Genomic DNA, 208,949 nt, shown 5'->3' with positions numbered 1-208,949 from the left:
AGACCATCAGCACAGCAAAAGGCTGCATCTCCAAAAAGGAAGTGGGAGCCTCTTGTCAAAGCCACACTGCAGCAGCCTGTGAGGAAAGTCACACATCTCAGGCCACATTCTCTTGTGTTATTCTGTGCATCTCCAATGGATTAAATGGAGTAGCACCACTGTAAATGAGAGGACAAATGGGCTCACGGGCTCCACAGTGATGGAATGTAACAAGAAGCTATGTTTTCCTCTCCCATCTGTACAGAGGATCTCTTGTTATTTTGTCTTTATTCCCTATGTACATGGAATTCTCACTGATTTTCTTATGGAGCTCACCTTTGTCAAGGGAGAGCAACTTAGAAGGGATCTATCTGCCGTGCAGAGTGGAGGAGAGAATTTAGTTTGAAATTTGGTGGTTTGATAGAAAGCTTGCAGTATCCTGCTTTGAGTTATATCAGGGGGGTGCACTTGGTATAAGAGACGCCAGAATATGGCTCTCGTTCAGCAGACTGTACAACTGCATTGTTTGAACAAGTTTATAATTTGGGAGAAATGGAAGGGACTATACCTTGAAAGTGCCGTTCTACTCTAAGAAGTGACTGTAAACAATGCCATGGTGATGGTCTGTGCTGCTTGTCTCTCACTCACTCAAAATCACAGTCTTAGGGGCAAACAGATGTGTTAGCGGCCAATCTTGCAGTCTCAACCATCATGCTGTGGGCTTTCCTATTTGCCTCATGGTCACCAATAAGAAAGATTCTGCAAACTTGTATTGCCAGGACAAAAGGGTTAAATCTCTGAGCAGGTGTTTGCTCTCCCTACAGAAACTAGTGAGGGAATGAGAGTGGCTCCAGGTGCAGATGGTTCATTGTTAGGAGGCTAGAAGCAGTGGATTAGTAGCTGTCAGACTCTCTGTTGGAATTTCTCAAAGGCTGAGTGAGAGACCCTAACTCCCAGAGTCAGTATTTCTATGGTATGTCTTCACTATAGACAAGGAATGAACTACTGGATTATTTCCCTAATTACAGAAGGGGGCAGTTGTTTTCTTGGCTACTCTAGTAAAAGGAACTTCAGTCCAGGCCAGCTTGGACCTGCTGTGGCAACAGCTACCTTAATGTGGGAAGTGTGTATGTCTCTGTTCAAGAATAATATACTAGTCTGGTGCCATGAGAGAGCTCAGCTGTCAGAGAAATCTTTAAAAATACCTATATTATTGTCAGCCTAATATCAGAGGAGGTAGTCCTCAGGCAGATTTAGAAATTCCAGAAGGTAACGTATTAGGTCACTAAACAAAATAGCTGGGGGGGAAAAGGATAAAACAGGATGTTTTTCCTGGATTTTTTTAGCTCGATCAGAGAGCTCAGTTACAACACAACTCCTCTCTAGTCTCAGACATCAACCAGAAATGGCTGTTCTAGAAATAACATGACTGTGGTGAGCAGCTCAGTATAGGAATCAAGGCAGATAAACAAGACCTCCAGTTTTCTGTCTAGTTACCTGTTTCTCAGCCTTCCAGCTGCAGTCTCAGGCTTTTTAATTTTTTTATTTTTTTCCCCACAGCAAGTGAACATTTTAGGGGGGAGAATCTTTGCAGGGGGATGAGGCTGGTGTCAAACACTCACTACAGTCCTCCTCCTTTGCGCTCTCTTTTCCAACAGAGGCACAAGGTAAGATTCTGATGCCATGCAAAAGGCCCATTGACTTCAGTGGGGCCAGCCTTCTAGTCACAGTGTTTGGGGGAAAGCTGTGAGAGTGAGTGTCCTGAGCAGTGGGCAATGGTGGAATCTCAGTTACCAGCCTCCTAGCTAACCACTCAGCTTCTAGTCCACTCTTCTGGTTTTTGGTATCAAGAGCTGGCTGGCCCAGCAAGAGAGGACACTGGAGGAAGCCAGTCTGGAGAGAGGGAGCAGTTGAGCAGAGGGTTTTTGAGACAGGAGAAAGGAGGTAGCCAGACTTGAAGTGAGACCAGAATAAACTTCCCAGGATGCCACTGAAAGGGAAGAGGGCTCAATGAGACTTTGGTGAGAAGGACTTGAGAAAGATGGGGTGTGGGGAAAACCCTGAGGTAGAGAGGTCAAAAGAAAGAGCGGAACTTCAGAACAAGAGAGGCCCTTCGTCCGCACCAGAAGGGTTTTTCCTGAAGGTGCTGCAAGTGACAGGATCTGCTCTCTGCTCTGTGAAGAAGAAGTGCACATTTAAAATGACCCTGTTTCTGTCAGGCAGTAAGTACTGCATTGTTCAGTCACACGCAGTTCAGATTCAAAGCAAGGCTGCTTTAAATGACTTATGTGACTTGTATTGGACAATGGGCACAGTTTTAATTAGTGCACACGAGCAAAATATATTCCATTTCCTCTTTCCCACATTGTGTATACAGTCAAGAAATCTTAGTATTTGTTACTGAAGCCATTCTTCTGACCAAATCACTTCCCATTATGTATATTAATAGCCAAGCAGATTTACATGCCTTCTAGAAAGCTTAGAAAAGAAACTACGTATTTGCAGTCAAACACAAGAGAACTGGATGTCTGTTCTACTGCTGTACATTTCACAGTCTGTCGGTTGTACAATACCCAGGAAGTGGTAGGAGAAAATGCTGCTTTGGAACACAAAAGAGCATTCTTATAACCATACTTCCATCCCATTGATTGAGCCGTTCTGGCTTTACTTTTCTGATTGCACAGAACAAAGATAAAATAAACTCATATCCCTGAGTTCAAATCTAGAAGGATTATCCTGACAGAGCCTGAATCATCTCATAGATAAAGTAAACTTTTTATCTCGGAGAAAAGGATTATTTTCTAGACTCTGACAAATTCTAATGTTAAAATGGAGTAAAGCCAAACTTTGGTGGAGCTACTCTAGGTTTACACGAATATAAATGAAATCAGAATTTGCCCTTTCTGGTGCTACACTATCCAGTACGCAAAACCCAGAAACGAAATGAAAACAATATCCTCTCAGTCACTAGGGGGAAAAATGCTAGAAGAAAAGACAAATTTTAATAGGATCAAAAATATGGGTGAGTCATTTAAGATATAAATTATAAAATATGTAGTGTAAAAACTCAGTGCTGACTTAGAATTGAAGATAACTATTGTGTAGCATCCCATTTGGTTGTCGAGCTACCTGTATGTTTAACCACTTGAGGACAAAATTCTAGTCGATTACCATATTCTTCCAAGTAGCTAATTCCAGTGCTATTAATGACCTTGTCATACAACTCATCTAACTCTGTCACCCCCTTTTAACTACTTCCCACCCAATCTGAGTTCATCTCAGTCTGTTCTTAGAATATAATAATAGTACCCAGATGAGTGCTAAGCACATTGTAGAATAAATAAGGGGCTGTGGCCTCTTTTCCCCCCAAAGATTTTGGCTACCCACACAATCTATTTAAATCAGGGAGTAATTAGCACATTTAAAAATCATCCTTGGAGAATTCATTCTTATATTATATGTAACACTATGCATAGGGGTGAAAGGATGAGGAAATCTATGAGGCTGGCAGTTAGACAAATCAGTTACTCAGTTTAGGCATGTGCATAATCTGATAGTGACACAAAATCAGTTACCACTTGAGGCATGTGTATAATCTGATAGTGCAGGTTTTGAAGAAATATAGTCATTGATTCACCCTAAAGCTAAGATGGAAGAAGCTATTCTTAAACAGGGAGCTGACTGAAGAGAGAGTCTTGTCTTGGCACACCAGAAAGGGGCAGGAACTCCAGGTATAGTGCTGGCATGCCCCAAAAAAACAAAGCAAAAAAAATGCACAGATACCATCAAGGTACATCAAGACTATCATTGTTGCTGCAAGTCCTACATTTATAACAAGCACCATGTGACAAATGAGATGTCCCTGGGTAGCAGTTCACCATTTTATGGTTCTTACATTTGACATACAAGGTTTTCTCTCCAGTAAGGTAGATTTGTTTTGAGAATAAGCCCCCTTTCCCGTCCTATCTTGTACCAAAGAAAAAATAGCCCATGGATGATGATGATACTGTAGAGCAGGGGTGGGCAAACTTTTTGAGCCAAGGGCCACATCGGGGTTCCAAAACTGTATGAAGGGCTGGGTAGGGAAGGCTGTGCCCCTTATCTGCCCCCTCCCACTTCCTGCCCCCTGACTGCCCCCCTCACAACCCCCCACCCATCCAACCCCCCCGCTCCTTGCCCCCTAGCCGCCCCCTCCCGGGACCCCCACCCCTAACCACCTCCCAGGACCCACCCGCTATCCAACCCCCACCCCCAATTCCCTGTCCCCTGACTGCCCTGACCCCTATCACACCCCTGCCCCCTGACAGGCCCCCCAGGACTCCCACGCCTATCCAAGCCCCCCTGCTCCCTGTCCTCTGACTGCCCCCTGGGACTCCCTGCCCCTTATCCAACTCCCCCACCCCTCTCCCTGCCCCCTTACCATGCAGCTCAGAGCAGCATGTCTGGCAGCCACACTGCCCAGCAGGAGCGGTGGACCAGAGTGCTGGCGGCGCAGTGAGGTGAGGCTGCAGGGGAGGGGGGACAGCAGGGGAGGGGCCAGGAGCTAGCCCCGCCAGCCGGGAGCTCAAGGGCCGGGCAGGATGGTCCTGTGGACCGGATGTGGCCCGTGAGCCGTAGTTTGCCCACCTCTGCTATAGAGAGAGCTTCAGCATTGCTTCGCCAGACCTTTGGCTCATCAAACCAGATGTAGCAAAGTAAGAGCCAGCCAAACAACAGTTATGCTGGCTTTAAGCGTTTATGAAGGCAGATTCTCACTGACGGCTCTGGTTTTACCAGTTCTAAATCAAATGTTAGTACAAAATATGCCTTAGAGCTTCACAGCCCCAGCTGCACATCATTGATGTAGAGAGGCCTCTGTGGAGTCCTAGGAAAGAAGACACATCCCCCAGAGTCATGGCATCCCATCTCACCATCACTACCTCCCCTTAACACACCTTCGGCTCCATTTTACTCTTCTTGTTCTCCCCTTCACACCGCACAATAAACGGGAGCGTAGAACTCGAACTGACTTGCCCCTTAGGCTACAGACAGAATGTTGTCGGATGCGGTTCTGCCTAAAATTCAGTGGCATGACCAGGATTAAGAGTCGCCGGTCCCCAGAGTGTGCTTGGACCACAGCTCTGACTGCATATATAGTAGCCTTCAGGCTATTCTGCTGTCCTTCTGGAGAACTGTGGAAAAGAGACAAATAAGAACTATGGAATGGAAGATAAGTGTCCAAGCCAATCGTTCCAACCAACTGTTGCTCAGGCTCTCGGCTGCTGTAAATCAGTGTAGCTTCAGTTACGTCAATTGAGCTATGCCAGTTTACATCAGCTGAAGATTTTTATATTCATGACATACAAATGCAGAAGTTAAATAAAAACGTAAAATACTCTTTCCTGAATGTTGCAGCATAACACTACTTTAGCGTTTAAAAATCCACAACCTTAACACGCAGGCTGCTCCCTGAAGCAAAGAGGCACTGCTCACTCCACCTAGCTCTAGGCTGGCTCTTTGCTGCTTAGACCCAGATTGCGCACTTCTCTCTAGAGTTCCCTAGCCTGCAAGCAGGAAAACCGCTGAAGATTTTTAATGAGACAGTTTACAATTGTAATACAAGTTTTAATACGCCACAGAGCTGGCCCTGTAGAGTTTGAATTTATTAATCCCAGTGGAAGAATGGATATTTGACTGGCAGATACAGATGATATATAAAATTACATGGGAGAAATTTATGAAATTTCAGGTAAATTCTCTTATTCAGATACCAAAATATTAAAGTTTCAAAACATACAAAATACTTACAGTGTTTTATTTTTACTTACAGATAGAAGAAAAGTGATCTGGATTCAGAGGTTTTAATAAGGAAATAGTATAAAACAAAGAAGAAGTCCATACATTGTTGCTGCAGTTGAAATGTAGACATTGGACCTTGCATTATTAGGCATAATGTCTCTTCAAATTTATATCCATTTCTATTCTACTTATAAACACTTTCAGACATATCTAAAAACAAGAACTTTGCTAAAGCAAAATCTAAATGAGGATCTATGACCACAGATGGGGATGTGTCCTCTGCTTTATGACTTTATTGAAAATATGCTATGTGCAGCTGCTGTGTTGGGAGGCGGGGGGAAATGCCTGCTGTACAAAGGGGCTAGGAAAATTTATCCTCGGTCTGAGACTCTCCAACTCTAAATCTGTGGATAACTTTTAATTGGAGATTCTCTCAGGAACTGTCTAACCTCCATCTCCCCACCATCCCTCAGTCTATTCTCTTGGTCCATGCACTGCCAAAAAGAGCTCTGTGCACCATTGTAGTAGGAAGTAATTCAATGTGCAGCGCCCATCCTGATTGAGGCCTCTTGGCACTAACATAATGATGATAGTAAAATCACCCAGCATTGGCAGGGGGATAGGCTAAGTGACTTCATAGGTCTTTTTTCTGTGTCTAAGTTTTATGATTCTGCACAGGCCGGGAAGCCACTAGCTAAGAAGAGGAGGAGCAGGAGCCCAAAACTATTAATCCACTCACTGTCATTCCTCAAATTACTGCACATAGTCACACCCTGCTGATAGGGAAAAAAACCCAGAAAACGACCCTATAATCATGTAAAGCTACGCTGCTGTCTTTTTTCTATGCTTATCTGTCCTTTCTACTTTGTTTATGGATAGAAAGAATGTGAACTGTGTGTAACCTGTACTCCCTGCTTTTGGGAAGAGAATTCCTTATACAGATAAGCCTCCATGCCCGTACCTACCCCAGAACTTCAAACAGACTGGGTTAACCGGTTCGAACTGGAAGAGATATCACAATGTATGTTGAACCAAGCTATAAAAGCTCATCCCTGTTCTTTGTTCGGGGCTTCACCATTTTCCTCTGAAAAGGAATTGGTGAGCCCTTCAGCTGTCGTATTTGCTAGCAATAAAGTGCCTCACTTTATCAAAGAGCCAAGACTCTGTGTTTTGTTTGGCTAATACAGAAGTCCAGGGAAGGCTACCCTCCTAACCCTAGACGGGAGGTGAACCCTTTTTCCCTAACACTGCGTACACTGACCTTCCAAATGGATGACTGGGTCTCCACTGCTTTGCACCTTGTATGGCCATTTACAGACAGGGCAGTACCAGACCAAATGGTACCCCAGGTGAGGAGCGTCTTTGGACCCCACCCCCCCATTGTTTTTCATTTGGAAGTGTAGTAGGCTGTTCTGTATGGATAACATCCATAGCTCCTAGGACTGCCAGGCTATTAGCAAGGTTTTATAAAATAAACATATGCCTTAATACTGCAGCTGTATATCTAAATGGAGCTAAGGAACAGTTTCCATTGAACATCATCTGCAAGCTACCCATGTGGAGTTTGCAGTAATTCTACTGCTTAGGGGGTGACAGACTGCATAGTTTTTTAGTATTGCATTTTTTAATATTTTCTGAAGATCAGAAGACAGCTGTAATCCTTTTGGAAACTAGCAAACTTCCCGGTGACTCGGATTTGGGATCTATCCACATTCAAGGTATTCTGGGCCCCAGTCATGGCTAGTTTAAATAAATGTAGTTCCATTTTAGTTACTGGAGCTACACTGTTTACACCAACTCCATATCAGGCCTTCATGTTGCTGTTACCAGTGCTCTGTTGAAGCAGAACACTGGATCCGAACTCTAGGATGTTTGAATTTTGCAGCTCAGGCCCGCCTCTAGCCCCATTCTTATAAGAGAGGCCGTCTATCTCTTCTAGCCAAAAGCACAGTCCAGTGAGCTTTTCTGAAACTGGCACCAATACTATCTTATGATTCAGCTGGCAAGAGCCTGCTAATAAAAATGATGCCCATTCCTTCTTATCCCCGTGCCTCTACCCCAGTTCTTAGAGACTTAGGACTTGCCAGACTGGATCAGACCAAAATAATCCATCGAGTCCAGTATCCTGTTTGGGACAGTGGTCAGAAAGAAATGATTCAGAGGGAAGTGCAAGAAATCTTGCAATGGACAATTATTGAATAACTTGCTCATGGAGAAGTCTCTTCCCAACAGTCACTTCATTTTCAAACCCAGATCCCTTTCACATGCAAATCATGTAGGAAAAGAAAATTCTAGAAATCGGCTCATGTTGCAAAATCCAGATTTGGATTTTATAGACCCCCAAATCTCAGAGGGGTTTGGAGGCAGGATGTTGGTTTGGGCCTGTCTCTGGAACTTTCTTTTACCGAACAGCTCAAGTACCAAAATATGAGAAACTGCCCCCAAAAGCCAGACAATGAATCTGCAGCCCAGTTGATTGCTGGTGATAGAATTTACTTCAGTTTCTTCAATCAATCAAGCTTGGGCTTGTAATGCTTTCCACAGCTTCATATTTCAATTGAAATGAAAATTTTAAATTGTCAAGCTTAGCAAGCTATAAAAAACCAGCACTAAAAAGCCAAACACATGCAGTGCTAAATCCACTTAGATTTTTTAACCCATAGTTTTATTTTATTTATTTTCTGTTGTCTAACTACTCATGTAAGGTTTCATGTGACCGTTTCCATTGCCTGCCATTGGTAAAGGTTATGGGGCTTGCTCTTTGACAATGTGCTACTCAATTCAGTCTTTTTATGACTTAAAATGTCTTTTGCTATGCATTATAAGACACAGTAATTTATACTGCATCATTGATTCAAACAATCTCAGGGTAAATTAGGCCTGGAAAGGAACAGTGAATACTAACTATATCCTCCTTATCATAACATGAATGCTGGTGCTGCATGCAAATCAGGTACCTGAACGTTGCTAACAGTGTTCCTCTGCAACTAAATTAATTAAAACCCAGGTTTTATAGTTCTCGTCAAGGATTAGAAACAGACTATTCATTGTTCACCTTCATAAATTCCCAAGCAGTCAGTGCAATTAGGCTTCAAGTAATATTTAAACATTTAACAAATATTTTCGTAGCACTTCTTCAGCATTGTTGCCACGTGTGAGGCAGAAGATAGTAAAACCAGCATGCCAAGCTGGTTTTATATATATAATTAGTCACTGATATTGGTGTTAAATAATGTTTACTGTGGTATATTTGTGACGCTGTTGACTATATCACACTAGAACCATAATGCATTGTTGTTAAGGCGCATCTTTTTCTTTCTCTCCATAAATAACTGTATATGTACCAGTATAAATACATTGCTGTAGAATCCAGGCATCAACTTTAAACAGTTTCATTCCTATATTTAACAAAAGATCCCTGGAAATCTGACTCTAGGTCTCTACATTTTCTAATCAGATAGTGAGAGCTCTGGAAGTAAAAAGTCTGTACTCCCCATCGTTACAATATATCCACTGCAATGGGTGTAATTAGATAGCATACACGCTGGATAATTAATTTCTTTTCATACAACTGGTCCTGCTTTTCCTTGGTTGTCCATATTCTTCCATGAGAAAATTAGAGTTTTCTTTGGAAATTCAAAACCCGAAGTCCTAAATCTGATCAGAGTAGCAGATTCTTAGCTCACTCATTCGTCTGGAAAAAAGAGTAAACTAACCATAGCAACATCTAAAACCGAATTTTTTAGACACCCCTTTAAAAAGCAATTAAACATGCTTCATATATTGATCTGAGCATATAAAAGATGCCCTTATTTGGTCACACATATTAAAAATTTCAGCTCTTATCAGCATACTGTTTTCTTCATACAGATCTTCTCTTATAAGCATCTAAAAAGAAACATCTCACTTGACTTGCTTTTAATGGAAAGAAAGAAAGAAAGAAAGAAAGAAAGAAAGAAAGAAAGAAAGAAAGAAAGAAAGAAAGAAGAATCAGGCACAATCCTCGCAAAAAATCACAAGCATTTTGAAATGAAGAGTCCACCACTCTTCTTAAAAATGTTCTGTATTTGACCTTGCCACAAGGTTTGACTTTTTTTTTATTTTATAGCCAAAGGAATGGGCTGATAATTTATGGAGATGGAACAAGCAAATCCTTTTGTATTTTAATCATACAGCACAATTCCTACAGTGCACAGGGACTACAAATAAGTAGCTATTCTCCCACCTGTAAGAGCACAAAATTCATACCATAACATCAGTTAGACATAACGACTTAAATTCCCTTTAATTAAATGAAAGGGTATTCTTCAGGAGATATGAAATGACCTTCTTGAGCGGGGTGAATGGGGGCAAAATGGGAAAGCAAATCTGTGAGACTTGCTGTAGTTGATTCTGAATTTGCTCGCGCAGGCAAATTTAGTTATCAGAGTGCTAAATTCAGTTTCCTTTACACGGTTTGCTACCATTAACAGTATTAGAAAACCTCCCACTAGGATTATCTTTATAAGGCAAAGGCTATACAAAGCAGCTAATACGCATAATGTACAGCTGATCCAGCAGCTTGTAAACATCTGCTCGCAGAGCATTTTGTACTGCCACCCAGCCCCATCGTGTCTGAGCATCTGTCACAATGTCAGTATGTATCTGCTGGCCAGTCTTATGTCTCAGTGTTGTGGTATATGGAATCTGGGTTAATCTGAGGAAGATGTTTTCTGGGAATAGGTTATTTGCATTAAAGTATTGCCCCTACCTGTGTTTCTCAAATGTGGCCACCGTGGCCACATGTGGCCACCAGGGGATTTTTCTGTGGCCACCACAGCCTCCTGGACAGAGATGGATGGGAGGGGAGGGCAAAGCAGCAGCGTCTCCCTGCAGCGCCCTGCTGTTGCTTGTGACTGCCTTGGTGTTTGCTGGCACTGCCAGCAGGGGATCAGTACCCAGCAGCATGCAGCCTCCTGGGGGCTCCAGGCAGTGCCTCTGCAGACACATGGGGCCAGTGTGTGCACTCAGCAGGCTTTGGGCTTCAGCCCCTGGGCTCTGGCTCTGAGCTTCAGCCCTGGGGAGCTGGGCTTGGAAATATTGTCACAGCGGCCACCAGCAAGGTGGTGTCCACACTTTGAGGTGCCCCAAAAAATTGTTCTGAGAACCCCTGCTCTAAGCCACACCTAAGAGCAGTGCTCTAGTGTGCTAGGTGCTGTACATGGACACGGTAAGAGAGAGTCCCACTCTTGAAAGGGTTGCAGTGTAAAGAGACAAGACAGACAAAGAGTGGGAGAAAAGAAGTACCATTATCCCCCTTTCAGGGGTGGGAAAGTAAGACACAGAAAGACTAAGGGTACATCTACACTGGAATAAAAGACTCTCAGCACAGCTGCGGCTGGCCCGTGGGGCTGGTTTGGCCCATGGGGCTCAGGCTGCAGGGCTAAAAATTGCGGTGTTGACATTCAGGCTTGGGCTGGAGCCCTCCTCCCCCTAGCCCAGGCCCAAATGATTACATAGCAGTTTTACAGCCCTGCAAGCCCTGTGAGCCTGAGTCAGCTGACCCAGACCAGCCACGGGTGTTCAATTGCTGTGCAGACGTACCCTAAGTGACTTGCCAAAGGTCATTCAGGAAGGTTGTGACAGAACCAAGAAATGAACCCAAGTCTCCTGACTTTGAAGGCAGTGCCTCAGCCTCAAGGCCACTCTTCCTCCATAACCAGGGTGGAGGTGGCCCTTCTCAGTCCCTGGGCGCATTATACTAAACTGCTAGGGGGGCATCAGTCACCCTCAGCAGTACCCTCTGCCCTGGTACCACTACCCTAATCCTGGCCTGCTGTGGAGGTTGGAGAGGTGCTGGTGCCTAAACCCACGTCAGAGTGCACATACAGCAGTGGTCCCTGTTCTGTGAAGCTGGGCCCCGCTCCCACTCTGGGCTTTCAAACCAGGTGCAGGGGTTTACAGCACCACTCAGGTTTGGCCTGGCCACCCCTCCGTGACTGGCATTGAAACCCCCTACACTAGATTGCCACATCCAAAATGGGGAGCCAGGCCCAGCCCCATGGGACAGGAGCTGCTGCTGCGGGGTGCGTGTGGGGTGGTCAGGTCAAACTTGAATGGTGCTGTGACCAAGTGTGCCAGGTTTCAATGTCCAGAGTGGGAGCTGGGCCCTGCCCCATAGGACAGGGGCTGTTGCTATGAGATGAATGCAGGGTGGGCTCACTCTCCAAACTGTACCCCCCCACCCCGAGTCTCCCCTCTGCACCAAGCCAGGAGAAGTGTATGTTTGCCTGGTTTTGCACCATTCGTTTCATGATTTCTGTGGGTGCAACTGAACCCATGAAACGCTGCTAAAGCTGCAGCTGCTGCTGCTCTGCACCCATCATTTGTGTGTCTCTAACAATTAGCTTCCAAAATCATTCTGAATTTCATATTATGTGCATTGATGCACATCACTAATGCCTTGTATGTCACAAGCAATGTATGTCACCCACAATTTGTTTTTCCCTGGATAAGAAAGCATGAAAGCAGTTGCACACACACACACAAACACCTAATTTGCATGTCCCATTTTCATACTTAAATCATATAACTGCACGTGCAAATCAGTTAAAGGATCATATGTCTGTGGCCAGTTGTGCAGGTAACTGGGCATTAGTACATGCAAATATCAAATTAGGTGTGCACAATTACGTCTGAAAACCAGACCTTCAGTACACAAGTGAACTTCAGTGCAGAAATATGGTATCCCTAGAGAACTGAGTATAGCCAGCAAAATCAGCTGTGCCCCTTCTTACCATAACTGGCTCTTGCATAAAATTGTCTGAGACATGAAGAATGTTCACACTCAAAGGTGAGCTATAGAAAAATTACACTGAGGATGACAAGGCAATACAGCCTGTTCCGTCTCACTGTGGCACTAAAGGATGTGTCAAAGTCAGCTCAGAGCTGTCAGCACAACCGCCTTAGGAGTCTGCCTGTTTTCCACAACTCCATATGTGGAGACTGACTGAGAAGCAGGCACTTACAGCACTGCTGAGACAGAGGAAGGGAGAGAGCGAGAGCCAGGTTTGTTCCTTTTAACTGAAAATGGAAGTTGCTGTCTTACATCAAAAGTATATAAATGTGTATAATGTGTGTGTATAAAATACCACTAGTCTGTGCCAAATTCATCCCTTGTATAACTCCATTGGCTTCAGCTGAGTTATACCTGGGATGGCTTTAGCCCATAAGACAACCTCCCAAAAAACTGTAGTAACAGCAAATAGGTGAAAAGAAAAGGAGTATTTGTGGCACCTTAGAGACTAACAAATTTATTTGAGCATAAGCTTTTGTGAGCTACAGCTCACTTCATCGGATGCATTCAGTGGAAAATACAGCGGGGAGATTTATATACACAGAGAACATGAAACAATGGGTGTTACCATACACACTGTAAGGAGAGTGATCTCTTAAGGTGAGCTATTACCAGCAGGAGAGCGGGGGCGAAACCTTTTGTAGTGATAATCAAGGTGGGCCATTTTCAGCAGTTGACAAGAATGTCTGAGGAAGGGGGAGGGGGGGAGAGAGGGGTACTCCTTTTCTTTTTGCAGATACAGACTAACAGGGCTGCTACTCTAAAGCACATAGGTGAATATCTAATTCTTAATTAGCATGCCAGGGCTCTTGAGGACTTTGGAATGCTAATTAGGCTATACTTGTCTGCAGAGTTAATCAGGAAGCAATTAGCTCTCATTCATCATGTTGATGATGCTGTATAGCTGAATAATTCCCATCCACAAGGAATGGGTCCTTGTGTCCAGCAGGTCACTCTTAATGATACAATGAATATGGATCGAGAGCAGAGTGTGCTTCTTAGATCTTTATTAGACACAGCAGTATGGACTGCTGGTATGAGCACTGGCCTGAAGGCCAGAAATACTTGTTATGCACTAATCAATGACTAACTTTGGCCTCAAGAAAGATACTTAACTTTTCTCCCTCCGTTTTCCTTTCTATAAGTCGGGGGTGGTGGAACCAGCATGGGCGGGGGGGCAATGGGAATTCTGTGGGAGTGGGAGCTGACCTACACACGACACACTCTGTCCTCTAACCCTGAGCTGTACCCCCACTTCAGCTGCCTTTGAGCCATGCCTCAACACCACCCTCTAACCCTAAGCCCTGCCCTAGACTCAAGTGGCCTCTGAGCCCGACTAGGCAGCAGGTAGGAACCAGACTGATTGGGCTGGGGCTGGGTGCAACTACCTCTGGCAAGAGAGATGCCCTGACCACCTCCTGCTGCCCTGACACCCCACTTCCCGCCTCACATTCAAAGTGAGCTTCTGCTGCCTCTGCTCTTTTATTAAAGAGCTTTGAAGGTGAAAAGTGCTAGGTAAGTGTAGCCCATTGGTCACTGTGTTACAGGTCTCCCACTGTGCCTGATCTGCTGAGGTTGAGAGTCTGTTTAAGCCACAGGCAGCCAAATTGCAGTAGCTCATGCTTTTAGCTCCAGAGGTCCCAGGTCCCAATCCCTGCTGTGTTGGCCAAGATGGCAGCCACCCACAAATTCCAATTATTTTAATGATGTTGTTGCTGTTATACAAGCGCCTGAGTCATGCCTGGTTTTTAGCATCACTTCTCCTAATAGCAAATAACATGTAATGGGTCACAGGGAAGAGATGAAATTGTGTATCTTTTGCTGATGAATGCCAAATGGTGGTTTCTGGTGTCATGGTCAAAGTCAGACTGGAATGGATATCATTATTTTACTGGGTGGATAATTTACTGTCTTTAGGTAGCCAGGTGAAGAAAGGACATGGAAATTATGATGGGAAGGGCAAACTTTGTTTTAATTCTGTTTAATTAATGCCCAAATAACAGTCATTTTTATAGTCAGATGTAAGCAGTGAGGCAGACATCCTGGCTGTTTGTAGGGGTCAGATTCCAACCTCAGTTGTGCTGGTGCAAATCCAGATTTATGCCAGTGCTCTGAGCTGCCTAAATTAGTCAGTAAGAAATGCCAAGGAAATGGGCGTGGCCTAAACCTTGCCCCTCAAAGGAAGTAAGGTGTCTAACTGGGTCAAAGAGAGAAACCTATTTCTGCTCAGGATTCATAGCCATGAACCTTTTCTGGGACCTAAGACAGATCATCCCTTTCCCAAGACAAACCAAGGATGAGGTGGTTGGAGTGCTCCTCTCCCCAATATCCAATCCAGGGCCATCCCTAAGGGGGCGTGTGGGGCCCAGGGCAGAAGTGACTAACCCATCACTTCCAGGAGTGACCACCCCGGCCAATCAGTCTGACCTGCGGGGGCCCCCAAAGCACAGGGCCTGGAGTGGTCACCCCAATTTGCCATAGCTAAGGGACAGTTCTACCAATAGGTCTGTAGCTAGAGCACTCATCCAGGATGTGAGTGCCTGGGTTCAAATCCCTACTCTGCCTAGTATGGAGCTGGGACTTGAACCCAACTGGGTCTACTACCTCCCAGTGGAGTAACCTAACCACCAAGCTATGGAGTATTCTGGAGTGGGTCTCTCTCAGTCTTGCCTGTTGAAACAGTTCCACTTTGTATAAAATACTTAAATAGTCATTGGAACAGGGACTGGAAGGGATCTTTGATGGAAGTTTGTTGAAACCAAAACATTTCTGCAAAACTAAAACTCTGCTTTCTGATCAGCTGTACTTGGAACCTTCCCTGAGGCTACGGCATAAACCACATCACTGACTTCTGAGGGCCTATAGCCTGTAGAAATCTTTCTATAAGGACAGGGAAGTCTGGAGACAGAGATTAAATGCAGCCATCAGTGGGGAGGTATGATGGGATCTACAGACCCCACACAGAACCAGGGCTGGGAGAAGGGTTGCCAACCCTCCAGGATTGCCCTGGAGTCTCCAGGAATTAGAGATTAATCTTTAATTAAAGATTATGTCATGTGATGAAACCTCCAGGAATACGTCCAACCAAAATTGGCAACCCTAGCTGGGAGTAGAGCAATACTGGGCTAGGGAGGGCCTGCCCTTCAGCAGGTACAGGGCATGTTCCCCGTGGAGGAACAGTTAAAAAGGAGCTGAGGAAAAGGGGGAATATGCTGCATGTGGCACTAGGAAGCAAAGCTGATGCTGAGAGCTGTGTCAGGCTGGAAACAGCTTTGCAAAAGCTGCTGTAGCAGCACAGACTTGGATTCTCCCCTTTTCTCTCCACACACTCTGCTTTGGGAGTTGCAAATCCTGAGAGACTTTGGCTAACTGAAGAGAATGCTAAGAGACTGAGGAGAGTCTGCTAAGCCAGTGACCATGCCCCAAGCTGAGGCACTTCAGGCTGGTAGGAAGTGATGTGGGTGAAACATAATTTGGGGTAGCTCAGTAACTGTGCTGGATACTGGTAAACCCATAGGACTGTAGGTTGGAAGCCTGGTGGAGTGGGTGGGCCTGGGTTTTTCTGCTTCGCTCCCCCCAGCTCCTCTGTAGTGATTAAACTCTGGAGGAGCAACTGGCGCATGAGGGGATGAGTGAAGCTGCCACCAGGGTCCCCTTTGGGATGATTATACTGGCTGAAACTGTAAGGCCTCTAGGCTAGCTGGTTATCAGGCCTTCCTGCTACAGGTGGGGAGGGTACATAAGTTGCAATCAAATAACAAACTTTCCCTTGTACCAAAGGGAAGTATGTTTTAAGAGGTTTCAGATAATGTGGTGAAGGATCTCCTACTTGTCTCTCTGTCTCTCCTAAGTGTGATTCATGGCACGCACAGATACCTTGTGTATTTCAGAGCATAGCCATGATAAAAAAAAGAGGTAATAATCATAGAAAATCAGAGTTGGAAGGGACCTCAGGAGGTCATCTAGTCCAACCCCCTGCTCAAAGCAGGACCAATCCCCAACTAAATCATCCCATTTGGGGGGAGGGATAGCTCAGTGGTTTGAGCATTGGCCTGCTAAACCCAGGGTTGTGAGTTCAATCCTTGAGGGGGCCATTTAGGGATCTGGGGCAAAAATTGGGGATTGGTCCTGCTTTGAGCAGGGGGTTGGACTAGATGACCTCCTGAGGTCCCTTCCAACCCTGAGATTCTATGATTCAGCCAAGGCTTTGTCATGCCTGATCTTAAAAACTTCTAAGGAAGGAGATTCCACCACCTCCCAGGTAACGCATTCCAGTGTTTCACCACCCTCCTAGTGAAAAAGTTTTTCCTAATATCCAACCTATACCTCCCCTACTTCAACTTGAGACCATTACTCCTTGTTCTGTCATCTGCTACCACCAAGAACAGTCTAGAGCCATCCTCTTTGGAACCCTCTTTCAGGTAGTTGAAAGCAGCTATCAAATTCCCCCTCATTCTTCTCTTCCGCAGACTAAACAATCCCAGTTCCCTCAGCCTCTCCTCATAAGTCATGTGTTCCAGTCCCCTAATCATTTTTGTTGCCCTCTGCTGGACTCTTTCCAATTTTTCCACATCCTTCTTGTAGTGTGGGGCCCAAAACTGGACACAGTACTCCAGATGAGGCCTCACCAATGTCGAATAGAGGGGAACGATCACGTCCCTTGATCTGCTGGCAGTTCCCCTACTTATACATCCCAAAATACCATTGGCCTTCTTGGCAACAAGGGCACACTGTTGACTCCTATCCAGCTTCTCGTCCACTGTAACCCCTAGGTCCTTTTCTGCAGAACTGCTGCCTAGCCATTTGGTCCCTAGTCTGTAGTGGCACATGGGATTCTTCCATCCTAAGTGCAAGACTCTGCACTTGTCCTTGTTGAACCTCATCAGATTTCTTTTGGCCCAATCCTCTAATTTGTCTAGGGCCCTCTGTATGCTATCCCTACCCTCCAGCGTATCTACCTCTCTCCCGTTTAGTGTCATCTGCAAACTTGCTGAGGGTGCAATCCAAATGACCATCCTCCAGGTCATTTATGAAGATATTGAACAAAACCAGCCCTAGGACCAACCCTTGGGGTACTCCACTTGATACCGGCTGCCAACTAGACATGGAGCCATTGATCACTACCCGTTGAGCCTGACAATCTAGCCAGCTTTCTACCCACCTTATAGTGCATTCATCCAGCCCATACTTCTTTAACTTGCTGGCAAGAATACTGTGGGAGACCGTGTCAAAAGCTTTGCTAAAGTCAAGGAACATGTCCACTGCTTTCCCCTCATCCACAGAGCCAGTTATCTCATCATAACGTACTTGTTCAAGTTCCTTTTTTAAACTGTGATACCATATTATGTGTTATCCCTCAGAAGCAGCATGTTCAGGTCACAGTGTAATTAAATACAATTAAGGTAATTATATGCAAGTATGCTGCTTATGATACTCCAGATGCCACTATCACTTGATGCTTCCTGATACTTTCACTTGCTTATTACTGTCATTAGTCTCTTTCCAATCTGAGCTTTTGTCTAACAGCTGTAGTTGGACTAGCTGGCTGGAAATGGATGGGGAGAGTGAATTAAGTGTTGTTCATACTCCCCTTACCCTCAGAAAACTTCAAATACATGTTTAAGTGAATTGAAACCAGTTTCGTTGGGGATTGGTCCTGCTTTGAGCAGGGGGTTGGACTAGATGACCTCCTGAGGTCCCTTCCAACCCTGATATTCTATGATTCTATGAAAAAGCCCCTAAAATGCATTCTTACCTTTTCCTCTTCTGTTTACTAAGTGAAGAAAAATAAACAGAACAAAAACTGGGCTACTTAATAATGTACTAAAGCTAGTGTTACATTGTGGTGTAAAATGGTCACAGCTCTTATAAAACACTTTAATGTATTTTTACAATAGTCTGTGCTGCATTTAAGTACATACTAAATGTGCTGATTTCCACTAATGAGTTCTATAATTACAAGAGCCGAGTATTCAAGTAGGCTATAACTCTGCAGATAATAAAATTTGAAGGGGTTGAAGTGGCTATGACATTCATACATTCCTCTCACAGCCAGCTTTGTTTTCTTCTCTCCTAGCTGTTGTCAAGTAATTCACAGTTCAAGAAAGGCTAATAACAAATATTAACAAGTCTCTAACAAGATGCCTGTTTTTAGTTTCCTTTATTGGGTTGCATTGTTGAAACATCCCCATTGATTTGCCAGTGCTACCATAGGTGGGGACCCCGGTGGTTATGGAAATACTTGAAGTCCCATGTCTGTCCACAGAAGAGGTACCAAATAAACCACCTCATTGTCAGTTTTCCTTGGGAGGTACCAGCTCAAGGGGTGAGAACCTAAAATTCAGTTCAATCTCTATGCCCATTCAATCCTTAATCTCCCTGATATGGCTACCAATAGGATTGATAACTGTGGTGACTAATTTTGAATGTGGGCATTTGTCGACTGGAAAACGGACCTGGGCCACTACACTCAGTTCGCCCCTGGACAGGAACCAGAACTGTCATTACTGTGAACTGGCATTAGAGTCAAACAGGTGCTTTAAGTAAATAGCTGGATAGTCTACAGCTAACGCTTGAGCCAACCAGTCATCACATAAACATTGAAGTTAAACATCCTGGGCCTGGTTCTGTGCTCACAGCAGTGTAAATCAGGAAGATCTCCATTGAATTCAGTGGAGTTACACCAGTGTAAATGAGATCAGAATCAGACTCTTTGAGCCATGACATTTAGAGGCAGGTTCATCCCAGTGCTGGTTCTGGAACAAAGGTAGGTAGGTGCATGTGTGTGTGGCATGTATGTCCTAGGGAGTATTATTCAGGGCCTACAGAAGACTGGTGCAGTGCTCCCACCCATCCACCCACAGCATAGGGTAGGACAGCCCTCAGGGCTTGAGTCTCTGTTGTAATGGCTTTTATGTTGCTTTGCAAAGGCATAGGATTGCCTCAACCATGTCCCTTCCTGCCTGCAGCATTGTCTGTCCCTCTTCTATCCCACCACTCCCCACCTACTGCTCCATCTTGGTCCACCCAAGAACACTCCTGATTCTAGATCTGCTGCAGAGGCAGCTCAGTGCCTAGATAGAGCGTCTCTTCATCAATAGCCCCTTTACCTAGCCAAGCTGTATGTAGTAAGACACTAAATCTGGCCATTAGTACTCAGGGATGATAGATGTAATTTTACAAGTGAACATAATCCACAACCAATCCCAAACTTTCCTATTATATCCCATTATGCATTTTCTGGTTCCAAAGAACACATTTATTATAGAAATAGGAGTACTGGGGGGAGCGTAATCTATCATGCCTTTAAGAGGCATCATCATCATTGACCTATTTGCATTGGTTCCACCATGCTGTGCTAGATGTTGGTTTTCATTTATTGTGTGGAAACTAAAGTGTTTTCTTCTAACTACGCACCATAAACTAGACACTAAATTCTTTTGTTGCTCATCCTAGGCAGACTCAACCTTAATGTGTTCAGGGCAATATATCTTTAGCCACCCACTCTGTCCTTTCTTCTGCTACTGGTCCTGCCATAGGATCCACTGATAAAGTGGTGGCTTTGTATGCTAGCATTTCTCATGTTGGAACACCCCATGCCGTGGAAAGAGACAAGAAGATGTCATGCTGATGCTGACAGTGGAATTGTTTGTATCCGTATGTGCTCATTATGATAACAAGCATGGATAGTGCTAATCTTCATGCCAGCAGAACTCTGTTCAATATAATATCAACATAAACAATTCTGCTGGTTCCTGCAACTTGCTCCTTTTGACAGCTCATTGAGAGTCTGTTTACCTCAAGAATTTCATTTGCTTCGATCAACTAAATGTGTTTGTAGAATTGGCTACAGACAATAATATCCATGAACATTATATGTAGAATGATATACTGTCAAACCACAAAGTGAGGATTAGCACTGGGTATGTTTGGAGGATGCTTTACAAAGGGTTCCATGTGAAAGCTGTCTTGTTTGCAAATCCAGCTTGACAGAGAAAACAAGGAATATGAAACATTGCAACTAATGTGGCTCCCATTGGACTAAAATGTTATGGCTAAATTCTGCTCTGAGTTATTGGAAGCAGAATCTGAGATTTTTAAAATATCAGATTTATATCTGTTGGCTACACACAATGTATGTTATATTTAAAATGTGTATGACCCAAGAAATTCAGACTTGAGCGTGTAACTGTCTTCAACTCTATGCCACTGTGCCTAGGTATTACAGCAATTATGATATACCTTGTACAACCTCATTTCATTTACATGCTTCAGGGACATCAAAAATGGTTAAGCAGGCTTTGGATAACTGGGGAATGATTGGGAGGTGGATTCATGTTGGAGGATGTAACCATGATTCAGATAAGAGGAACTTTCAGTTGAATGTAGGTTGGATAAACATACCTGGTCAATGGTGAGGTAAAGACTGAGTTTCACCCACAGCTCTGCATTTTTTCAGTTTTGTGGAGTTAGAATCAGGACTTGAGAAGTCATCTAGTCCAGTCCTCTGCACTCATGACAAACTAAGTATTATCTAGACCATGCCTGACAGGTGTCATCTAACCTGCTCTTAAAAATCTCCAATGATGGAGATTCCGCAATCTCCCTAGGCAATTTATTCCAGTGCTTACCCACCCTGACAGTTAAGAAGTTTTTTCTAATGTCCAACCTAAACCTTCCTTGCTGCAATTTAAGCCCATTGCTTCTTGTCCTATCCTCCGAGGTTAAGAATGTTTTTTTTTCTCCCTCCTTGTAACAACCTATTATATGCTTGAAAACTGTTATCACGACCCCTCTCAGTTTTCTCTTTTCCAGACTAAACAAACCCAATTTTTTCAGTCTTCCTTCATAGGTCATATTTTCTAGATCTTTAATTATTTTTGTTCTTCTCTGGACTTTCTCCAATCTGGCCACATCTTTCCTGAAATGTGGCACCCAGCACAGGACACAATACTCCAGTTGAGGCCTAATCAACATGGAGTAGAACATGTCTTGCTTACAACACTCCTGCTAATACATCCCAGAATGATTGTAGCAAAAAAAAGAAAGAAAGAAAGAAAAAGCAAACATGTTACACTGTTGACTCGTATTTAGTTTGTGGTCCACTATGACTCCCAAATCCTTTTCCACAGTACTCCTTCCTAGGCAATCATTCCCCATTTTGTATGTGTGCAACTGATGGTTCCTTCCTAAGTGGAGTACTTGCATTTGTTCATATTGAATTTCATCCTATTTACTTCAGACCATTTCTCCAGTTTGTCCAGATCACTTTGAATTTATAATCCTATCCTCCAAAGTCAAGTCTTAACTTTCCTGGTGTACCATTCCCTTCTGAATCTCCTCCAGCATAGAGGTGAAAGAGGAAAGGGTGGGTATAGCTTCCACCTTTAAAACTAATGGATCAGGTCTAGCTGAGATTTGCATTATATTCTTAATGTACTTTCACTGGAGAGGCTAATCACTCTGAGTGTGCAAGTTGTACACAGACAGTATTGGAAGTGTGTATTATATTTATCAATAACAAGTATTTTTACCATACAATCTCATACAAGGTGCTGAAGGAGTTAGCACTGAGTTCTCTATATGGCTTTTTAAAAGTCCTGTATTGCCCAGATCAAATATTTTGCACTATATGGTGTCAGTGAGATGTTGTACATTGACTAGGTAGTTAGTGCTACAAGCTTTGATAAAAGCAACTATATTAAAAATGAATTTAGTGTTCGTGAAAGGTGCCGGGTTAACAGCCTGAAATTCTCTATAGCTACAGATCAGATAAACTGGTTAGTCCTGTGCTGTCCTAGAAGGACCACATCTAGGGTGGAAAGTGTAGTTGAGTTTCCAATACTCTTGGCCTCTTTGCTGAGAGTAATAAAGATGCCACTCCAGTAGGAACTCGGCAGAAAACTTCAGCTAATTTCACAGATTCTACAGCACATCTCTTGGTTGGTCAGAATTTATGACCTTGTCGAGTGATCAAATAAACAGGCTCCTCTAGTCCACTGAGTCTTGAACCACCTAGTCCCCATATGAATAAATTTTAATATTACAACATTAAATATATTGGTTTTGCAGATCTATATTTTTTGCATTTGTTATGGGAAGTCTAAAATAGTCTGTATGCTGGTGCTCCCTAGTGGTGAAGTTTGTATTAAATAACCTTGTATGAATTCTGTTAATGATTATGCAACCCAATATGTTAATTCTTAACAGGCATTTAAACCTCCTCAATAAGACATAAAGTTACTCAAGTGTATGTTTGCAAGCCTGAGGCCCTTTATAGCACTATAGATATGTTTTGTAAAGCATTGTGTATAAGACATGAAGATTTAGGTGGCAATTGTTTCATCTCTCTTGCTGTTATAAATAATAACCTGATAACTTTCAGCTGATTTAGGAGAGTTTATTACATGAGAATCCTATTTCGTTTCTCATTCAGTATTACACACATACATTAAGAATGTTTCTTTTTTTAAAAAAATCTCTTGATATGTCTTTTGTAGAAAGGCTTGCCAGTGACCTAGCAACATTCTGTCAAAAGCTGAGTTCGGTGGCTCACTACAAAGAGTTCTCACAGTAGTCCAAAAAAGTACCTTATTAGAGATTGACCAAAAGGTCTTAAATAAAATAAGAACTGACATTAAACTTTGCTTGTCCTTTGAACTGAGCATTATTAAATCAAGAAATAACTGAGAGAGGAGGCAAAGCTTAGGGAATAGGGCACTCTAATTTATAACATAACTGCACATACTTCCTAAATACACAGAGCCAGATTTAAAGGTGACACTTTAAGTTAATATAACACACATGCTGAGGGGGCTGAAGGAAGGCAAAAATTACATCCGCACCAGAGTCCCTCTTGATTTACCTAGGCCTTGTTTACATTAGAAAATTTCCAGTAGTGTAACTACATTGACTTAACCCCACAAGTGCAAACCCCTAGCCCCTAGTGTTGATGGGTGGCACCAGCATCAAATGGATTTATCTGAGTGTCACTGAACTTGGTAACGGACTGAATTAAGCTATGCTGGTATGAAGCCCACTTTGTGTTGGAGCATCCAGCCTCTGTTGGGAATTTTCAGCAGCGTAACTAATTTTCACTGATGTGCATCAATTATTTTAATGCAGACAAGGCCTTAGACTTATTTACACTCAATTAAACTTATACCCACTCATCTCTATGTAACTTCCACACAACAACTGCATTTTACTCATTGTGTGAGTGGGGAGTGAATCCAGGCTATTTTCATTCTCATTTTGAAGGTCCAGAGGTGATCAATATAGTATGATAAATAACTAATAGGAAGGCATAAGAATGTGCATGTTAAAATACATGCCTTTACAGTGAATGACTAAAGACGCTCAATATATTTAGATTATCCAAGAGAAATTTGAGAGGTGATTTCATCACATCTACAAATACCCACCTGAGGAAAAGATTTCTGACAGTAGATGGTTCTTACATCCAGCAGAAAAAAGCACAATGAGATCCAACAGTTGGAAGCTGAAGCTTGACAAATTCAAACGAAAAATCAGGTGTAAATTTTTAAGTGAGGGTAATGACCATTGGAACAACTTATTGAGGATTGAAATGAAGTCTTTAAATCAAGACTGGATCTCTCTTTAAGAGATGGGACTCACTTCTGTTTTCACTTCCTAACGCAGAGAATCCTTGGCCTGTGTTCTGCGGGAGATGGTGGTTTAAGGGTTCCTCCTGACCTTAATGTTTATGAATCTACTGAAGTAAGCCATCCCCTTTTGCAGCTTTTTACATCTTGTTGGGATGAAGTTACGCCATCTTAGAACTCCCTTACACAGCAGTAAAATGATGTGACTAGGTCTTAGTGAGTGGTCTAAGTTAAATTACACATGTAATTCTGGTCTCATGCATGCCAGTGTTAGTCCATGGATTTCACCAGAGCTGCTGGGTTGACACTGATGTAGATAAATCAGAATCTGGTCCACAGAAGATGGCAATTCTAGAAACGTCAGATCATGGAAGGCTGGCAGGGATATGCAAGTAATACAAGTCCCCTCTAATGTCAAATTATGATAGGGCTTGCAAGTGTTCCAGTGTATAAAGATAAAGAGAGTAAAATCAAACAGATAATAACTGATCAAAATGCTACATAGGAATTTTTAGCAGAATCAAGCAAGGGTTTGTCAATGGAACTTCACATGAATCTCTTTTGATTAAACTTAACCAATTACCTGAGTAAAGGAATAACCAGAAACCTTTAATATACTCTAAACAGTAAAGATACTGAAAACCTCAAGCTGTACCCAAGAGAACAGCATGTTCTCTCTGCCTCCCCACTCACCTACTCCTTTTCCCCCCTTCCACAGCAAGATGTATTACTCTTCGTAAATGCTTCTCATTTCCTGTCTGAATGTTATGGGGTAACAGCCCTGCAGTTAACCTACCTCCATTTGTATCACTAAAAATGGCATTATATTTATGCTGTTTGTGTAAGCATGAAAATGCATTCTTACAGTACCATCTCACTAGTTACACAAGATCACAAGGAAGACTTTGTCAGTGTACTCATGTTTCATTTAGATGTCTCAGTATTACAGCGCTGCATTGGCTGGAGCTCCTGTTTCCTTATAAGTCCCATCTTGAAAAGGGTTTTATTATTGAAGCTTCGCTGTATAGGGGCCTAGTGTCAGTGAGAGCTAGAGGCACACAGCACCACACAAGATCAGGCCTGAAATGTGTATCAAGCTAAATCTTAGCTAAACTTAGTCTATCTCAGTCTAGAATTCTATATATTTTAGATGGTTTAAAGGAAAACGGTAGCCATATTTAATGCAACACAGTTTCATTGGCATTCATAAACTGCAAAATTTTTCAGCCTGTAGACACAATGACATTTCATTCTGTATTTACAGTTGGCATTCTCAAAGTATTGCTGGGGGCAACCATTTGCAGAAAAGTGCCATCATAAGTGACACTTGATATCCTGCTTCAGAGAGAGTACTGCAGACCTTGTCCCTAAATAAAGAGCAACCATATGATTTCCGTCGGAATTAAATGGACGGAGACTAAGGAAAACAACAAAACAAGAAGGAACAAAAGTAAAGTTTCCATGCGAGAGCACAGCATGCATCTCTTCTATAAAAGCTGCATCCCCTGGGGTTGCAGTAGCCCCTGTGACATAATCTGCATGGGGGAGAAAGCGAGCCTCCTCCATCACTGGAATCCTATCAGTCTGTCTGAAAACAGTGCTTGTAGGAGGGAAGTTTAGGGGAAGGGCACAGGGACTCAGCAGATTTTACCTCAGGATGGGTGTGTCTTTGGGCCTATGAGCTCCTGCCCAGGGCTTTTTTCTGAGGGGTTGTCCAGTTGTGGTATTGGGAAGGAATCGGGCTGCTCAACTCTCTCTCTCTGTCCTTGTGGGTGATTTTATAGCCACTCCCAGACTGTCAGGGATTGGCCCTATCTCCCCCACAGCATCACTGGCCACTAGGATTGCTGGCCATCCCGGATTGCCTGGGAGTCTCCTGGAATCAATCTCCCAAAAGCTATTGAAACCATTTTGGGAGATTTTAATAGGCCGCTAAAAGTCTGGTCGACAGTACAGCAGGGCTAAGGCAGGCTCCCTACCTGCCCTGGCTCCACACAGCTCCCGGAACAGATCTCTGCATGCTGCCCCCACTCTGAGCGCTGACTCTGCAGCTCCTATTGGCTGGGAATCATGGCCAATGGTGCCTGCAGGCAGGAGCAGCATTCAGAGTCACCTGGCCGCCCCTGAGCCTAGGAGCCAGACATGCTGGCCACTTCTGGGAGCCACCTGAGGTAAGCACCACCCAGCCAGAGCCCTCACCCCCTCCCACACCCCAACCCCCTGCCCCAGCCCAAAGCCCCCTCCTATGCTCTGAACCTCTCAGCCCCACCCTGCAGCCCAGAGCCCCCTTCTGCACCCCAGATCCCTCATCCCCAACCCGCTGCCCCAGCCCAGATTCCCCTCCCACGTCCAAACTCCCTTACAGAGCCTGCACCCCAACCCCTGCCCCAGCCCTGATCTCCCTCCTGCACCCAAGCTCCCTTCCAGAGCCCACACCCCTCCTGCATCCCTGCCCCGGGCTCAGCCTGGAGCCCATTCCCACACTCTGAACCCCTCCGGCCCCAGCCCGGAGCCCGCACTCCAACCCCCTGCCCCAGCCCAGTGAAAGTGAGGGAGAGCAAGCAATGCAGGGGGGTGGGGAGATGGAATGAGCAGGGGTGCAGCTCGGAGAAGGGGAAGGGCAGAGGCATGGCCTCAGAAGTGACAGGGCAGGGGGCAGGGCAAGGATGTTTTGAATTTGTGCGATTAGACACTTGGCAACCCTACTGGCCACCAACCCCACTATTAATGTTGGAGCATGGGATGGAAGCTGAAGTCCAGTGGAACCGAACTGGTGTTAGCAAGAGTAGAAATCTTTGATAAACTTCCATAGTGTAGACATATGAGGGACCCTCTCTTTTTCTCCCAGGTGTTTCTCATGCATTTGAGTGAAATAGGTATTAACAAAATCCAGTGAGTTTGAAGCAGTCTGACTAGAAATCCCTTCTGCTCTGAATTTTCATTCTTTAACCTGGAACTCTATAGATGACCATCATTAGACAGGACCTAAAGTTAATGTAAAAAAACAAGCAGGGGAGGAACACCCATCCTTCTGCATATAACAAAAAGAAGTCACAAAAAAGAGCACAACCAATTTTTTCCCCTTTGAAAGCCATCTTTCAGGGACTCACTTTGTGTGTTGGGGCCCATTCTCTGGGCCCTCTACCCTGGGGTAAATTTAACTATTCCTTAAATGGTAACTATCTATTTCTCTTAAAGCAAACATCTTTTAATTTTATTCTCAGAACAGAAGAACTTGATAAGCTCTTGATTGGTCTAAGATATAGTTGCTGGGGGAAAATTTAATATTTTTGAAATGGCAAAATTTAGTTAGTTAAGTAAAGTTAGTCAAGTTAGTAAGTGAAATGGATTTGACATACACAAAACAGCCATATGGAGCCCAGAGTCACTTGTTAGACAACTAATATCAATGGGCTGGTGTTAAATGTATTTCAAGGAGCTAAGAATACAGGCTGCAGTACAGGGAAAATCTGAAATACAGTCAGCAAATACTTGTACAGTAAAGTTTAAAGCCCAACTTCTGCTCTGTGTGACGGAAGCTCTGCAAAGCTCCCAGTGACTAGTGGTAATCTCATCAACTCTTTGCTTTTTTGGATTTTAATTACTGATGATGGTGAGAAAGTAGTTGAGAGGGGCTTAGCAGTTTGTGTTAAGCAATACAGTTTTCATAGAGCTTTTTAAGATTTATTCCCCCAAGCCACATTTAAAAGAGCCTTTAATCTGACAGAACAGCAGTCTGCAGTATGAACTCTCTCCAAATGCCTGATGGAAAAATGTTTCTCTGTTGTCAAAGATTTACCATTTATAGCCATTTTATTTTTTAAGGGAGCTGATACTGCCTGATCACAGAACCTAAAGCTACAATAGCACTAGAATATTGCTAGAGAGAAGTGGATTTATAAGGGCAGATTGTGTAAATGTTTGTCTTAAGTAGGGGGGAAAAAAGCTTTATGGAATATGTTTTGTACAATGATACTTGAAGTAAGAACACTGATTTTTAGCAGTATTAATTATCTTTACAGATTCATATTCTTAATGCTATACACACCTGAATTGCTTTCAGTTTGTATATTTTTCTGTCATTGTCAGGTTTGATTCATTATAATAAAGTTTTGCACTTCTTTAGCACCTTTCATCTGAAAAATCTCAAAGCACTTTACAAATGCTAATTGATTTAAGCCTCACAACAACCCTATGAGTTACCATTATTGACCTTTTATTGGGTAGCAAACACTGAGGCACTGAGAGATAAAGGTGTATTTTAAAAAGATCCTTTATGCAGCTGCCACATCTGGCCACCCAAAATTGGGCACAAGGAGACAGTATGTTGCACAGATGGTTTTATACATACAGTGAGTATGACAGAATGTTTTCCCGTGTCCACATCTTACACTCTGTTGTAGTAATCTTTGAGTTATCAGATGATACCTTACATAGTTTGCTACTATCCTGATAAAATGTGTGCAATATTGTATGTGATATTATAAGATTCCCCTGTATGGTGATCTCAACACATGTTCCAAACTGAGGTTGGGAAACAGGTCTGTCTCAAGAGAGCACACATTCCTTTCCTTTGTTTAATTTGCATTTAAGCAGTAAACAGGGCCTTCAAGCAGAAGGGAAGCAAAAAAACTCCAACAGGTGAGGGGAAAAACAGCAGGGAATATCATTTCCTATAGACTCTGTCTCCTGAATCTCAGCTGGAAATGTTTTCGAAGAGGAGAATTGAGGCCATAAAAATGAGGGACAAACACCCCTAGGAACCTTCTCTTCTTCTCTCTTTTTTTCTGCCCATCAATTCACCACATGAGAAGGGACAAAGGAAGCAGCCAATAAATAGAAGAAGGGGGCCTGGCCTAAGAAGTTTGGCCAGGAAGACTGATGAGAGCATGTGGTGAGAGAAACTTTGCTTTGAATGTAATAGTTTGTGAAGCTAGGTACTACTTACATTTTAGCTTTATTTTTCTTGTAACCATTTCTGATTTTTATTCCTCATTACTTTTAGTCACTTAAAATCTCTCTTTTTGTAGTTACTAAACATGTTTTATTGTTTTACCTAATCCAGTGGGTTTAAAGTGACGTGTCTGGGGAACTCCATTTGCGGTAGCAAGGTATGCATATAGTTTTTTATTAAAGAAATACAGACTTTATATGAATTTGTATTTTTCAGGAGTGGGCTGGGCAGTACAGGAAATACATTTCTAGGGGAAAATCTAGGACTGGTGGTGCATTTGGGGAGGAGGGTCACCCTGCAATATAACCAAGGCTGGTAAGAACTAAGTTGTGGCTGGCTGGCAGTAGCGTGCCCACAGACATAGGTGGGAGTGCCATGCATGCTGGAGGCTGTGAGGATTCCAGACTGGAGGCTGCAGCAGCAAAGCAGTGTAAAGGGTACCCCAGGCTAGACAGCATGGGTGACACAGCTACTCGTTAGTCTGGATTGTACCCTGGGCATGTCACAGTGAGCAAAACTCCTTTTGGTGGGTACAAATTCTAAGCATTTTGCACAGCAGTATGGTTATTAAAAGTGCATGCACAGTTCCTTCACCTGCACAATATGGGCAGATGTAGGGGCATGCACAATCTTTCATATGCAAATATGGTAGCTGAAGACTGAAAATGAACTCCATGTGACTTACCCAAAGTCACTGACAGAGCCTGGAGTAGAAACCAAACGTTTTCATTTGTTTGTTAGTGAGACCAAAATTGTTCCCTGAACTCCTGTGCCTCATAATGATGCATATTTGCTTAATTGATAGTGATACCGCTGGAAATACAACAAGCAGGTTGTGACAGAATGTTCCATTTCTAGGAGAAGAATAGCTTCTCAAGTTTGTAATAACCTGATCTGCCTTTCTACAGCCTCAAAGCAGTGTGAAGATGCAGAGTTGCTTTGCTGACTCACCCAGACTGCCACAAGAAGTGGGTCTTGTAAGCTCTCTTTTGAGTAAGTGCTCATAAGAAGGTAAAGGTTGGATCTGCAAAGGAGAAACATTAGAAAAAGCCAGCTTGGGCACAACTAAGCCCAAAACCATCCTGTTGAATGCCTGCATGGCACAGAAGTTGCAGTAGTGATCAATACTGAAAAGGGTTAATACAGATTTTTCCCCATTTGTGATCAACGCCAAATGTATTTTCCTTTGGAAAATAATAATGGTGCTAAAGGCATTTTTATAAAACACTTTCCCCTCATTGGGGGTTGGGTTCTCACTTGCAACTTTGCTACTCCCAGGTAATCACAAACCTTGTTCTTAAAGGCTGGGATTTTTGGAGGAACCTAAGAGAATTAGGCACCCACATTCTACTAAAATTCAATAGAAATTTGGTGTGTAACTCCTTCAGACCCAGTAGGAAATCCCAACTGAATGTTTTAAATAAATGGTTTGACTGAAGACTATTAAATGTACACATGCAATTTCTATACAGAAGAGGAAGTGGACTATAGCAGCTGTTCTGGGGTTGAATGAGAAGGTTGCCATATCTAGAAATTAGTTTTCATTACTTTGTGAAAGCCTTTTGGATCGTACTTCTTAGCTGTGAAGTTTCCAACCATAATACCTTGATTCAGCTTGCTGGAGGATGGCTTAGGTGAGTATGAGATGACTTAATCCCTTTAATCATAGATGTGAAATAAATACACTTGTCTGTTGTCACGTTTACCTACAGTCTTCAGTCCTGCAACAAGATCTGCAGACAGGCCTTGAAATCCACATGGAATTCTTCTGTTTAGAAGAGGGCTCTGCACAGACATTAGGATCTCTCCATCAGAAAAGTGCTGCAAGATAGGTTCACAAAGGAGTCACTTCATGACATGCACAGACACTGAGAGGCAACCTTTCCAGCAAGTTCAGGTCAGACTTGTTTGGTTTTGTTTTTTTTGCTTTCTCTGGCCATATATAATTTGCACTCCTCCATGTCAAATCTCAGCATTGGCACATGTTGGTACAAAGTGGGTTCTTATACCTGTACTGCTGGGATACTGCTGTCTTTTTAGAGATATGATCTAGCTAATCATAGAATTATAGAATATCAGGGTTCGAAGGGACCTCAGGAGGTCATCTAGTCCAACCCCCTGCTCAAAGCAGGATCAATCCCCTGCTTTATCCCTGATAATAATCACTTTCCCTTTAGCATAGGGTCTCAGTAAGATACTAAATGAAGGAAATTTTTCCTCAGGCATTGAAAAGCCCATTAGAAACACGACTCATGATCAGGTTCTGTGTCTCCTTTTGTGCAGCAGGGGTGAGAAGTGAGTCCTAGCGAAGGACATGTGACCAATACCACTTCTGCTTTTTCTGTGTGCTTCTCACAAACACATCCAGTTGTACACAAATGGGTGTGAGTTCATATAGCAGTGGTTATCAGAGATGAGTTCAACTGTTTCCAGCACTAGGGCTATGTCTGCACTGCAGAAAAAGAAAGTGTTTTTCACACAGGTAGCTGATGATGTAATATCCTAGTGAAGATAAGGCACAGAGAGGTTTTAGCTTGGTGCAGCTCGTCAAGAACAATACTTCATCCACCCCTGGGGTTTACTTCTGCAACCTACATTGAAGAAAAAAATGCCAGCATCTTGTCTCCATGAAAGCAGGCTGGCTAACCTAGTGAGGAGGGCTTTAAACTAGGTTCACCGGGGGAAGGAGACCAAAGCCCTGAGGTAAGTGGGAAAGCGGGATACCGGGAGGAAGCACAGGCAGGAATGTCTGTGAGGGGAGGGCTCCTGCCTCATACTGGGAATGAGGGGCGATCAACAGGTTATCTCAAGTGCTTATATACAAATGCACAAAGCCTTGGAAACAAGCAGGGAGAACTGGAGGTCCTCGTGATGTCAAGGAACTATGACGTGATTGGAATAACAGAGACTTGGTGGGATAACTCACATGACTGGAGTACTGTCATGGATGGTTATAATCTGTTCAGGAAGGACAGGCAGGGCAGAAAAGGTGGGGGAGTAGCACTGTATGTAAGGGAGCAGTATGACTGCTCAGAGCTCCGGTACGAAACTGTAGAAAAACCTGAGTGTCTCTGGATTAAGTTTAGAAGTGTGTGCAACAAGAGTGATGTAGTGGTGGGAGTCTGCTATAGACCACCGGACCAGGGGGATGAGGTGGATGAGGCTTTCTTCCAGCAGCTCACGGAAGCTACTAGATCGCATGCCCTGATTCTCATGGGTGACTTTAATTTTCCTGATATCTGCTGGGAGAGCAATACAGCAGTGCATAGACAATCCACGAAGTTTTTGGAAAGCGTAGGGGACAATTTCCTGGCGCAAGTGCTAGAGGAGCCAACTAGGGGGGGCGCTTTTCTTGACCTGCTGCTCACAAACCAGGTAGAATTAGTGGGGGAAGCAAAAGTGGATGGGAATCTGGGAGGCAGTGATCATGAGTTGGTTGAGTTCAGAATCCTGACGCAGGGAAGAAAGGTAAGCAGCAGGATACAGACCCTGGACTTCAGGAAAGCAGACTTCGACTCCCTCAGGGAACGGATGGCCAGGATCCCCTGGGGGACTAACATGAAGGGGAAAGGAGTCCAGGAGAGCTGGCTGTATTTCAAGGAATCCCTGTTGAGGTTACAGGGACAAACCATCCCGATGAGTCGAAAGAATAGTAAATATGGCAGGTGACCAGCTTGGCTTAATGGTGAAATCCTAGCGGATCTTAAACATAAAAAAGAAGCTTACAAGAAGTGGAAGGTTGGACATATGACCAGGGAAGAGTATAAAAATATTGCTTGGGCATGTAGGAATGATATCAGGAGGGCCAAATCGCACCTGGAGCTGCAGCAAGCAAGAGATGTCAAGAGTAACAAGAAGGGTTTCTTCAGGTATGTTGGCAACAAGAAGAAAGCCAAGGAAAGTGTGGGCCCCTTACTGAATGAAGGAGGCAACCTAGTGACAGAGGATGTGCAAAAAGCTAATGTACTCAATGCTTTTTTTTGCCTCTGTCTTCACGAACAAGGTCAGCTCCCAGACTGCTGCGCTGGGCATCACAAAATGGGGAAGAGATGGCCAGCCCTCTGTGGAGATAGAGGTGGTTAGGGACTATTTAGAAAAGCTGGACATGCACAAGTCCATGGGGCCGGACGAGTTGCATCCGAGAGTGCTGAAGGAATTGGCGGCTGTGATTGCAGAGCCATTGGCCATTATCTTTGAAAACTCGTGGCGAACGGGGGAAGTCCCGGATGACTGGAAAAAGGCTAATGTAGTGCCAATCTTTTAAAAAAAGGGAAGAAGGAGGATCCTGGGAACTACAGGCCAGTCAGCCTCACCTCAGTCCCTGGAAAAATCATGGAGCAGGTCCTCAAAGAATCAATCCTGAAGCACTTGCATGAGAGGAAAGTGATCAGGAACAGCCAGCATGGATTCACCAAGGGAAGGTCATGCCTGACTAATCTAATCGCCCTTTATGATGAGATTACTGGTTCTGTGGATGAAGGGAAAGCAGTGGATGTATTGTTTCTTGACTTTAGCAAAGCTTTTGACACGGTCTCCCACAGTATTCTTGTCAGCAAGTTAAGGAAGTATGGGCTGGATGAATGCACTATAAGGTGGGTAGAAAGCTGGCTAGATTGTCGGGCTCAACGGGTAGTGATCAATGGCTCCATGTCTAGTTGGCAGCCGGTATCAAGTGGAGTGCCCCAAGGGTCGGTCCTGGGGCCGGTTTTGTTCAATATCTTCATAAATGATCTGGAGGATGGTGTAGATTGCACTCTCAGCAAATTTGCGGATGATACTAAACTGGGAGGAGTGGTAGATATGCTGGAGGGGAGGGATAGGATACAGAAGGACCTAGACAAATTGGAGGATTGGGCCAAAAGAAATCTGATGAGGTTCAATAAGGATAAGTGCAGGGTCCTGCACTTAGGACGGAAGAATCCAATACACCGCTACAGACTAGGGGCCGAATGGCTAGGCAGCAGTTCTGCGGAAAAGGACCTAGGGGTGACAGTGGACGAGTAGCTGGATATGAGTCAGCAGTGTGCCCTTGTTGCCAAGAAGGCCAATGGCATTTTGGGATGTATAAGTAGGGGCATAGCGAGCAGATCGAGGGACGTGATCGTTCCCCTCTATTCGACATTGGTGAGGCCTCATCTGGAGTACCGTGTCCAGTTTTGGGCCCCACACTACAAGAAGGATGTGGATAAATTGGAGAGAGTCCAGCAAAGGGCAACAAAAATGATTAGGGGTCTAGAACACATGACTTATGAGGAGAGGCTGAGGGAGCTGGGATTGTTTAGTCTGCAGAAGAGAAGAATGAGGGGGGATTTGATAGCTGCTTTCAACTACCTGAAAGGGGGTTCCAAAGAGGATGGCTCTAGACTGTTCTCAATGGTAGCAGATGACAGAACGAGGAGTAATGGTCTCAAGTTGCAGTGGAGGAGGTTTAGATTGGATATTAGGAAAAACTTTTTCACTATGAGGGTGGTGAAACACTGGAATGCGTTACCTAGGGAGGTGGTAGAATCTCCTTCCTTAGAGGTTTTTAAGGTCAGGCTTGACAAAGCCCTGGCTGGGATGATTTAACTGGGAATTGGTCCTGCTTCAAGCAGGGGGTTGGACTAGATGACCTTCTGGGGTCCCTTCCAACCCTGATATTCTATGATTCTATGAAAGCTTTACATTGAGATAGTTACCTTTTGTAGAAATGCACCTCTTTTGCAGTGAAAAGATAGTCTAAGGTCAGGTCTGTACTACCACTTACTTCTGTATAACTTGCATTGCTCAAGGATGTGAATAAGCCAACCCCCTGAGTGACATAAGTTACACCGACCTAAGTGCTAGTGTGGACAGCGCTGTGTCGGAGACGGAGTTTGTCCCTCCGACGTCGCTACCGCCTCTCGCGGAGGTGGATTTATTCTGCCAGTGGGAGAGCTCTCTCCTGTCAGCATATCACGTCTTCACCAGATTCATTACAGTGGCACAGCTGTATTGGTGCAGCTGCGCCAATGTAGCGTTTCCACTATAGACTAGCCCTAAAACATTCTACACTGGGGGGTCAAAACCCTTCAGCTTACAACGTTACCCAAGTTCCTGATCCTGAAATCCTCAGGAAAGACTATTACCCCTGAATTCAAAGCTCCACTTGTTTGAGGGTATCCACTGGTCATTGCCCCCCACACCATCTCTTGCAACTCGAGTGGTGTTGGCAGTAGCTTTCATGCCACCTGAGGCTTAGAATAGCAACAGCAACCGTTGAGCAGTTCCACAGTCTTCCACCCAAAATTATTTTCCCCAAGCTCAGCAGAGAACCAGTGAGAACAGCTGATGATTTACAGGATTTTTGCCCTGAGTAAATATAATAGAAAGTATGTACCTTCCTTCTGTGGTGTTATGTGATTATTATTCTGTCACACATACTGTCATAAATATAAAGGGAAGGTTAACCACCTTTCTCTATACAGTGCTATAAAATCCCTCCTGGCCAGAGGAAAATCCTTTCACCTCGTAATGGGTTAAGAAGCTAAGGTAACCTCGCTGGCACCTGACCCAAAATGACCAACGAGGGGACAAGATACTTTCAAATCTGGAGGGGGGACAGGGGAACAAAGGATCTGTCTGTGTGATGCTTTTGCCGGGAACAGATCAAGAACGCTGCCTTACAGCTCCTGTAAAGTTAGTAAGTAATCTAGCTAGAACATGCGTTAGATTTCCTTTTGTTTAATGGCTGGTAAAATAAGCTGTCTTTTTTGTAACTTAAGGTTTTGCCTAGAGGGATTCTCTGTTTTGAATCTGATTACCCTGTAAGGTATTTACCATCCTGATTTTAGAGGTGACTCTTTTACCTTTTCTTTAATTAAAATTCTTCTTTTAAGAACCTGATTGATTTTTATTGTTTTTAAGAGCCAAGTGTTTGGGTCTGTGTTCACCTGTGCCAATTGGTGAGGATTCTTATCAAGCCTTCCCCAGGAAAGGGGGTGTAGGGCATGGGGGGGGATATTTTGGGGGAAGACGCCTCCAAGTGGGCTCTTTCCCTGTTCTTTGTTTAAAATGGTTGGTGGTGGCAGCATACGGTTCAAGGACAAGGCAAAGTTTGTACCTTGGGGAAGTTTTTAACCTAAGCTGGTAAGAATAAGCTTAGGGGGTCTTTCATGCAGGTCCCCACATCTCTACCCTAGAGTTTGGAGTGGGGAAGGAACCTTGACACATACATACTAAAAATCCCCTTGTAAGTGTGTGTTTGGGCGTTCATTTCAACAGCTGGCAGTGGTGTAATGTTGTAACTAGGCCCTTCGTGTGATTTCCCCGCTATAAAGAGGGGAGAAAAGGCGCACAAGCTGTATCTCTAGTACTAAGTCCTCTCGTCCGTTCAGGCTTTAAGCACCTTAACTGATATTCTGCACCAACATTCAGATTATCTTTCCCTACAGTCTCGGATTAATTTTTTTAATTTTCACATTGCTCCTTCTTTCTCAATTCTCCATGGTCCCAGTCCTGCTCCCATTGAAAGCAATGTCAAAACTCCCATTAACTTTCATGCGAGCAGGTCTGGGCCTCATCCCATGAATTTTAGGGACCCTCTTCTCTCCAAGAGCTTGATTCTGTTCTGCAGACATAATACAGCATCAGCATTCTTTCCAGCTCCAATTTCCTGCTGACTCCCTGAGCTGGGTCAACCACAGCCTTTTGTACAATGCTTTGTACTTCATTAGACATTCTCTTGAGTCCTCTTTTGTAGCAGGGAAGGGGCTTTTCCTTCTCTGCTTTAGACAGAGGTGCCAGCTTGTCTCCAGGAAGCTGAGACCAATCCTACCATTAATGAGCTGGCCGGGGAAAGCTCATGGGAGTCCCTTGTTAACAGAGCCAGCCTTTGGACTCTGGAAAGGAGAATGTCAGCTTCTGTTTTTCAAAATGTTCCCAGTCCTTTTACTTGTGAAAATTAGTCTTGAAAGCTGAAACTGATGCAAACTGATTAATAAGTTGTAAGAGCGTGCAACTAGGTTCCACTTCAGCTGCCGGAAACTGGGAAAGATCTGCCCCCTTCCTTCCCATGTCCTTTTAAAGGTTTAGTCAAGGCTTGGAGCATCACTCCAAGAATCATCTCACTGACCCTCTCCAAAATCCTTAAGCTGGCCATGCACATCAGAATGTGGCAATTGTGGACGGTAGCCGGTTATATTGGAAAAAAGGCTGGGGAAAATATTCCCCAAAATTCGAAGGCCAGCCCTGGTTGTTCAAAATACCCTATCCTCCCTGAGCCACATCCACTGTTGCCATATCTGCAGCGAGTGCTGCAAAGTGAGCTCCCTTTTTGTTTCTATAAATGCACAGGGGAGACTCAGCCCTCCTCTCAGACATATTCTGTGTGTGTGTGCATACAACCATCCAGCACTCAAGAGGATGTCTGCAGTCCCTGGCAGGTGCCCCCTAGTTTCTCACTTCACCTCTTTGCATGGAGTATGTAGAGCCCTGGCTTTCAACCTGTGGTCCGAAGACCCCGGGTGTCTGCAAACTGTCTAAGATTTCCAAAGGGCTCTGCACCTCTATTCAGAAATGTTAAGGATCTGCAAATGAGGTTGAAAACCACTAATGTAGAGGATGCGATTTCCTTTGGCAGGAGTGTTTTGTCAGGGAAAAAAACAAATCACTATTTCTGTGGGGTTTAGGCTTTCAGAGACTGTGGACTGAATAGGCATCTTGCTGGTTCGTGGGCAACAAGAGTAGTTCACTGCCTGTGAAATGCTTCTAGGTATGGTAAGAAAAAATCTGAAATCGTGTCAAGTTACATTTGATTCCCACCCACAATACATTAATGTAAACCCACAGCAGATGGTAGGGGGCATGTTCCACCCCACCCCTCCAATTCAGCTCTCCCCACAGCAATAAGATGTGACTGGCAGCTTGTAATTACTTACTTCAATAACTCTCATATGCAGCTGCACATAATATTCTGTCTCTACAGAGCTGCCTCTGCACTGAGCAATAAAACTGTTGCAGGGTTGTCCATTACATGAAATGATTAGTTGCATCATTTGTCCTTTGTTCAGTGTCCTCCCACACACAGTGCCTCACAACCATAGGTGTATCACAGCATTCTGAACCATCGGCTCTTACACTGCTTGGCCATTCTTGCTCAGAGCATGGCATTTGGAGAATTTACCAAAACACTGTTCCCCACCTAGTGAAGAGGATTGGTCCCACCTACTGATCCTTTATGGGAGTTTTCCACCCCATTCAGTATCACTGCCCTTACTAGCATGGATCTCTGCCAAATAGATTAGTACTACCAGGTTTTTACAGTGGCTTCCAGTTTTATATGAAAATGGATGCCAAGGGAGAAGTGAAAATAGCAATAGGAGGAATTTAGGAGGAGAGCATTAAATCAGGACATTATGATCTCATGGTCCACAGAATAACAGCCCAGGACAAGGATAAGAATGCCTGACCTTAATTGCCCACCTTATGGCCATCAACAGTGCTCAAAGGGAGTGCTGACTTTAGGCCAGCCCCAAGCCACTTAATGACTGTGTTTCAGAGTAGCAGCCATGTTAGTCTGTATCCACAAAAAGAAAAGGAGGACTTGTGGCACCTTAGAGACTAACAAATTTATTTGAGCAAAAGCTTTTGTGAGCTACATCTCTGTAGCTCATGAAAGCTTATGCTCAAATAAATTTGTTAAAGCTTTCATGAGCTACAGAGCTGTAGCTCACAAAAGCTTTTTTGCTCAAATAAATTAGTTAGTCTCTAAGATGCCACAAGTACTCCTTTTCTTTTAAGGACTGTGGTACTTTAGGATGTGCCTGTGAGGGTTGACTTGTGGGTGGGGTGCTGCGGAAGTTCATGATGATGTTGTCCACAGTCAATTGGAACTGGACACAGGATAAAGCTGATCACTTTAAAGTACCTTAAGGACTGAGTGATCACCGAACCCCCTAACAATCTCAGGACGCAGTTCTGGGAAAGTGGGATTGATGGTGAGTGGTTGAAGAACTTCCATTTGAAGAATGCCACCATAGACTCCTAGAAGAGTAGGATGGAAAAGGGACCTCAATAGGTCATCTAGTCCAGTCTCCTGCACTTAAGGCAGGACTAAATAATAACTAGACCATTCCTGGCAGGAATTATTATTGTTAGGCTCATATTACACACATTTGCTCCACCCCTAAATTGCTTTCTACAGATCCTGCATCCTCTCTGCAACTAGAGGCCATCACAGCTGCAGTAACATCCACAGAGTAACCATGGTAAGAGACAGGAAGGCCAGTATAGGGGTCCTTAATTGTTTCCTGAAAGTAAAGAAAAAGTTACTTTTGGGACAGGTGATATGTCTTCCTTTCCTGCCTGCATAAAAAACGTTTCTTCACTCATATAGGCACCTCTCTTCCTCCCACTGAAAGCTCTGAAATGGGGCTGTCAGTCAGTGCCATTCTTTTGGGCATGAGGCACCTATTAATTTCTTCTTGTCTCAGCCTTAAAGGAATCCCTCCTGGCAACCTGTCTGCCAGCACTCATTTCTAGGAATCAGCTGCATGCTGTAGCCGCATGCTGAAAAGGTACCTTGTGTTATCACAGGCAGAAATTGCCCTATGCGATGCCTGACTAGAGCTATAAAAAGCAATGGGAATACTGGTACGTGGTGCTCACTGAGGGATGGGGGAGAAATTAAGAGACTCTGCTGGGGATTGAAGCTAGATGAACCAACTGAACTGCTGTGAGTGCCATATGCAAAGCTTGCTAGCCACAGTGGGAAGAAAGCATTGCAGATTGTACTGGTTCAGGGAGAGCTGACATAAGCCTCTTGTCCTACACACTACGACTCACTAGTACAGCCAACTAGTTATGGGCTTGGTTAACCCTCACTGAAGCTGGTGAGTATAACGGATGCCTTTCATTCAGAATAAGTGTAAAAAGCAATTGTGTTCCTTCATGGAACCAGATTGCAGAAACAATAGGAGCCACCACCCAAAACACAAGCACATAGCAAGGCTTAAATAGAAGCTGAACCATGTGGCCCAAGTGGTTCCTATGGGAATTGATCTAGCAAATGCAGGAGCAATGGAGCTGTGTGTGTCTATGTATGTGAGAGAAGCAGCAAGAAATGCCACAGGAGCTGAGATATAAGCAATAAAAGGGCCAAGACAGCCGCAAAGCACCCATAGTGCAAAGCTGAGAGAGAGAGTCTTTGGGCAAAATGCTGGCTGTAAAGGGGTTGGAACTGTTAGCAAAGAAATTGTCTCCTGTGGTTTGATTCCTGCTGTATTCAGGAAAATAGGATTTTTTACATTCTTTGTAAACAAACAGGTTTACAGCAAGAGAAATACTGTCTCCCTCACCAATTTCTCTACTTAACCAAAGCAACCTGCAGGAGCCCAAAAATTGGCTCATTGCTTGAGTAACGGTATATAGACTGGCTGCTGTGAATGTATGTAAGGAGTTTTATAGGTGTAACAGGCTTGATCTCTGATAATCAATGGTTGTATCCAGCATCTTTTAGCCAAATATAGACAGAACATGGATCTCTCTATCCTAACACCACTTTTGACACATAGTCTGTTTGATTCTTTTGTTTTGTTTTTTAGTTTCCTTCACTTCGTTTAATGAATTTATTTCATTCTGGATACATGAAAACTGAACAATATCTGTACTGAATGGAGGAAATTTTTCCCTTGATATGCTGTCAGATTTAATCATCTAAGTGATTATAGTACTCCCAAGATGACAGAAAGGGACAGAGTATTGATGTGAGTCAGTTTCTTTCTTTTATTTATTTTCACATATATGTAGAGCTGGTTGGAATTTGTTTCCATGGAAATTTTTTGGGGAAAAAATGGAGAATCAAATCACTGTCAATGGAATATTTCTGTTGAAATTTAACTCGCTGTTTAAAAAAAACCCCAAAAAACAAAAACCCCAAACCTGAAAAATTCAGCCAGTCTCCCCTAAAACATTGTTCTTGAGAAAAAAAAATCAAAAGTTTTCAAGGAAAGCAGATACTATTTGTGAGAATTTTTTGTTCAGTTGAAAAGCCAGTTTCCTTTTTTCTTTTTAAGTTTTGACAGAAAAATTTTAACTAGCCCTATATAAAACCACTGGTTGGAATATATTTTGCTTGTCATTGATAACTGTTGAGTCTTTTTAATACTTGTAAAATCTGTAATATATGATTAATTTGGATAAAAGTATTCCAGTAATTCCATTAGTGATAGTGGCAAAAATTTGGAAACTGATTCCCAGAAACACAAGCAATTGAAATGATGATGTTTCTTTCACAGAATATAAGAACTGCAATTGTCTCAGTTATGCAGGATCTTCCAAAACTACAGAAACTCACAAGTCTGTGGAATTTTCAAGGATGTAAAAATGCTGTGTCAATCAATATTTCCCAGTCTTGGTTTCCTGAATTCTAGATCTGCATTATAGCTTTGTATTTCACCTAAGCATCTAATGTGTTATCAGATCTTTCTGATGGGCAATGTTTGCATAGAAGAAACATTGGGCCATCTACATCTACTAGTAAAATGTTCTGCAAATACAAGTAACTTGAATTTGAGGCTTGCCATGACTTTTATTTTTCTCACTTTGCTGTAGATAAATTAGATTTCTCAGAACTTCAGTCCATGGCAGATTAGATGTTTTTACCTGTCTCGGGAAAGTCACTGTCCTTTGTCTACAGTTTGGTCCATCCCCTGTTCGTCCCTCGCCTGGTTTGTCAGTGGGCATTAGTGGTGGCGCAATATAGTTAAATGACTGAAGTTGAAGGGCGATCATTTGAACTCCATTTGATCTGTGAAATGAAGAAGGGATAAAATAAGAGACTGAAAGTATGACAGATTAAGGAAGACTTAAAGCTGGAGTCTCATTCTCTTCATATTTCTTTTCTCTGAGGCTTGAATGATCAGAGCACTAAACCTGCAAAGTGAAGTAGACGTAGGATTTCACAGAGTACTTAAAAAAAAAAAAAGAAGCCTCCTTTAGCTGTGGTGTAAAAAAGAGGGGGGAGAAAATACTTCTTTTTTTTTTTTATGAAATGTTTGAAAATGTTCACTTCTAAGAGTCAATGGCTGGAAGCTGAAGCTAGATAAGTTCACATGAGAAATAAGACATTTTTTTTTAACAGGGAGAGTAATTTAATTATTGGGAAAACTTAGCAAGGGATGTGCATTCTCCATCAAGACTGGATGTCTTTCCAAAACAAGATGCTCTCGGACAGCCACAAGATATGGGCTTAATACAGTAATTATTGGATGGAGTTCTGTGGCCTGTGTTATGCTGAAGGTCAATGTACATGACTGTAATGACTCCACCTGACCTTAAAATCTATGAATCTGCTTCTCAGTGCTACAAATTGCATTGTGTATATTAAAATCGAGACCTGCCTCTCTTTGATTGTAATTATGTTCCTTTTTAATTGTTCCTGGTTGTGGGGAGGGGAGTAGTTTGTTTTTGCTCAATTTAGCCACTTTGAATTTAACTGCATTTAATTTAAAGTAGTGTGGCCCAGGGACACAGTAGGGCACAGGGCTGAGTGTCAAGAGATCTGAGCTTTCTTCCCAGATCTGGCATTGACCTCCTTGGGCAAGCGATCTGAGGGCATATTTTTAGAGAACAAAGACATTCTGCTTTGAAAATTTTCCTTGTCTTTTGTATTTCCGTAAAAGGCTATTCCCCTGCGCACCCTTTTCCTAATAGAACCCTGGGTATGTCTGAACTATCCGCCGGATCAGCGAGTGGGGGTCGATTTATCGCACCTAGACTAAAAGCGATAAATCAACCTCCGAGCACTCTCCCATCAACTCCTGTACTCCTCCGGAGCAAGGTGGAGTCAATGGGGGAGCGTCAACAATCAACTCACGGCAGTGAAGACGCTGCGGTAAGTAGATCTAAGTATGTCGACTTCAGCTACATTATTCATGTAGCTGAAGTTGCATAACTTAGATCAGTTTTTCTCCCCCCACCCTCCAACCCTCCCCAGTGTGGACCAGGCTCCTGAAGATAATGCCTAACTCTTCTTCTTTTGCTCCATATTACAGACTAAGGGCAGCTGTTTCTCTGTTGCAGGTGTCAATGTTGGTCCTTAAAAAATTCATTTGCACTCTTCAGCTTCTTTATTTCCCCTTTGCTTCTACCCCTCTGGTCTTCAGGAAAGCACTTAAGTACATTCTTAAGACTTTCCCTATTTAGGAAGGCAGTGTTTTCCTGAAGCATGGCCAGTGTGCACAGCTGTGGCTTAAAGACCAGTGAAAATATTTTGCCAATGAATCAGTCTTAAGGGCTGAGGCTCAGGTGCAGGAGGAGAGCAAATGATTCCTGGCTTAGGTTCAGGAACAGGCACCTGTACTGCCCTAATAGAGGCAAAGGGGGACGGGGTTGGGTGCACTAACCTCTAGGCCACCCAGCCCTCTGAGCACCCTGTCACAGGCATGTAGTGGAAGCATACAGAGAAAGGATGCATGTTCTAGAAGGCACAACAACTCCAGAAGTACACGCAGTGAGACTACAGCGAAGGAGAGCAGGTGGCAGGATTCCATACCTATAGTGAAATGCATTTCCTGTGGGAGACAGTATGAGTGGTTAAAGGAGAAATGGCTAAAGCTAGGACAGCACTGCAAGAAATGTGGCAAGTTGAAACATGTTAGCTGTGTGTGCAATGGCAGAAGAAGATTTGAAAGATTAAGTGAGTCTTGTACAAGAGAAGGGAAAGCACATCAGACAGCAGCAATGACATGATGACTCTCTCCTTGAGTCCAAGAGCAGCTTCAGGCTGTCAGGACAGGAAAGTAACAAGGGACAATGCCGACCTCTATGCATGTGACACTGTTATTAGGAAAATGTCCCATGCAATTTCAGGTGGATAGTGGACTTCCTGCAATGAGATTCTGTGAGTGAAATGGACTTGAACACACCCATTAGAAACCGCTGGCACAAAGTGCAATGAGGGTATAATGCAGCCCACAGGAAAATGTGACCTCACAGTAACTCACCCGAAAATAAGACTGTACCAACTGAAGTTTGTGGTGGTGTATGGTAGGCACCACAGACCATACGAGCATCTGAATCTGATCAAGGCACAGCATCAGAACTGTATAGCTGCAGTGCAAGAAGCAAAAGGTGGAGTCCCAGGGGCAATAGATGGGGTAGCTGTGTTAGTCTGTATCCACAAAAACAAGGAGGAGTCCAGTGGCATCTTAAAGACTAACAGATTTATTTGGGCATAAGCTTTCGTGGGTAAAAACCCCACTTCTTCAGTTGCATGGAGTGAAAGTTTCAGATGCAGCCATAAATATACTGACACATAAAGAGAAGGGAGTTACCTCACAAGTATATTTATGTCTGCATCTGTAACTTTCACTCCTTGCATCTGAAGAAGTGAGGTTTTTACCCACGAAAGCTTATGCTCAAATAAATCTGTTAGTCTTTAAGGTGCCACCGAACACCTTCTTGTTTTTATGGGCAATAGAGATCATTTTAAAAGCACATGGGAATATTTTCAAAGGCAATGAGTGCCTCAACAGAAAGCTGTGTCTGGAAGTAGACCCCACAGTGGAACCTCTGTGCTTACCATGAAGAAGAATTCCAATGGCAATACATAATCCAATATGAAGGAACTTAAAAGTCTGCAGAACAGGGGTATCAGAGCACCTGCAGAAGCCAGTACAGCCCGGGTAAGCAAAAGGATGATGGTAAAGAAGTGATCAGGCCAAGCCATATGTCAGCTCACAAGGCAGGATATGAAGTGGAACTGGGCAGGTTCCCAACAGCAAGCAATTGACGTTCAGAAACAAAGTCATATTCAGAAGCCCTTGTCCTGAAGCACTACCAGCCAGGAGAGAAGCTGACACACCAGCGTGATGCATTGGAGAAAGGAATGGGTGTAGCACTTTTGCAGTAGCAGCAGGCAGGTGTACGCCCAAATAAAAAAAGATCTTATGGTTGTGGTATTTGGAGTGGAGCAATTCCATCAGTACACCTATAGACACCCAGTCATGGTACAATCAGCCCACACACTCCTAGAGACAACCATGGCAAAACCCCCTCTTTGTGCTCAAAAGAGATTGCAGCTCACATTGACGAGCCTCCAGCGTTACCTGGTAGACATTAGATATTGTCTAGGACAACTACTGGTATGAGCTGACACCCTGAGCAAGGCATATATACCCAGTATCAGGGAGTTGGTGGAGTGTAGCATGTTAATAGATTCAATCTCCCAGTTTCAACAGGGAGGCATCTAACTATAGGCTGTCAAGAGAGTGATACTAGTACATGGCTAGAAGACAAATACTGGTAGGAGCAAAACAATATTTTCAAATGTGTGCAGGATGAAATTATATTTCAAGGACAGAGAGTTGTTGTCCCCAGCTCATTATGTAAGGATGTCATGTAAAAAATACATTTTGCACCTGGGCATTGATAGCTGCCTTGGAGGAGTCCTAGTTTGTGTTTACTGACCAGTAACGAATACACAACCGTGCTCCTTGATAGAAGGATGTGACTCTTGCCAGTCTTGTGTTAGTCCCAGCAGAAAGAGACTGTGTGTTAGGATATAGATATTCAGGCCTGTCTGTAAAGGCCTGTACTTTAAGAATTTAGGTGTATTCTTATCACTTGGCTAGTTAGCGATATAAAAGAAAGAATCAAAATCACTGTCTGCCAGTGTAAGGTCCTTCTCTTACTGTGACAATCTGAGGCCCTGTTCTTAGGCTAAGGCCTTTGGCTAAGCAGCAGAGGCAGCCATAAGCTAGGAAGTGAATAGTCACATCCTCACATTCCAAACTAGTCACATTGAAATAAGGTGCTATTATCAGGCACTATCAGGACAGGATTGTATTCCTATCACCTCCAGAGAAAGGGAAGTGCCTAGAAAATGTAAAAGAAAACTTAGTTTGATAGCATCCTGTCTGGCAAGAACTCACTTATCAATAGCTGGGATGTGAAATCCTCACTTCTGTATTGTTTTGTCATTATAGTTCCCACTTTGCTATTGTTTGTCTGTATAATCTCTGTCTGGTTCTGTGATTGTTTCTGTCTGCTGTATAATTAATTTTGCTGGGTGTAATCTAATTATTGTGGTGGGATATAATTGGTTAGCTAATCATGGTACAATATGTTAGGATTGGTGAGTTAAATTTCAGTAGAATGATTGGTTAAGGTATAGCTAAGAATATTACTATATAAATGAGGGGCAAACAGGAAGTAAGTTGGGATTCGAAAATAAGGAACAAGGAACTTGTATTTAAGTTTGCTGGAAGTTCACCCCAATAAACATCGAATTGTTTGCATCTTCGGACTTCGGGTATTGTTGCTCTCTGTTCATGTGAGAAGGACCAGGGAAGTGGGAGAGTGAAGGAATAAGCTTTCTAACACTGTGTAACCACCATGAGCTGCCCACCCAACCATAGGAATAGGTGGGAGTGGACTTATCTTCAGTGGAAAACAATACTTGATTATAGTGGACTGCTGTTCAAATTTTGGGAGGTTGATGCCCTGCCAGATACAAGAAGCAAAACAGTGACTGGCAAACTAAAGGTCCACTTTCAGAGAGATGTCATTCCAGACATTTTATTCACTGACAATGGACCCCAATTTTGCCTCAGAACAATTCAAGGAATTGTCTTCCATGGAAAGAGGAGTTTAACCCCCAAACCTCCTCCCCAGCATACCCACAGAGTGATGGTAAGGTGGAATCAGCTCTGATTCTAAGAGACTGTTACACAAGGTTGTTTCTTGTGGATCAAACCCCTTTTTACCATTTTTAGCACACAGCATAACACCCCCTTATAGGGGTACCAAAACAGTCCAATATGGACATTGATGGGGCAAAGGACCAAAACCCTGCTACCAATGAGGGAACACTTGTTGCAGTGAGAAGGATGGAGATCCTGCCCAAATGAGATGACCAGCAATCAAAGAAACCATGCACTAGAATATGACAGGTCAGCCAAGGACCTTTCAGCCCTGGAGACAGACCCTTCTGTGAGGATCCAGCCAGTAGAAAGACAACAGAAGGCGTGAACGAAAGGAATCATGATGGGTGCGGTGGTACTCAGGTCATATGAGGTGACTGCACCAGAGGGACAAGTGATCTGATGGAACAGGAGGCCCTCATGGGCTAGCAGACACAACACCCAGGGACAGCCTACAGAGATACAAAGATTATCACAGAATGGAGACACAGAGAACCATCCAGAGGCCAGCCCCATAGGGAGGGAGAAGACTCTATTGAAAGATAGTTTGCTAGACCTGGTGACAGGAAGTCAAATTGGTCTCCTAAACCAGTGACTACATTAGGAGTGACCTAATTATTTGAAAAACTATGTAACCAGATGAGTTGGGAGCAGTCTAACCAAGGGACTGAGGACCTTCCAATGATTTGGAAGAAACCAGAGACATAACAAGCCAGCAGTTTATTCCATCACTGCTACAAGCCTGAACCAAGAAGCTTGCAATTACAGTATGTATTTGATTCCTTTAACCAATTTTAACTTTTTTCTTTTTCTTTTCTTTTCTTTTCTTTTCTTTTCTTTTCTTTTCTTTTCTTTAATAAACCTTTAGATATTAGATACTAAAGGATTGTCAACAGCATGATTATCGAATAAGATCTGAATTACATATTGGCCTGGTCCTTTGGGATGAGAAGAACCCTTTTGTTTGATGAAATTTGGTTTTAAATAACCACTCATCATTAAGTCTAGTGTCTGGGTGTTGAATCGAGGACTGGAGTACCTAAGGAGTCTGCATTTCTGACTTCTTGTTAGCCAGTGTTGTGAGACAAAGGTTTACTTTTGTTACTGTTTTGGTATTTCGCATGGGAGAATAACCACCAGTTTGAGGGCCCCTTTTCCCAGCAGCTTGTCCTGAATTTGGTATTCTCAGTTGTGACCCATGGAGGCATGGTGACAGAGGGGTTTCCTTGGATGGTGGCATCAGGTGCCCTTGAACCCAAGACCTATAACCTTGAGGAGAAAAGGAAGAAGACTGCAGCCACAGCTCTGGATTGGGTTACACCAATTATATTCTGAAGCTTTTGAATCCCACAATACAACATCTGAACCCTGCAAAATAATCCTTTAATAAAAACTTCCCTCCCCAAATGAATAACGTAGGGACAGTGCTAATTTATGCTTCCCCCTCACCCCCTTCTCTTATTAGCTATGAATTGTCTTTCTGCTTAGTTGTAGGTACTGAGGATATCATGGAGAACGCAGCATGTGTGTCCAAATTAATGAAAATATAACTGACTAGAGTATGACAAAATATGAGGTTGGCCTTCTCAGTGCCCAGGGGAGAATGTCACCCTTGTTAGCAGAAGACCTGATGATGGATAGAATAAATAAGATATTTTATGGTTCACTTTTCCTGTTATAGGATATGTCAAAACATTTCAATATTAGAGGCTGTCAGAAAGCCTTTCATGCTTAAAGGTGCCCTCACATTTCTGTTTGAACACACTTTATGATGGGAGGACATAGGATCGTAAGGATTTAAAGATGGAAAAAGACCCACTAAATTGTCAAGTACAATGCATGCTATAGTCCGTCCTCCCATATACACCACATAGTAAATTAAACTCCAACTGACCAGATGGGCATTAGAGTTCTTTTCTTTTCCTTCATTTAAAAAAATTCTGTTTAGTCTAAAAAGTATTATTGATTTAAGCTTTAAAAAGTCCAGTTTTCTAATATTGGATGTACAAATTGAAAACTAAATTAGTCATTTATATAAAGATTGCACAGATGACTGACTTACATGATTGTACAATAAATTGTATTGCCATTAAATTGTATAGCTGATCAGATACTCTTAGTAGTCATCTACCAACTAAGAAGAGTGTTGGCAACTGTATAAAAAAACTCCAGTCACAGTTTCTGTTGTGGCTGTTGAAGCATTTGGAAGTCAAAAAGGGTGTGTCATTTCAACTGAAAGGCTACTTGAGTTGACGGTGTATCCATTTGGGCTATATGACCTGAAAAATCTGACTCCTAGAACATAAAGCTCAGATTGGTGAAAAGGGTTCCCACTACCTCGCAGCTTGTCAAACACCAGTTTTCTCAATAAATAGCTGGGGAAAGTTCTCACTGTCACTATTTTGGCTGGTCTTAATGCAAAAAGATGAAGAGATGGAGCAATGTTCCAGGAACACCTTGTTAGTCCACAGTACATTGTCCTATCTCTCAATCCCAGGTTTATGTAAAGGCCAGAGATAGTGGGACCGGAAGAGTCTCTCTCTTTTCCCTGCTTCTAGCCCACTCACCTGCCACAAAATGCTTGAAGGGTTTGGGGAGAAGAAGGAGACTGATCTTACAAATCCCCTCTCCCTGAACACGTAGGATGAGGGGACCAAGCCAGCTAGCTATCAGGGTGAGGGTAAGAGGTATCAGGATGCTGTGGCTCCCCTGAGTAGATGGAACTAGATGAAGGGTGGGAGAGAAGAGGGCAGAGCCTCTTGAGAGGAGATCTCAGCCACACTGCATTTAGGACTACCCTGAAACTCTCCTAGGTTTGCCCAAAGAATCACTAAATTTCTCAGTAAACTCTGAGAAGTTTTTTTTCTTAATAAAATCAGGAAACCATTTCCCTAGCTTTGGAGCATTATTGCAGAATTTAGGGAGCATTATGGGGTTTGTTTTTTGTAATTTCTGGATGAAAAACCAAATGACTGGGGAAGTTCATTAAAGGAATATTGTGATGCTGCACTCCATATTCTTAAAAATATAGTTATGATATATTAATATAATAACAAAGATGTTTTATGCAAGATGGGTCATAGAATCATAGAATCATAGAATATAAGGGTTGGAAGGGACCCCAGAAGGTCATCTAGTCCAACCCCCTGCTCAAAGCAGGACCAATTCCCAGTTAAATCATCCCAGCCAGGGCTTTGTCAAGCCTGACCTTAAAAACCTCTAAGGAAGGAGATTCTACCACCTCCCTAGGTAACGCATTCCAGTGTTTCACCACCCTCTTAATGAAAAAGTTTTTCCTAATATCCAATCAAAACCTCCCCCACTGCACCTCCCCCACTGCAGGTCATGCGAAGTATCATTAGAAAGGTTATGATTTACTGAATGTGAATATTCAATTTGTATGCATGTGTCATTTCTGTATATGTAGTTAGGAATATTGACTATTGTAACAATTACAACTGTGTGTACACTTGGAGGAACGCCCACCAGACAGTAGGCAGTCAGCTTGGATGGGTCATTAAGAAGGCCAATATAATTTTGAAGATACTAATCTCGAAGCTTCCTGGGATGCTGCTTTGACACTACAAGGTCATGTGATCATGTCACCTGGTACAGGGTCCCATCTTGACCTGGTATTTTTCCACAGGAAGGGGGTGGGCTAGGAAACAAAAGATTCCTACCATATGTATCACCTATTTAAGGCTGGGGAGTAAATTAATCTTGACTCTTCTCCACTGCCTTCCTGCCCAAGAAGGAAGACTGCTGAAAACACCTGAAGGAACTAAGCTGGGGGAGACAGGGACTGAGTCCAGGCAAGAAAAGACAGCCTGTAAAAGGAATCCTTGAAGATTTAAGCTGCAAGCAGTTCAGTTTACCTTCAAGAAACTCTGCAACCTGCTTGAAACAACATTTAGGGTGAGAAATTATTATTTTTAGCCAATTTCTTCCAGCCTAGTTTGCGTGTTTTGTTTTATTTGCTCAGTAATCTGCTTTGTTCGGTTTGCTGTCTCTTATAGTCACTTAAAATTTACCTTTTGCAGTTAATAAACTTGTTTGTGTAATTCCTAAGTGGGGGCGGGGAGGAAGGTTTGCATATTTTCCTCCACATTGAAGGAGGGGGTTATTTTTATGACCTTACACTATATAGATCTCTATACAGCTCAAGACTATATAATTTGGGGTTTGCATCTCAAAGGAGGTGTGCACATGAGTGCTAGGCAATCCCCAAACTGAGTCTTCCCACACACAGCTAATCTCTGTGTCCATTTGCAGCTGGGTGTGTCCCTGCGTGTGTGTGTGTGTGCTGGAGAAGGCTTGAGGGCCTGGCACAGCGGAACAGGGTGAGGGAGCCCAGGCTGGTGGAACGGTTGGGATCAGTAGGACCCCAGCACATCAGGTGGCACCCCAGCAGGGGGTTCAATCCATCACAAATATTAAAATTAAAACAAAAAAATTCTAATCTAAAGTACTAGAAAATACACTTCAAGGAACAATCTCTCAATGACAGGAGGTGGACTAGATGGCCTGCTGCATATTCCCATCTCTATTGACTATGGCCCAGAGTTTTAAAGATATTTAGATGACTGCCTGAGGTGGTATTTCCTTTCAGTAATTTTAAATTTGATCTGGAGTGACTCCTTGTTCTCATATTATAAAAGAACACAAAAAGCAGTTTCTCAGTCAGTCATGGAAAGTGTTGGTTTATCCATCAAATATTATGCTGTTCTAACCAAGACTCACAATTTGTGGGGTTTTACCTATACATAATGTTCTACACTTAGATTATATTTACAGTGCAGCGTAGGCCACCTAAATATTTATAGTCAGTAAACTGGTATCAGTCAAGGATACACTATGAAATAAATAGGCAAGTGTTTTCTGGAGAAGTTCACAATTCCTACCCAGTCAACAGTGAGGCTGGCTGGTGGTAATTCTGATTTCTTATGACAGTTTATTCAGTTCAATAATGATATGGCAAAAGGCGACAGAACATCAGTTTGCTAATTGTATCCTCGAGTTCTGTAACAAGATTGCTCCAGACCAGATGCAAACCAAAATAAGCTGTAAACATAACTGAAAAATAATGAAATGCAGCAAACTGTCCAAGTGGGTTTTTTTTTTTTTCAAATACATGTGTGACTTGGGGTTTAATTTTGCAGGATCTTGGAAATGTGTGTCGGGGCCCTGTAATCTTTAATGTGAGGGGAGATTCTTGCCACTCAGCTGAGAGTGAAGGAAGCTTGAAAGGCAGCATTCTCTCATTGGTAGGGCACTGTAGTGGGAGTCAAGAGATTACATTTTTCTTCTTCGCTTTCCTTAGTGATCTTGGACAAGCTGCATCTCTGTACCCCTGTTTTCCCTCCCACCCTTTGCCTGTTTTGCCTATTCATACAGACAGTTCTTCGGGGTATTGGCTGTCTGTGACTATGTTCATATTGCGCCTAACACAATGGAGCCTCAATCTGAACTAGGGCATCTAGGCACTACTGGAATATAAAAAACAACAAAGGGGTTGTAGCTAGAGAAAAGTGTAATTTTATTGCTAACAGCTCAATTCCAGAGATTAACTTGGGTTGGCAAGAAAGGAAGCCATGGAAAATGAGCAATTGGTGGTGATGGGACACACTCATCTCAACTATTCAACATCTCTTCTATATTATTAGTTCTATTATCCAGGCACCTATGAGCCCCAGTCATGAACCAGGACCCCTAGAGCTATACAATACAGGACAAAAGAACTGTCCCTGCCCCCAAATTGTTTACAATCTAGCATAGTCCTAGGACTTGGAAGGAGCTAGTCTGTGATGACCAGATTTACAAAGGTACTAAGGCACCTAAAGATGCAGATAGGCACTCAATGGGATTTACAAAAGTGCCTAAACCGGTTAAGCACCTAAAGTCTTGGGCATTAAGCACCTAGGGCTGCTATTGAAAATCCCACTAGGTATGTGTGCATCTTTTGGTGCTTTTGTAAATCTGGCCCTGAGTAACTGCTAGAATGTGAAGGTTCTACTAGGGAGGACCTCGCTATTGTTTGTGGTGTCTGGAATGAAGGTTACTGCTGATTCACTAGGAGCAATCCCTGTCTCTTTAGTGTGTTCAGAGTAGCCCTCACGCCATCCCTCAGGAAATTGTGCTTTAAACAAACCAGATAGAGAGCTCCATCACAAAACTAATCAGTCTACCCTTCCCTTGGTAGTAGTCATGACGGAGAATTACCCACACCTCGTACTTCCTGCATTAGTCTTTGTGCCCACCGAAGGTCCGGTGGAAGCACTGCAAAGAGGACCGAATGCAGAGGCAGTTTAAATAATCTCAGTCCTGGAGCAGTCTGCCTGTTTGGTCTTTGGCTTCTTTGGGAGACCAACTTTCCTTCCAAGGCCTTCTGGAGAATATACAGGATTTGATATTCTGTGGTGGATTGACCCTTATGTATTATAGTTGTGTCTACTAATACAATTTATTATGGAACTTGTCACACATTAGTGGAATTTCATTAGCTTTCTACCTAAATCAATTGTTCTCAAATTGGGGGCCGAATTGTATTGAGGTATTATCAGGCATATCAAGGAGATCTGCAACATTTGGTATTAATTTGACTTAAGTAGGAATCAGGAACTGACATCCTCATGACAGAAGAAGAGTAGTAGCTATTCTGTCATGTGTGGACAGAAGTATTAGTTGCTATACAGTGGGATTTTTTTTGAGATGTGGAGGTTGATTAATGTTTTACTGCATAACTCTGTGTAAGGAAAAGAGCAGACTTTAACTTCCAGTAGTGCTGTCACAGTGTTTGTTTAATGGATGACAGTCTCTTTATGGGAAGAGGTATGGGGAAGGATGTGTCTTGCTAACTTTAATATTCAGTGCTTCTTTATCAAAATCCAGAGAAGAGAGCACACAGAAGCCTTTATTTTGCCACTGGTGAAATATAATCTGCTAAAAATATCTCACCAGAAAAAATGATGGACCAGATTCTCAGCTGGTGTAAACTGACATAATTGGTTATGCCAGTTTAGAGCAGCTGAGAACCTAACCAGATAGGTTTAAAGTGATCCTTTAAAGGAAAATATATATATAAACATAAACATGTGGCCATATTTTCTTCCTTGTTATGTTTGACCAGCTGTTTGAATAAACCATCCTATGTCTGCTTTTCCCTGGGTTTTGCTGGTAATACTAAAGATGGCCATGCCCCATCAACCTTCCCACAGACATGATAATGCATCAATACTGCAAGATAAAGGTCATTTCTTTCTGTATACGCACACTGTTATGCAAATAAGCATTACTCAGCCTCCTACATTGTAGAAAAGTGTGTGTGTATATCCATGCGCATATGTGTGTTTCTGAACAACCACTTTAAAATAATTGCATATTCCCAAAGGTCTACATAGTATAAAGAGGAATTCCTAGCACAACACCAAAGCATAAGATGCATTTTTAAAGGTAATCACAGAGGTGCTGGCAGTCAGCCAGCTTGTCTGAAAGCTATAATACCACCAGCGGATCTTTGATTAAAATGTAACTACAACAAACAGAACCTCTGCACCTCTTGAAAAGGCTTTGAAAAACCTTTCATACCATGCTGAGGTTACATAAAACTGAAACTGACTGACTTTGCAGCCAACCATCTTGTGGTAAATTAGCCAAGTGGGCTTTTTTGCTCTTGATTTCAGTGTATGTGAAGCATCAGGGTAAGTCTACTTTTAAATGGATTAATTCACCTGTATAGTGTGCATAAACTGTATATAACTTTGGTAATTGTCAGTGTATTTATTATAGATACTCTAGCAGATCAGAACAAGTGAGCCTTTATCTGCACACAGGTAAGGCATGAACTAGGTAACATATAAATAATTTCAGTAGAGTTTGGTCATTTTTAGGTGGGAAGTACCATAAACTGAATTTAGTAGGGGACTGGGAAGCAGGGACTCCAGGAAAGCCAGAAGTTCTAATCTCTGCTCTGCTAGTTACGCACTAGCAAATCACGTAACGTCTGTGTTCAGTTGTTCCATCTGTTAAATGTGAATAATATTTTTGTCAAAAATCAACTTGCCTTCAAGGGATTAGTCATTGATGTACCACTTTGAAGAGCTTTGTATATTTTCTAAATATTATTTTCTAAGGACCTTTCTGTAATCTGATTACTCATCAAATACATATTAATTGATTTGTAGGAATTAGTAGTGGGCCAGCATTCACCCCTGGCTTCCTTCTCTGCTGAGCCTGGGATAGTGGGAGTTTGTAGCTTATCCCTACGTAAAAGGATAAATGAAACCAAATCAGACATTAGGAATGGCAATATACAAAAACCTGTAGGAGAACACTTCAACCTCCCTGGACACACAATAGCAGATTTAAAGGTCGCCATCCTGCAGCAAAAAAACTTCAGGACCAGACTTCAAAGAGAAACTGCTGAGCTTCAGTTCATTTGCAAATTTGACACCATCAGCTCAGGATTAAACAAAGCCTGTGAATGGCTCGCCAACTACAAAAGCAGTTTCTCCTCCCTTGGTGTTCACACCTCAGCTGCTAGAAGAGGGCCTCATCCTCCCTGATTGAACTGACCTCGTTATCCCCAGCCTGATTCTTGCTTGCATATTTATACCGGCCTCTGGGAATTTCCACTACATGCATCCGACGAAGTGGGTATTCACCCACGAAAGCTTATGCTCCAATACGTCTGTTAGTCTATAAGGTGCCACAGGACTCTTTGCCGCTTTTACAGATCCAGACTAACACGGCTATCACTCTGTAGCTTAGACAGGCCGCCCGGTGAAATAAAACAGGAATTGAAATGTATCTGATGGTACTCAAGGTAGCAAGGAAAAACTGTAGAAACAGTGGCCCCATACAGCAAAGCACTTAAGCACAATGGTTTATTTTAAGCCTGTGACTAGTCCCATTGAAGGATTAGGGTCAAAATGTATCTGATCTTGGTTCATTAGGGGATAGTGTTCTATTGTTTCAAGCTTAATTTGAAACAAATGTTGTTCCTAATCCTCTTTTTATTCAAGCAAAATACCTATTGGGAATACCCCTGAGTAAGGATAGCAGGATCAAATTATTATTGGTCACATACATCAAGATTTAGACAATTTCTTCATTCGAAATGGTGTTATAAATACTCATTTAGGGCTCAATCCTACTCCCATTCTAGTCAATAGCAAAACTCCTATTGACTTGTGTGACACAGGATTGTTCTTAAAATATTAACAGATAAATCCCTTGAACAATAATCGCTTTCCAGAAATCTCAGTCAGTTACATTGTATTTTGGATGAGATCTCTGCCTTACTGTACTTTCAAGATGAAGATAATGAAAAACAAATTACTATTAAGAGCTGGGCACAAAAATATGTATGTTCCAATTTATGTTGCTCTTGCACTGTATATTCATTTTTGTGTAGCTGGACACCTTCAGACTATGGACAAGAGTATATTAGTGTGCCTTATCATCCTGGGCACGGTGATTCAGAGCAGCCAGGGGTGCTACTGTGAACATTACCCCTGGGGATCATGGTCAAGCTGTTCAAAAACTTGCAATTATGGAACCCAGAATAGGCAAAGGTAGGTGTGAACTACCAGATTGATTTCACCTCTTCACTTTTCTGTTTCAGGTGGACTGTTAGGAAAATATCACTTTGGGGTTGGCAAATCTAAAAATACCCAAGGACTTGCAGAATGCTGTGTAATAATTCTTATTTTTCTTTTGGAAGTTGTTGCATCCATAACCTATAGGGAAAAAGGAACAGTTGGCCTGTCCCAGTATTTAGATGATGAATAGCTATGAAAAGTTTAAAATCTCATCACAAAGTACATTTAAAAAAAATTAAGATGTTTTCAAGTGAAACTTTCTTGCTCACGAACCTTATAGTAAGGACATAGAACAGCCCAATATTAATTTAATCTGGTAATGATGGATTCAATCCTGCATTTCTCCAGTAAGCAGTGTATATGTGAGTGTCCCACCATTATCCAAGCCAACTCTGGAGTGATATTGATGAGCTTCATGGAGTGCTGCGCTCTTGGCTGGAAGGTCTGGCCATTGCAATGCACTGCCTTTGAGCAGGTATGAAGGAGTCAAACTGGGCAGTCTCAAAAAAGCTTGTCCCGTAAATATTGAATTCTGCATCAGTGTTTTAATTCTGCAACAGAAGGTAAATTGTGCCTAACTTCAGAGGTACAGGTTTCCTTGTTACATTGGTATATCATCCAACTGGATTCTTCTCTTTCTTTCATGCACAGAAGCTGCTCCTTATCTCTGGGTATTAAAATCTGATCTTTTTCTGTTCGCATCTGATGGCACCTTGCCATAGAGATGGACCTGAATCAAGACCCCTGTTCCATTAAACCCCTGAACATTGAGGAAGTTTGGATTGGCTGGATCCAAATTCACAACTGTCTCTTATCATTATAGTGATCAGAACCCAAAAACCTCAGATGTGAACATCTCCCACCCCAAAGCTGGAGGAAGCTCACCCCTGGAGCCAAACTTTGCAGCCAGTTCCCACTTTCTAACAGGGCTCTAACTAAACTAATCATTTTTAACTTTTTACATTTTAGGCAAATAACATTGGATGATTATTATACAAAAAATTTCTGTGACCAAGTGTGCACAAAGCAGGAATCCCGGGCATGTAACGAGCAGGCATGTCCTATCAACTGTCAGCTTGGAGACTTTGGTCCTTGGTCGGAATGTGACCCATGTGTTAAAAAACAAGTAGGTGGAAAATAAATTTGATGGGTGAGTATGAGGAAATGTGACTTTGTTATTTGCATTTCAGATACTGAACCACATGGCAAACTGATTTGCACAGTCCAAGGGAACAGGGGAAATCAATAATAAATTGGCATCGGCAAGAATATGGGGGAGTCAATTAAAAGAAACAGCTCAGAATAGAGAGAGAGGTAACACGTTTGGATACCACAAATCATTGTCACACATATGTTCATACAAAAAGACAGCAAATCTGCCAAGTCTCCTTTCTCAAGGGGTAGTGTCAATATTAGGAACAAGTCTCCCGTAGATGAGGTAAATTCTGCCATCAAATTAACAGGTCTCTTTGGGTCACCCCAAAATGACAGAGCTGTTAGAATATTCCACAGTATTTGTCAATGCATTCTAAAGTGGGGGATAATTACATTAATGGGGTCAGATCATCCACTCTAATGGGATTTAAAAAAAAAAGATAAAAAGGGTGCAAATACTGTCCTAGTCTGGCAGTGGGAATTAAGACTGCTTCTTTCAACATTCATTCCAACTCTGCTTCTAAAGGCAAGATTTTCAAAAGTATTTAGGCGCCTAATTAAATCTTTAGGGTCAGATTTTCAAAGGTATTTCAGAATCTGATGAGACCAATCCAGGTAGCTAATTCTTAAGAGAGCCTGCTGCTGAAATGCAGTATGAGTCCAGAAAGAAGCATATGATGGCTTGCCCATTTCATGGATGCCCTGAACCATGTAGGATTTCCCTCATGGAGGGCAGATTATCCCATTGTGGCATTTTACACCTTCCTCTGAAGTATCTGGTGCTGCCACTATCTGGGACAGGATATTGGGTTAGATGGGCCATGGGACTGATCCGGTTAGGCAATTGCTATGTTCTATGGGACTTCAGACATCTATGTGCGTAGATAGTCATGCTTCCTGCAGCTCCACAGGCTACCAAACTGCTCCACCCAAGTGGGGTGTGTAAGGAAGTATGGATGTTTTCCTTGGGAGATGATTTAGCTCATGTGACATTTGTTTGGAGAATGTGCTCACCATCTTCTCTCTAGAGTCAGGCTGAGCTGGTACAGAGAGGAACTGCAGGAACTGAGAAGCACAGCAGCAGCCCCACATACAAACATCAAGAGCTTCAGGGAGCAATAACTCATAACTGTATTGTGCATTTTTGAAACTGTACAGAAAAGGGGTGCTGGAATAATTTGTGTAGTGGGGGAGCTCAGAGCCACTTAACCAAACTGTAAAGCCTGTATACGTTGGAAACCACTTTAAGCCAGGGGGTGCGGCAGCACCCCTAATATCCCTAATTCTAGCACCAATGGTACAGAACCCTCGGCCTCTCTTGTTTACTCAGTTTTTGTTTAAAAACATGCATATGAAATACTGCTTTGTTTTTAATCACATAGATATTGATGTAGTGTATTTTTCTGTTTCAAGCTAAAAAATTGGCTTGCACTGATAATCTACTCCACCCCACCCTCACACACGTTCCCCTCCAGCCTTGTACAAATCTCTCTCTGGTCTCCGGATGATGCTTGGCAGCTTTATATAAATGGCCTTGAAGACAGAAGGGTGTGATTTCCAAAACAAATACAAAGATAAGACTAAATAAATTCCAAATGATTGGAAGGGATGACCTGGGCTGAGAGATGGTGCCTGGAACTCAGCATAGCTAATATAGTAATGTAGTTATGGATCACAAATAATCACAAACAATGAAGCCTATAAGGAAACATAATCTCGACTGCAGACAAAGATACATAGTGGGTCTGATTCTGGTCTGATTCTGCTCTGCCTAACTCTGGAGTTACACCCATGCAATTAATTCAACTCCAGTTCTAGTCAGCAGTAACCAGTTGTGTATAGCTCTACCCACTGCTCATTAATACTAATACTAATTAATATCTAGCTAGAGACTAGGTAAACACAAAAATAACCCAATTTTTCCTCTGTTTCCTTTCAGTTTCGTGTCAGGTCCTTGCGGCGCCCATCTCAGTTCAGGGGACAGGCCTGTACTGAACAATTGGTGGATTCCCGGAGATGCTTCCCAACTAAACTTTGCAACATAGAGGAAGTTGACTGCAGGAATAAGTTCCAGTGTGAAAACGGTAATGGTGCTATTCACTCCATAGCCACTAAATCAGATGTTCAAATCAAAATCATAAAGGTAATAGGCTACTTATTTGAAGAATGACATGCTGTATGTACTCTCCAAATCCTTCCTATGCATTTGTGGAGTTTTGGAAAGAAGAAGTTAGAGAACAGATCGCCAAGGCATTTGTGTGTAAAATAAGAGCTTTATATCTTTGTGCTGCTTCCTTCTGTCTTCATTGTGTCTGCAAGAAACTTGAGCCTGGGCGGTTTGTCAGCATGAGCTCTGTTTACTGAAGAACAGCAATGCTCTTAACAAGAAGAGACTCTTTGCATGGGTTCCTCTGTATATGTACATGGCTCTTTAGAGTTTTAGGCCTTGATCTGCACCAGTTTAACTGAACTAGTGCAAAGTTCTGGGTGGATACTCTTAAGTAGATTTAAAGGTGGCTTATGTAGATTTAGCTTGGGCCTGTTCCTCAATTAAAATAAGCCTGAGTTAAACCAAAGAAAGAATCTTCACATAGGCTTTTGGCAAATCTTAAGTTAAACCAGGGCAATTCTGCATGTGGACAACCATTAGAACAAGAGAAGCTGCTCCCTGCTAGAACAACGAAGGCATTTCTGTTATTTCCCTAGAGTTCTTTTCTTCCTGCAGACTCATACCCCCTACTTATTAAAGCATTAGAAACATCTCTTTGTCTTACCCTCATTCTAACGGACAGAGCTATTGTATGAAAAACATTTTTGCTGCTGCGGTTTCTCTGGAACAGGTCGCTGCTTTGCCAAAAGTTTGGAGTGCAATGGGGAGAACGACTGTGGGGACAACTCAGATGAAAGGGACTGTCGGCGGAAAAAGACCGTGTGCAACAGGAGATATGAGAGCATCCCCAGTGTACAGTTAATGGGCAATGGGTATGTTGCTTTTGCTTGCCTTTTTCATAGGTTATGGTGTTTTTATCTCATTAACACTTGGGTAAATGAGGTAGTTACTATCTGAAGGCTGCGCTGGTACATTAGTGAATCCAACTGCACAAAATACCTGATTTTTTTTTATTAAGAGTATCAAAAAATTATAAGAATATAATTAAATGATGGCACTTGGCAATTGCATTTACTTAGCCACAGAGCTCCCTTGTTTGCTATACAGGATGCAATAGAGAGAGCCATACAAGCACTAGTCTCTGGGGGCTTGGGGCCCCCACGTGCCCTCTTGGCAGCCTGGGCTCCACACATCAGAAATGTGCAGTTACATTGTGTCTGAGTCCTTCTGTTCATTGGAGAATGTTTTCCTAAACATGTCTTGCTCTGCACTACATGTGAATTTCTTTGATTAGATTTTTACCCAACATCATTTAAAGTTATGTTTTGTTTGCTACTGTCAGCTGAAAAGAACAATTTTACTGGGTGACTGTATGCAACTTGCTCTTCTGCCATAGAGTGCTTCTAATCCAGAATCAAATCCAAAGACCCAGAGCATAGCACAGAGGGGATATATGTGCAGCCTCTTCAAACATTACAGCCCTAGGTACTCCAGTTCCCCAGTGATGGGTGTGACGTAGCGTCCTGGATCAATAGAGACAGACAAGTGTGAAAGTATAGGTGCATTTTTGAGATGCATTCTTCATGAGTTCAGAACTCTTGTAGGAAGAATTTCTTTCAAAGCATCAACATAAAATCCATTGATTAGATCCTTAGTTGATGTAAACCTACATTCTTTTCAGCTATGTTGATTTACATCAGGTTTTAGCCCTATTATCTTTCCATGTCTTTTTAACTTCGGAAGATTACTTTCTTTCTAGTTTTCATCTTCTGGCTGGAGAGAGCCGAGGAGAAATCCTTGATAACTCATTCAACGGAGGAAAATGCACAACAGTAAAAGGCAATGACACAAGGAAATCATTTCGTGTTCCTGCAAATCTTGAGACTATCCACTTTCAGGTACTGTCTGAGGAGTAAAGCCACTAAACAACAGCTCTGCTCTGAGATGCCCATATGAGATATATGGGTGTGTTAAGCAGTGATGTATTCTAGATTATGACTCAAGAAAAGTACCTAAGAGCTATGACAAGGGTACATCACTTTGGAGACAGATCACTACAGATGTTTATTGATGTCAATGGCAGCTCTGTCGACAGAATAAGGGCAAAGTGTGCAACAAGGTCCACGCTATGGATGAGATCCACATTGCAGATTTTATACTAACTGCAGCCATATTTTTTACCAGTGATGCAAGAGGTGTGATTGCACCTATGTAAGGAGTTTAACTTGGTTTGCAAGTACAAAGCTTGTAGATTTAGTAGCCATCCAGGTTCAAGTGTAGAGAAGTGCAGAAATGTTTAATTATGGGAGAAGCAAATTGTTTTGCTCCATGTCTCTGCAAAGCTGTCCTCGTGACATAGTGAGTTTTCATCCACCAATAGAAATTGGCAAATTATAGTAGGTTTAGAGGTTTGTGCTGTATGTACATCTGGATCTATATATTCACATATACAACATGCTTTGGGCTGGAAAGATCATTGGACCAGAATCTCCCTCTTAAGTTTCAGTGCTTTGTAATTTGAAATAGACTAGAGCAGAGTTTCCCAAACTGTGTTCTGCATGATGTGAATAGGTGTTCTGTGAAAGAATCTAGAATTTAATTTTGACTCTTGCACTTGATTTTTGTACTACTTTATACGCGTTTTCCAGTTAGAAATTGTTAGTTCAAGTTACTTTAAATTTTTATTTTTGCTTTGTTTTATAAAATAAAATATATTTGAGCATAAATAATGCAATTTTTTATCTGAAAACCAAACGACTACAAAATAATATTATAAGTGTTCTGTAATAGGCTAAAAAGTGTTCCGTGGCCAAAAAAGTTTGGGAAACGCTGGGCTAGAGATTCGATGAGAATGGCATTACTCATAGTATTTCAATTCTTTCCCTCCTGCTCCCAGCTTAAATCGGAGAGTGGAGCAGTGTGCAGAACTAGAAATGGACAAAAACCCAACCAAACTAACATGAACTGAACTTTTTCAAATTTCCCAGAATGTTTTATTTTGGATTTGCTTGAGTTGGGCTGAAAATGTGAATCATTTCTTATTTTACGCAAACCAGTTGTCTCATCCCTTGTATGTACGAAGGGACTTGCAACTGTGGAAGGTCTGAGCTCCTTTGAATATCAACAGCTTTGAAAAGCATGTTGAAAGTGGGAAATATTGTTAAGGCTTTTCAGACACATTTTCAAAGTCTGACATCAGTTGCACTTGAAACTGTCTACATTCAAATATGTATTTGATATATAAATGAATAACTGCATGCAAAAACACCCATTTGACCTATTTTCATGTCCAAATGCCTTTCCGTGCATATACCTTTTGCACATTTTAACCATCAACTTCTAAAAACAGTCCCTTGTGTAATCAATGGACTTTTTTCTTGTCATTTTGTCAATTGTTAAACATTCAAATATGTTGCTCCCAGAAAATTTCAGAACTTCATTTTTTAATAATAATCTAATGAACAACACTTTGGGTGAGCTTGTTTTGCATTTCTGCCTCTCTAGGTGGAAAATGAAGAGGATGATGTGGCATCAGATTTCTATCAGGATATAATTCCTCTGCACATTGAATCTGCTAGTGATAATTCATACACTGGCTCTGGAAGAAGCTCTTCTGGGATCCCAGGTCTCTTCTCAAAAAAGAGACGTGTAAAAATCACATCATCTTCCTCCTTCAAGGAAGCCATTGAAGCCTCATATAAAAAGGTATAATAAACTAGATCTCATATTTTATTATTTCTTTCACTCTCCATCTGTTCAATCCCAGGAATGACAGATCTTCAAAAGAGTATGTTTTATAATCAAGCTAGCACAAGAAACTTTTCTATGCTAAATGAGAGAAAGGAAAATGGGTACTCAGGGCTGAAATGATTGTCAAACCCAGATAACCTCTTAGTGTAAGAATAGGCAATTTTGTTCACTTGGGTGAAATATAAACATTGTTTTTTCACACATGGGTTATCACCTTGCCCTTTAAATGACTTCTAGGAGATAGATCTACATTTTATACCTATAAAATTCCATTGGACTTACGTATAAATAAGATTTTTTTCTTCCTTATGCCACAAGAGATACCACTGTGTGGAAAAGTACCATGTCAAAACATCATAGGATACCTCTCTTCTAAGAATATATCAGAGTTGAGACTAACAGGTCAGGTAACCCAACCCCTCACTCCAAGCCCAGGCAGTCGGTTGAGAAAATGGCCCAGAGGAAATAAAGTTCAACCAGGATTTGTGATTTTATAAATATGGGAATAAATCCACATTATTTTTCACCTCTGGTAACTCTCACCTTATAATACCAGAGGCTTGGAACTGTCAGGGTATTGGTAGTCTATCGAATAGTTATTGAACTAGAGCATACCTTGATTCAAAGATTTCCAGTGATACAGAATCCCTAATAAATTGTCCAATGGTTAATTACCCTCACTGTTTTAAAAAAAAATAGCACCTTATATCTAATCTGAATTTGTCGAGCTTCGGTTTCTAGCAATTGGATCTTGTTATATCTTTGTTGGCTAAACTGAAGAGCCTGCTACTATCAAATTTCTGTTTGCTGAGTATGCCCTTATAGACAGCAATAAAGTCACTCCTTGGCCTTCTTTTTGATAAATTAACTAGATTAAGTTCCTTGAGGGTCTTCTATAAAGCATTTTTCAAATCTTTGAATCATATTCATGACTCTTCTCTGACCCCTCTCAAATTACATAACATTTATTGCTTGTCCTATTCTGTATATTAAATTTAGGGAGAGCCGTGACAAAGTTATCTAGCTCTCAAAGGCAAAAGCAGAATATCTTTAAGACCATTCCCTGTAAATTATTTGGTTAATAACTGCACAGCTCTCTGGATGTTCAAAATGCTATATAATGCTAAGTATTTCCATTATTTTTTATCACTGAACTCCTACCCTGCCAATGAAAAGGAACATTGCTTTGAGACCAATAGATTGCCAGGATGTACCAGAAGTATTTGGCAGGTCAATAACTGCCTGTTCTAAAGTCCACTGAAGTCAACAGAGAGACTCGTTCTGATTTTAATGGATTTTGGATTAAGCCCATTTGCCTTGACAGGTGCTCCTGGTACACTGGGCAGCAGGTGACTGGTTAAGATTGAGTTTGAACTACTTAATTCAAGAAACCATTCTCCACAAATACAGGGTAGTTATCAATGTGCAGCACTTTTCTTTGCTACTTATATGTGCATTGGAATCCAAAATGAATGGACACAAAATCACAAAAATGCTGACATTAGCATATCAAATAAAACATGTGGCTTATGATGTTTTTAATAAAAAGATCATTTTCTACAAAAAATAAAAAAAAATTCAGTTGGTTTTTAATGTCTGCAGTGAAGCGATAGGCTTCTTCCAAAAACTATTGTTTTTTCATAACTTAACAGCTGCCAAGAATATTATTGAGTGGAGAGGGAAGAGTTTAATAAGACTGTATCTGTATAGTTTTTCATGCATAAAGGTAAACAGGCACTTCTTTTCAGCCAGAAATGTCTGTAATCTTAGATTAAGAACCACAGACCAAGAAAGAACAGAAGTAGAGTCCCTACCAGAGAGTATACAGTGTGTGTTTCCCATCTCTGAGAAGTCTGTATTGAACTGAATGCAAAATGACTGCTGGCCTCTGCAAATCAGAGACACCTTTAGAAATTTAAGAGGGCAGTACACAACAGAGAAAACAGAGAGCATAGTTAAATATGTCACAGTAGCTGCTGCTTCTAATCATGATTAGGGTGGTGCAAAATGCTAGCAATGGATCCAGAAACCTACCTGACTTTCTCGTTTCCTTACAAGATTGTCTAAGATTCATGAGTGTTAACGTAAGTTTTAAAATTGAACCTAGTTTGAGAAATCCTAGCCAGTTTGTTTCACAATGGAATCTTTTTTTTTTTAATTTAACACGTGTAGCATGGTAGTTCCTCAGAGTCAGTCAAGAGTGGGGCCTCATTGTACAGAGTAAAAAGAAAAGGAGTACTCGTGGCACCTTAGAGACTAACAAATTTATTTGAGCATAAGCTTTCGTGAGCTACAGCTCACTTCATCGGATGCATACGATGCAGTGAGCTGTAGCTCACGAAAGCTTATGCTCAAATAAATTGGTTAGTCTCTGAGGTGCCACAAGTACTCCTTTTCTTTTTGCGAATACAGACTAACACGGCTGCTACTCTGAACCCTGTCATTGTACAGAGTAGTAGACAGTCCCTGTCCCAAGGAGCTTACAGTCTAAGAGATAAGACAGACATAGGGTGAGGAAAGGGGTAAAACGTACAAGCAGAGTGAACAATGTGATGGTGGCAAATGTCATGTTAATTCCATGATATTTGGAAGGGGGGTTACTTAAGAGGGGAGCAGCTAAATGGAAAGGGAAGGAAGTAGGGTGACAGGGAAGGGGAGAAGAGCATATGGGGGTCAGGAGTGGAGTGAAGCTCTGGTGAATAGACTGGGAGGGGAGCAGGAGGGTTGGAGCAAACAGCCAGTCAGGTACAGTCAGGACAGAGAAAGCTCAGTCAAAACTGTAGAAAGTTCTCTGGATGTCTGAAGGTCCCTGCTTTGGCTGTGTCTGCTCCTACTAGCTGGAATCTCTGGCCAGCTCCTCTCTGCAGTTTTCTCCAGTGCCCAGACTGGGAGTTGGGGGGAGGGAGAGGCACCACATGGGTCCTAGTGCCCCCAGAGTTCAGGGGGCCACTTCTGCACTATTGTTGATCCAAAGCAAGTAATGGGGGTAGTGGAGGCCCCAACTTGGACTCATTTCGCCCCCTCCCCACCAGGGCAGCAGTCCCTGATTTGGTTGCTTCTGTCCCTACTGGCTGGAGTGTGTGGCTGAAATCACGTGAATCTAATGAGTTCAATGTACAAACAAGTGAAACGCAGCAGTTTTGACTTCACTTTGAGTTTGTCCTTATTTAAAACTTACAGGAATGAAACAGTATTGCTTGAAATCAGAGAAAATATCCCCATGAATTAATTGTATATCCCCTTCTCAATCAAAACTGCCAAGTCTCACACTGGCCAGTTGTGCTGCCTTGGGTTACACCACAATGAACTAAGTAGATTGTGTATATGTTAATTGAAGTCACTGAAGTTATGTTCATGTAACTGAGCAGAATTTGGCACAATATCATACTAAATAGTCGATCCTGACCAAGATAAATATTTGTAATAATATTTAGTACTGATATTTAGTACTCTAAGGGATAAGTTTACCAATGGCATAAGTAGGTTTTACTGATGTTATGAGGATCTCTACAGTTTTATAGGGGAAGCATCTGCCCAAAGATAATTAGATTTAAGATTTCCAAGTTGCTAGAATGTTTAGATATCTTATAGTGCCAAAAATCCTGAGCATTTCTGTGTTTGAATGTAGTACTTATTGGGTAGATATTAAATTTCTGGGAAATTGTTCTGCAAAGAATTGCTTGTCACAAGCATTTAGCAATACATTTACCAGTAGAAATTGCAGATACATGATACACAAGTACAATACAAAAGACAGCTGGGTTGGACACAATTAGAAAATATATGCTTTCTGAGCCAAGTGAGGGTAAAAACAAGGATGCACACATTCAGTGGAAATGTGTGAAAAGTACCTATGCCATTCATGAGTGGATAGATACAAAACCAGAGAGAAAGTCCAAGAAAAGCCCTGAGAAATACTAGGGAATGAAACTGTTGGCTAAATCCTGATGTTCTAAATCATGCAAAATTCCCATTGAAGTTAATGCACATTGGCCTGACTAAGCATTTAGGCCAATATTTTCAGAAGTGGCCACTCATTTTGGGTGTCCTGCTTGAGACATCTTATTGTCAGAGTTGCTGGTATGAGCTCCCATTGAATTCAGTGGGTACAGAATCAGTCCCAACTTCAATAGGAACTTGTGCTACCAAAGATCAGTTTGAGTATCTCAGTATGTCCTAAGGAGAAATACAAGTGGCATCTCTTAGGGCATTTATTTCAAATCTCCCTGTAACTGCGATGTGAAATGTTAGATGGGCATCCTGGAATTCAATGCAAACTGTATAAAATGAGCTAAAATTGTGACTCGCCAACCGTGGGGAAGGGGAAGCTGAGATCCAGCTGGGATTACCCTTCGTTTCCCCAGCATCTCTTGGTCTGCGCAGAGAGAAGCAGCTGACACAGGAAGCTGCAGCTTCTGATTATGTCATCAGTGCCTCTTTTCATGTTGTTTTTGTTTTTTGTTTTACTCTGGACATTCTCTCCCATCTATTGACGTTGTTTGCTCCAACATCCTGTGCGCACCCTGAAAGTCTCTTCTTTTCAGCCTCATCCACCTGCTTTCCTCTCCCTCCCTTTGTCTTTCTATTTAGCTAACAAAATCCCAAGCATTCAGAAACCGTGAGTCAGGTGCCCCAAAATCGTGAGACTGGTTTCGGAATCATGAAACTTTCAAAGCACAGTTTTGTTTTCTTTTTCTTTGCCTTCTGGTTTCTGATCCCTGTGGGTGCACTTGCTTTGTGGTTTCAAGCTTTTCCCTGCCATCCTGCGGGCTAGAAACTTGAAAGCCGAGATTCTGACGCAATGTCTTGATTCCAGCTGTGGCTGTGAGAAAAACACCAAATACTGTGAGACTCATGATAAAATCATGGGAATTGGCAACACCGATCGAATCCCCTACCTCCAAAAACCACCCTGAAAAAGTTAAGAAAACAAAATCATGGAACTAACGTGATAGTTGCAAACCATCACACCTATCACTCTGCTTGCATGTTACATTCCTTCCTCCCAGCTCTCTTTGCCTTGTCTATTTGGGCTGCCCATTCTTCAGAACAGGGACTGTCACTTATTCTGTGTTTGTATAGAATGAATGAAAGGGTCCTGAGCTCAGTTGTGCTTCCTGCACTCTAACATCATACAAGTAATAATTAATAAGAATACGTTTTGTCTATGTGTCTATCATGCAATGAGACATATACTCTCAAATGTAACCAAGTGCTTGTAGCCTCAAGTGAATTGAGCTCTGCATTCATTGGTGCTAGTTTACCCATGATCAAAGAAACATAAAATATAATGTATTTGCCCCTTTTTACAATATACAAAGGGAAATGAACATATTCTCAGCCTTTTTGCTGCTTGTCTTGAACCACAGAATAAGGGTATCTAGTGTCTCATGTTTTTCTTTCTTTCTAGAATTCCAACTTTATTAGGGTCCATAAAGTGATTGCAGTTTCAAACTTCACGATGAAACAATCAGATCTGCAGCTCTCAAATATCTTTCTAAAGGCACTTAACCACCTGCCTTTGGAGTACAACTATGCTTTATATAGCAGAATTTTTGATGACTTTGGGACTCATTACTACGCTTCTGGATCAATGGGTGGCACATATGACCTTCTTTATCAATACAGTGCTGAAGAACTGAAGAATTCAGGTATGTAACCTTTGGTGAGGAAAAAAACCATATGATCGATTTAATAGTATATATATATTTTCCTATCATTCTGCTGATATTGCCTGAGAGAAAAGCACTGCCCCATATTTTCATGTTTTAGCATATATAATTCAGTAATCCTATATTGCATTCAAACAAAATAATGTCTAACCTCACAAATTTATGTAGGTCTAGGCTTTACCAAGGAAAGTGATGGATTCTCCTTCTCTTGATGTCTTCTAGAATGGATGCTTTAGTCAAACCCAACTTATTTTTCTCAATGCAGGGGTAAATGGGTGAAATCCTATGGCTTGTGTGATATAGGAGGTCAGACCAGGTGAACTAATGGTTCTTTCTAGCCCTAAAATGAAAATTATTAGCAATTACTGTTGGCAGTAAATTCCTTAGAAAGATAATCAAATCATTAAAATGGAGAGAGCATTCTACAAAAGCTGAAAATCTAACTTTTTAGGTTAAAGGCTGTGCTCCTGAATTATGGTACCATTAACTTGTGTGGGGACTGCTTGTTAATAAAACAAAGTATAATCGGGTGCGTCAAGGAAATACGAGCGGCATCAGTGCATACTTAGACAGGTATGGTAAATATGGCTCTGTCCAACATTGTTGGTGCGTGAGATAATAGTGGGATGTCTGATGAAACAACACTGGGCTGAAGGAAGTAATCCACAACACCAAAGTCATCTTCAGGATGTAACTGGTGGGGATGAGAACCTCAGACATGGAGGAATCTAGTGGGGTGTTCTAGGTGAGGAATGCTATGAAATAGATGTAGGCAAAAGGGGAGCCATGTGGAAACTAGGGATGCTGTTTAGTGTTTTGCGTTTAATATTTGGCACTTAATGCCATCATTGCTGTTTAATATTTCCCAGGTTTGACACAGCAAGAATCGACAGAATGTGTCCGGGTAGAAACAACTAGGCGTGTGTTTTTCAGAAAGAAAAAGAAAGTACATACGACGTGCACCACAAATAAACTGACTGAACGCCATGAAGGTCACTGTTATGAGAACTAAGCACTGTATACTGTTATTTACCATGAGGGATAGTATCTGACAGTTATTGGGGTGAAACTCTAACTTCATTGGAGTCAATGGCAAAACTCCCATCAATTTCAGTGGGGCCAGTTTTTCACCTTTTATCTCCCAAGTCAAGCATTACAAGCACTGTGGCCCAGATCCTCTCCCCTGTTCCATCCTGGCACATTTTCCCAGCTGAGGAATCCTATCTCACAAAACTAGTATAGCCATCTCCTATGCCACCTCTCTCCATATTTTCAGGGTGAGGGCATGCTGGAGGTGGGAAGGTGACATGTCAGGAGTGCTCTGGCAGGCCCACCTGGTAGATGATCATTTGAGGACTATTACCAGCTGGCAGAGTCTAGAGCAGCCCCCAAGCTGCTCTCAACTTCTCCATGGTTGAAGGTGGCACAGAATCAGGCAGAGAATCAGGAATCCATAACTAACTCCTCAACATCCCCCTCTTCTCTGCTGTACCAAGCAAAGCTCTGGTGCAACAGAGACTCTACCCTATTCTTTTTGTGTACTTCAAGTATATTAAGAGAACGGTTTATTTTCTTCAAAGTGTTAGGGAGTCATGCATCCAGCATAAATAGAAAGAACTATTTGATCATCTCAGGCCAAATATGCCTTCCCTTACTCATGTGAGTAGTGCCATATGAAAGACAACCAAACTATTGAAATGTGTAAGGAAAGCAAGAGTTGACATTCCTGTCCCAGCCCATTCTCTAGCCAGCGTGGATTGTTCCGTATGATATTTTTACTCATATTGTACTACATCCAATCTAGTTTTAAATGTCTCCAGGGATGAAGCTTTCAGCCCCTTCTTTTATGAGACTATTCCACAATCTACTAAATTTCACCACTGGGATATTTTCTTGGTATTCAGACTACATTTTTCTTTCTTAATTTCATAACATGACTCCTATTACGCTCTTTGGACCTGGATGAGTAGTTCCTCTGCACTGAGTTGTTTACACCTTCAAGTATTAGTAGAAATTTATCCCTTGGTCAGTCTTGCCAGAGTCACATAAATGCCAGTCGGACCCGTTGTCAGTGGCGAACTTTCCATTGACTTCAGTGGGAGTGGGATGGGGGAGAGAGAGAGAGAGGAATGACCATCTCCCTACCCTATAATTTGGTGCTCCTGTGTCACAAGCAAATCCTATTGGCTCTTCTTAAAAAAACCCAATCCTTGGAGTTTGCATTAAATGCAATTGAAAAGTTCTGGTTATGTTCTGGAAAACCTTGATTTTAATCTCATTTTAGGATCATTTTTGCAGTCGGCTGAACGGTCTGTTTCACTGGTAAAAGGTGGAAGGGCAGAATACGCTGCAGCTTTGGCCTGGGAGAAAAAGGGGTCTTTCCCAGAGCATACAGTATTCATAGACTGGGTGGAATCAACAAAGGACAATCCTATTGTGATTGATTTTGAGGTAAGAAAAGAAAGAAAAATACTAGCAAGAAAATAAAGGCTATCATCCTTTCGGGGAGCAAAAGCTAGATCGGGGGTTCTCAAACTTCACTGCACCGTGTCCCCCTTCTGACAACAAAAATTACTACAGACTCCAGGAGGGGGGACCCAATCCTGAGTCTGCCCTAGCCATGTTTCAGAGGAACAGCCGTGTTAGTCTGTATTCGCAAAAAGAAAAGGAGTACTTGTGGCACCTTAGAGACTAACCAATTTATTTGAGCATGAGCTTTCGTGAGCTACAGCTCACTTCATGCCGCCCTGGAGGGGGGGGGGCGGGGAGGGGCAAAGCCAAAGCCCAAGCTCCACCACCCCAGGGCGGGAGGCCAAAACCAAAGCCCAAGGGCTTCAGCCCCAGGCAGGAGGCCTGTAACCTGACTCCCATCACCCAGGGCTGAAGCCCTTAGGCTTTGGTTTCGGACCTGGGTGGTGAGGCTTGGGCTGCGGCCCCAGGCCCCACCAAGTGTAAGCCAGCCCTGCGACCCACAGTTTGCGAACTGCTGGACTAGATCCTTCGTTCTTTTTCACCTTTTTCCCTGGAATGAGACTGGGGATTATTTCACATATACAAAATATTTTAGAGAGTTTTATAAATATTTATTAGAGCTACTTTTTGTATCCCTCAGCCTGTAAAACTAACTCTCCTTAGTACTGGGCGTCCAAATTTAAGGGTGCTGGACAGCCACAGGGAGTGAGGGGAGTCATTGCTCCTATTTTCAGACATCACTGGGAAGGAGGAGTGCCCTGGAGCTTGGTAGTAGGAAGGGGTTGGTTATTTTGGGGAAGAAGGAAAGCAGTGCACTAGTTGTGTGCAGAAAGTTAGCTGACTTCCTCACTGTGCAAACTCCACAACCACTCCTAGTTTGGAAAACATAGAATGTAACTAAACAGTAAATGTAATATCAGTCCCATCACATTGCTCACTACTGTATATTACTGCATCTCCCATGAGTGTACATGACCTCCATGTCTTTGTTTACACCATCTTACCTGCTGTGATTTTTAAATGTATATTACTAATTCTTTGCCACTTGCCCATTAGGCCCTCACCCCTGTAAAGAGGAAAATATAGATATGAGTGATCTAGATGTATGGAGTTTTTCATGCCCTGTTAAATACCAAGAAATTGCACCATGCACCACACTCCCAATATCTTATACACATAGCCTTGTAGGCTCTGGTGTCTTTAAAAAAGGAAGGGGTGGGGGTAGCTGTTTGAGATATGTTGATGCCCTACAGCTATCCATAGCAAGAAGTCAATACAGCTAACTCTGTACTGCAAGGAAATTTCCACTTTATTGTTCATTATATGATCCTCTGCTATGTGCTTGTCTTTCAGCTGGCCCCCATCCTGGATTTGGTGAAGAACTTCCCATGTGCAGTGACTAAACGGCGCAACCTCAGAAGAGCTCTTATTGAATACATGGACATATTTGACCCTTGCAAATGTGCCCCCTGTCCCAATAATGGCAGGCCTTTGTTGTCTGGAACGGAGTGTCTCTGTGTGTGTCAGGCTGGCACCTATGGGGATAACTGTGAGAAACGTGCACCAGATTACAAATCAGGTATTTACAGTAATACCGTAATGATGCAAATATGATCCTTCTTTCTAGCTGCACAATTTAATGTTAAAAGTTAAAGCTTGTTGGAATCTGGAGTTCCCATTCAATGAAATTCCAAACTTTCACATTTCCATTCCATCAGAACAAAAAATTGAAATTTCAAAGTTTCTTATAGAGCAAAATTCCACAATTTCATTTCAAACTAATCAAAATGATATTTAGTTTTGACTTTTATAAAATGTTTAATTTTGACATAGTGGAAATAGTTTCATTTTGATAAGATTGAAAAATTTCATTTGAACTTTGTTGGCTTGATTTTTATGTTATATTATAAATTATGAAAGTTGAGACATTTCATAATTTCATGTTACACATTTCATGCTTTGTCAGAATATTTGAAACATTTCAACTTTTATATTAAATTATATTTGTATTTTATTTTGTAAATTGGCAATTGAGTATAAATTGGCATTCTTTAATTAGTAAGTGATAATTTAATGATAAGTCTTGAAGTGGTTTGGTATTTCCTAATGTAATGTGTATAATAAAAAAACACACTGATTATTTTTTATTCTGTATTTTTATTATACATATTACAATAGGAAGCTGCCAATTACTAGACCATTACAAACGACCAGTTACTCCACCAATTACCAAACTAATTAGAATACCAATTACCAATTTTAAAATAAAAATAAATCAGGCAAGACAGGCAGTCAGCCTGTGGCAAGCCAGCCAGGGAGCCAGGTGGGGAGCCCAGGGAGCCATGGCAGCTGGGTGAGCAGCTAGGGCGTTCAGGAGAGCCAGCCAGGTGGGAAGCTGGGCAGCCCAGGGAACCAGCCACCCAGGGAGGCTGCTTCCCATAAAGTTTGCTGCCCAGAAATTTGGCAGCCTGGCAGCTGGCTAGCCAAGGACCCTACTAGGTGGGCATGTGGACAGCCTTCCCCGCACCCATTGCAGGTGGGTGGCTGGACTAGTAGGAAATCAAGCAGACAGCCTGCTAGCCTGTCTTCTTGCCTGGCTTCCATCAGAAGTGAAATGTTTTGATTGTATCAAATCAGCATTTTCAAGTAGAAAAATATTCCAACAGGAAATTTTCTACTAGCGCTAGTGGAAAGTGCTTCTATCAATGTACTGATTTAATCATATCCATACTGTGAAAATGCATTTTGAAAGTGAAAATCTATATTATGGTGTATATGTATATAAGTGTGCAAACTCCTGTTTATAATAGCATCCAATAATCTGGTGTCCAACATGAATCTGTAATTATAATATTTTTAAAATGTGGTCCTTGTACAAGTGAAAGCTTAAAATCCCTGGCTAGCTCTAAGAATTACTGCTTATGAACCCCACCTGCAAATTCAGTTTAGCACTGATTGCAACTCTGCTATTCCAGTACTCAGCCTTTCTGGGCAGGGCTACATTGGGTTTGGGGTTTGTGACAAGGACAAATGCGTACAAGGGTTTAGCAAGGTACTACTGTATTTATTTTTCATTCATGACCACATAAGCATTAGAAGCTAGGTACACAGAAGCCAAAAAACACTAACGCCATGTACTGCCTGCAGAGATGATATCATCTGTAGATTTAATAATTCATATAAAACATGTTTCAAGAAAAAGCAAACTATAAGAATTAAACAGAAGGTGGGCAAAGGTGATGACAATTTAATTCCAATTTGGATCTGGAGTAAATTTGGGATTAGGGATATCTTGGCTCTGGAATTCAGGTCAGGAGCTGGATTTCAAGGCACTAACATCTTATGAGCTGTCTGAAAAGATTTCTAGCCTCATGGAATCACCAAATGGCTGCACAAATGGTAGAACTAGAGAATAGGCATCATCTAGTTTGGGATATGATGTGGGACCAAAACTGTGTAAAGAAAGGAATATTTAGACTCCCCTGAAATTCAAAGTTCAAATTTGGGTTTGGCCCATCTCTGTTTAAAATGTAACCCCATAAATAACATGTTTCTCTGCTAGGAAAAAATGTAAATACTTTTAAATTGTGACTGTTAATCAACCAGACTTCCTGTTGTATACAGAGTAAGGGAAATAATGCAGGTAGAGTGGATTTGTCAAGTGACTGGAGTTTTCTTTCATCTGTTCTAGTTGCAGTAGATGGTTACTGGAGTTGCTGGTCTGCATGGAGCTCCTGCGATGCTGCTTTCAAGAGAAAAAGAACCCGTGAGTGTAATAACCCCACTCCGCTGAATGGAGGGAAGCCATGCCAGGGTGAACGTGAGCAGGAGGAGGACTGTTACATCTCAATGTTTGTGGACAAGTAAGAAGATGGTAGACTGGAATTTCCACTTCCTGATGGGTTGGGTTTGAAGATGCCTGTTTGGTGACTAATAAGGATAGGGAATAGTCGAGAGGAATCTCCTGCCTGCGTTTCTGTGGATGGGTCCGTTAGAGGAAAGTGTCTGAAAATTTATATGAATTTGGTTTGGTTTTCTTGTTTCCACCCAGAGAATTCCAGTAGTATTACCAATATAATGTTGTTATGAAATGTTTTGTATGACTCTGTCTGAAGTCATACAGAACTCAGCAGTTTCTTTTCATGGGTCTTTATGCAAACACTTTCCTGTCTTCTGAGCTACATGAATTTGGATGTTGCCACCTCCTCCTCTTCCCACAAGCTTCTTTTTGTTCGTTTGTTTGTTAGTTTTTAGGTTTGAATGCAAACTCTCAAAGAGAAATTTGAGCAAAACTACTGAGGTCCACCTGGTTCTGCTTTGAAACTGCAAAACATGAATTTTGCAAGGTTTCAATGTAAAATCATAAATTCAACCCCAGCCTGGGTTTAGTTTCTCATTCAAAGTCTAAGTCTTGAAGAGCAAACTTCATAACCATAGTTTACCACTGGTGCATCTCCTCTGGTGGTCACAACATTGGTAGCAATCAGTGGAAGCTGCAGAGGTGGGACTGGGAGTTGTACTGTCTCTGTTGTAATGACTATATAGGAGATTCTTTACTGAGGCTGTTGGACACATACAGACCCTTTAGTTCTCCTTGGCTACCTAGCTCCATGACTAAGTAAGGTAACATAGCATGTGCTTCCTCATAGCTAAGTTTGGAAGGATTAGATTTGTATTGGTAAATGTCAGTAAAGGTCCATTTCACCATATACACCCAAACCGACATAAAAATTCCCATCAGTGAAAACCAAAATTTACACTTAGGCAAAGTAAAGTTCTATGTGAGAACCTATGAGAGTTTGATTTAAAGATATTTACTTTGAAATGTGATGTTGACAGTTTGTGTTTTAACAGTTATAAAACTTTAAATTTTAAATCTCAAGGGCTGCCATTAAATAGTTGTCAGACACCCACCGCTAGTTTTCCACAACTATGAAAATTTAGTCCATATAAATGAAAACGTGCTTAAAATAAACATTGATATTATTCACCCTAATTATAAAAATAAATTAAAATCTAGTTCTGCCAAGCCTACTCATATCCACGCACTGGGGGCTGCCTCAGTCCTTGCCTGAACTGGGTAGTCAGGGACTTTTGACTGCCTTCCATATGACCCAACCAATCCATGATGAACCCTAATAGTGACCAAACCACTTGAGCTCATAGTCACGTCTTAGAGGTTCAGCACTGTCCTCCTTGCCCTGTTTCTCCTAATTCAAGAAAATTAAATGGGTAAAATTCTCTGCTAGTCCAGGGAAGTTATAATGTCAGCAGAGAATTTGGCCCAGTATCTGCTACTCTATTACCTGGGCTGCTTTCTGCCAATCTGGACCTAGTCAGCACATGGTACTCTTTCCCTTAGTTTCAATGGATTATAGTAAGGGAGTGAAGGAGGAAAGAAAGCCCAGCTCCCTCTTGCCTTTCCTGGTTTCAGAGGGCAGTAGTCCCTGCCAGCTTCTCTTCCCCCTTGGCTTATGTTATGAGAACTCTCCCTACTGTTTCAATCTACTTTAACCCCTCCTTAATTTTCATCCTTAACTACAAACTCTTATTTTTTCAGAGGGGCTCCATGTATAAATGACAATGAAGCAAGAAAGGAAGTTGACGTTTTCATTGGTGAACCAGAGACTGGATGTCTTAAGCCATCCCCACCAAAAAATGGATTTCTCAGGGTGAGAGGGTTGTAATGCCTGGGATAAGGGGTGATGTGCAAGGATGGAGAGCTTCAAGAAGTTCCAGATTTGACAAGCCTCACAAACGCCTTGTTGGGTTCACGAAACTAGTTCACATTCTACAAAACTTTATTTCCTCTAATTGTATCCAAATATTAGTACATGACACCAGCTTGAACAACATGATTCCACTTTATTTAATAAATACATTTTCTAACTGATTAGAAGCTGATACTATGTACAGTGTTTGGGATATAAAACATCACAAAAGCTAGGCTGGCATTAGTGGGTGCACTTTCAAATAGTTTTTTAATTTAAATTTTCTTTCTTACCAACTTTACTCCTTTTTTTCCCAAAAATCTTCTTTATTTGGGGGCTTTTTCCTACTGGTTTTCTTTTCCATGTTTTTTTCATTGACTGTTTTCTTGCTGCCCCTAAAAATCCCTTCCCCGTCTCTCAGTCACTAAATTCATATTTCATCTTCGCTTTGGACTTTTGGGGTTTTGGCTACGTGGACGCGATAGGACAAGGAGCAGCATACAATCAGGTAGGTGTTGGAATGATTGATGAGAACTTACTGCTTCCTCCAGTAAGAGCTTAACAGATGAGATTGAATATACAAATCTACTGCAAAGAGAAAAACTGCGAGAGATTTAAAAGGCAAAGGAAGCCCTATTGCTGAGATACTGATGCGTGTCCATGTATGCGCCACAAATGGGTAGTAGAAAATCATGCATATGCAGCACTAAACAATTTTTTTACATTTCTGGGATCAATATTTTTATGTTGACTGACAGTTTCTTTAGTAGACCTTTTACCAGCACATGAATATAGAGATAGATCTTGCATACCCGATGTGTTAACAATCATACTGCTGAATAGAGGGCATGCTACAAGACTCCCCTTTCTGTGGGGGCTTTCTCCCAATCACAGATTTGTGAAAGATCTCAGCAACAACTAAAGCAAGGATGGGTGAAGGATATAGGACCCAATTCACACAGCATTCTTTGTGAACCCTAGTTTTGTAACCAGTATGTTGATACTAATGGGGTGAATGCAGCCTGGATGGACAGATAAATGGGATGCATGGCTTTCGCATCAGAGAAAGAAAAGAAAATTGTTATGACAATTGCAGTACTATGGTCCTGAGAACCTGTTTCTTATGTCAGTGAGTATTCCACTTACCAAGGATTTGATTTAATTGTAGAATGAAAAGAATCATTATGTATTTGGGGAAGAAGCTGAAATCGCCTGCATGACTGGATATGATCTCATTGGCTATCAGTTCCTCAGGTGTCTACCAGATCATACCTGGGCACAGCAGCCTGTTGAGTGCCAATGTAAGAAAGAGGAGAACAGTTAGGCTCAACAACAAAACTCAAGAGGAGAATATATATATAATATATATATAAAATAAGCAATAGAATGGTTCCATTTTTAATAAAATAATCTGTAATAGTGTCTTAAGAAGAAATTAATGATTGATAGAAGTTAGAGATGACAAAGACCTACTGGGTCACCATATTTGTTCCCTTTCCAATGCAGGATTGTTCCTATAGCATATTCTATACACAATAAGATTCTATTCTGCTGGGTACTATAGAAAACCTGAAGACAGATACTTTCCAGTTCCTTTCTAGTCTGATTTTAAATGTCTTCAGCAACAGTACTTGCATTTCACTTCCAGACCTATCCTATTTAAGTGAGCTGTAAATTTATGACAATCAGATTGAACAAACTAACATTCTCAGCATTGGACAGACACACAAGTTACATAGGATGAGATTTCCAAAGCAGTCTCTAGGGAACTTACACATAGCTTTTCCATTAATTTCTATGGAAGATGTGTGTCTAAACCCCCTTGACTGTTTTGGAAATCTTAGCCGTAAAGTCCATATTCTGATGTGCTCACAGTCTAATCAACAAGTAAAGCTAAAAGTTATTCTGAATCTATCAATGAGAGAGATTCAAATAGCAAGAACCCAATGCATTTACATTGATTTGAATCTTCAGGTTGTACATTTCAACATGAATTTCTTATTGAATATATTTACAACCTTTCTACCACCATTCACTTTATTAAAAATTACATATTGTAAATAGTTTGATAAGATTCTCTAATTGCCTGTTTTTAATATTTGTAACATGCTGTACCAGCTTTCTACAAGTCTTATTAAACCATTAGGCATACTTTATAAACACTTTTATTATTCCTTTTTAGTAACTGATAGATAAATGTAATATATGGAATGTTACCATGACAACAGGTCAAAATTTTTCAAAACTCAAAATTGTGGTTTTAAAAAAAAAAAAAAAAAAAAAAAAGCCAAATTTTAGAATCTCAAATGAGAGAGGTCAGCATTATTCTGAAAATGATCACAACATTTTTTTAAATGGATTCATTTTACCCACTTTAATTACCGTGTTTATTACCACAAAATGATATACTTATTTAAATTGTCTCTTTACCATAGCAACAATGTGCCCTAAACCATCAGTATCTGAGGGAGTCACGATCTCCCCATTTAAAAACGAATACAAGGTCGGGGAAACCATCCAGCTACACTGCCCAGCTGGCTACATTGTCACTGGTGGAAAGCAGTATACTTGTAGGAAAGAGGTATCGTGGACACCTCCTATATTGAGATCACTTACCTGTGAAAAAGGTTAGTACCCCTGTTCTGCCTGTGACTAGTATATTTTCATTTCAGATAACAGGGTGGGATCAATCACTTTTATTAACAGTAAAAAGAAAAGGAGTACTTGTGGCATCTTAGAGACTAACCAATTTATTTCAGAATAAGCTTTCGTGAGCTACAGCTCACTTGATCGGATGCATACTGTGGAAAATACAGAAGATTTTTTATACACACAGACCATGAAAAAATGGGTGTTTATCACTACAAAAGGTTTTCTCTCCCCCCACCCTACTCTCCTGCTGGTAATAGCTTATCTAAAGTGATCACTCTCCTTACAATGTGTATGATAATCAAGGTGGGCCATTTCCAGCACAAATCCAGATTTTCTCCCCATCAGATTTATCTAACTATGGAGCGTTTTATGATGTGTGGCAAATTTTAAAGCCAGAAAGGATCGTTGTTATCATCTGGTCTGGCCTCCTGTGTAACACAGGCTATAGAATTTCATACAGTTATTCCTACATAGAGTTCATACTTATGATTGAGTTATAACCTATCACTTGTTAGCAGTGAAGTTGTTAGGCTGCAGATGGCCTTTTCTTCAACGGTACCTCCTAGACATTGTGAAAGCTAGGAGATGGTGGTATTTATGTTTGACACAAAGGAAATGTAGAACAGGATGTCACCTGCATAGTGCTGAAACCTCAGCTTGTGTCATCTTACCAGCTTTCCCCGTAGCTTCATATAGATCAATTCACCCTTGTGAGACTGTGCACATGCGGGCTTTGGAGGTAAAGGAACAGTCGTCCATAATGGCCCTCTGCTTTTGATGAGAAGAAGCACCTGAGCCATTTTTGGCAGCTTTTTGGAGGCAGTTCAGGCATATGTGGCGATCGCCAGTATCAAATGCCACAAAGGTGTGCTCCCACGGCTCCTGGGGACAAGAGGAGACCATCCACCACAGCAATTCATTCTCTAAATACCATGCCTTGCCCTGAAACCTGACTGAGAGGAGTACAGGTTACTAGCAGCTGTTTTAGCTTTCTTTTCCATTAGCTTGCTCACAAAGGGAGATTAGAGAGTGGGCTGTAGTTTACAAGGTCTCCAGCACCATGCAATAGTTTCATTAGTATTGTCTGACCTGTTTCATATATTAGGGTACTCCCCTAATCCCCACCTGTCCCTAGAAGTGTTCTTGTGGAGCTTGCCTAGTCTGGAAAGTAAATGTGCTATGAAGCTGAATGCTTACTGTCTGGTTCACCGTTCTTCTCTGCAGCACTTTGTGTTTTGTCTCTCTGGCTACACCAGACTGCTCATCATCTTCTTTACATACTCAGCAACTTTTCTTCTCAGCCAGGCAAATTCCTTTGCCAGGTGCTTAGCACTCTCCTCCCATCTCTTCAAGGGCACTTGTCTATTTTCTTAAACAGGGAATGTCATCACCACTGACCATGTTATAAAGATATGTTCTTTTACATCCAACCCAGATCACTGCAGGCTGAGAAGCCTTGAGCTTCTTAATATTTAACGTGGGTGGTATTTCATGTGACATCTAATATTTAGAAGTGCATTTTTAAAGGATTAAAAATAAGGCCTGTAATTATAGACACATAGAAATGTAGGGCTGGAAGAAGTCATCAAATCCACCCCTTGCTCTGAGGCAGGATCAAGTAAACCTAGACCATTCCTGACAGATGTTTGTCTAACCTGTTCTGAAAAACGTCCAATGATGGCAATTCCACAGTCTCCCTTGGAAGCCAATTCCAGAATTTAACTACCCATATAGTTAGAAAGTTTTTCTTAATATCTAATCTAAATCTCTCTTGCCGCAGATTAAGCCCATTACTACTTGTCCTACCTCAAGAGGACACGGAGAGCAATTGATCACAGTCCTCTTTATAATAGCCATCAACATATTTGATAACTGTTATGTCCCCCCTGAGTCTTCTTTTCTCAAGACTAAACATGCCCAATTCTTTAACCTTTCTTCACAGATCAGGTTTTCTAAACATTTTATCATTTCTGTTGTACCCCTATGGACTCTCTCCAGTTTGTTCACATTTTTCCTGAAGCGTGGCACCCAAAATTGGACACACAACTCCAGCTAAAGCCTCCAAGCATTAGAGTAGAGCGGGACCACCAAGTAGAGCAGGACAATTACCTCCTGTATCTTACATATGACATTCCTGTTAATACACCCCAGAATGATATTAACCTTTTTAACACCTGAATTTCCTTGTTGGCTCATATTCACTGTGTGATCCACTATAACTCCAATATCCTTTTTCACTAGTATTACACCTAGCTATTTATTCTACATGTAGTAGTTGTGCATTTGTTTTTTCCAAACATGATTCCAATCAAATTAAAGCCCTGAAAGTTAAGCCGAACCCTGGCCCACATCCTGTTCTTGCAGAATGGTCTAAGAGTGAGCCACCCCAAATGGTAATTATGGAAGATGTCAAATGGCAAGTTATATAAATAACTGGAAGCCCACCACGAATAATGGTTTCTTTCCATTCCAAAGGAACATCAGCACTTACTGGTGCTGTTGCCTGTGGCTTCAAAGAAGCTGTAGCAAAGGTCTGAACGTAAGTGGTTAAATGAACTGGATCTTTTCCTTTCCTTCTCAGTTCATGCTTCCTTCTTGCATTTCTTGCTCTACAGTGTTTAGAAAAACAGTAGAGGACTATTGCACGTACCTAGTTGTGGTTCTCAGACAGCAGAGCTGGGCCAAAAATTTCAAACTTTCCTGTCTGTGAGCTTCACCAAAGTTAATTATCCCTTTGTCAAGACATGGCCTGAACATTTTGAGAAAAGCCCTTGAAACAAGCTTTCAAAACCTTCCCCAAGGTTAACCAACTTCCATCCATGGAGCTCACAGCACCACCAAGCCACACCATTATAATGTGCTCTTTACCTTGGGATCTACTTAAGAACCCACTTGGAAGCAGCTTGAACTAGGCAGAAATCTCCTGCCTCCATCTTCGGAAGTGCAGACTAGTGTAGATGCATGACACCTGCATTCTCTGAATTGAAATTGTTCCCAGAAAACTTCTAGGTACAACTCAAAGATTTTATCTTCTATAAAGACCTGAAAGCAAGGCCATCTTGGAGACTGCCTATAGCTTTTCATGCCAGCTGGGTTCCAATGGAATGCCCTTTCCTGTGCCTCTCCAGAGGGGAAGTCCAGCATATGGGCAGCAGAATGTTTTCAGTGGACAGCCTTTCATTTCAGAATTTGCTCTATCCTACAGTCCGTCAGAGTCTGAGGATTTTTGTGAGACGCGCTTGTTCACTGCAGCTTTTGTGTTCTTTATCTGTTCAGTGGTGAGAGGGTCGAGGCAGTTTGGTTTGTGCCAGTTGTTGGCAACAGTCATGCATGTTAATTTCTGTAATTCTCCAAAAATACCACAATGATGAGAACAATGTAAATAAATATATTCAGAAATAGCCGTAAGTCTTGTAAAATAAGCCAATAGATAATAACAGCAAGGGAAAATGGCACCATGATTTGGGTAATATTTCAGCTCAGGGGAAGACTCTTTTGGCTGAACTGACTTTGTGCTTTACAGCTAGGTGTGGAAAAGCTCTTTTATGTTTTCTGTGTAGGAGCTGACTGCAGAGGCCTCCCCACCCCACTCCCTTCACCTTGATGTTCTGAGCTTTTTGAAATTCTGTACCTTTGTGTGGCCTGATTTCTACTCATACTTGCAATGTTTTTAAGATTGTTTTTAAATGTTGGAATTAGACCTAGGTGTCCCTGCTAACTGAGGAACAATACTCATCACCTCTTGTTATGGGAGGTTCGGCTAAATTAAAAAAAGCCCACTCTAGCTTTGAGGGCAGATTTCTAGTTTCTGTTAATCTTTTTATCAGTTATTTCAGGGAGTAGTTCTGACAATACCCTTCTGTCTTTTTCAGATGAGCAAACTAAAGCGAGAGGTAACTGCAGCCCAGGACAAAAACAGGTTGGATCTCAATGTGTTTGCATGTCTCCGGCACAGGATTGTGGGTAAGGTATATACAGAATTTGGATATAAAGCCACAGTCGCTCTATGGTGGAATGATTCATTGTGAACATGAAACAACAGGAAAGTTAAGGATGAGAACAACTGTGGCATTCTTGCAGCCTGTTCCAGACATTAGCAAAACAGCCACAACTCGGTGTCCAAAATACAGTCATTTTTTCACCTATGAAATCCATGAGCTAGCAGCTGTTTCTGCAGATCACCAATGGCATCTGGCGGTCAGCATGCCACAGTGCCATCCCCCGCCATCTAGACCTGCAGGCTTCCATTCTTCCCTCCCCCTCACCTAACTTCTTTCTAGCCACTGACTTCTAAGAGGTCAGCCACCTAGTTTTCCTATCAGCCTGCGTTACCCATGTGGAGTCTCACCAGGTCTGCTTTTGTTAGTTGCCATTGGGTCAGCTCTTGGGTTTTACGCCTCTTGTGTTTGGGACTTCTATCAGGTGAGTGTGGGGCAGAATAAACGGAAGGCCTCAGACTCCAGGGAAGTCCTGGATTGTGCCACGTTTGAAGTCAGCAGCCAGACTTGCTGAACTCCTGTGAATTTTTGCAGGGATAAGTGAAGGGTCTTCTGGTGATTGTTTTTGTTTTTTTTCCAGACCAGTTTGCCCCATCTTCCTAAGGCCAATTATATGAATACAACACCCGTATTCCTTCTGGATTTCCCCAAACATATTTGGTCAAATCCTCAGTTGGTGTGAATTGACATGGCTCCCCTGAAGTCAGGGGAGAGATGCTGATTTTCACCAGCTGAGAAACTGACCCAGTGACAATGGTTCACTTCTGCCAGACTGATTAATTTGAGTGTAACTAATTATCCAGTTTGGCTTATTCTAACTGGCTAAAAAAACCAACAACAACCTCGAACTTTGTTAACAGATGTGTTCGGTCACAGGAGTTTTTTACTTACTGGCCCTTTTTTAACCTACTCTGATGTCGCATTTGTTTGCATTTGGAGGAAATCACTTGTGCTGCTATCCCAGATATCAATAACTGTGGGCTTGTCAAGCCATCTGTAGAGGACACACAGGAACAGGGAACCTTGACCAGTTCCAAAGAGGAATCACAAATCAGAGAAGCATGGTGTGTAGAGCAAGCCACTTTAGAAAAGAAATGGGGGGGGAAATGGATTCTCCTGAACTCTAGACCTAAATTTTAATTTTTGGAACATCACCATACCACAAAAAGCACAGAAGAGCACCAGGCTTAAAGTAAGCCAAGAACACTGCTGATTTAGTTTTAGAAAGAAACACTGTCTGTTTACACAATAGCTGCTCAGGCCCCTGAAGAGCCAAGGGAACAAATTGTTATCCTGAAGAATTTTTAGCATCTAATTATTTGCAAGATATAATAAGGATGTCAGTGTGGTGGACTGGCATGGAGACACTTAGGAGAGGAAGGATGGTGCAGTGTTAGAACATTAGGTAGGGCCATGGGAGACATGGGTTTAATTCCTGCTCTGCCACAGACATCTTGTGTGATCTTGGGCCAAGTCTGTCTGTGCCTCAGTTTCCCATCTGTAAAATGGGGAGACTAGCACTTCCCTACCGCACAGGAGTGTTGTGGGAGTAACTACATCAAAGACTATGATGTACTCGGATACCGTGGTATAGGTGGCTGTATAAGTACCTAAGATAGACATGCAGCTGTTTGTTATAATGATGGCCCTGATTTAACTGCACAGGAGCAATGTCAATGCTGCTGGAATGTCTAGGGTTTGACGTGTGCCTCCTTCATTTTCTCCAGTCTCCTGTAACATTTTTGTTTTTGTCTCTTGGCAGCCACTATTCTGAAGATGTCTGTGTACTACATGCCATTTCTGAAAGTCCCTCTACAAAGCCCAGCTGTCAGTATTTAGCTGAAAAATGCCTGAATGAGCAGCCGCTCCATTTCTTGCATTCTGGCCCCTGTCATGGTGACACCAACCTGAACTGGGCCATTGAAAGGGCAAAGCTTTCAACAAGTAGCTCAAAGAAAGAGCTCTGTGGATATGACACGTGCTACGACTGGGAAAAGTGTTCAGGTATGACTGTGCTTTATTGAGATCTTAAACTCTGAATCCAAAGTTTGACCTCCACGTCACTGCTCTAGGAGTGAGATTCACAGTCATTCTGGTCCACATTCTAAGGTGTATCTGAGCTACTCCTAGATGAGAAGAGCAGGGAGGCACAGGCAGCTTTCTGTCCCTGGCATGAATTAGAGCAGCCGCAGGTCTGTTCCTCAGCACTTCCCGCACTTGAAAGGGGTGTAGAGCTGCCACTCCAGCTGTATGCCATTTGGGGACACCTGCCCCCACCCCCCGCACCCCATGCAAAGGGACTCCCCAGCTGAGTCAGGTTTCTATCCCCTTTGTGCTGCCACAACAAAGGAGACAGATGAGGAACAGGATCTGCTCCTGTGTGATTAAAGACTACAAGTCTCTGAATATTGCAGATGGGTCAAATGATTTGGAAACTGTAAGTATTTATTGTTTACACAGCACCTTGTACCCAAACATCACGAAGGACCAATGAGGTAAGTCCCTTAACACCAACAGGAGATGTAGCTGCTTACTCCAAAGCTAAATTTGGCCACGTTTATTTTCCTGGATCCCTAAACTAGGTATGAGTCCGGGTCTCCAGCAATAGAAGGTTAGCAAATTAACTCCTTTCCAGTGGTGGTCAGGTACGCAATGAAGGGTGCCATATAACCTAGACATTTAGGGCTTAATTCTCTGTTCACTGCAACTTGTGTGGTCATTTAAGCCAGTGCAAAGTGGGAGTAAAACATTACCCTTCTGATTATTTTACACTCGTTCTGCATAGTTGTGAATGGCTACACAAGTTGCAGGGCAAAGGGAATGCAGCCCTGGTTCTTATCAATGAAAACATTTTTAACTACTGTGTGTTTGCATTTAAAAACGGCGATACTTCAGTACATCATAAACACAGTGAGCCCCGTTCTGTCGGCCCAGTGTAATTCAGAGTAACTGTCTTGGCTTTGCTTGCCTTATTCCATACTTTTGAGGTTTGGTAATCAGTAGAGTTACTCTGGGTTTACTTATGTGGAACTAAGATCAGATTCTGGCTCAATGTAATTTATGTTGATTGGGGGGGGGGGTGTGCACCTCAAACTGAGATCACCAAATTCCTTTCAATGGGTCACTAAACAGGGGTACAAGATGACCTACAGGAACTTGACCTTTTAAGGCACTTCATACCTGTAGCTTTAATAATGGAAATTAAGCCACCGATATGATCCTCTGTTCTTATGACAGCATAACCTCTAGTGTTGTTTCATGCTGTATAAGCCATATTATATAATCTTTCAGAATAGCTACATTAAATCACTGTACTACTGAGTAGCATAGGGTTAGGCAGCAATGTATCTCTTAGTCATGACTGTATTGTTGTTTTACATAATGGTTTCTTAATGGTATAATTTAAAAATAATGTACGAGAAATCCACATTTATTAAGAGCTCTAACCAACAGAGACACAGTTTGTTGTGAAATCCCTTTGAGGATTAGTGTACAAACATTATTGTGCAACTCTGCTATTTACTGAGTAACAGGGCGAGAGCAGTAGTGATTTTCCAGTAAATTTGTGAAATGTTTGTTGGCTGACACAGCACACAGAGAAGCCTTGCCAGGAAAGGGATGGGCGACAGCCACATTCATTCCTCCACTCACTTTCAGAAACCGGGTGCTCCGGCCCCTTTATGCAGGGTCAAAGAGCCGGAGTGGCATAAAAGAGACTCCAAAGCCCCATATCTGGCTACGGGAGGGGAAGGACAGCTGGGAAGCTGCCTCCTGCAGACCCTCTTGCAACCCCCTGCCAAGGGGACGTTCTAGAGGCCATGCTGTGTGTGTCAGCAGTGAGGCTGTAGCATGCAGCTCTGCAGGGGTTCTAGGCATCCCTGCAGCTCAGAGGGCAGCCCCAGGGAGGCTTCTATAATTTAGACAGGCCCCCATGACTGTATAAGTTCCTAAAGGCCCCTCTCCACTCCTCAGAGTAGCCCAAGAACAGAAGGACACAAAGGTGTCTTAAAGTGCCCACAGTACCCCTTACCCCCTGACCTATAAACTGTGGGCTGCACCGCTTAGAGGCCCAGCCCAGAATGAGAGAGTGAAGAAGTGGGGAGAAGGTTGGAAGAGAAACAAATTTAATCAAAAAGTGTTTGTTTCCACTGTAAGGCTCAGTAAATCCAAGGCAATGCTTAATTGGGCTTTACTCGCTGCTACTAAAGTTCCAGATTTTCAAAATTAAAAATCACATACATTTGTATGTCTTCTCTGGAGAGTCACGTGTCTCCGGACGAAGGAATGCAACTGTTCAGAAATCAGCTGGGAACTCTTCTCCCCGCATGGCAGATTTGAGGCTGCCCTTTCCAATCTGAACACAAAATGGCAGCGTGTCAGTGAGAGTTTGGGGTTGGGTGAGGGAACAGAAGTATCAGGGGGAATGAGAATTGTTGAGCCAAAATCTGGTCTCAGTCCCACTGATGTAAATGAAGAGTAATTTCATTATTTGTGATGTAGTTACTTTGGATTTACAGTCTTGTAAAAGAAATTGGAGTCTGGTCCATAGGCTCCAACTCTGAGGGTGCTCGGGGGCTGGAGCACCCACTGGGAAAAAAATAGTGGGTGCTCAGCACCCACTGGCAGCCCTGTGGATCAGCTCCTCCCCCGTCCCCCCCCCAGACCTCCTGCCCACTGGCAAGCGCCACTGATCAGCCCCTCTCTCTCCCCCCCAGCACCTCCTGCCCGCTGCTGAACAGCTGATAGCAGCAGGCAGGAGGTGCTGGGGGGGATGGAGGAGGAGCAGGGGTAGGAGGAGGTGGAGCGGGGGCTGAGCAGGGGCGGGAAGAAGCAGGGTGGGGGCTTGGGGGAAGGGGTGGAGTGTGGGCAGGGCCTGAGGTGGAGCGGGGGTCGAGCACCTCCTAGGAATTGGCGAAGTTGGTGCCTCTGGACTGGTCCATTGTATCTTAGGGTATATCTGCTTTGTAGTCGGAGGTGTGAGTCCAGCTCGAGTAGCATACTTTAATCTAGCTAGTGTCTCTAAATATAGTTGTGAGAACAGAGCACCATGGGTTGTACAAGCCTGCCCAGAACCCTGTTCCCGCTACGTGCATTCCTAGCCCACACCACACTCTGCCACCACATCTTCCCTGCTGCTTCTAGCCACACTAGCTAGATCGACGCTTGGGTATGCCTACACAAGCTGCAATCACACCTCCAGTTGCAGTGTAGATGTACCCATAGAGAAGCTGAACCTTAGAAATTCAGGGCCAGCCGAGAAGTGATGTGTATATAGTGAGGAAGATCGCCAAGCAAGGTTGAGGGTACTGAGAGATGAGGGAAGGGGAAGAGATCTGGGTGGGGGCAGAGAGAAGGAAGAAATATGAAGAAGATGGAGTAAAGAGGAAAACCTCACATTCTGGATAGCATAAAGGGCAGAGAGGGCAGCTTGTTTGTAAAAGAATAACATTCAGTAAGATCACAGAAGCAAACTATGGAGAAGTCCAATGAGAACATGACAGCCCATCATTTCCTCACTATAAATTCATACAGAATAGGTTTGGCTGAACATCTCAAACTGATTTGGGGTAATAGGTTGGTTGTGGATAGGCACAAAAACCCTCTCGCTTTCCAGACATAGGTAGATACTCTGATATTCAAACCTTTTGTACCTAAACATTTCCAAAACAGTTTAGTCCTGCATGTTTCCAAACCAGTTTGGCTTGTCTATGCAGTAGAGACATTAAAACAGATTATTTTGGTTAAAATCCTTAAGAATGTATTATGCCTTCATGATAGTGCAGCTCTCTCATTCCACTAGTTTTTGAATAGTAGCTGTAACTTAACCTTCATGATGGTTACCCACACATGTTCCAATGAGCATAAAATAGACATAGGATGGAGGCCAGCTTTGGTATTCTTGAGGGTGAGCGTTGGGAATCACTGCGGAGACAGAAGATATGTGAATAATATATGGAAACAAATAAAATGGGAATAAATAAAATTTTACATTTTTAAGTGAGGAAAGGGAGAACTATTTTCTTAGATGGAAAATTTCTGGGATAAAATGTCAGAAATTAGAAGACGTTCCTGTTAAAAATGAGTAATGAAATCACAGTCACCCACATGCTAGTAGCGGAGAGCCTAGGATACACAGAAGGAGGTTTAATGAAATATGAGCAGACACAACAGAAGTTTTAAGCATCCATTTCACAGCATTGCTGCATTTGAAAGTAATTGGAAGTATACAGTCACCATAATGTCTTTGTTCAAAACATCCATGGGCAGATAGAAACTGGCCTGACAAATAAATGGATCAGCTAGGTTAACATTTTACTTGCTCTTGAATGGATCAATGTTGTTAAAATACATGCTTAAAACTTCTGTTGTGTCTATTCTCACTACACTAATATCCAAGGCTGTCTGGAATTGTCATACTGCCAACCTGCAATTTCCTTATCTCTTTCTAGTTCTTTTAAATGTTGCCAGACTTTAAAATACATGCATGCACGTACACACCTGCTGGTATTTGCAACTAAAACTGAAACCTGTCTGTTCACAGAGTCACAGTCACAGTGCTTCTGCCTGATACCCTACCAATGTCCAAAGGTTGAGAGCCAGCTTTATTGCATCCAAATGGAATCTACAAGCAGAAAAAGGACAGTCAGTCTCTGTGCACTGGGAGCAATTAAATGTGCCGGCATGAAAATAGAAGTACTGCATCAGGGGAACTGTTTGAATTAATGTGTTCTGGCCTTATGCAGCCAAAAATATACTTGGCCTTATGCTTCAGGCCATGCAACATAGGACAGCCTCTCCTGAGGAAAGATTGGCTGACTACCCAAATAAATCAAAACAGCAAAAAGCCCCAGAGCTCTGTGGCTGGGATTTACAGACTTGCTCATAGGTTAGTAAGGATCTCATGTAAATGAGCCCTCTACCTCCTACACCCTACTACGCCTGATTTTACCTTTGTCTCTCTCTCCACCTTGCATGTGAAGCACCCCTGTTGGGCTGCAAGAATTACTCCCATTGGCTGCAGCAACATCCTTGTGTTGCTCCTGGAGGGAGGGATGGCAATTGGCTTATTATCTGTTCAAAATTACCTTGTGCTTTGGGACTGAGGGTCTTTCCTACTATCAACAGCTTTAGATTAGTGGTGGGGAGGGGGATTCTGCCCCTTAACCCCTATGATGTTTGGGTCCTCTGCCCTAGTTTTTGGGACTCTGCCCTCCCCAATCCTGATTTGTTGATGGTAGAGGGCTGTCTCCTCTGTCCCTGTCTTCTCACTGGCTGAGCTCCATTCTGGAGTTCTCAGACATGAAGGGGACTCTGGGTGGCCCAGCACCTTTACATTTTCTTTAATGATGGTCCGTCAAACAGAGAGACACTACCCCCAGTACTGAAGACCTTAAACAATGCAATGAGCAGTATACAGCACTGCCAGGTACAGTCATTCCAAAATCATGAATCAGGCCTCCCCAAAATCATGAGATTGACTGAACAGTCAGGTACTTTTTTAAATAAATGTGGGGTTCTCTTTATTTGTCTTCTGGGGTTTTTGCGGTTTTTTAGCCTCTAAGATTCACAGCCTCAAGCTTTCCTTTCCACCCAGGAGAGCTAGAAACTTGCTTTCAAAACAGAAAGAGCTGAGTGTCTAACATAATCACTTAATTCTGTGAGCTGAAGCTTTGAGAAAACCAACTAACATCATGAGACTTGCCAGTTCTCACCATTTTATTGCAACTCTGATGCATCATGCAGTATTGCTCCTATATCTGGCCATTCGGCTGGGCCAAGGTCCAGACTTCATCCAGGAACAGAGGCATGTTTTGGTGGCCACTAAGACTAAACATGGCATGGCAGTTTTGCACCGAAGGAGGTACTAGCTCCTAAGAGCAGGGGAGCTGTGGAACCTCAACAACCACTAAGCCAGTAGTGGCTACGTAGAACCCCAGGGGAAGGAAGTGAGGAATTCTATGCCAAAATAGACCAAAATATTTTGTTGTGGTGTTAAAATTTATAATAAAATCAATACTATAAAAAATAAATACTAACATATCTTGACCTTGTCTGTTTCCAGTTTGTCCGAAGTGTCTCCATATTCTCAAGACTTTCCACGGATTACCTATTATTACTAAGGCTGGTTGGCTCTCAGCGTGATCACAGATCCAGTGATCTTTTTTTTAAAAGAGCTTTGTGCTTTCTTTCAGACTCTACCCCTATCTCCTGGACTCTCTATAGGGGGTAAGGATCTGCTGCTGATGTTCCTGGCTTTTTAATCTTAAAGCTGCCCTTTTAATATGTAAATCTCACCCCGGACATTTTTTAAGCAAAATCCCAACTTGCATTTTTGTTGTGATTATTTTTCACGCTTTGTGATAACAACCCATCTGCCTCATTTATTTTCTTGCATTTCTAAAACATTTAGGAGCTCAGACACTGCTAGTCTTGCACTTGTCTAGCACCTGCCATCTCAGAATCTCAAAGTGCTTTACAAAGGTTTGTTAATTAAGCCTCACCCTCTCTTTCTGATCGGTGTAATGGTAGTTGAGTCCATTTTACCGATAGGAACATTAAAGCACAGAGAGGTTAAGCGACTTGCCTGGAGATACAGAGGAAGTTAGGAGAAGAGCTACGTATAGAATCCAAAGGTGAAATCCTGGCCTTTTGAGGCCTTTGGGAGTTCTGCCACTGACTTCAATAGAGTCAGGATTTCACCCCAGTCATGCTGAGTTCCAGTGCTGTGCTTTAATCACAAGACCTTCCTTCCTTTCTCAACAATTGCCACACAATGCTCAGTTTTATTGTTTTCTGTGACAGGTCTCTCTCTTCTTTTTTGGAAGAAACACTTTCTTTGTAATAATTTTATATTAAGTAACTAGAGAGGCAGTTACTTCCCAGTCAGTAGCAGAAGAAGCTTCATTTACTTTGTCATTGTAAGCTCCAGATAAATGTCTGATTTGATGGATCAGTGCCCAGGGGCCTACATTATAGTTGGGCACAAGGGAGAACACCTGGATAGGTGGCACATAGGAAAAGATCCATCAAGATAACAATGGATTCTAAGACCTAGAGATTGGCAAAAGGGTAGCTGTCCTGGTACAGAAGTTTCACTGTTGCACAGAGAGAACCTACCTGAGCATCACTAATGTAGGAAAGAAGGGTAAAGTATTTTCCAAACGAAGTGTAAGAGCCTACAGTGAATGCAGTAGCTTCACCAGAACATCTTTTTGTTTGTTTCTAAATTTGTATTATGAAAATACAGGTATAACACATGAAATACAGTTAGTATCACAACTTGATTGCTTAAAACAAGAGGAATTCACTGGGAAATTTGTCACGGTCCGTCACGTTTTTGAGTTCTACATAAATGATAGATTCCTCTAGTAGGACATAGGAAAGAACTGAATAATGTTTATTTTTTTCCAGGAAGCGGTCCCCCAAATAAGTTACAATCTTGTAGTATGGAATGAGGATGCAATGGTCATGTTAGTGGTTAGTGATTTTTCCCTGTGCCTAGAATAGCAAACTAGGGTATCTCAGATTGTGTAGTAACCTTGTGAATGCTGACTTTTTAATCTCAACCACTGCATATGGGACAATGAAGGTGGGTGTTTTCAATGTAAGAATATCAGAGAGAACAGGAATTGTGACCAATGGTTGTATGGCTACAATATATGTGCAGACGTGCAAGGTTATCTTTTGCAGCAGGTGCAGTAGACCCATTCTGTGGCTGTAATGGAGGGCTGCTTTTTACCGGCGTGTGATAAATCTGTTGCTGTAGTAGACATTAGTCCTAACTTGATTCCCTTTGAGCCTACTCAGTTTCTAATGTAAAGCTACAAGCTGCACTCAAGAATCTCCGTCATTATTTTTTTCCATACGAGGTCTATGGCATTTAAACTTGCGGCAGTGCCGGACAAGCTAAAGATTTACATAGTCAGTTGACTTGAATGGTTCCTTAAATGCTCCAGTTCAGCAAGAATGGTTTTTATATCCTTCCATAGATTTCTGTCCAGCAACTTCTGCTCGTGGCCTGAATAATAATATGGGCTTAAAACTCATCTCACTTAGTGCTGACCATTGACATTGCTTATGGAGTTAAATTGACGAAGAAAGTTACAAAATGATATTTTGTGTTCAGTTAAAACTTAACTAAAACAAACCCTCTGATATGAGGGGTCAGTTATATTTCTTGATTTGAAGGGCTGTTTTCAAACTGCTCCCAGAGCTGTGTAGGGTTATGTATGCCTGTGAAACTGCATTCCAGTTACTTGGCAGGCAGCCATCGCCTTTTGTAAATTGTCAAGCAGACTTGCTGTTCCATGACTTCCCACAATCTCTGTGTCAAACACCAGAGGAAATCTGCATCTTTTAAATGGGATCATTCATACGCATTGTGCATGTGGTGGACAATGGAGCCCAAGGGAGTTAGGTGCCCAAATTCCATCCCTTAGTCCAGCATAGAATCATAGAATATCAGGGTTGGAAGGGACCTCAGGAGGTCATCTAGTCCAACCCCCTGCTCAAAGCAGGGCCAATCCCCAATTAAATCATCCCAGCCAGGGCTTTGTCAAGCCTGACCTTAAAAACTTCTAAGGAAGGAGATTCTACCACCTCCCTAGGTAACGCATTCCAGTGTTTCACCACCCTCCTAGTGAAAAAGTTTCTCCTAATATCCAACCTAAACCTCCCCCCTATAAACCTTACCCCCACCCTATAAACCTCCACCGCACACAGGACTCGAAGGGGTTAAAATGGCCAGTCAGGCCAATTAACTCCACCGGCTGCACGTGGAGGAGAAGTCAGGGAGCAGGGAATTGATTGGAAGCAGACTCAGCTGGAGGGGCCTAAATAAGCCAGGAAGTTGCCACAGAAGGGGCTGGAGGGAAGGAATCTCCAGTCACTACCTGGGAGAAGGGAAGTGTGTCGGGGGCAGGAGGCACAAAGCCTACAGTTACTCCCTGGGAGGGGAGGGATTGTGGCTGGGAGAGCCAGAGAAGTAGACAAGACTGAGGGGAAAAGCAGCAAGGTATGGGGTAGGTCAAACCTTGGCTGCCAATGGGAGGGCCCCTGAACCTGGGCCTGGGTCCCCCTACCAGCCACTGACGAAGTGGCACCGGCAGGGCAGTGAGTAGGAAGACTGCCTCAGCCTGTTTGTGAAGAGAGACTTTCCCACCCCAGAAGGGGGAACGGTGGAGAGACCTGGCCAGAGGGCTAAGTCACAAAGAGGAAGCTGCAGTTCCTAGAGCAAGAGGGGGTCAGCAGAAAGAGAGGACGATAGAAGAAACACCAGAAGGGGAGAGTGCAACACCTGGCCAGAGCTAATCCCAAGGATTGCCAGGAGAAGGTGCCACAAGCAGTGAATGAACCCGAGACAGGCACTTTGCAGCTTCTAGATGTTTGTTTACAGCCTCATCCAATGTAGGCTGGACTGACGCTAGTGATAGGGGCTGCATTTACAGATCTTACTCGTCCAAAATGCCCACTGATTTCAATGGGAGTTATGCATGAGTAAAGTCTTCAGGATGGGGCTCCTTTAAAGAAGTGGAAGAGGAACCCTTTAAAGAATAAGAGTGCAAGACCTGGGAGATCCACATTTCCTCCCAGGCTGATTTTTGAAGTTGGGTGAATAAAACCTGAATAGATTCATAGATACATAGATCTGTGCATCACACAGATGAGCGTTTCACCCAGTAATTCCTGCAACAATTTTGATTGAGCTAGAACATATCCTTTGGAACATTGCCAGTCTTGATTTACAGATCTCAAGCAATGGAGAATCTACTACTCATATCCCAAGGTCAGTTGTTCCAATGGTTACTTACCTTCTCTGTTTAAAAAAACTGTACCTCGTTTCTCGTCTGAATTCTTCTAGCTTTACCTTCAAGCCACTGGATCTTGTTTAGCCTTGTGTTTGCTAGACTGAAAAGTAAAGCTGGGCATAACATTTCTAGCAAAACAGGATTTAATCAGAAAATGCTGATGCGTCAAACCCACCATGTTTTGCAGAAGCATGTATCAGCTTTGACAAGCTACAAGCAAAGTTCTCTTAGAAACCTGCCTGGTTTCCTGCTAGCTCACCTGCTGGGCTGCTGGTAAGCCCCAGGTTCCCAGGGTCTGCACCCCCAGAGCAGCCTCGCTATGTGGGCAGTCCCACGGTTGGGATTCCAGAGCTTAAGTACTCCCTGCCTCAGAGCTGGCAGCCTGGAAACCCTGGGGGTTCTCAGCGCTTCTAGGGTCCTTGGCACAGAGCTGGGAGCCCCAACTCCCAAGCTAAAAGGCTCCTGACTACCAGGGCTTCTAAGCTCCTGTCAACCCTAGTGGACTGACAGGGAGCTGGGAGCCATGGCTGAGCCAGAAGCCTCACAGCTTCAGCTCCCAGGGTCAATTTCATTTTGAAATGAAACCTTTTGATTAGTTCAAAATGAATTTATTATGGATTTTCCTTTCCACAAAAAAATCTACTTTTTGTTCTGAAATGGAACTAATTTTTTTCAGAATTTCAAATTTTCCTGCAGGATGGAAATTCTGACTTTCAGCCGGCTAAGAGTCATCTATTATAAGAAATCTTCCTCTGTTGGTACTGTTAGACGAAGAGAGTAATACAGTTTAGAATGAAAACGCTGATTAAACTGTAACCTTCTCAACAAGCTGAAATATCCACGGTTCCATTTATGACAATTCACTATTTCTCTCCTGAAGAGGACCTGACAGACCCAACACAACCCCAACACTTTTGAATGTTTGTTCACTCACATGTGCATGAATGTGGCTCCTTTCCCAGCCAGTGTGAGCCCCTGAGGCAGGTATTTGGTGAGTGGGCCGACGGGCTGTGAGTGGAGGCCACTGCCACTAGACCTCCCTATTTATGGTGAGAAAGAGATAAAAGAAATGCCACTGGCATGGCCACTCAGACAAACATGGGGAGGAACAAGAAAGCTAGCTAGTTAGCTAGCGGTCCCCTCAATAGAGGATAAGTAGGCAAGAAAAAAGCAACTATCCTTGAAACAAGGAACTAAACCTGCTATGCTGCTTTCCGAAACTATTCCGTTAGTAGCAGGACTGACAACCCGACCTCTCTCCAACCCCAACAAAGGGAAAAGGTTTATTGTCACTGTGTTCCAAGGAGCATAAAAGAACCACAGAGAACACCCACCTGTTGGGCAAGTGACCCATCCTATTGCACCTTGGAGACCAGATCTACAGTGAAAAGAACAAGCCTTCTCCAAGTCTGTTCTTGTTGGTGGTGGGGAGGGAGATCACAGAGCCTACTTTAGGAATACTACTGTATTACTACTCCCGTATTACTGTAATAATACTCCTTCTCCTACTGTCAAGGAGGAGAACAACAGAGGCTCTACCTGCAGAGATAGCCTGGGTAGAGAACTGATCTGAACCAAGTGGCTTGCATGGCTGGAGCCTTGTGGTGCAATTTGCTGACCATTGGATTTTGCTGAGACCATTGGGTTTTGCTTGAGACAGTACTGTTGGACATATGGTTTGCTTGAGTTGGAAGAACAATGGGATAGGACTAGGCCATTTAAATAAGGGCTACATAGCCTTTATATTGTGAACTCTTTGGGGAAAAAACTCATTTATTTGGCACAGTTTACTTTCTATATATAGTTATGTACATGCACTTACAGAATAAACAACCAATAGTGATATGCCAGAATCTGCCACACTTTCTCAGATTGGGCAATATGTCTTCACACCATTGAAAGCACTACTTCTGATGCTGTATGATTGAAGATGATCATTTGTATCGTTGTTGCTATCACTGTTCTACAATTGCAACTAATCTTATACAAAGTATGTCATGTTAAGGTATCAATGGCAAAGTTATAATCTGCCAAGTAAAACAATCCTGTTTATATGCCTGTATCATCTTTGTATCTGAAGGTATGAATACTTGCTATGTATTTGTATCTCAAACATGTGTTTGTTCTTGGGTGACGACCACAAGATAGTTTTGCATCCAGTCTAGCCAGCCCAGTTGTGATGAACCATTCAGTTGTTCATGGACTATTGAAGCTTGATGGGCCATTAAGAAAAATCAACTATCCAGATGTCTCTTCCTGGAGATGCTTCAGACAGCAAGGAGCCACTCTTGTGAATCAGCAACACGTGTAAGGGCATGTGATATGGAGATGTGACCTAGGATTCCATCTTTGTCAGTAACTTTCCATCACACAGGGGCTGAGGGCTTTGTTTGGGACAGTAAATTTCTATGCACATGGCAGAAGATGTAAAAGACACCTGAGACAGCTCCATGTTGCTTCATTCCTGTTCCAGTCAGGGCTGGCTCTACAGTTTTTGCCACCACAAACAGTGAAAAAAACTGCCTCTGCGGATGGCAAAAGGAAGAAGCTGTCGCCGATTTGCCACCTCGGCAGGCAGAGGAACTGTCACCCCTTTCGAACTGCAGCCCAAGCACCTGCTTGGAACGCTAGTGCCTGGAGCCGGCCCTGGCTCCAATTCTCTGGACTGTGGATTTACAACTAAAAGGAGTATTTTGAACTATGGACTGAGGACTTTGCAATCTTTTGGAAGTTACCAGAGAGACTTTTGCAAGCCAGCAGTCTATTCCATCACTGCTCTGATCCTGACCTATGAACACTGAAAATCACTTGTATGTACATGATTCTTTAACCATTCAATAAATCTCTTCTTTTCTTTTATTAGTAAAGTCTTTAGTTAACTACAATGAACTAAGAACTGGCTGCCAGCATGCTATTTGGGTAAGATCTGAAATACATATTGACCTGAGGGTAAGTGTCTGATCCTTTGGAATTAATAGAACCTCATATATGGTGAATTGAGTTTTCAGTAACCTCTCACTCTATTAGACCAGTTTGTCTGGATGGGAGCCAAGGGCTGGAATGCCTTAAGGGGACAGTTTGGGTTCTTGTTAACCAGTGTGGTGCTACAGAAGCTCTCTTGATACTGGCTTGGTGAATCTAACTATAGAATAAACCGCCAGTTTGCGGGGGATTGTCTACCCTGTTTCTTGTAATCTGCCCTGAGTGTGGCATTTTCAGTATGGTCCATCCCAGGCACCCGGTCACACTACTCACCATGGATAAGGACCACAAAATTGGGCCAAGAGACCATAGGAAATGGTGGACTTGTAGTAATAATTTTATTCGCACTGTCATAATTCCCATATCAAATAAATGTTCTTATGTCTCTGAATAGATAAAGGCATTCCAGTTCTATCAGGCACCAGGCACTCTTCCCTTAGGAAAGAGTGCACATCCCCTTCCAGAGGAGTTCAGGGCATAATGAGAGAAGCAAATCTCTCAATTTGCCCTCTTTGTCCATATAATAATTTTTAGCAGTTGCAGCATTGGATAAAGAGAAAGGAATATGGCAACATTTCATTTTCAGCTGTTGTTAACAAGCAAAAATGAAGTTAAAAAGCCTGTTTGTGTTTTTAACTTGACTGTGTCTCAAGTGATTTGGGGGGACATTTGACATGTTTAACAGCTTCTGAATATCAGAATACAGTGAATAACATATATTCATATTCTGTAGTTGGATACCTTCAAACCTTTGGACAAGGTTATGTTAGTATACTTCATCCTGCTGAGGGGTCCTACTGTGACATTACCCATGGAGTTCATGGGTCAAGCTGTTCAAAACCCTGCAGTAATGGAGCTGAGAGCAGAGAGAGATGCGTGTGCGCTGCTCCATTGCTTTTATGTATTCAGACATAATGGGCCTCTAGAAAAATGAAGTTAACAGTCAGGGAAGTAATTGTTCTGGCATAGGAAAGCCTAAAAGAACCAGAGGTCTGTGCTAAAAATCTCATTTTCCCTTTGGCAATTGTTGCTTCCATAACCTTCCTGATAAAACAGAACTGTTCATTTATCAGAATACTTAGATGGCAAATAAATTTCAGACCCGTCCCAAAGCATATAAGACATTTACAAATTCTCATGAGAAAGAATTAAGAGTTAGAATGGGACATAATTAGTAATTGTGTTGGCAAATGCAGACTTGTTAATGATTGATTAAATATTAATCTGTGCGTTGACCTAAATGTGATCACCAAGAACTCGTTATATTTCTCTTTCTCTCCCTTAGAAGCTACTGAACAATGAAGCTGGTTTACAAGACATGGCTCTTTTTAATCTTGGATCCCACTGTGAGCAAAGCACATATATGGTACTTGATGATAATGCCATAACTAACTACCCTTTTGCTTTTCAGACAAATAAGAAATGATACCTACTATATACAAAAGTCTTGTGGCCAACTGTGTGCAATGTGGGACTCTTGGGCATGCAACTATCAGGCTTGTCTTATCAATTACCAGATTGGAGACATTGGTCTTTGGTCAGAATGTGACCCATGTGTTAAAAAACAATTAGGTAGAGAATAAAATGGGTGGTTGTTGAGAAATGGTGACTATTAATGGTCACCTTTATGTCAAGCAAGTATTTTGATACTGGACAACATTATTTGCTTGGTAAGGCATATGTATAAATTAGAACATAAGAACGGCCATACTTGATCAAACCAAAGGTCCATTTAGTCCAGTATCCTGTCTTCCAACAGTGAACAATGCCAGGTGTTTCAGAGAAAATGAACAGCACAGGTAATCAAGTGATCCATCTCCTGTTGCCCATTCCCAGCTTCTGGCAAACTGAGGCTAGGGACACCATCCCTACCCATCCTGGCTAATGGCCATTGATGGACCTATCCTCCATGAATTTATCTAGTTCTTTTTTTAACCCTGTTGTAGTCTTGGCCTTTGCAATATCCTCTGGCAAAGAGTTCCATAGGTTGACTCTGTGTTGTGTGAAGAAATACTTCCTTTTGTTTGTTTTAAACCTGCTGCCTATTGATTTCATTTGGTGACCCCTAGTTCTTGTGTTATGAGAAGGAGTAAATAATACTTCCTTCTTTGCTTTCTCCACATCAGTCATGATTTTATAGACCTCTACCATATCCCCCCTTAGTCGTCTCTTTTCCAAACTGAAAAGTCCCAGTCTTATTAATCTCTCCTCATATGGAAGCTGTTCCATAAACCTAAACATTTTGGTTGCCCTTTTCTGAACCTTTTCCATTTCTAATATAGCTTTTTTGAGATGGGGCGACCACATCAGCACCCAATATTCAAGATGTGGGTGTACCATGGATTTATAGAGAGGCAATATGATATTTTCTATTTTGTTATCTATCCCTTTTTAAATGATTCCCAACATTCTGTTTGCTTTTTTGACTGCCACTGAGTTTTTGACTGCTGCTGCACATTAAGTGGATGATCCACAATGACTCCAAGATCTTTCTTGAGTGGTAACAGCTAATTTAGACCCCATCATTTTATATGTATAGTTGGGATTGTTTTCCAATGTGCATTACTTTGCATTTAAGACCATAACGTAATAAGCCTACAAGCCTCAAGACCTTGAAGACAATAACTTAGCTAAACTAATTGAGGCATAAGGCCTCAAAAGCCTTAGCATAAGCAGCTAACCAGGAGTAACCTTGGATCATAAGATATCACAAGATAGAATACTGTAAGAAACTAGCTGTCATGAAACCACAAGATGCCAGTTTATACCAGCTTTAGGTATTTTAAGTTATGAACATCAGCAGACATTGACCACAAGAATACCATGGTAACTAATTGATGTATATGCTAAGAAGCTCTAGGTAAAAGGTCTAGTACCCTGTAGAAGAAGGACACCCCAACATTAGTAGGGCGAGGAAATACAGATAAGGAAAAGGGGATTAAACCCTACTAAATATGCATTAGTCATATTGGGTGTCAGCATAACACATTATAAAAGCTGTATCCAGGCCTGTGTGCCTTGGGAAATGCCAGGTTGATGACCGATGATGATGAGAACGAGGAGGAGGAGGATGACTAACACTTCAGATTTTTCTGTAAGGGATCATGTGAGTATATGGATGCTCACACACTCATTTTATATTGTCGCTATCTTCAAGATTTAAAGGGCCCAGGCTCGATTTAAAGGGCCCGGCTGCGGTAGTGGTGGCTGGGAGCCCTGAGTCCTTTAAATCACCGCTGGAGCTACCAGCTGCAGAGGCAGCTGGGAGCCCCAGGGCTCAGGGGCAATTTAAAGGCCCTGGGGCTCTGGCTGCCGCTATCATAGCAGAGCCCTGGACCCTTTAGATCGCCGCTGGAGCCCCTGGCTGCCGCCACTACCCCAGGGCTCCAGCAGGGGGGCTCTGGCTGCAATTTAAAGGGCCTGGGGGTCTGGCCGCTGCCAGGACCCCCAGGCCCTTTAAATCGCCGGCCTGGGAAAGTCGGTCTGGTACAGCACACTGGCTTTTGCCAGTACGCCGTACTGATCCATACCAGCTTGCTTTCACCTCTGGACTAAATACACATTTAAAGACACACAAGCTTGTTGCCATGAAAAAGCTGATATTTGTCAAAACACCACAAAGTTAGTTGGTGACATGCTAAGATTTCAGTATTCTCAGAAGAAAGAAGAGAAGAGGAAGATCCTAATGAAAAGAGTAAGTAGCATGTGAAAATACTAAATAGAATGTGCTATCTTACGAAAGACTTGCCATTACTGAACAAGTTGAAAATATGCCCTTCAATGGAGAATTTGACTGTAACTTTATTCAACCGCTCTGTTTTGAAGGCAGAATATGATCCTGATATTCCAAAATGGCTGAAAAGAGTCAAGACAAATTCACTAGTCCAGTTATTCAAAAATGAGATACTAGAAATCACAGCTCTTAGAAATGTGAGGGATGTTTGAGGAAATTTCTGGAAGATGAAATACAATGGTGGTAAATGAAACAACAGACTTCTCCAACAAAGAGCAAATGGTTTTATGCCTGTGATATGTAGATGATGACATGAATATTCATGAAGAATTAATTGGATTGTATAATATAGCCTATATATCAGCGGAGGAAATAGTATCAGTAATTAAAGATAAATTATTGTCCAAATCTGAGGATCAACAACTGTGGCAGACAAAGCTATCTTGGTGTCACTAACATGGCAGCCTTAGTATCAGGTGTTAGCAGATTGCCACAGGAGAACCGATGAGCTGCTTATTTTCATTGCTGTGAGCATGTTTTGAATTTGGCATGCTCAGAACATTATTAAAAATAATATTATCCTAAGAGATCATTTTGAAATGGCTTATGAAATTAAAGAAATCGCCCAAATGAGCTGCTATATTTCAGAACATAAAATATGAAGTGTTAAGTGCGTCTCCAGGCATCCGTGTCCTCTGCCCAATGAGATGGACTCTCCATGCAAAAGCATTGGCTTCCATTTCAGAGAAGGACCTGGCACTATGTACAACTTTGGGAAGATGCAAAGGATACAATGAGAGATTGTGAAATGGGAGCTTGAATTGGTGGCACAGCAGTTCAAATGGAAAAGTTTTAACTTCCTCTTTGGTGTTGACCTAGGTTGACTGCCATGTTTAGGACTTTTCATTCTGTCCAAAACTCTGAAAGGATTGGACATCTCAGCAACAAAAGGCCAATCTCTTATTAAAACAACACTTAATTCACTTCACTCCATCCAATCAGATGAAAGCTACATATTTTAAAGTTGGAGATAGTTGGAATGCTTGAGCTTACAAAGAGGAGATAAGTTTCCAAGAAAATGCAAATAGGAACAGGTGACCCATCTACCCAAATTCAGAAAAAGAATTTTACAAGTGAATCTACCGTGAAGTAATTGACTTTACAATGTCCAGTATTCAATCAAAATTAGGACAGAAAGGCTACAAAATTATTCAAAATCTTGAAACTCCTACAATTCAAACACAAGTTGAAATGTGCTTCGGGTGTACGGTTCCAATTTCAACCATGATCAACTGATTACCCAGCTTCATCTGTTGCAAGCCGACAGAAAGATTATTGAAGTCAGGTCAGAAATATCTCAGTTCATTTGGTCAAGTCAAATGTCAGCTGTTTACCAGAGTCACGAAGTTGATGAAAATAATTTTGGTGTAAATGGTATAAGTGAATGCTTTGAATTTCAGTGCTCTGCATTGTATTAAAAGATTACTTTGATCCACAATGGAATAATCACAGCTGATCTGGTGCATGACTTTGCATGTGTATGAGGACAAAACTGATAGCTTACAGTTTACAGAAAAATGTTGCAGAATAATTCATTTAAAAAACACAGGGTGAAGATAATTGTTTGGAACCTTTTTAGCTGTGTCATTCTCTTTACTCATGTTTGAAAAGGTAATGCTTTAATAAGTAGTTCTGCACCATGACTAAATCTGTCCATTTTTAATAAGGTGAGATAACTGAGCGTCTGTTCCAAATTCAGTGTTTCGTTTATTTATTAATTGTTAGCCGACGGCCAAGGATGTTCGGTGAGGTACCAGCTATGCCCGTTTATACCATCCGTGACTTTAACCGCTAGGACGCACTGTCCCTTCGCGGCGGGCAGCCCGGGCTAGGCTGACGGATGCCCCAAGGTCCTAACCACCCGTGACTTTAACTGCTAGAGCTCAGAGCTCCTTCGCAGCGGGCAGCCAGGATTGACTGACAGGTGCCCCAAGAGTTTGCCCCGTGGAGGCGGCACAACTCAACGCTAGGCTCTTAGTACTCTCACCTAATGGCCAGGCTTTAGAGCCAAAACGGCTGAGGTTCTTTAATTGTGTTGGCTGCTTTACAGTAAACCAGAGAAAACAAGTCAGGCTTATGCACAAATGGTTATCAAAATTTATTAAGCTAGATTCTAATCATGTGGTTACAAAATTGCTAGTGCCTATTTATTTAAATGTAGAGATGTTACACACACAAACAAGTTACAAAACTGAAGCCACAATCCCAAAGAAAGAAAACAAAGTATAGAGCTCTATTTCAAAATATGTGTACACTAAAGATAGGAGATCAGGTGTGGGTGCTTCTTACCCTCCTTGCACCTCTCGATTCCAGCGGTGCCAAGCCAGGATCGGTCACTCAATTCCGTGGAAAGACGAATAAGGGACAAGGCTTAGGGACCCTCTTAGCTGCAGAAGCCTTGGGAGGCTGTCACTTATCTGACCAGCAGATAGATAGTGAAAAGCACTAAAAAATCATGGTGCTGTAGGTCCCCTACTTATACCTCTGTACTCCTTTATTCTCTTTCTCCTTTCTTATGCCAAATTGAGGCTGGTCTGTCTGGGTGACGCCAGCTTTCGCAAGAGTAGTTTACACTTGCAAAGGAGAGAAACAATAAGTGTCGACTGCTGGACATTTCTTTTATCAGGGTAAATATTTTCCCACCTAGGATGTTGGTGTGTGTGCATCACACTATTTAGTAGGGGCTAAGAGCCATGTCTGTCACAGGGCCTCTGCCTGCTGTGAGCTTAATCCTTGTATATGTTCCCAGAGGCACATTGTAGCAGCACACCTGTGCTTTTCACAGCTTCAAAGGCTGTGCTGGAATATATGTTAAGTGCCCTGTTCCGGCTTCCTCCTGTGTTTCCAGCAATGCTGGTCTGAGGGGGGGGGGGGTGTTGGCTGTCTGGCTACATTAATGCAATCCCTAATTTTTGAAATAGACTAAAGATCCCCCAAATCCCAAGTTGTCTACATCCATGAACTAAAAATACTGTATAGATATGTAGAGGGATGGTTACCCTGCTCCTGAAATAAGAGGAGTGTGAACAGCTGAGGGAACAGCTGGGAGAACACAGGTGTGGCCAGCACAGTCAGGGCCCAGCTGGCCCTGATAAGAGGGTTGAAAGGCAAGAGGAGATGGGGAGCTCCAGTCTGGTAAACCCCCCAGGCTGCAGGTCTTGTTAAAGGCCAAAGCAGATACTGGGGTTGCAGAGGTACAGCCTGGTCCAACCCCTTTGCTGATGTTGAGTGGCCATTACAGACTGCAGTCTGCCCCAGTGAAAGGGGGCTAGATGATGACTGGCAGTAGCCACTGAGGCAAGGTGGACTTAGAAGCTTGGGGGTTCCCCTGGGAGGGGAGACCTAGAGCATGGAGACTGCTGTAGGGCAGAACCTCTAGGGTAAAGGGGCACTGGGGTCCAGGAGGGACATAGGGCCTGGGGCAAGCGAGACTTTGGCCAGCAGAGGGCACTCCAGAGCTGGAGCTGAGCTAATTCACAGGATGACCAGCAGGAGGCACCGTGCCGGTGAGTGTCGGCTTTGCGACAAGGTACAATCTGCCTCTCCAGAACTGTGAATGTCTTCTACTTATGTGTATGTACAGCTACTAGCAAAATGGGGCTTTGGTCACAGCTGGGACCTGTATGCGTTACAGCAATAAAAATGAGTACATTCCTGGTATTTGAGCTTTGTGAGTTGGAAATTCTTATCAGTAGTTTTCACAGTGCTGTAAAGTTTTTTTACTCTTCTGTATCTAATTCCAGTAAATTACTTTCCCTCTAGATTTAAACTTCTGGTGGGAGAAAGCTGTGGTGAAATCCTTTATAATGTGTTCAATGGAGGAAAATGCACAACAATAAAAAACAATGACACAAGGAAAACATGTCATGTTCCTGCAAATCTTGAGACCGTCAGCTTTCAGGTATTGTATGAGGATTTTAAAATATCCAACAACACTTACCTGAAGGACTCTTATAATAATCTTATGGCTCACAATGTACATGACTATATTAATCAGTGATTTACGTTACCTTTTAGATACACTTTTGATTATGACTCATATAGAAAACTCTTCTTAAATACTTGTGCACTCTGGTCATGTTGCACATCAATTTAGTGCAATATGTTTTGGTTTTTAAGCATTCAGGTATGATTTTACTGACTGTAGACCACATCTAAAGATCCTGTTTGAATAGATTCACTGGATGTGCACTGTACATATCATATACTGTAGGTCCAGCGATTGCACCAATGGCTAATGCAGGAATATATATATAATTTCTTAATGGAGGAAATAAATTGAAGTTTGCTCAGTTGCCCTGATAATAGAAACATTTTTCCATGATGACTTGGTCACCCATAAAAAGTATCAGTAATGGGTGCACTTCAGAAAGTTTGGCAGAGTTTAAGCAAATAAACATCAACACTTTTTGGAATTTTTAATCAAGCCTCTTTGATCTAGAAACCTTGCTGGAAATTTCACAAGAACAAGCTTTCTTTAGAGAGTTTGGGTTCCAGATGGATTGACAATGCTGTGAGAATTGCCTTTCACAAAGAGAGAGTCTGCTGAAAATGAAGTATATAAAATATTCAGAGAAGTCATGATAGCCTCTGCATATCATAAAATCATAGAAATGTCGGGCTGGAAGGGACCTCAAGAGGTCATCCAGCCCAGCTCCCCCTATGCTGATGCAGGACCAAGTATACCTAGACCATTTATGCCAGGTATTAAAAACCTCTGATGATGGGGATTCCAGAACCTCTCTTGAAAGCCAACTGCAGTGATTAACTATCCTTATACAGTAGAACCAGAGTTACGAACACCTCAGAAATGGAGGTTGTTTGTAACTCTGAAATGTTCGTAACTCTGAATAAAAGTTATGGGTGTTCTTTCAAAAGTTTACAACTGAACATGGACTTAATATAGGTTTGAATCTTTACTATGAGGAAGAAAAATGCTGCTTTCCCTGTATTTTTTTAGTAGTCTACGTTTAACACAGTACTGTACTGTATTTTTTTTGTTGTTGTTCATAGAATTATAGAACATCAGGATTGGAAGGGACCTCAGGAGGTCATCTAGTCCAACCCCCTGCTCAAAGCAGGACCGATCCCCAATTAAATCATCCCAGCCAGTGCTTTGTCAAGCCTGACCTTGAAAACTCCTAAGGAAGGAGATTCCACCACCTCCCTAGGTAACGCATTCAAGTGTTTCACCACCCTCCTAGTGAAAAAGTTTTTCCTAATATCCAACCTAAATCTCCCGCACTGCAACTTGAGACCATTACTCCTTGTTCTGTTGTTGTTTTTGTCTCTGCTGCTGCCTGATTGTGTACTTCAGGTTCCAAATGAGGTGTATAGTTGACTGGTCAGTTCGTGATTCTGGTGTTTGTAACTCTGAGGTTCTCCTGTAGATAAAATGTTTTTCCTAATATCTAACCTAAATCTCCCTTGCTGCAAATTAGGCATATTGCTTCTTCCCCTACCTTCAGTTTACATGGGAAAACAATGACAACAACCTTTAAAATATTTGAAGATTGTTATCAGGTCCCCTATCAGTCTTCTTTTCTCAAGATTAAACATGTCCAATTTTTTAAACCTTTCCTCATAGGTCAGATTTTCTAAACTTTTTATCATTTCTATTGCTCTCCTCTGACTCTCTCCAATTTATGCACATCTTTCTTAAAGTGTGGCACCCAGAACTGGACACAGTACTCCAGCTGAGGCCTAACCTGTGCCAAGTAAAGTAGAAGATTTACTTCTGGTATCCTGTATCTGACATGTACATGATGGTCCTATGCAATGGTTTTCTTTCTTCTAAGAGGAAATAAGGATATCATGAAGATTACTGATATAGAGTAGTTTTATTAATGGCTGTGGTTTTGCTCCTTTCCAGTGAACATGAAACTGTATTGACTGTATAATTTGAAAAATAGATATAGATTAAAAGAATAGCTTTTCTTGTGGTATATCTTCACTTTTGTTTCCAGTCCTCCTGACTGAAACCAGGAAGCACAGAAGTGTGCAAACTTCAAGATAAGACTGTTTTCTCAAATGCTAAGGTTTCAGTTCAAGTTTTGGATGATGGAGGAGGCTATTTTTATATCAGTGTACCTTAATCTGTGTATTCATTGTTACTCTGTATGGAAGCGGCATGACTGCGGACGGTGGGAAACACAAACAACTTGGCCCTGATCCTGCAAACTGATCTACATGAGCGGACTCCCACACATCCCCATTGAGATTATTGGGGCGTGACATCTAAGGTATTTATAATGCCCCTTATTACCAGGGTAACCGATTGCCTCACAGCCTTTGTATTTATTATCTGTATTTTACAGGGAAGGAAATGAGGCACAGAGAGGCTAAGTGATTTGCCCAGGGAACCACAGCAAATCTCTTGCGGAGTACAGCATGAAGCCAGCTTTCCCAAGTCCCAGACTAGTGATCTAATCATTGGACAGACACACATGCCCCTTCCTCTCATACACGAGAACAAAGGTTTGCTTGCCTAGATCAACTTTTAGAGTTGTGGCCTTAAGAGACTAGTTTTGTGGTTCTGTTTCTTTGGGTGGAAAATCAAGAGGGTGATTTTCAAACATTTTTATAGCAATACAATTTCAAATTCAAAATCATAATAATTCCTGGGAAAGTCCACCCTCTCTAGTGATGGTTCTTCTGGGATCTTATATCTGTGGTCTACAGGTACAAGCATAAGAGTCTAATCATCCTCCACCATAAGGGAAGCCACTGATTCCTCTCCTATAAAGGTAAAATAATACAGCCCTCACTTTGTTACTTTTCTAATATCAATCTGCTTTCATCACAGTATGACAGATTGACTGAAGGAAATTTTTCTTCCTGAATATGGCCATCAAGTTGTCTCTCTGCTAAATGAAAATGGGCAGGTTGAGCTGGGTTGACTTTTATTTTTCTCTGGGGGTGCTCCACCCCCACTCCACGCCAAGACCTTGCCCTCGCTCCACCTCTTCCTGCTCTGCCTCCTCCCCGAAAGCCCTGCCCCCACTCCACCTCTTCCCATGCCCACTCTGCCTCCTTCTCCGAGGTCCCCACCCACCGCTCCCTGCTCTGCGCCCTCTCCAAGTGTCTCCCCCAGCTGCCGAACAGCGAACAGCTGTGGCTGGTGGGTGCTGAGAACTCACTATTTTTTTCCATGGGTGCTTGAGCCCCAGAGCACCCACGGAGTCGGTGCCTATGTGTTAAATCCATGTTTGTTTGCTAGGTACAGTGCACACAGAATTAGGTTGTTTTGTCTTCAAAATTCCTAAAAGAGTTAGTATGTCAACGTTCATCGTGCAACTCTGCTATTTACTGTGTAACAGGGTGATAACAGCAGTGAATTTTCCTGTAAACTTGCAAAATTTTCTTGGCTGACACCGTGCAAAAAGGAGTTCTGCCAGGAAAAAGGGTAGCTGGCAAACACTTCCTTCACATGTGGCAAGCGGGGGAGGGAGGGAATGTCACAGATGACAGAGACACTTCATCAAAAGGTGCCCCTCAGAGTGTGCAAAAATTCAGAGACATTGCTTAACTGACATTGCATCCTCATAACATATGCCCCATATTTCCAGAAAATAAGGGGATATGTGAAAATCAAGAATCCTGTATGTAATCCAACAATGCAAGTGTGCAGAGTAAGTTCCTACATCTCCTTGCAAGATTCAGTTCCAAATCCCCCTCCCTCTCTTTTCTACTTTGTTTCATCAGTGCTGACACCTGCTTCCTTTCTTCTAAGTACATCTCTAAGCGTACCCAAGTCATTATACCTTTTTGAGTATCATAGAATCATAGAATATCAGGGTTGGAAGGGACCCCAGAAGGTCATCTAGTCCAACCCCCTGCTCGAAGCAGGACCAATTCCCAGTTAAATCATCCCAGCCAGGGCTTTGTCAAGCCTGACCTTAAAAACCTCTAAGGAAGGAGATTCTACCACCTCCCTAGGTAACGCATTCCAGTGTTTCACCACCCTCATAGTGAAAAAGTTTTTCCTAATATCCAATCTAAACCTCCCCCACTGCAACTTGAGACCATTACTCCTCGTTCTGTCATCTGCTACCATTGAGAACAGTCTAGAGCCATCCTCTTTGGAACCCCCTTTCAGGTAGTTGAAAGCAGCTATCAAATCCCCCCTCATTCTTCTCTTCTGCAGGCTAAACAATCCCAGCTCCCTCAGCCTCTCCTCATAAGTCATGTGTTCTAGACCCCTAATCATTTTTGTTGCCCTTCGCTGGACTCTCTCCAATTTATCCACATCCTTCTTGTAGTGTGGGGCCCAAAACTGGACACAGTACTCCAGATGAGGCCTCACCAATGTTGAATAGAGGGGAACGATCAGTCCCTCGATCTGCTCGCTATGCCCCTACTTATACATCCCAAAATGCCATTGGCCTTCTTGGCAACAAGGGCACACTGCTGACTCATATCCAGCTTCTCGTCCACTGTCACCCCTAGGTCCTTTTCCGCAGAACTGCTGCCTAGCCATTCGGTCCCTAGTCTGTAGCGGTGCATTGGATTCTTCCATCCTAAGTGCAGGACCCTGCACTTATCCTTATTGAACCTCATCAGATTTCTTTTGGCCCAATCCTCCAATTTGTCTAGGTCCTTCTGTATCCTATCCCTCCCCTCCAGCGTATCTACCACTCCTCCCAGTTTAGAATCATCCGCAAATTTGCTGAGAGTGCAATCCACACCATCCTCCAGATCATTTATGAAGATATTGAACAAAACCGGCCCCAGGACCGACCCTTGGGGCACTCCACTTGATACCGCTGCCAACTAGACATGGAGCCATTGATCACTACCCGTTGAGCCCGACAATCTAGCCAGCTTTCTACCCACCTTATAGTGCATTCATCCAGCCCATACTTCCTTAACTTGCTGACAAGAATACTGTGGGAGACCGTGTCAAAAGCTTTGCTAAAGTCAAGAAACAATACATCCACTGCTTTCCCTTCATCCACAGAACCAGTAATCTCATCATAAAAGGCGATTAGATTAGTCAGGCATGACCTTCCCTTGGTGAATCCATGCTGGCTGTTCCTGATCACTTTCCTCTCATGCAAGTGCATCAGGATTGATTCTTTGAGGACCTGCTCCATGATTTTTCCAGGGACTGAGGTGAGGCTGACTGGCCTGTAGTTCCCAGGATCCTCCTTCTTCCCTTTTTTAAAGATTGGCACTACATTAGCCTTTTTCCAGTCATCCGGGACTTCCCCGGTTCGCCACGAGTTTTCAAAGATAATGGCCAATGGCTCTGCAATCACAGCCGCCAATTCCTTCAGCACTCTCGAATGCGACTCGTCCGGCCCCATGGACTTGTGCACGTCCAGCTTTTCTAAATAGTCCCTAACCACCTCTATCTCCACAGAGGGCTGGCCATCTCTTCCCCATTTTGTGATGCCCAGCGCAGCAGTCTGGGAGCTGACCTTGTTAGTGAAAACAGAGGCAAAAAAAGCATTGAGTACATTAGCTTTTTCCACATCCTCTGTCACTAGGTTGCCTCCCTCATTCAGTAAGGGGCCCACACTTTCCTTGGCTTTCTTCTTGTTGCCAACATACCTGAAGAAACCCTTCTTGTTACTCTTGACATCTCTTGCTTGCTGCAGCTCCAGGTGCGATTTGGCCCTCCTGATATCATTCCTACATGCCTGAGCAATATTTTTATACTCTTCCCTGGTCATATGTCCAACCTTCCACTTCTTGTAAGCTTCTTTTTTATGTTTAAGATCCGCTAGGATTTCACCATTAAGCCAAGCTGGTCGCCTGCCATATTTACTATTCTTTCGACTCATTGGGATGGTTTGTCTCTGTAACCTCAACAGGGATTCCTTGAAATACAGCCAGCTCTCCTGGACTCCTTTCCCCTTCAAGTTAGTCCCCCAGGGGATCCTGGCCATCTGTTCCAGGTGCATCTGAGTAGGTGCATCTGAAAAACATTGAAAGGGTTGCTGTGCACATCATGGGCATTTACAGAGTTGAACTTAAATACCTAGGCCCTTTTACAACCACTTCTCCATATGTTAGTGCTCACGCATGTATTTTCTCAATTTACACAGAGAATGCCAGTAACACTAGTGACAGCTTTTGTATCTTATCTTTTTGCTCATGCCTTAATGCCAGCCCCAGGGATTAATTGCTGTATAACCCAGCAAAGAAAGCTGAGACAAACCCTTTTGCAAAACTGGTTTGCATATAACCCCCAAACTCTTCCATTCACAGAGTCAAAGTGCCTCTGCCTCATGCATTACCGGCGTCCAAGGGATGAGAACCAGCCTATCAGAATGGGATTTGCATGCAGAAAGAAGAAATCCAACCTGTGTGCAGTGGGAGCAAGGAAACGTGCTAAAATGAAATCTGAAACATTGCATCCTGAGAAATGTTTGACTTAACATGTCATGCAAGATAATAAAGAATAAGTCATCCTCATTGAAGAAATTCTGGCTTTCACTTATAAGGATGTTACTTTACTTAGAAATATTGTCTTCAGAAATATCAATGAATGCTTGTAGAGGGCCTAATCCTGGAACCTTCACTGAAGTGACTAAGTAGGTGTTACCCATGTGCCAGTGGGACTTCTTGCATGAGTAAAGGCTACTCTATCTGTTTCTCCATTTAGGTACTTATATGGCCCTCATCGACTTAATACTTGAGCATATAAGTAAGGTTGCAATATAAAGCCCTAAAAATGTAGGAATATTGCATGTTAGCCTGCATGGAGTTTATGTATACACAAATAAAGGCCAATGGTAGAAGCATATTGAGACATAGAAGTATTTATAACTTGTGTGTAGTTATTCAAGATCATAATATTAGAAAGAGATCTAGTATAACCTCTACCTACAGCATACTGCAGAAATGTTATTTTGTCACAGAAGCTGGCCACATAGTCATGGTAAATTATCTCCATGCTCCCAGGCTGCTTGCCTCTTGCTAAAATTAATTCTGTACATTTAATTGTAACTAATTTTTTTCAAACCAGTGAATGGAACAAATATAATTTTAAGCAAACATTACCAGTGCTAAAATGAGTGAGTCAACAGTTCTGTCTGCTCCTGTCAGGGCAGAATTCGGCCCCATGACTTTACAGAACCTAAACAATAAATGGGAGAAAAAATCCCTAAGGAATACACAGAGAATGAGTTCCTGAAATAGAAATCTGAACCCTAAATGAGCTAACACTTCTCAAGAATTCTGTCAGAAAAGAACCTAATATGCCTCATCTCTCCATAGGGCCAGAATCCATCCTTTCTGGTGTTAAGCCAAATCGATCCCATCTCTAATAGTACAGAGAGAAAAAAAATCAATAACATTTTATTTTACTTGGCCAATAGCCATGGGCAGTAATTACTCCATAATTAATTGCGAGAGTGGAGCATCAAATTGCATGGAGAAGTAAATGCACAGTCTGAGAGAAGTGGAGCTGATATATAATGTTATGAATAGCGAGATGTAACAATTTTAGGAGCACGATATGTGCCCGGGTCAGTGAGGGGGAGTAGTGTATTCAATTATAAGGACTTCCTTCCTAACTGCATTAATTTAATTTAGATTGGGGGCTGTGAGGAGAACGAACAGGAGGCAACACAATGGCTACCCAGTTAAGAATACCCAGTCTCACACTTGAAAGACAATGTGTAAAAGTATCCTCTTCAAGGACCTTGCACCTGTCTTGAAGGAAAATGCAAGTTTCTTTTGCCAGGCTGGGAACTTGGAGCTCAAAAGAATGCTAAATAGTTAAAAGCCCTCTGAGAAGAGATGGGCAGTCACTTGTCAGAAGCTGACTAGAGAGACAAGCTAACAGAGTGAGAGAGAGAGAGAGAGAGAGAGAGACTCTGCGGAGGGCATCTAAGCAGAAGGGCCTTTCCAGATCCAGAGAGTGATACACCTTAGGGATAAACTAGGTATGTGTACGGTCCATTATATTGGTTTTGATATGTTGTCTCTGAAATGTGTTTGTTCTAAATGTAACCCCTCAGGAATTATTTGTCCCTGACATATTATGCTAAGATTCAAGGGGACTTGCCCCTGGACAATGGAGGCTCAGGACTCCAGTTCCCGGATTGCCTGAAGTCCTGGATGCAGATAGAACAAGCTTGTTGGGGACACTGGGCACTACACTAGGTGACTCAGGAGGGTGGAAGACCACGAGTGTTGAGGAAGCCCTCCTGCTCTAGGCCCAGATAAACCAAGGCCCCTTTGTTCCTTGAATCCTCTGTGATCCTGCATAACTCTGAGGAAGCTAGCACACAAACAGAGAGGTTTGCACACGGCTCGCCAGCCAAGGCCAGCTTCGGCTTGGGAAACAGATAGATAAGGCAGAAATGTTTAGCAAAAAACAGTAACAAATAGGACCAAATAAGGCAAGGCTCGGGCAAGGCTACTGAGGAAAAACACAACTGGCTGCTTTAGCTGACTGGCTACGGTATTGTACGGGGCAACAGGTAATTGGTTGCATAAGCTTGTGTAGTGAAGTAGGAAAAGGTATAAAATGTATACTGGACTCTGCTGCACTGCTGCAGGATTTGAGACAGCTCAGTCCCCCTGCGCCCTATTTGGAGCTCCAAATAAATCTCTCTGCTTCTCCACCCCGTTGTGGTCATTGGCGCGATGCATACCGGGCAACGAACCCAGCTGTTGCTTGCCTCGGGCATTCTGTGCCAGCAACAAGCTGGAAGCTACTACCAGATCCAATCATAATCCAGAATTCAGGGACAAAGGGGTTGGTTTTACTTTTATTTTTGGCTGTTGCTGGAGAGTGGGGAGAGAAACATCACAACCTGGGGGCTGGGAAGGTGTCCCCATTAAACTGCCCAAAGAATAACTTTGAACGCTGTCAGTGGTTGGTGGGTCATTGAAGGGTTATTATACTCAGATGCACCCCAAAACTGTAATCCCAAACTACCAAAAAAATGAAGCAAGACACACAGGTAGGTCGTCAGTCCAAACATGTAATAACCATGAACCAGGTACATCATCAACAGTCTGAACAAAACAAAACAGTCCAAAAGGCTGGTGTGTAGCAGCAGACCCTGAGTAGCTGCACACGTTTTTTGTTGAGCTGTCTGTGATGATGGGTCTCTGTCCTCAGAGTATCCTGTGAACTCAGAGCCTATCAACATATTCAAGAAGTTTATTTTGTCTTTGTCAGCATTAAATTTGATCTACCACAGTATTGCCGAATTCCCCAATGAGATTAAGTTTTGCTGCAATATCTCATAGTCGTCTTGTTTTTTCTACAGTTTGAACAACTTACTGTCCTCTGCAAACTTCCCCACCATTCTGTGAACCTCCCCTTCACAATGACTGCTGAATATATGAAAATGTACGTCTCAGCTGGTCTAACAATTTTTAAATGGAAGTTGATGCCTTCAAATCTCATGGGTTCCATGGGTTCCCCAGAGTTTCGATCAGGAGGAACAGCATTCAGTACATTCTGAGCACTTCTGAGCTGGAGACGCGCAGAGTATGTGAGATTTGAAAAGAACATGTGACCAGAGTCCCGTGGAAAAATTTCTGAACTGACATTGCACTAAACGGAATATCATCAAAGACAGGGAACTCCTGGAGTCAGGTAGAGGGAACAGAAATATGAAACCAGAGGAAGCATCTGGTTGGGGTGAGAGGAAAGGATGGGAGACAGAGAGGATGGGGTATGGGGTGGAGAGACGGGAAGAGAAAGGAAGGACAAGAGCACCCTCAGAAGGTTCAGATGAGGCAGATAAGTATCCAGACTTAAAGGGATTAGCCAGAGTGAACTGTTTGAAGTTCAACCAGCCACAATATTTTGTCTGTCTTATCTCAGTCAGGCAGTAGTTTATTTTGTAAATGTGGAGATCTCTGTGTGCTGGAATATAATTATAAAGCACCATAATTTGGTTTCTTTGAACTGTTTCTTAAGCAAGTATTTCCAAGCTTTCTTAAGGTACCATGCTATTTTCTATGGACATTTTCCTATTTTTAAGGCATAGATCACTGGGTTTCTATCATCTGTGTGCTATTTATCAGGAATTTTCCACTAAATATGGTTTTCTTTTTGCCTCCAGCAGTGTAAGGAGGCTGCTTCTACCCAGAGCAATAAAATCTTTGTCAATTCACATTTCATGCTCATAGGAAAAGGGTAGCGACTGCAGCTCTGTAACCTAGGAATAACACTCTGTGCACTGAGGGGCTAATATTCTGCAGCCCTCCAAAAACGTTAGAGCAGAGCAAATATTTCAGCAAATAATCTATTGGATTCACTGTACCTGGGTGTGGGGCTGTTTCTCCTCTCTGGGAGAAGATTATTCAGGTTATGCTGGTTGGTTTTCAAAGAACATATGTGTTGCATGTTCCTTACTCGAAGTATTTGAATCAAGTTTCCAGTGCAAATACTCATGTTTATAAGTTCAAAATTAATCTCTCTTAATATTTTATTGCTTAAAATTCACTATGTCCATGAACAATCCTGTCAATTAGGGGAAGGTGACGGGAGGTGGGGGTGGGTCTCTTGTGTGTTAAGGCATTGATGGGGAGTCAGGAATGTAATGGAATGCTAAGCTGTGTGTAAAATACTTTATTAAAGCTAACCTCAGCGCATTACCTGGTGGAGCATTAAAAGATCTTGAACACATTTGGTGTGCATAAGCAAGCTCTATAGCCAGTCCAAATCTGGTACAGAAACATGAGATGGAAGCCTGGGTTTAATTCTCAATTTTGCTCCAGACTGCTGTGGGACACTGGGCATTAATCACGCAATGATTTGGACGTATAAAAGGCAGGCCCTGTAGCCCAGCTGGGGGGAAGCCACTGAGGGAGGCAGATGCTTGGACCCTGCTGCTGGAGCCCGAGGCTACTGAGGACTTCTGCCTAGGGTTGCCAACTTTCTACTCGCACAAAACTGAACACCCTTGCCCTGCCTCCTGCCCCACCCCTCCTCTGGGGCCCTGTCCCTTCTCTGAGGCCCCACCCCTGCTCACTCCAGCCCCCTCTCCCTCTGTCGCTCACTCTCCCCACCCTCACTCGCACATTTTCACTGGGCTGACTCAGAGGGTTGGGATGTGGGAGGGGGTGAGGGCTCTGGCTGGGGGTGTGGGCACTGGGGTGGGGCCAGAGATGAGGGATTTGGGGTGCAGGAGGTGGTGAAGGCTGAGGGGTTTGGAGGGTAGGAGGGGGATCAGGGCTGGGGCAGGGGGTTGGGGCATGGGTGCAGGTGAGGGCTCCAGGTGGGGGTGTGGGCTCTGGGGTGGGGCTGGGGATGAGGGGTTTAGGGTGCAGGAGGGTGCTCTGAGCTGGGAACAAGGGGTTCAGAAGGCAGGAGGGGGATCAGGGAAGGGGTAGGGGGTTGGGGCACAGGAGGAGGGCAGGGGGGCAGGCTCCAGGAGGCACTTAGCTTAAGCAGCTCCCGGCAGCAGTGGCATGTTCCCCCTTCAGTTCCTATGTGGATGCACGGCCAGACATCTCTGCGCGCGGCCCTCTCCACAGATGCCACCCCTGCAGGTCCCATTGGCCACGGTTCCCAGCCAATGGGAGCTGCAGAACCAGCGCTTGAGGTAGGGGCAATGTGCAGAGCCTCTTGGCTGCCCCTATATGTGGCAGCCATTCCACCTTCAGCCAGGAGGCCTGTGGGAGTCTACTGTCTTCTTGGGCCCCCAGACTGCGTTGGGTGCATGCCTCTGCCTGAGGGCTGGAGCCCTAGGCTGCTGGTACCCCACCCTGCTTGAGGTTCGGGGTCCAGATTATTCAATGCTCTGTCCTGCCTGAGGGCTGGAGCCCTAGACAGCTGGTATCCCACCCTGTGTGCTGGCTGGAGTCCCTGGATTATTCACTGGTCTGCCCTGCCAGAGAGTTGCGGCCCTAGACAGCTGGTACCGTGCCCTGCATGCAGGCTGGGGGTCCTTGGATTATTCACTGGTCTGCCCTGCCAGAGGGTTGGGGCCCTAGACTGTTCTTGGTACCCCACCCTGCCTGAGGGTTGGGCTTAAGACTGTTGGTGCCCTGTCCTGTCTGAGGGCTTGTGCCCCTGAACCACTTGCTGCTTGACCCCACCGAAATGATTAAGCCCCAAGACTGCTAACTTCCCCCTTGTCTAAACCAGGGGAGTGACAACCAAAAGGCGTGGCCTCCCTCGGAGATAGACAGCGAGGGAGGGCCACACACACCTACACGTTTACAATCTGCATGCACAACAGTTTGTGTTGTGACTCCCTAGATATAATAATCTAAACTGCAATAGACCACATCATGGAGGATTGGTCCATCAATGGCTTTAGCCTAGATGGTCAGGGCTGTAAACTCATACTCTGAATGTTGCTAGCCTCTGTTTGCCAGAATCTGGGAGAAGACTACAGGGGATGGATTGCTCAATGATTGTCTGTTCTGTTCATTCCCTCTAAAGCATCTGGCATTGACCACTGTAGGAAGACAGGACATGGGGCTTGCTGGACCATTGGTCTGACTCACTATGGATGTTCTTACGTACATCAGTACTTGGATTGGAGACCACCAGGAAATTATTACTCTTTAATAAGTGGATTGCATCGAGATGTCCCACCCAGATTGCAGTCCCCTTGAGCTAAGTGCAAACACATGGTAACAGACAAGGAAGGATGGGTTAACAGTATGACAAGCTGTGGTGTGGTAATTCAGTAAATGAACTCTTCTTTCTGATTTGGAACTGAAAGATTGCCACGGTATGATGTTAGGGGCACAATGCCGGTGGAGGGGGCCTGATTCTAAAGCAGGTAACAACATTCTGCAAACCCAAAATCCCCCCTGCAATTTCTGTTGAATATGAAATTCACTCCCTGCCCTACAATGCTGTGCAATGTAGCTGTGAGCTGTTAAACAGCTTTCTTGTTCCATCACAGTTTCTGCTCCATTTCAGTGGTGCCAGCAGGTAAAGTGATCCTGTCACATAGGGACATTGTGAATGGAGAGTGGCTCAAGATGTAAATTTTGAACATTACTGAGTTTGTGGTTTTTCTAATCTGGAGGTTTAGGTTGGCTCCTGGTAGAAATAGGGGCCAGCTGCAAAACTTGGATCCAGTTCTAAATTTTATTTCCAAATACACACATCCAGTTTGGGAGTGTTCAGATCCAGGGTTTCCATTCAGGCAGTGAGGTTTAATTGACCAGTGTTTGTACATTGTTTTAAGATCTTGGATAAAAAGGCAATACAGAGGTGCAACATATTGCTATTATTATTATCTGCTGGCCTCATTGGCAATCAAAAATAAAATTATTTGGAAATGGAAAAATTTTTGTACATAAATGATCATTACAGGGCAGTGGAATCTTTCTAGTATCCATATTTCCCTTAATACCAGAACTCCTGTACCAGCCTTGAGCAGTTTGCTTGCCCTTGTATGACAGACTGAAATCTAGTTATGCAGTAAAGCTTGGAGCTGTTATACCCCAAAGAATGTTCTGTCTGGAGAAATCCAGTGACACTTTCCATCGCATTAGTTCTGCACTGATGGCGCTTTCTTCCCTCATCAAGGGAAAGGCAAAATTTAGGGATTTATCATTTTTACCAGTCCTCCCGTGGAAAGCTCCCCTGATAGCAAAACTTGGTAAACAGGATTTCTAACTAGGAAAATTGGCAAAGCAATCAATGAGACCGATTAAAGTCTTTTATTATGGATAACAGGAAAGCCAAAACCCAACAACTGAGATTCATATCCTACCTTATCCTGACAGAGCATCCCAAAGCCTTTTACTAAACAGAACAGCTGAGACATTCTGCAACCAAATTAAACTTCCAGACAAAATAATAAAATCTGCTTTGAAGCTTGGACCTAATATATTCGGGAGGAGCAGTACTCGAGCTGATTTGATTTTAGTTAGAGAGAAGCCTTAGTTGCAAAGTCCAGAGAGCTGCTCCTGCACCACTCCAGTCCATGAGAGATTATTCATTGATTTCAATGGCATCAGGAGGAAGCCCTAGATCTGGATGCAAATTTTCCAAAGTCCGCAGCTGCGGATTGATTTGGACCTAACCCAGGTTTGGTTTGCAAAACCTAAACAAGGACTGGTTCAAATGTGGGTCCCATTTTACCTAAGCAGGTGCAGCTAGTCAGTAGTTGCTTATGGTGTTTCAGAGCTGAAGACGTTGTTCTGGGTACCTCCTACCAGCGTATCTGACCTCACCTCAGTTCAGGAGTGCAGATCAGCAAAATGGTACTGGTGTCAGGCCAGAAATTCAAACAGAAAAACTTTAACTCAGGACTAAAAATGAGCAAATAATTTAACAAATCATTTAGTTTTGCCTCTTTTTCTCTTGGTGATAAGACTGTGAGCAAATCATGATTTTCTCATGGTTTGTCATTGTTCAGTACATTTCAGTGAATTTAATGGAATAAGTTTGTTTAGCATCTGACTTGCTACGCTGAATTTCCAAATCTGAAACTGAAGTTGTGCTGCTTCCTTGTGCTTGGATACTGACTGAATGAGCATAACTCTTCCAATCAGATTTCTGGTGCAACTGATTGCAGCAAATGAATACAGAGTTTGTTTCCTGACCCCATCTGAGCGTCTGAGCTCAGAAGTCTCATGCAGAGAGCATTTGTTTTGGTAAAACTCTTTTATTTTACTGTTTGAAGAGAGTAAACACAACAGTCACTCAAACACGGTCTGGAAAATTTGTTTAAAAGTTGGGACAATGATTTGCTGAACTGGTTTATATTAGTTTCCCTGTTCTACTCAGCACCCACACAAGAGAAACCAAATGTTCTGGTTTATTCTGAATATCTGTGAGCTGGAAAGACATGGTGAGTGTAGCTATGCAAATGAGCATGCACAGAATCCTGCTTTGTCTCTAGAATTCAGGAGAGCCACAATCCATAGATCTTTAGGTCTCCTCTAGCCTGGTCTTTAAACTCATGTTTGGAAATTGAGTGTAAGCATGGTTCCATCTAAATCAGTTCCTAATACAGTTTGGCTAAGCAATGCTGGTGGGGAAAATCTGTGTAATAACCATGCTTTAAAAACATGTTCTAGCTTCTTTCCTATGGTCTGACCACACGGTTTTGGTGATATACAGCCAATCCATGTGATAATCTATTCAAACAACAAACAAACAGGCATCATAGTTCAGTAACATGGCTATAGCATGGATAGTTCCTGTCTAAAACTGGTCAGGGGACCTTAATACACCTTAATAGACCTTGACAAGGACTTAAATTCTCAAAGACTATTTCCCAGAGCCCACCAGGCTCCCCCGCCCCCGGGGGAATGCTGGGGCTCAGGGCTTCAGCTCTGCGGAGAGGGGGGGCTCTCAGGGCTTCAGCACCTGGCGGGGGCATTGACCCTCTGAAACCGACTCACAGCCCCCTAGTGGGCTGCAGACTCCCCGGTTCAGAACCATAACAGCATCAGGCTGGAGACAATGTTTGAAAATATTTACCAGAGCTCTGCTCCAGAGAGCTCTAGCTGAATTTAAGCCCTGCCCTTGGCTTAGTAAAATGTTCTGTGTAGACATGCCTTTTAATTGTTCCAGGGATTCTCTTTGGGCCTGTTTACACTACAAAAGGTACCATGCTATGATACCTTATTACGAGACAGTTGTGCTTTAGAGCCTGTGTGGAAGGAAAAAAACTTGTCATAACACTGTGCTCTGACACAGGACATTTGCAAGTTGGTCAGGTCCTTATTGTTGCACACTGGCCAGCACAGGTTGGAGCATCAGATTCATAGATTTTACGGCCAGAAGGGACTATGAGACTGATCTCCTGCAATACACAGGCCATAGAATTTGATCCAGTTAAAGGCTAGAACATGGTTGTTAAATGTGGTTCAAACTCAAACAGATCAAATTACTAATTTAAAGAGACGGCTTATGTGAGTAAGCAATACTCAGCCTGAGTGAGGACTGCCGAATCTGGCTCTTTATGCTTGGGATGCGGAAACATGACAACACTTTGCTAGCCAACAAAATAAGTTATTGTGTAAGAGCAGCTTTAGTGGTGAACCAGGATGTCCAAGGGTCAAATGATAAATGTAGGAGAATCGTTCCAGGGGAAAGAAACCTCACTGCACAAATAAGCATGTCCAGAGCTTTAAGTTTGCTTCTGAAGCTAGGGCACTTCTGTGAAAATATGTGAGCTGGCAAAGTATTGAGAGGCCTAGTATGCAAATAAGTGCCAGAGGAAGATTTCAGAATTCTCATTTCCAGTACTACCACAGAATGGACCTTTTCAGGCTGAGGTAGGGTTTATGCAGGTCAATCATACAAATAAGTCAATAGTCATTATATGGAGAAATGACGGGACCTGTTATCTTTGATAGGCATTTAATGATACATATAAATCCATTGCTTTAAAAATGTACAAGTTTCACAGTTTTATCCCACTCATTTTATCATCCATTCTGCTACTCGGCCCCCTGCCCATGTCCTTGTTTTAATCTAAGAGTAACCACGAGGGAAGAAAAGAGGGGGATTTTCAAACACAGGTACCTAAATTGCACTTGCAGCGTATGTGTGTATACCTGCAAACATGCCATTGCATGCATAAAACAGGTAGGTGCGTGTTGCCTGTTTGCAGAGTTTAGGTTCACAAGCTGCGGTGTGCAAGACACCACCTTTATTGGACAGCCTCCTTCCTTAAGAAGTTGCCCCAAAGTACCTCCAAGGAGACTGAGTGCAGTTTTTCTCCATTTCTATTAGAAGACACCTCCCCAAAGCAACCTACCTTGAGAAAATTTTCCTTTGAAAACAGATTTTGCTTGATACTTTTCCATACGTAAATTCATATTTTGCAAATATACAAATGCATTTTGGCAAGTTCCATTTAGCTGCCTATGTTTGAAAGTTTAGCTCTCAATGAAAGTTAGGATAATGTGCAATATATGGTTATATTTCTATTAAGCAGAATTGAGTACAAGAAGCTACAGTATATTAATTCTTTTCATTATTTTAAGCTGTCTTCATTATTAGTGCACATTGCTTTGACTTATAAATGCTTCAGGCTCAGTGATAGGTACAGTACTGTGCATGCAGTGTGCTTAATTGAATAAGGCAAAATGGTAATAAAGTTACTTCATTAAAAGGGAATAATCATATCTCTTATTGCATTAATAGGACATTCTTTCCCCTCGTTTCTACACAGGGAAGCTATCCAGTCCAATCAGTGTATGTGTGCACTTGTGGGTTGTTGGGTTTTTTTTCAAATTAATTTACATGCTTTAGATACTTAAATCAATCACTCTTTATAAATAGCATCTTGGTATTTGCAGATTTAGACAGAGTCTACAATTGTTCCATGCGCCTGCAGGATGTAGGATCAAGGCCAATTCTGGAACATTTTTAACCCAGAGGGAAATGTAAAGCAGACTTGCCAATTCCATGTAGACCTATAGCCCTTATTTTAGCTTCAATGGAACTGTTCAAGCTGAGTAAGGACTGTGGGCCCTGATTCAAAGCCCAATGAGGCTAATGAAAAGACCCTCATGGATTTCAGTGAGCTTCATGTCAGGCCCTACATTGGGTAGAATAAGGTTTTATGTACATAGAAAAGAAAAAACAAACTCAAAGGCTCTTTTAAGCATGACCTGCCCAACTATTGACATTTTGACATATCCCATGGCAATAAGCAAAATGAACCATAAAATATCTTATTTACTCTGTACATCACAGGGTCTTATGCTGACAGGAGTGACAATCTCCCCCCGGCACTTCAGGAGACCAGCCTCACATTCAGTCATTGTCCTACTGGTGACTTTCCCGTTCACTTCAATGCAAATGCTTATTCCTCCCTCGTCGCATTGCCCAGCTTCTCGGCACACACATCTGTTGGTTTGAGCTTAAAAAAACACACATACCCCAATATTAGTATCTCATCCACTGAAAGAAAAACAGACTCATACCTGCCTCGCTATCAGAAATTGTCCCATTAACTGAGCAATTTGTAGGAGCTCCTGCTCCTGGTCAGATGTTAATCAATATTCAGGGTCGGTGGAGAAACTACAAACACATTCAAACAGCAATTCTATTGCAACAGAAATCATAAGTGTGTATTGGGGCTGCTGCTAGTCTGAGCAGTACTTGCCGAGGATGACTGAGAGTACAGCACTCTCCTACTCATTTGAAATTACTGCTTGAAAAAAATCTTAGCATGATTTATTATTTATCTGATGGACAAGAGGCTTAAAAAACATATAAGATGACAGGTCCCTGCGCCAGAGAGTAACAAGCTAAGGCACTGATCCTGCAAACTCTATATATGTGTATAATTTTACTAATAAGTAATCTCACTGATGTCAATGGATCGGCTCACATAAGTAAATGTATGCATATTTATATGCAAATGTATGCATAAGCGTTCACAGAATCAGGGCCTAAATAGCAACATACAAACAATAAGGGATATGAGATTTCTTTTCCATTTGTGTGTTGTTTTTTTAGGTTTAACCTTAGTCCACAGTTGTCCTTATTTAAGGCTTAGTTATTTTGACTATTTGTTTAATCTTTGCCTGATTTCTTCCCTTTCTATTTTAATGCTTTTTACCTATTTTCTGTTCTTCAAAACAGTTTTTGCTAAGGATCACTGCTTGAACCCACTAGACAAGAGATAAAAATATGTTTTTGATAGTTTTATTATAAGAAATATAATAACAACTAGTATGTATGTCGGGATCTCAAAGCAGTTAACAAACACTAATTCTGGTCACCCTAGGTCAAAAGAGATGTAACAGAAACAGGGGACATTCAGAGACCAGTGATAAGAATAATAGGGGCCTGGAAGAACTTCTAATTGATGACAGATTGAAAAGATTGGGACTGTTTACTTTAGAAAAGAGAGTATAATGTATGAGAGCATAGACCAGGCACTTCTCTTCACCTTTTCTCAGAATGAAGGAACAAGGGGATGTTCAATGAAACTGAAAGGCAACAATTTTTGAACCAAGGAAAGGAAGTATTTTTTCCACATAATATGTAATTAGCCACTGAATTTATTGCCACAAGATAACATTGAGGGCAAGCGCTCAGCGGGATGCAGAAAAGGATTGGACATTGCCATGGATAGTGACAACATCCAGAGTTAAGATGAGCAAGGATTTAATAACAAACACCAGGGTGAAATCGTGGCCCCATTGAAGTCAATGGGAGTTTTGCCCTTTACTTCAGTGCAGTCAAGATTTCACCCCAAAGGTTCTAGAAGGGATATCAAATTTCATGCTCCAACCTCTAATTAATGGGAGTTAGCAAGAAACTTTCCCTATTATTCCACAATTACTCCCTACAGGCTTTTTTCCAGCATAGAAGCATATGGTCGCTGTCAGAGCATGGCACAGGACTAGATGGGCCTCAGCTCTGATTCAGGAGGGCAATTCCTATGTTCCTAACACCTTTGGAAGGTAGGTAGGAATTATTATATCTATTTTACAAATGGGTAAATGGAGGCACATCAAGCCAGAAGCAGAGTCATGGCTAGTGTGCCTTTTATTCACAGGCAGCTTCTCCTAATTTACCCACATTAACTGTGGGGACTCTCTTACCATCACATGTTTCCCACAAATGACATAAGCCACAAGGTTTTGCAGCTGCAGCAGGCATTTTGCAGTTTTCCTCACTGGTCAAAGAGTATTTTCTGCCCATACACTCAAGAACGTACATCTTACACACAGTTAAGGCCATGTTTCTCTTGCTTCTCTCATCTGTGGCACAGACATCCAGAGACGGTCTGAAAAGAAAAGCAGAAATCACATCATTTACTTCTGCTTTATTTTGGTACCTCTTAAAAAGGGGGGAGAAAGTGTCATATTCTGATCTCACATACATTGGTGCATCCCCAATGACTTCAGTGAAGTTACTCATGGCTTACACCCAGGTAAGTGAGATCAGAATTAGGCTCTCTCTCTCTCTTCATCACAGGTATGCTGTGCCTAACTTAAGACCTTTATCTGCCCTTTGAAGTCTCTGAATTTTTCCACTGATTTCAATTGGAGCATGCTTTAGTCTTTAGGCCCAGATCCACCAACATATTTAGGCATCTAACCCCCAGATTTAAATGCCTAAATATCAGTTGTAGGCATCACTGCTATCCACACCCTCTTGACAGCTAAACTCAGTTGCTTCTACCATTTGCTATTTTAAAAACACATAGTAGACTTAGTGTATTGCCTTATTTGTCTGAAAATAACAAATTTCAACACCTGATTTTTACAATATTTACAAAAATGTGTATACAACGCTGTTTAATTTAGCTGAAAAGAAAAGACTAAGGGGAAGATCCTAACTCACTGATCTGCCTGCTTTGCAATGCTTCAGCAATCCAAAGCAAGTGAAAAGCTGATTGAACCAGCTGGTAAGGGATTTCCCCAGGGCAAGGATATACCAGGGGAAGGGATGTGGCTGGAACATGCTGCACACCGGCAATCCCCTTGTTGCAAAATAGCCCTTTGGGAACGGCTGCAGCCAGGCATAATTTAGGGCCTCCTTGGAGACAGAATATTAGGATGCATATGGAATGGGATGAATGATAATATGGAGAATAATATATTGCCATTATATAAATCAATGGTACACCTTCAACTAGAACACAATGCGCAGTGCTGGTCACCCCTTTTCAAAAAGGAGTTTGCAGAGTTTGGAGGGGGTTCAGAAAAGGGTGACAAGTATGAGTAGGGATAAGGAAAAAACTCTCATAGGAAGAGTGATTGAAAAGACTGGGATTGTTCACTGTAGAAAGGAGATGAATAAGAGGTGACATGATAAATGTCTATAAAATAAAGAATGGTCTAGGGAAGGTAGATTGGGAACTTCTGTACTTCCTGTTCTCTAACAGAAGAACAAGGGGACATTAAATGAAACTGAAAGGTGAGAAAATCAAAACTTATAAAAGGAAACAGAATCATAGAAATATACCACTGGAAAGGACCTCGATAGGTCATCTAGTCCAGTCCCCTGCACTGAGGCAGGAATAAGTATCATCTCAACTATCCCTGACAGGTGTTTGTTTAACTTGTTCTTAAAAACCTCCAATGATGGCGATTCCACAACCTACCTAGGTAATTTGATCCAGGGCTTAACTACCCTGACAGTTAGGAAGTTTTTCCTAATGTCTAACCTGAATATCCCACCCATGTAGCATCCAGACCCACCCAAATCTGAGCAGGGGTGTCGTGCTGCCACAGCAGCCCGGAGCATCACTCGGGCACTTGAAATCCAGGATGGAGCGCAGGCGGGGCCAGACCCCCGAATTCACAAGCTGGGAGTGGGTGAGATGTCCCAGACAGGGAGTGGGCCTCCTGGAGGCAGATCTGTGTGGGGCTAGCACTGGGGCCGGAGCGGAGTGAAGCCAGGCCAGACGCCAAGATGCATGACTGGGCTGGGCGCTGGAGACCAGAGCAGCAGCATGCAGTGCAGGAAGCACGGGCACACAGATGCAGCGGCAGGACAGAGGGACATGGCCGGCTGGGCGGCCAGACAGACACCAAGCTGGGGTCAGCGGGGCGGGTGGAGCTTGAGCCCTGCTGAGACCCGCCCCATGGGCGTGCCCCACACCCTGTGTGCCCCGGGCAGCCTTGTCTTCTGATGCCTGCTGAGCGGTAAGGGCTGGCTGGAGGGGGTAGGGGAAGGTGGGCCCCCAGATTCCTCCTGCCCCCACCCCGCAACTCCGATCCCTCCTGCACCCCAGTCTCATCATCCCTGTGCCCCCAGCTCCAGGCTCTGCTATGCCCCCAAGTTCTGCCACCTCACCCATGTCCTGTACCCCCCGGGTCCTGCCCTGCCCCTTTCCCCCAACTACGGCCCTTGGCCTCTGCCCTCCCCTGTCCAACCCCTCCCTTGCCCCAGTTTTCCCTCCCCGCTCTGGATAAACTTTCTCTCTTCCCAAGATGGTCAGGCTCAGGGAATCTGTTTCCCTGCCTGGGTACCCTGCGGGGCTGGGCTGGGGGTAGCCTTTGGACTCTGCTCAACTGAAGTGGGGGGTCAGTTCCTATTATCCTCCCTCTGCCCTAAGGAATGTGAAGAATTTCAGCCTGAATGAGGGAACCTCTTTTACCCCAGCAGCTACCCACACTGGAGCATGGGGGTGGGGTTGTGGGCCCATGCACATGCCTAGCTCGGCAGGTGAAGCCCTGTGTTTGGGGGCACCAGGGCTAGGAAGAGGACATGGCATTGGGGGAGAAGCTGAGCTAGCACAGTCTGTCATTGCCCGCCCACTGGAAGGTCAGGGCTCACCCAAATTTCCACTCCTAGCTACACCACTGTGGTCTACTCTAGAGTAATTAATTAGATTCACAATGACTAGAGTGGTGGCTGAGCGGCCGTTGCCCAGTATTCTGCTGTATTTCTCTTTTCCAGTCTTCTGGGATCTCTCCCACCCTCCACAATTTCTCCATTAATGGCTCAGAGATCTTTTCTTATTTTTTTAATTAGACTGTGGAATTCAGTGTCACGTGATGTCAAAGAGGGATTAGACATTTGTATGGATAACAAGATTATAGTTTTGGAAGGATATTAAACCTTCTGCTTCAGGGTTGAAACCAATGTCTAGCTATTGGGGATTAGGATAAAACTCTCATGTGGAGCAGATTATCTCACATCTGCCTCCTGTGGGGTTTTTCACTTTCCTACCTCTGATGCTGACCACTGTCAGAGACAGGGCAGTGGACTAGATGGACCATGGGGTCTGACCCACTGGAGCAATTCCTATGTAATCTGTCATTGCTCCCACATTTCCTCAGCTGGGCTGAGTGGAGGCTGAGTTGTCTCCAGAGCAAACTAAGGTACTACCAGGCTCAGAGTAAGAGAACAAACTCAAGTTATATCCTTTAATCCCTACATGGCAGTACACTAAATCCCAACTGACTAGATGCCTATTCCATCTAATCTTCTTTAATAATTGATTTATTCTCTCTGATAAAATGTTGGGGTGGGCTGGGTTTTCTTTCTTTCTTTCTTTCTTTCTTTCTTTCTTTCTTTCTTTCTTTCTTTCTTTCTTTCTTTCTTTCTTTCTTTCTAGAAATAGCGAACTGTTTACTTACTTTTCTGCCACTTTGAACAAAATGTGTTAAAGGCTAAAAAGAACTATAAACCATGAGCCAAATCCAGACCTTTGCATAAGTGGCTGCAACACGACTGACTTCCAAGACTACATTGCTTACACGGGGCACAGTTTAACAGAGCGTTACACGTTGTTTATCTTAGGCACTGAGAAGGCCCCCATCACCATAGTATCTGAGCACCTCCTAATCTGTAATGTATTTATCCTCAATATTCCCCTGTGAGGTAGAGCAGCACTATTATCCCCCTTTTACAGATGGGGAATTGGGCACAGAGACTAAGGGTCAGACTAAAGGTATTTAAGCCTCTCAAGATAGAGTTAGGTGCCTAATGGGATTCTCAAAAGCAAGGTGCCTATCTATATCTTTAGGTGCCTAAACATCTTTAAAAATCAATCCCTAAGTGACTTACTGAGGGTCACACTGGAAGTTTGGATTTAAAGCCATGTCCTAGGCTGCTGCCCTAACCACATGGCCATCCTGCCTCATAGCACAGTGATGAATCAGACCTACTAAAACTAAATGAGGCCCATTAACTTTAATTAATTTTCAGACATTCAAAATGTGCTAGTTAGAGCTTGTGTTGGCTAGGTGGCATTTTCAAAAATGCCTGAGTGACTTCGGAGCACAACTTCCATTGACAAGTCCCAGTGATGTTAAGTCACTTAGAAGACTGAAAATCCTCTCCTTGATCCCATTGAATAGAATCTTTTTCCCTGAGCCACTCCACCACAGTCATGAGGACTATTCATGTCATTAGTAATTGCTGACCAATAAGGAGCAAGCAGTCAATCTTGGGGCCAGATTCTCAAGAGTTCAGCTCCCATTTAGGCATCTAAACAAGGGCCCGATTCTCAAAAGTGCTCAGCCCCCAGTGGCTCCCACTGTGATGAACATGGCCAGATTTCAAGAGCTCACAACCAAAGTGCTCAGCTATTATGAAAATCTCACCCCAACTGTGGGTGCAGATCAATTTTGAAAATCCAACTTTTACTGCCTGGTGGGGTCCCGGACACTCTTCTGTTTTCTCAAATTAAAAAAATAAATAAATCCGTGGTTGAGCCATTTGATTTCAAGCACAATAAAGGCCAATCCAAACCACAGCACCATTTGTCCCATTGGTAAAGTGACCCAGAGACTCAAAGCACCAAATAAATGAACAATAAACTCAAGCCAGACTTCACATTATGAGGTGCAAAAAGGTGAGTTTAAGCACTCTGCTGGTGTCACAAACTGCCTCTTCAAATTGCTGTGTAAATGGGAGCTCAGATTATTGCATCTCTCCTAGCTCTCCGGTCTCTCAGAAGAACCACCTGCTTTATTGCACATGTTTATTACTTGGAGAATTTATGTCCCAGGAGGACTCGACTCTTACTCTTCCTTGATCTTATAAATATCCAGAATAGCATTTTATTTTTCCTTCCCTCCCCCATTTCACAGATCAAGTGGAGCTGAAATTATCCCTTTACCTTCAGCCATTTACCTAAGTTCCATCACTGCTAATGCCCACTGACAGGTAAGTGAAGAACAGGGATTGATTGAACGGTAATGTAAACAAAGCACAATGACTTTCCCTGGTATAAGTAAAGCTGTCTAATTTGTCATGGACTGAAATCCTGAGAAATTTAATTTGTCTTGAATGAAGTGAGAAAGTTATTGTCAATGTCAGGCTGGACTTACCCACACTCATAGGGCATTTTACATACACATTTTGACTGTTGCACTTTCTCCCATGGCTGACATTTAGGTTCTGTCAGTTCTGGTTTCACGCTGGGTGCTAAAGTGAAAGAACACAGACAAAACCATTACAGATCAGAAAAATGAAGGCTATTAAATGGCGACCGTGGAATTATCCCCCTGGTTGCATTAAAAAGGTACTGGATTATTATACAATGCCATAAAATTACAGCCTGCTTGTAATTAAAATTATGTACTGTGTAGATGGAATTAACAGAATTTAAAAATGTAATACACTCTGTAGCTAGTGCAATTGCTGAATGATGCTTTAGCTCTGGGCCCAGAGTCAGCCAGGGTAGGGGGGGAGGACAGATGTGAGTACTGTATGTGATTGTGGGATACTGAGACCACAGCCTATCATGCTGATCAATATTGTCTCGTTGTTTCCTTTTCCTCCCCCATCAGTCTGTCTGTATTGATCTTTTGTCTCTTGTCTTCTACTTAATGCATGCTCTTCTGGGCAGGGACTGTCTTTTTGTCCTTTGTTTGTGCAGCGCCTAGCAAAATGATTATCCTGGTGATAATACAAATAACAAATAATAATAATTAATATGCAAGTGCTGTCTACAATCTAAAATTCCACTTCCCACTTTACAGTAACTATTTCTACTGTACTGATCAGCACTGAATAATAGTTAGCAATGTTGACATCTACTTTACTGGGTTTCATCTACACTAGGTTTCAGAGTAAAAGCTCATCTGATGTGAATGGTGGAAGTTGAGACTTCAAATCTCTAGTTAGAAATATTCTGATTTGGAGATTGCAGCCAATGAAAACTACAAATACCAGTTTGTGATCCTATATGCATAAAGACTAAAAATAAAGGCAAGAGTGGATCTTGTAGAACTCTATGGACATAGATGCTAGAACCGGGCTGCTGAGGGTGCTGCCACACCCCTTGGCTTGAAGTGGTTTCCATCATATACAGGCTTTACAATTTGATTCAATGGTTCTCAGCACCCCCACTATACAAATTGTTCCAGCATCTCTGTCTTTGAATTGTGTTTGTACTGTGCTCTGTGCTTTGGCCTGCTGTATAATGTACTTCTGTATTCCACTTTGGCCTGCTGCATTATATTCCAAGCTTAAAAGTGAAAAAGGTCCTTACTGAACTAACAGCCCTCCTGAGATTTCTCTAGCTAGTAACAGTCGGACTTTGCTAAATCCCTACAAAACTGTTTTCTGTAAGAAAGAGGTTTAACCTGGTTTGTGTTTTGGATCTTGGATTTTGTAATATCACTGAGCAGAACTGCATTTTTAAAAAGAAATCTTTCTTATAATTTTAGGCTTACTTTAGCAAAATAGGTAAGAACAGATAAACTGTCAAAGATGGTGGTGGGGGGGAATAACAAGAAGGAAAAAGAGAGAGAACGGTAGTAGAATTTTAATATAAACACTAAGCCTAGTCCTGACTGGGTGTAGATGAGAAAATTATACCCCACCCTCCCAAAAAACAATTCCTGGGATCAGCAGGTCAACCAGCCCTGTCTTTACTCCATAGTTTATAGCTAGAAAACTTAGTTATCTACTGACAATTCTTATCCCACTCTGTCTCAGAAAACCCAGTTATGTTTTATGTCATGCAAAATTATAGTGATTCCCATTCTTCCTTTTTTGATTTAAGTGTTCGATTTAGTACATCCACTTTTTCTAATGCTTGTTTTTATGTACCTTCTTTTGTTAAAAATGTTATATTATTAGATTGATCCTCCATGCTCTTCCACCAGTGCAACTGTAATTCCAGGCTTGTCACACCCTGCTGGATGCATAAGGCTAGATCAAGGTGGGCAAACTTTTTGGCCAGAGAGCCACATCGGGGTTGTGAAACTATATGGAGGGCCGGGTAGGGAAGATTGTGCCTCCCCAATAGCCTGGCCCCCTCCCCCTATCCGCCCTCTCCCAATTCCCGCTCCCTGACTGCCCCCCTCAGTACCCCCAACCCATCTAACCCCCCTGTTCCTTGTCCCCTAACCACGTCCCTGGGACCTCATCCCCTATCCAACCTCCCCTGCTCCCCATCCCCTGACTGCCGTGACCCCTATCCACACCCCTGCCCCCTGACAGGCCCCGCGGGACTCCACGCTGATCCAACCGCCCCTGTTCCCTGTCCCAAGAGTGCTGGCGGCATGGCGAGCTGAGGCTGTGGGGAGAGGGGGCAGCGTTGGGAGGGGCCAGGGGCTAGCCTTCCTGCCTGGGAGCTCAAGGGCCGGGCAGCACAGCCCCGCAAGCCGTAGTTTGCCCACCTCTGGGCTAGATTATGATTTAAAGCTGTAGCTTACTAATGAGCTGGAGGGGTTCCTTTGAGACTCTTGTTAACATAGTTGGCCTTTGAAGACCATAAAGGAGCATCACAGCTTTCATTTTTGTAAGAGTTCCTAGCCATTGTCCTTGCACAGCATTTGAAAACATAAAGCAATGTAAGCTGGTGAAAACCAGTTGCTAGGGTTGAAAGGAAAACCAGCTGGGCTACATTTCAGCAATAGGAGGTTGTTATATTTGGGATGTACTCCAGGAAGTGATTTTGCTATTCCTTCCCAAATCCTTAGGTTGGCCATATTCATGGTGGTGTGATAATGGAGGACAGGAACTGGTTTGGGGTAGTGGGTGTGACAGGGTGGTTGAGCCTTTAAGAAGAGCCAAGTCCAGCTCTCACCTGTGCCTGGTTTCCTCCCAGATCACATAACTGAAGGCAACAGCAAAGCCTGATAAGGAGGGGAAGCAAGATATATTAGGTCCTGGTATTCACAGTAAAGAGGGACCTGGGAGTCTTACCACTAGACAAGCTGCAGGGGAACAACAGGGGCTGTTAATCCTCTCCAAGCTAATGTCTGGGAAGGGATTAACTGTAACCTAGGGGAAGAATTTGTGAGCACCAGTTCCCAGGGGAAAAAGTCACCTAGGCTCTAGTGAGAGGAGACAGTGGAGAGCTAAGAGACAGTGTATAGAACTAGGAACAGATAGACGGAATCAGTCCTGAGGTGGCATGGATGAGAGAGGTTTCCTATATGGATTTTAGGATATATTTCATGTGTTCATGAGACTATTAACCAGACCCTAGGGGAAGAGGCTTTGTTCTAGAACGTCCTCCCATCCATCTCCCCAGAAGTGGTGCAATCCTACCCAGAAAGGGTAGCAACCCCCTCACAACAGTGAGTGCAAATAATTGTTTATCAACCTTGCCCCAAAATGCTAAAGCCAGTATCACTTCCCTAAAGGCTTGGCTTGAGTGGCCTGCTACTCTCGGGCAGCTACTGCAGTGGCCATGGCAGCTGCTCCAAGGCCCAAGGCCACTGCCCTTCTACTTCACCTACCAGCACTCCTAAAAGTACATGGGGAAAGTCCAGTGCAGCACCTGCCCTCAACTGGCTGCTCCAGCGTGAGGGGTAGATGAACAGAGGCTAAGGTGCTGCTGTGCTGAGTGGGAATCCTACAGCTGCTGTATCCTGCCTCTGTCCTGCCAGTGCCTGTATGCCCTGCCTCAGCCTAAAGCTTGAGTAGCCACTACTGAGAGGAAGCCTGGAGCCGCACTCCCCTAACTCAGCTCCTGCCCCCAACAACCAGAGGACCCCATCCCCCACCAGCTAGGGGGAGACTGCCAGCAATCAGGGGAGGCCTGCCTGCCTCAAGAACCAAAAGGGACCCTTTTTCTAATGGACCACCCAGCCCCACCATTGGAGGACACCCGCTGCCCACCTGACCATCCACCCCACAACCTCAGACCATAGTGTGCCCTGCTGTGAGGAACAGCTACCGGTTTGGAGGGACACACAGAAGAACCACTTTGTGGTGCAGTTCCCATGATGGGCTGAGAGGAGTCAGGTGGAAAGATGGATACCCTGGGAGGGGGTGTCACCCGCATAACCAGCTGAGATGGGAAATAACGGAGGGAACTCCTTTTTAAAATGTTCGCAGCTGCCACAGCCTGCAGGGGAACAATATGTGAAGGGGCTACATCATAAGCACCGACTCCGTGAGTGCTCCAGGGCTGGAGCATTCACGGGAAAAAAAAAGGTGGGTGCTGAGCACCCACTGGCAGACCCCCTATCAGCACCTCCCCCTCCATCCCAGCACCTCCCGCTCACCACAGATCAGCTGTTGTGTGGTGTGCAGGAGGCGCAGGTGGGGGGAGGGGGAGGATTGAAGGGGGGGGTGCACTCGGGGGAGGGGGCAGGAAGAGGCAGAGCAGGGATGGGGCCTTGGGAGAAGGAGTGGAGGTGGGGCAGGGCCAGGGCGGGGCTGGGGAGAGCAGCCCCCGGCACATTAGGAAGTCAGTGCATATGGGATACATTGCAAAAGGAGCCGCCAGGAGAAATAGTCTTCGGACACCTGAGGTGAACATCACAGCAGCAGCAACTCCATCAGCATGGGCAAGGGTGCAGCACATTTTATGGCATGAGTAACTGTGGCACACTTAGGGAACAATACATATATAATACCTAGCTCTTCGATATCACTTCCCATCAGTAGATCTCAAAGTGCCTCACAAAGGAGCTAACCCATTTTACAGATGAGGAAACTGAGGCACAGAAAGGGAAGGGACTTGACCAAAGTCACCCAGGAGGCCAGGGGCAGAGCCATGAATTGAGCCCAGATCTCCTGCAGCTAGTTCCATCCATTAGGAAGCACTGCCTCTGTAATCACTGCTAGGATTTCATTCAGACCCAATTACTGCAGTGGCTTACCTCTTCTCTTGCACTTGATATCCTTCATATCAGGAGACCACTTGAGGCTGGGCTCACACAGAATAAGAGATGACCCTTCCAAGTGCATGCCATCTGGACAGGACAGAGTCACCTTCTCTCCAATCTCATATGAAGGTTTCCATGGCTCTCCTCTCATATCCTCCACCAGGACAGGTAAGACACAAGCTGTTTCTAAGGAATGAAGATAGCAAAAGGAATGGTGACTCTGTAATTTGTTCAGAAAGTTGTCACACATTTCTTGTCCTGTCTTAAATTCTTTGAGTCTACTGTCCATGTTTAGAGCAAAACTCAGCTCTTATTCCTCTAGGAAGACACCAATTGTGTTAGTACAGAATATTAACCTATTTGTTAAACATTTGCTATGTGCTTGGGGCTGTTCCAGAGACCAAGACAATCCCAGCCCCCAGGGCTTACAATCTAGTCTGCACTGGGATCTCCCAGGAGAAACTGCCCTGGTATAAACCTCTACTAAGGGCTTGCACTGATGCAATTACACCAGTGTCCTACACCCCAGTATAGAAAAGGCCCAATTAAGACACCCTGAGAGACCCAGAAGAAGATGTTAAAGCTTTTTTTTGTAGAGAGAGCAACTGACTGCCTGGGGTAATGTTTGTGGACAATACAAAAGAAGTGAGTCTTTAGAGTGATTGAAATGAGGAAAGGGTAGAAGCCTGACCCTGCAACTGGGAGGATAACTCCATGCATGTCATAGAAGAAGGCAAAAAGACAGGAATGGGAGGCCATGAAGTGGACATTAAGGCTGGCATAGGTGGTAGAAGGAAGATGGGATCTGGATCTAGACCTAGCTGCTTTCCATCTAGAAAGATACCAATCTATCTGATACACCATTTTAATAGGTGACTCACAAATGAAAAATAAAAAAGATTTAATCACTCTGGGCAGCGGGGCAGGAAGTGAGAAGAGAATGTTGAAGACATAAACTAACAAACATTTCTTTATAGGTCCCACAGAGTTCACTGGCTGAGTTTTGGATTCACTATGTTGTCAAAACAGCTACTGGAGAACTTTGCTGTAGCCAGGAGCTTCCCATAGGACCCCAAGTAAGTTGTGGCATTATTATTATACACAGAGATATTTTTTTATCAGCTAATAATGGTAATGCTTGGTCATACGCTCAGGGCTAAGTTGATCACCAAATGTGAGGCTCTCAGAAATGAATTCGCCATCCACTCCAAGTTCTATTAGCTAGGACCCTGGAGAGTTTTCATTTCCTAAAGAGAATTAAGCAGGGATTATTCAATATATTACGAGGGTATATTTCAGTCAACTTTCTGCTGCAGCAGGACAAGAGTATGGAGCGCCTCAATACTATATACATTGAATAGTATTGCAACTATTTTACCTAAGATTAAAATCATCAGGGCTAGCAATCCTCTGACTTCAGGGGGGTCAGGAAGAAATTTACGCTGCAGTATACCTTTGGCCTGATGCATTGTGAGTTTTCTGGTTCAATTTTTGCCTTCCTTACAACTAGACCAAATGGACCAGTTGTCCATTCTATTATAGCAATTTCTATATTCAAAGAAAGAAAAAGCAATTTAAGTCTGATTCTAGTTTGAGAATTGGAAGACTACAGCTGTCTACATCCCCCCTCTGCCCTTTCCTCTATTTTTGAAAAATAGATGTGGGGAAAAGTTTCACTGGGATTCAAAAGTCAACTTTCAATTGTACTTTGCAGTGAAAATTAATTTAAACATACTCTTGCACTGGGGATATGCAATGAGCCACTTTAAACCTTCCCCACATTTAGCAACAGGATCACCAACAAGAGAATAACCGTCTCTGCAGGCGTAAACAACACTTTTCCCGACAGGATATGAGGAATCGGCATTCTGAAAGGAAATAAATAGGGGAAGCTTTGAATTTGAAACAATGAATGTGTAATTACCACTAAAAATATCAAACTCTTTTTTGGTTTCTAAGAAATCTGACTGAATTAACCGAGCAAATACAATTCCATGGTTTGCAGGATTTTACCTTTATCTTCTGAGATAAACTAATACATGCAGGGTGATAACCAGTGACTGGAAAAATAAATGGCAAAATACATGTTAGGGTACAATCCCTCAAGCCTTATTCATTTAGGTAGACCCAGTGGAGTAAGGGTTTTCAGGGTCAGGCCATTAGATTTTAGATTTTTTTAACTGATTCCTAGTTAATTTGAGGGAAGGATGTTTCTTGCACATTTGTCCAAAACATACAGTATTGCTATAGTGTTAGTTATTTCTCAAAGCAACCAAAAGGGTGCTAGGCACCTCACAGTGTGGTTAAGACATAATCTCTGTTCCAAGGAATTTACAAGATCTCTTGTTACTCCTTATTAAATCATGTCTGATATTAGGCCCAATCCTGCCGCTGCAGGCAGTTGGATCCCTGAGCATGTGCGGAGCCCTGGTGGGGACAAAAAGAGTGTGTTCCAGTAGTTAGGGCACTTGACTTGGAGTCATGAGATTCTATTCCTAGTTCTACCACCAATTTGCTGTGTAACATTGGGCAGCTCACTTCACCTCTCTGTGCCTCTTTCCCATCCTGCCCTTTGTCTATCTTGTCTATTTTAAATGTTCAGCTCTTTGAGGCATGGACTCTCTTACTATGTGTTTGTACATTGCCTAGCACAACAGGGGCCCTGATCTCTGTTGGAGACTCTGGGCATTGCGGGTAATAAAAAAAAAGGGGAGTAAAGGTGGTGTGGGGGGAGAGTTACAAATAAGTAAAATAAGTCTTGGCTAACTTCTTGTAAACTTAATCCAGGAGGAACATGCTAAAGAGATTTTCATACATCATCATATTAATTGATCAAGACTAATACATGGTTGTAGGGAATTACTATGAGTATATTAACTGCAGCTCTAGTACTGCAGCTCGAAACTGAGCATAGATTAAGTAATAAAGAGAACTTTTTTATAACCTACTTGAACAAATCCATTTTCCAAGAGTGGGGGAGGTGAGCAGAATTCTGTGGGGATTATGGACACATCAAAGCAGTGTGGTTCAATCAAACTGTAAAGCAAAAATTTTAAGATTGTGATTATTTTTACTAAGTTAAAGAGGGTTTTTTAGTCATTCTTTCTTCTAAAATACTGCCCTTCTCACTGCCCTTTTCAGGGCCAGTCTGTGTTCCTTTAAGCCATGATCAAACTAAACTCATATATCATGTGTTTTTGAGAAAGCATGTGAAGACTAGAGTAAAGTTAAGCTCATAGGCTTCACCCTTTTTTCCAGATCCACTTCACATCTAGATCACAGCTCCTGAATTTCATTTTGTTTCATGCTTGAACAAACACAAAAACTTGATCCTTTGGTTTAGCCAAAGCCACTGAATTTCTGTGACAGTCCAACAAATTACAAGTCGCTTTGAGTCAAAATCATAAATCGCCCCAGATCTCCCACTTGCATTCGTGCTCAAGGTGTTTCCAATCCACTTACCGAAAATGTTGCAACTCCTCATCCTCACACTGTCTGCTTTCAAACTGTTCTCCAATGCAGGATATCCCACCGCCACTAGGTGGTGGATTATTGCAGGTTCGACTCCTTGACTTCCTTTCTCCTGAGCAAGGGCTCCAGGAGGACCAGCAACTCCACCTTCCATCAATGACTCCTGTGTAATGTTAGAGTGAGACTTTACATTATAGGAATATGTAGGAAATTCTATTGTCCTCTTAGTAGCTGCTAGTATCTTAAAAGCAGGAAACAACAGTCAGAGCTAATGATGATAATGAGCTGAATCCAAGATCTCACTATTATGGACCTGAGACTTTTCTTGCTTATATTGCTTTTATACTGGTGTAATTCAGTGGAGTCATTGCTGATTTATACCAGAATGAGTAAATAGAAATATAGTGCCATACTACAACTGGACAAAAAAACTGAATGTGTTCCTGTTTCACAGAATGTGAAATGGACCCATTGTTCATTTTTGTTAATTTATTCCAAAAATGTTATTGAAATGGTTATTGAACTCTTTCATTTACCTGCATAGCAAAAAGAATAATTATGAAACTCAGTTTGTCAGGAGAAGACCAGCATAATATTAGTCACTGGTGCTCTTTGAATCCAAATTTTTATTCAGGTTTAGATTAGTTAAAATAAGCCCATGCAATCCAATACTGATCTCTATGCTCTTATTCCCTCCCTGCACACATACTCCTCTCACAGATCTGATCCCTCCTTGCATCACCACTAGAACAGTTGTTCCCTTTTCTCTACTCATCAGTGGCATTTCATGCATCACGGACACAAGTAATGTAGAAGCCCAGGTTATTGGCAAATTTGAAAAAAAGCAGTTTGATCTAGTGGACTGAGTACTATACTTTGAGCCATGAATTCATAAATGCTAATCCTGGCTTTGTACGTAACCTTGGGCAAGTCAACTTTCAAGCTAGATGCCTAAAGTAAGGTACTTAAATAATCAGAGAGGCACATGACACAAACTCTAATTTTTTCAATACTACTTATGGGTGCTCGATATCTCTGAAAACTGGGCAATAGTTTAGATGCTTAAATGTGCACTTAAGTGTCTAAGTTTGGTTACCTTCCCCAGACCTGAAGAAGAACTCTGTGAAGCTCAAAAGCTTGTCTCTCACCAACAGAAGTTAGTCCAATAAAAGATATCACCTCACCTACCTTGTCTCTCTCATATTCTCGGACCAACACTGTTACGACAACATGGTAAACAATGTGTTTAGGCACCCAAGTTTAAAAATTCTGGCCTTGATCTTTTTGCATCTCAGTTTTTCTATTTGTAAAATGGGGATAATAGAATCAGAGAAGCAAGAGATGGAAAAGATCTATTAATTCATCTAGTCCATTTGCTTGCCAATGCAGGACTGCTCTCACTGTTACTAGTATTGTCCACAATACTTAAAGAAAATACTTGGAAAATGTAAAGTGCTGTATACAAATGTTAAGCAGAGACCCAGAGTCTAACAGAGAGGAATAGTCCCCATACTCATTTAACCTCTGTCCCCTGGCAGCCTAATGCCCTCAAAAATCCACTTGACTTCTACAAGTTGCTGGTGCCCAATATCAGCTGCACATTCAACCTGCACAATAGCACTGATGATATCATTGCAAGCAGAAAAGTATGCTTTAAACTTTTGAAATCTCAAAACAAATGCAAACTTACCTGGTTGATCTTGTACAAGAGTTCCGAGTTCACAAGCTGCTCCAAACGTATAAGGTTTGCAGAAACACAGGCACTGAGTTCCTACTATGGCAGGTTCGCCACCATTTTGACATGGCCGACATTTGCAGGGATCGTTCTCACTCAGATACTCTTCAATGGCTAGTTTCAGGTAATGCCTTTTAACTGAGGCACAGGTCACTTCTTTTACCAGCTCGTACAACGGTGTTAGCTAAATGCAATAAACAGATACTTAAATTTAAAAACTACATATTTTAAGGGCTCACAGTTTAATAACACATTGGTCCTGTACGATACTTGGAGATGTATATGGTGTGGACAATTTTGCAAAGAGGGAAAACTCTTCATCTGTCATTAGTAGGAAAGATCAAGTAAGGACTTATCTACGCTCAAAACCAACTTTGTGAGACATTTGTTAAAGTCACTTGCAGCTCAGATGTATTCAACACAGTTCAGCCATGGCTGTGTGGATTGGGGCTAAATAATGCCGTGCCGTGCCATGCTCAAAAACTAGGCACTAGCAAAGTCTCTATGTGAGCTTCCCAGTCCAAGAAGTTGTATATTTTAAACAACTGTAAGGTCAGTTTCATTCTATAATGATTAAGAAGATAAAAAATAATTCTTTGTGCTTCAATTCCACAAAATCTACACTTCCAGAGCTCACATTAAATCCCAAATTCATTGACAGAATTCATCCTTTTCATTTGACACTGTGCTCCAATATTTGGGCCCTGAGATCTAAGCAGATGGACTCCTGTGCTTATGCAAAGCCGTAGTGAAATTACTGGGGCTCTGCACAGGGGCAGTGTCTACTTGTACAAAATTCAATGCAGGATCAGAACCTTGATTTTGTAAAACTGCCAGTCATTACCGTACATTTCTCAAACTGTCTGTTTTGCCTGTGCACATTTTTCTGATTTTAATTTTTTAAAAACAATCTGGATACAAAACTATTGCCATTTACAACTGGTGCTGATTAACCCCTATAGCTTAGTCATGTCCCCACTTCAGATAAACCCACCTCTCAGGGCTGTTTTAGGAAAATAGTACCAAGTCTTACCTTTTGTTTAATTACTCTGGGATAGTATTTCACTGATCGAGCCCAGAAGGAATATCTTTCACTATTTCCAGCAGGATTATTCAAATCTAGATAAGCAAGGCCAGCAACAGCCGCTGGATTTCCTCCCTCTACATAGGGATCACCTCTAATCTGATTCTGACTGGTTCCTACACATTCAGGAATGAGAAATACAGAACAGCAGATTGGTATGTTTTCATGTAGCAATAGAAATTCCACAATATAACGCAAATACTTGTGCGAGCAATTAAAGGGACATCAGTAGAGAATTTAAGTAATATAGCACATGTATCCTAGAATGGAAATAGCAGGCCAAATCTTGAAATGGTGTTTCCCAACCGTGGGAGGACCTGACTAGGGCAGAAGTACAGATAGGGAAAGCAGCATGGCTCTGGAATCATTCCAACTCCTTACAACAGACATGCTGTTGTGAGTAAAGAAGGTGCGCATCTTTTAGAAACCCACCTTTATTCCCTGCTCCTGTAGTGGATCTTAATGCAGATGACCACTGGAGCAGCTCAGGAAGCAGCTTACCAGCCCAAGCTTTGTGTGTCTGCTCTTGTAACACACAGTTCAGCTCTGCAAGCGTGTGTCTATTGCCCCATAGAACCACCAATGGAGGTTCCTCTCCCTGAGCTTCAGGTGGTCTCCTGGTGAGGAGAGGAGTTTTCACATAACAAGTGAAAAACAAAAATGAATACAAATAGAAAGCAGACAAGAGTGAACAGGAGGAGTATGGTGGTGAACTGGAGAGGGGAGAAGGGACAGAAAAAAATAATTATTTTAGGCCTGGATCCACCAAGGGACTTAGCCATTGCAGTGCTGAAGACCGCAACACCTAACTTTTAGGCACCTAGAAAATCACAGGAACAACATTGCAATTCACAAAGCCTGAGTTAGGTGCCCTGAACAATGCATGAGGAGAGACAGGCACCTAAGAATGCAATCCACAATGCCAGCATGCTAAGCAGGGAGCCTCCTAAGCCAGCCAATGGGAGATGCTGACAAGAGGGATGTGTGCTAAGCCCTGCCCCTGTCACGGAGGTAGGCATCTAAGTCCAGGCTGCAGGGAGGCTCCTAGCTAGCAGTTCATGAATAGGAGTCCCTCTCCTGGAGTCAGGTGACTTAGATAACTAAGTCATTGCTTGTAAGAAACACTCCACACAAAATGGGAGGAGGTGGAAGTGGTGCTGATGGTGCCCAATGGGTTAGAAGTTATAAGGTTGGCACCCCCTCACCATTCCTCTTATTCCCCACCAGATTTTGAGTGGAACCCACTCTGGTGGGCAGCCTCGGATCATGCCTACCAGATTGGATCCATGGTGAGATAGGCACTTCTCTGCCTACCTTCCCCCACTTTGTAAATCACTCTGGGGCAACAGGTAGATTTCCAGATGCCTAGAGTAAGGCAGTAGTGCACCCAGAGGCACCTATGGAACTGGTAGAGTAGAAGTTTAGTGCCAAGTGAGATAAGCACCTGCAGGACTAGGTGGCAGCCAAACAGAAGGTTTGTTGATCACATTGGTGCATACAACTGGGACTTAGTCTTCTAAGTACCTCTGTGGATCTGGGTCATGCAACTGTGAATGAGTATGGCTTAAGGGATGTGGAAGAGAGGCTATCCACCAATCTACCACAAGATGGGCTCTAATCAAGTCAGGCTGGGAACAGCTGTCATAAAATCATAGATACGTAGGGCTGGAAGGGACCTTGAGAAAACATCTAGTCCAGCCCCCTGCGCTGAAACAAGACCATGTAAACCTAGGCCATCCCAAAGAGGTGTTTGTCCAACCTGCTCTTAAACACTTCCCGTGACAAGACTTCCACACCCTCCCTTGGAAACCTATTCCAGAGCTTAACTGCTCTTATAGTTAGAATTTTTATCCTAATATCTAACCTAAATCCTCCTTGCTGGAGATAAAGCCAATTACTTCTTGTCCTAGCTTCAGTCCTCTTTATAACAGCCCTTAACATATTTGAAGACTGTTATCAGGTGCCCCCCTCTCTCTGTCTTCTTTTCTCAAGACTAAATAAGCCCAGGGGTTTTTAACCTGTCCTCACAGGTCTGGTTTTCTAAACCTTTATCATTTTTGTTGCTCTCCTCTGGACTTTCTCCAATTTGTCCACATCTTTCCTGAAGTGTGGCACCCAAAACTGAACACAGTTCTCCAGATGAGGACTCATCATTGCCAAGTAGAGAGGGTAAATTACCCCCCATGTCTTACATAAAAAACTCCTGTTAATACACCCCAGAATATTAGCCTTTTTCACAACTGCATCACACTGTTGGCTCATTTTCAATTTGTGATCCACTAGAACCCCCAGATCCTTTTCACCGAACCAATTATTCCCCATTTTGCATTTTTGCATTTGATTTTTCCTTCCAAATGCAGTAGTTGGCACTGGGCTTTATTGAATTTCATCTTGTTGATTTTAGACCAATTCTCCAATTTGTCAAGATCATGTTGAATTCTCATCCTGTCCTTCAAAGTGCTTGTGAACCCTCTTAGCTTGGTTTTTATAAGCATACTTTCACAAGACATTAATGAAAATATTAACTGGACAGGACCCAGGACTACCCCTGCAGGATCCCAGTAGATGGGTCTCCCACCTTTTATATGAACCATTGATATCTCCACTTTGAGTATGGGCTTTCAACCAGTTTTGCACCCACCTTGTAGTAAGGTAATCTAGACCATATGTGAACATCTTGTGGGACTGTGTCAAAAGCCTTATTAAAATCAAGGTATATCACATCTACTGCTTCTCCCCTATCCAATAGGCCAGTAAACCTGTCAAAGAAGGAAATTAGGTTGGGGGGTATGATTTGTTCTTGACAAATCCATGTTGGCTATTACCCTATTATCCTGTCCTGAGAGATGCTGAGCACTTGCCATTCCTACTGGAACTCAGCAACTGCCAGCTTTGGCCTAGTGACCAAAGGGATGAGAGGGACTGGTCTGCATTTGTTTTTTCTGATCATTCCACCAACTTGCACAATATTTTGACAATTTTGATACCTTTTCCAAGTTCCTCAAATGTTAACCCTTTAATATCTGAAATCTCGATTATGTCACCAGACATGCATCATTTACAATGAAAACTCAGTACTCCTTATCTGAAACCTGTTTGTGCAAATATGTTCCCTGTAATTCCATTCAGATAGTCAGGGTTCTACTATATCCAAAAAGCCCTTCTGTTTTATTGATCTCCCACACGTAACCAGTTCTGACATATCCCACAATGCAAGAAATCTCTGTGCCATGGAATCATTTACCTGAAGAGGATTTTAACAGCTCATCCAGTTTTGAGCAAGTAGTCTTTTTCTTTTTTACGATAAGTAAGTTCCAACCTGATGATGTACATTTGTACATGTCTGTAATACTCAAACCTGGAAAGAAATAGATCCAGTTACCTTCACAGTAGGCTGAAAATTAATTTCTGCTTTTGGATTCATGTGTGAGGCTCCCGTTGACTGAGGGCCCACGTTAGGTATAGAACAACTGCAACATTTTCTTGAAGGAGGGGACAACTACAAAGCAGATCCCATGCTAAGGGTTACCAGTAACCAGTAGCTATCCAAAGGCAACGCCTAAGGATACTGGCAGAAAGCTGAATGATGTATTTGCCTGATATTTTATTTCCTTTTTTCTTATTTATCCTTTTTCTCACCCCCACCTCTGCCCTTCCAGCAGTGGTTGTGTCTTTGAGAATCACCATATGTGCAGTTTTGCCCTTTGCTTTATTTTTATTTTGTTTTGCCTTCGCTAGAGACGGACTTTAATCACACCTTGTATCCAAACACCTCTGAACTTTGAGGCTGTTCAAAAGCCAAACCAGGACTGGGATCCAAATTTTTCAAATAGCCCTTTCGATTTATAATGTGTGGAACCAAATGTATAACAGGCTGAACCCCAAATCCAAATCTCTCTGAATGTTGAGTATTCAACACCCAGATCAGGATCTAAAGATAGTGGCTTCAGCCCACCTCTAGTTTATTATAGATAAGGAGAGTCTATGGCGACTGACTGGTGAGAAAGCAGTCTCTTTATTTTTGTTTTATTTGTTAGCTGAGAGGATCTAGGGAGGAGTTTCTTCACTTGTTCATTCTTTTGGTTCATTATAACAAATGCTCCAGTACTCTACCTTCTGCTTTGATTTTTTCAGTATCCATATAAAAGAGAACTTTGTAATGTCCTCCCAGAGATCCAGAGTGCAGGAAGTGAGTACCAAAATGTTCAATTAATCTTCGGTATGCACTATATTCATAGACAGCAGGAAGGTTGGCAAGCTCTTTCCAGAATGGCTCCGTAAGAGTGAGAAATTCTGGGTTGTTATTAATGAATTGAGCAACTTCCACATCATTCTCAACAACCATGAAGTGATTACTCTAAGAGGATGAAAATAAATTAGTCATACAGCTATTTAAAAATGGAATGGATTCTGCCAATCAGCTCATCAGGATCCTGTACTTGCTAATGGACAATAGTTTCTACAACTGTTCAGTATGTTACCCCTGCATTCTGATTCACTCCTGTCCTCAGTACTTATCATTTATGTATGGCTCTTGTGATAAGGTGGTCTGTTTCTTTAAGAGACTGGATTTTTGTTTTGTTTTGTTTTTCCCTTTAAAGTTCTCTTCTTCCTCCTGTAGTGGGGTTGCCTGTTTTGTGTGATAGGACCATCTGAGTGAACGTGATATGAATAGTGTGGGAGGTAGACAAAATCACTATTTTTTTTTCTTTTTAATGACTGCAGCATTCTTTCTGCACTCTCTACCTCCCAAAAATGCTTCAAAAGGACAAATAGGCAAATACATAGTCCTGTGTAAAAGTTAATGGTGGTTGCCAGGCATTAGGTGCCTGGAAGAGCCTGATTAACGAGCCCTGCTGGAGACAAAGGTACTGCAGTTTAGTAAAAGGGAAACTGAGACACCAGAAAATTCTCTTTTCTTAGAATCTTGACTGGTCTGGAGCACCCTTTTATTTATAAGTACCCCACTCACTCTTGTCTTTGTGACAGGTTCTCAGACACATGCCCACAATAAATATGGTCTTCTCAGGTTTTCTTCCAGTTAAAAAATAAGCATTATTTTGAACTTATTTACTGTTAGTCTTAACATATAGATTCATAGATATTTAGGTCAGAAGGGACCATTATGATCATCTAGTCTGACCTCCTGCACAACGCAGGCCACAGAATTTCACCCACCACTCCTGCAAAAAACCTCACACCTATATCTGACCCGTGCCCCATGCTACAGAGGAAGGTGAAAAACCTCCAGGGCCTCTTCCAATCTGCCCTGGAGGAAAATTTCTTCCCGACCCCAAATATGGCGATCAGCTAAACCGTGAGCATATGGGCAAGATTCATCAGCCAGATACTACAGAAAATTCTTTCCTGGGTAACTCAGATCCCACCCCATCTAATATCCCATCACAGGCCATTGGGCCTATTTACCATGAATATTTAATTACCAAAACCATGTTATCCCATCATACCATCTCCTCCATAAACTTATCGAGTTTAATCTTAAAGCCAGATAGATCTTTTGCCCCCACTGCTTCCCTTGGAAGGCTATTCCAAAACTTCACTCCTCTGATGGTTAGAAACCTTCGTCTAATTTCAAGTCTAAACTTCCTGGTGGCCAGTTTATATCCATTTGTTCTTGTGTCCACATTGGTACTGAGCTTAAATAATTCCTCTCCCTCTCCAGTATTTATCCTTCTGATATATTTATAGAGAGCAATCATATCTCCCCTCAACCTTCTTTTAGTTAGGCTAAACAAGCCAAGCTCCTTGAGTCTCCTTTCATAAGACAAGTTTTCCATTCCTTGGATCATCCTAGTAGCCCTTCTCTGTACCTGTTCCAGTTTGAATTCATCCTTCTTAAACATGGAAGACCAGAACTGCACACAGTATTCCAGGTGAGGTCTCACCAGTGCCTTGTATAACGGTACTAAAACCTCCTTATCCCTACTGGAAATACCTCTCCTGATGCATCCCAAGACCGCATTAGCTTTTTTCACGGCCACATCACATTGGCAGCTCATAGTCATCCTATGATCAACCAATACTCCAAGGTCCTTTTCCTCCTCCGTTACTTCTAATTGATGTGTCCCTAGCTTATAACTAAAATTCTTGTTATTAATCCCTAAATGCATGACCTTACACTTCTCACTATTAAATTTCATCCTATTACTATTACTCCAGTTTACAAGGTCATCCAGATCCTCCTGCAGGATATCCCTGTCCTTCTCTAAATTGACAATACCTCCCAGCTTTGTATCATCCGCAAACTTTATTAGCACACTTCCACTTTTTGTGCCAAGGTCAGTAATAAAAAGATTAAATAAGATTGGTGCCAAAACCGATCCTTGAGGAACTCCACTGGTAACCTCCCTCCAGCCTGACAGTTCACCTCTCAGTATGACCCGTTGTAGTCTCCCCTTTAACCAATTCCTTATCCACCTTTCAATTTTCCTATTGACCCCCATCTTATCCAATTTAACTAATAATTCCCCATGTGGCACGGTATCAAACGCCTTACTAAAATCTAGGTAAATTAGATCCACTACATTTCCTTTGTCTAAAAAATCTGTTACTTTCTCAAAGAAGGTTTCAGAGTAACAGACGTGTTAGTCTGTATTCGCAAAAAGAAAAGGAGTACTTGTGGCACCTTAGAGACTAACAATTTATTTGAGCATAAGCTTTCGTGAGCTGCAGCTCACTTCATCGGATGCATACTATGGAAAGCACAGAAGATCTTTTTATACACACAAACCATGAAAAAATGGGTGTTTACCACCACAAAAGGTTTTCTTTCCTCCCTCACACCTCCCCCTCCCCCACACCCCACACCAGTAGGAGAGTGGGGTGTGGGGGGAAAGAAAACCTTTTGTAGTGGTAAACACCCATTTTTTCATGGTTTTTGTGTATAAAAAGATCTTCTGTACTTTCCACAGTATGCATCCGATGAAGTGAGCTGTAGCTCACGAAAGCTTATGCTCAAATAAATTGGTTAGTCTCTAAGTGCCACAAGTACTCCTTTTCTTTTCTCAAAGAAGGAGATCAGGTTGGTTTGGCACGATCTACCTTTTGTAAAACCATGTTGTATTTTGTCCCATTTACAATTGACTTCAATGTCCTTAACTAGCTTCTCCTTCAAAATTTTTTCCAAGACCTTGCATACTACAGATGTCAAACTAACAGGCCTATAATTACCCGGATCACTTTTTTTCCCTTTCTTAAAAATAGGAACTATGTTAGCAATTCTCCAACCATATGGTACAACCCCTGAGTTTACAGATTCATTAAAAATTCTTGCTAATGGCCTTGCAATTTCATGTGCCAATTCCTTTAATATTCTTGGATGAAGATTATCTGGGCCCCCTGATTTAGTCCCATTAAGCTGTTTGAGTTTCGCTTCTACCTCAAATATGGTAATGTCTACCTCCATATCCTCATTCCCATTTGTCATGCTACCATTATCCCTAAGATCCTCTTTAGTCTTATTAAAGACTGAGGCAAAGTATTTGTTTAGATATTGGGCCATGCCTAGATTATCCTTGACCTCCACTCCATCCTCAGTGTTTAGCGGTCCCACTTCTTCTTTCTTTGTTTTCTTCTTACTTATATGACTATAGAACCTTTTACTATTGGTTTTAATTCCCTTTGCAAGGTCCAACTCTACTTGACTTTTAGCCTGTCTCACTTTATCCCTACATGTTCTGACCTCAATAAGGTAGCTTTCCTTGCTGATCCCTCCCTTCTTCCACTCCCTGTATGCTTTCTGCTTTTTCTTAATCACCTCTCTGAGATGCTTGCTCATCCAGCTTGGTCTACAACTCCTGCCTATGAATTTTTTCCCCTTTCTTGGGATGCAGGCTTCCGATAGCTTCTGCAGCTTTGATTTAAAATAATCCCAGGCCTCCTCTACCTTTAGATCTATAAATTCTTCAATCCAATCCACTTCCCTAACTAATTTCCTTAATTTTTGAAAGTCAGCCCTTTTGAAATCAAAAACCCTAGTTGCAGATTTATTTTTGTTAATCCCTCCATTCAGTTTGAACTGAATTAGCTCATGATCACTTGATCCAAGACTATCCCCTACAACCATTTCTTCTATGAGGTCCTCAGTACTTACCAAAACCAAATCTAAAATGGCATCCCTCTAGTCGGTTCAGCAACTACTTGCTGAAGGAATCCATCAGCAATCGCATCTAGGAAAATCTGAGCCCTATTATTATTACTAGCACTAGTCCTCTAGTCTATATCTGGGAAGTTAAAGTCTCCCATGATCACACAGTTTCCATTAGTATTTACTTTATTAAAAACATTAAAAAGGGCTCTATCCATATCCAAATTAGATCCCGGCGGTCTATAGCACACCCCAAGCACTATCCCAGGGGAGGCTCTAGTAGTTTTCTTCCCCAGTGTAATTTTTGCCCAGACGGACTCTGTCTTATCCATTTCATTGCTTCTTATTTCTTTACATTCTACCTCATCATTGATATACAATGCTATGTAATCAGTGTGTACATTTCAGTGTACTAACAACAAAAGGGTAGTTTCTGTCAACTTGGTGGTAATCATATTATGAGCTAAAAACATATTAGCCTTCAGCCTCTGAGTTTATTTAACCCAAGATACTAATATTACCTCATAAACGGAAAGCACTCAAGTTATTGGATTACTACTTGTTTTTAGTTAACTCAAAATTATAGGCACAGTGGAGACAAAGGTACTTTATAAAGGAGTAGGTAAAGTTCTCAGTAGAGTTCAATTCTGAAATACAATTTTTCTTGTGGGTAGGCAAAACAAATTTTAAGCCCTCATTGTAGAATTTTTTTTTAAAGTTGCCTCGAAACACTGAGGAATGTAATAAAAAAGGCAAAGAGAAAACAACATTTAAATGAACTGTTCAGAAGAAAATTATCAGCATGGAGAATATTATTCAGTTATTAGCCAGTGTCTTTCTTTCCTTATAGCAAAAGCAGTCAATAAATCAAATGAATAGATAATAAGCAATTACAATGGCAAAAAATAAACTAACATAACCCAGACCAGTGACCTCTTTGTACAGATCTTTGAGGGATTATGTTTGTTTTGTCTAAGTTGCACCAAAAGTACCAGGATAAAACAAAAAAATTGTCATGGAGATGTTCAAATTATAAAACAGCATTGAAGGAAGTAAGACTTTAATCATTCATGGGAAATTCTAAGTCAAAAAGTCAGTTTGTACATACCTTTTTGCTGCCTTTCTCCTGTGTATTTTGTGAATAGTAATGGTCTCTGTTTGATTGTACATTGTGAACTGTGTGTTTCATATAAGACCAGCTACTGTTGTAAAACTCATAGCTAAAATCATTCTGAATTTTCACCTAGAAAAAAGGAAAATGCAGTCCTTTATGAATGGCTGTTAGAAGCACATGCACTTCCTGGCACAGAGAGACGAGGAAAATTTCTTTGGGTTGAATACATTCTAGATGGTGTATGAATACAGGATAAAGCAAACATCTTTATACAAACATAGCAGTAGTATGCAAAAAGAAAAGGAGTACTTGTGGCACCTTAGAGATTAACCAATTTATTTGAGCATAAGCTTTCGTGAGCTACAGCTCACTTCATCAGATGCATATGTGTGTGCATCCGATGAAGTGAGCTGTAGCTCACAAAAGCTCATGCTCAAATAAATTGGTTAGTCTCTAAGGTGCCACAAGTACTCCTTTTCTTTTTGCGAATACAGACTAATACGGCTGTTACTCTGAAACATAGCAGTAGTATGGCAGTGGATTTCAGGACTGACCCTGTTCCCACTGATGTCAATGGGAGCAGGATCAAGCCCATTAAGGATATGACAGTGAACAAAGTATCCCTCCGAAAGGGATGTAATATGTCTCTGCAAATGTCCTAAGAAGCATATGTATGCTATACTTCTAAAGAATGAGCAGGTGCATTAGCTGCTCATGCTCAGAGAAAACCAAGTGAGGAGAGACCCCTGCACTCAGTAAAAATCTGACCCTGAGAGATGAAGACTACGTCTACCACACTTTGGCCCTCATCTTGCAAACATTTATGCACATGCTTGACTTTAAGGCATTATTTGGTTATAGTCTTCTCTCTGAAGCCCTCAATGAGTTGAACACATTCCATGGGCACGCAATGCTTCTATTGAAATAAAGGGTGCACAGGATCAAAACCTTGATCTAAGCAATAACATTCAGGGTTCTGTTCCTTTCTTCTAGTGATAAATCCTCCACTTAACATCATTAAAACTTCTAAACATATATACAATTTTCTGGGAAGAGATACACTTAACTCTAAGTAGATGCATGAGCTAGATTCTCACCGGGTGTAACTTGGCATAACTCCATTGACTGACAGAGCCATGCTGACTTTCACTAGCTGAGGATCTGGCATGTGGTCTCCAACACTGCTTTTTTGCTGTTGGCAATCCTGTTCCTTAAATTCATGGGCTGCTCAGGAGACAGTTACCCAGCTCAGTTCAGTTCAGTGGTGTTGACTGCTCCTCTCTCTGGATTTAATCTTGTGAGAGGTGCTGATTATTGACTTCCCCAGGGCCAGATTTCCAATTAGGCACAGTAGGCATGTGCCTAGGGGTGCCAGCGTTCTAGGGGCACCCTACCTCTCTAAAACTGTGTGCAACATGAAGGTCAGCTGTAGGCAGGGGAGCACGGAAGAAGTTGTGCCTAGGGGCGCATAAAGTGAAAATCCAGCCCTGGATTTCCCCCTGGAGGCTGGCCAGGTGGAGGAGCCACCATCTAACTGAACCAGCGAACCAGACAGCTGGGGCTGGCTGAGTGCATGTTTGCCGCAAGGAACTCTTTCCTGGAAGCTTGCCACCCTCATGAAACCTTTCATGTTTCGCATTATTCTCCCTGGTCTAAATATGACTCTAAAAACAAGGCTATGGTAAAGCAAACATACTTGGAATGTGTAGGCAAGAAGGCTTTCACTCAGTCTGTAGTATTCTCTCTGATCGCCACTAAACACCTTTCTGCACTGTCCACCAAAACTCTTAGTATGAATCACTCTTCCCTTAGTCTCACCAGAAATGGCATCAAAGCTGCAAGAGAGAAAATACAAAAGATAGCTTAAAGCAGCAGAGTCGCTGAGAAGAATGCATGGTTGACAGGATCTTAAAACTACAAAAAGCTGTTGTAATTGAATAGCATTAAATCTGCATATAACAATCAGAAATGGACTTAGGACCTGTGTAGTCAGCAAGTTAGTGCACAGCAAGCCAGGGAAGGAATCTACAGTGCACTAGCCGCCTGTGCGAACACTGCTCCCGTGCACTAAAAGTTCCATAGTGAGCACTGACTGGTTTCAGAGTAACAGCCGTGTTAGTCTGTATTCGCAAAAATACAGTACTCCTAAAAAAAGTACTCCTTTTCTTGTAGTGAGCACTGATGCACTAATGTTTGAAATGGGAGTATGCCAAAGTATACAATGGAATTTTTAGTGTGCTGCAACAGGGTCCATATGGTGAGTTAGTGTGCAGCAAGATAATGCCCTGTTGATTTACACCCTGATTTGCCAGGTGCTAACTCACCATGTAGACAAGCCATTACATAAGAAAATAGGACACTATATTATGGACTCCTAGGTGGGCATATGAGTGCCACACATACATACTAGAGTATGGAAAGTAAAATGCCATGCTTAATTGTGTCAGCAATGAGTACATATTTCATACCTGCTAACTCCAATACATTTGTATCTATGGTAACTGCTTATGTTTAGCTATATCCGCAAAATGCCCAATCCATTACCAAAACTCCTCTTTATTACATCTGACCTAAGATCATTCTCAAGGTAATAGGGCTACATTAAACAAGTTTAAGATAATCATTTTGTTATGCTAATACTTCTGTATGTGTATCTGAGGTCATTAAAGGCCAGATTCATAGTTATACTCTGGCTGCTTTAAGATGCCTTTGTGATGCAGGACAGCTATAAACCCAGTTAAAACAGGTTCCTAGCTATTTTGTATTAGTGGAGATAGATCGGGGTAGGCAACCTATGGCACGCGTGCCAAAGGCAGCACGCGAATTGATTGTCAGTGGCACTCACACTGCCCGGGTCCTGGCCACTGGTCCGGTCAGCTCTGCATTTTAATTTAATTTTAAATGAAGCTTCTTAAACATTTTAAAAACCTTGTTTACTTTACATACAACAATAGTTTAGTTATGTATTATACACTTATAGAAAGAGACCTTCTAAAAACATTAAAATGTATTACTGACACGCAAAACCTTCAATTAGAGTGAATAAATGGAGACTCGGCACACCACTTCTGAAAGTTTGCCGACCCCTGAGCTAGATCATAACAGCCAGAACACAGCAGCCAGATCATAGCAGTGAATCTTGTCCAAAAATTATACCTATATTGCAATCTTAGGCCTGATTCTCTACCACCATGCACCTTGTTTAATCATCACACTTGTACAAAGTCATTGTAAAATGCTACCATTTTGATTTGGGTGCATTTTATACACACAGTACACAGGTGTCAATGACTACTCAAAGTGTAAGTCAGGGAAGAACTAGGCTCTTTTAGTATAAAGTTTCAGCTCATAAGGACAAATTCTGAAATCATATCTCTGTTTGCAACTCTCTTTGAAGTCAATGGAAGTTATATGTGTGTATTTGAGGAGAAAATTTCACACCCATAATGAAAACATATGGCAGAGCTAGGAAGTCCTTCAATCATCTGTTTAATCTATCTACATTGGCAGACTAGAGTGAGAAAGAGGTTGTCATGTGCTATACACTGTACATGTGCATTGCTGCCTTCTGTTAGGTGGAATGCCTGATCATAAACAATTGTTAAAGATTGTGTTGCACTTTAATGAATGCTCTCTAGAGAGACTATAAGCCCTAATTCTACTCTTGCTAAAGGAGACTTTTCTTTAATGCAGCTGTTTGTATAACACCTAGCACAATGGGGTCCTGGTCCATGACTGTGTCTCCTAGGCACTACGGTTAACACAAATCATAAAATAGTAAAAATAATAGTCTTGAGATCTGGAGCTGAAGGTCCCTCTGCTGCATGTGAGCAGGTTAACTGGAGGCCAAGATGTTTATCTCTATTTAGTCACAGATTTGTTGTGAAATGCTACAAAAATACAACGTAAACTAGCACAGATATTGATGTAACACGTAAGATGAAATCTGCAGAGAAGCTTACCCAGCTCCTGTAAGTTCTGCATTAGGAGGCATTTTATCAATGTCACAAGCTGGTCTGCTCTCTTCACACTGATCCTCATCAGCACCGTCTTCCTCACAATCGTGGTCTCCATTGCACACCAGAGATTTGCTAATGCATTGACCTAAAACCAAACCAAACAAACAAACAAATCTCAGGGAAAGGAGGAAACACGTTTGTTCACCTGGATACGCAGAATATAAAATTCAAGCATGTTAATCAGCCGATTCTCATCACACATTCTCATTTTGCGTAGTTCTAATTAAAAACAAGCTTTAATAAAAATTACGTAAACTCAAGAAAAAACTTGGACTCAGGGGCCTGCCTCTGTGACCTATATATCCCTGGAAGATCAGGGTTCAAATTCTGGTTTTGGCCACCCTACAATAGTGAACACTATGTCTCCAAAAAGAAAAGGAGTACTTGTGGCACCTTAGAGACTAACCAATTTATCTGAGCATGAGCTTTCGTGAGCTACAGCTCACTTCATCGGATGCATACCATGGAAACTGCAGCAGACTTTATATATACACAGAGACCATGAAACAATACCTCCTCCCACCCCACTGTCCTGCTGGTAATAGCTTATCTAAAGTGATCATCAGGTTGGGCCATTTCCAGCACAAATCCAGGTTTTCTCACCCTCCACCCCCCCACACAAATTCACTCTCCTGCTGGTGCTAGCCCATCCAAAGTGACAACTCTTTACATAATCAAGTCGGGCTATTTCCTGCATAAATCCAGGTTTTCTCACATCCCCCCCACCCCATACACACACAAACTCACTCTCCTGCTGGTAATAGCTCATCCAAACTGACCACTCTCCAAGTTTAAATCCAAGTTAAACCAGAACATCTGGGGGGGGGGGGGGTAGGAAAAAACAAGAGGAAACAGGCTACCTTGCATAATGACTTAGCCACTCCCAAGTGACACTTGAATTGAACTGAGGGCATTGCAGTGCATGTTTTAAACATATAGCGAGGGTTGCTGGAGCGTATACACTAGAATTCAGCCTTTAATTACATGATCATATATTGGGCCTGATTCTTCTCTGGTTTAGACCAGTTTTACTCCATTGTAACCCCCCTGATGGCAGTTGAGTTACTCCTGATTTACACTGGTCTAAGGGAGGGGAGAATTTGGCACCTCATTTCCACACAACCCCTAACTCATTCAGTGTGCTGATCAGCCAGTGGGCAGTGGTTGTGACCTATGCAAATATAACACAGAAAATCCATCATTCAATTTATTCTGGTGTAACTAAGAGCAAAAGTGGGCCCTCGTGCGTAGGCTGAACAGTGTACAGCGGGCATATAGGAGTGCTGGTGTCATAATAGTAGGTGATCATGTAAAATAATATAGTGGGGCAGGGGAGACGTGTGGTGGGGGGCCCGAAGGGTCACATGCCCCTCCCCAATCGCCTGGGGCGGGGCAAGGACCCAGGAGTCAGAGCTGGAGTGTGGAATGTGATGAGTACTGTGCTACTAACGCCGTCTGCCCTTGGTGCCTTGTTTATAAACAGAGGCAGGGTGATTAAGATAACAAAAGGCTCGTCATTAAATTAAATTAAGGAGCATTAGATGATCCTGAAACCATTCCCAGGCACTCCAGTTAAAAGACAGGAAACAAAGGGTAGGAATAAATGGCCCATTTTCAGAATGGAGAGAAGTAAATAGAGCTGTCCCCAGGGGTCTGTACTGGTCTGGGATCAGTGTTGTTCAACATATTCATAAATGATCAGCAAAAGGGAGTAAACAGTGAGGTAGCCAAAGTTTGCAGATGATACAAAATTACTCAAGATAGTTAAGTCAAAAACAGACTGCAAAGAGTTACAAAGGGATCTCACAAAATTGGTTGACTTGGCAATAGGGTTGCCAACTTTTTAATCACACAAAACCTGAACACTCTAGCCCCGCCCCTTCCCCGAGGCCCTGCCCCTCCCTTGGTGGTTCTCTCTCCCCCATCCTCACTCACTTTGACTGGGCTGGGGCAGGGGACTGGGGTGTGTGAGGGCTCTAACTGGGGATATGGGCTCTGAGGTGGGGCCAGAAATGAGGGGTTTGGGGTGAGGGAAGGGGCTCTGGGCTGGGGCAGGGGGTTGGAGTGTTTGGGGGTGAGGGCTCTGTCTGGGGGTGCAGGCTCTGGCATGGGACCGGGGATGAGGGGTTTGGCGTGCATAAGGGGGCTCCAAATTTGGGGGGGGTGAGGGCTGGGGCAGGGGGTTAGGGCTCAGGGTTGGGGCGCGGGCTTACCTCCGACGGCTCCCGGTCAGTGGCATAGTAGGGGGGCTAAGGCAGGCTTCCTGCATGTCCTGACTCCATGCTACACCACGGGAGCAGCCAGCAGGTCCAGGTCCTAGGCAGAGGCGTAGGGCAGGTGTCTCTGCATGCTGCTCTTGCTCACAGGCACTGCCTCTGCCACTCCCATTGGCCACAGTTCCTGGCCAGTAGGAGTGCGGAGCCGGTGCTCGGGGCAAGGATAGCACGCGGAGCCCTGTGGCTCCCCGCCTAGGAATCGGACCTGCTGGCCGCTTCCGGGGTGCAGAGCGGAGCCAGGACAGGTAGGGACTAGCCTGCCTTAGCTCCGCAGCACTTTTAATGGCCCGGTTGGTGGTGCTGAACAGAGCCACCAGGGTCCCTTTTCGACCGAGTGTTCCGGTCAAAAACCGGACACTTGGTCACCCTACTTGGCAAGAAAATGGCAGATGAAATTCAGTGTTAAATACAAAGTAATGCACATGGCAAAATATAATCCCAACTATACATACAAAATGATGGTGCCTAAATTAGCTGTTACCCATCAAGAAAGAGATCCTGGACTCATTTTCAGTTCTCTGGAAGCACTATGTTTCTGGAGTACTGCAAATGTATAAGAATCCTTCCCACTGTGCCTGTATCATCCTGAACTCATTCTCCAGCTTCAGAAGACTTAAAAATTATCGCCAGCCATCAATGGGACAGACGCAACTGAATAATGCAGCTGTCCTTAACATGCAGGTCACGTGTGGGGGGGGGGCATATGCCTTTCGCTGGTGCTCCCCTTTGTGTCCCTCCAACGTGTCAGTGGGGTAAGGCATATATGCACAGAGGGACCACAACAAGGCTATATAGTGGGTTAATAAGGCTGTGTCTGATCTTTGGCCTTTGAATTTCTTTCCAGTAAACACTGGACCTTTCATCCTTTGATTTTATTTAACTCATGATACTGTGATTGTCTGATAAACAGGAAGTACCTTTACATAATCATCTTCATAACTTTAAGTATTAGAAAGTTATGAAAAATAAAGTAAAATAAAGTACCTGAAAAGCACCTGAACCTGTCACCACAGCCCTCCTCTGTTGGGCATCCTCTCGTAGGAACACATTGTTGTGTTTCAAAGGCACTCCCAACACATGGGTTTCCCCCATACTGGCCGTAAACTGCTATTGTCCGTCTGCGAATCTGAATGCAAATCAATAGAAACCTTTAGAGAGTGTAAACCTAAAGCAGAAATATTAGACTGTTTTCATGACAGCACAACAAATCCTTTGCTGTAATTAATTGAAATGTTTATTTTCGTTTCCTGAAAACAAACACACTGCTCCTCATGTTACTACAAAATAACAACATATAATACAAAATGGTTTAACAGAAAGGACTCTACTCTTTTTAGCCCTAGTAGACTAAGAAACCCAATTGCTCTGTTCTAAAATCTAGGTGCCAACTGCAACTAGTACAAGCCAGTTGAAAATACTGTACTCTTTTTTCATTTTATGAACATTTTGAATGGTGTCACTCACTCTTGGACCTGACCCGCCAGAACTAAAATAAAACAGCCATCAAGTAGTGCACAGGAACGTGACAAAAACTAAAGTTAGATAAACTGGGGATTTTTTGCATCTCAAAAGAAATTCAGGTTCATGTCAAGTCTTGAGAGAAAGTGCACACTGGCCCTTTTTTAATCTGAACCCATCCATCCACCTATCCCTAATTAATGACTTATCAAAGGAAGCAATAAGGAATCTAAAAATCAAAACTATCTCTCACCTGAGTGAAAGTGCCAACATAGAAAACTTTCAGTTTGTTTCTACTGATTCCTGTTAGGAATGGAATGGAGCAATTGGATCATCCAATAAAAACTGACAGACAATAGGAATCAATAGATATCAAAGCTGAAGAATTATAAGATTTTACTGGAATTTCCACGAGGACATTTTTTGTAACTATCACCAAAATAAAAACGACTGGGACAGTTATGCTTATGATGATTATCCTCCTTCCTAACATCAATGTCCTTTCCTTCTGCATGGTCAGCTCTTAGAATATTGCATCCTTGCAGACACAAATCATATGCTTTAGGCTTTTGATCCTCTTACAGATATAATGCTACCATAATTATTATAAAAATGCATGTTAAGGAAAGCAAAAGGAAAAAGGCATTAATAGCATTATACCTTAGTTTTAGTGCAGCCATCACATTCAGACCAAGGGCCATAAGGATTCCAGTGGCAACTGACTGGAGAGGAAGGACTGTCTCAATATGATTTTTTGCATTATTAAAAAAAACAGAAAAAAGTTATAAGGAATTGCAGTGTCTCCATTCATAAGTATTAGAGCCAAGTTTTCAGACACAGCTAAATGAATGTTGATTAAAAAATGGGGCCTGATTGTGCTCCTACTGAAACCAATGGGATTCACTCATCCTGCCACAGAAGAATAAAACTGACTCCCAATCCTTCTGTCTAACCACTAGACAGACATGAGAAACTATCCCACACGCTCAGTCCTGAATGCTCACATAGGCCATATCAAAACTATACACTGGGATCCAGATTGTGTCATAACAGCACAGCCCTGTGTGTCCTGTGGGAAGTGCAGAGGCCAGATTGAAGTGGGAGCTCCCTGTGGAATTCTCCGGCTCAGCCAGAATTCCCAGGAAGTGCTCCCAGTGGAGCTTCCCAGCTCTTCCAGTGTGTTCAGAAGGGAGGGAGGCAGTGGCCCGCTTCCCATCGCACTTTCCCCCCTGCCACTGGAGAGGTTGGTGGCACTGACAGTGCTGATGGGAAAGTGGCTCCACTCTCACAGGGGCACAAGCTGAGAGATTCCTTTGACCCTCTCCCCATGTTGTGGACCAGCCATGTCTATGTAAGCACATTTATATATACATATATTAAACAATTCATAGTCAGTCTTTAGCATACCCAATTCCAAATAAATACTCACCTGGAAAAAACTGGAAAGAAACCTGTAACTTCTACCAGAAGGAAAAACTCAAATACCTGAACAAGGAGGGAAAACATTCGTTAATTTTCTGTTTAGTCTGCTTTTTCTTTTGCATGCGTTTTGCCAACTTTGGGACCTGGTCAGCAGCCCTTACTCCACCCAAACTCCAATGCAAATAAATAATAATGGCACTACTAACAATGATGTGAAATCTGAACACTCAGCAGATTAGCCACCCAAACCACATTTTCTTGTTTGTCTACTTTATTGCAGTTTTATCCCATTATGTTTCTCGGCCATGCATCTTCCTTTTGAAATTAATATTTCATCTTATTCATTTCACTGGTAGAAGTTAGCTAAGTGATTGTCTTACCTTCATGTTAGGAGAAACGCTGAGATATCCAGCAACTACCAGGGAAGAAATGTACCTCCTCAGGGACTAGAGGGCAAGTCAGCAGCAGGAGGAGTCAGTCTGTCTGTCCGTTTGTCTCTTCTGGAGTCTGACTCTGCCTTGCTGTTTTGCTTTTCTTTTTCAGAAAGACTGAGTAATACAGAGGAATGTTAATCTTAACCCATTTAATCATCTCCTGGGACACAAACAGCCTGTTCTTGTAGCTGCTCAATGTCTTAAAGACAGAATAATATACATATAAATCAAGGCTTGGCTATGCTAACTAACTAGGGCTGGCACAAAACTATGGGAAGGACTCCCTGAAAGAAAACTTAATTTCTCTCCCTTTTTTCTGTGATGCAATGTCTTTCACTTTTCAGAGACCACGAGCCAGCTCTGACCTCAGTTACACAAACTCAGAGTCACTTCATCCTCTTCAGTGGATGGAGTTACTCTGGTTTACACTTGTACGACTGAGATTAGATTCTGGCCACAAATCCTTAGTACACACGTCTGCAGTTGTGATGTACAGTAGCAAGTCTAATCTCCACACATCAGTTTCTATCATGAAAAATCAGGACAGGGGCCAAGTATTCAAAGCCTGGATGCAAGTTTTGGTCTTAATCTTTCAATTGCCCCTGTAGCCACACAGAGCCTCATTGATTTCAATGGAGCTCCATGCAGGGGTTTGTCTGTGTGGAGGCAGTTTCAGGATTGGGGCCTTTGTCTATGGGATACTCTCACTTTCTCAGAATTTTACTCCTTCCCCTACATTCCTTCTCGCTTTCTCCCTAAATTCTTCTCTTCCACGATGCTCTATCCCTTCTTCAAGAATTGCCCCCCAATCCAGAAACACCATTAAGATGTTGCAGCCAGGGAAATTTCCATTAATTTGAGCCAAAAATAGGGAAAGTCCTTATGATAGGGTGAAGATATTCTTCCTCCCAGGAAATTCTTTGGATGATACACACCATTCTGTACAATCTGGTGTAATCCAAAGGTAAAAAAAAAAAACAACTCTTCAGAAGTATTATTCTGAAGCAGGAAGGTAATAAACACTCTATGCCGGAGTGAGAATCCTTGCTGTGATGTAGTAACTTCTGCATTGCACTAGGTGGAGGCTGTGTGCAGATTCATAGGTTCAGAGAGTTTGTCAGAAGGAACCTTAGATATCTACCCTGACATTCTGTATAACACAGACCATTAATTTTCACCCACTTACCCCTGCATGGAGCTCAACAACTTGTGTTTGACTAAAACATAACTTGTGTTTAGCTGAAGCATATCTTCTAAGAAGGCATCTAGTCTTGATGTAAAGATATCAAGAAGAGCTGGAGAATCCACTACTTCCCATGGTAGAATCCACTACTTCCCATGTTCCAATGGTTAATCACTCTCAGTGTTAAAAATGTGTGCCTTATTTCTAATTTGAATTTGTCTGGTTTCAGTGACCAGCCATTGGTTCTTGTTATGCCTTTCTCCTCAGATTCACAAGCCCTTTACTACCCAGTATCTTCTCCCTATGAAGGTTCTTATACACTATAATCAAATCACCTCTCAGCCTTCTTTACAATAAAATAAACAGACTGAACTCTGATTGACAAACTAAACAGATTGAGCTCTCTTATTATGAGGCATTTTCTCCAGCTCTTTTCTGCGGTCTCTATTTTTTCAGCACCATTTTTGAAATGAGGACACCAGAACTATACACAGTATTTCAGTATCAGCCTAACCAATGCCACATATGAAGGTAAAATCACCTCCCTACTTCTACTCATCTGTTTATGACAGGTTTCAGAGTAGCAGCAATGTTAGTCTGTATCCGCAAAAAGAAAAGGAGTACTTGTGGCACCTTAGAGACTAACAAATTTATTTGAGTATAAGCTTTATTCATCTCAGGAGTTCATTAGCCCTTTTTGCCACATCATTGCACAGAACTGAATGTCAGCTATGACCCCTAAATCCTTTTCACTGTCACTGCTTTCCAGGATACAGTCCCCCATTCTGTCAGTATGGCCTGCATTCCTTTTGCCTAGATGTGGATTCCTAGATTAATTATTCCTTGCTCCTAGATCTGGGGTCATGTTTCTCTGTTTAACTCAGGGATGATGATGACCAGTTTGCTAAAAGAAAGCCATTCCAGAGTCAATTTAGCTGTACCATGAGCCTGCTAGAGACTCTTCAGGCTCTGTAATGGTGAACCCTTTTGATAACATACTCTATACTGTTTGAAGATATCTTGTACTTATTTTTTTATTATTTTATTTGTCTTAGCCCATATCCAGGACCTGGGGTCCTTATTCAATCTGTACTCATTGCTTACATAAGCAACGCCCTCCCCCCACCCCATCTCTTTCCTCCCCACACCGTCTCACAGTGAAGTCAGTGTTCTCTGTAGTCTAGACACTTTCTTTCCTTGAAACTAATTGATAGGATGGAAGAATATTGCAAAGTCATAGTTTGTCCCACCAACATTGTGATGTTGCGTTCCATATGCTTATGAAAATATGCTTGGAATGTGAATATAATGTAACTAGAATATGTTTTATGCAAAAGGTTTCTTGTGAGGTATCATTACATAGCTTATAATTTACTGAGTCTGTTCATTCTATTTGTAGGTATGTATTATGCTTGTATTTAAAATTAGAAATATGAAGTTAACACTGAAGTTCTATTGTAACTATGCAAAGTGTGGGCCATTAATGTTGGTTTAGAATTTTGATGGCACCCATTGACTAGGACAATTGGCTGTAGATGGTTTATTTACCTGCAAGCCTTCTTCTATGATGAGATTACTGGTTCTGTGGATGAAGGGAAAGCAGTGGATGTATTGTTTCTTGACTTTAGCAAAGCTTTTGACACGGTCTCCCACAGTATTCTTGTCAGCAAGTTAAAGAAGTATGGGCTGGATGAATGCACTATAAGGTGGGTAGAAAGTTGGCTATATTGTCGGGCTCAATGGGTAGTGATCAATGGCTCCATGTCTAGTTGGCAGCTGGTGTCAAGTGGAGTGCCCCAGGGGTCGGTCCTGCGGCCGGTTTTGTTCAATATCTTCATAAATGATCTGGAGGATGGTGTGGATTGCACTCTCAGCAAATCTGCGGATGATACTAAACTGGGAGGAGTGGTAGATACACTGGAGGGCAGGGATAGGATACAGAGAGACCTAGACAAATTGGAGGATTGGGCCAAAAGAAATCTGATGAGGTTCAATAAAGATAAGTGCAGAGTCCTGCACTTAGGACGGAAGGACCCAATGCACAGCTACAGACTAGGGACCGAACGGCTAGGCAGCAGTTCTGCGGAAAAGGACCTAGGGGTGACAGTGGACGAGAAGCTGGATATGAGTCAGCAGTGTGCCCTTGTTGCCAAGAAGGCCAATGGCATTTTGGGATGTATAAGTAGGGGCATAGCGAGCAGATCGAGGGACATGATCATCCCCCTCTATTTGACATTGGTGAGGCCTCATCTGGAGTACTGTGTCCAGTTTTGGGCCCCACACTACAAGAAGGATGTGGATAAATTGGAGAGAGTCCAGCAAAGGGCAACAAAAATGATTAGGGGTCTGGAATACATGACTTATGAGGAGAGGCTGAGGGAACTGGGATTGTTTAGTCTGCAGAAGAGAAGAATGAGGGGGGATTTGATAGCTGCTTTCAGCTACCTGAGAGGTGGTTCCAGAGAGGATGGTTCTAGACTATTCTCAGTGGTGGAAGAGGACAGGACAAGGAGTAATGGTCTCAAGTTGCAGTGGGAGAGGTTTAGGTTGGATATTAGGAAAAACTTTTTCACTAGGAGGGTGGTGAAACACTGGAATGTGTTACCTAGGGAGGTGGTAGAATCTCCTTCCTTAGAAGTTTTTAAGGTCAGGCTTGACAAAGCCCTGGCTGGGATGATTTAATTGAGGATTGGTCCTGCTTTGAGCAGGAGGTTGGACTAGATGACCTCCTGAGGTCCCTTCCAACCCTGATATTCTATGATTCTTGTGGATATGGTGGCCAGCCTGTGGGTAATGAAGAATGAGGTTTTACAGGACATGTGACCATGTCACCTGGTACTGGAATCCATCTTAAACTTGGGGCTCTTCCATTTACCAGGAGGGGTGGGGATCCAGAGAGACAAAAGATTCCCACCTTCTGCCAAAGCTATATAAGGGGGTGGAACAGAACAAAGGAGGTTTCAGTCATGAGAAATCCCCTAGTTACCACCTGAGCTGGAGCTAACAAGAACTGTACCAGGGGAAAGGATTGGACCCAGACAAGGAAGGAGTCCAGTCTGTGAAAGAAGCTTATTGGAACATCTTTGAGGGTGAGATTTTATCTGTAATCAGTTTCTTAATGTATTAGGCTTAAACTTGCGTGTTTTGTTTTATTTTGCTTGGTAACTTACTTTGTTCTGTCTGTTATTACTTGGAGCCAACTAAATCCTACTTTTTATCCTTAATAAAATCACTTTTGCTTATTAATTAACCCAGAGTAAGTAATTAATACCTGGGAGAGCAAACAGCTGTGCATCTCCCTCTCTCTCAGTGTTATAGAGGGCGGACAATTTATAAGTTTACCCTGTATAAGCTTTATACAGAGTGAAACGGATTTATTTGGGGTTTGGATCCCTTTGGGAGCTGGGTGTCCAGGTGCTAGAGACAGGAGCACTTGCTAAGCCATTTTCAGTTAAGTCTGCAGCTTTGGGGGTGTGAGTCAGACCCTGGGTCTGTGTTGCAGCAGATTAGCGTATCTGGTGCAACAAGGCAGGGTTCTGAAGGCCCAAACTGTCTGAGAAAACGGGCTCAGAGGTACATCAGGTGACAGTAACAAGGGGGTTTCTGTGGTCAAATCCATCACAAACATATCCTTTTTTTCTGTCACTAAGGCCATGTCTACAATACAGAGTTAAGTTGATTTAAGTTACATCAACAATCATAAACCACTGTAATTACATTGCTTGTGCATGTTCATGCAATGCTCCTTATGTTGGCCGAGCACATCCGCAGTTGGTGCTCTAGCACAAACAGAGAGAGCAGTGCACTGTGGGAAGCTATCTCACTGTTAAAATCACCATCTTCCCCTGCTAGGAGTTCTGGAAATGGATTGCAGTGCATCATGCAGTGCATCAGAAAAAGAAATAGATAAATTCATGGAGGATAGGTCCATCGATGACTATTAGCCAGGATGGGCAGAGATGGTGTCCTTAGCCTCTGTTTGCCAGAAGCTGGGAATGGGTGACAGGGGATGGGTCACTTGTTCTGTTCATTCCCTCAGAAGCACCTGGCATTGGCCACTGTCAGAAGACAGGATACTGGGCTAGATGGACCTTTGGTCTGACCCTGTATGGCCGTTCTTATGGGAGCGGGATCACTGCCGCATGAAGGAGTTTTCTCCATCCCATGATTCTAAGGGCTTCTGACTGCATTGTGTGCTGTTTTTCATCTGCCCCTGTAAACTTTGTGCCCACCATCTCTGCCTGAAAGCACAGATCCTGCACTGCTCACCAGTCTTGTGATGAGCGTTATGAACACCACGTGACTGATCCTGCAGTATTTCATGAGCTACGAATCTGAACAGGAATCTGTGCTGTCTGCCCTGCTGCATGCCATGGAAAGAAACAATTCAGGATTGATGTTGGCATTCACGGAGCAGCTGCACACGGTGGACTGTCACTACTGGGCTCAGGAAATAAGCACCAAGTGGTGGGATCGGATTGTGATGCAGGTATGGGACAATGAGCAATAGCTGCAGAACTCTGCGCAGCTCGCTCCTGCCCTGCCATGCAAGGATACCAAAATGAGAGCTGCCCTAATCGCAGAAAAGTGTGTGGGGATCGCTGTGTGGAAGCTGACAATTCCAGACTGCTACCAGTCAGTCCTGAATCAGTTTGGAGTTGGGAAGTCCACTGTGGAGGTTGCGGTGATGCAATTGTGCAGGGCCATTAACCTCCTCCCACTACAAAGGACTGTGGCTCTGGGTAATGTGCAGGAAATATTGGATGGCTTTGCGGCAATGAGATTCCCTAACTGCGGGGGGGCGATAGCTGGCATGTATATCCTAATTTTGGCTCCAGACCATCTTGTGACAGAGTACATCAACAGAAAGGGCCACTTCTGTATGGTATTGCAAGCCCCCATGGCTCATCAGGGTCGTTTCACTGACATCAACGCAGGGTGGTCGGGGAAGGTGGATGACACACGCCATCTTCAGGAACACTGGACAGTATAGAATGCTGCATGCAGGGACTTTCTTTCCAGACCGGAAGATTCCAATAGGGGATGTGGAAATGCCCATAGTGATCCTGGGAGACCCAGCCTACCCCTTACTCCCATGGTTCATGAAGCCTTACACCAGAAACCTTGACAGCAGCACAGAGGCTCAGCTGGTGCAGAATGACCGTAGAATGTGCGTTTGGCAGATTAAAGGGTCACTGGTGCTGCCTATTTGGCGTTTAGACCTCAATGAGGAAAATATTCCCATGGTCATAGCAGCCTGCTGTGCGCTGCATAATATTTGTGAAGCCAAGGGGGAAAAGTTTCCCCAGAGGTGGAGCACTGAAGTGGATTGCCTGGCAGCTGATTTTGAGCAGCCAGACACTAGGGCTATTAGAGGTGCTCAGTGGGGGTGGGGAGGAGGTATACAAATCAAGGAGGTTTTGAAGGAGCATTTTGACAATGAGCTCTGGTAATGTATCTTTCTGTAATGAATTGAGCCAAGCATTGTTTACTTGCCACATTGAATGACCCCTGTAATGATTCCTGCCTGAGTGTTAATTGGAGTCTGCAAATGTGCCAGTTGACACCGAGTATGAATTTCTGTTGCAACCACCCTGTGTAGGTCACAAACAAAGAATCACTGTCTTTGTAAGACTAAATTTTTATTAAACAGCAATACACAGATTAACATTTCTTACAAGGGACATGACAGTGAGCAGCACCCTCTGATGTGAGGATCTCACAGTTGAGTGTAAGTCCAGCTGTCATTATGGGAAATATCCCTAAGGGTGGAGTGCAAGAGGTACTGCAATGGGCCAGGAACATAAGAGGAATGTGTGTGGGAGTTTGGGGAGAGCAAAGAAGGCAGTTCTGTATGGGATGCAGGGGGAGTTGAGCATGCATGTGTTCCACCTTCAGTGCAATGAGGGACCTTAGCATCTCTGTTTGGTCCTCCATGAGCTTTATTATCTATTCCTGACCCTGTATTATCCACTTCTGGCTCTGTCTCCTCTCCTAGCTATCCATTTCTAATTTTTCATTTATTGTCTCTCACCATACTTTGTGCTCACTCTAGGCCTGATCTGATGATTGCAGCACTTTGCAAAACTCCTCCTCATTTGCTTCCTTATCTGACAGAGGTGCTACACCAGTGTGTAGGAGCTGGCCCTCAAGAAACAATAAACAGAGTCAGTATTGTGTGTCTTGGATCACTCACAGTCTTGGATCAGAAAAGTTACACACACCTCTTTCTCACTTTCCTTTGCAAGCATGCAGCATGGCCAGAGCACCAAACATGGTGAATTTGGCCGTGGGGGGATGGTGGTGCAAGACAGAACAAAGGGTCTAGGTGGGTTCAGAAGGGGATCAGTTCAAGCACCTAGGGACACTATTCTGAATATTGGAACCCCACTTCTGAAGCTGAAATCACACTATTGAGGGTAACCAAAGATGCAAGGGTGCATCTTCAAACCAGGTCCGTATGCTGCTCGCCTGTGTGCTGCTTTGGTTCCTGCAGAAGTAATTTCCGTTGGCATGGAAAAGTTTCCTACAATGGAGGAAGAAACAAAGCAGCTCTGCCAAGGAACCTTTGGCAGAGGATTGCAGAGTATCTGCAGGATAGTTTCCTAGAGATCTCTATGGAAGATTTTTGGGAGATCTCAGTGAGCATTAACAAACTTTTCTGCATGGGCCCCCGCTGCATAGGGGAATGTGAAGCAGATGCAGACAATACCTAGTGTTGTTCATTTCAATTCCTTCTCTCACGTGCATCATGTAACAAAATAAAGAACACCTCTACCTCATGTCACCGGGCACTATCAAAGCAAAATGAGCTCTTCTCTGCTGCTTCAGGAACACCACAGCCGGACTGCTGGGACTGGGTAGACCCCTCTGGAGTCAAAAAGAGGTCCTGACACCAGACGAGCCTGTCGCCTGTCCTCCTCCAACTCAACCTCCTCATCCACCACTTCATCCTTGCAGCTGACTCTGTTTGCCGCTGCCTCCAGTCCCCACAAAGTATCCACAGGGGTCTTGGCAGTGCAGGTGGGGTTGCCACTGAGGATGAGATACAGCTCCTTGTAGACGCCGCATGTTTTCGGAACTGCACCAGAGTAACATTTGGCCTCATTTGCCTTCTGGTACGCCTGCCTCAGCTCCTTGATCTTAGCACGACTCTGCTGTGTGTCCCTTTTGTGCCCCTTCTCATCCATGCCACGAGCAATCTGCTCTTAGGTGTCAGAGTTCCTGTGGCTGGATCGGAGCTGCAACTGCACAGCCTCCTTTCCCCCCTGTCCCAACAGGTCCAGCAACTCCAGTGTACTCCAGGCCAGAGCACATTTGCTGTGGAAAGCCATCATGGTCAGCTGGGAAGATGTGATGTGAGCTGTCCATGCGCAGCAAACAGGAAGTGGAATTTCAAAAATTCCCAAGGCTTTAAAGGGGGAGGAGTGCATGCCTGTGTACCTGGCTACAGGGCAGTAGAGTAGAAACTGCTTACCAGAGCAGTCATGATGAGCATTGTGGGACAGCTATTGGAGGCCACTTAGGGTGACATAAGCAGTCGCAGTATCTGCACCGACACTGCGTCACTCTACATTTGTTGCAAAAAGCTCTATGTTGCTCATTGAGGTGTTTTTATTATGTCGGTGTAGCAAGAGAGTTTAAATCGGGGGGAGGAGCATTGTTGTGTGTACGCCTCCATTGTTTTGTTGACGAAACCTGACTTTTGTCGACAAAACTATGTAGTTTAGACGAGGCCTAAGGCTACTTTCTGCTGGAAAACAATAACATGTTGGGGTTGGCCTTGATCCCAGTAAAATCAATGAGAATTATTTTGCAAACACCTACACAGGCCAAATAGTATTTAATTTATCTGACTATTCACAAGAGGTGAGATTCATCCCTGTGTTGAAGCGAAGTGGAACTTAAGTGATGGAGATGGCTGATTTTTACCTGATTCATTTTTGTCCAGGTTCATTATCCATTATATTCCCAAACAAAATCTGGGGAACTAGTTTTTGTTCTAGCAACTATTTTGCAGTAGTTTTTCATTACAGCAACTAAAGGTCATTGCTGATTATTTTTATTATACATTGAGAAGTGCACCCTATGTTGCACCCTTTTCTATTACTGTAGTGTTGTGTGAAAACATCTGGAAAAAGAAGCAAAAGGCCAACCATAAGGCAGAAATTGTCTTGTCCAAAATGGGAATTCCACCACAAGAATTATTAGTGTAATGCTTCATTCACTGGACTACTGATATTCTGCCAAGTCTGGAAATGGCATGAAATGCTACTGCCTGTATTTTAATTCAAACTAAGGTCAGCCAGTACATAATTACATCCATGATATTTCCCTGTAGTCTTTTGATACTTTTACAGGACTGATATGAAGGTTTCTCCATAGTTTACAAGGCTTTAAATGGCCTTGCATCTTCATTTTTGTCTGAGTTCATTATCCGTTATGTTCCCAAGTATAATCTGTGCTCTGTGATTGCTGCGGATGCCAAGGAGCAAATCACAGTTGGGTGGAGAAAGAACATGTTGGCATTATGGTTTTTAATTGTGACATTCACTCTTTCTCTGAATGTTTCTGGATTTGAATGGGTGTGTTAATGTCACCTGGCTTTTTCTAATTAGCTGCAATTATCTGCTTTGCTTTCAAGCTATTTATTACATTTCAGGGATTAATGTAAAGTACCTTCGGATGCATCTCCGTAAAATGTGTCAAATGACATTAATGTTGTACTAACTACAACTCAAATGATTTTCTCCCAAGGGACCTTTCAGAATGTTTCCTTATATACTCTAATATGTGTGCTGGAGTATCTAGGTAAAACAAAGAAAAGTGAAATGCTGAGAGAATTTCCTAGCTTGCATGAATTCATGTTAGATTAAACTAGAGGGCACATTTTCATCATTCAATGCCTACACTGAATTTTGAGGGATTAAATGTGACTTGAGTGGTGCAGCCTTGTGTTGGTCTGGTGCTCAGGGCGGAAATTCATACAATATTCCTGCATGTGCCAGCAGCTTTTTATGTTATTGATTAATTATTTAGGGCTAAATCATGACACCTAGTCCTGTGTAAGGAGTGGCATGTAGCTGGCACAAGCAGTTAAATGGTCTATGGTAGGGCTTTATGTAGGGGAAGATATATATACTTCATATGGCAGGGAATAGGACTCCATTGGTCCCAAATAGGTAGCAAAGAAGGGACTAATAGGAGTAGGTGGAGGAGGGGCCATTGCCTCTGTGCTTTATATGGATCCAGTGACATAAAATCACACATAGTACACAGATGGGCTAACATACACTAACATTAAAGTTGTTTTGGGGTAGGGTATCTGTCCCTCATAAGCCCTAAAGACAAAGAGGGTAAAGTTTTTCAACATGTCTAAGTGATTTAGGAGCCAAAGTGCCGTTGATTATTTTTTTAGTGGGACTTAGGTTTCTAAGTCACTTAGGTGCTTTTCAATATAGTATCCACAGTCTAATTACTTGGGCTTTGTACAGAGTTGAATGCCAACTATGAGGCTTTGATACTTCCAGTTCTTCCGGTATACCTGCATTATTATTATTGGAAATATTGTTATTAATTGATCAGAAAACAAAACTCTTCATGTGAGAATTTTTGAATGAAAAATCTTTGCTTAAAATGTTTCCTACAAAATCTTTTGATTTTCCTTCAGGAAGTTTCAAAACAATTTGGAACAAAAATGTAATAAATGCCTCTCTATAAAGAAAACAAAAAGTCCTTTATTTTGAAGGAGAGCTAGAAAAAAAGCTAACAGGCAAAACTTGACATAAACAGAAAGGCTTTCAGAGTTATGTTTTTCAAAGTACAATGACATTCTTAGGGCCATCTGAAATTCATCAAGATTTTGTCAGGTTGCACAAGGGGTTTGTAATTAGTTCTGTGTGCAGCTTCAATGCTTCTCATAATGTGCTTTCTTCTCATAGAGACACTGTCAGCTCTAACTGGATCCAAAATTTAAGTTTTGTGAAAATAAGCTTTTGCAAAATTTAAGACAGTGAGCTAGATTCTTTGCTGTGGTCAATAACACAGTCCAATGTGGGGGTGTGTATAGTAGTGTTTAATGTACGCAAAGCTGACATATAGCTCACTTTTGCACTCCCTGATTCTGGGCTGGCTATATGTTGGTTCAGACCCCCCAACATTAAATAGAGCAGCCTGGAGACTGAGCTACGTCAAACCAGATACCAACAACCTCAAAAGGCCAATTTGGCAGGTGGGTTCAGCTGTGTTTAAAGGAACCTTGGCCTTGCCTCTTGGCAATGGCCACACCAAAGCTATGCTGGATCCATGTCAATGGAAGACTCCCCAGTACTGGTGTAATTTTCCCATTGCTGGTTGCACTGCCTTTAGAGCCCATTTGCACCAGAAGTTTTAACTCAAGGCAGCTGTACTGTAGCAAAGACTCTGGGCCACTATGCTCCTATGATATTTTAAAATAATGAAATAATACAAATATTTCTGTTTGTATGCCTGCATTAATGGTGATTTATTTGTACTTTTTTATTTGCAAATAATAAACATTCATGCAGTATTTACACCCCAAACAATGCAGCTAAAAAATGTATAGAACCTGACAGGGAACTTGACTAGAAACTGTCTATAAATAAAACTGAAAGTGACTTGTTCATTGTACAGCTATGTTGAGACTTCAAGCTAGCAAATGGCTTGGAGAAGTTTTGGATGATAAAGAAAGAAGAAAATACACAACAATTCCAAGAATAGAAAGCTCAAATCTAGGCACTAATGTAATAATAAATCTAGAGGCTCCAAATGAGACTGGGGTCCCATTGTGCCTGACACTGTACAGGCACATAGTAAGAGACAGATATACTCCTCAGCATATTTACTAAGGACTGTATTGTGCCTTTAAGGCACAGTTGGCACTGGAGGAATCACTAAAGCGAGAGTGCCAAGAAGCCCTGGGCCTGAAAAAGACATACTGGTTGTTACCCTGCTACAATAGAAGTCAATGACAAAACTCCCTGTAAACTGATGGAATGACTCAGCAGAAAAAAGTCAGTCAGCAACCCTTCATCAAGGGTTAGCATTTATAATATGATAGTAAAATAAGTTAACAGAGTGAATAGAAAATTCCCGTTTAGGATTCATCCCAGTCCTGTGATCTTTTTATTGTGTAGCCCAACCTTCCCAAAAGTATTTTTTCCCTCTCCCAAGCATACACTCTGAGGGTATGCCAACACTTAACGTGTTAAACCATATCTAAAAAATTAACACCATTGTAAATTCTAATGTAGACACTGTCATGCTGTCTGGAGTGGCTCATAACGGTGAGTGCCTATCTCAGGGCAGACTGTCAGAGAAAAGTTTGTTCTAGGACACAAACTTTTGTTGCTACTTGGGTTAAACACAACTAATGACAAACATTTGTACCCTGTTTAGGCTAAAATTTGCAATAATTGGTTAATATGTTAAAATATGAGTAAAAATTCCAGTGTAGACATAGGCTTATAGACCTTCTCCTTTCATCTGCGCAAGGGGAAGGGGAAGCTGAGCTGAAGTTAAAATGGCCCTTTTTCTCAGGACTCCGAGGGCCAGATTTTCAAAGGTATTTAGGCACCTAAAGATGTAGACAGGTGCCTAGCGAAATGGGAGTTAGGCGCCTCGTCGCTTTTGAAAATCCCACTAGGTGCTTATCTGCATCTTTAGATGCCCAAATAGCTTTGAAAATCTGGTCCCCAGTGACTTCACTGGAAGCAGGATTCATGTTCAATACCACAGTTCCAAAGAGCTCAGCGGCTGTGCCACCCTTGAAGAGGGTGCAGCAAAAGCAAGCCTTTGTGCCCAGCTTGCTCCACAGCCACTCTGGAGAGGTTAGCACTGCTACACATACTAGACTTGCACTTAGTAAAGCACGTGGTCCACCTTGGCCCTGATGTAGGTATGGGATAGTTCAGGAAGCTCCATGTACTTTCTGTGTTCCCTTTGCACATGCTTGCAGGGCTCGGCACAATCTAGTCCTAACAGTTCTTATTAAGAGAAAGAAAATGAGAAACTGCAGGCACTGCAGATGTTATGTTGTAGTGGAATTCCCAGATGCAACATGTGTGCTTTGTTTCCAGTAAATGGAAAATTGCCTGGAGCCAGACAAATACGTTCCAGAATAAACAGAGGAAAAGATTTGTAATTATAGACTAGCACTGATCTACTTTATTGGTCCTTAAACACTTAGGCCCAGATCCTCAGCTGATGTAAATTGCAGTAAACTTATTGACTTCAATGGAACTCTGCCAATTTACGCCAGCTGAGGAATTGGCTTTCACTGTTTACAAAGTTAGAATTGACAATCAGCTACTTCATTTTTGTCTCAACAGATTTTTTGATAATTTGTGCATATATCAGAGCATTCAAATAAATACACAAAAGAAAGCCAAACAATTCTGTAACAATGAGCAGAACAGCTTGTGCAAATGGCAGGTTTTCCTACTTTAAAATGAGTTAACATATTTAAAGTAGGGCAGCAAATTTCTAAAACGACTTTACTCTTTCCAGACAGGCTACAACGTGATGATCTATTTAAAAAATGATCATTTGGATCAGTTGTACATCAAGCTCAATGTTTGTAAAGTGCTTTGGGAGGAAAGGTAAATTATTATAAGTACATATAAGTAAACAAAAATTATTTTAGGATTATTTTTATTATTTTCCAAATCAAGCCTAAGTGACACAGTTTGCTGTATTTCAACTTCTTTGACTTTCTAATTAATAATATTCACTGTGACAAAGATCTTTTTCTTTGCTTTTGCACAATATTGTAAGCATGTGTTATATTTTTCAGAACTCAGGACCTAAATTAGTCCTTGGAATATGTGAGGAAGTGGGCCTTAAGGATTTGTGTGTGGCAAACATGCATTTGTGAACTCAAAACAGATTCCCAACACTTAGCTCATGTATGTTTTATACAGTTTGCATTGGCTCATATTCTTAGGTGCAGAGTTTTGAAAATGTGGTCCTTAACCGCCATATTTGGCACTAACTGGCACCAATGTTAGCAGCCTCAGCAAAGAGGCCAAAGACTGACTGGGTCATGGAAACTGAATTACCCTCTTACCTTAGGGAATGCATGCTTCTGTCAAGCATTCATGCCTATTGCACAAGATGTATAGCAGCTTCCTGGGAAAAGGGGATCAAGACATCATGCTCTTAGGTCAGACTGTTTAAGGCAAGGTTGGTGTCTAGTAAAATTATCAGCCTCCATAATTTAAATAAAGGTGAGACACTTGACAATAAATGTATAACTGGTTGGATGACAAAATGAAGGTGGTGTGCTGGCATAGTTGTATCTGGCAGGGTATGCAATTCTGCATGAAGCAAGAAAGAATTAATAGTGTGATGTAACCATCTTGTTTAAATCTGGCCTTAAATTTAGGTCTCCCAAACTGCATATAAATGAGTGTCCTGGGAATGGGGTTAAGATGGGACCAAGATTAGTTTATTCCTAATTGACCTAGGATGCCATAGAGCCCCTTTTGAGCTAGCCAAGTTCCCCTCTGCAGTTGTACTGGAGTCGCTAAAGCTGATGGTTCTTGAAGATGGCAAGTCTTCTGGTACAGCTCTGGTTTTGTGGATAGAATGACAACCATAGGGCTGATAGTGGTTTCTGGATCAATTCAATGCAGCTTGGGTTTAGATTGGGATGAACTGAAGGTTACACCCTTCTCGGTGACTCTCCTTAGCTTTAGGAAGGAACATGTCTTTCCTGTCAGGGAGATGGTTGTTTCAGTTGTTTGCCCTATTAGGTAAATGGAGCCAAGGCACTTCTAAGGAGTTCTAGGTGAAAATACTGTTCTGCTGACTGTTCTATTCTATTGATGGCTTGGTAGGACTTTATAATGATCTTTTGTCCTTGTCTATCAGTATAGTGACCTTGACTGCCCTGACTCCATCTCCACAGGTCACTCTGGTGTCCAGATGAGACGGATGTAGTGTGAGAGAGGGCAGCTAGCAGAAATAGCAGAAATCATAGAATCAAGGAATCATAGAATATCAGGGTTGGAAGGGACCCCTGAATGTCATCCAGTCCAACCCCCTGCTCAAAGCAGGACCAATTCCCAGTTAAATCATCCCAGCCAGGGCTTTGTCAAGCCTGACCTTAAAAACCTCTAAGGAAGGAGATTCTACCACCTCCCTAGGTAACGCATTCCAGTGTTTCACCACCCTCTTAGTGAAAAAGTTTTTCCTAATATCCAATCTAAACCTCCCCCACTGCAACTTGAGACCATTACTCCTCGTTCTGTCATCTGCTACCATTGAGAACAGTCTAGAGCCATCCTCTTTGGAACCCCCTTTCAGGTAGTTGAAAGCAGCTATCAAATCCCCCCTCATTCTTCTCTTCTGCAGGCTAAACAATCCCAGCTCCCTCAGCCTCTCCTCATAAGTCATGTGTTCTAGACCCCTAATCATTTTTGTTGCCCTTCGCTGGACTCTCTCCAATTTATCCACATCCTTCTTGAAGTGTGGGGCCCAAAACTGGACACAGTACTCCAGATGAGGCCTCACCAATGTCGAATAGAGGGGAACGATCACGTCCCTCGATCTGCTCGCTATGCCCCTACTTATACATCCCAAAATGCCATTGGCCTTCTTGGCAACAAGGGCACACTGCTGACTCATATCCAGCTTCTCGTCCACTGTCACCCCTAGGTCCTTTTCTGCAGAACTGCTGCCTAGCCATTCGGTCCCTAGTCTGTAGCAGTGCATTGGATTCTTCCATCCTAAGTGCAGGACCCTGCACTTATCCTTATTGAACCTCATCAGATTTCTTTTGGCCCAATCCTCCAATTTGTCTAGGTCCTTCTGTATCCTATCCCTCCCCTCCAGCGTATCTACCACTCCTCCCAGTTTAGTATCATCCGGAAATTTGCTGAGAGTGCAATCCACGCCATCCTCCAGATCATTTATGAAGATATTGAACAAAACCGGCCCCAGGACCGACCCTTGGGGCACTCCACTTGATACCGGCTGCCAACTAGACATGGAGCCATTGATCACTACCCGTTGAGCCCGACAATTTAGCCAGCTTTCTACCCACCTTATAGTGCATTCATCCAGCCCATACTTCCTTAACTTGCTGACAAGAATACTGTGGGAGACCGTATCAAAAGCTTTGCTAAAGTCAAGAAACAATACATCCACTGCTTTCCCTTCATCCACAGAACCAGTAATCTCATCATAAAAGGCGATTAGATTAGTCAGGCATGACCTTCCCTTGGTGAATCCATGCTGGCTGTTCCTGATCACCTTCCTCTCATGCAAGTGCTTCAGGATTGAATCTTTGAGGACCTGCTCCATGATTTTTCCAGGGACTGAGGTGAGGCTGACTGGCCTGTAGTTCCCAGGATCCTCCTTCTTCCCTTTTTTAAAGATTGGCACTACATTAGCCTTTTTCCAGTCATCCAGGACTTCCCCGGTTCGCCACGAGTTTTCAAAGATAATGGCCAATGGCTCTGCAATCACAGCCGCCAATTCCTTCAGCACTCTCGGATGCAACTCGTCCGGCCCCATGGACTTGTGCACATCCAGCTTTTCTAAATAGTCCCTAACCACCTCTATCTCCACAGAGGGCTGGCCATCTCTTCCCCATTTTGTGATGCCCAGCACAGCAGTCTGGGAGCTGACCTTGTTAGTGAAGACAGAGGCAAAAAAAGCATTGAGTACATTAGCTTTTTCCACATCCTCTGTCACTAGGTTGCCTCCCTCATTCAGTAAGGGGCCCACACTTTCCTTGGCTTTCTTCTTGTTGCCAACATACCTGAAGAAACTCTTCTTGTTACTCTTGACATCTCTTGCTAGCTGCAGCTCCAGGTGCGATTTGGCCCTCCTGATATCATTCCTACATGCCCGAGCAATATTTTTATACTCTTCCCTGGTCATATGTCCAACCTTCCACTTCTTGTAAGCTTCTTTTTTATGTTTAAGATCCGCTAGGATTTCACCATTAAGCCAAGCTGGTCGCCTGCCATATTTACTATTCTTTCGACTCATCGGGATGGTTTGTCCCTGTAACCTCAACAGGGATTCCTTGAAATACAGCCAGCTCTCCTGGACTCCTTTCCCCTTCAAGTTAGTCCCCCAGGGGATCCTGGCCATCCGTTCCCTGAGGGAGTCGAAGTCTGCTTTCCTGAAGTCCAGGGTCCGTATCCTGCTGCTTACCTTTCTTCCCTGCGTCAGGGAAATCATACACTGTCACTTAAAGACCTTTTGAAATCATATTCTCTGGCTCTGCAGGAAGTAAGAAAGCATTTCATTATCTCCACTATAACATCCTCAACATACAGAAATGTGGAACTGTTCAATGTGGCAGACAGTTATGGAGCATGATGTTTTAATGACAAGTCTGTGGTTTCTAATGGGGTAGATGGAGTCTCTCCTAGGTTTCTGAGAGGTCTGAGAGAGAGCTCCTGGGTGATTCCTCATCTGCCCGAAAGGCTCTCTCATGGGGAACCACACATTTCTCTCTGTCACTCTTCCTGTTCAATGTGAACATCAAGGTTAGGGCCTCATCCAACTCACAGTCCAGTCAAAGGAAAGAGTCTTGTTGGTTCAACTTCACCTGAATTGGTTGCTGCAAGACTCATCTATCTCCCCTGGCTTTTGCTAAGGAACAGATTGAATGACAGTGGATAGTCTGATGTGGGGGATTGTTATTAAAGTATATTTTGTGACATGGGGTTGTTTTGAATGGGTGGGTTGTAATTATCCTTAATTTTGTACATTTAAATATCTGTGCAAGCACCTAGAGACTTGGATTGACACTTCTTAAAGAAATATGATTAAATAAAGGAAGAAATGTTATGACAAAATGTCCATGGCCACAATCCACATCTCTGTACTTAGGGCTGCCTGACACTTCTCATTATAAGACCCTGTTTTCAGTTGACCATAACTTTGCCAAACTTTAACCATTCAGGCTGAATTTTTTCATGCCAGGTGTCTGCTTCAGGCTGAATATTTTTTTAAAGTTTGGTAAAAATGGTTAGTCATTTCTGAGAATGCAATTAGGAAAAAATACATTGCTTTATCCATGTTAAAAAAATTCTTACAGTCATTTCATTGAGAAGCCCTAGCATCTCCATGCTGTGGAGCAGGAACCTAACATTTGGGAGAGAGGTGGTGTTTGTATCATGAATATGCCTTTTCCTGTTCCTGTGAAAAACTACCGCTTGAATGCAGAGAGCACAAGAACCAGATCTGGAGTGGGAGTGGGGTGACAGAGGGAGTAAATTAGGACAAGGAACCAGGGGTGGGGTAAATGCTCCAGTGGCATAGCTTTGCCAGAGACAGAAGGAGTTCTTCCATCACTGTACTAAAGCCATCTCTCCGAGAGACGGTAGCTAGGTGAACGGAAGAATTCTGTAGACCTAGCAGTGTCTACACTGGGGCTTAGGTTTCCTTAATTGCATCGCACAGAGCGTGATATTTTTCACAGCCCTGAGCAGTGAAGTTAAGCTGACCTTACTTTGTAGCGTAGACCAGCCCTCGGACTGACCAAGCAGATACTGTGACACGGAGCTAAGGGGGAAAGGAAATAGGGATGGTGGACTTCAGCAAAGCTTTTGACCAGGCCGGCCCACAACATTTTGGAACCTGAGGCGGGGAGCTCAAATGACGCCCCCATACCCCCTCGCTTGGGCCAAAACTTTGAAAGGTCTCAATTCTGCCTTCTTCCTGTTCTATTCCTCTCATGCTACTGCTCTGTTACCTACCCCAATAAAGGAAAACTAACAACTTAAAATGCCTTCTTCAAAAATTTTAAGTAACACTTAACTTTCAAACGCCTGAACAGCAAATGTAACTTTTCTTGTCTGCATAGTAAACACTGGCATTTGTATCTGTTTGAATAATTAAAGTGGTGCTTTCCATGCCTTCTTGGTTGCAAAGATTTGAACTGCTTCCTGAAGGTCCACAGTCTGGGCCAGCTCATGCTCTGTTGAGATGGTTGCAAGGCCGACTAGCCTCTCCTGTGTCATTGTGGAGCATAGATGTGTTTTTATTAACTTAAGCTTGGAGAAGCTGCGTTCTCCACTGGCAACTGTTACAGGAAGTGTTAGAAGTACGCGCAGAGCAACAAAAGCATTTGGAAAGAGGGTGGTCATCTTACCTGTGCACATATATTCCTTTGGAGTTGATCCTGCTGAAATGTATCTTGAAAGGGCTTTCAGTTCATCTCGTAAATCACTCGCATCAATATTGCACATGTCATCATGTGTCAACACTGCCTCTAGTGCCCTGCATTGCTGGTGTAGGTCTTCTTCAGCTATAGTGAGGAGTTTTGGAATATCATACAACATTGCAGATACTGCTGTGTTCCTTGAGCTGCATGAAACATTCTTCAACTGACTGTATTGCACAATCTCATACCTGGTTAAAGCATTCAACTTTGAATTGTTGTTTGGTGTCTCTTATGGGATTATCCTGTGTCTCATAATCAAAATGTCTTCTTCGGTGACTCTTGTATTCTTGAATGGATGGGAAAATAGCTTCAGTGTGAAGTTCCTCTGCCAACTTCTGTGCACTCTTCAGAATGTTTTGAAATCCCTCATCAGACTGGTAGGACTGTAGGTATGACTTTGCTTTGTCCAGTTGTTCCATTGCTCCAGATATATCAAGGTCAACACCTTGGAGTCTCTTGCTTACAACATTTATTTCAAACAGTATGTCATGCCACAACACTAAGCCACAAAAAAAATTTGAAGTTATGTATGTTTCTGGTGATTCCATTTCCCTCTGCCACTGTTCTCCCACAAACAGTTCCTGTCATAGCATTATCCTCCATAATGGCAACTGTGGCATCATCTGTCTTCCCAATTTGGTGTTTGATAGGCTTTGTCGCCTCCACTTGACTTTCCCATCATGTGGCATTCAGTGGTTTCAGTGTCAGAGAGGATGTTCCCAGATGTTGCTTCAAAATTTGCCATTGATGAGTTGATGCAGAGAAAAATATATAGATGCTTTGAATTACATTTAAAAAATTCAGCAGCCTCACTAGAAGCTAATGCTGCATCACTCACCACCAAGTTCAATGAATGAGAACTGCATAGGGCACAAAAAGCTCGAGGGTTTAACTCTCAGATCCATGTCTGCACTCCTCTGTTCTTTCCTGTCATGTTGGCACCATTATCGTAGCCCCTCATTTCTCATTTCAGCCTATTGTAATTCCCGTATCTTCCAGCTTTTTAAGAAGCACATTTGTTATACCAGCTCCTGTTGTATCATCAATGTCAATAAATTCTAGAAAATGCTCTCCGACAGTCACCATTGCAGGGACATTTTCACTAGGTTCTGTTGTTACAAAACGCACCATTCAAGTCATTTGTTCCGTATGGCTGATGTCAGGTGTGCAGTCCAGAATAACAGAGCAATATCTTGCTGACTTCAGCTCTGCCACAATCTTCTGTTTGACTTTTGTTGCCAGTAACTGTATGATCTCGTTTTGAATTGTTTTTCCAAGGTAGTAGTGTGTGTACATTTCTTGGGTGGTGACTCTTCTTAGATGCTCCTGGAGTACAGCATCAAACTCAGCCATCAGCTCCACAATTTTAAGGAAGTTTCCATTGTTTGGCACATACAGCTGATCTGAAGTGCCACGCAGTGCTAGGTTTTGGGTAGCAAGCATTCTCACAATGGCAATGAGCCTTTGTTCCTGTAGAACCCAATGTGGCTGGAACATTAGATTGGAAGAGTTTGCAACAAAAACAGTACGCAGCATTCTGTGGTTTTGAGTACATAAGCCATGGTCTCTCCACTTTGTCACCCTTGGGGATTTCACGGCAGTAATGTGTTGGATGGAAACTTCTGTTTTTATTGTCTTTGGGGAACATGAAGTTTTTCACTTGCTGTGGCCCATGCAGTACAAGAAAGTCCCTCAGGCTACTGCTCAAGTGGGTCCACAGTCCTGGATCATCTAGACTTAAGGAACTAAACTCAGCAGCAGCTGTTTCTTGCGCCTCCACCACAGTCTTCTCTGATCTACACTTTTCTTCAGGAATGTGCATGGTTACATCCATTTGAGATGGAGATATGGATGCTGCAGTAGCTGCCAGGTCACCTGCACTCTGACTAACTGGAAAATCAGGCATCTCCTCACCACTCACATCCACACTGGGGCCGGAAGGCTCACCATGAACATTTGTGTCTGTGTATCTCAGGAGAGCTCCTTCCTGTTTAGACAGAAAAGCTTCCTTTGCTTTCTTTCTTTTTCTGAATGCTGCCCTAGAGGGGAGTTTTCTTCTTTCACTCATGACTGCTGTTCTGTGCCAGCTATAGTGGCTCTCAACACTCATTTGAAGGGGGCAAATAAGCAGGCTGGTAGCAGGGCCTGAGTGAGGGAAGATATCAGCATCTTAATGGCCTAACTGGCTCCTACTACTTCAGTTGGCTGCCTGTTCTCCTCAAGTGGGTTCAGGGAAGCAGCAGGAAACAGGAAGCTCCCTGAGAAGCTGGTGTTAATCAGTCCAGGCTTCTGGGGGTGCTAGAGAGGTACGTAAGACGCTCCTCCTCCTCTCTCTCCCTGCAGCTCCTGCTGCTTTCTGTTATTCCCTCTCACCTTTTCTCCTGCCTGCCTGTTATGACTCTTGTGCTCTCCTTCCTCCAGCACAGCACTCCACCATCTCTGTGCATCTAAAGCAGAGAGAATACATATGCACCAGCAGCAGACACAATTTTCTACACTCTGGGTCCTAGTGGCACCCCACTCCCCCCACAGTTTGGCACCTGAGCTGGCCGCCTCAGTTCACCTCATGGTAAGGCCAGCCCTGCTTTTGACACAGTCCCATATAACATTCTGATAGGTAAGCTGGAGAAATGTGGGCTTGGCAGAATACATAACTGGTTAAACAACTGCAAACAATGAGTAACTTTTAGTGAAATGATGTCAGATTGGAGGAAAGTCTCAAGTGGGGTTCCACAGGGATGTGTTCTGGGTCGGTGTTATTTAACATCTTTATTAATGACCTCGATGTAGGCATAGAGAGCACACTGATCAAATTTGCAGATGACACAAAGCTGGGGGGGTGGGGGAGGGAGGGGTTGCCAACACTTTGGAGGATAGAGCTAAAATTCAAAGGTTTCTTGATAAATTGGAGACCTGGGTTATAGATGACAAAATGAAATTCAACAAAGACAAATGTAAGGTGCTGCACTTAGGGAAGAAAAAACAAATGCACAAATACAGAATGGGGGATAACTGGTTTGGCAGCAACATTGCTGAGAAGGATCTGGGAGTGGTGGTGGATCACAACCTCAACTTGAGTCAACAATGCGATGCTATTGCAAAAAAAGCAAATGCAATTTTAGGTTGCATTAACAGAGGCCAAGCATGCAAATCACGAGAGATGATAGTACCGCTCTACTCAGCACTGGTTAGGCCTCTGCTAGAATACTGTGTCCAATTTTGGTCACCAATGTATAGAAAGGATGTAGAGAAACTGGAAAGGATCCAGAAGTGAGTGACAAAGATGATCAAAGGGATGGAATGCAAGCCAGATAAGTAAAGATTGAAGGAGCTGGGTATGTTTAGTCTGGAAAAGAGGAGATTAAGGGGGGATATGATAGCAGTCTTCAAATACTTGACAGGCTGCCATAAAAAAAGATAGGAAAAAATTGTTCTCTCTTGACACAGAGGGCAGGACAAACGGCAATGGGTTCAAACTACATCACAGCAGATTTAGATTAAATCTCAGGAAAAACTTCCTAACTGTAAGAACAGTAGGACAAGGGAACAGACTGCCTAGGAAGGTCATGGAAGCTCCTTCACTGGAGGTTTTCAAAAGGAGGCTGGATGGTTTAGACACAACAAATCCTGTATCTTGGCAGAGGATTAGACTAGATGACCCTTGCAGTCCCTTCTAACCCAATGGTTCTATGATTCTATGACTGGGAGCCAGTGCGATGGGGGGAAGACTGAGATCAGATGAGGAGCTGGGCTAGAGACTGAGACTGGCTAGCAAGGATACTGGAAACCTGTGAAGGGGAGGGCTGAATGGGAGAGGGAATGTAAGCCAGTAAGAAGGGGAAGACTTGGACAGGGAGGCAAGGGGGGAACTGGGCCTGGCTGAGAAAGGAATCCGGGGAAATGGAGTTGCGGGTGCTCAAAAGCTGTGAAAATCAGGCCTGTTACATTTAGATATCTAAATATGGATTTAGGAGTCTAACTCTGGGCATCCAAGTAGGAAAATTTTAACCATAATGACCAAAGACTGTCTGTGCAGGATGGTAGAATTAAAAAACAACAACCCATAGGCCACAGCCAGGATGGTTGGGGGGCGGGGGTGTATCTGTATGAACAGGTGTGCATGGTGCTGTTTCTTTTTTCTTTTGCAGAATCGCAAATCTTTTCAGTTTGGTGTTTCCTGCGGTAATCCTGAGCTATGCAAATCTGAGACAGAAAGTACATTGTGGAAAAAGGAACATTTACAAGGCATGTTCCTTAAAGGAGAGTTTATTTCTGGGAAAAAGTAAATACTTCTATGAAATCAGTTACACATTAAATTATATATCCAAGTGGGTGTGTCTTCACAGCACAGTTAGGTTGAGTTACAACTTAACTCCCACCCATACACAAAAATCTCTAGTTTGAGATTTAAACTTGAGCTAGCTATTAGATGGGAAGAGGAATTAAATTCAAATCATGTTGATCCTCTGTGGGGATGCAACAACTCATTAGCAGCTAATTCAATCACTCTGCTAATCTAATCACACTCTGCTGCTAATCAAATCACTATGTATAACTCCAGTGTTGTTTCAGAGGAACAGCCGGGTTAGTCTGTATTCGCAAAAAGAAAAGGAGTACTTGTGGCACCTTAGAGACTAACCAATTTATTTGAGCATGAGCTTTCGTGAGCTACAGCTCACTTCATCAGATGCATACCGTGGAAACTGCAGCAGACTTTATATACACACAGAGAATATGAAACAATACCTCCTCCCACCCCACTGTCCTGCTGGTAATAGCTTATCTAAAGTGATCAACAGGTGGGCCATTTCCAGCACAAATCCAGGTTTTCTCACCCTCCACCCCCCCACACAAATTCACTCTCCTGCTGGTGCTAGCCCATCCAAAGTGACAACTCTTTACATAATCAAGTCGGGCTATTTCCTGCACAAATCCAGGTTTTCTCACACCCCCCCCCCCCACCCCCATACACACACAAACTCACTCTCCTGCTGGTAATAGCTCATCTAAACTGACCACTCTCCAAGTTTAAATCCAAGTTAAACCAGAACATCTGGGGGGGGGGGGTGTTGTTCTGAATTGTGGTTGCTTTAAGGCTGTACCTACAAAGTAGACTCTTGCTAGGGCTATGGGAGGGGCTCTCCCATCTGCATAGTTAATCCACTTCCCCAAGAGGTGGCAGTTAGGTCAATGAAAGAATTCTTCTGTCGATATAGCACTGTCTGCACCAGGGGTTAGGTCGGCTTCACTGTTGCTTAGGGGTGTGGATTTTTCACACCCCTGAGCAACATAGCTGGGTCAACCTGAATTTTTAGTGTACACCTGCCCTAACTTGAGCTAGGTTAGCATGAGTATAGTAACTTGAGTGTACTCACTGAAGTCGTGTCTACATTACCACTTATATCAGCAAAACTCATGTCGCTCAGGGGTGTGAAAAAACCGCCGCTCATTGAAGTGGTTTTATTATGTCGATGGGAGAGCTCTCTCCCATTAGTATAGCATGGCTACATGACTGATCTTACAATGGTGCAGCTGCATTGGTACAGCTGTAAGCTCGCTAGTGTAGACACGGCCTAACTCAAGGTAACTGTTGCAGTGAAGATGAGGCCACAAAGAAGTGATGAATTATTTATTGATTGTTGAAAAGTACTTGATTTGTTGTAGGTTAATTGATTTTTTTTAATGCAAAGGCATGGCCAATGAAAAAGGAAATACTGTGATGTTCCTAGGTGTCTTCTTTGTACTTAGAAGCCTCTTCCAATGTGTAGAAAATGGAGTGTTTTATACCCGAATATGATGCAAACCATGACACCACACCTGTAGTGCTTTGAGAAATGTAGTTCAGTAGCTGAGTAGTAATTTTGTTGCAGGCATATTTATTTGTGACTGGGGACATTAAACAGAGGTTCTTAACTGCGATATATGGACCACTGGTGGTCCACATAGTTTTTGCTTGTGGTCTGAAGAGAACTAGCTGGTTATGGGTCGTGACCTTCCTCATTTCCAGCTGCTAAGATGCATTAAAAGAAGCTAAAAGTATATTAACTACTCTCATAATATTAGTTATCCATGTGAGCAATTGCTAGAGTTCTAACAAGAATGGGAGGTGAAGTGGGGTCCAAGCAATCAGGAATGGAAGGAGAGATGTCCATAAGACATTCTCTCTACTCAGATGTCATCCACACTATAAAAACCTTTAAAGAACCCCTGCATTAAAAATATGAGTTCTATGAAACCTTATTTTCACTAAATTGTGGTAGATTTGGTTTCATTATATGTGAGTTAATTTTTTGTGCTGTTTTTGTGGAAGAGGAATATTTTAATGTTTGGGAGTGAAGGGATTATGGGTATCTTTTGTTACATATAGAAGAGAACTGAACATCCAGAACTGAACTGGGTCTCTCCCAGTAAGATGTAGGAATGGCTGGAGGCAGAAATGTTTCCAATAGTCAGTTTTGCTGAAAGATTTTTTGCTTGTTTATTATGCATTTTATCAAGCAATCTCTTAAACTAAATACTTTTTCTTCTACCAATTTTCTTTTTTAATCATTTTAATCAAATAGAAGCTTTTTATACATTCACTGGTTTATGAATGAATGCCCCAGCTTCTCACATATGTATCATCTTTGTTTATGTTTTATTATAGTAATAGAGATTTAAGAATTAAGCACAACTAAAACTTCGTAATATGAATTTCAATCGACACAATTCAGTTATTTAGTAGAGAGTCATCAAAGGGTTTCTTAGTAAATTGTAGGATAGGAAGGACTCAGCTAAATTACACTGTCCTCTAGTGGCAATCAATGTTGCTGTGCTCTACATTCTTACTAGAAATAATAAACTGTCTTGTGGTTAAAGGAGAGCAAATATATGGGATCAAATTTTTCAGTACTGTGTCCACTAACCTTAGGTGCCTCATAATTTGAGTTGCATCTTGATACATTTTGGACCAGATTTTCAGAGGTGCTGTGAACCTGCATCTCCCAATGACTTCAGAGAGAGGCAGATGCCCACAACTCTGAAAATCAAGCTGGCACCCAAAAATTAAGGCACCCCAAATTAGTAAACATTGTTGAAAATTTTGCCTTGGGTTCTATTTCCAGCTCTGCCACAGACTTCTTGTGTGATTGTAGGCAGCCACCTAGGTCACAATGTTCAAACTTCAATGGGAGCTGCAAGCACTTATGGCTTGAGGCATCTCAGTTTGGAAAAAAGCTTTTAGGTTCCTTGGCCTTGTAAAGAAACTTGGTACTACAAGCACCTGCTATGCTTGTAGGACATCTCAGGCCTGAAGCTTTACTTGTGTAATCATCTTCTCCTGTGCAAAATATTTTACATCCCCTTTGTAACTCACTGTGCACAGGTATAAATGACTACACAGGGTGAAAGACAGTGGAATATCAGGTCCTTCAGATCCTCACCACAAAAGTTCTTGCAATAGTGCACCAATTTTTCTAGCACCAATGCAGTGGTAGTGTGGACTGGAAGTGCTATAGCTGCAATGGTATAATTACTTCTTGAGTCTCTGGGCACACCTACAAGGCTCCTTCCCATGCTGCTGTGACAACTCTGAACACTGAACTGCTTGTCAAAACTCTCACTCGCTGTCTGCATGCAGGACTGAGAACAGCTGAGATAGTACTTGGTCAGTCTTAGATTTACCCATTCCCCACCTCCAATATTCCAACCTCCCATAGCACTAATTAAAGGCTCAAAGAGATACTGCAAAATACACCTTTATTAACATTTCTAAGCATGTTTCCAAACTGGGTATTTTTGTTCTACAAGGGACTAAAATATGTTTTAAACATGTACATAGGCACACATTCCAATGTGCTTACTTTAGTGGCTAGTCTGTCCACTGCCACTGCAGCATCTCCTAAGCTCCTGAGATCAAAATAGAAAACAGGAAAGGGACATTAGTTAAAATATACATAGCAAGGTTTATATAAGGAAGATTGCCCAGATCCAGTTTGTATGCTGTAACATATATTCATGCTGTCTGAGTTGTTTGGATTTCCCATGGTCTCCTGGGTTCCTGGACTGTCTTCATCCTGATCCTGAAAGATGTCCTTACCAGACCAGGCCACAGAGAGAAAGCCACATGACTTTGTTATCTCCATTGGCACTGGCTAAATCCCAAACACTACCTGGATATCAACCTCTCTCTTCCCCTCCCCCCACCCCACATGTCCTTTTCCTTCCCTACCTTATTTCTTCTCTTTCCTATCCCTCTTCTTTTGCCTTTTGTCTAATAAGAGTCCAGCCTAGCTGGTCAACACTGAATATTTTACAACACTGCTGTAAGCTTGTGATCAGAAAAATGCAGCAAAAGCATTGCCCTAAACAGCCTGATGCTAGTAGCGTACAAGTTTACCAGCACTCAGAAGGTATGTCTACACTAGTGCAATTAAAAACCCATGCCTAGTCCAGGCCAGCTGACTCGGGTTTGCGCTAAGGGGCTGTTTAATTGCAGTGTAGATATTCAGGCTCAGGCTGGAGCCCAGATTCTTAAGATCCTGAGTAGTGGGAGGATCCCAAGCTCAGGCTGCAGCCTGAGCTGGAATGTCTACACACAATTAAACATCCCCTTACGCATGAGCCCGAGTCAGTTGGCATAGGACAGCTGCAGGTGTCTATTTGCACAGTAGATATCCAAAGTGTCTAATATGACGATGTGCTGTGCCTGTATTTTTCCAGCAGCGAGACTGCAAGTAAGACTCAACACCAGAGACATTTTTTCTATCTTTGCTGTCCCTTTCTTTACGCTTTTTTATGTGTTTATGCTTGTTTTGTCCTTTAGGAAAGGGGATCAGACTTTATCAACAACAGCTCCAGCCCATCTCACCTAACTTCTTCTCTTTTCCCCAAAAAGACAATTACCATCTAAGAGACTCTCATATAAGGATCCTCCCTCCCCCTTTAAAGACTCTATTAAGGCTAAAGGAAAAAAAGGATGTTAAAATAAAAGCGTTACGTAATTCTTTACATTTCAAACACTTTGTTTTTCCTTCTTTTTTGTATTTTTAATACATGGTTAAAAATCCTTTTAATCATGTGTTTGCCATAGTATTAAGCAGCCTGAGATCTCTGTATACGAAACCCCAAACCCTGTTTAAAACTGTGTAATGCTGGACAGTTTCAGGGTCAAATGATCACCTTTGTGTCATATAGTGCATCTAAATAAATACAATACATCCCACTGGAGTCCATCCAACACCTCCCACCTCCATAATCCAAGGAAGTGTTCAGGCGGCTGGTGGTTTACAGATTCTATACCAGCACTCTGTTTACCTCACCAGAGGGGATACTCCAATTGACCATTCAAGCAGCTTTAGTCCCTTTGCAGTACTGGAACAATGAAAAAGATTACTTCACTTGTAATTATGAAGTCTATTATGCCTATTATGATGCCTTACATTGTCAGACTCTTCCTGACCATAATCAAAGCACAGATGCCTTTGCTAGACTTATAAATAGGATTAAGAGTAGGGACATCCCTGACTTGTTCCATGGATTAAAATGAGTGTGGAAGAAATTATACTTGTGAATAACACTGCATATAATAATTAACTTTGTTAAATGTGTAAATCCAAGTCCATTTTATGTACTAGAAGGTTTAAGACTGTTTTGTGGAGTTGGGAGGCTTTTCTTTATCAATTATAAGCAACTATTATCCCATATTTTCAGGATCTGTAGCACACTGCATTACTTTCTGAAAGAGAATGAGAGGTGGCCTTGTTGAGCATCAGTCCCAAATCTTGAGATGAATGAGATTATCACACATGTTATTCTGATGTCCAGCAATTCAGGAAGCTTTGTAGGTCAGAGTTGAGCAACAGTATAGGTCAGTAAGAAGACAGGTAAGTGGTGCTTACAAGGTTTGCAAAGTAGTGACATCTGAATCTGTCTATAAATGGTAGATTACTTAAAAATAACCTAATGATTTTTGAGCGTTTGGGATTGGTGACACTGCATATTATTCTCCTGCATATGGTGACACTGCATATTATCCTCCCTGTCCCCGCCCCCCACCAGGCTGGTGCCCCTGTGCTAAAGTTGCCAGTTCTGGTTCGATCTATTCTGGGAGGTTTCATCACATGACATAACAGTTTTAAGGCCTGAACTACTGGGAAAATCATTTACAATTACTACCCAGCAGTTTGCCCCAGTGGAAAATAAGGACCTGTGGATGCAGCAGATTCTTCCTAGGCAAGCAAAGAAGTTCAAGCCAGTCCCCTAGTCACTGTGAGAATTCCCCAGGGTTTTCCCCCTAGTTGCTCACACCAGTACCTGGGGAATTAATCTGTAATTCCTGATGCTTCAGGACAACACTGGAGGGTTGGCAAACAACACCCCCCCCTCCCGCCCCTGCAACGCAGCTGCTGTGGGCAACCGGACCTCCTCCCCCTGCCCTGCCCCGTGTTTCCCCTCTGCTCGGGCTCAGGCTCCCCATCTGTGTCACCCCATCTCCCGGGCCCTGGCTCCCCCGGTGTCACACCCTCTACCCTCCCCGAGGCTCTCCTGTCGTGTCATCCCTTCAGGCCCCGAGTCATGTCACCCCAACTCCCGTCCCCGCTCCCCTCGAGCCCGGGCTCCCCCCGCGTCACTCCGTCTTCCATCCCGGCCCCCCTCGGCCCAAGTTCCCGCCCTGTGTCACCCGCTCACCCCGTCCCTTTCCCTTCGGGCCCAGGCTCCCTTCGTGTCACTCCGCCTCCCGTCCCCCGCTGCCTTCGGGCCCAGGCTCTCCCCCCGTGTCACCCCTTGGCCCTTCCCCCAGGCGCCCGCCCCGTGACACCCCGTCTCCCTCTCCTCAGGCTCCCCCCCGAGCCACTCGGCCCTCCGGTCCAGGCTCCCCGCCATGTCTCCCCGGGCCGGGCGGAGCGGTTTGGCCGCAGCACCCGGAAGTGGCGGGCGGGATATAGCGGAAGCGGTGGGCGGGCCCGGGTCTCTTTGGTGCTGGCGGCCGGAGGAAGATGGTGAGTGCGGGGACGGGGACGGGAAAAATCCGCTGCCATCCAGCGGGATTCGGGGCCTTGCGGGGCGCGGAGACGCTGCCCGGGGGCCGGCGTGTCCGTACGCCACGGTGGAGCTGCGCGCCGGGGCTCTAGGCTGCCTCTGCGGTAAGGCCACGGCGGGCCCGCGCGGAGGCGCCGCTGCCGCCCCGGGAGCTGCCGCCGCCGGCCCCTGCTCCCTCTTGCCGCGCTCGGAGGCTGGAGGAGCTGGACACGCTCCCCCTGAGAGAGCTGGGGCTGCGGGGTCTTCCGTCTCCGGGTCCTCTCCGCGAGCATCTTCCCTCGCTGTCCCCCGCCGGGCTAGAACTCACGGGGCTCTGCGTGGAGCGAGGCCTTGTGCTGGCGAGGCGGCGTTACTAGAGCTCGGTATTGAAGGGTAAACCCCCTACCTGCCCCGTAAAGATCCGGTAAAAGCCTCCTGCGCGTTGGGGCTCAGTGGTGCAAGAAGGGGTTGTGGTAGCGCTTTAATAAGGGGAGCCAGGCAAACATTGGGGGACATGAGGTAGGGAGGGCAGCCGAGATATGTGACTTGTCAAAACGATCCTGCCGAGTTGTCTTTTTGATGAAAACTATAAAAATGTATCATTGGCTTGTGCAGAACGAGCCTGCCTTGTTGGTGAATTGATGCTGTTCCCCCAGTTTACTCGCAATGAGAGATCACTTGAGGGGTTGAGAACAGAATTAGGAATCTGTAAAAATTTCTAAGCGGTTGTGTTATCTCATTTTTCTGTCATAAAGGTGGGATATACAGAAATGTAAGTAATTCCTGTTTAAGAAAGTGAGATGTGATATGTAAAACTTAGATATGTATGTTAGATGTGTTTCCACTTCTGCATTTGTGTGTACTTTTGGTTGTTTCATTAAAATGTCTGAGTGTGAGAGTTTCAGAAGACTTTACTTTGTTTTGAGGTATGTAGTTAAGTGCTAGCCAAAACTGTATATTTTTATTTAATACAGCTTTCTGACATGCAAATTTCTGAATTGTATTTCAGACTAAGGGAACATCATCATTCGGTAAGCGCCGCAATAAGACCCACACTTTGTGCCGTCGCTGCGGATCCAAGGCATACCATCTCCAGAAATCCACCTGTGGGAAATGTGGGTATCCTGCTAAGCGCAAGAGAAAGTGTAAGTATGGAACCTTCAAAAATTATCTGTGTAAACTTGTTGTTTGAATTAGTTTTTCATGAAGAAACTGTTTATACAATACCAGGATAGTCACTTGTGAAAGTGATGGTTCTGTCTAAGTGAATACAACCAAACCAGTGTGGTTTTTTTGTGATTTAATAGAAAAAATATAAGGAGTTCTGTGGTATTTTGCAATGCACCTTCTGTTTTCTTTATTTACATAGAGAAACTTCTATGAGAAAATACGCGTACAATGGGATGCTCTGCATATAGCTACACTTCTCCAATATACAGTGTATCCTGTAGAAACAACCATTGTTCGATGTACACATATTTTAAAATAATATTTTAGTGGTATTACTGTTGCTCTGGTTTATTCCCACTGTAAAACAGGGATGGTGCTTGCCTATCTCATTTTATACACTTAATTGTGTAGGTGAAACAAAATAAATCTGTGTAAATTGCATTCTAGATAACTGGAGTGCCAAGGCTAAAAGGCGCAACACCACTGGTACTGGTCGTATGAGGCACCTGAAAAATGTCTACCGTCGATTCAGGTACAAGTTACACTATAACATGAGATCTTACACATACTTCAAATACCTTTTAAAAACCCATTATCTAAATGAATACTTATTGCCATTTTCTTTTGTAATTTATGCAGTACGTATGTAGTCTTAAATTTTTCAGTTTGTTGTAAACATCTTGTGATGGAAAAGGTATTTGATAATTCATATATTTAACCCAACATACCTTGGTAGCATTCTCCATTTGTTTAGACTTGTAGTTCTGAGTCCTAATGTAGGATCTGCAACTAACATGCCAAGTGAACTTACCTAAGTCACCAAAGGTTTAATGAATGTTTATAAATGCTTTGGAAAGCTCAGTTAATGGGGGCTACATAGGGCATAAAGTAACTATACCAGTGTTTTGTTGTTGTGGAGTGAAGAACCCAAGAGGAAAGGAGTTAGAGGGGTTTTACACAAGGATAATACAGTCTCTTTGGGATAATTCGGTTTTTTTTTTTGGTTTGTTTGTTTTTGCACTTTTGTTTGCACTTTTTGAACTACTACATGTTTGGACTACATTTGTTCTAGCAGACTTTAAAGGAGTTTCACTTCATTACTAAAATGATCTCTTTTTAGAAGGTATGTCTTGTCCAGCACTTGTTTTTGAGCAGATTACTTCATGGTATTACTAGATCTGCTGATTCTGCCAGGCACTGATAAAGTGAGTTGAAGGCATTCTGCATGTCACAGAATTGGGCCAGTTGTCCACTTGAAAGAATACTTATTTTTTTATCTTCTGGGTGGTGGTAGTTGCATAGTAACTACCTGTAACTCAACAACTTCCTGAAGCAGAACTTCTTGTAACAGGTCCTTGAAAGATTTCAGAGTTTTTTACCCACATGTGGCATTACCAGCAGAATCCCAGGGTATGATTATGATCGTAGTGTTTTGTTTTAAATTGTGGAGGAAATCACATCATATAAAAGAGAAACAGAAATGTTTGATTTTGATTTCCATAACAGCAGCCCATGAATAGCTAACATATTTTTGTTAGCCTGTTCCTTTTGCAAGAAATGCCATGATTGCCAGTTGATGAGTTAGCAATTTGGTATAGACACTACAGTAATACTAATTCAGGAACATGAAACTTATACAACTGAGAGAGTTATGTTTGATAAGTTGAAATTGCATTCAAAATGAGAATTAATCATTTTAAAGTTGTGCCTTTCATGTTTCAACATAGAGTTCATATGTAGTCTAAAGCATTGCTGCTCCATGAAGGTATAAAATAAAACTGAAACTTCCTTTAAAATGAACATTGATTTTGGTAGTGACGTCTGTAGTGTTGCTCTTGAAAGTCCAAAAAAGATTTATAGCTAGAGTCAGTGTTAGCTCTTATTCTTTTGGCCAGCATAGTCTTTTCCTAACAGCAGCTGTCAGAAAAAAGTTGTAATAAATCACATAATGTCCTGCTTCCTACAACCTGCTACTGGATACATCTAAGGCCATGTCTATGCTACCACTTAAGTTGCTCAGGGTGTGAAACTGAGAGACATAAGCTGAGAGACATAAGTTACACCGACAGAGCGCTGTCTATACCGGTGTTTATGTCAGCAGGAGAGCTTCTCCTGCTGACACAGCTAACATTGCTTGTGGAGGTGGTTTTATTATGTTGATAGGAGAGCTCTCTCCTGTCGGCATAGAGCAGCTACACAGTGATGTGCGGCTGTAAGATCACTTATGTAGACATGGCCCCAAGGCATTGGTTAGCTGCATTTAATTGCCTTATCTTGGTGAACTTTGCAGTGACTGTTCCCTTGTTTGTTTGTTCCCTGGCTGCTCTCACTTTGCTTCAGTTTTACTTCATTAGTAATTGGAGACTGAGGGATTTGTGTTTGGAGTAGCCTTACATCTAATCATACAGTACTTACTAAAGTGAAACTCCCCTTGGCTTCAAAAATCACTTGCTGGGAAAAGAAAAATAGAATTATTTCTACTGGAGTTTTACCTGAGTAAGCACTGCAGGATTGCATCCATTATGTTGAGACCTGTACTTCTGGGTAATATAACTTTTACTAGGAGTGAAATTTTAAATAGACGCACTGAAATGTTCATGAGCAGCTTGTCAATGATGTTTCTTTTTAAAAATGTCTGAACATATGAGTTCCATAGTGATTTTGACTTCTAACTGAGATAAGCTGAACCAAAAACATTCTCTGAAACTTTCTAATAAATACCACTTTATGGAGCCTGGAATATAAAATGCTTTCAAAAAATACTAACTCTGTTATTGTTTTTGTACGTACAGGAATGGATTCCGTGAAGGAACAACACCTAAGCCCAAGAGAGCTGCCGTTGCAGCATCCAGCTCATCTTAAGGACTCATCTGTTTGTTAAAATAAATGGTCTAATCCAGAAAAAAAATTGTCAGGTTTTTTTTACACATATTTTACTTTAGTGAAATGGTAAGGTATCTATATATGTGCGTGCGAGTGTGTGTAATAGATTCTGACAGAGTGTTGTGTTGAAGTTCATTAAACACATTCCTTTAAGTGATTTCTCATCTGATCATATTTCTATCTTTAAGAGCGTTCATCTAAATACTGTAATTGCTGAAGTTTTTTATGGGCAAAGTATATAAGTATTCTTTATACCAACACAACTTTTACGCTGAATAATTTCAAAACTCCCTTCTGCATAACAAGACTTCTACATATACATCGCTTATGGTTGATATAATTACTAATTTGTACACAATTCTAGATATGACTATAAATGCACATTTTTTCCTTATTCTGCCTAAAAGAAAGCATTTCACTTACTAAGGAACTATAAATATTCTCATCCTAATAGAGTTGCTATATGCACTGGAGTGTACTTTAAGAATAACTTACGGCTTTATTTAGCTGATCGCTGTCATTTAATGTTAGTATGTAAAGTTTTTATTGACTTATATTCTGAAAATAGGCAGTTCTAAGGGAAAACTTTTTTTAAAAAAGGGGTTGTCTGGTCTTATTTAATCTTCTATTTTAGTGTACTAATGTTCTGTTCACTGTTTTTCACAATTTAAAAAAGACAGGTCTGCAAAAAGTGTCTAACCCATTTGTTCAGAGAGTAATCATTTGGGTTGAGTGAAGTTTCCAGCTATGGAAAGAATAGTGTTTAAGTCACTAATGAACATGTGGCCTTAGCCTAGTCCTTATTACTAACAAGACCTAATCTGCAATTGAGGGTCGGGCATCTGGATAGACACCTCCCCTGCTCCTCCAAAAAGAAAACAACAAAAAAAGCAGGACAGCAGTAACATTCTATTGCTAGGATCAAAATACCATGTGTGAGGGGGTTCCCCGCTCTCTTCTCCTCCCCATCCCCGGGGATTAGTGCTCTGGGGTTTAGGGATGTGCTGTATGTGTGAGTTACTTGTGTAGGTTAAATGAGCAGATGTTTTGTGCATTAGTCTGTATGTTGTGGGAGAGGGCTGGTTAGGAATCTCTCGGAATGGGTGTTGATGGTTCTGATACTCCATAGCCTGCCCTGGAAGACTTGGTTGGTCACCCACAACTGGTTCTTTATCTCTCTCAGGATGATGCCATTGGAAAAACTGCTGTATGGTGAGTGTAGGCTGGGTGCAGTGACTTGAGGCCCCTTAAGTGAGGGAGGGCAGAACAGGCAAGACAGCAAGGGTGAGTATTTCCTGCAACAGTAGGTCTAAAACCAGGCTGAGATGTTTATGGTTCCTTTTGTTTCACCTTGTAACAGGTCAGGAGTGCAGGGTGTCAACAAGCAACTGTTACTTCACCTTATTACACTATTGAAAGAAGGGTCAGTCACAAGTTTATATTCTACTAAAGTTTATACTCTGATATCTTGAAAGGATGTTAGTCATGTCTTTGCTTCCATACCTGGCCTGGCCTGGTATTGTAGAATGATTACTTTCGTGGTAAAGGTCTACCATATACCTATTTCCAGCCTGATAGACGGGTATATGGTAGAGCACGAGCAAATAAAGATTGGGGAGGGAGTGCAGCAGATCTATCCAAATTATGTAATTGTAGATCTACTTGGGCCATTTTTAAACTAGGAAAAATTACTACTGCCCCACTCTCCTTCCCTCAGCTGATCCTGTTATGATAGCAGAAACCCACTCTATCCATCAATTGTTTTGATATTACCACTTTTGTTAAAGGAGACCTTTTAAGACTCATTTTAATTTCAAAAGCATTTTTAATTCTACAACTATGTAATTTGCTGTGGTGATGGTTTCTCATGTTAGTCTTGTTAAGTATGTGTAGTTTGGCTAAAAAATGTCTATGCATCGTATGTGTAATGAGATGCATCTATAGCACACGTGCACCATCCTGGCAGAAGTGTAACTGAGCAATGGGGATGAAATTAAAGGAAGGTAGGATGGTTAGGCGAGCTTCCTAGTATTGAATGCTTTGATATATCCCACTTTTTCAGCTTCCTTGAATGAGAGCATCCCCAGCCCTTGAAGCATAGGGAAAGCTTCTGTCCTGACACACCTAACAATAGTAGATGTGACCTGCTAGGTCTTTCCTTCAACAGTATGTAAATTCTTTTTCTACATGGCAAAAAAAAGTTCTCTGATTTTTTTCAAGGACACAACTGACCTAGGAATTTTTATTTTGTGAGCAATCAGATCTACTGACTAAAAAATCCAATATGCTGTTGTAAAGAAAAATGCCTAGCTCTTTGCTACTACTGCCCGTCAGTTTCCCTGATGTGAAATATATTGGGCTGTCAGAAAAAGGTCAACTTATGTGATGATCAAATAGAAGTGCTGGAGCAGAAAATCAATAATATGTGTAAACACTGAAAGAGGAATGAAAGGGGATTTTTATTCAGTACTGCAGTATAATAAGCTGTTGATTACTTGAACATCAAGTGAAAAATGTGCAAATGTTCAATTACATTTTTATATTGTATTCATGGGAATTTCATAAATGATAGAAGTCTTATATAGGTACAGTTGTTGGAACTGTTGGTCAATATCAATTGAACATTATTGAATTTGTGGACTGAAGACTGAATATCATTGGTTTTTCCAGGTTCTTGCTTTGCTGTAATCTGCTAAACTACTACTGTTTATTATTGTAAGAAACACCATAAAATATTTAATGTGATAATTACTGGTGAATTATTTAATGTTAAAATCACACTTTGTATTTGAGAACCATTTTTCTTGAAGGGTAGGAGTGAAGCACTTATAAGAACTAAAGTTTATAGTTTTTTAAACGTTCTGAAGCTTTCCAATACACTTAAGCATGTCCATATTCTAAAAACAAAACAAAATCTTTTAAATAAATACCCCTTTATTGATAACTATCCTATCAATAACAACAGGACCATTCAGACCCGATTGTAATCAGTTTTAGTCTTTTCGCCATCTCTTTTTCAGAGCTTGGATCAGGCCCTTGTTTATAAGAATCCTCTCTGGTTCTGTAGAGAGCTATAGCTTGGAGGATTTGGCAAAGGCAACTGGTAGCTTTCTCCTCTGACATCTTCCAGGTTGGTTAGTTAGGTCACATCTCTCAAGTTTTGTTGAAACTTAATAGACCAAAGTAGGTAGAAGCTGTTTTGTTTTCTAGTTCGGTGCAGGTAAACTTTTTGTCCAAAGTCTCTGAGAGAATTTCACTGCATTTAAAGTAAGATGGGGGATGGTGGTGACCTAACATGATGTCTCAGGAGATGTGCTGCCTGCCAGGAGCCCACATCTTAGAAGCTATGGAAAGGGTGCTGAGGATCATCTGTCCCTCTGACAGTTACTCCATGCTGCTTATCCATGGAGGCACTAATGATACTGCCAGGTCTGACTATCAGCAGTGACTACAGTGGCTCTGGGAGTGTGAGGGTAAAGGTGTCGGGGCACAGGTTGTGTTCTTGTCTATGCTCCCAGTCTCAGGGTAAGGGCTCAGGCAGGGACACGCACATCCTGAGGATGAATGCATGGCTGCACGGATGTTGTTGATGGGAGGATTTCCGATTCCTCCACCATGGGATACTGTTTCAGAAAGAAGGTCTGTTGGGACAAGATGGGGAAGAGCATCTTTGCACACTGACTCACCAACCTAGGGAGGAGGGCTATAAAATAGGTTCAAAGGGGGCAGGTGACAAAATCCCACAAGCAAGCATAGAAGTGGCCTTACTGGGCGGGGGGAATACGAAAAGTTACAATAGGGTCATAGGAGCAACAAGAGGGAAGTCATTTCAGATGTCCATACACAATATGAGGAAAAACAGGAAGAACTGGAAATATTAGTACATAGCCAAATTATGACTTAATTGGTATCATGGAGACTTGGTGAGGTAAATCTTGACTGGAACGTTGGTATAGGGCAGTGGTTCTCAACCTGTGGCACAGTCCGCACACAGCTGCGGCTCATGTGACATCCTCAGGGCCATTCAAGTAGTATTGGATGCGGCCCACGTAAGACGTGGGCTGCATATGTGGCCCACAATGGTAAATAGGTTAAGAACTACCAGTATAGAGATATAGTTTGTTCAAGAAGGACAGGCAAGAAAAAAAGGTGGTGTAGTTCTGAGGTCCAGAAGAAAGTGAAAAGCAGACCAGCTGAAAGTCTCTTGGTAAAGATAACAGGGGAAAAAATAGGGGTGATGTCATGGTAGGGGTCTACTCACAGACCTCAACATCAGGGAGAGGAAGTGGATGAAGCATTTATAAAACAATATCCAAAACACAACCCCTGGTAATAATGGGGGACTTCAGCTACTCCGACATCTGCTGGAAAAGTAATATGGCAAAAAACAACTGTGATGTTTCACTCCATATTCTTTATGAAAATATGCTTATGATGTAAATATGACATAGCTGGGATGTACTTTATGCAAGATGGGTCTTATAAGATATTGGAAAGGTTATAATTTCTTGAATATGATTATCCAATTTGTATGCCTGTATCATTTCTGTATATATCTGTATTTAAACTATGCTACTTTGGGTGACGCCCACTGCTAACACTTCAGGTACAACACTGGAAAAGCCAGACAGGGCAGATGGCTCATCAGCGAGGACAATGGAGTATGAAAAGGCTTGGCCTTCCTGTGGACCCTCCATACTGCCACTAACTCATGGATACTGTAATACTACAGAGTCAGGTGGTCTTGTCACCTGATACTAAACATTACCTGGGACTGCTTTCAGAGTGGTAGCCGTGTTAGTCTGTATTAGCAAAAACAACGAGGAGTCCTTGTGTCACCTTGGAGACTAACAAATTTATTTGGGCATATGCATGGAGTAGAAAATACGGTAAGCAGTATATAGATGGGAATTACCTTTCCAAGTGGGGGGGGTCAGTGCTAATGGGGCCAATTAAATTCAGGTGGAAGTGGCCTATTCTCAAGTTGATTACTTTTGTAATGCTAACGAGGACAATGCAGTCAAGGTGGAAGTCACCCATTTCCAACAGTTGACAAGAAGGTGTGAGTATCAGCAGAGGGAAAATTACTTTTTGTAGTGACCCATCCACTCCCAGTCTTTTTTCAGGCCTAATGTGATGGTGTCCAGGTTGCAAATTAATTCCAGTTCTGCAGTTTCTCGTTGAAGTCTGTTTTTGAAGGTTTTTTGTTGAAGAATTGCCACTTTTAAGTCTGTTATTGAGTATCCAGGGAGACTGAAGTGCTCTCCTACTGATTTTTAAATGTTACAGTTCCTGATATCTGATTTGTGTCCATTTATTCTTTTGCGTAGAGACTCTCTGATTTGGCCAATGTACATGGCAGAGGGGCATTGCTGGCACATGATGGTATATATCACGTTGGTAGATGTGCAGGTGAACAAGCCCCTGATGGTGTGGCTGATGTGATTAGGTTCTATGATGGTGTCCCTTGAATAGATATGCGGACAGTGCATCAGAATAAGGATAATGGAGCTAAAACAAAAAAAGACTTTAACCAGCTCAGAAAACTGCTAGGTAAGGCCTCTTGCAAAAACAATCTAAGAGATGAAGTTCAGGAGAGCTGGCAGTTTCTCAAGGAACGTATTAATGGAACAAGTACCAACTATCCTGATATGACGGAAAGATAGGAAATTACCTTAACTCATCCCGAGGGCTCCGTGACTTCTGCAGCAGCCAGTGTGGCTGATCCCAGGGCTGCCCAAGCAGCTGGCTCTGGGACCAGGTGCTCAGGTGACGCCAGGGACAGCCACACCGCCCACTGCTGGAGTGGCTCTGCAGCCAGTCACTCGAGTGGCACCACAGCCAGCCACACCAGCTGCTGCTCGGGCAGCTCCGAGCAGCAGCTGGTGCGGCTGGCCCCTGGGAATCGCCTGAGCAGCAGTCCTGGGGGCAGCTGGAGCAACTGCTGTTGGTGGCCCCTGGCAGCTGGTGCTGCTGGCCCGCGCTAAGCAGCAGCTCCCTTCCTGCCAAGGTTTAGTCATGGGTATTTTTAGTAAAAGTCATGGACAGGTTGCAGGCTGTACATTTTTGTTGATTGCCCATGACCTGTCCATGACTTACAAAAAAACCTCATGACTAAATTGTAGCCTTACTCATCCCTCAACTCAAGTTAATTTCAGTGGTTTTGTAGGCTTCTAGTTATCATTGCAGCTTGTGCAAAGTTTCTCCCAAAAGACCATTCTTCAGGCATCTAAGACAAAGGAGAATGGGCGAGATAAATGTTAGTGTGCTGCATGAGGTTTTGTACGACTCTCCAGTAACCGTGTAACAGGATGTGTGGCTTAAGATAGTAAACCAATGACACTGGAACACACCTTTTAGGGGGGGAAGAGGGTATCTTCCTCCTTTTGCTTTCCCCCCCTCTTCCAAATCCCTGTCGCAGCACCTTTTCTTCATAGTGAGATGGTTGATTGCATGGGAGAAGCTTGCCTTTCCTTCACCATAATAAGATGTCATACAAACAGATGAACAACTTTTTCTGCAATAACAGCAAGAAAGCATAAATGTCTTGAAGCACATACTATAAATTTATGTCTCAGAAAGCTGAGAGTTATGATAGCCTTAGCCTGCTCTTCAATTTATGTACCCTTGCTTGACCTGAACTTAGGGATACGCTATATCAGATCACCCCCTCCCATAGCAGAGTATGAAGGGAGGAAATGTCCAGGAGGATTTTCTTCTTAATCATTGCTCTCTGCAAAGTGAGTGGCAGGGCCTGTTTACAAAGCCCCTGGAATGGGTCCAGGAGATACTATGGGATTCACATTCCATGGCTTTGTTCTCCTGGCTACGCAGTGCTTAATTTTTGCCACAGCTGAGCCCCAGCACCTCTAGGTTTGGCATTCATAGCCCTGGCACCTCTGGGCTCACCACGTCCGTTATCAAAGTAAAAAAATTGCTTGAGCCCTGGCACCTTTTTCATTACAAATTAAGCACTGTACCCACTCCCTTGCAATTGCTATTCATAGGACTGACTCCTACCCCAGCAAGTGTCTTAAGAAAGGCAATTCATCCCTAAAATGTATTATCTTTTTGGAAAATGTCAGTGGACAATGTGCATCCCATCAAACACTGAGCTGCTCACTTCCCACAATCTTCGCAAATGACTGCCATTAAATAGCCTATCCCTCCCACAACACTTCAGGTGTGGATTTTATAGGTGCATGATCTGGCCCACTTAGATTTTTCTTCAAAGCAAATTAGGAATTCCCATATGTTCTGTTCTATGCCTGGGAGGCCTGGCAGGGGTGCTCCGAAAAACGCGGCAAAGCGGTGAATTATTGGCTTTATTGAAGGTAAGTGACACACCCGCAACGGGGACTCCAAGCGTTGCTGTCACGGATGCGGAGAGCCCAGCGCACCGGAGCAATGCCTGGGATGGAGTCCCAATGAAGGGGCGGATAGCAGGCATTAATATACACTTAACATTATCAGCTCATGTATAATTACTAAGGGGTTGTGCTCCTTTACTGGCAAGAGGCCACACAAGGCAGTCAAGGCCGGATGAGGATCGGTTTTGACCGGTTCCTCATGTCTGACACTGACCGATAGTGACCGTCTGCACGAGAAAGCGTTCTTCCCTACCTAGGCCATCACAGAGTCTTCCGCAGTCCCTTACACCATATTTACTTTTTTTGGCTGCTCTACTTTAGTAGAGTCCAATTCAATGATGTGCTGAAGACCCTCCAGATTCCACTGAAACTAATAGGAATTCATAGATTATAAAGAAAAGGGACCATTGTAATCATCTCGTCTGACTTATATAACGCAGGCCATAGGACTTCTGTGAATTAATTTGTTTGAACTAGAGCATACCTTTTACACATCCAGTCCTGATTTAAAGATGGTCAATGATGGAGATCAACCCTTGGTAAGTTGTTCCAATTGTTAATTATCCTTGATGTTAAAAATGTGTGCCTTATTTCCATCTGACATTTGTCTAGCTTCAATTTCCAGCCACTAGGTCTTGTTACACCTTTGTCTACTAGATTGAAGATACCATTATGAATTTTTTGTTCCCCATATAGGTATTTATAGACTGATCCCATCAGCCCTTATTCTTCTTTGTTAAGCTAAATAGACTGAGCTTCTTGGCCTACATCCTCAAAGGTATTTAGGGTCCTAACTTCTATTGATTGCAATGGAAGACAGGAGCCTAAATACCTGTGAAGATCTGGGCTCTTTGGTCTATTGCTAGCCATGTTTTTCCAACCCTTTAATCATTTAATTCAGAGCCCTAAGAGTGTTTCAGGATCAAGTCTTAAATGCCACAGAACATGCTCTTCTCTGTTCTATTTATTTGTTCTAAGTTTCAACTGTTAAAGGCTATTGATGTCAATTAATTAGAGGTTTAATTAGGATTTGTAAAGAAATTGGGTACCTGACATTATTTATAAATTTATAGTTATAATGCAAAATTAATTACAATGTAAATAATCTTCAGCTATTCCTTGATAAATGGATTCATTATTATTTTAATTGTATTGTATATTTAGAGAGGGGGGAAAGATCAGTTATTTCTGATAACATTTTGGAATAAAATTTCAGGTAGACATCTACTTGGCCTCAGCTTTTGCATGTGCAAAATCACATGCCTGCACTTTGCAAACACCTGTGCATTCCCTATCTTGGCTGTTAAACCTGGTGCAGTTACTGTCATAGTATCAGACTATATCCTTTATGAATGGGTTGATGAGTTGTTTCATCTATGGCCCAGGGGACTGTATCTAGTTATATGGTCCCCATCACCATAGTTACTGAGTGCCTCAGAATCGTTAATGTGTTTATCTTCACAGTATGAGGTAGAGAAGTATCTCCAATTTACAGAGTGGGAACAGAGGCTAAGTGACTTACAAAAGGTCACACAGGAAGACTGATAGAACTGGGATTTGAACCAATGTCTTCAGAGTCCTAGGCCAGTGCCTTTACCCACAAAGCCATCTTACCCTCTTGTGTGAAGAGGTACTACTTTAAAACAAATCCTAATGGGACGGAAGCTTGAAAGAGGAAAATGATTCCACTGGGAAAATTATTCAAAACTTACATTTAAAATGTGTACAAACTTCATTTAAAAACAAAAGGAAGGTGGGGGGGGGAGGGAGGGAAGTGGCAAGTTTTCATGAAACAAACTGGATCAGAATGGAGTGGACCTGTTGTGACAAAAAGCAAGTTGTCCACTGGGCCCAAGAAGGGGAAGGTAGTGAAAAGGCCACTGTGTAATGTTCATTGCTCAGCAGAGTTTTTCCATGTGAAACAAAGGCAACTAAAGGAGATTAGTTATTCTACCACAGAAATAATCCTAACTGTATAAGAAATATAAACATAGTGTAAACATGCTGAAGGTACTGAAGAGCAGTTCAGATATGGATAGTCCATAACAGCCTCCATGCTATGAGACCAACAATCCTCTGAGTAGCATACCAGATGATTCACAGAAAGGTATACCAAAAAAAGCAAAACCCTAGTGGACTTTGTCTACTGTACAGTATCAGAGGAGAAAAATATTTTCCTGACCTCAGCGAGCAACCAGTTTATAGTCTGAGACAATAGTGTTGCGATTTATTATTATTCTGGCTAAGGCACTAGTGCACGTCAAAATTTAGTGATAAAAATGAAAAACTGTTGCTGTACTATCTTGATTAGTGCTATCTTGTTCTCTCTACATTCATTATTTGTGTTGTGTGGTATTAAAGGACATCAGTTTAACTGGACACAAATGTAGACATATTCAAAAATAAAATTAGGATCTGTCTTCATTTACTCTATCCAATAGTTTCTTCACATTAGCTTTTATTACACACGGTCTGTATTTCCTGTAAACAGGAGATTGTGCCTTCTAAGTTTTCATTTTGACTTCAAGAGGTCACTTGCTGTAGATGTTAGCAACTGCTTTATTAAATTGACTCCAAATTCCTGTTTAATTTAAAAGTATACAGGTGATTGGTTAACATACTATGCATTTTGAGTCACATTCTGCTGTCAGTTACACACAAGTGTAATTCTTATTTTCTGCAGCCACTTTTTCTCTCTCTTGCCTGTGGCTAGAGTTTCTAGTAATTGGGCTTGTTCATATAAAGGGGGCTTTTTAAAAAAAAAAAAAAAGCCCAAGATTAGACAAGTTTCTAGCTGTGACCCCATCACAATTTTACAAAGACAGGGTTAAGGATACAGTCAAGTGTCAGATAAATATTAAAATGCTAATTATAATGTTTGCAATTTGAAGACTAAATCCTTATGATATTTACAAGAAATAAAACATACAATAAAATCTTTCTTTCTAATTTCTGCAATAAGGGCTGATCCAAAACCTACTGAAGTAAATGGGAGTCTTTTTTTCAATTAATCTCAATAGGTTTTGAAATTGGTTTTAAATTATTGTATTTAATATTTAGGTAGGAGGTGTGTAATGTAAGAAATATTCTTTAACAGATGCAGAAACAGATTCTCTTGCAAGATTAATGATCTCTACAGAAGGGTGCCTTTCACCAGGGAGTTGATAACCATTTCAAGAACAAACTCTGGAGCTTTAAAAGGTTTTTTGGCTTCACTAATAGAGTATGAAAGTCTACAAGTTCAATAACTGTAATACAGATCTTATATACTACAAATTAAGCCAGAGAGGTGGATGATGACTTCTCACTGGATAACATCTTCCAGGCACCCACATATTGTTATGGTAACAAATTTCAGGAAAGGAAAAAAGTTAACGTTTTCATAGTATTTACTTAGGACACATTGAACAAATATTCGCAAAAAGAAAAGGAGTACTTGTGGCACCTTAGAGACTAACCAATTTATTTGAGCATGAGCTTTCGTGAGCTACAGCTCACTTCATCAGATGTTTACCGTGGAAACATCAGAAACATCAGATGTTTACCGTGGAAACATCAGAAACATCTGATGAAGTGAGCTGTAGCTCACGAAAGCTCATGCTCAAATAAATTGGTTAGTCTCTAAGGTGCCACAAGTACTCCTTTTCTTTTTGCGAATACAGACTAACACGGCTGTTCCTCTGAAACCTGAACAAATATTGTACATCCTATTCCTGTATGAATTATTAAATGCATATGTGAATATACTGTTTCTTTAAAAAATGTTGACCAGATTTTCCTTAGGAAATGCTATTTCATCAAAATCTAAACATTTTGCAGGAAAGCGTTGACAAAAAAAATTCAATAGGATTCAAATTCAAATGGAAATTTCATTTAGTCTCTCATCTGGTTTTGACTTATTTCATTCCAACTTTGTTTCACTTTTCAAAACTTATTTTAATATTCTATTCAATATTTATATCCTTTATTTATATTATTTCAACATTATTGAAACAAAATATTTAGATGTCATTTTGATGCTTCCTACATAAAATACTTCAGAATTTTTGTTCTGTGGTAAATTTCTAAATTTTTACTTTTGTCCTGGAAGGAAGGAAGGAAATTTCAAAATGTCAGAATTTCATGTGCAACAAATATCCATTTTCTAATGAGCTCTGTTTGTGGTCTTAAATATATAATTATACAGGTTGTGCAGTAAGTCAAATTGAAGATTAATATAAATTTTGAGTATTTAAATTAATAATCTTGACTGTTTTTATATTTTAATTATTTAAATATGTTCAGTGTCTATCAATATGAACCTATGAACCTACAGTTAAATTTATACAAATGCATACGTACAGTACTATAGTTTCTGGAGCCATTGACTGCAGATGTTTCGTCAGTCAAATAAATCCATCTGCTAAAGCACCCTTCACTGCTGCTAGTTGTGAACAGTTCTAGGATCTGACAACCAGAAACCTAAAGGTCAACTTATGCCAGGGCTACACTAGTAACCTTTGAAGATATTTGTAACTTTAGGGGTGTAATTTTTTTTTAAACAACACTTTTATATCGGCAAAAACCCTTGTCTATTTGCCTATAATGGAAAAAAATGCTTTAGCCAGTGTAGCTTGGTAAATTTGGGGGAGTTGTATAAGCTATACTAGCAAACTTCTTCTAGTGTAAATTATACCTTAGTCACTACAATGTGCCACAGGGAGAGACGCATTCCCACAGGCAGCTGGCACATAGACCTTTCACGGCTTTATAGATCATAACTTATGTCGTCCTACCACCATAACAAAGAAGCAGCAAGCAAAGCTTTTTCCTTTGCTTCTCTTTGCCAATTTCTCTTACTCCTTCAGGGCCAGGTGTGGCCATTCTTACTCTGAGTAGTAAATTATTCCAGAAGCGGACCATCACTTATTCCATCAGTGGAGACTGGATGTAGGGGCTGGGAGAGGAGAGCACACCAATCTCACTTGTGTACAGCATTATATTCAAGAAAAGAAGAAGTGCTGTAATATCCAGGTTCAATACGTTGTGCTGATGCAATTTTTCAGTAGGACCAGTTGGGGAACCAAGGGTGCTTATCATTGTGGTAGGAGGAGTTAGGGCTCTTCTAAGTTATCTGATAGGACAGTCAGCCAACCCTATCTTTTTGTTTTTATTCCTGCAACTGGATCTGAACTGCGCATGGGCACATCCAAAACAACTAAAAATTTCACTCAACTTCCCAAATGATTGAAAATAATGATGAAAAGGTTGGGGAGGAGGGTGACCAAGTGAAAGACTGAATTTATAGATGTAATTCAAAATGCAGTGACTTCACAGGTCTACTTGTGGGTCATTTTATTCTGTACTTTGAGCTCATAAGGCATTCCTCTTTGTATTAGCTAATGTTTTTTCTAGGTACAGTTCAATGTGTAGGTTATAATCTCTAAAGCCCAATAAGGTTTTGGTGCTCACTACCTTAGAGTGCTTCTCTCCTTCCATGGTTCCACAGTTGAACTCTGGAGGCAAGGATGCTCAGCAGAGGTTCCCTGCTTCTAGAATCCTCTCCCTCAGCTGGCCTGATAACCCTTAGTCCCTTCAATGGGACTACTCAAATTGAAGTTAAGCACATGTGTATATCTTTGTAAAATTAGCATTTTTCTCAGGTCATTTCTTTAGCAAAGCTAGAACAGAGTGAGTTTTATTTATTCAGGAATGGGGGTCTCTTTGAATTGATTGTCAATTTTATTTCTTAATTTAGATGCTTAAACATGGTGTATATGGCAAGAACTGGGGATGGGTACATATTTGTTAACTGCAAAGTAAATAACCAATATCTTGAATGGTTCCAGGAAGTGAAAAATACAGCAGTTTTTATGTTACTGGCATCTCAAATGTGATTAGGATACAGACAGCTTCATTTAGCATCAGTAGAAACTTGCAGGTGTTCTCCAGAAGAAGCCTAGCCCCCAATACTAAAACTTTACATTTAAAAAGTCACTTCACTATTTACAGAGACAGATTCCCTCTCTGCAAAACTATACAACTGACCAGATCGCAGTCCATAGGAAATCCCACTCTGATGGCAGTCTAACGATACTT

At 42.5% G+C, this 208,949-nt stretch overlaps 3 protein-coding genes and 1 non-coding gene across 8 annotated transcripts; 3 read left to right on the top strand and 1 right to left on the bottom strand.

The window, feature by feature from the left end:
• Nucleotides 1–10,458: 10,458 nt before the first annotated feature.
• RPL37 (ribosomal protein L37) lies at nt 10,459–195,526 on the top strand. 2 transcript variants are annotated; one of them, XM_075128450.1, is made up of 4 exons: nt 10,459–10,465; nt 192,458–192,593; nt 193,066–193,150; nt 195,411–195,526. In XM_075128450.1, exons 1-4 carry the CDS (start codon nt 10,463–10,465, stop codon nt 195,478–195,480), a joined length of 294 nt encoding a protein of 97 aa, XP_074984551.1. In that variant the 5' UTR covers nt 10,459–10,462; the 3' UTR covers nt 195,481–195,526. The 2 variants fall into 2 exon arrangements, with proteins under 2 accessions (XP_074984551.1, XP_048706586.1); XM_048850629.2 differs by lacking the exon at nt 10,459–10,465 and adding an exon at nt 191,326–191,429.
• Nucleotides 50,623–91,998, top strand: C6 (complement C6). 4 transcript variants are annotated; one of them, XM_075128449.1, is made up of 19 exons: nt 50,623–50,748; nt 54,619–54,662; nt 56,246–56,405; nt 57,402–57,558; nt 59,527–59,671; nt 60,428–60,569; nt 61,457–61,595; nt 63,202–63,402; nt 68,858–69,098; nt 69,989–70,111; nt 71,404–71,570; nt 72,945–73,170; nt 75,283–75,454; nt 77,152–77,263; nt 78,471–78,603; nt 79,738–79,929; nt 83,827–83,917; nt 85,715–85,956; nt 90,494–91,998. In XM_075128449.1, the coding sequence occupies exons 3-19, from the start codon at nt 56,263–56,265 to the stop codon at nt 90,673–90,675; spliced, it is 2,808 nt and encodes a 935-aa protein (XP_074984550.1). In that variant the 5' UTR covers nt 50,623–50,748; nt 54,619–54,662; nt 56,246–56,262; the 3' UTR covers nt 90,676–91,998. The 4 variants fall into 4 exon arrangements, with proteins under 4 accessions (XP_074984550.1, XP_048707325.2, XP_048707323.2 ...); XM_048851366.2 differs by lacking the exon at nt 50,623–50,748 and adding an exon at nt 54,391–54,530; XM_048851368.2 differs by lacking the exons at nt 50,623–50,748; nt 90,494–91,998 and adding an exon at nt 54,390–54,530 and having other exon boundaries at nt 83,827–83,922; nt 85,715–85,798.
• On the bottom strand, nt 122,781–161,251 carry C7 (complement C7). Its single transcript, XM_048851389.2, has 18 exons — nt 161,006–161,251; nt 160,633–160,688; nt 159,864–159,939; nt 158,730–158,871; nt 155,413–155,554; nt 153,147–153,285; nt 151,445–151,579; nt 146,343–146,586; nt 145,474–145,587; nt 142,179–142,345; nt 141,101–141,329; nt 139,402–139,573; nt 138,888–138,975; nt 137,675–137,807; nt 135,934–136,125; nt 131,194–131,290; nt 126,004–126,188; nt 122,781–124,307 (listed from the first exon to the last, which is right to left on the bottom strand). Exons 1-18 carry the CDS (start codon nt 161,009–161,011, stop codon nt 124,120–124,122), a joined length of 2,505 nt encoding a protein of 834 aa, XP_048707346.2. The 5' UTR covers nt 161,012–161,251; the 3' UTR covers nt 122,781–124,119.
• LOC125637493 (small nucleolar RNA SNORD72) lies at nt 195,222–195,302 on the top strand. The gene has a single exon (XR_007356972.1). It is a non-coding gene; the product is annotated as a small nucleolar RNA SNORD72 (small nucleolar RNA).
• Nucleotides 195,527–208,949: the final 13,423 nt, after the last annotated feature.

Source organism: Caretta caretta, chromosome 5 (assembly GCF_965140235.1).
Source record: "Caretta caretta isolate rCarCar2 chromosome 5, rCarCar1.hap1, whole genome shotgun sequence".
Lineage (NCBI taxonomy): Eukaryota > Metazoa > Chordata > Testudines > Cheloniidae > Caretta > Caretta caretta.
The sequence above is the reverse complement of the archived record's forward strand: the minus strand, read 5'-3'. Positions and strand labels throughout refer to the sequence as shown.

Coding starts and splice junctions, on each gene's coding strand:
- RPL37 (XM_075128450.1), top strand. Junction 192,594..193,065: donor TGCTAAGCGCAAGAGAAAGT/GTAAGTATGGAA, acceptor ATTGCATTCTAG/ATAACTGGAGTGCCAAGGCT. Junction 193,151..195,410: donor AATGTCTACCGTCGATTCAG/GTACAAGTTACA, acceptor TTGTACGTACAG/GAATGGATTCCGTGAAGGAA.
- C6 (XM_075128449.1), top strand. CDS start 56,263: ATGGACAAGAGTATATTAGTGTGCCTTATCATCCTGGGCACGGTGATT. Junction 71,571..72,944: donor CTATTGTGATTGATTTTGAG/GTAAGAAAAGAA, acceptor CTTGTCTTTCAG/CTGGCCCCCATCCTGGATTT. Junction 73,171..75,282: donor TGCACCAGATTACAAATCAG/GTATTTACAGTA, acceptor CATCTGTTCTAG/TTGCAGTAGATGGTTACTGG.
- C7 (XM_048851389.2), bottom strand. Junction 151,580..153,146: donor TTCTTGCCTACACATTCCAA/GTATGTTTGCTT, acceptor CCTTTTTTCTAG/GTGAAAATTCAGAATGATTT. Junction 142,346..145,473: donor GCTGTTAAAATCCTCTTCAG/GTAAATGATTCC, acceptor CTGAATGTGTAG/GAACCAGTCAGAATCAGATT.